The sequence below is a fragment of the Megascapheus bottae genome, chromosome 16, assembly GCF_031878675.1.
Source record: "Megascapheus bottae isolate mThoBot1 chromosome 16, mThoBot2.hap1, whole genome shotgun sequence".
Taxonomy (NCBI): Eukaryota; Metazoa; Chordata; class Mammalia; order Rodentia; family Geomyidae; genus Megascapheus; species Megascapheus bottae.
The window spans coordinates 19279757-19528522 of record NC_143524.1 but is presented as its reverse complement, the minus strand read 5'-3'; the positions used below and the strand labels follow the sequence as shown (position 1 = coordinate 19528522).

At 42.3% G+C, this 248766-nt stretch overlaps 3 protein-coding genes and 2 pseudogenes across 14 annotated transcripts; 2 read left to right on the top strand and 3 right to left on the bottom strand.

Annotated features, from left to right (window-relative positions):
• Positions 1–7485: 7485 nt before the first annotated feature.
• LOC150052967 (adenosylhomocysteinase pseudogene) lies at positions 7486–9536 on the bottom strand (annotated as a pseudogene).
• Positions 9537–17244: 7708 nt separating this feature from the next.
• On the bottom strand, positions 17245–39261 carry Commd9 (COMM domain containing 9). The gene is made up of 6 exons (XM_090347877.1): positions 39192–39261; positions 23630–23755; positions 21212–21351; positions 20033–20067; positions 19009–19112; positions 17245–17942 (listed from the first exon to the last, which is right to left on the bottom strand). The coding sequence occupies exons 1-6, from the start codon at positions 39240–39242 to the stop codon at positions 17802–17804; spliced, it is 597 nt and encodes a 198-aa protein (XP_090204003.1). The 5' UTR covers positions 39243–39261; the 3' UTR covers positions 17245–17801.
• A 5907-nt stretch (positions 39262–45168) lies between these two features.
• On the top strand, positions 45169–80852 carry LOC150052965 (spermine synthase pseudogene; annotated as a pseudogene). Of its 7 annotated transcripts, none has more exons than XR_016538045.1 (5): positions 45172–45256; positions 73478–73740; positions 73972–74085; positions 78505–78684; positions 79148–80852. The product of XR_016538045.1 is annotated as a spermine synthase pseudogene, transcript variant X2 (transcript). The 7 variants fall into 7 exon arrangements; XR_016538044.1 differs by having other exon boundaries at positions 73879–74085; XR_016538047.1 differs by lacking the exons at positions 73478–73740; positions 73972–74085 and adding an exon at positions 54136–54292 and having other exon boundaries at positions 45179–45256.
• On the top strand, positions 45193–186591 carry Prr5l (proline rich 5 like). Of its 2 annotated transcripts, none has more exons than XM_090347875.1 (9): positions 45193–45256; positions 133187–133475; positions 134597–134677; positions 150798–150846; positions 162359–162416; positions 167559–167650; positions 171871–172008; positions 176508–176634; positions 183836–186591. In XM_090347875.1, the coding sequence occupies exons 2-9, from the start codon at positions 133312–133314 to the stop codon at positions 184228–184230; spliced, it is 1104 nt and encodes a 367-aa protein (XP_090204001.1). In that variant the 5' UTR covers positions 45193–45256; positions 133187–133311; the 3' UTR covers positions 184231–186591. The 2 variants fall into 2 exon arrangements, with proteins under 2 accessions (XP_090204001.1, XP_090204002.1); XM_090347876.1 differs by lacking the exon at positions 45193–45256 and adding an exon at positions 115963–116134.
• Positions 186592–209517: 22926 nt separating this feature from the next.
• Positions 209518–229099, bottom strand: Traf6 (TNF receptor associated factor 6). 4 transcript variants are annotated; one of them, XM_090347870.1, is made up of 8 exons: positions 228927–229099; positions 228178–228280; positions 223797–224114; positions 219543–219693; positions 218180–218338; positions 216791–216862; positions 213863–213940; positions 209518–210814 (listed from the first exon to the last, which is right to left on the bottom strand). In XM_090347870.1, exons 3-8 carry the CDS (start codon positions 224090–224092, stop codon positions 209981–209983), a joined length of 1590 nt encoding a protein of 529 aa, XP_090203996.1. In that variant the 5' UTR covers positions 224093–224114; positions 228178–228280; positions 228927–229099; the 3' UTR covers positions 209518–209980. The 4 variants fall into 4 exon arrangements, with proteins under 4 accessions (XP_090203996.1, XP_090203998.1, XP_090203999.1 ...); XM_090347872.1 differs by having other exon boundaries at positions 228208–228280; XM_090347873.1 differs by lacking the exon at positions 228178–228280.
• Positions 229100–248766: the final 19667 nt, after the last annotated feature.

Here is a 248766-nt window from a genome sequence, read left to right as displayed (position 1 = left end):
AATCTGCCCCAGCTACTTTAGGGTGACCTTGAATAAATTACCTTTAGCCTCCATGTTTCCATCTGTGCATATATGTGTAATGTATTTGCTCTCTACCAGTACCTACCTTGGAGGGCTCAACAGGGTTGGCACTCATGAGAGATGAGTGAGATAATTGCCGTAGGCACAAAATTTAAAGACTTGTCACAAAGCTCAGGAACCAACATAATTCATAACCCAGTGCATCTGGGCTCCAGGGGCTCATACCTGTAATTCTAGGAGGCAGAGATCTGAGGACTGCGATTAAAAGATAGCCAGGGCTGCAAAGTCCATGAGCCTCTCCAATTAAGCTCCAATTAACCATCAAAAAGCCAAATGTAGAGCTGTGTCTCAACTGGTATAGCACTATCTTTGAGTGAATAAAGATAAGGGATGGTACCCAGACTCTGAAGTCAGGCTCCAATACAGCATACACATGTGTACATGCACACTCCCATACACATGTTCTGGTACAATGTTTTTTTTTTAATTTTTGTTGTTGGTTGTGTAATCCCTCAGTTTTTGGGGGGTTTTGGTGACTAATTGGAGATAAGAATCTTTTCTCTGCTGACTGGTTTTGAACTGCAGTCTTTAGGTCTCAGCCTACTGAGTAGCCAAGGTTATAGGTGTGAGGCTGGTGCAATATTTTTAAAAATCAAAATTCATTTAAAAATGTATAGTAAATGGAGCATCACAACTCTAAACAAAGGAGGGATCTGCCTACTAAGTGGATGTGAACATTTGCAGCCATTGTGAGATACTTTCAGGAGACTGGAAAGGAAGGTTATAGTCTCAAGAAGAACCCCTCCTGGCTAGATTTGGTCCAAGCTCAAAACAATGTTTATTGCAGTGGTTAGCTGTGCAAGCAGGGCGGAATAGACTCAGGATTGAGTAACATTTTTTCTAATTACTATCTCTGTTACATTGGATGACTGTATATCACACCAAGCCTCAGTTTCCCTAGGTGTAAGTTAGTGTTAATGAAGATAACACTATTTCCACTACAGAGGTCTGCAATACAAGATGCTTGACTGGCACCATGTGCTCAGTCACTGTAGTTGTCGTTATGGGATCATTTAATAGACATCAGAATAATGTGAAAAATTCCCTTAGCTGGGAGGAGGATAAAAACAGGCTGGCATTTTGTGGCTGCCTGCTCACAGCCTTTGTGAGCTCTCCTGATAAGCTGTATCTGCATGCCTCTCTTGTTAATCAAATATGCAGCTACTTGCCTTGAGCTGCCTTAACTGTCGTGTCTGCTGCCATCTGGATATCAAAAGGAGCACAGAGACAGCCCAAGTTGAGGCAGGAACAGCTGGGGCAGAGGATGGACAAGGCCAGGCTGCAATCTGTCTGCTGCACATGCATTTGAGACCCATGGCTGCTGGCAAGAAACCAAATAGCAACTCTAGGATACAACCAGACACTCTCTGCCTTCCCCTTAACATGCAAGAAATGTAGGGTTTCATTTTTTGTTGTTGTTGTTGTTTGGTTGCTGTTACTTTAGCTTGAACTCAAGGCCTAGGGACTGTCCCTTAGTTTTTCTGCTCAAGGCTGGAACTCAACCATTTCAGCAACAACTGTACTTAAGAAGCTACACAATTGAAAGCAGAGCTCTCAAACTTCAATGTGTATAAGGACCATTTGAGGCCAAGTGTCAGTGGCACATGTTTGTAATCCTAGCTATTCAAAAGGCTGAGATCTGAGAATCATATTTCCAAGCCAACTCCAGGCAGAAAAAGTCCATGAAACTGTTACCTCCAATTAACCACCAAAAATCAAAGCCAGAAGTGGAGGGGTGGCTCAAGTGATAGAATGCCTGCTTTGAGTGGGAAAATGACCAAGCCTCAGTAACACACACACACACACACACACACACACACACACACACACACACACACACCACCTATGTAGGGGACTCACTAAAAAAAGCAAATCAGCATCATCGAGTTCATGGTGACATCCAGGAATCTGCATTTGTGATGCTAATACTGGGCTCCAAGGACCACTGATTAGTGGATGTGTTCCGAAGCAGAGCTGTCTTGGTTGTAGTTCTTGGTGCTTGCTGTGGAATCTTTAAGCACTTAATCTCTGTATGAGTTAGTTTCTTTTTCTGTAGAGTGGGGATGAGAACGACAGTACTCACCCTATTGAGTTTCATATGCAAATGAAACAAGTTATGCATATAAAACACTCAGAGGAAATGCTTGAAATACATTAGCAATCCTCAGTATTTAAATATTTTGCAATGAACACTGTTACGTGTGTGCTCTTACAAATAAACTAGGAAAGGTGAGTAGGTAAAGTTCACTTTGCATTTCTACCTACACAAAATATTTGCATATCATTTCAAGGGGCTCACAGGCCCCCAAAAGTTCATCTTTCTTACTGCTTCCACCTAAGTAGCTATCATTTTACAGACGTTCTTCCTTTTGTAGAATTCGCAATAAAAACATCTTCTAAAACCTAATAGCTTCTTTTTAGCCTCTTCTCTCTCGCATGCCTGTGCAGGTAATACACATTTTAAATTACTTCAAAGGCAGATGTCATCATCCTATTTGAGTGTCAGAAAAGTTGCTAAGTTGAATGTTAGACTCAGGACTACACCCAACTCTTCAGACTTGGTTACAACAGAACAGTTCTCTGCCTTAGAATGATTAACATTGAGAAAACATAGTTAGAAATGACTAAGACATCACCATGGTAGGAGAGGAATTCAAGGTTGCTCTTGACTTCCTAAAACTTAACATGAAACTGAAGAATCAACATGAGCATCTAAGACTGAAAATACAGCTCAGTGTAAAGCACTTGCCTAGCATGTTCAACGTCTTGAGTACAACCACTAGCACTGAAATCTATCTACATATTTATCTGTCCATCTGTCTGCCTATCTGAATCTATACACACACACACACACACACACACACACACACACACACACGTGTACACACACACACACTAACCTATGACAGTCCAGTCATGAATGTGACAGAATTGCTGTGGTTCATCTGATATTCATTTACTTTCACATTTTCCAGAATCCCTTGCAGCTATATTAGGGCCATGTGACCACTTCTAGCCAATGAGTGTGTTGAGCATGATACAAGTGCTTTTTCACCCAGTCGTAGGGTGTTTTTTTCTTTATCTTATCTTGTAGAAGTGATTTAGGAAATTACATGCTCCAGATGACATGATGGAGAAAAATTGCTCACCAATGATCAGATTGAGGCAGGAGAGGAAAACAAATCTTTTGGGGATCTGCCATAAGATTTATGTCTCTTGTAGCATAATCTCATCTCTGCTTAGTCAAACAGAATTGTCATATTTGTTTACAGATGAAATCCAAGATTAGTGAGTTTTGAAATACTCAAGCATTGAATCAGCTAAAAGTTCCCCCTCTAAACCCTAGCAAGTAAAGATGTTTAAGAAAATTACCAAGGGAAAATTGGCTGACTTTGGGAAGACCAGAACTATGATCTGCTATATTCCCTAAAAAATCCTCTATAACAGAGACATTATCACATGACCATTTAGAGAACAGGCTCTGAGTAGGCCTTATTATGCTAGAATTTTGCCTCCACTTCTTTCTAGTTATATAATGTTGGGTAATTTAAGAACCTACTTTGGCTGGGTGCTGTGGCTTTTGTCTGTAATCCTAGATACTCAGGAGGCTGAAATCTGAGGATCTCTATTCAGCCCTAGCAGAAAAGTCCCTGTAAGACTCTTAACCACTCAAAAACCATAGGCGTTGTTGTGTCTCAAAATGGTACAGCACTAGACATGAGCAAACAAACTCAGGGATGGCACCCAAGCTACGAGTTCAAGCCCCACAACCAAAGAAGAAGAAGAAGAAGAAGAAGAAGAAGGAGGAGGAGGAGGAGGAGGAGGAGGAGGAGGAGGAGGAGGAGGAGGAGGAGGAGGAGGAGAAGAATTTATTTTGTAGAGTGCTAAAATGATTAAATGAGTTAATGTGTTAAATAATTTCTGCATATTAAATTTCCCTCAAAACAAACACCACAATCTCATATTTTTGCACTTTCTGTAGGTCAGGAATTCAGGGAATTCCCTTGGCCAGTGCTGGTTTGAGTCCTTTCCTGAGGGTATCATCAGATATTGGTTAATGATACATATTCTGAAGCCTCATGAGGGACTGAAGAATCTATTACCAAGTTGTTTCACTCTTGGGGCTATTGTCCAGAGCCTTGATTCCCTTTCCGCTTAAGCCCTACCCTCAGGACTACTTGAATGTCCTCATTGTATGGTGGCTGGCTTCCCTGAGAGTGAGTGATCCAAGAAAACAAGGAAAGGCTTTCATGCACTCACACAGTTATTTCCATGATAGGACACCCAGCTCAGCCCTGACAACATGGAGACTAGCTGCATGCCTACCAGGGACTGAGGATCCTGGAGACCATCTCTGAGTTTGGACAGTATAGAAGTTATAATTACTATTTGAAATGCTCCAAACCATTTCTCGACACAGAACTCAGTAAATATTAACTCTTTCTTTTTCTGTCAGTAAGCTTTCCCTCAGAATTCCAACTCCTTCTGCCATTGTATCCTTCATCACTTATTTCCCAGCAACCTGTTCTGCTGGGATGTATACTGAGCACTCAGCTCCCTGATGGAAGAGATCTCAACTGGGTACTTCTGGATCCCTGCGGTGGAACTATGCTACCAGAGATAGAAAACAATGCCAGCAGCATACATTGCATAAGGTATGCTTGCCTCCATTACCTTCTTAGGAGTTACAAGGTGCAGTGGTTAAGACCACCAATTCTGGAACAGATTTCCTCAAAGCAAATTCCAGTTTTCCTTACTATCTGTATGACCTTGAGTAAGTTTCTTTGACCCATTTTCTAATCGGACACAAATGGGAACAATACAGGGTGTGCAGGATTGTATGAATTAAATACTCTAAGTATTTGAAAGACTCAGATATTACAGAGTTTGCAATGCTCAGAACTGTTATCTATTATTCTTCTTTCTGTAATTACCCAGAGTGAAGATCAAGGGAGACATACAGAGATTAACAGGAAATAAAGATGTGCATGACTGGCTCCCACCACCATATCTGAACTCTCTCAGCAAGTGCAAAGTAACCTGGAGTTAACACACAGCTTCCTAAGACTTCTTTTTCCCCTCCAAGAATCCTGGCTCAGTTGAGCATATCTGCCACACACAGGAAAGCCTTTCTAGAACTGTGTTTATGATGCTGTAACCACTGGGTGGGGATTGGACAGCCCTGGGGCTACCTGGGATACTTCACACCTCACTTGGGTTGGTCATGGCCTCTGCTATCTCTGTTCCACTCCCTCCATGTTCTTAGTCTTGGTTATCCTTTGCTACTTTTCTTTGTTTTGGTTAAGTGTGGGTGTTCCTTGGGAGATTCACTTCCTTTGATGGAGAATGTTGTGGGAGGAGCAGCTAGTACCCAGAGGCCTGTTGCTGCAGGTGGAGGCAGATGGAGAGAGGTGGGGCAGCCTTCAGGTAGAGAAAATCAAAGTGCTCAGCATCAAAGAAAAGAGGGTCAGATCAGCTGAGGGCTTCACCTGTCCTCTGAGATTGGATCTGTGCTTAGTTTGAGAATCCTAGTTAACTTTTAAAAACACAGAAGTAGGGGGCTGCTGGAGAACATGACACAGATATGGCTCCAGAGAGAAGGGAACTTAAGTTCTAAATACCACTGAGAAAAAGACATACAAGGGCCATGTGCTTCTGAAATTTTCCTTTCAAGTGTGATACTGAAGGAAGAACATTGTGTGTGGTTTGTCTGGCTGCTGGGCTAAGCAGTTGAATGCTGATTTCCCGTGCATGATCTGAGGACGTGTAATGTTACACTCAGTTGAGGAATTCCAGGGATCTCTGCAATTGGAGTGAAGTCAGCAAATCAGAAGTGTCCACCTCAGTAGGGGCGGAAGTTCAGGCTGGGGCATAGAGTGCCTCCACAAATTCAGAGCTTGGAGAGTGACAAGCTTTGGGAGGTTTAGAGAAGGGAAGAGCATTGAATGAGGCCAGGATATGTGTGCTGTGGGCCCAGAGTTCTACATCAAGGTGGGATCTAGACCCTAAAGCCCCTGTTCCTAGGAGATCATCCATATGACTCAGCTTTTGGGCCTGTTCACCTGCCACAAAGTCTAGAGGACAAAGGTAAAGGGCAAAGCTAAAGGAAAAGAGGCTCTTCTAGTTAAAGCACTAGCTTTATAGTCACCATAGCCAGAGTATGTTCTATGATTCAGCCAGTATGTCTGACTCAGCTACCTAACATAACCAGTATCTACAGACCTTCATATTAGCCAGCTAGTCCCAACAACTCCGACAAGATCACAAGAACTCCAGACTTCCCATCAGCCCCTTTGGCCAACAGGTGACCTCACTGACTGATGGCATCGGCAAGATGGCAGCCTGGAGCTCACAGCTTTCAGTCACCCTTCACCCCACCCCACACCCTGTGAGGGTATTCCCATTGATGATCCTTTGTACACCTTTACTTCTAGTGTCTCCAGAAGACTACTGGACTTGGGACCAGAATCAGTTGTGTGGCCTCTTTGGCGATTTCACATCTCTCATGCTAGGCTCCACTTGCTACTCCAAGGACATGGAGACAATAAAAACTAAGTGTCAGGAATGTGTGGCTGGTATATGTACCTGTCAGACACTCTGTGACAACTTCCTGTGTCTAGTGTTAAATGGGAGACACTGTCCTCCTTTAGGTTGATCTGTGTAGATCATCAGAAGTCTATAACTCTCTCCAGGGTGCTGTTTAGAATGAGGGTATCTAGTGAAAAGCACACAGATGCTCTCTGCTCCCTCACCATAATGAGGTTGGTTTGCAGTTCATGGGCTGGGTTGAGCCCCGAGGCCCATCCTTAAAGCTGCACACCTAGGATTCAAGGAAAGGCATTCTGAGGTGACTCACCTGGAGACTTGGTGCTATCTTCTTCAGGCCTGACAGCTGCCTGGCCTGGCTTGGGAGGGCAGGACATCTCCACAGGCAAGGAGGGAGGAAAGATGAGCTGATTCTGTCAGATGCTTTTATCAGTGGGTAAGCTGAATAGCACCTGGGCCATCAGGGCCCTTTTGCCAACAACAGATTCCTGAGGTCTCTCTAAGAGACAAGGGGAAAATTAGGTTGATATGTCTCATTTCTCTACTACCCAGATAGACCACAACCCTAGAGGCTTTTTGTGGTGTTACTACACCTCAGCAGTGATGTGAGTGGCCCTAGGTTCTGGTCCCCACAGTACAGGTTGTTGCTTGACTTCTCTCTGAGGACCCACAAAGACTATGCCAAGCATTGGAAATAGAGTGGGAACCAGACCACCATGGCCCCTGCTCTCATACCAGCTGATTCTGGGACTTATTCTCTAGAGAATCATAATGCTAATTGGCTCGTCAGCACCAGAGCCTGTGCACATCCCTTCCCAGCCACCATAAGACCCCATGAACAGTGGAAAATATTAGTATCTGTTCTGTGGCTTTTCTTGTGGAGACCAATCCCTGTCATGGGTTTTGTTGTCATGGGTTTTTGCAGTACTAAGATCTGAATTCAAGGTCACCTTGCTTACTAGGCAAATGTTTTATCACTTGAATTACACACTCGGCCTTTCTTTTTCTTTTTTTTTTTTTTTTTAGGCACCAAAATTTTTTTATTTACCCAGCTTCCTGCTTTCTTTTCACATTCTCACATTGTAAATATTATACAAACATTATAACCAAAACTCTTTCACCCAAATGTACAAGCCATCACATTACAAAGTGATGGAATCTAATCCTTTTATTTTCCTGGCCCCTTGCAACTCCTGTCACTTCTCTTGTCTTTGTCTATATCTTCAAAGTCTACTCTAACTCCTATGAAATAGAACTTAATAGTATCAAACTCATTATTCTCAGGAATATTCAAATTCCAACAGTTTGTTGCCCTTTGACATATATAGCTCCCTGTCATCTGTCAAAGGCTGAAAAACCAGTAAGCCTGGAAACGAAACACACGGGTCTCAATGCACAGGCCAGATGAAGGTATGGATGGTAAGGTACCTGGGCTTTGTAAGCACCACTACCAACCACCTCCAGCCTAAGGAAGGATAACTGGTGAGCAGTTCTGAGCCTGAGGGCTCATGGTTCCTGTAGATGTCTTCCTTGTACCTTCACTTGACCAGGGCCTCTCCATTCTCCCTGCCACACTTGCAACAGTATGAGGATGCAGCAGGACTGAGTGACTAGCCCCAGATGGGCTTCAGCCACAGCCTCATCCAGCTTCTTAGGCAGAAAGTGAACCCCAACAGGATATTTGTCTGGGTGGGTCCAGAGTTCAATCTGAGCCAGCACTTGATTGGTGAAAGAGTTGCTCATCACAAAACTGGGATGGCCCATGGCACAGCCCAGGTTGACCAGCCGGCCCTCAGCCAGCAGGATGATGCGGTGCCCATTCTTTAGCCTGTAGCGATCCACCTGAGGCTTGATGTTCACCTTCTCCACAGCATTCTCATTGAGCCACTTCACATCAATCTCCACATCAAAGTGTCCAATGTTACACACAATGGCATCATCCTTCATCTGCTCAAAGTGCTGGCCCAGGATGATATCCATGCAGCCTGTGGTGGTAACAAAGATGTTGCCCTCCTTACACGCCTCATCCATGGTGGTCACCTCATAGCCCTCCATAGCAGCCTGAAGTGCATTGATGGGGTCAATCTCAGTGATGATGACACGAGCCCCGAAACCCCGCAGGGCTTGGGCACAGCCCTTGCCCACATCGCCATATCCTGCTACCACAGCCACTTTGCCTGCAATCATCACATCTGTGGCCCGTTTGATGCCATCTATGAGGGATTCTCGGCAGCCATAGAGGTTGTCAAACTTGCTCTTGGTAACAGAGTCATTGACATTGATGGCAGGCACTTTCAGGACCCCATTGGCCATCATTTTGTACAGGTTATGGACCCCAGTTGTGGTCTCCTCAGAGATGCCTCGGATGCCTGACAGAAGCTGTGGGTACTTGGTGTGAATGAGGTTGGTAAGGTCACCACTGTCGTCCAGAATCATGTTGAGGGGCCCATCCTTGAAGTACAGAGTCTGCTCAATGCACCAAAGGTACTCCTCATCTGTTTCCCCCTTCCAGGCATACACTGGAATGCCAGCCTTGGCAATGGCAGCCGCTGCATGATCCTGAGTAGAGAAGATGTTGCAGCTGGACCATCGCACCTCAGCACCCAGGGCAACAAGAGTCTCAATAAGGACAGCTGTCTCCACAGTCATGTGCAGACAGCCAGCAATCCGAGCACCCTTCAGCGGCTTGGAGGCAGAGTACATCTCTCGCATGCGCATCAGGCCTGGCATCTCATTCTCTGCAATGTCCAGGGCCTTGCGTCTCCAGGCAGCCAGGCCAATGTCAGCGACTTTGTAGGGCAGTTTTTCAGACATGCCGGCGGCGCTTCCGCACACAGAGATGTATACGAGAGAAAGGGGTTGGGCCTGAGAAGCTGCACTGGACGGGCAGCGTGGGCAGGGACTCGGCCTTTCTTGATTGTAGTTGTCTTTCAGATAGGGTCTCTTGCTTTTACTTGGGATGGCCTTATATCCTACCGATCCCTCCCAAGCAATGGAAATGACAGCTGTGTTCTAACACAGCTGTGTGTTGCCTATTAAAAAAAAAACAACAACTCTGATTTCACAGAATGGAGGCATTGTCTGGGATCATAAAGAACATTTGTCTAATGTCCCTTTTGCTTACATCCTGGTTGATACTTGTCTGCACCAAGGCTCCAGTCTCCATTTTTTTAAAGATCGCAGATCTAGTGAGGAGGCTGGAAGGAGAGCTCAGGAGAGGTCATGGAGAAACTGCAATGAGTTCTATGGCTTTTAGACAATAGGAAGCCATTGGCTGGCACTGAAGGGCAGCAAGGTACTGGGTCTTCCATTTGTTTATTGTCTTTATTTAACAACTATTTATAGAGCATATAGGCTATGCCAGGGTTAGGCTGAGCTCTGGGGATGTACTGTAAACAAAAAAATCTTCTTATCCATGTGGTAAATAAAGATATATGCAAACTTATTATAATATTATTTTATGTTGGAGATAGAGAAAAGCTAACATGATTCTGGGACAGAATGAAAACTGAATTCTCTTTAGGAAGAGTAGCCTGGGGGTGTCTGAGGAAGTGACCTTCTGATTTAGATGAGCCCTGGAAGATGAAAAGAAGCATTTTTCCCTGCCCTGATTGTGGGGCTTGAACTGGGCACTGGGCACTGTTCCTGAGCTTTTCTGCTCAAGGCTAGCACTTGAAGCTACAGCTCCATTTCTGGTTTTCTTGTGGTTAATTGGAAATAGGATCCCTACGTGACCAGGCTTTGAACCCCAATCCTCAAATCTCAGCCTCCCGAGAAGCTAGGATTATAGGCATGTGCCACCAGTGCCTGGCAGAGACAGTGTTTTGAAGAATAGGGAAAGAGTGCTCCAAGGCAGGTGATAGGGCTGGGAGTACATGGCTAGAAGATGCTGGAAGGACCCTGGAAATGAGAGAAGTCCTGGACAGGAAGTAATCAGAGAGCAGGAGGCAGAGGCTGTTCATGCTCAGAAGATGCCAAGGATCAGAAGTAATGGGCAGAGCTGAGTGAGGTCCATGTGAGTGCAGAGATGAAAAGCAATGAGTATATTCTGATAGAACTAGCAGGACAGGTGAATGGAAATTTGGAATGTGGAGAAGGGATAGTGCCAGGGAGAAGGTGCCTGTGTGGCTGCCTCTTGGTTTCTGGTTGAAGCTATAACTTACTGAGAAGCTTGGGAAGGCGGGACCCAATTTAGAGGGTAAAGGAAGATCAGGCTAACTTTCTGGAGAATACTGAAAAGAATTAATTTGGGAAGCTGGACTAGAGGCTGGTCCAGGATTCCAAGTGAAAGACAATGAAGAGGATGACCCAGGATGGTGATAATGTGTCTGCTAGCCAAACAAAGAGAAAAGGGTTTTAAAAGCACGTTTGGGTTTTTATTTTTGCCTCTCCAAATGCTCTAGGTTTCCATCTGTGAGCGCAAAGAAGGCCAACCAGAGGGAAGAGCTCTTCGCAGAGAACTCTGAGGTAAAGCAGCCATATGGAGGGGAGGGGAATGAAAGTGAGTGATGTAGAAAAAAATGGGGTGGTGAATGAGACCTGGCAGAGGCTGCACCCATGCAGCATCTTCTGCAGCCCATTGTTGGGCCTGGTGAGGGAGTGCTGGGTATCATCTATGCCAAGGAAAACTCCATCCTGGGAAACAGATGGCAGGGCAGCTACGCCCACACCCCCTGGCTGACCAGGGCCTAGTAGCTGGGGTGACTTTCTCAGGCTGGGAGGTTTAGGATGAAGCATTCAGAGTGGGTATGGATACAGGAGGCTCTGGGATTTCTGCCATTACTGGTCTCTTGAGCTAGACTCAGAACACACAGCTAAGTCAAGCTCTAAGTGCCTCTCCTCTGCCCCACTGTCCTCTAGCAATGTTTCTAGACTTCAAGATTACCTAAAGGCAGAGGCTGGATAACACTGGAAGTGGCCAGTGAAGCCTGGATATCTCATCAGGATATCCATTCATTCATCCATTCATTAATTCTTGAATGCATTCAACCAGTGCTGACAGAGCATCCGTCACTGCAGGTACTATCCAGTGGCTGGAGACAAAATGGTAAGCGAGGTCCAAATTCTATTCTTGAGGAAAGACAGATCAAGAAAAGACCTGTCCAGGAAAGACAGGTCTTCCTGGACAATACTGGCCACCATTCTCTCTCGCTCACTTTTTCCTCAGTCTGTCCCCAAATCTGTTCCTGGTAACTAGAGCTATCCAAGCCATTGTTCATATCCCGCATTCCCTCTAGCCACTAGCTTTCATATTTGATTCTAAGTCCATTTCTTTCATTTTTGTATCAAGAGACTAAAATGCAGGCAGAAACCAGGTTAAGAAAGGATCTTGAATATCTGTTTTTCTCTTAAGTTTGGCCTTCATTTGAAGGCATTAAGAAGCCACTTAAGAATTTCAAGCAGGGGAATTCCATTTGGAAGACACCTGCAGCAGTGAGTAGGAAGGGCAGAGGCAAGAGAGAAGGATGGCCAGATGTTAGGCAGGAAATCCAGACGAGAGCTGGCCAGGAATCCATACTGCCCCTACCAAACCCATCATGTGACAGCTACTCCCAGAACAAGAATGCGCTAGCCTCCAGCCTGTACCAGGGGCCTAGCCAGCAGTGGCAGCTTGTACAGTGCTGAAGTTTAACACACATGGATGGGCATCTTCCACTTCTCAGACTCTTTCATGCAGAATGAATCTCCTCCACACTGTGTTGTCAGAATAAATGAAACAACGTTTTCAGAGATGAAGAAAGAGACTTAGCACCGAGCAAGTGTGAATTTGAATCTTGCCTCCACCACCAGCTCAAGGTGTGGAAAGTTTCACCTTGGTGAACAGCAAACCTTACTTGAAAGAAGTCAATCTTATGTGCCCTAATGGTGGGATTTCCAGTTCCTCCGGCCTGTGACAATAGGAACAAGTGGGTGTTGCCTAAGTAAAAATGGTAGGAACAAGGTAGAAAGAGCTCCCAGAAGAACCTGCCCTGCTTACAGGCCTCCCTCCTTCCTCCTTCGTTTTCTGGGCCTAAGAGTTCCATAGGTGAAGGGGCCTGAGTCTGGGTCTCTTTTATAGTAGCTTCTCCATTGTGGTTTGCAGGGGTTCTGGGAACTATCTATCCTCATGTACCCCACCTTCCCCATTCTTCTCAGGTCTTTGTTTTCATTAGGCCAGTCTGGGAAGATAAGAACAATGTCGCCATCTTCTGGGCATGCCTGGCAAACTGCAGCTGTGCAGTGAAGTGAACAGATGGATGTTTTCTTCCAAGTTTGGATTCTAGGTGTTAAAAAGCAAACAATAACAAAAAACTTGAGCAGCCAAAGAAGGCATGACTCCTTGACAAATGACTTCTTTTCTTTTCTTTTTTGCCAGTCCTGGGGTTTGAGCTAAGGGCCTGGGCACTGTCCCTGAGCTCTTTATGCTCAAGGCTGGTACTCTACCACTTAAGCCACAGTTCTACTTCTAGTTTTTGAATGGTTAATTGGAGATAAAAGTTTCATGAGGACTTTTATACCCTAGTTGGCCTTCAAACTACCATCCTTATATCTCAGTCTCCTGAGGAGCTAGGATTCCAGATGTGAGCCACCAGTACCAGGCAACAGTGACTTAGAACACATGGGGGGAGAGAGAGAGAAGGAAATGGGGACCATGACATGAGAAAGGGTATCAATATTTGTGAAGTAATGCACCTTCTATCTGGTGAATATAATGTAACCCTTCTATTAATTACAATAAAAATATATGAAAAAAAGAAGTAATACACAGAAAGCATTTCAGTTCATCTGCTGCATGAAATTCAGTAGGGCCGGCCTGTGTGCCCAGATGTTGGGGTTGCTGTGGGGAACTGTGTCAGGACCATTATGATGCAGGGTAGTTCTTTTTCCTGGGAGACTGGACCCTCTGACACCAACCAGGAAACAGGAGTGGAAAATCTTGCTTAAAGTGATAGTAAAACGTAACAGTCAACCCACAGGGATATGCGGAGCAAAGAAAGGAAGAGACTGTACAAGGTTCAATACCATGTAGTTAAGAGAATGTTCAGGACCCCTTCTTGCATTGAAGAAATATAAAGAGCACTTAAAAGATACCTGAAGTACTGGGTTTCTATTAGCTCTGAGCTGCTGGGAAGGCCTCTGAGGAGTTTTTAGGCCATGTCTATAAGTAGATATAAGATATTACTTATAACACAGCTCAAGATATTATTTATAACACAGCTCATACGTTTACAATAAACTACATAAGTCCACTGCTGATGAGCGAAACTTGTTGGCTGTTCGTATTGAAGTGGCACTAGCCATAAGGCCTTAAAGACATGCCACACAGAAAAGAATAATCTGTCAAATAAAGTACAATACAACCTCTGGCTAGGATTTCAGGGACTCTGATCCTACTGAATGTGTTTTGCTTTCCTGCTTGTTCAACTTCAGAGAGTCACTGTTCTAGTTAGGTAAGAGGTAGGATCCCACTGAAGAGGCTGAAGAACTGCCTTCCCAGGGTCAAGGGACAAGTCTAATCCATCGACTGGGCAGTACTGGCAATCAGGCTATCTGAATTATGTAGACAAAATGCTTAGCAACTGGGAGGGTTATGTGCTCCCCAGGATGCCCGATCAACCACTTCCCTTTCCCTCTGAGCTGTGTTGAGTCTAATTTCAGCCTGCTACTCATAGTATGGGAGAGTGCTCTGCCTGACTGCTCACTCAACCATGAAAGGCCAACTGTGGGGTCAGTGTTAATACGATCATGCTGCTTTACACATTGATCAAGTTGCAACATGTTATCTGCCTTTTGCTGGGATTTGTTCTCTAATTCAGCAGACTAAAAGAGCACTCTTTCTTGGCTACTGGTGGCTCAATATTTAGTGAAGATAGGGAAAAGGAAGGAATATTTGGTTCTGGCTTGCCCTGAGGACAAGATCCTTTCCCATGTGGCCCTGAGTGGTCTGGCATGTTATTTTTCAGGCTCCATCAGCATAAAATTTTGTGTCTGTGTATTTTCTCTTTCCTGATGAAAACTAACCCTGGGTATACTTTACATTGTCTCCTTCATCAGGCTTTTTGGATAGGTTGAGGAACGGGACAGGTTTCAGGAACACTAGTTCATCTATCTCTTCTCCACCCTGAGGTCTGGATGGTCTGTTGCAAATGGGCTTTCTTGGCAGAAGACAGACCCTAGCATTGCTAGCCCTCTTCTCAGAACAGATGGAGAGGAGGTTGCCCTGCTGTTCCAAGACTGGCCTTGCCAGAGTCATTCCTGAGACAATTTTGGTGGCATGTTCGTAGAATCAGGACTAAGTTGCTGTTGAAGCTTATGGTCAGGTAGGCAGAATGCATGGATTAGCCAGGGCAGGTAATGTGGAAGAAACAATCATGGCTGGTTTTTTTTTTTTCTGTTTTTTGAAAAGTCCTAAGTCTTGACAGGTGATGAAGCCCTGGTATTTCTCCTTCCAGAGCAGCTCAAGGATCAAGTGCCACAGCTACATCTGTCTGGAGCCAGGGAACTACTCCAGGAAGGCAAACTCTGTGTCCATCAAGAGTCTTCATGCTGGTGTGTAAGGAAGCAGGGGAGGGGGGAGGGAAGAGAGGGGCAAGGTGCCCCAGCTCCTTGGTACCTGAGCTTGTCCCTTTCTGTCCTGTCCTGCACCTGTCAGGCCACCCTTCTGACAGGCAGCCTTGCCTCTCAGAACCTCCCCAAACATAAGTATGGATCAAGTAGTGTATTCAGAGCTGATGTTGTAAAAGCAGCTTTGGGACATAGCGGACAAAGCAGAGCTTGTTTGATTTCCCAGTATCTGAATGGACAGAGGTACAATTTTTCATCTTCCATTCCAGAATTTTCCAAATGGCACCAGTTATAGAACTCTATGTTCTCTACGTGTTGCAGAAAGCTGAAGTCCAAACAAGGCTACTGGCCAGAGGTAACTAAACCTTTGTAAGCTGCTTTCTTTAACAATGAAGGGAAGATAACATCCGTTCTTACACCAACCTTGTAACAAATGGAACAACGAATGCACAAAACATCACTGTCATTTCCACTAGTAGTCAGGTTTTACGGTACTGAGCCTTTCCTGCTTTACCAGCACAATGCTAAGTGTGCTGGGTATGTAGTATCATTTAATCTCCAGAAGAGTCTTATACAGTAGGTATTATTACTTAATTTTTTTTTAAAGAAGGGCAGTAGGAATTGATCCTTAGAGGTCAAGCTTGGCTGTAGTGAATAGTGCTGCAATGCACATGAATGTGCAAGTGTTTCTATTGTTTCTTGACTTACATTATTTTAGATATACACTAAAGTGCTACCAATAGATCTGGATACTATATATACAACAAAGTGCTACCAGTAGAGCTGGATACTATAGTGGTAGTGCTATTTTTTTTTTGTCTTTTGAGAAACTGTCATACTAATCCATAGTGGTTCCAGTAATTTATATTTCTACCAACAGTATAGAAGCCTTCCTTTTCCTCCGAATGGAGATTTATTTTTCATACAGAGAATGAAACTATGTCAGATGAAAAAAAAATAGAAGCAGGTATCATCTAGTTAAACAATGTAAGCCAAGTTGAGAAGAACAAAAGTCCTCAAACGTAGATGTTAGACATAAGACAAAAATATACATAAACACATATAGGATCTTTCTGTTTCTGTCTCTTTTGTCTTTCACATACACATGCACTTTTAATTATGGAGTTATTTATGTTTATAATTGTGGGATGACTAAGAGAACAGGCAGAGGAGCTAGAGTGAATAATACAATGCATCTGAATGAAGATAGTAAAAAGAAATTAACGAAGCTGTTGAAGAATAGGGGATACTAGGAATGGGGAGAGTCAGAGCAAGCCAGGAAGCAATCTGATTAAATTATTACACATGCATCCATAAAATCTCAGTGAAATCTCTGCATGATTAGCATATACACAAAAATGACAAGAATATAAAACAGGCCCCATCTGGGGTGTGGGCATTAGTAAGAGGGTGAATGGAGAGAATGAATAAGATCAAAATACTTTATGCATACATGTGAAAATGGGACAATCAAAGTTGAGATGGGACTGGGAAGGGGGGAGAAGAGAGGCCCATAATATGAATGTCAAAATGAAACTCCTTTATACAACTAATTGTTGCTAATAAAAAGTATGTATGTGTGTGTGGGGGGAGAGAATGTCAAGTACTTCCCCAGTGAGAAGTACAGCTAGTTTTTGATTCCTGACTGCCTGACTCACAAGTGCATGTCTTAATCAGACATTCTACTACCTCCTCTTTGCAACACACACACACACACACACACACGCCCATACACATGAACCTGCTGGGAAAAGGAGTTCAGAAAGCAGGCTGCCTGCTGTTGCCACAGGAATAGTCTTGAAAAATGAAGAAGGGTGTCCACACCGTGGAGTCCCTATGGTATGCTTATGACCAAGTTGACATCACATGATTAAATCCTTAAGATGCTGCCATCATGGCTTTTGTAATATGTGCTTAGAGACTGTCAGTTTTTTCAGACAGTAAGTGGGGAGGCTCTTATGCCGATTTCATTCTACACCAGGGATCATGGGCCTGGCTGGGAATTAGGAAATTGGGATCATCTTCAAAAATGTGCTAGCTGCATGCAGCAATTCAGATGAAAGAAATCATGACTGGAATCATAAAACTTGAATTTATTTCCTATTGTTCCCATTTCTTCACCCAGCAGTGTTTTAGACATCTGGAACAGGAAGTGGTCTAGCAGGGCTGGGAGGCTCAGGGAATGCTCTAGGAGGGGCAGGCAGTGGCAGCTAGTCTCTGTGGCAGCCTGGCTTCTCAGACACTGCTGGCACCACAGCCGGAGTCTTCCTGTGTGATCCAGGGCTTGAGATGAACTCGTCAGAGCTACTGTCAGCAGTAACCTTAGGAGGTAAGCCCAGGAGTTTTGGCCTGAGTTCATCACATGGCCATGCGGAGACAGCCGATGAAGCGCAGGTTCCCTCTCATGCCCGCAGCAAGCATGAGGTACACAAGGGCATTTCAAAGATGGAGGCTTCTGTGTTCAGCCTCAGAAAGAGAAAAGGGGAGGACAGCAAGGGATCCAGCTGTTACCTCACAGTCCATATAGACCTTCTAGATGGCAGCAATGCTGCACAACAGGCTGCATGGTAACATGAGCATCTTCGAGGACCAGGCCCTGGGGCAGACCGTGGTACCTGCAACTGGCCTCATCATTTATTGGCCACAGCAGAAAGCTGGTCTCGGATGCGGCCCAATCCATCTAACATCGTGTCCAGTGTTTCTTTGCTCAGCTCCATGGTCACGGCAGAGATGGAGGGTTTATCCTCACGTAGACTGGGGTCTTCCTGGATCTGTAAAGAGCACACGGCCCACAAAGTCAAAGCTGCCTATCTTCACTTTTTCCTGTGAGCCCTACTCAGCCTCTGAAAAGAAACTACTCACTAAGAACTGCAGGGAGGCCCAGCCATGGGTCATTTAGCAACTGGGGAGAGTGAAGTAGCTGGGCAGAGGCATGGATCACTTTCCTTTTGCAATAATACCATGGGTCCAGAGAAGGCTTCCTCTTCAATACCCCAAACCTTTAGGTTTCTCAAGTGAGAAAATGCTACATGTTTCTACTGTTGAGATTCTAAGAAGTGGGCTCTATGGGATACATAAAACATTCCATGGGGTACATGACAAATTATAGTTACATTTATTTCATCTTAAGAAAGAAAGGAATTAAACTACTCTTCTTGACAATTCAGTTACATCCTTATATCAACACCTCACAGGTGTTACTTTTTTTTGGATGCTAATTTTAATTAATTTTTAAACAGAACCTACCAAATGAGTCTATGCGTTCCAAAGAGTCCTGAATTCCAATGTGAAGATGAGGAGAAGGCACATGAGCCAGTGAATGAAAAATGACATCTCTTTTACAGTTAACCCAAGGTTGATCAACTGTACTGTGACTGGCTGTTACTGTTGGACAGAAGTTGGCAAAAGCCTATGGAAATGACCTAAGAGGCTATTTGGAATCTGAATGCACATGCCTATTGTTGAAGTTAACTTTCCAAGAATTGGAAAGGTATCAACAAATAATGTAAAAACTATAATGCTCTACACTCATCTTGTTGTTTTTAAATTTCAGTGTATCTTCTACTACAATCCTGATGTGTGAATATGGTAGTCTATGTATACTTTGTGTACAAGCATGTGCATTTTGGGTTATGCTATCTTTCTATTTATTTTTCCTCATAGGACTAGTGACTTTTACTTTTGCCTTACTAGGGTTTAAACTCGGGGCCTCACTCTTACTAAGCTTACTTTCATGGCTAGGACTTTACCATTTGAGTCACACCTCAGGCCTGATGGCTGGATTTTAGATGACAAAGAGGGGCCATATGACTTCAATTAGGATGGCAGGGGACATACCTTCATCTGAAGTAGGCAGGTAGGAATAGCCATGCGGCTGATGCTGTCTGAAGAGGTTTTGATATCCACTCTCCAGTCCAAGTCAACAAGGCGTGGCAGAGAAACTGTGAAGGAGACAGCTTAGTCAACAGCTCATGTCACCCACACTTATCGGGCCTTTTTTTTCTGGGGAAGGTGGCACTAAGGGCTATCCACATTCAAGTATTTGATTTACATGCTAAGTCTCTAAAAGAGACAGATGGAATCCAAGACCCTGAGCAAGTCATGGGTCTTATCCATTGCGCGGTGTCACCTTACTTTAGTACTGATTAATAGTGTCTCCAGGCTTCTGCTCAAACACACAACTCTCCAGATGTCAGGATAGAATGAGGAGAGACATAGGTAGCTGAGGAGCTCTGGTCTCAGCAATACCTAATTCCTTCATGTGATGCTTTTCACTTTCAGCCAGTAAAAATAATTTTGAAATTTAAAATACTTGTCTTAAAGATGAAGAGATTTGGAAGTGGCCTTGTGGCTCAAGTGGTAGAATGCTAGTCTTGAGCTGAAGAGCTCAGGGACAGTGCCCAGGCCCAGAGTTCAAGCTCATGACTGACCCTCTCCCCCCCCAAAAATAATAAAAAGATGAAGACTGAGGGTAGTTGGAGGATTAAGTGAGACAGGGAAGATCAAAGGCTCCAGAACTGGGCCTGGCTCAGGGATGGTGCAATGACTGGATAATAAACACACTTTCATTCCAACTGTTCATTCCATTCCAGTACAATTACTGTTAGCTTTTTTTCACTGAAATATAATTATTTTAAGAACTTCACTTTCTGCTTTGGATATTTTCTCTAGTTTTAAAAATATGCTTTTACAATCAGGAAACAAATTAAATAGTGGAATTAAAAGAGTAAATCCAGCATATAATGGGGGCCTAAAGGAGTTCCCTTTGGTTTTTGGTTCACGTCTCTTGTCATGGTGGAGGCAGCTCTGGCCTGGGAGCAGGGTGAAGAGAGGCAGCACTCAGCACTGTCCCAGTACTCACTCTGATTTGCTTGGGCTTCTGTTCTCCATGAAGACCTGTTTAAGAGGGAAAGAGGAGGGAAAAAATTCAATGGAAAAGGGCTAGAGGTTGAATTTTCTGATGAGAGAGGCTCTCAGACCTGACCTGCCTCAGAAAAGCAGTTTTGTATTTGTTTTACCACAGGTTAGTGACATTAAGACCATAGTACTGCCAGTTAGCTTCATAGCTTAGGTCAACAAAGAACAAAAGGCTAAAGGCTTTGTGATCTTATTGTGCAAAGACAAAACAGACAAAAGGTGAACTAATTGTCTTCTTTCTCGGGCACCTACTACACAAAGGACTGCATAGCAGAGGAAGCCAACAGTATAGCACCTAGCATCAAAATAAGGTGTCAGAGTCAGAGTAAAACATGGTCATGTGTGAGAAAGTTCTAAACAAACAACAATTCCCTGGTAAAGGCATAATCTCTATTGCTTTTAGGAAGCCTGCTCAAGCCTTCTGGCAAACAAAAATCAATTCTACTTAAGTATTTTTTTAATTGTGTAAAGGCTCTGCCTAGCTCAAAAGATAGGTAGACAAGTCACAAAAATCAATCAATCAATCAATCAATCAATCAATCCCCCAGTGAAAGTGCAGGGAGCAAAAGGTAGGGCATGTTGTATTTTGTTGCGGGAAAAAGCACTGCTTTTGACCAGTTTGATAATACACAACCAGAACCCTTTAATCCTGGAAAGAAATCATTAAATACATGAGCATATAAATTATACAAGCGACATACATTTCTCATTGAAGTGGAAAACCACCAATATCCTAAATGTTTAACATGAAAAAATTTTTAAATGTATACCCAATTCCTTCACATGATGGAATATATTTTAGCCATCCAAAATGATACTGAAGGTAAATACTTATCAACATGTCATTAATATTTATACTGTTTTCTGAAAGTAAGCAATTTATTTATTTATTTAGCTAAGAAAAAAAATCACCCTCTCCATCTATGTGCAAAGAGAAACATTAAACAAGTCCTATCTATCAAGGAACTGATACTGATAACCACAGAGTGATAGGATTATAGATGTTTTATTTTCTTCATTTAGCTAATCTGCATTTTCTAATTTTTCAACAATGAAAACAATTCTAGAACAAGAATAAAAATAATAGAACTTTTAGAAGGAACTCTCAAAAAAAATCACTTACACACGTTCTAGGATGATTTTTGTCAGCAGGTTTTTGAGGTTTTGGTGGAAATTTTCTGGAAAGAGAGCCAGAATTGCTTCGGAAGAAGACAGGTCACGGAATGTCACCAGCCTAGTGAGGTGATGCAGAGCCTTGAGTAACTACAGGGTAGAGGGGACAGTGCTGTAGTGGCAGGAAAAGAAGGTACAGGAAGCACAGGGAAGGGAAGGAACATGGGCAAGGGGAAGGACTAGGGCTCCAAACTCAACCCCACAGCTATACACTGACATCTAACTGAACGTATCACACGAGTGAGGACTCAAGACCCAGGAAGCTCTCTGCTTGAAATAAACTCTACTTGTGGGCAAAGAGTTAATATCCTTTTCCTTCTGTGGGAGAATCTGACCTTCACTTAACTTTCTAGTGCTGTTTCCTTGGTAACCTGGGAGAAGTAGAAAGGCAACTGGGTTACTAGGCAACCCTGCATTGGTCCAGTGCCTTTGGACTGAGAGGGCTGAGTAAACATCTGGGGCCCTCATTGTTGGGCTTCCCTGAGTGGCGCGGCATGTTACCTGCAAGAGCCTGACACTGTGCTTACTGAATTGTGACAAAACATATTGGTTCCTGTGGTGTCTGGGCTTTGAATCCAAGGTAGTTTCATGTCCTTGCCCTTAAGCTGTCATCTGGGAAGGCAAAGAAAACAAAACAACTCCTGGCTGGCCACCTGCGAAAGAATGCTGGACTTCACCCTGCTATATGCAGCTTTGTGCACACAGGGCGAGTGCTCTACCATCGAGCACATCCTTGCCTACTCTCTACTGCGTCCTTCAATGTGGATCTGTTACCAGGTGTGGCTTACAGGTGATTTGTGAATATGATGCTTAGTGGACTTTAAGAAAACTCTGGAAGCTGGGCGCTGTCCAGGCAGGAAAGTCCTGGAGGCTCTTATCTCCAGGCAACCACCAGAAAACTGGAAGTGGAGCCATAAGCTCGAAATGGTAGAGCACCAGTCATGAACAAAAGAGCTCAGGTACTATGCCCAGGACCTGAGTTCAAGCCCCAGGAATGGCAGGGAAAATGTGAAAACTCTCTGGAAGTGACTGAGGGCTCCTTCTGGTATCACTGGAGGTTGACTAACTCTGCAATGACACACCAAGAAGTAGGGGGAAGGTTAAACTTAGTGATAAATGCTTATGATCACAGCTTTGATTGTCCCCTTCCCCGTATCCTCTTATGTACTAGTTATATTAAGTCTTCACGTCACACTTTGGTATAAATTCAGGCACTAGCTAGGTAAGCACTGTGCAGCCTGAGCCACACCTCCAGTTCTCTTACTTTTCTATTGTTGATTTCAATGAACACAAATCTAAATTAAACATTTTAAGCCGAATGCATGTAATCCTAGCTATTCAGGAAGCTGGGATCTGAAAGTTGTGATTCAAAGCCAGCTTGGGCAGAAAGCCTTAATGTAGGCTAAGTGACTCTTACCTGCAATTAACTAGCAAAAAGCCAAAGGAAGTGGAGCAATGTGTGGTACAAGTGGTAGAAGGCCAGCCCTAAGTGAAAAAACTAAGGGACAGTGCCCAGGCCCTGAATTCAATTCCTAGTATTGGCACAAAACTCCACAAAAATGCAGTAAAACAAAACAGCCACAAATACTCATTTGGATGAAAACACCCCATTCTAGAAGCATAACAGCCCTGGGAAGATAAGGCAGTCATTGCTTTATAATTCCTTAACTATTCCCTGGGAAGAGAGTCCTACTTGGGGCAGAGGGATGAGGAGGGAGTGTGGCACACAAAGCATCCTGAGGAAGCCTGATGGAACTCAGCAGCATGCTCTCCCTGGTGCTACTCAGGCCTCTATACTGCAGCACAAAGAGCCCAGAAATGTCTGCCTCAAGCTACCCAGCTGGCAATGCATCACCATCTGGAAGTTCAAGCTGGTAAAGAAAGTTCAAAAAAGTTGACCTTCTTCTGCACTGTCAGGTAGTTAAGTCTGAAAAGAAAATACTCAGGTGGGTGATGGGGCTTGAACTTGGCCTGGGCACTGTCCCTGAGCTCTTTAGCTCAAGGTTACCGCCTTACCCCTGGGCCTGGGGGTTGTCCCTGAGCTCTTCAGCTCAAGGCTACCACCCTACCCTTTGAGCCCCACTTCCCATTTTTTAGAGGTTAATTGGAGATAAGAGTATCAGCTCCTTTTGTGCTTGGGCTGGCTTTGAACATTGATCCTCAGATCTCAGCCTCCAGAGTAGCTAGGATTACAGGCATGAGCCACGCATCTGGCTTCTGATTATATATTTTTTTAAACGTTCATCAGAAATTTGCTGCAAAGCCAATAGCTGTTTCTGAAAACAATAAGGAAGCAGTGATTGGGAAGTGAAGAAAGAAATTAGCAAGTGACACTAGCCAGTGGTCAAAGGTCACTTCTGACACTTACTTGCTCTGCCTCCTCCTGGGTCACAGACAAGCTGGAACACGTAATATCCAAGAGATTTTTTGAGCCAATGGCTGAACTGGAAAAACTCTCTTGACAGAGCTGTCTGACGACATCTTTTGAGGATGCCTATGAATTAATTCACACATGAAGAAATCAAAATTATACTCTGTACTCACATTTTTGTCTTAGTTATTATTTGACATCTTTGGGTCTCAGGATTTAAGGTTTACAGACAATGTCTGCTTCTGGAAAGGTAGACTAGATGTACTTATTCTTTCTTCAAAGTAAAACTAAAATCTGTGGACACTTACAAACACTGACAAAGGTAAGATAGTCTGGAAGGAGAGGAGAAGATGATAAAGGTCTGGGAGGAAGTTGAGACCTGCAGAATGACAGTGAGTTCCCTGGGTTTTCCTTTTGCCTCACCTATCCTGGACTTTGAGCTGAAGAAGAGGGCACCTTGCAAATGTCAATACATACAGGGGGAAAAAAGTCCCTCCCCTCCCGTCCCCCCACACAACAAACTCCCTCCAATATACATCTGCCCTCTGTAGCCAAAAGACTAAAAAAAAACCAAAATAGACTAGTAAGGCAGAAAACATTTAGAGTATAACTGTGATACTTCAACCAAACACCACAGAAAGAACTGTGGACCTACTTTAGAGATGTTGTCAAAGGTTGAAAGAGAAGCCTAGACTTGAACAGAAAGCCTCACAGGACTAGATTGAAGTATTCCAATACATTTGCTGGGGTAGCATCAGAGAAGGCTGAGTAAGACGGTTGGCCAGTATTTTGTTGAGAAGTTTTGCATCGATGTTCATCAAAGATATAGGTCTATAGTTCTCTTTCTTTGATGAATCTCTGTCTGGTTTGGGGATGAGGGTTATACTGGCTTCATAGAATGAGTTTGGTAAGGAACCTTCATTTTCAATTTCGTTGAAGAGCTTGAGGAGTATTGGTGTGAGCTCTGCTTTGAAGACCTTATAGAATTCAGCTGTGAATCCATCTGGCCCTGGGCTTTTCTTAGGTGGAAGTTCTCTAATTGCCATTTCTATTTCAGAGCTTGAAATAGGCCTGTTGAGTTGGCTTAGTTCTTCTTGGTTCAGTGTGGGTATGTTAATATTGGCTAGGAATTCATCCATTTCATCTAGATTCTCAAATTTGTTGGCATAAAGGTTTGAGAAGTATTCCCTCATGATATTCTGGATCTTGGTAATTTCTGTCGTGATATTACCATTTTCATCTGCGATTCTGTTTATTTCGATATGCTCTCTTCTTTTTTTGGTAAGATTTGTTAAGGGCTTGTCAATTTTGTTAATTCTTTCAAAGAACCAACTCCTTGTTTTGTTGATTCTTTCTATAGTTTTTTTGGATTCCAAATCATTTAATTCTGCTTTGATTTTAATTATTTGCTTTCTTCTACTGGGATTAGGGTTGGTTTGTTGCTCTTTTTCCAGGAGCTTAAGGTGGGACATTAACTTGTTGGTTTGCAATTTTTCCAACTTGTTGTTGTAGGCACTCAGCGCTATAAATTTTCCTCTGAGTACTGCCTTTGCTGTGTCCCAAAGGAGTTGGTAGTTTGTGTTCTCCTTACTGTTAAATTTCATAAACTGTTGGATTTCTGTTCTGATCTCTTCAATGACCCATTGGTGATTCAACAATATGTTGTTCAGTCTCCATGAGTTACAGGGTTTTCGTTGGTGCAGATGTGTGTTCAGTTCCAGTTTGATGCCTTTGTGGTCTGAGAGTGTGCATGGAATAATTTCTGTGTTTCTGAATCTGTCCAGGTTTGTTTTATGGCCTAACATGTGATCTATTTTGGAAAATGTTCCATGTGCTGCTGAGAAAAACGTATATTGTGTTGTTGCTGGGTGGAATATTCTGCAGATGTCTGTTAGATCTAGTTGTTCTATATAGTTGTTCAGTTCTAAGGTTTCTCTGTTGATTTTTTGCCTTGTTGATCTGTCCATAGGTGAAAGTGGTGTGTTAAAGTCACCGACAATCACTGTATTTCGATCTATGTATGGTTTCAGTGTAAGTAAAGTTTGCTTGATGAAGTTTGGAGCTCCGGGATTGGGTGTGTAAATATTTAGGATCGTTATGTCTTCCTGGAGGAAAGATCCCTTTAGTAGTATGTAGTAACCTTCTTTGTCTTTTCTTACTAATTTTGGTTTGAAGTCTATTTTATCTGATATGAGGATGGCAACTCCAGCCTGTTTATGGGGGCCGTTAGCTTGGTAGAGTTTATTCCAACCTCTCACTTTCAAAAGATGCTTGTTTTTTTGGGTAAGATGTGTCTCTTGAAGACAGCAGAACGATGGCTCTTGCTTTTTGATCAAACTAGACAGCCTATGCCGTTTAATTGGAGAGTTGAGTCCATTGATATTGAGAGTTAGGATTGAGAGATATTTATTAGGTCCTACCATTTTTAAAAGCTTTTATTTGGGCCTGTGTCTTGACAGTTCTTGTGGTCCTTAGGTGGTATGCTGTTTAGGTGCCATTTCTTTCCCTATATTGCATTTATTTTGGTTTTCTATGTATAGAACATCTTTCAGAATTCTCTGTAGTGTTGGTTTTGTACAACTCATCAAAAAAATTATACACTATGATCAAACTGGATTCATCACAGGGAGGCAAAGCTGGTTCAACATACGCAAAACAATTAATATAATTCAACACATCAACAGGAGCAAGGACAAAAATCACATGATTGTCTCAATAGACGCGGAAAAGGCATTTGACAAGATCCAACACCCCTTTATGTTAAAAGCTCTGGAGAAACTAGGAATCCATGGAACATTCCTCAATGTAATAAAGGCTGTGTATGAGAAACCTACTGCTAGTATTACACTTAATGGTGAAAATCTAAAGCCATTCCCTCTAAAATCAGGAACGAGACAAGGATGCCCACTCTCTCCACTACTCTTTAACATAGTACTAGAATTCCTAGCCAGTGCAATAAGGCAAGAAGCAAGCATAAAGGGGATCCAAGTAGGGAAAGAGGAAATAAAACTATCCCTCTTTGCAGATGACATGATTCTGTATTTAAAGAATCCTATAGACTCTACTCCCAAGCTCCTTGAGCTGATTCAAAGCTTTGGAAGAGTAGCAGGCTATAAAATCAACCCTCAAAAATCAACTGCCTTCCTTTATGCCAACAGTGAGAGGAACGAGGCAATAATCAGGAAAGAAACTCCTTTCACAATAGCCTCAAAGAAAATAAAGTACCTAGGAATTAGCTTAACTAAGAATGTAAAGGACCTTTTTGACGAAAACTTTAAAACCCTAAAAAAGGAAATTAAAGCAGAACTAAGGAAATGGAAAAACCTCCCATGCTCCTGGATTGGAAGAATCAACATTGTGAAAATGACAATCTTGCCAAGAGCTATCTACAAATTCAATGCAATACCCATCAACATCCCAATGTCATTCTTTAAAGAAATAGAAGAGGCAATCCAAAATTTCATATGGAATAATAAAAGACCCCGTATAGCAAAAACACTTCTTAGCAGAAAGAACAGCGCTGGAAGAATTTCAATTCCAAACTTTAGACTCTATTACAGAGCTATAATTCTCAAAACAGCTTGGTACTGGCACAGGAACAGGCCTGAAGACCAATGGAATAGAACTGAGGACCCAGATATTAAACCACAGACCTATGGCCATCTAATCTTTGACAAGGGAGCCAAAAAAATAGAATGGAAGAAAGACAGCCTCTTCAACAAGTTGTGCTGGCAGAACTGGTTAAGCACCTGCAGAAAACTAAAGCTGGATCCTTCTTTGTCACCTTGCACTAGAATTAACTCCAAATGGATCAAAGACCTGGAGGTAAAAGCTGACACACTGAAAACTCTACAGGAAGGAATAGGAGATACACTAGGCCTCCTTGGCACAGGTTGAAACTTTCTTAATAAGGACCAAGAATCACAACAAATCAGAGAAAGGCTGGATAAGTGGGACTGCATTAAACTGCAGAGCTTTTGTATGGCAAAGGACATAGCTAGTAAACTAATCAGGAAGCCTACAGAGTGGGAGAAGATCTTCACCAACCAAACAACGGACAAAGGCCTCATATCTAAAATATATCAACAACTCAAAAAATTGAATCACTCCAAAACTAACCTCCAAAGTAACAACCATCCCATTAAAAAATGGGCCAAAGACTTATATTTGTACACAATGGAATTCTATGCTGCTGTCAGAAAGAATGACATCGCCCCATTTGTTAGGAAATGGAAAGACTTAGAAAAAATCATATTAAGTGAAGTAAGCCAGACTCAAAGGAACTTAGGCTCAATGGTTTCCCTCATTCGTCATAATCAGTAGAAACCTTGGGCTCTACTAGCAGAGATTTGCAATAGAGCAAAATCTTGATACATAAGGACATATAATGTGAAGCTAATTGAAAGGACCTCCAGGATAGTGAAACAAAAGCCATATAATGAATGATTGTTGTCCTTAATGTACTATGTTGTCTCTCATCTCCTTTGCTGTCCCTTGGTTATCTCATATTGGTATAGTATCTCACTTTGTTATCTGATATATTGAATTTATTTGTATTTGGATATTTGAAATTTGATAGGGAAGGGGGAAAAAAAAAAGAAGGCTGAGTAAGAGCTGGGATCTTCATCCTCACCAGCACGCAGCAAGCCACATTGCCCTGTGGTATTAATGAAGACCACAAGTAGATGGCTTGTAGCCCTGCCTAGCAGTAGCAAAAACCTTCACAGCAACATACCAATGGGTCTAAGTGGGAACCCAGACTTCTACTTCACCATGACAGGAACAAGTCCCTTTCCCTGTCTGAACAATGTCAATGAAAGACAACTAAAGCATACAATTTAAATAAGATTCAGACGTGTTTTCAACACGTTCAAGTTTCTATAAAAATCACTCATCAAACTAGAAACAGAACAATCTCAAGCTGAATGAAAGAAAAAGATCACTGATAGATACCATGGAAAGCTGAAGCAAGATTCTGGTTACATAGGGAGAACCTAGGGACATTGTATTAAAAAGGAACAAGAAGTAGGTGGGAAAGAAAGAATATGCCAACACCAAGAGGGCAGATGGTAAAGTGAACTGACAAAGATTTCAAAGCATTCTGATAACAATGTTTTAGTAGTTAAAAATATTCTTCAAGCAAATAAAAGTTCAGCAATGGGAGGATATCAAAAATAAAGTATAAAATTTTAAAGAGAAAACAATAGCTAAAGAAAAAACTATGAACAAAATAAATAAAAAAAATTCCTTAGCAGATGGGGTGCAGCACACCAAATGGAAGTGACAGAGGATAAACTATCAGTATACAGGAAGACAGATAATAGAAACTACACAATCTGAATGACATAGAAAATACAATAAAATTAATGAGCAAGGCCTTACAGATCTGTAGGAGTACAACAGAAAATGAAATATCACTGATAGCACCAAGATCACTAAGACCACTTTAAGTGCTGAAGGAGATAACTGAAGATGAGACCAAAATTTTAAAAAGTATTCAAAGATATAATAGTTGAAAACTTTCAAGGTTTATCTAGAAACCTAATGATTGTATAGTTCCACAATCTGAGTAAATCTTAAGTAAGGAATAATTGTAAAACCCAACACTAAGACTCATCATAATTAAACTTCTAAAAATGAAAGCTATAAACTGTGAAGGAAACAACCCAAGTAATTCCTATGACAGCAGCTTTCATATCAGAAACCACAGAGGCAAGAAAGAGGAAGCACAGTACTTTTTAGACACTGAAGGAACTGTCACTATAGAATCCTACAGCCAATAAAAAAGTCTTCAGGAAATGAAAGGGAAACAAAGACATTCACTGATAAAAGAAAACTAAGAAAATTTGTAACAAGATCTACCCTTTAAGAAATGGCTACAGCAAACTCTCTAAACAGGAAAGAAATAATGAAAAAAGTGTAGGGACCCCACTTAGCCTGACTGTACTATCTTGACTGGCAACTTCCCTGAGTTCCCCAAAAATGACTGCCCTCAGTATACTGGCCTATCTTCCCACTACCATTTAAATAAAGAAAACCATCAGAGTTTGTACGTCCTTATGCACAATTGTGGTCTTATCACCATCAAGAATGTGGCTGTGCCTGACATCTTTCTTCAGTCTCTTGGTGCCTTGGGTATATAAGTACGGTAGTCAGTTCTTCCACAATAGATTTTCCCAGAACAGGAGCCTTGGAACATAAGGAAGGAAGTTAGAAGAGAAAGCTATATATGTATACATATTATTATTAAGTTCACCTTGACTTTTCTAAATTACATATCAAAGTTCAAACAAAAATAACACTATATAATGCAGGTATTAATGTATATAGAGGAAACACTAAGACAGTTTAAGTGAGAGAAAAGTGAAGGGATACACTCAGGGAGGTAAAGATTCTATCCTTTACCTTAACTGATAAGATGATACCATCAGTAGACATAACAAGCTATGTATACACAATGTAACTAGAATAACTGATTTAAAACGCTGTAACTAGAAATGTTTTAGAATTGTAGATAAAACAGAACGCTAAATCATGTTCAAATAACTCACAAGAAGGCAGATAAAAGTAAAAAGAAACAAAAATCAAGAAAAAGAGACAAAACAAAAATAAAATAGACAAATGCTAGCATATCTATAATTACATACTGTAAATGGCATAAATATTCTAATTAATAAAGAGCAATTGGCAGTGTGGATAGAAACTGATGCAATTAAATGCTGCATACAAAACAACTCCCTTCAACATAATGAGAGGCAGGCTTCAAGTGAAAGGATAGAAGTTTTATCAAGCAAACATTAATCAAAAGAAAGCTAAAGTGGTACATTAATATTAGATAAAGCACAGTTCACAAAAAGGAAATCACCAAAAATGGAAATATATATAACAATAAACGGTTTTCTACCAACAAGACATCCTAAATATATATGTATTCAGCAAAGAAATTGGAAATGTGTGAAGCAAGAACTGACTTAACTAAACTCATATATTGTAAGGGAAAATAGATATAAGTTCACAAATATAGCAGGAGACATCAACATACCTCTTTTAACAATGGATAGAACAACTACACAGATATTCAACAAGGATATAGAAGAATTCACTGAGATCATCAATCACTCCAATAGCTATTATGGAATGCTGTGCCCAGAAAGAGCAAAACACACATTCATCTCAAGTATCCACTAAACACACCAACATAGTTCATAGTCTCAGTTATAACAGAAACAGAAAACACTGTATCATTTCAATCTCTTAAATTTGTTCCCCTTTTATGGATCAGAATCTGATCCACTTTGAGTTAGATAAGAAATCACTAACGGAAAGAAAATAGGAAAGTGTTAAACACTTAAACTTCTAACACACTTCTAAATAATCCATAAGTATAAGAAAACTTAAAAATTACAGTGTGCAAGTTATGAGTTTGGCCTTGTGGTAGAGTGCTCACCTAGCATGCACAAAGACCTGGGTTCAATTCCTTGGTACCGCATATGCAGGAAAAAAAAAAAAAGCCAGAAGTTGTGCTGTAGCTCAAGTTGCAGAGCTCTAGCTTTGAGAAAGTGCAGGGACAGTGCTCAGGCCCTGAGTTCAAGCCCCAGGATTAGCAAAAAACAAAATAAAAATAAAATAAAAATTCCAGTGTGTGAAGGAAAATCCAGGCTCCCACCACCAGAATTTAGGATAAAAAAAGAACAAATTCACATAAAATAAAAAATCCAAAGGAAACAGAAGAATGAAAATAGGAAAGATGAAGAATTATGAAAATGAAAACATAGGGCTGAGAGCATGGCCTAATGGTACAATGCTCGCCTAGCATGCACAAAGTCCTGGGTTCAATTCCACGGTACTACATACACAGAACAAGCCAGATGTGGTGCTGTGGCTCAAGTGGTAGAGTGCTAGCCTTGAGCAAAACCTAAAGACAGTGCCCAGTCCCTGAGTTCAAGCCCCCAGACTGGTAAAAAAGTAAAAGATCTACTACCTGGTAAATGTAACTGTAATCCCTCTATACATTACTATGACAATTAAAAAAAAAGACCAATAAAAAAAGAAAAAAACAATTCTACACCATCTTTTTCTTTTTTTGTGTGTGTGTGGGGAGTTGTGGGACTTGAACCCAGGGCCTAGGTGCTATCTCTGAGCTCTTCAGCTCAAGGTTAGCACTCTATCACTTTGAGGCATAGCACCACTTCTGGTTTTCTGGTGGTTAATTGGCGATAAGAGTCTCATGGACTCTTCTGTGCTGAGGCTGGCTTTGAACTGATCCTCAGATCTCAGCCTCCTAAGTAGCTAGGATTATAGAGGTAAGCCACCAGCGCCTGGCCACCATCTTTTTTTTTTTATAAAACAAAATTGGGGAAAAATATTAACACAAATTTTATGGCTTGTTATTACCTTGATATCAAAACTAGATAAAGAAAATACCAAAAAAGAAAAAAACCCTGCAGACTAATAAAAACAAATGCAAAAATCCTTAACACAACATTAGCTAAAAGAAGTATAAAAAGAATTACACACTATGACCAGGTAGTATTTATTCTAAGGATGCAAGACTGCCTAAATATTTGAAAATCTATGTAATCTATCATATTAACAGGCTAAAGGGAAAACATCACATGAAGCCAGAAGCTAGAGGCTGTAACTATTACTCAGGGGCCTGAGGGTAGAAGGACAGTGGTTTAAGACCAGCCAAGATAGAAATGCTTGTTGAATCCTGTCTCAAAAATTAGAAACAACCAGGGCTGAAGTGTGGCTCAAGTGGTACAGTACCGTGCCAGCCTAGTAAGCACAAGGCCCTGAATTAAAGTTCTAGAACAACGGGCATCTATCCTGAACATTATAACCCAAGATATGGTAAGGACACCTGCTCAGCTATGTTCATCTCTGCACTATTCACAATAGCCAGGTGATGGAAACAATCCAGATGCCCTATTGCAGATGAATGGATACAGAAAATGTGATATATATATATATATATATTCACAATGGAATTCTACATAGCCAACAGATAAGATAAAATATTGGCATTTGCAGGGAAGTGGATGAATTTAGAGTGAATCATGTTGAGTGAGACAAGTCAAGACCAAAGGAACAAAAGGCGCATGGTATCCTTAATATGTGGCTATTAAATCCAAACAGTACAAGAGCAAGGACTCAATATTTGTGAACCCAATACTATGGACATGGTTCTGGAAATATAAACACAACTACATAGACATAAAAATTTATGACTCTAGACCTAATGTTTTATTACATAGATTAATATGTATATATGACATACAAACCCTCAGCCTATTTTTAATTATGTTCTAAAATCTAAGTGCCAGTGATTGTATATAGAGATTCCCTTCATGAATACCTGTTTGTTAAATATGTCATTTGAAATATGTAAATAAATTCTTTAATAAAAACATGATTCAAAAATTAAAAAAATTCTAGAACGACTCAAAAATCACAATATCAGTCAAAGCAAAAAATATTTGATAAGTTTTAATAATTTTTCTTAATTTAAAAAACTTAGAAAAACAGAAATAGAGACTGTCCTTGGATGCCTATTCCTCCATTCTTATCCAACATTCTAGCCAATGAAATAAGGCAAGAAAAGGAAATTAAGGGAATTGTCAGTTATATAGGAAGAAAAAAACTGGTCCCTATTTACAGATAACATGAACTGTTTACCATGTTAGATTTATCTTTGTAAATGTTACTTAACAATAACACAATTATGTAGAAATCCCAAAGAATGTATACACATATGTGAGCACACATGCACACACACATACACACACACTCACAGAACTTCCTACTATGAGTTCAGCAAGTGTGCAAATACAAGCCATACAAAAGTTGTATTTCTCTATAGTGGTTCCTTAACTTAGGATAGGGTTTCACCTATCATGTTAAAAATGGGGATGGAAAGAATATTGAAAGGGGTGACATTGATCAAATGCATTGCACTTATAAACTCATTTGTTGAATGGAACCCTTCTGTACAACTACTTAAAGACAATAAATTAAAAATCCTAAGTTGAAAATGTATTTAATGCAAAGAACCTACAAGCACCCTGGTATGACATTATGGAGTACTAGTTATTGATACCCATGATTACATGGTTGGCTAGGACCCAGAGCGAGTTAGCTGTTGCTGAGCACAGTAATAAAGCATCCTGTAGCCTATCACTACTAGCCCAGCAAACAAGCAAACTTCAGAATCTGAAGTAGGATTTTTACGGAACACTTATAGTTTTCACATCATTGTAAAATAAAATTTTTTTAAGTTAAACCACCATAAACCAGGTACTGTCTGTACAGTAGAATGAAGAAAACATATCATTTGCAATTGCTCATAAATAAAATGTAGGATTTGTATTATGAAAACTATACAAGACAGATGACTCAGAGATGATTAAACAAATGTTTGTATATATGATATATATGGAGGTTCAGTCTAAAGATTTCGATTCAGATACACAGGATTAACATAATTGACATTAAGAATATAATCAGATTTTGCCCTAGATACAGCCAATATCATTTCAAAAATTCATAGTGAATGGAAAAGGAGCTAGAATAGCTAAAGAAATATTGATTTTAAAAAAAGGAATGATATAAGAGAAATCAGTCTATCTGATTTCAAGATAGATAGCTGTAGCAATCAAGATTGTGTGGCATTGACTGCCGGGAGACATTAGTTCAATAGAGTAGAGAACCTTGAAATAGACACATGCAAACACGCTTGATTCTTGTTAAAGGTGCAAGAGCAATTCAGTGGAAGCAAGATATTTATTTCCACAAATGGTACTGAAACTGACATGGCAAAAAAAAGCAAACTCAATTTAACTATCATATACTATACAAAAATAACTCAAAAAGAATATGGATTTAAATATGAAACACAAATGCAAAATATAAAACAAACTCTTAGGAAAAAATACAAGTTTCAGATTTATGGCTTGCCAAAGAGTTCTTAGACTTAACACTGAAAGCCTAATTCACATAAGGTAAGAAATGATAGATTGCGCCTCATCAAGTTAAAGCTTTTCATTCTGCAAAATCCCTGATTATGAGTTGATTGTGTTCTTCACTCCAAATTGAAGTCCTAACACTCCAGTCATCTCAGAATGTGATCTTATTTGGAAATATGTTGTAATTAGATGTAATTAGTTAAGATGAGGTCATTAGCATGAACTAATCAAACATGACAAATGCCCTTCGAAGAAGAGGAAATTTGGACCTGGATGCCCATGATATATGTCATATAAAGATGAATGAAGCAGTCTTTAAGCCAAAAGATGCTGAAGATGGTAGAAGTGAGAAAATTTTCTAAGAGAGATAAATTTAACAGATTAACACTCAGAAGGAACCAATCCAGCTGACATGTTGACCTTGGATTTACAGCTTCAGAGTTGTGGGACAATAAGTTTCTGTTTAAGCCATCCAATTCACAGTACCTTGTCATGAAAATCCTAGCAAACTAATATAGTCCGTATGGATTAGGACCAAATACAGATTCAGAGGAACTATTTGCAAACCATCTATTTGTAAAAGGATTAGTACCTAGGACATATTTTTCAAAACTCACAACCAAGCTAAGTGCTGTAGCTCAAACCTATAATCCTAGCTAGTTGGGAGACTGAGATGGAGGAAGTCTCAGTTTGAAGCTAGCCTCGGTAAAAAGTGTTTAAGACCCTATGTAGATTAGTAAAGAAGCTGGGCACAGTGGCATGCACCTATCTTCCAAGCTACATGAGAATCATAAACAAAATTGAAATCCAGGCCAGCCTGGGAAAAAGTATGACCTTATTCAAAAATAACAGCAAAAGAGGCTAAAAGGATGGCACAGTCTTTGAGTTCAAACCTCATTAGTGAAGAAAAAACTACAAGAGTCAAATTAAAAAGACAAACAATAAGAATATGGAGAAAAGCCGGGCTCTGGTGGCTCACGCCTAGCTACTCAGGAGGCTGAGATCTGATGATTGCAGTTCAAAACCAGCCCAGGCAAGAAAGTCTGTGAGACTCTTATCTCCAGTTACCCATCAGAAAACCAGAAATGGCACTGTGGCTCAAGGAGTAGAGCCTTGAGCTGAAGTTACCCATCAGAAAACCAGAAATGGCACTGTGGCTCAAGGAGTAGAGCCTTGAGCTGAAGAGGTCAGAGACAGCACACCCAAGCCCAGAGTTTGAGCCCCACAACCACCACCAACAACAACAAAAAGACCATAGACAGTCTTTTCATCAAAGGACATAAATAGATGGCATATGAACACATGAAAAGGGGTTTGACATTACTACACGAATACATTGATTTTTTTTAAAAAAAGAAAATAACCCACAATGATATGCCAAGACATACCTATCAAAATGGTTCAAATAAAATATTGCAAATACCCAATGCTGGTGAAAATAGTAAATAACTCATATGTTGCTAGTGGAAATGTAAAATGGGACAGCCATTCTGGACCACAACTTAAAGAGTTCCTTAAACACACACAACACACACACATACACACACACACACACACACACACACACACACACACACAAAACAACAAAAAACAAAACATGCAACTACCAGATGATCCAGCACTGTACTCACAGCCTATACATGTATTTAGAGCAGCTTTATTTATGATAGCAAAAACTGGAAACCAGTTTTCACCAGGTCAGTGATTAAACAAAGCTTTGGACATCTAAACCATTTACCAGTTACCAAAAGGAAAACCAGTTACTAAAAGGAAAAATGTACCTGACAGGGATGAATCTCCAGAAAATGAAAAAAACAAACTCTAATGGTAGAGTGATTGCCTTGAGCTAGAGAGCTTAGGGACAACACCCAGGCCCAGAGTTCAAGCCCCACAACCAACAAAAGAAAAAAAAAAAGAACGAATAATACATTTGAATCATATATTTGCAGGGAAATGGATGAACCTAAAACAAATCAAACCAAGTTCAGAGAGACAAACACATGTTTTCTCTCATATATAGAAGCTTGATCTAAAATATTACCAGACATGATAACCTATATAGAACTCTAAGCATTCATAGGCAATCAGACTAGATGATACACATAGGGGAAGAATCCAAAGTAACGTCTCTAAACATTTAAAATACTATTTATCAAAATGAATTCTAAGAAATAGAAGCATAGTTTTTTTGGGGGGGGGTGTTATTGTTGTTTTTGTTTGTGGCATTTGACTTTGCTTTAGGTTTTCTTTGGTGGGGACAAAATGGGGCCACAGAAGTGTGAACAAATGATATCCAGTATAAATTATGTGGAAAACAACTTATGTAACTTGTGGGAAAAGCTGGAAGGGAGAAATTGGGGTAATGCAAAGGAAGGGTGACATCCAAAAAAGAGAAATGAACTCATTACTTGATTTATGAAATGGTAACCCTAGTATACAACAATTTAATAATAACGATAAAAATTATTTTTGGGCCAGTCCTAGGGCTTGAATTCAGGGCCTTGGCACTGTCCCTGATCTTTCTTTGCTCAAAGAAAAGAGCTACTCAGGAGGCTGAGATCTGAGGATCATGGTTCAAAGCCAGCCTAGGCAGAAACGTCTTTGAGATTCATCTCCAATGGAGTATCAGAAAACTAGAAGTGGAGCTGTGGATTAAAGTGATAGAGTGTTAGCATCAAGCAAAAGAGCTCATGGATAGCACCCAGACCCTGCATTCAAGTCCCACAAGAAACAACAACAACAAAAAGACAGTCCCAGATGGTTATATACAGTAAAGCATACAATTCTTGAAATAACAAAATTACAGAAGAATGACAGAGCTTTAAAAAAGCTGTGGAGGCAAATGGAAATGGGCATGGGTTAAAACAAAGGGTTTTATCAAAGGTTATGGAAGTGTTCTGCATTTTGATCATATTGGTGTAAAAATACTGTTAGTAATATGATTCTGAAAGTTTTCAGGATGTCCTCATTGTGGGAAACTCAGTAAAAGGATAAGAGTGCTGCATTGTCATTTTTACAACTTCATGCCAATTTATGCTTATCCAAAATGAAGTTCAATTATTAGAAAAAGTACACAGGACAGGAACAATGAAAATGAATGAAGGAATAATGCGAATTAAAGAGGCCAGATGCAAAGAAGTATATGCTGTATTATTCCATACATGTGAAGTCCAAATGTGAGCCATATTAGATTGTTAGAAGTAATGACAGGGATGACAACAGGAGGGGAAAGTGCCAGGATGAAAGAATAATAGGAAGACTTTGCAAGTACTGGCAATGTTTCATTTTTTGACTTGGTGTTACTTATATGGGTGTGTAATAAATCATTGCAGTTTTCAGTTTCTGTACCTATGATACACATCAACTTTATAAAGTTTATTGAAGAAAGGAGTTCCCAAGACCAACAGATGTGGAGAGACTATAGTCTGAAACAGATGCAATGACAGTGAAAAGGCAATGAGCTCGGAAATGAGATCTCATTTTCATCCCACAGATCAGTTACTACAAGACTTAGTTCATTGCACAAGTATGTATTGAGTTGAGACCGCCTACCAGGTGTATCCCTAGTTGGTAAACTTTTGTGCAACAGACTGTAAGCAGTTTCAGGAGGGGAAAGTGCAAATAACAGTGGAGAGGCCATTAAAAAAAAAATACTACAAGAAAGCTGGAGGCAGGAGGATCCAGAGTTCCTGGTTAGCCTGGGTGAAATCAGTAGAAATCCTATCCAAAAAACAAAATATACAAACAGAAGGGACTGGGGACAGGGCTAGAAGTGGTAGGGTTCAATCCTCAGTACTTCATCAAATAGGATCAGTATGTAGACTGACGTTGCTGCTGTACATAAACCGTTGCATGTAATTAATTCAACTTCTTCCCGGGGAAGGAAAGACAAGCTCTCTCATGAATCTCACATTCTTGAGAGAAGACAGAAAACAGGCAAACGCCATGTGAGCGAGTGACAACTTTTACGAAGGAGAATAGTCATTTCTTTCTTTTTTTGACAGAGGAAGTTAATTCCAGCCCACCATTTCAACTGGGCTTAAGGAAGCCCTGGTAGTTCTGTCTCCTCCAGTCTCTGAATCTTTCCAACAACCGGTGGTGAGCAGTGAGGCGGCCCTTACAGGAAGCAGGGCCTGGAGGGGCATGGCGAGCCTGAAGCCTAGGCCTGGGGGTACTCGGGACGCCAGCTCCACGCAGGGGCAGCGCTGAGGTCCCGGGGACGTGGGTCAGGGAAGGACTTAGCCACGGTGGGCAGCAGACGACCCGCAGGATGACACGAGGAAGTCCTAACGCGAGTCTAGCACCGATCCCCAAAGCCAGCCCCAGAGGTCACAGTACGGGGTCTGTCCAGTGCTTTCGCGTCTCCCATCTCGTTTCCCGCTGCCCTTCCTATCGGGGCGTCATCAATATTTGTTCAACACTTGGTTCAAAAGTCCAGAACGTGCAAACGATTCTGCCCGGAGTCACACAGAGATAATGGCAGAGGTGTGGCTCCAAGCCAAGGCCAGTTTATTCCTAATTCCTGTAAGCCTGCGAAGTCCCGGAGACAAAGGGCAGCCGGGGAGAAAGAGTAAGTCAGCGCCTCTCTCATTTACCTTCAGCAGGCTCTGGAGCGCGGCGAAGTCTTCGGCTGTCAGGGCCGCCATCTTCCTGGTCGTCACGTGCCCCGGGTCGCCTGGAAGTCCGAGTCATGTGACACCACCCGCCCGCGCGGGGCATGCTGGGAGTTGTAGTCCTGCCGCACGCGGGAGCGGGGCTTGATTCTGGTAGCGTGCGGTGAGCCGAGGAGTACGAACCTCTTTGCGCGGAGCATGCTGGGAGTTGTAGTCCTGCCGCGTGCGGAGCGGAGCGTGGATCCGGTACAGTGCTTTTTTTTTTGAACTGTGGAGAGACTTGAGAGGGTTTCCCGGAGGGGTGGCTGACCACGGTGGGGAACGGAAGAATGGGGATCGGGGAGGACTAGGGCGGAGGATGGTTTTCAGAGAGAACAACTTGGTTTGGCTTCTCTTGTTGCACATGTTAGAGAAACTGGTTTTCCCCTGACCCATGTGGGCGAGCTGTTTGCGGGCACCTTGGAGACGTAGCCATTCAAGAGCCGTGAGTGTAACACTCATCTGGCCACATGGAATTAAAATGAGGCCGTGTGTAGTGCAATTCCTGGAATCTACACACGCCCCAGAGAACGCCAGAGGAATGTAAAACGACTTTTGTGTGGTAGTTTCTTTGCCTTCTACGAAATAGGTAGGAGCTGGGGTCATTACTAAATGGATCTAGATGGGGAAACTGAGGCATTGAGGGGTAATGTTTTCTGCAGTCCTTGGGAAGATCTAGTGTGAAGAACAGGTAAGGGGACAGGAAGGGAGCCATATGAAAGCTATCATCAGTGTACTTGACTAGGACACCTGTGGCAGAGGTGGTGTGTAGAGATGATTTGATCTGTGTATTCAACGAGTTAATTATTGTGACTGTAAATGAGTGATTTGAGATAAGCAGCCCTGGACGTTGGCCCAATAGGGTTCTCCATCTTGTCATATCTCATGTAATTGGGCCAGGCAGATTAGCTTTTGCCATGTCAGACTGCAATTAAGTTTCTATGGTCTGGAACATTTCCCTCAATCTTTAAACCATAAATGTTGTTAGAGCTCATGTCTGTGGCTTTCTTCCTTTGCTATTTTTATTAGGCCTAATCTGATTTCTTTCCAGTTTCAAGTATAGGAATTATTGCTTATTTAATATATGTTCCGTATGATAGGGTACATCCTGTCTGGTTTATTTATATAGTATATTAAATATACATGTACAAATGTACACTGTATTATTATTTTAAATACCTCAAGAGGTTGAATTACTTGCCCAAGGTCACTAAGTTACTTAGTAGTGGCAAAGCTCAAGTTCATCCTTGGGCAGTGTCTTTTGAAAATTATCTACTGAGCTGTGCATGTCTCTGTGTCTTTCTGTAGCTGGAACCTCGTGTTTCTCAAATGTGGGTGTCTGAGTAGCTTCCTTGAAGGACAAGAATAAGCTAAGAGCGTTCTCAAACAGTGAGACGGCTGAAACAAGGATATGATTAGAAGGATCACCATAGGTTTGGGAGCAAAAACATCCCTAAAACCCAGTCTGATCAAAGAAAAGCCACATGAACACAAAGCAGGATATAAGTCATATAAAAAGAAAGGACAGAAAGAAAGAAAACCCAGACTGAGTTCCTGCCTCTTGTCTGCTCTTAGCTAGTTACTTCACCAGTCTGAACCTCAGCTTCTGCATCTGTAAAATAGGAACAATAATAAACATACCTTTGGCCATTAGAGGGAGCTCAAGGATGACTTATACCCACTAGGGGAGGATTGTTTATGGGGACACCCTCGATTCTAGTAATTGGCAGCATCAGAGAGCAGAACTTTCCTGTTATGGAAAAAGAGTGGTACTGTGGTAACTATCCACGTTTGCTCAGATATTAGCAGTTTGGGGGGGACACAGAACTTCTCAAGTAGACACCCCGAGAGTTCTGGGGTAAACAGGCCATTTGCTCTTCCTAGTCTGAACCTTGAGTCTTCAAAAGAAACCAACCTTTGGAGTGCTTGTCCAGTTTTTGTTTTTTGGTTTTTTTTTTTCCCTAGAGGCACAGATATAAAGACAAGAATGTGGACCTAGACTTTTTAAACAAAATACAGGCAGCAATTTTAGTTGCAGGCGTTTAAAATAATAGTATTGCTGAGATATAATTCACCTGTACATGCTGTACAATTTATTCACTTAAAGTATCCATTTCAGTGGCTTTTAATATATTCATAGAGTTTTCTAGCCATAACCATGATCAATTTTAGTACATACTCATCACTCTTGAAAGAATCACCATCCCCTTTAGCCATCATTCTTCCCTTGAACACTTTTGCTGATCACCTAGGCAATCACAAATCTACTTTTCTGTCTCAGTAGATTTGCCTATCTGCCCATTTCATATGATATGTGGTTTTTTATAATTGTTTATTTCAGCTAGCCTAAAGTTTTGTGGGTTTATGTTATAGTATATATCAGTATATTGTTGCACTTTTTTGTGACTAGTATTTCACTATATGTGGATATTCTACATTTGGTTTTTCCATTCACCAATTGGTAGACATTTGGGCTGTTTTCATCTTTGGCTATTATGAATGATGCTACTATAAACAAGCATGGACTGGTGTTTGTGCATATATATATGTATATGTATGTATATACATATATATATTTCCTCTTGGGCTGCATGTGTAAGAATTGAATGTCTGAGTCATGTGATAACTAATGTTCATTGATTTTCTCTACATCTTCACCAACACTTATTTGTCTGTGTGTGGGGGTGGGTGGGTAGATGTGGGTGTGCATGTACATGCACAGGTAGTGGGCTGGAACTCACAACCTTGTGCTCTCACTTTGTTTTCTTCCTCATGGCTGACACTTGAGTCTTGCCTTTAATTTGGCACTTGACTGGTTAATTGGAAATAGAATGTCACAGACTATTCTACCAGGGCCAACTTTTAACAGTCCTCCAAGTCTCAGCTTCTTGAGTAGCTAGGATTATAAGTGTGATCCATCTGTACCTGGCTTCACCTTCTCGATTATAACCATCCTCCTGGGTTGCTCCTTGTGATCCATCTGGTTCTTGTATGTTGTATTTGCATAGCAAGGACCTTTTACCTCTGAAACAACTTCTGTTCATTTGAAATGATGTATATTATGGGATGTTTAGCCTGCTCTGTCTTTGGTCCTACAAATACTTCCTGGCAACCTTCTTTATCAGATATGCCTGGAGGTTAATATGACTAAAGGACCTTTTAGAGACTTCGTCCTCTGTTTTTGTTTTTATTTTTGTTTTTTTTTTTTTTCTGTTTCTCCTTTCCTAACCTTGATCTTACAGACTGAGACCTGGGTGGATTGCAGGGCAAGTGACTGCCTAATGTTTCTGATATTATGTCCCCTGCTGTAGGTAAGGAGCATTTTTGGAGTGGCTGGTGAGCTTACCCAGTATCGTAGTATGTTGGAGTTGCTGTGATCAAATGGTATCAACTGGATAGGCTTATATATTACTCATAGTCTAGAAGCTAAGGGGTCCAGGATCAAGGTGCCAGCAAAGCTGGCGTCAGGTGAGGACTGGTTCTTAGTTCACACCTATGTTCTCTCGTGATGGAATGAGCTTCTCAGGTTCTTTGTTTCTTCTTTTGGGTTCTTTTATGATGACATTAAGTTCACGATGAAGGTACATCCCTTCAGGGCCCTTCCTCCTCCTCCTACCACTTAAAGGTTACAATCTCAGTGTAAATTTGGAAGGGAGAAGCCCTAACATGGTGCTCAGACCGTGGCACCAGGAGGTAGCAAGCAAGTTGACAGCCAAACCCGTGAGTATGATTAGAGGTGCAGTGGCTTGTAAAATGGCGTCAACGCCCAGATCACATGGAACAGATGCATGTTTTAGAGCTCATTCACATTGACAATGTTTGGTCTGCAGTGTTGCAAAACTGGGAAAATTGACATACACTGTCTAGACTTCTGGTGCTTCTTTAAAAATGGGCTAGTTCAATTGTGCCGTTCCCCCATATGCATACTGTTAGCAGTTGGCTGGAGCTAAGCCCTGGCTCTCTGCTAACAACAAATGTCCAGTCGCCACCACTGACTTGTGTCCCAGTTAAGCCTCACCATACATTCGTCCCTGAGAGTATCTGTTAGTTTCCTTCAGGAATCTAGGGAAGGAATGTTAGGCATAATAAGCAGAGAACTGAATGTGGAGACTTTGCATCCTGAGCTTCCAGTCATCACTACAGTCTCCTCATGATTCTGAACAAGTGGACAGGGCCACATAGGTATCTAACCTGCCATTCGTGGTCTGTGTTCTCTTCTTGTGAGCTATGCATGGTTCTAAAGGTCTCCTAGGTATTAACTCATTTAATTCTCCCTGTAATCCAATAACAATTCCAGTTTGCAGATGGGAGAACTAAGACTCAGGGTGTGTGTGTGAGGGGGGTAAAGAAATAACTCCCTAGTCCATAGTGCTAGAGCCAGGATTTGAAAGCAAGGGCTTCTGAAGTCTTTGCAGCTGTATTGGTCTAGCAGGGGCTCTGGGGCTGTGAGCCATATAATGACCATCAGGCCTTATTGGCTGCTCCTACCATGCTTGATGGCTGGTGAATGGTGGCATTCAGGTGACCCGTCATACAAATGGCCCAGTTGTTCGGAGGAATTTTATCTGTATCCTTTCCAGCTCTACGTTGAGTCTCTGAACATTGATAAAGGAAAAGGAAGAAGGATGGTACCTCTTCCACTGTGATCCTGGGGTTTGAACTCCAGACCTTGATATTTCTAGTCAGTGTTCTACTTAAGCCACATTCCCAGTCTCTTTTACTCTCATTAGTTGTTCTTTTTTCTTTTTGGTGTTGGTCTTGAGACTTAAATTTGGGGCCTGAGCACTATTCCTGAGCTTCTTTGGCCCAAGATTAGTACTTTACCACTTGAGCCACAATGATGCCACTTCTGACTTTTTCTGAGTTGTTTATTGGAGATAAGGCGTCTCAGGGACTTTCCTGCCTGGGCTGGCTTTGAACCACTAGCCTCAGATTTCAGCCTTCTGAGGTAGCTAGGATTATAGGTATGCACCACCAGTGCCTGGTGCCTTCATTAGTTTTTTTTTTTGTTTGTTTGTTTTTTGTTTTTTTTTGCCAGTCCTGGGCTTGAGCTCAGGGCCTGAGCACTGTCCTTGGACTTTCTGAAGGCTAGAGCTCTACCACTTGAGCCTCAGCACCACTTCCAGCTTTTTTCTATATGTGGTACCGAGGAATCGAACTGGGTCTTCATGCATGCTAGGCAAGCACTTTAACCACTAGGCCAAACTCCCGGCCCCGCCTTCATTAGTTTTTAAATGGGGCTGTGAGTGTTTGGTCTGGGACCAGCCTGGACTGTTTGTTCACGCCCCCACCTCCCCATTTATCCTTCCAGGGTAAATCTGCCACTATACCCAGGTGTTTTTTTTTTATTATTATTATTGGTGGAGAGGAGTCTTGCCAGCTTTTTGCCCTGGTTTGCTTTAAGTTGAGATCCTCCCTACCTCCATCTTATGAGTAGCTAGGATTACCGTGTGAGTCACCATACTGGGTCCAGTTAGTTTCCTTTGAGGAGTCATGCCCTGCTCTAAAAAACCATAGGTTGAATATCTCAGTCTCCTTCCTAGCTTAGAATGCCTGGTCACCAGGATTAGTGAAGGCTAGAGACATCAGACTGAAGAAGACATAGTGGCCTGGTTTCTTGTCTCTTGTCCTGGGGAGTAATACAGATGCAACTGGTAACACAACAGCATTGTCCTCCTGCACACAGGCCCCCTTTGTTTCCCTAAGCCACACAGCAGTGACTGTAACAATGGCCTTGAATGGCACTTTACCCTCCTTTCTCCAATGTTACATTTGTTTTTCAGTTCTGGAATCAACTACACAACAATTTCCTGTAGGGTGTATTGGTGTTTCGTATTTTCCGCTTGCTTTGCGATCACACTTCAGGCCCTAGGTCAGTGAGTGGTGAGCCAGAATCAAAGAGAGCTGGGCCTGTGAAAATGTCACCTTCTCAGCAGGCTGGAGGGCCAGAGAGCTTCCATCTCTCACTTGCAAGGTAGGATCCACCCTGGAGGAAAGAACCAGACCAGGTAATACAAAAAACTGGGAGCTGCAGGTGGTAGGGTGTGGGGCAGTGGGGCTGAGAGGAAGGATGATCCAGGAAGGATGATCTCCTGGGTTCAAGATGCTCTATTTGCTTGAAAGGAACTTTCTGCTTATAAACAAACAAACGGAAGCAACTGAAGTCAAGTTTGGCAGTTCCCCAGTTAGAGAAACGGAGCCCTATCCTTGTTAAAGGTTCTGCAATTGAGAGTTCAAACGACTTGGGATTGAATTTTTTTTTAATATGTTGCGTCTGTAATGAACATACAGGTTTTTCTCCTTGTCATTATTTTCTAACCAATGTAGTAGTATAATAACTATTTATATTCTATTAGCATTATAAATAATGTAGAGATGATCTGAAGAATGTGAGAGAGCTTACATCGCTGATACACAAATCTATACCATTAAAAAAGATAATAGGGATATTAGAACTATTTTCCAATAACTAATGAGGGATATTTGTGCCATTTGACCCCAGATATCTTTGGGTGACCAGAATCTTCAGGTATTTGTCAGTTTATTGATGTGACCATTGTCTAGTAACACCTGCCTTAACGAGCTCTCCCTCCATTAATTATTTGTTTATATTACTATATTATCTCCCTACATTAGTAACAATAGTGGATAATGCTGATTCAATGTGCCTCACATTCTTGTACAATTCAAATCCAGGCAATCCGGCTATAAATTCTGCTTTTTACCACTGAGTCCTTTGAAGAACATGCTTTTCAATGTGGTAGTACTGATAATCTAAATATGATGAGATTTCATTTTGAGAAGTAATGCAGTATAATAATAACTGCATGGTAACCTAATCAAATCCTTTGTACTATGCCAGTGTTTTAAAACCTTTTTTTATTTCCTCATCTACTCTACCTGATTATACTACCAATATGAATACTTTTTTGTTATTCCTATCTTATGGTAAGGTAATTAAAGTATGGAGAAGCTCACACAGGTATCCAGGAGCAGATTGAATTAGGCTATGTTTACTGGAGTGTGTTGTGTTGATCTAGTACTGTCTAGACCTAGATAGGTTTTCTCTAAGTCTTTGTGTATAGAGGATAGCATCCAGTCTATAACTTTGTAGAACAACGACAACCAAGTTGTCAGTTTAAGGCAAGCAGGAACTGTGATTGTCTACTGTCATCAGCTTCTGTCTTGCTTGAAAAAAGTAGAAATTTTCAGAGGTGATATGGACAGAATCAAGAATGCTGAGTCAGTGAATAGTATCTCTTACTTGAAAAGAGACTAGGCTAAGCAGTTATTGTTTATGTGGGAGATTTATGTTAAATAAACAACTCATGAAGTGTATTTAAGAATCCAATTTTATTTTTGTCTATTGCTGTCTTTATTTGTTTCTTCTTCTTGGGTTATACATTTTTTACTTTTTGGTGGGTCATGGGGCTTGAACTCTGGGCCTGGACATTGAGTTCTTCGGCTCAAGGCTTCCACTCTGCCTTTGAGCCAAGCCTCACTTTACATTTTTCTAGAGGTTAATTGGAGATAAGAGTCTCGTGTCCTTTTGTGCCCAGACTGGCTTTGAACCTTGATCCTCAGATCTCAGCCTCCTGAGTATCTAAGACCACAGGCATGAGCCACAATGCCGGGCTTGGGTTATACTCTTTCCCCTGTCCTAGAATGAAAATTAAAGCAGGTCTATAACTCTTTCAAATTTTCTTCTCATTTCTAGTGTCTAGTTATAACTCATCTTTCTTCAGCAACAGATATGGTCATTCCTGTGGGAGAAGTCAGACTTTCAAAAAAATAAAAGACCAGGCCTATGGCTGTTGTTTTTTCCTTCAGATAGGGAACAGCACTCCTGGCCCTTGCAAACTTTTGGAAGGTGCATGCTGAAGTTGTTGTCAGGAGATTGTTTGGTAGCAGAGTAGGGCTGGGCAGGGGTGGAACAGGATTAGGCTGGGCTGGGAAGGTGTGAAGTTGGGGCCCTGGAACAGGATGAGGCAGAGCTATGGAATGGGAGGAAGGGGGAGAGCTGGGGCCCAACAAGGCAGGGCAGGGTTGGGGAAGGATAGATTTGAGAGTTGGGACCTGGGAACAGGGCTGGGCTGTACTGGACTGAGAAGGTGCAAGACAAGGAGAGGGAGGGGCTGGAAATGGATGGAGGTGGGGCCCCAAAAAGAACGGGGACAGCTAGGGCTGTAGCTGACTGGGGTACAGAGGAGAAAGTAGGGACGTTCTTTCTGTTGATCTAGGCAGCAGTTAATAGACTTCTACTGTGCATGAAGTCAAAGTGATCACTCTTTAGGGCTGGGCAGGTAGTTGAATGGGCCCTGGAAAACATGTCTGAGAAATCGAGGTACTGGAAGGAGGTATGTCGGTTGGAGGGAATGGAGACATGGACAGGCATGATGTGTGTTCTGAATTGTTCATGCACAGACCGGAGGTTAAAGGTAGGCTGAAGTCTAGAGAGGGAGAAGAAGATGAATGCCTCCAGCTTAGAACCTAAGCCTGGAGAGCTAGTCTGTGTCCAATGAACATATAGAAGGATTCTAAGCAGAAAAGTGACTTAATGGCATTTACCTTTTGAAAAGGCAAGGCAGGGACATCTGAAGCATCGGAGTTATTCATGGCTCAGGGAAATGCAGAGTGAGATGAGGTGTAGAGGAAAGTAAAGCTTAACCAGAGAGAGTGAGTACTGTGGAATTATGGGAGGGATTTCTGAACTGGACCATTAAGAGTGTGTGTGTGTGTGTGTGTGTGTGTGTTGTTTACAGAGCCTAAAACCCCTCCTACCTGGAGGATCTGGAGCATGGAAGTTGTTCTTTCTTTCAATAGATACATACTTTGGGCTGAAGATGTGATTCAAGTAATAGAGCATGAGCCATGAGCAATCAATCTCTATTAAGGACATGCTGTGATCTGGGTGCTGAGTGTAGAAAGCCAAGAGCCACATCCTATTCCTTGTGAAGCTGACAGCCAAGGAAAAGAAAGCTAGCCAATAAATGAGATTGTAAGAGGAATGAGAATATGGACATAAGAATGAATGTTCCTGGAAGTGGCGCTGTGGCTCAAGTGGTAGAGTACTAGCCTTGATCTGAAGAGCTTAGGGATAGTGCCCAGGCCCAGAGTTCAAGCCCCACAACCGACTAAAAAAAGAAAAAAGAAAAGGAAAGAATGAATGACCCTTGTTTGTTGTTATTATGTTTTTCACAGATAGGATCTCCTGTGTTAGCTTTTTGCCTGAGTTAAACTTGAACTGTGATCCTCTTATCTATGCTCAACACCATTCCTACCCCCTCCCCAGGTTTGTTTTTTTGTTTTTGTTTTTCCCCCTCTGGGAAGAATACAAGTTGAAATATCTAGAGGTGAATTATCATGATGTGTGTAATTTACATGGAAACACATAGACAGATATACATATATATACATATATATGGAAAGAGAGAATATAGGAAATTACCACCAATTGTTGGGATTATGTGCAGAAATTTACCTAGCTACTATCCTTTTGGCTTTTCAGTATGAAATATTTCAAAATAATAACAGACTATAGTGTATCAAGGATAACAAACGAGAAACAAATGTATTGGAGGAATACAAAGGAGAACCCGCTGATTTCCATCCCAACCCCAAACAAATGATGTTTCTACAAACTGAGTGAAGTGGTACAGGCCTATAATTCCAGACAGAAACAGAAAGACTGTGAGTTCCAGGCCAACTTGGGCTGCTTTTGGAGTGACATCAGTAAGTCTTAAGAAAATCAAAGATGATGTTGTTCCAGACTCCACTGAAAATCTGTTCCCAAGCCATCTTGCTGTGAGAAATGGTATAAGTAAGAGAATATATAGATATCCCCTTCACAAAAAAAAAAAACGGAGAAGGTACTAGTAGACCCTCAATATTCTCTTCAACTGTGTGGAGTAGCTTGATGTAAATCAAAGTCATATTCTCTTGTCCTGGTCTCTGTTAACCATCATATTTGGGACAACTTATCATTTTCACTGTTAGAATCCTATAACCTGCAACTGTTATAATACGTAGTCATTCCCATACTCTAAGGTAACTGGCAAACCACAGTAAAACCACCACTATTCGACCCTCCTTTAATGGTCTCCCAACGTAACAGACGAACCCGGTGATGTGATTACACACCGATCTGTAATTCATCAGGAGCTTTTGATCCTTGAGGCTTTTCAGAGTGCTTAATCAGAATGAAAACTTAAACAAATATTGAAAAGCAATAGAAAGAAAAAAATACACATGGTTTTGTCTCCTAATGTTTATTGATCTGTAAGACCTTCTCAAGCATGAAAACAAGATTCACTGCTGTCATTTTGACATTGGATTCCTGTTACTTGGAAGAGTGGCTTATTGATCAGGTGGGGTGCCCAGTGGGAAGAAATGGATAATTATTCCCCAGAGATGGAACTTGCTAGGAGTGAGTTGTATCCACTTTAAGTGACAGACCCTGTTGCCTAGAAGAGTCCTCATAAAGCCTAGGAAGCTAGAAGGACACCGTTCAGTTCCATCCCTACGATCTTATTTTTTTTCTTGGTTAGAACTCTTAAGAATTTCTGGACCAGCACACACTTACACACACACACACACACACACACACACACACACACACACACACGATGCAAACACTATATAATTTCATGCACAGAAGAAGAGGTACTATGTAATTAAACATGAGCTGTTTTTCAGATTCTTCAGCCTTCAGTTTCTCTCTCCGGAGGAGCTATTCATTGAATAACAAACATGTATTTAGCTACTTATGTTGTTTTATGCTACTTTCTGTCACACAGCTATACATAAAGTGACAGGAGTCCCTAGTCTCCTGGAGGCATACATTCTAAGGGTAGTTAGGTACATTGATGCACATGACCACAGCTCTATTTCTGGCGTTTTGGTATTTAATTGGAGATAAGAGTCTCATGACTGGCCGGGAGTTTGGCCTAGTGGTTAAAGTGCTTGCCTAGCATGCACGAAGACCCGGGTTCGATTCCTTGGTACCACATACATAGAAAAAGCCGGAAGTGGTGCTGAGGCTCAAGTGGTAGAGCTCTAGCCTTGAGAAAGTCCAAGGACAGTGCTTATGCCCTGAGCTCAAGCCCAGGACTGGCAAAAAAAAAAAAAAAAAAAGAGTCTCATGACCTTTCCTGCCTGGGCTGGCTTCACATTGAGGACCTCAGATCTCAGTCTTCTTTATAGCTAGGATTACAGGCGTGAGCTACTAGCACCTGACTCTGTGTGTGTGTGTGTGTGTGTGTGTGTGTGTGTGTGTGTGTGTGTGTGTAGGTGTGTGTGTACACGCACGCGTGCATGTGTGTCCAAGGTCATTAACTCAGCCTGACTCCTTTCCCGGAGCTTTTGTTTTGCTCAAGGCTAGCACTTATGCCACACCTCCATCTCCAGATTTCTGATGATTAATTGGAGATGAGTTTCATGAACTTTTTATATACTTTTGTGTGTGTGTGTGTGTGTGTGTGTGTGTGTGTGTGTGTGTGTATGTGGATACTGAGATTTGTTGAGCTCAGGGCCTCATCCTTACTAAGAGCCACTTCAGTTCTTTTTTGTCAGTCATGGGGCTTGAACTCTGGGCCTGGGCACTGTCCCTGAGCTCTTCAGCTCTAGGCTCCTACCCTACTCCTTGAGCCACAGCAATCGGTTTTAATTGGAGATAAGAGTCTTACGGACTTTAGTGCCCAGGCTGGCTTTGAACCCCGATCCTCACATCTCAGCCTCCTGAGTAGCTAGGATTATAGGCGTGAACCACTGAGCCTGGCTACTTCAGTTCTTTTTTATTTTAGTTTGTTTCTAAGAGTCTCATGCTTTTACATGGACTGGCTTCAAACAGTGAATCTTCTACCTCCACCTCCATCATAGCTGGGATTTCAGGAATGAGCAATAAAATACAGGTGTACTTATTCCTGTCTTTTGAGAGGATTGCTGCAGAAAGTCAGACGCACTCAGCCTAAGCTATCACACAACCAGTAGTTTTCTGCTGGCATCATTCATTCTTCATACATTCTTTCATAGTTCCCATGGGGCCCTTGAGTTCCCACATAGACAGTGTGTAAATTAAAGCTGTTAGTAAAAGCATCATAATAAGATTGCTCTGAGGATTGACAGGGCAGACATGAAATAAGTAGAAGACTAGCTAGGACCTTGCCAGTTTTTTTTCCAGAGCATGAATTACTAGAACCAAAATCACAGAGCCAAAGAGCAAGTGCATTCTGTCTTTTCAAAGACACTGCAGAGTTGCCTTCTAAAGAACAGAAAGATACTTCACCAATTCCTCCTTGTGGTAGAGTGTATGACAGCAGCTTTCTTTCATTCTCCTTCTCCTTCTTAAAGCAGTTAATGACTGAGAAGGACATATCCACCAGGGCACACAAGGATTTCTTTTGGAGCATGGGATCAGATGTGAATTTTCTTTTACTTTTCCCATATTGCTTGTGTATATTTTCTCATATTGCTAAATGAGGTTATGTAATAAGCATATAATGTTTAAGACAAAAAGCATCCCTATCTTCCTTCCCCCGGGGGCTTCCACCCCTTAGTAGCTTGGTAGTGGTCTGTGGTTTAGATGTACCCTAAGCAAACACATAGCTTCTTCATATTGGGAGGATTATTAGTACATTTCTAAGGGAAATGTCTAGGGGGTGCCAAAACTAAGCCTGGTAGTTATTGTCAGCAGGTGCCAGCCACCTCCTGTAGCAAAATCAAACCCACCCGTGAGGCATTGCACCCAGACCAGCTGCCTGACCACCATCGGTTTGTGAATGCTTTCTTTGCACTGTTGTTACTGTGTGGCATAGGTACAAAAATAAGAAATCATGAGGATTGTGGTTTGAGACTAGTCTGGGCAAAAAGTTGGTGAGAGGGGCTGGGAATTTGGCCTAGTGGTTAAAGTGCTTGCCTAGCATGCATGAAGACCCGGGTTCGATTCCTCAGTACCACATACATAGAAAAAAGCCGGAAGTGGTGCTGAGGCTCAAGTGGTAGAGCTCTAGCCTTGAGAAAGTCCAAGGACAGTGCTCAGGTCCTGAGCTCAAACCCAGTACTGGCAAAAAAAAAAAAAAAAAAAAAAAGTTGGTGAGACCATCATCACCCCAGTCCACAAGCTGAGCAGTGTAATGTCTATGCAGTCACACAGCAGGTAAAGGTAAGGGGATCTTGATCCAAGACCTGGCTGAGTAAAAAAAAAAAATCTGAAGACTGTGTGGGAAAAATAAAGGTTTTTTTTTTTTTTTTTTTAAAAAAAGAGTTGTGATCATGGCTAAAGTGAGAGATGCCTGGCAAGCGTGAAGCTCTGAGTTAAAACCTTGGTACTGCTAAAGAAAGAAATTAGGTGTCTTGCCCCAAGACAAATTAATGCTAGTAAGTGGCTGAGGTGGGTATTTTTAGGATGCCTGTATTTACAAGCTGGTGTCACAGACATTTTGTCATGTCACATGAAGGCTAGGACAGTTAGGGCAAACTTCATGCGAAGGTGACTCAGTGGCTCAGCCATATCCTGGAGATGTCTGATTTTTCCATCTGGCCGCTCTGCCATCTACTTGTGGCTTTCATCCCCCAAGCAGAAGCCAGTCTCTTACAGTGACAGAGAAACACAGCTAGGGTTCAGGGTGAAAGTTCCTAGGTAGGGTGTTCTCCCTGACACAAGAAAACTTTGAAAGCTACTACTTCCACAAGATTTCCTCTATAGAGTCTTATGGCCCATTCTGGGTCACTTTCAACTTGAGAATCAAGCACTGTTTAAGGGAATGGAATTACCTGGAAACAAATTTGACCCAACCCTAAGGTCTGTGCTGAAGTTGACTCATTGAGGAGGAGAGCATGTTGAAAAACTGTGTGTGGGTGTGTGTGTGTGTGAGTGTGTGAATGTGTGTGTGTGTGTGTGTGTGTGTGAGAGAGAGAGAGAGAGAGAGAGAGAGAGAGAGAGAGAGAGAGAGAGAGAGAGACAGAGAGAGAGGGAGAGAGAGAGAGAGACAGATGCTGTGCATCAAACCCAGGGCTTCATACATTCAGTAGTCTACTCAGCCTGAAAAATTGGTAGGGAAAAGGGGGGTGGGGGACTGAGGGTTTAGGTGGAGGAAGAAATGGTTTACGGCATCAGGAGACCCAAATGTACACTGTCAAAGTCAGGAGTCTCTTTTCCTACCTGCTGTTCTGCACCTTAGCCACGAATCTCTCTGCTAGAAATTGAGTTGAGGGTAGAACTGGTAAACCACTCCATTGTGAGGTCCCTTCCACACTGAAGATGTGGAGGTGGGGGGGGGTGGAGGCTTCAGTTGGACAAATCATTAGAAATGAAGGACTTGTTATAAATATCCCAGTATGAGCTGAATAATTTTCATGTTGGGTCAGTGTCAGTATGGAAGACAATCATTGTCTATCCCCATTGGGTCTCTTGGGATAAATCTTTAAAAGGGCATCTCTTTTTGATACCCTGCTGGATAAATAGGGAAGTATTTGTCTGTTATTTTTTGATAAATGTTTTAGATTTGAAGAGTTTTGGAATGATTGCGCCCTTCATGGAAGCACATTCTTGGCTGGCATGACAGATTGACAAATCATTCAATCTTCACTCCCCTCTTCCCATCTTGGGATGTGTGGATTCAAATTTGGCCAAAGACTGACTTGGGCCAATGAAATGTGAATGGACATTTCTCTAAGAGAAGCTGTAATAGTGTTTGCATTGTTCACTTTGCTGTGTATTCCATTGAGCACCAAGGAAAGAGTATGCTTTCCATGGTTACTGCCTATTCTCCCTGGGCCCTAGAAGTTAAGGAACAAAATTGAGTTCAACAGCATTGTCCTCGACCAGCAGACCTGTGAGCAAGACAAAACAAATGTCTCCTTAGATGACCAAGTGTTTGTTTTGTCACAGCATCACAGGAATGGCTCACTGGAACTTGGGAGCTTTGTTCAGAGGTATGAGCAGGATGGACACGAAGGACAAGTGGGAGAGCTTGTTTCATAAAAGAAGTTTCTGGAACAGCAGTGTTGAATAGAGCTCAGGGACAGAATGAACTGGAGAGGTCTTGGTGAGTTTCTTGAGACAATCCAAATTCTAAGAATTTTCTATAACACTGTTCCCTAACTTCTTATCACCAAAACAAACATTATAGCCAAGAAGTTGCCCAACTGTGCATTTCATCACCAACACTCGAATGTAGTATAATGTAGAGGAAAGAGTGTTGGACATGTTTTCTGCCAGGCCACAGCTGTATGCTGCAGTATTCCTCATGGCTTGTCTCTGACTACGTCTTTCAACCTCTGGGAACTTGGAAGCTGAGATGGTTATAAGAATAAAATGAAGATGGGTGTGGTGGCACATGTGTTTAATCTCAGCTACGTGAGAAGTAGGAACAAGAGAATTGCTAGTTTGGAGTCAGCCTGAGCAAAGGTAATGGTAAGACATTACCTGAAAAAAAAAATAAAATAAGCATAAGGATCTGTACTGAATTTCTATCACTGTAAACAAACATAGATAAATGATTCTGTATATTTATGTTTTCAAGCTGTGCTTTTAGTGGATGGGATTTTTCTTTTCAAACAAAACAATCAGTATGTGAAACTGGTGCCTAAATTCTGGTGTCAGTTTAATTATGCATTATTTAGGCTGAGGACATGGCTCAAGCTGTAGCAAGATCCTCAGTTCAAACCCTAGTACAGAAAGAGAGAGATAGAGGAACAGAGACAGAGAGAGACACAGAGAGAGAGACATGGGGGGAGAGGCATTACATATATTATTTGGTACTAAATTAGCTGACCTTGCCAAGTTTCTCTTGTGAATCCTTAAACTATGCATTTCCACCCCAGCCTATAAAGTGTCAGTGTGGAACTCCCAGAACTGCTGCGTTGCTGGAAGATCTGTTTGAAAAGATTCCAGAGGCAGTGCCTGACAGATGTTGCTGTGCACCTGGGCTGCTGGAACACCTTATCAGTGTTTATTCCCTGAGTAATTGCTAAGTAAAGGGCTTAATGTCCTTGTGAAAATGGCTCTAATAGTTAATGGGTCTTCTAATACACAATCCTTCCTCTTGCCACCAACCACACAAAATCATTAGTTCTTAGTCACCTCTGCCTTTTGTAAAGGAGGAGAGACCCAAACCACACCCCAGTCAAGACATTTACATGGAGTTCCATTGATGATAAATAAATCTTGGTTGAGGCAAGGAAAAGTAAAGGAGGTGACAGCCAGGTTATTGGAGTTTCCTGCTCTTAACGTTACCATGTTTTGCTCTGTCTTCCAAAAGAAGTTTTAACCTTTCTGCTAGCACTGATTTTAAAGAGTTTGGTGTGTTTCAAGTTTTAAAGAACTTGAACATAACAATGTGGTGCCCTGATACCCACTTATAGTCCCAGCTAATTGTGAGGCTGAGGCAGGAGAGTCACTTAAGCCTAAGAATTCAAAGACGGCCTCAGCAACATATCAAGACCCTCAATTCCCCATCTCTCTCTTTCTGTCTCTCAGACAAACACACACACACGTGGACTTGGATGCCCCAATGATAGTTTTGCCCTGGTTCTCACATTCTGGAGAGTGCCATGCCTTGCTTTATTGTGTTACTAAAGACTGTATTCTTTGGAAGCAGCAGGTGAGCCAATGACAGATGAGCCTGCTCTTCCCTGTGATCAGCAGGGGCAGGGAGGGACTGGGGACCAGATGGTCATGCTCTTCGCCAAAGTCTTTTCCTGTCTGAGACAGCAGCAGGCAGTTGCAGTGTTAGTGGGGTCATTGACCTTATCTGCCTTGTCAGTGAAGTCTACCTTCAGCAAGAACCCTAAAAACAGTGTAGACGCCATCAACCCAGGAACTGGAGCTGTGTTTAGAGGGCCCCACGCTTCCTACTGATTTCTCCTTGGGCTGCTGGGCTTCAAGCGTCCTGTACTGGGAAGTTTAGAGAGTCAGAATGTGGGCTTCAAGGCCATGTTGACTGAGTTCCAATCCCAGCTGCTTCTTTCCAGTAGTATTGTCATAACCATATTTTGCCTTGACTCTGCTTCAATTTCTCTTTCATAAAAGGGCCTGGTAGTAGGGTTAAATGAGTTAGTAAGGGGAAAATAATGTTCACAGAAAGCAATATAGAAGCGTAGTCTCAGATAACCAGTAATGTTGTTTGAGTATCGAGTATTAAAGAATACCTAATATAGTATAATCATGTGGTTGCTACAAAGGACTTAGAATCCGTTCCTTGTAAATTATTTTTATGACATGGGCATTAGGCTAGCTGTTGCTTCCTCTTGCAGCAGTCAGATTTAGAGTCACTCAACAAGGTACCCTGTAAAGACTCCTCACACATCAGTGGGAAGGTGGAATTTATTCCCAGTATTCTGGTAGATCTGAGGAGGATTGAGGACATATGTAACACACACACACACGCGCGCGCGCATGCACATGCACAGATGCATGCACGCCAGCACAATTTTAATATCTCTCGAAATTTCTTCCCTCCAAAGTTCCACTTGGCTATACTTGGAGGGTTTTCCTCCATGCCCTTTTCCCCATACCAGATGCCAGTGTTCTCTCTCTGCCTCTTGGGAAATTCAAATTCTTTACTCCTTTTAGTAAGCAAAGAGCTTTTGGGTTCTGCTCCAGCTCTGACCCATGATCTTAGTCCATCAACACATCACAGCTCAGCATCCATAACTGGATTCATTAGTGAGTTAAGATGGCCCTTTCTTAAGGTGTTTTAAAGTACTTTCAACTACTTTGTTATTTTACTAATTCTGTGATCCTGCACAAATTATTTTACATCTTTGAGTCTCAGTTTTTACTCATCTGAACCGTGAAAGTGATGACAAAATTGTTGGTTGTTGGATAATAAAGTGAAATCATGCCTTGAAAACTTAGAACAGTGTATAATAGGATAGCAATTTACCCTTTGTGAATAAGAAATTATCTGGTCCGTCTCACCAATGGGGCTTCTAGTAAGAAATGGGCATTAATAACTTCTTTCTTTTCTTTGCCAGTCCTGGGCATTGATCTCAGGGCCTGGGCACTGTCCTTGGGCTTTCTCAAGGAGAGAGCTCTACCACTTAAGCCACAGCACCATTTCTGGCTTTTTTCTATGTATGTGGTACCAAGGGATCGAACCCAGGTCTTTGTGCATGCTAGGCAAGCACTCTACCACTAGGCTAAACTTCCGGCCCACGTTGATAACTTTTTATGACATGTGCAGAAAGGAGAAAAGAGTTAAGTGTGTGAAGCTTTTGTAAACTTTTGTTTACCCTCTACTTATTAATTTCCTTCACTATAAATGGGGATATTAAATGCTATCAATAGCTAGGCACTAGTGGTTCATGCCTATAATTGTAGTTACTTAGGAGGCTGAAATCTGAGGATCAAAGCTTGAAGTCAGCCTAGGCAGAAAAAATCCAAGGGAGTCTTATATCCACCAAAAGCCAGTAGTGGAGATGTGGCTCAATTGCTACAGTGCTAACCCTGAGGAAAAAAGAAAATGCTAGGTGAGAGAGTAAGGCCCTGACTTCAAGACTCATGACTCTGAATCTCTCTCTCCCTCCCTCCCCCCCCCCCCCCCTCTCTCTCTCTCTCTCTCTCTCTCTCTCTCTCTCTCTCTCTCTCTCTCTCGGAAAGAAATAAAAAAGAGGGGCCAGGAGTTTGGCCTAGTGGCAGAGTGTTTGCCTAGCTTGCATGAAGACTCAGGTTCAATTCCTCAGTACCACATACATAGGAAAAGCAGAAGTGGTGCTGTGGCTCAAGTGGTACAGGTCTATCCTTGAGAAAACCCAAGGACAGTGCTCAAGCCTTGAGCTCAAGCCCCAGGACTGGCACAAAAAAAAAAAAAAAAAAAAGAAAGGAAGGAAGGAAGGAAGAGAAAAGAGAAATGAAAGATTAAAAAAAAAGTAAGAAAAGAATACTATAATATCTGCTTACTGCTGAGGAAGTTAAATGAGATAATCCTTGTAAAAACAAAGCCTAGTCTCATTTTAGAGTCCAACTATTGTTAAAAGGCTTATTCAAAGCTTTGAACTGAACTCTTAGTTCAAACTATTAATTCTAATATGAAAGTGAATTTTCTGCCTTTCTTGCTATAAAATTCAAGTTTTCAGCGTTCAAATATATTTAGGAAATCTTTGTGTTACTTATTGAGGCCTTTGGTAGAAGAGAAATTATTTAATTTAAGCTAATGGTTTTGGCTTTAGATATCTAAACACACTACACAATCTGTAAAATTACAAATAGTTGCCTCTTGATGTTCAGTTTAGGAAATGTCAAGTTCTTTGGGGGTTGTAAGCTTTGTAGTGGTTTCCTTTTATCAGTTACACATTCAAAATTAATTTGGGGCATGAGCTAATATCCCAGCACTCCTACCCAGTGTTCCTTTTTATCATGTGTAAATTGTGAGCAATTGGCCATATTCCACAGGCAATTCACTATGAAGACAGAATATGCATGAGCCAGTGCTGAGATGTAATAGAGAAAGGAAATGCAAAATCAATGTTAGGGGCCTGGAACATGACCTAGTGGTAAAGTGCTTGCCTAGCATGCCATGAAGGCCTGGGCTCGATTCCTCAGTTCCACATAAACAGAAAAGGCCAGAAGTGGCGCTGTGGCTCAAGTGGTAGAGTACAAGCCTTTAGCCAGAGAAGCTCAGAAACAGTACACAGGCCCTGAGTTCAAGCCCCAGGTCTGGGAAAGAAAGAAAGAGAGAAAGAGAGAGAGAGAGACAGAGACAGAGAGAGAGACAAAGGGAAAGCAAGCAAGCAAAAATCAATATTGTGCTGGATGGCAATTAAATGTAAATGCCATTCACAGAGAAAACTCTAATTTCCTTTCTCAAAAGAAGTTCTTTTAGTATTAGTTACCAGAGGAAAGGAATAAGCATATCAGGAGTAGGAAGCAACTTAAGGCCCCTAAGAAATTCCCCAGAACCCCGAAGACAAGAAGGCATGATGTTCAGGACCAGTGCCTGTCTAAATCAATCCCCTCCTGGCCTTGAGGGGGACTGACTACAATGGAAATGTATTCATCTGGGTCAGGGATCAGCAAACTTTTTCTATGAAGGAAGGGTCAGATAGTAAACATTTTTGCCGCTGAGAGCCATATAGTCTGTGTTGCAATATTGAACTTTGCCATTGTAGGGCAAAAGCAGACACAGATGATACTACATAAACAACTATGTTTCAAGAACACTTTATAAAAACAGGTGATGGGCTAGACATGGCTCATGGGCTGTAAATTTGCCATGTCCTGATCTAGACCAAGGCTCTGAATAAAAACAAAAACAAAAACAAAATAAAACAGAGAAGGGGACCTCTGAACCAACACTTTCCAGAAGCAGGCTAGTCCCTGTGTAGGTGAAGAAATAGGAGCACAGGCAGGTGGGGGTACAGGTATTCTTCACACTTCTTTTCTCTCCTCGTTTCAGGGCTGGCTGTCTGAATGAAGGAGCCAGCTGGAGTGTTCTCACAGGATGAAAAATCTGAGGGAACTAACTGAGGTCCTGTTTAAATCTCAGCTCTTTCTTGGGTTAGTTGTGTGATCTTGAGAAAGTAATTCTGTTTTTCAGGGCCTGTTGGTACAATAAAGTTTGGTAGGAACTGTCTCATCCTGTGGGGGAAGATCAGATGAACTTCCTTAGAGCAACTGCTCAGCATGCATTAAACAGAAGACATGGTATACCTGCGTATTGTACTTGATGGACAATTCAGGGAAGCTCAAAGTCTTTGGAGGATTTATCACCTTTCATACAGATTTGCAAATCCCCAGAAACTGGGTGTGTGCACAGAGTTCATTGTCCATTCCATGATGTGTCTAGTAGTGAAATTGTTGATCTCAGCTTTAGGTTGTATATGTTCAGCTGGTACTGAAGTGCCTAGTGTACAGATGGCTGTTTTTATTTGCTGCTCTCTGAGCAGCATTACCAGAATTCCATTTGTTTAGCATTCTAGTTTCTGGTGGCTTTAATTGGCCTCTTCCTAGTGAGTAATGATTTTGTGCACTTTTTCATGTGCTTATTAGCTATTTGAGTATCTTTTTGTGGTGCTTATTTAAGTGCTAGATTTTCTTATTGACTGGTAGGCATTCATTATAGAGTCTAGCCAGGAAAGGTCCTGGTTATCTGGGAAAGGGATAAGAATGGAGAGATGATGGTTAGTTAAAGAATAGGTTCAAGGCAAGGAAGATGGAGAGACAGGGAGAAAAGAATGTTTAAACAACACAGCAGATGTGAACACCTCAAATATAAGGTCTTTGCCTGGTAAGAGCTGGTCCTTATGTTTTTCCATTTTTTTAAAAAAATAGCAAAGCTCTAATGGGCTAAATCACATAGCGAAGAATTTTTGATAATAGAGGCATTTACTATCTCTGTTCTCCCTTTGTAATGGAGAATAAAATGGCTTATTAGTCTTGGATAGGTACTGTATAAAACCAAGCGAACAAAGGAAACTTAGAAGCAGAAGCAATCTCTGTGAAAACTATATACCCCATGTCAAGATAATGGAACTAGTCCAGCCTAAAAACTCCTTATGTAAACACTGAGTAACTGAAAATGCAGATCTCAACAGTGAGTGGAAGCTTTTGGCTTTCATAAGTGGATGGTGTAGCGTAGGAGCAGCCCTCAGATGAGGCCTTTTGTGGCAGCTCACCAACATGGTGATCTCCATTTCTTGCATCTGCTTTCACTACTGTTGACTTCTTATTTTGCTTACCTCTAGGGCATACACCCACCCTATAATAGGGCCCAACTGGACTCTTATGACAGCAAAGCAGTTACTGCAATTGTAAGTCTTACTCCATATTATTCAAGGAAGTAGGGAGACAGTAAAGGGGACCTTGTAGTATTTCCTGTTACAGACCTGGAATTCACAGCTCTTCATGAGTCCATACTGGTTCATGTGATAAGACTTTTATCTAACCAGGTAGCCAAGAGTTTGAGGTAGGCGAATATATTAGACAGTCAGGATCTAATGTAGAGTCAGCTCTACTCATACAGCAAAAGGGGGTGAGAGTGGTGCTGGTATTAGGCACCAGTCATACCCAGCAAGGGAACTTGGACCATCAAGGAAGGTTAATGAACCAATGATAGCCACATGATTTAGGAACCAAAAGGCTAAACAATGGCAGCTTCCTGGTGTAACATCTAGGTAAGAAGATTTTTCTGGATTATGGCTCCAAAGCCTAATAATCAAGTTATCTAATCTTTCTATCAGGTGTGAAATGACATCAGCTCTCTCATATTAAACATTATCATCTATTAAGAGTTTATGACTTGCCAAGCATCATTCGAGGCATTGTTCATTTATATCACTTATACCTTACTTAAACAGTCTTATAAGTTGAACACTACTTAGTATTCTTGTTTTACAGGTGAAGAAACTAAGCCATAGAGAAGTTGTAAACTTGCCCAACATCAACCGCTAACAATGGCAAAGGTGGGCTTTGAATCTAGGCATCTTGGCTCTAGAACCAAAATGTTGAGCCACCATATTATCCACACCTAAGAATGTTGAATCTACTGCCTTTATTAGCCAAAATATGGAGTCAAGTTTAGGTACACCTTTTGGGGCAATAATAGGTCTAACTAATGCAAAATAATTTAGATGAATCAGTACCTTTGAAAGTAAATACCTAAATCAGAACACATTTTATTACGCTGGTGCTTTTTCTTGTGGTGACTGTTGGCTCTTTCACTGTGACTTATGGGAATGTGGACACTTTCCAAGTAAAAACTTGTCATTTGTAGGATGATAGAAAGAGTTTGAAATCAGAAGACTGGAATCTTGGGCATAGTTCAAGACATTTCCTGCTGCAACCATTTAGCATTACTGTTTTGCTATTTGTAGAGAATGACCCTGGGAGTCAGAGCAGATGGTGTGCAGAGCTGTCCTGTGAGAGTCAGCCCTAAACAGATCTAAGATGTTTACTAACTCTGATTAATAATATTCCCAGAGATGATTTATCCTGTCAATGGGTTGTGTTCCACAGGAGTAGTACTTCCATATATTTCTATGGGATTGTGCCTTCAATTTCTTTTTTAAAAATCTAGCCTTCCTAAGTGTCCTGATTTCTTTCTATGGAGATGCCTGGATCAGATGTCAATACGAAGCAGTGAGTGACTATACCAATTTAAGGTGTGCTTTGAGGACGCACCTTAAATTGGTATAAACTCAGTGTCTCCTGGAGATCAAAGATGGACAAGGCACAGTCTGGGTACAGCACACAAGACCTCAGCTCCTGCTTTGCACCCATGAGTACATTTTACTTCCTAAACCACATATTTCCATATCCACTGGCTAATCAATTAACAGACCAGAGTGTGGAGATAGGGGTAAAGGGGTGGTATTTGTCTTGTTTTTATCACCTAACATTTCTTGTCATTGTGATGAAAGAATTCTCCACAATGATTTGATTTGGATTTAACACAATGCTGAGCTAATGAGAGCCAACTGTAAAGTATAAGCTGGAATAAGCAGCCATTATTAAAAGTTGAACTATAAGCTGGCACCAGTGCTTCATGCTTGTTTATCTAGCTACTGAGGAAGCTGAGATCTGAGTATCATGGTTCAAAGTCAGCCCAGGCAGAATATTTATGAGACTTATCTCCAATTAACTGTTCCTTGAAGATACAAAGAAGTTCCCAAATCAAAACTATTTAGCAGCCATTTTGTACATGTAGCTCATCAAAAACAGTGCTGTATATTAATAGCAAAAAGTTCCAGTTGAGAGAAGGCTTGTGTCATGGCTGTTCCTTGTCAGTAGCAAAATCTAAACTTTTGGGCCTTCGTTGTTTATGAAGTAATAATTGTAATTCTTTTTGAGTACTAGCTTTGATGGTTCTTACTATATGTCTATCATTCTGCCTATAAATCTCAAAGACTTACTGTCTTTTGCCTTTCAGTTCAACTTTCCATATAATCACTAGCCATGGGAACTTCCCCTGCACTACTTAATTTGTGTATTAATTTCTTCATCTATTTTTAGCCCTACCTGGTTTGAGGGTTAGAATTATGTGTGCTACGTACTTAGACTGGATCCTTGAATTAGATAAGCAGGACTCAGGCTTCATTTAGCCTTTTCTCATGGTACAAATAGTTACTTCCATTACTTTTGTTGTTGTTGTTGTTGTTGTTGTTGGTTGTAGAATTTAATCTCAGGGCCTAGGGTCTCTCTCTGAGCTCTTTTGCTCAAGGCCAGTACTCTACTACTTGAGCCACAGTGCCACTTCTGGTTTTTGAGTGGTTAATTGGAGATAAGAGTCTCTTGGGGACTTTTCTGCCCAGGCTGGCTTGGAACTGTGATCCTCAAATCTCAGACTCCTGAATAGCTAGGTTTATAGGCATGAGCCACCAGTGTCCAGCATTATTTAAGCTATTGATGTCTTTGTTTTCTTATATGCAAAATGGAGATATTTGTCCATTCTTCTCCATACAATTGTTGTGTGGATTAAATGAGAGATTATAGGTAATATGCTTAGTTCGGAGACTGGTGCATAGCACTCTCTGTATAGTAACCATTATGATTGCAGGGTTTACAGTTGGATTTCTAGAAATGGTCTCCTGATAGGGATTTCCTCTTAATGTTTTTTTTTCTTTGTTTGTTATGCTTTTTTAAAAAAAACTGTTTTGATTATAAAAATTTTAGAAATTCTTTGGGCCTTGATGCTATTGATTGCTTTTTGCTATTTTTCTGAAATTGCAAAAGAACACTCTTCTTAAAAATATTGACTTTTATATGCTACTTCTTATATTTCTTAAAAGATTTTATATCTCTGTTTTGACTCATTTATATTTTCATAATTTTATTTCTGGAGAAATCAATAATGAATAGCATCAGTGGTTGCCTCTGGGAAAATAAAGGTCTGGGATGTTAAAAGCATTTTTTTCCTGATTCCCATTTGTGCTATGTGTACTTTTGGAAATCACATTGCATGTAATATACATTGAAATACATAAATGGTTAGCAGACTAACAACATTGGCTTTATAACCATTACACTAGGAGTTTTCAGTTACAGTAACAGATTTAAAAATGGACAATTGCCCCCATATAATTGCAAAGACATCTAAGTTTAATACCGAGCTCAATAATGACCCCAAGTAATTTCTTCTTTTCTTTAGATCTGCCTTCTGCAAGACCATTTCACAGTAAAATTATCTCAATCATGATCACAGATGGTTGCAGATCCAAGAGCTAACATCTTCCTCTTCTACCTCCTATAGAAAGAACAAAGATTCTTTCTAAGAGATTTTCTCAGAAAAGCAAGACATTTTCTTTCAAAAAGCCTCTAGCAAATATTTTTTTCCAATCCTGACTGGCCCAGATGAGATCATGAATCTATTTCTTAAAAAAAAAAATTACAGAGGTTAGGCATCACTAATGTGCTTATACTAATCTGGACCCACCCTGAAGCTAGTTGACTTGGCCCACAGCACCCTGTCCTAGAGAAGCTTGTTAAGGAAAACACCATAACAGAATAGTAATGACAGGACGGACATGGACTTGGGCTTACCACCTGCATTTTGTCCTTGTGTTGTTTATAAGCCCCTGTATTGATTTGCTTGACCTGCCACTACAAAGCGTGACAGACTGGGTGGCCCAAACAACAGAAATGTATTTTCTCACAGTCTGAAGTCTAAGAGTTTGAGACCAGTGTTCCCATAGCAACTCCTTATTATACATTTGTTTACCTAACTCAGAAATTTCCAACTAGGACACCAAAGACAGCAGGGTTGTAATTATCGTTCCATATTGGTTCCTTCAGTCTGGTAGTCAGGCTGAGCTAGGGCAATCAGCCTGCCTTCAAATGTAACCATAGTTAACTCAATTTCAGATGACCCCTTCATGCTCTGATATACAATATTTTCCTGTGTGTTCCATGACATGCAAAATTGAGAAATACCAACTTATCTCTCTGGTTTTCTCTTGGTTATAACCACACTTCTTGTTTTTTCTGACACTTATTTGACCTGAATTGATGTCATTTGCTATTAAAAGAGGCCTAGCCTATTTCGAAAATTATGAGTCCCAGTCTGCTAAGCATTTGGAAAATACCTGTAAAAACTTACTTAGGCTGAAGTTTAAAAGACCATTAATACTATGAATTAGTAAGACTATAGAACAACTGAGAGTCTTGTTAGTAGTGATATGAAATAACTCAACTACTTTAGGAAGCTACCTGGCAACTATAATACAGTTACTTAAATATCTAATAATGAAATTATAAGGTGTAAGACTCAGAGGAATGAGAGTGTATGTCCACAAAAAGACTTATACAAAAGTATTTATGAAAGAAATAGGGCTGGGCTGTAACTCGGTGGCAAAGCACTTGCCTAGCAAGTGCAGTGTCCTAGGTTCCATCCCCAGTACCAAAAAAGGAAAAAACAACAAAAACAGAATTATGTCTAATGGTCAAAAACTTGAAAAAAGTCAGATGCCCCCAGCATCAAAGTAATAGATATATAAGCTACTATATTTGTATAGTGAAACTCTGTACAGCTCACACACACAAAAAAGTTAACCATTAGAGCATACAGGAAAAGAAATGAATTACAGACTATTTCACAAAATCCAAGCACAAAGAGGTGCACACTGCATTTATATAATGATTTTTATATACTTTATTTATATATCCTTAACATTACAAACTTGTTGATATTCATGCATGTGAAAATAGTGGTTACTTCTAAGTGGAGAGTAGGGATTGGACTGTTGAGGAATCAGTGTAGTGCTCTGAGTCTCAATCTGGGGAATAGTAACTTCTTGGTATGTCATATCTAAAAATCCAAGTTGGAGACTTCAAATTAATTTGCTTTACTTTGGCTATGTTGCCAGTGGAAAAGACTCAAGCAAATAATGATGTTTTCTGAGTTTGTAAAATGATATTTAACATTAAAACAAACAAACCTAAACCATTCTTGTAGCTGGGTGCTGATGGTTCATGCTGATAATCCTAGCTATTCAGGAGGCTGAGATCTGAGTCAGCTGGGGCAGATGCATTCTAGAGACTCTAATCCCCAGTCAACCTGCAAGAAGCTGAAAGTGGAAGTGTGGCTCAAGTGGTAGAGTGCCAGATATGAACAGAAAAAGCTGAATGAAGCGTGCAAGGTCCTAAGTTCAATGCCCAGTACTGGTAACAAAAACAAAACAAAACAAAAAAATAAACTTAACCTATTTTGGATTTATCTGAAAACAAACACATATTCTTATTTAAGCTTTTCTACAGTAGAGAAAACTAAAATATAAATAATAAATCAATGATTTTTTTCACTAGAGAAAATTATTGTTAACTTTTGAGACTTTAAAATTTTATAGTTATATGTAGATATTACTGTTTATATCTACATATAGAATTTAAATGTAATATTTATATTTATTCATATATTTATATTACATATGTTCATCCTCCTAAAATTTTCAATAAATTCTAATTTCAGTGTCATAGCTATTTTATAACATTTTTAACCTTTTGTGCATACATTTTTATTGATACTTTTTTACTTATGTGTTTATTTTGGTTTCGTAAGGTGTTTGGGATTGAATCCTTGGCTTTGCCCCTGCTAGGCAAGCACTCTACCACTGAGCTACACCCTGGACTGCATGGATGCTCTCCCACTAATGCAGATCTTCAGCTCCTCAAAAGAAATTTCTTTAATGCTTGGCCTATTGGAATTAAGATTCAAACCAATATTGCATTTGATTGGTCTGCTTGGTTTACATTCTGCACCCCCCCTTCCTTCTACCCCTCCTTTCCTACTTTCTATTATTTGAACACTCTGGGACAGTATTTGTCCTAGAGCAGGCTCCATGTTATTCATTTACCTGACTGCACCCCACTAAGGTCTTTGACAAGGTCCTGTCTTCCAGTGGTAGCTGAAAGAAGCTGTATTAGATTGTTTCAGGCAAAGCTTTTCAAGCTCTTGAAGCAAATGTTAAAATGTTCTCTGAGACTATTTAAAGAATCTGAACCATTCTTAAGAGCCCAATTAAATGTCAGAGTAAGTGGTTGTTCAAAGCTTGTTTAGTTAGGGCCAATAAAAAACAACAACCCTGTTATTACATCTGGGCCTATACTCCCTAGAAACCAGTGAGGGATGAAGCATATATGAACTCTCTACAAGCCAAAGTCAAATGGAAAGGATATTTTACTCCAGATTACTTAGTGGACTTTCTAGCTTTTGTACCCCTGGGCTTTGCCCATTGGACACAGAACTATTATAATACAGAGGGTTGGCAATTAAATACCATCTCTCAGGCAGACCCAGCTTCATTTATTCTGGAAGGGGAAAACCTTTTCCTCTATCTTTTTATATTCAGTACCTTAGATGTTCAAAGACACATTGCATGATTCCTGTTCATTCTGAACAGGATGATTACCAGGAAGCTTCAACTTGAAGTACCAAGGGGGGGAGAGTAAGTTAAAGGGAGGGTGTTGGATGAACAAAGAGAGAAGTAGAAGAATATATGTAATATATAATATATATGAGAAGTGGAGCTAAGAAAGCTAGGGCACGGGTTGGATTGGGAGAGATGATGGAGAATGACGGAAAGGGTGACATTGATCAAGATGTATTGCACTGTAACATGCTGAACCCCTGTACAACTACCTAAAGATAATAAAATAAGGGCCAGGTGCGGTGGCTCACGTCTGTAATCCTAGCTACTCAGGAGACTGAGATCTGAGGATCACGGTGCAAAGCCAGCCCGGGCATAAAAGACCGAGAGATCTTATCTTCAATTAATTACCAGAAAACTGGAAGTGGTGTTGTAGCTCAAGGGGGTAGGGCAGTAGCCTTGAGCTGAAGAACTCAGGGACAATGCCTAGGCCCAGAGTTCAGGTCCCACGACTGACAAAAATAATAATAAAACCGTAAAAATTTCTGTTCACATATGTATATAGAAGTTCATAGACTAATGTAACCTAAGGACACAGGAGGTGAGGCTATACACTGTCATAATTGGGTGATAAGAGGCATATTTACAGGCAGTCAAGTGACTTTTAGAGAAAATAAATAGACTCCTTTTCTGAAAACATGCATAGGATAGATGATAGTTTATGATGATGTCTGATTAGGTGATTTCTTCTCTCAGTGTCAACTTCTTTTGTGGTGATAGGGGTCCATCTTCCCCAGTTGCAAAATTGCCAGGGGAGATTTTATGACTTGAATTCCTTCCAGAAGCTCTGCTCTTAGCCAGATAAAGGAATTAAGGAAATGCTTTCAGTGGTATATTCTGGATCTTGTCACTTTTCTCCCAGGACTCTTCCCTAGATGTATATAGATAAGGAACCAAGTGACTATCTGCTCCCCATCCCATGTCAACAGTCCATCTGGGGAACAGTCAACCCAATTCAATCACACAGTTGTGTCTTCAATCGGCAGTGGTGTGGGTGTGAATGGCACCACTGTACTCATTGAAGTTAGGCCTTTCTGTGGGGCAAGTGATTCTGCAGTTCATGAAGGACATTTCTATGGAAATCAAAGTGAAATGTATTCCTGGCGGGAACATACTATAGTTCAAAGTACAGCCGTGATGATTTCTACACATTGGATCCATGTACCTTAATTGGTAGGATGAGTATGGTATATACCTTAATTGGTAGGATGAGTCTTGGCTATTTTTTGGAGAAGATCTATGGGGATCTTTCTGATGAGTCCAAACCATTTGGATGCATCCTTTAAGGTTCCATGAAATTGTCCCATTTTAGTTACAAAGGTTTCCAGGATAAAGGACAGTTTTAGGCTTCGGTAATGGAAAACATGAGCCATGAAAAACCTTGTAAATGTAAGATTTCAAGATCTGGTTTACAGACTCAGAATTAGCTCATAGGCAGCAAATAGAACTAGAATCTGTCCAATAGCTTTAATTAGGCATACAATTTGTTTCTATACATGCTCCCATTTTGATCAAAGGCCAAGTAAGATTACTCTTGCTTATAAAATAAACTTAGCCTCACTACTTTTGGTCTGACCATTTGCATTTTAAGTTTACTTTACTGGAATTTTTATAAGGAACCTCAGTGTTGACTTCTTATTATTTTCCTTTTTTTCCTGTCTATGTTAAAAAGCCTTGTAAGTCTAGGTAGTTTCCCTTAAATTAACGTGTACCTGTAGATTTAGGTGAATTCTTTTCTAGAGGTCTTCAAAATATCCTACAATTAGAACCAGGCAGATGACATACATGTAGCTAGGGCTACAAGTAAATTTCTAAATATCTTCTAAAGTTTTTGGGACTGTCAGGAAGTGACCCTTGTGACTTCACCTGGAAGGCTGAGAGCCCTGTAACCCAAGTACCAGGAAAATTTGTTTTTGGGGGGACTTTATACCTTTGGCTCCACAAATCCAAACCTAATTCCTGGTCATATTGGCCTAGATGCACATCATTCTCAGATACAATGATCTAGTCAAAGCGTTGATAATATAAAAAATGTTTCCAATGATATTCTGCTAGGAAGAGAACAGATTCTTACTGAATTTGTACAGATAATTACATTACCAAGAAAGAATGCTCAACAGAGTCCTTGAATACCGGAAGGAACTAGTGTGTGTAGGGAAGCTAAATGTTTAATTTCTCTTTACATAAATATAATCAACTTAAATTGCCCCAAGTTAGAGGAAGAAAGAGACAAGAAGACCGGGAGTTTGGCCTACAGGTAGAGTGCTTGCCTAGCATGCACGAAGACCCAGGTTCTACATAGAAAAAGCTCAAAGTAATGCTGTGGCTCAAGTGGTAGAGCTCTAGCCTTGAGAAAGCCCAAGGACAGTGCTCAGGCCCTGAACTCAAGCCCAGGACTGGCAAAAAAAGAAAAAAAAGAAAGATACAAGAGTTTCTTACATTTACAAAGAATAACATTATAAACCAAGAATGTTCCGAACAAACAACTGTAACATTATAATCATTCTCCAGTGGTTCATTTAGTCTATGAAATTACTTCTTGTTCTGCTTGATTTTGGCTTAGCAGTTTTATAGAGACATCAGCTTCTCCATCAGTTCTAGAAATTCTTCCACAGTACCCTGACTGGATCTTGCACTTACGTAGGCCATGTCATCAGTTGCCTGTATTTCGGAGTGCCTGTCATCTCCCTTCTGTGGTTTCCTTTTGTGGAAAATGAATCAGTTTGGCTTGTGGCTGATTGCAAGAGCACTCAGGAGAGTAGCTGAGTAAAACAATAACTGTCTGTGAATGGTAAAAAGTCTTAAAGTGCATGATTAAAGGTCTTGGTAAGAGTTCATTATAACAAAATGGACAAAGGAATTTAGTCTTCTCTGTGACATACAACGTATTTAAGAAGCTCTATATGAAATTAGATAGCAGTATAGCAAGGCATATGCCAGGATAGAAAGGACATTGAGAAACTTCTAAGAACTTTATATAATTTTTGAAATACATTCAGGCTAAGTGTCTCTTCCTATTTGACAGTGCTTCCTGTGCTTTAGAATAATCAGATGAGTCTTATTAGTTTAACATCTCTCTTTTGGCAAGGTAACAGGAAAAATCCTTTGAGATTTTCCAGAGCTCTTTTGATATCAAAGTCAGTTTGAGGTCAAGACTTCATTTAAAATTTGATTTGGGGAAATTGTCAAAAACATTAAAAGGTTTAATCATGTGATTAAGTAGAATCATAGTTGCTTTTTCTTAAAAGAAGATTTGATTCTCGTAAATAGTGGAAGACATGAAAATTGTCATGATGAAACACTGAATCTTTATTTCCTATGTCTTTAGTTAGATTCCTTACAAGGTAAAGGAAAGAATTCACAATTTCCTATCAAGAGCAGAACAATAATCCAAGAAAATTTAAATGAGAGAACAACAAGTTGGCAATTTTTAATATAAATGCTATTTATATGAACTCATTATATAGCTTTATAATAAATCTATTCAATATTAACCAGCTTGGCACATGAGCTAACTGTGAACAAAATTGACAAGAGGCTGGAAAAGGAAAAGGCAGAATTACATTCACCAGTATAAATAGAAGTTCACAGAAAAATGTGATTGAAGGAAGTGTGTAGGATTTAGGGCTTGTGTTTGTCTAGGTTCTCCAAAGAAACAGAGCCCATAAGAAACAGATACAGAAGTCATGATAGAGAGACTGAAATAGATTTGCATTACGGTCTTGATTGGCTCATGGGATACATGGGCTGAAAAGTTCCAAAATCTTTTCTGGAAGTTGGTGGTCTAGAAAAGCCAGTGGTATAATTCAGATCCTCAAGGTTAGACAACCAGGTGGTCTAGTCCATTTGTGCTGCTATAACAAAAACACTTTATAAACAATGGAAATGTATTTCTTCACAGCTCTGGAGCAGGGAAATCCAAAAGCAAGGAACAAACACATTCAGTGTCTGGTAAGGATCCATCTTTGTTTTCAAGATGGCACCTTGAAGGTATGTCCTCTCATGATAAAAGGGACAGAAGAGCAAAGGAGCCTTGCTGGTTCTCTCCAGCCACTTCTTAGACTTCAAATCTTTTCTTCAGAGTCCTCAGTCAAAAGACATCCTAAGGCTGCACTTCTTAACATGGGGGACTGATAGTCACTGTGAATTTTGAAGGGAATATAAATGTTTAAACCATAGCACCAGGGTAGTTTGTACTGTAAATTCTAGCCTGAGTGCACATCACTGTCTTACCTCAAGGAGCAAGGAGGGAAGGGGAAATCTTTCTTCCTTTACCTTTTCTTCTCATCAGACCCTCAATGGACTGGACCATACAGCCAGCGATGCCAGGGAGGGCTGTGTTTTCTACTGAGTCTCCCAACTCAGATGTGAATCTCATCTGGAAACTTCTCACAGTACATGAAGTAATCACAGGATTTATTAGGGAGAAGGGCACTCATTGGGAAACAATGAAAAGATAAAGAAACCCTCTAGGGAAATGAATGGGAGATGAGCTAGTGGTGTGATACCATATGCTTACCTAATTTCCTACCCTGGTAATATCCCAGGTGACATTAGTCACTCTAGTGCTATTACAAAACTCTGGAGAGGGGGCTGATAGCCTTTGAGTTCTTGGGAAGCTCAGCTCTTGTACATAGATAAGGAAAACTCCCCCCAAAGGGAGTTCTTAGTAATACATTCAATTCCTTGTCCTTACATTCTGCCACATTTCTCCCTATAAAACCCAGCTGAGCTTTTCTCATTTAACAGATTGGGAAAACTGAGACTTGGCATGACTAAGGAATTTATGTGAGGTTATAGAGCTAGAAAGGTCCTCCTGGGCTGCAGTCCTATCCCCAGATAGACACTGTGTGTCTTCCTATTGCGATGTCTTACAGATGAGTGCACACAAATGGTATGATTAGGGGTTGTCCTTTTGTCTCCTCCTAGGCTATTCAAATAATGCCTTTTTTGTGTGGAGGGAGGAGGCAGTCAGTGGTGATCTGGGTGCTGTTCCTGAGCTGTCTATGCTCAAGGCTATTACTGTACCACTTTGAGCTACAGTGCCACTTCTGGTTTTCTGGTGGTTAATTGGAGATAAATGTCTCACAGACTTTCCCTTCTAGGCTGGCTTTGAACTACGATCCTCAGATTTCAGCCTCCTGAGTAGCTAGGATTACAGATGTGAGTCATGAGCGCCTTAGTGAGAAATAACTTTGAGAATGGATATATCAGAAAACCAAGTAGGGATTATGTGGGTGGGGGAGGAAGAATGCAACCCGTGCAAGAATTTGGTAAGATGTACAATGTACATTTGTATATCTGGTGTGGGGGGGGGGGGTATGTGAGAGGGAGGGAGGGAGGGAGAAAGAGACAGAGTCTTCCAAGCATTGTTAAAAAAGGGAAGGAATTAAGAAAGTAATAGGAGTGAATTTGATTAAAGTATATTACATGCATGGAAATATCATAAAACTCTATAATACAATTAATCTATTGGAATAAAATGGAAATTTAAGGCTATTTGTAAAATGTTCAAAGAAACTCCTAGTCCCTAAGGCTGTGTTGGGTTCGGGTTCACTGCAGGGTCTCTTTATCTCCCTTTCTCCCCCCAACCCACATCCTATCCCAGCATATCCTAACCCTCTTTATAATTGACTGCTTTGGAAGAAAAATTCCACAGCATAAGAAACATCACTTCAGACCAGCTGTGTGACCTTGGGCAAGTTACTTAATCTTTCTATGTCTTCATTTCCTTATCTGTGAAATGCAGAAAATCACAGGGTTTCAGTGAGCATGAACTACAAAATCCACTCATCTCAAGCCTTTTACCTACGTTATGGCTTTGGGTAAAATTATTCTTAGTTATTATTTCTAATTTTTCTCTTCTCTAGAATTGACATTGGAAAGAGATGGCACACATAACGGATACTATTAATAATGCCATTAATAGTACCACATATTATATTATGAAAGAAATCCTCAGCAATGATATTTCCTTCTCTCTTCTGCTAAAAAAAATGTATAAACACACAAGGATACAAATGGCTGCACTATCAGAAACTAAAGGTATGAAACCCAGCAGTTGCCAGTTCTATGTGTGACATGGCATCTGAGAAGCAGAGAAAGCAGCAGTGGAAGAATTCTCTGGCATTAGGTAGGCCTGCATCTCAGACCCAGCTCCTCTGTTGTGTAATCCCAGGGGTTTTCTTAACCCTTGGGTCTAGTCCATTATTCTAAATCCATTAGCTACCCAATAATTCTCCAACCTATCCTCTTTTCTCTATCTCCACAGCCTTCCCTACTTTAGTCTACTGTCATCTTTTATCTGAACTATGAGAGTCTGCTAAGTGGTTGTCCTCTTTCTGCTCTTGCTTTTACTACGCAGCATGATTTACCATGGGAACCCATCAATCTGGGAGTAAACATGTAATAAAGAAATAGCTTATCAAGGATCCATTAAAATATGTAAAGCTGGAAAGACTGACAAGACCAGTTGCTGGTGAGGAAGTGGAACAATTTATAAACTTGTTCTCAGTAAATGTAAGATGAGTATGGAATGTTACATCAATTTTGAAAAACTTGGTGGCCCACGTCTATAATCCTATCTACTCAGAGACTGAGATCTGAGTCTGTAATCCTATCTACTCAGAGGCTGAGATCTGAGGATCGTGGTTCAAAGCCAGCCCAGGCACTAAAGACCATGAAACTCATCTCCAATTAAACAATAGAAAATTGAAAGTGGTGCTGTGGCTCAAGGGGTAAGGTGGTAGCCTTGAGCTGAAGAGCTCAGGGACAGCACCCAGGTCCAGAGTTCAAGCCCCATAACCAATAAAAACAACAACAACAACAAAACTTTGAGATACCACCTCACTCCAGTTAAAATGGCCATTATCAAGAAATCTAATAACAACAGATGCTGGTGGGGATGTGACCAGAAGGGAATGTTGCTACTTTGTTGGTGGAGTGCAAACTTGTTCAACCACTCTGGAAAGCAGGATAAGGGTTCCTCAAAAGATTAAACATAGACCTCCCTTATGACCCAGCAATCCCACTCCTGGGCATTTACCCAAATGTCCAGAAACAAGGACATATTAAGGCTACTAGCACAACCATGTTTATTGCAGCATTATTTGCCAGATATGGAACCAACCCAGATGTTCCTCAGTAGATGAACAGATTAAGAAGGTATGGTATTTATACACAATGGAATTCTATGCAGCTATCAGAAAGAATGATATTGCCCCATTTGTAAGGAAATAGAAAGACTTGGAAAAAATCATATAAAGTGAAGTAAGCCAAACCCAAAGGACCATAGGCTCTGTGGTTTCCCTCATTTGTAATCATTACTACATCTAGGATTCTCCTAGCAGATGATCATAGTAGCTCAAAAGCTGTGTACATATGGCCATATAGCATGAGGCTAAGGTAAATGAACTCCAGGACATGGAAACAAGAGGTTTATCTTTGTGATTGTTGTTCTTATGGTACTATATGAAGTTACTCCTTTTCTCTTTTTTTTTCCCCCCGATGGTTTATCTCATGTTGTTACTATATCTGATGTTGGTACTTGGTATATTGTATATATGTTAATCTATTTGAAACAGGGAAGGGAAGGGGAAAAACAAGATGATTGGGAGGGAGTTGGGGGAGGGAAATTTTTCCCCTGATTCTTGGTTTCCTGAAGATTGATCCCCTTATTCAGTGAAGATTTATTAGCCTTCCATCTCACATCTGGCCTTGTGTTCTGTGTTGGGAATTTTCTAGCAAGTAAGAGACAAGACCTCTTCTCAAAATCCTAGCATTTCCCATGGTGTCTGTTTTAAAAGGTGCAAATGTCATTCATCAATCTCTGTTGATTTGAGGAATAAATGCTGTTATTAATTTAAATAATAATTGCTTATAATATCTACTAAATAATTATTATACTAGGTACTATATGACTATGTTAGTCTTTCATTCTTTTAGTATTATGAGGCAGGCATCATTTTTTTTTTGTCTTACTGCTGTAACAATGTGGGGGGATAAACTCAAGACCTTATGCTTGCTAGGCAAGTTTCTAGCACTTGAGCTATACTCTCATCTGTATTGCTTTTACTTTAGTTTTGTTATAGGGTCTCATGTTTTTGCCTGAGCCAGCCTTAGACTACAGTCCTCCTGTCTCTGCCTTCTAAGTAGTTGACATTAAAGTCATGTCTCTTCCCCCCCACCACACCCCACACCATAACCAGTCCCAGACACTATTAATTTTTACAACTACAAATGAGGCACAAAGCAGTAACTTGCTTAAAATGACACAGCTAATAAGGGGTGAGGCCAGGATGTAATGTAGATAGCAGGATTTCTGAGCCCAGAATCTTCATCTCTGTGATAGGACAATTGACAGGGCAGTAGGATGGTCTCACGATTCGAAGATTTGCTGACATCATTTTAAATAATCATCCATCACAAGCTTAATGAGAAGCTTTCCTCACCCCGATGCTGGGCATTGTCAGCTTACCTGCCACAGTAAGCATCTATGTCTCAGGTGCCAGCCTCTGTTTCTGCTGTCTCTTTTCATTGTTGAGCCTACTTTGGATACAGTAAAAACCAGTCCCATACTGCCTTACTTTTGGGGGCTGTAGCACTCTGATCTCCCCTACCATGGTAACAGGGCCAGTAATAAGTAAAGCAACCCCCCCTCCTCCCAGGCTGGATGTTTTTTTATTTCTTGCAAGCATTTATAAACTAGAATGTGTTGCACCCAGTCTAGATTTTTGTGCTCCTCTTGAAGGAAATCCTGGGACAGCATGGCTCAGGATGCTAAATTCAGGTGTGGCATGCACTGAATGCAGCCCCTGCCTCCTGTCACTCAGACACCCATGGCCACATCCATTTTCCTTACATACCTCCATGATGCATGAAAATGAAAACTGGCATCAGAATATGCCATAAAGGCTGTGCCCTTTCTCACCTTTGGACTATGAACTGTTACTTCCTGCACTACACACACATTTTACTGATGAGGAAACCCAGAGCCTTGTTAACAACAGGAAGGCTGGAATTCATATGTAGGCATTCTGGCCACACAGTCTCTGGCTTTTCAGTGCTGGTACTCTTACCTCTGGTACAGGCACTGGAATTTGTGTCTCCCATTGTGAAGTGGGAGGGAGGGAAGAAGGAACAGCCCTGCCCTTTAATTACTTTACAAAACTTCAGAGACACCCCACAAGAAAGAAAAGGCCATTTTCCCCTATTCTGATCAGAGCTGAACTGGCAGAGAGCAGAGCCTGTGGAAGGACCGGAGGTGAGCACTTGGCAGTGTCTTGGGAGATGCTTCACATGTAGTCTAGAGGAGAAGGAAGGAAGGATGTAAAGGAGAAGGAAGGAGAGAGAGAGAGAGAGAGAGAGAGAGAGAGAGAGAGAGAGAGAGAGAGAGAGAGAGAGAGAGAGAGAGAGCTTTCCTTACCTCTCTTGAAATTGAGAGAATCAGTTCTACATGGCCTCTGTCCAGCTCTCACTTGAAATCTTAGCCTATAAAGAGGTGCAATCCATCTCAATCCCTGGCTCTCTGAGGAGGAGGCAGGAGGGATTTGGAGGCATGGAGGAAATGTAAAGCCAGCAGAGCAACCCTCTTGGTGTCAGGACCCACACTGCCTGATCCCCCAGGCTGCGACCTCATAGTGTGACGAGTGGAGCTTGGTGTAAAGACAGGGATGAACTTAATTGGTTTTTCAGTCTTGGGAGACAGAGTCCTGTGCACAGGCCTATGTTCAAGTGAGAGGTTCACTTGGAAACCTCTGTCATTTGGAGGCAAAAGGAGCATGGCTAGTTCATGTGAGTGGTCCTGACCTGAAACTCATCTGCAAAGTTGAAGATACTCATCAGTGAGTGTCAACTGGTAAACCTGTAGTATAGATTGTGGTGGTGATTGTAATACTCCAGACCAAGGTATTTGACAGGAAACAGTATGGGCTTAAACTGGAGTTCTCTGGAGATAACTGAGACTTATGGTCACCATAAACAGTTATTTAAACCACTCAGATCCCAGGAAACTTGAGTCAGAATGTAGCTAGGTGCCGGAAGGCAAGGTGACATCCAAGCAGGTTTCATGTGGGAAGGATGAAATGGTAGAGTCTCATCTCTCAAGAATGTCATGAGGTTTACAGAAGCTTGTGTGATGGCTGGAATTTGCTGAGAACCACTTTCCCCATCGCTGAGTGCTGTGGGCTGACCCACTTTCCCTAAGCCCGGTAGCCCAAAGTCTTTGTAAACATTGAGCTGGTACATAACAGCTGTGGCAAACCCAAGTCTTATGAAGCTGAGGAGAGGAAGAGAGTCAGGACAAATAAGTACTCACTGTTAGAATTATGCTCTCCAAGAACTATTGGAGTCACACTAGAGACAAAAATAAAGGATTGTCTCAGCAATGCAGAATTTACTTTTACAGGAGATTGCACCACCAGCCAAAAAATCTAGCAAGCAGGCACAGGGAGCAAGCAGTCTGCTCCAAGACTTATTCCCAATTCAGCAGGCCCTGCCTTCCTGCGCAGATTGGTTGAGCTCAGCTTCACAATCTGATTGGCTAGGTAAGTCACCAGTTCAAAGCTGGAACTTTTAAGCAACACACTTAGATAAGAGAGTTTTTCTCACACCACCTAGGAGAAAGTTGGCAGATGCTTGGAGATGACAGCAAATGGGAACTTTTTAAGTCACAGGTATGTGGTCTCCCTTGTGAGAACCCATCAGCCATTGCTCAGCCAAACAAAGTACTGGATATAGACAGATCTCTGGGAAGGAAGCAGAAGCCTCCTTGGGCAGGCAGAACTTGCCGTATATGTGATATGTGAATGCCAAATGTTTATCCTGGTACCTGTCCTGTGGAGAGTTCTCCATAAATGTTAGTTCCTGTTATTATCATGACCATTTTCTTACTACACAGGTTGAGTCTGTCTGTCAGCAGCAAGCTGGAATTTCAGAGCTGAGGATGAATGAGCACTCCAGGAAGGAAAAAAAAAAATCGGTTCTCACCCCAGAAAACAAAGAGGAGTATTCTTATTCAGTGAAGAATCTCTGGAGAAGCCTGGCAGCCAGCAGAAAGAAGTAGCTTAGGAAATCCCAGGTGAGCCTTAGGCAGCTCTTAGTGTCCCTGCCTACTTCAGTAAGATGTGCCTGGTCTTTCCCTCTGATCTGTATGTTGCAGAATGAGAAGAATGTCAATTAACCTTGTTATCTGAGCCAAATACTTTCTGCTTTAATTTCATAGATAAGACTTAACTGCCAATGGAGAGCTCTCAGAATAGCCCAGCAGACCCGTTTATGGGATTGCTGAGGGGTGGGAACCCCCCCCCCGCCCCAGGGTGGTAAAAAAAAAAAAAAAGGCCCCTTCTGCAGCGCTAGGAACCTTACGAGCATCAGCTGCTCTTTCCTCTCTCCATTCTGACTGGAGATCCTTTCCCAACCCAATTTTCCCACTCCATTTCAACATGGCTGCACTTTAGAAAGAGGACTACAAAAAAAAAAAGTAAAACAAAATAAGCTATTCTACTATTGGGTGATTCTGGCATTATGTTTTTCCCCCATAGTCTTGTCTTTAAAAATCTTCAAAGTGGAAAAAAAAATCTGCAAGGAGTTTCCAAATACCAGTCATGGGCACTCCCCGCCAGCTGCAGCCTGACATGCCTACGCCCCCCCAGGTACCCCCAGCCCCCTCCCCCAGGCATGACACAGAGCCTCTCCTCACTGTGGCAGCAGCACGCCACAGCACGCTTGACTTCATGCTCAGCACCAAAGCTGATGGTGAGACCATCCTGAGTGGCCTCCAGCCCATTTTCCAGGAGCAGGGAATGGCAGAGTCGGTGCATACCTGGCAGGACCATGGCTATTTAGCAACCTACACACACAAAAATGGCAGCTTTGCCAACTTGAGGATTTATCCGCATGGACTGGTGCTGCTGGACTTTCAGAGTTACGTCACCGATACACAGGCCAAAGATGAAATTGACAGCCTTCTGAACAAAGTAGAAGAAAGAATGAAAGAACTGAGTCTGGACAGTTCTGGCCGGGTGAAGCGATTACCACCCATAGTTCGAGGAGGGGCCGTTGACCGATACTGGCCCACTGCTGATGGGCGCCTGGTTGAGTATGACATAGATGAAGTGGTGTACGATGAAGATTCACCTTATCAGAACATTAAGATTCTACACTCAAAGCAGTTTGGAAACATTCTCATCCTTAGTGGGGATGTTAATTTGGCAGAGAGTGATTTTGCCTATACCCAAGCCATCATGGGAAGTGGCAAAGAAGATTACACTGGGAAAGATGTATTGATTCTGGGAGGCGGAGATGGAGGCATACTGTGGGAAATAGTCCAACAGCACCCCAGGATGGTCACTATGGTAGAGATTGACCAGATGGTGATTGATGCATGTAAGAAATATATGCGGAAAACATGTGGTGATGTCTTAGACAGTCTTAAAGGAGACCGCTATGAGGTTCTAATAGAGGACTGTATTCCAGTACTGAAGAGGTATGCCAAAGAAGGGAGAGAGTTTGATTATGTGATTAATGACCTGACAGCGGTTCCAATCTCCACATCTCCAGAAGAAGATTCCACATGGGAGTTTCTCAGACTGATTCTTGACCTCTCAATGAGAGTACTAAAACAAGATGGGAAGTACTTCACACAGGGGAACTGTGTCAATCTGACCGAAGCCCTATCACTCTATGAAGAACAGCTCAAGCACCTATATTGTCCTGTGGGATTCTCCAAGGAGATTGTCTGTGTCCCTTCATACTTGGAATTGTGGGTATTTTACACTGTTTGGAAGAAAGCTAAACCTTGAAGATGAAGTCCCTAATCATATGTGCTACAAATAGCCTTCCTGACTTCTATAGACTGTGTATCCAAATGAGTCAGGTATTTTCATTGTGGATTCCTTCAAGTTTTTACTTTTTAATAGCTATTTTTGATTTGAAAAAGTCAATGGAAAATGCATATCTTGATGAGCTAGGGCATTAATTTTCATTCTTTGCAAGTCAGCTGAATGACAGCACAGCAAAGTCTTAAGTGCACTGACCTCTGATGTGATTTATGTTGCTTTTTAATTCTGTGTGGCCTTTTGTTGTTTAGTTTGGGCAGATTTTCAGTCTGCATATTTGGAAGCATGAACACCTTTGTTTTGTTCTGGAGGGAACTTCTTTCCCACAAAATTCATTAAATATAGTGCTTATGAGAGAGAATTCACAATGAGTGAGAATAATGCTTCAATTAAAATTATAGAAGAGACATTCCTTGTGTTCTGTTTTATTTTATCCTAGTTCCCTTTCTCGCCTCTGATGGCCTACAACAAAGCTATCTTATGGATTACTTTTAGTTTCCTTACAGCATCTTACTCTGTTCACTTACCTCTTTAAAATGGGGTGGCCAGTGGCTCATGCCTCTACTACTAGCTACTGGAGGGGGTATGGGGAGACACTGAGATCTGGGAATCATGGTTCATGATTTAAAGCCAGCCCAGGCAGGGAAGTCCATTAAACTCCCATCTCCAATTAATTACCAAAAAGCTAGAAGTGGAACTCTGGTTCAACTGGTAAATTGCTAGCCTTGAGAAAAAAAAGAAAGCTCAGAGACAGCATTCAGGCCTTGAGCTCAAGCCTGAGGACCAGTACACACACACTCACACACACTCTCTCTCCCGCTCTCCCTCTCTCTCTCTCTCTCTCTCTCTCTCCCTCTCTCCCTCTCTCCCTCTCTCCCTCTGTCCCTCTGTCCCTCTCTCCCTCTCTCCCTCTCTCTCTCTCTCTCTCTCTCTCTCTCTCTCTCTCTCTCTCTCTCTCTCTCTCTCTCTCTCTCTCTCTCTCTCTCTCTCTCTCCCTCTCTCCCTCTCTCCCTCTCTCCCTCTCTCCCTCTCTCCCTCTCTCTCCCTCTCTCTCTCTCTCTCTCTCTCTCTCTCTCTCTCTCTCTCTCTCTCTCTCTCTCTCTCTCTCTCTCTCTCTCTCTCTCTCTCTCACAGACACACACACATACATATGTGCCATGGATAACTTTGGGGCCATTTTTGAACAGTAGAAATGATTAAATGACTCCCTCTACTCACCATGGTAAATGGTGCACTGTTCTGTATTATAAAGTTGACCTGCGATAGCACAAATTTTACTTGACTATCAAGTTGAAAGCCAAAATCATCTGTGTTCCTATTCTTACTTTGGTGTATTATATGTAGTCATAAAGATAGTTTGTAATAGCTGTTGTGAAACCTTGAGACAATTGTAGTAGATATGCAGTAGACTTTGTGAAGAGACCTGTAGCAAAATAAACAAGTTGAGAACTCTTCTAAGAAAGTACATGGAACTGTAACATGGTATGGTATTATAGGTCATGGTCTACATGAAAGGTAAGCCTATATTTACGTGGATTGTTAGATGTCATGGGTGTGGCCTTTTTGTTTTTATAAAACGCTCACATTTTATCACTGGAATCATTTCCTTTGTAAACTATGCAGTAAGCAAAGCAAAATTCAGCAAGATAGAATTAGAGTCAAAATAGTAGAACATTCTTGCTCCCAAGTTAGGAACAAATGGTATAATGCACAGCAAATGTTCTTTAAAAATGATTGTATACCTACTGTTCTCTTTTTGTTGGATTGGCATAGAAGAAACAATAAGGTAAAATAAAGGGAGTTAAGAGAGTCACGTTAGAACGAGATTCAACTGAAATATTCTTATGTTATCATAGGCCATGCTCATCCTTTAAATTCTATAATGCTCTGCAAATGATTGTACTACAATTGCTAAAATACTGTTAAGAGGTCAACAGAATTGTTTGGTTTCCATTTTAGAAAAGAGATAAGTATATGTGCTGTTTGGATAGGGTATTATTTATGTGTGTCTAAGACCTTTTTGGTGATGAAGGAACAGATCCATTGTTAAGAAAGCATGGAGAGGCCGGGAGTTTGGCCTAGTGGTAGAGTGCTTGCCTAGAATGCACGAAGACCCAGGTTCGATTCCTTGGTACCACATACATAGAAAAAAGCTGGAAGTGTGCTGAAGCTCTGGCCTTGAGAAAGTCTAAGGACAGTGCTCAAGCTCTGAGCTCAAGCCCAGAACCAGCAAAAAAACAAAAAAAAAGGAAGAAAGAAAGCATGGAGAGAAGGTAGACAGACATGAAATGGATTGGATTGTGCCAGGCCATGGAAGAAACATTGAGGAGAAAGTAAAGGAAGTAGTCAGGGTCAGGGGGAAGATATTTTTGTCTTGGGGGATAATATTGAATTCTGACCTAGCTCATCTCTCTATATTAGGGAAAGGTTGATGTTTGATTATTTTGAATATCTTTGCTATTATTTTTAAATGAAAGCGTATAAACTGAACTCCAACTAGTTATCAACGGGTCTGCTTTTGTTTCCTTTTTAAAGAAATGTTAACAGATTAACACTGCTACTTTATTTTAGTGTCTGTAGAACTGTGTAGTGTTGAAAGTTTCCTTTATGGTAGAATATATCATACTGTCCTTTGGTCTACCAGGGCAGGTCCCTGTGGGAGTCCCTGTCTGCATGTAGGCACCCCCCACCCTTGTTTTCCATGAAGTCTCCACCCATCACCTGTCTTACCTAGGTGACTGACATACCTGGAGGCGGTTACCTCCCCCTTCTCTGAGTTCACATCCTGGACCACCCCAGTTGCACCTCCATCCAACTGGTATCCTTCATGGCCACATGTGGCTTTATGTACATCCTTCCTTAAGCTCCCCAATCCCTCATAGAGGAGGATCAGGATTGATCAAGGATAGCCATTCTTCCTTGCTAGAACCACCAATCAAGCTCTCAGGAAGTAAGGGAAGGAAAAATGGGAGAAGAAGAAAAGAGGGAAGAGAAAAAAAACTATAGTTCACAGTTGCAAAGGAGTGGGTATGGAAAATATAAATTTCAAAATACAGGCCGAGAGTGTGGCCTACTGGTAGAGTGGTTGCCTGGAGTACATGAAGACACAGGTTCAATTCCTCAGTACTATATACATAGAGCTGGAAGTGGTGCTGTGGCCTAAGTGGTAGAGCTCTAGCCTTGAGAAAGCCCAAGGACTGGCAAAACAACAACAAGAAATCAAATAACAGTTCTACCAGGCACTGGTGGCTCATATCTGTAATCCTAGCTATTCAAGAGGATGAGATCTGAGGATCACAGTTCTCAGCCAGCTCGGGGCAAGAAAATCCATGAGACTTATCTCTCTTATCTCTAGTCACCCACCCCCCCTCCAAAAAAAAAAATCAGTATGTCTCAAATGGTGGAACACCATCCTGGAGTAAAACAGTAAACTGCCAGAGCCCAGGCCCTGAGGTCAAGCCCCAGTACTTACATATTTTTAAAAAATAAAAAAATACAAAGCTTATTTAGAATTTTTGCATGAGATTTAGTGAGTGCTTACCTGGCAAAGGACTGTCTTTCTTGCTTTACAGGTACTTCATGTGTACTTACTCTGGGACACTGTGACTACATATGTAGGGCATTACAAGTTTTCATTCCGTTCTACACAGTGGTGTTTACCCTGCTCTGTATTCCTGTTTGAAGTGCTCCAAATGCCACAACCTTTTGGCAGGGTGGCGGGGAGGGAGGCGAAGGTGGGAGATCAGAGAAGGGAGCTAAAACCTAAAATGTTTTCCTTATTAATAAACTCAATGTCAGAAATGGATTTTCACTGGTGAAATAATTAGCATGTTGATGAATGCCTGAAAAAGGTTCCTAGTCATTCTTCAGTGGATGACATTCCTGATTGGTAGACTTGCTAAAATGCTTTGTTACTGCTATCTTCACCCAGTGTAAAAGGTGTACAAGAAGGTTTGACACTTGGCTGTCTATTGATGCAGTTATTTGAAGACTTCCTTTGTTACTGAGAAACTGCCTTTCAGGGCCCATACACCTGTTGGAAATGTGGTTCCCACTACACTGAGGACCTTTTCCTCAAATATGGAGGTTGGTTTAAGCCTGGAGTAGAGGTTGCAGAAACCACATTACCATTGGTCACTAATAAAAGCTTTGCCAGTGGTGGCAGAAGATTTCGTATGAGGCATGCTTCTAGGAGCTGGTAAGCAGGTTAACTTCACCAAACTTTAGAGTGGTTCCCATCACTTGCCAAAATCACCTAAAAGTGGCACTTAGGTATGGTAGACATAATCCTCACACTATCTCTAAGAGGCAGGCTTTATTTTTACTGTCACTTCCTATTAAGGGAGTGTGTCTATCAAGCTTGAGTCACTTTTCCCAAGGAGAGAGTTGGAACAAAAATCTAAGAAATTTGATTCTAAGCCTTACTCTTATGCCCTGCAGAAATAAGCTTTAGGCTTTTGTTCCCTATTTTTTAATGTATAATATGCTATCAGGAAAAAGTATGAATGTATAAAACTAGCCTAATTTGAAGCTAGACACCTAATGGCTCATCACACCTGTAATCCTAGTTCTCAGGAGGCTGAGATCTGAGGATTGCAGTTCAAAGCCGACTTGGAAAGGAAAAATCCATGAGACTCTGATCTCCAGTTAACCATCAAAAAGCTGGAAGTGGAGCTGTGGCTTAAGTGATAGAGCGCCAGCCTTGAATGAAAAAACTAAGGAACAGTTCCCAGGCCCTGACTCCAATCCCCAGTACACACACACACACACACAACACACACCTCAGAAAAATATTTTTGAGCTTCAAAATTTATTCAAAAGAGCTATGGTAACCCATCACAATTCTAAACAAACATGGGATCTGCCCAGTAAGTGAATGTGAATAAGCCTATGTGTACACATGCATGCCTAATTTCACTATTCACAGGAAACCATATGATGATTTGCTTATATTACGTTCAGGCTTATTTCCATGAGTATTTAGTTGACATTGTGCACTGCTTTTAGTACTATGTCTTGCTACTTAAACTTCACATGGTATAATACTTCATGGACATCATTTTTAAGGCGAACATCGTATTCCATCCCATGTACCATATGTTGTTGAACAATGAACTTCATTCTGACTTCTTGCCAGTCTGGGGCTTGAACTCAGGGCCTGGGCACTATCCCTGAACCTCTTTGTACTCAAGGTTAGTTCTCTACCACTTGAGCCACAGCACCTGAGCTGAGTAGTTTATTGGAGATAAAAGTCTCATGGACTTTTCTGCCTGAGCTGACTTCAAATGGAGATCCTCCACTTTCAGCCTCCTCAGTAGCTAGGGTTACAGGCATAAGCCACTAGCTCATTGTGACTTTTGTGCAACTATAAATAACAAGTAAGAGCTTATCTTTGAGTGCAATCTCTTGTTTACATTTCTTATTCACAATGACAGACTTCTGGAAAGGAAATCACTAGATCAAAGGGCAAGAAGTTTAATGAATATTATGAGACATCAAACAGACCATGACATACTCTTCCTTCATTATTAACAAAGGTGAGCATCTTTCGAAGACTGAAACAATAAAAAAACAATAGCAATTATCCTGGCCCGGTGGCTCATGCCTGTAATCCTAGCTACTCAGAAGCCTGAGATCTGAGGATCACTGTGCAAAGCCATCCCAGGCACTAAAAAATGAGACTCTTGTCTCCAATTTATCACTAGGAAATGGGAAGTGGGGCTGTGGCTCAGGGGTAGAGTGGTAGCCTTGAGCTGAAGAGCTCAGGGACAACACCCAGGCCCAGAGTTCAAGTCCCATGGCTGATCAAGAAATAATGATCATAATAGCAATTAAGCATGAGCATTTTGACCAAGAATGGACTGACCAAATCAAGTTCACTTAGTGGCACTTTCCTAACCCATAGGGGACAGCACAAACACCAACAGATGTTCTCAGGGTCACAGCATTTGTCCTATTGTGGTAGCACTTTTGTCAAGTTTGCTTTATTAAAACTTAGCAGTAACACAGTCGTCAAATTTGCGAGTAGGAGCCAGAAAGGAAAGTCAAGTTTGCAAAGATTTACAGCCTTCAGGAATATTCCGGAAGACTGTTCCAGATGGCAAAGGGGTAGAGATAAAAGGGTCTTTCCCATGTGGGCCTGCACAGAAGACTCGGAAGGCAGGTCATGGGGAGAGGAAGAATGGTGTCAGCCTGTGGGATTAATGCTGGGGTTCTGTACCCAGTCAGAGGTAGGCTGAAGGCTCGGAAGTGAGCTTATCTTCCCAGACAGGATGGCAGGAAGAAGACAGGAGCACATGACTGCCAGCCTGAGGAAGACCTTTGGAATGGCAGGCGTGAGGTCAATGACAGGAGGAAGGGAAGTGTTAATGAATCACAAATCACAGAGCAATATACTATGACTTCAGCTATTACCACAGGGCAGGAAAGCCTTAGTAGGGGATGAGGCGCAAGATACCTGGAACTGTGTTAACAAACGAGGGAGGGGGGTTGCCAGGAATACATCCTTAGGATATCTGTTACCCTGAACTAACACAGAATTCATATGGAGAGAGACCTTTTTTTTTCCCCCTAGAGAAGTTCTATAATTTCGATGATAGTAAATCATTAGGAAAATAGTCAGATGTTGAACAATTATTACATAGATACCTGTTTAAAAAATATGGGAACTGTAAGTGGTGACATAAAGAATGCCCAGAATATATTCTTAAGTGAAAAACTGAATTGAAATACAGTGTATAGGTCACAGAGAGGCAAATGTTTTCTGCAATTCTTAGGCAGATGGTAATTATTTTAGGCTTTGTGTGCCATGTGACTTGTGTCGTAACTACTCATGTCTACAATTCTGGTAGAAAAGCAGCCGTAGACAACATACAAAAGAAGAGATGCTGCTGTGTTCCAATAAAACTTCATTTACAAACATGCACTGTAGGTCAGATTTAGTCTGTGGGCCATTTCTTGACATAGGTCATGATATCTGTGGGATAAAGAAAATCCTTTGTACAGTGTGTCATTATGGGGGAATTGGCTTCAAACTCATCCTGCTAGTTAACTTTGAGAAGGACAAAGGTGGAAGGAGGAACGGGGTGACCACTGGGTTTTTTTCCCCACTTATTTTTTTTCTCTGATTGGAAACGGAACACACGTACTGCTTTTGTAACTTCTTTGAATTCCTACAATGATGTAATTAGGCATTGGGAATTCCCAGCAGCACTGAAATGTCTGCTTTATTGTTTTGGTTTGATGGAAGGGGCTTTTGGTTGACCACAAACTCCAGACAAACTAACTGTTGCTAAAAGCCTGACTCAGTTTGAGATGACAGTAATGAGAGCATGATTTTCTGATTAACAGGGGACTAATCCCACTGGGTTTGCTTTGTTCCCCAGTCAACCCACATTCTAGGGCTCCTTATTGGTTTGGGGTTACCGGGTTGTAAGGCAGACAGAACCAAGTAGATGATCACTGAAGACAGAGGCTGGTGAAGGGCAAAAAAAAGTTTTCCAAGAGACACAGAGCAGACTTAGCTTGGTGAGGAGATGTGGTATGGTGTTTGTGTTGGGGGTAGGGAGCTGTCCTCACCTGTGCAAATCTAAAGGAAGGGTTTACCCCAGCTCCAAACTACACTCGGAACCCAGCAGTCAATCACCTCCTGCCAAGCAACCACTACCAAGTTACCAGGGGGAAATAAGAACTCTGTGTGACACCCCTTTCTAAAATTCTCAAGAAGGAGCAGATTTCTGCAGGAGGGAGGAGTCAAACAAGTTCCCATGGTACCTTAGAACCTGAGCTTCGTGATGGAAAGAGCTGAATTGGCAGCCTTGGAGGCAAGCTTCTGAATCCCTCCATATCTCCAGCATTCTTCTGAAGAGATGATACACTCTCATGGGTAACAGTCTGGACAGTGAAATAGTCAAATATATGTTACAAAAGGCACACGGTTTAAAACCCCAAACCTGCCATTTTTCACCTCACCTTTTGGTCTAAAGCTTGCTCTTCCAGCCAACTTAGGTCCTGCCTTTTCTAGTCACAGGACATCTGTTCTTCTGGAGTGTCGGGGGACTTAGGTTTGTTTACCCTTGTGGGCTGAATTATACACTTTTACATTACACACAGATTTTTGGTACACATATCACAGCCAAAATTGAACATAAGATCTTAGAGATTTAGGATTTTGCTTTACATACTTTCATGTAAATAGTTAACTTAGAACAAACAGTGAATGCCAAATTCAAGGAGATTACTTTGTGTAGACCTAGTGCTAGATGTCTGCATAAAGAATATACGAGCCAGATGTGGTGACTCACACCTGTAATCTCAGCACATAGGAAGTAAGGCAGGAGGAGCACAAAATCGGAGGACCTGCCTGAAAACAAGTAAATGATAATACTGTAGCATCCCTAGAAGGCAAATATCGGTGCCTCTATTTTATTGGTGCAACTGGGGTTCAGGAAAGTAATGAAGTCTCTCAAGAGCAACCAAGTGTGTTAAGAGCTTTTGTTTCCCCTTATTTCTTAGGCCCAAGCAGAGTTCTAGACCCAGAGTGTATTCAGAGTAAACAAGAAGCAAAATATCTTTGCACACATTTCTCTGATGAATTGGAGATTTTAAAGGTTGCTCTCTGAATGTAACTAACTTAAAAGCAAATCATTTGGCCTTGGCTCTTGCTTCCTGGCATCTTCTTTAGCAAACAGCCTTCCGCTCACCTGGAACCCAACCAGGGCAGCAGAGGTTGGGAAGTCAAGGTCCCAGTTGGATCCCGTTTCCCGTGGGGAAGTCCAAAGCCTGGCATCTGCTTCCTTGGATGGATTATTCATGGGAAGGAAGACAGTGGCCTCTGGTTTTTCTCCAGAACCTTGAGGTGCCCAGTCTTTCAGAAGCAGGAATAACCACTCTGCCCATGCACGGAATATTGGAGGAAGCAGGCCTTCCATTTCTTTGGAGATAGAGGACACTAGTGTATGTCTGCATGGTATCCTCCCCTCCCCTTTCTTTTCTACTCATTGATAAGGTTTTTCAGCTTTAGTTCACCATGTTACACTTTTTTTGTTGTTTTTGTTGTTGTGTGCTGGTACTAACACCTAAACTCAAAGCCCAGGCACTATCCCTTAAGCATTTTGGTTTAAGAGTATCCCTGTATCACTGTGCCACAGCTCCACTTCAGGATTTCTGGTGATAAATTGGAAATAAAAAGTCTCATGAACTTTACTACCCACGCTGACTTATAACCCCCATCCTCAGATCTCAGCCTCCTGAGTGGATAGGATTAGAGGCATGAGCCATCACACTTGGCTTGACCTGCATCCTTTACCAGTTATCTTGGGATGGTGCAGTACAATGGGACCTCTTCTGATGCTCCCCCATTTCAGCTCTCACTAGCTTCTTCAATAACCCAAAACAAAATAGAACAGAACAAAAACAGCTATTGGATGACCTGCTTATTCCTGCAGAGGATTCCACAAAGAAAAGGACCAGTACCATCTCTGCTCTGAATTCCTTCAATCAGCCTTTCCCCATTACTTCTAGGTCCATCTGTATGGATGTTGGGGGTTCACTATACTCTTTGGTCCCCGGGGCAGGGGCATACATTTAATTATCTCTCAGTTATATTCCTCAGAGTTTTCTGGGCTAACAGTTGCATTCCTAACCCAATATAGTCTCTTGCTGCCAAAAGCCAACATTTTCAAATCTCATTGCCTGGGTTCAAGTCCCAGCTGAGGTTCTTATCAGCTAGGTGATTAGCGTTAAGCAAGTCCTTCAAACTGTGCCTTAGAGTCCTCAGATATCAAAGGGAGATAATAAGTAGTAGTGTCAGTGGGTTATCATGGCAATCAAAGAAGCTAGTCTTCATAAGAAGTTAGTTACCCTAGCACATAATAAGTACTAATCAATTATCAAATAACACCACAACATTTAGCAAGCTCTGCCTTTGTCCTAGCTGGCTTCTCTGTGGCTAGGGCCTGTGTTGTCCTTACCCTGAAACTTCTTTTTTCTCTTCTTTTCTGTGATTCTGGCAGCTTGAAACAAGAGAAGAAGAATGAAAAGCTTCCATCTTCCTTTGTTTCTGCTCTCATGTTCCAGTCTGAGCTCATACCTAGAAGGTTTTCATACCTAAAGGCCTCTCACCATATTTTTCCAAATAGTATCAGTCCTTTCCTTCCCAGCTTCCCACATTACAGAAATAGTTATTGTCCCAAATGTCCACATAACACAGAAATGGCTATCAGCAGTTACTCTTGTGTGTCTTTCAGTGCCCTCATACAAAGTTGTCTTGTAATCCTAGCTACTCAGGAGGCTGAGACCTGTGGATCATGGTTCAAAGCCAGCCTGGGCAGGAAAGTCTATGAGACTCATTTCCAGTTTTACTACCAGAAAACCAGAAGTGGTGCTATGGCTCAAAGTGGTAGAACACTAGTTCAAGCCCCCACAGCCAATGACAAAAAAAAAAAAAAGAGACAAAGGTAATTCTATGTAATCTAAGCTGATTTCAAACTCACCATCCTGCCTCAGCCACTGGTGTCCAGCTTAGAATTGTCCGAATTTTTTATCACTACTATATCCATAATGCCAAAAACAAGGTCTAGTGTGTAGTAGGCATTCAGCAAATGTTCACTGAAGAACTGAATGCATTCTGTCATCAGAGAGAATATAGAAAGGGCCTTGGAGATCCCTCTAGAAGGGTATCTTCAACAAAATGTTGACAGTGGCTGGGTGTTGGAATTAGAGATGAGCTTACTTTTCTACTCTTTTCCTTTCCTGAATGTTTATAAGGATCATATATTTACAATAAGGTACGACCATAGACTGTGATACAATAGAAGGACAGTGGGGGAGGTGAGCAAGACATATATGCTTGCTCTGCAAAGTGCTCTCTTCTTCCCTTCTCTTTAAGAAAAATGATACTTGATCAGCCATATCTCATATAAGAAACTCCTTATTTGTGTTTTTTTTCTTTTGAATAGGGGTCAAGTGAACTTCCATATCACATTCTTCCATACTGCCTGCCATTGTAGACATTGGGCTTTACAGATGGATTGGATTTGCTTGGGGTCAGACACTAAAGAAGGCCTTGAGACAGGATCTCAGTGTTTCCCTGGCAGGCCTGGAACTCACAGTCCTCCAGTCTCTGCTTCACAAGCACTAGAATTATAAAAGTCACTACTACACCCAGCTCATCAATGGAGCTAAGTTGCAATAAATTAGACTTCACAATAATTGTGACATGTCTAATGGTATAACTACCACTCAGGTTAACAGAGAAATGTATCCACACCCCACACATCCCATCAAGCTTCTTCCACTATGACCCTATCTCTACTTTCCAAAGAAAACCTGTTCCTTCTAACATCAGAGCATTAGTATCGCTTATTTTAGAACTTTACATAAATGAACTCAGAGGGTGCAATATTTCACTTGTGCCTTCTTTTATAGGACGCTATGCCATAAAATTCAAGGGATAGATAAGATTTTATATAAAATATAGAGGAAAAGGAAGGACATCTCAGGGTAAGCAGAATGTGAGCCAAGGTCTAAGGGAAGAACATGTTGAGTGTGTTTAGGGCACCTTTACGTTAGGAAAGAGGCATGAGTGAGGAAGTATAGCGGGATACCACGTTGGCTAGATAAAAGGTCATGTAGAAGAGAGCAGACTCCATCTCTTTGGAAATGGATATAGGTGGTGTCTCCCAAAGACCCAAGTGTTAATACAGGTTAGCCCAAGGTGGCACTGTTAAAGGTATGGTGGATATTTAGGTAGTAAGACCTAGTTGGAGAACCCATAGGTTATTGGAGCATACCTCTATGGGAGATTCTAGAACACTCTCTCCAATCTCTCTCTGTCCCTGTTTCTGTCTCTTTCTCTCTTTCTCTCTGTCTCTGTCTCTCTGTCACTTTGTCTCTCTCTGTGTGCGTGTGCGTGTGCGTGTGCGTGTGCGTGTGCGTGTGTGTGTGTGTGTGTGTGAGAGAGAGAGAGAGAGAGAGAGAGAGAGAGAGAGAGAGAGAGAGAGAGAGAGAGAGAGAGAGAGAGAGAGAGAGGAGCAGCTAGCCAGGGACTGGGGCAACCACACAAGGAGAAGAAAAAACAAATGTAACTTAGGCCATACATTCATGACTGTGAGAATCCAGATCAAGCTCTTGGATGTCTCAAAGATTAGCCCTGGAGAAATGGAGATTGCTTTGGAATTCTACTCTATAATCCAAATGGCAACAAGCAGGACCTAGTAGGGGAAGAAAGAGGGGGCAGAGAGAGATGAGGGAAAGAATCAGAAGAGTGACAGAGGCAATGGAAAGAAGTCCATAGAGGCAAAGAGAAAGCTTGGCTTGGGATTGGATATGATATAGAAGGACAGATCTATAAAGTTCAAGTTTCAAATGCTGTTGAAACTAGAGTTTCAGAAGTAGAAGGGTTTGCCTCTCCCCTTCCCCTAACTCCTTTTACAGCTACAGATGGGGTACCGGGTTAAACAGCCTACCTATAGAGGTCATGTTAGTACTAGGTGTCAGGGTCAGAAGTTACATTTCTAGATCCCTGTTCCTTCACTCAGGATAGAACAGGGAGAGAGCAATGCTACCCCTGGTCTATAGTGCTTGGTACTTAGGGGAAGGATGGGACTAATTCATCTCTGGCCCACTTCCACCATCAAAATACCAATTTGAGAGAGAAAAAAATCTTTTCTTACCTTCAACACCATCAGTTTTTCTACTACTTTTTAACTGTATTTTTTTGTCTTTCTTTTTTGGTACTGGGCATGGAATCCAGGACACTGCATTTGCTAAGCAGGTGCTTTGCTACTGAGCTACATCCCAGCCCTCAATATCATCAATTTTAAGGGCCAGATAGATTTTGTTGTAGGTCACTGTCACATGCATTACAAGACTGACTGTGACATTACCAGCAACCTTGCACAGAATTCCACTGGTATCTTTTCTCCCCCATCCCTGCCCCCTACAATGTGATGTTTAACAATGTTTCTAAACATCGCCAAATAGCCTTGGTGGTATCTCTACTGAAGGAACACAATTACCCCAGGTTGAAAGCCAGTGTCTTAGGCCATCATATTGAATGAGTCAAAGACAATTGAGATGTCAAATGAACTTCGTTATAAAAGCTCTAGACACAGGTCTCTGTTTTAAGGTATCATAAATATTACTAACTTGTTATTTCCTGTATGCTTAGAAACAATGAGAAGAACAATTAAAAGAAATGATCTCTCATAACGAAAGTAGAGGTCAGTTTTTAGAAATTGAAAGTGAGAAAATATAGGATGCTGCATGTGCCTTTGAGATAAAGCATCCAGTGGTCGTGGTGAGGTATATCAAGTGCTTAGAAATGAGCTGGCATAGGGAACACCCAAGAAAAGACTCTCGTTGTGACTAGTGTGCAGAACAGAGGGGGAATCATGTAATATATGAAAACCTTGAGTTTATGCACTAGATAGTTAACAGTAGACGCCTAATGCATGAGCTCAACTTGCATATGGTAACCTTGTAATTAGCTGTGGAAGCATCGTTGGGAACAGAAGATCTGGCTCCAGAGCCTGTGATTTCAACTATGCCACTTCTCCATAGCCTTTTAGCACCTGACCTAATTTTAAATATAACAAAAACTTCTGTACTATGAATACAGTGACTCTCACCATTAGAGCACAGTCATGGACATCAAGGAGCATTACAAGCTGTGTAATTTAGCAATGAGCACATCACTGACCCTTGAGCAGGAAGTTGCCATAGAATGCTGGGAAGGCAACTGGCCTACAAAGACTCGTGGGAGTCAAGGAAGATCAAAAAGAGGAAACCCCCAATGTATGTCTTGTTCCCAGAGGACTGGCAATGACAGGAGAGAACAAAATAGAATTACAACTACAAGGAGCACCCAGCCATGGGGAGATTTACTTCTTCTCACAGAAATGAATATTCGCTGGAAGTAAGGAAAAGGGGCTACAGGTGGAGGGAACAGGACAAAGATGTTGATGTTTGAAACCTCTGGGATGGGAAGTGGTCACTGTACTTAGTTGGCTGGGTTTACAGGAGATGTTTTGGAGTTCACATGCTAATAATAGTTGAATTTTCAGGAAGCAGTGGTTTTATCTCCAGTGATCTAATTCTGAACTATTTTCCCAGGCCCACATTTTCTTAGTGTGATGGTTTATATGTTAATTATTAAGTTTGATCTCAGGGCTGCTGTTCAATTGCTATATGATCTTGATCAAATAAATCACCTCAAGACTGGGAATGTGGCATGCATGAAGCCCTGGGTTTGATTCTTCAGTACCACACACATAGAAAAGACAGACCAGAAGTGGCACTGTGACTCAAGGGGTAGGGTGCTAGTCTTGAGCAAAGAAGCTCAGGGACAGTGCCCAGGCCTGGAGTTCAAGCCCCAGGACTGGAAAAATAGAAAAGGAATAAAATAAAATAAATCACCTCATGTCTCTGAGCCTATACCTTCAACTCTAAAGTGGCAGACAGGAAGTGAAGACCCTTTGTAATTTCAGCAGTATTAACTTCTAATGTGGACAGAAGGACATTCTGCTAGTTCAGGGAAAAGATGTCTTCATCCTCGTTGTGGGATTTCTTTTTGTCTTACAAAAGGAAAAAGGCCACAGTGGTTTCCCTCTATGTTGGAGAGAGAGGTGATTTAGGCACAAAGGGTATTCTCATGGATTTTAGACACATGGATAATGTTTATCAGGATAATGAGTTAATTCTTTATTATCTGGGTTCTAAGGACATTGTTCTTAACACTATGAATGCTACAATTTTATTAGTCACAAGTAACTCTGAGTCCCAGGGACATCATGAAATATTGGCAGCTTGTTCCTTCCGTATTTTATATCTTTCTTTGCACTTGTAAGTCTATCATATCAGTAGGATTTCTTCTTAAGTGCCTGGTTCTCAGGAAGGGAGGCAGAATGACACATTCCTGATGCCAGCCATCCCGGCCTCCAATGTTAAATGAGTGGAATATTCCTAACCACCGTCGTGCAATTAGAAAATGTTTAGAATGCTTGCTATGTGTAATGAAGATGAGGACTGTGGCTATCAGTATGGCTGATCAAGGCCAGTGCCCACAGTAAAAATGCAAAACAGGAAACTGTAACATGTATCTGACTATTTGAGGTGCAGCCATTTGGAACACAAGGGGTATAAATGATCAGCCTGCAGTAAGAAGGTGTGGGTGTTCACGTGCTGTGTGTGTATGAGTGTGTGTGTGTGTGTGTGTGTGTGTGTGTGTGTGTAAGAGGGGGGAGGGAGGGAGATCAGTGTGAAATAAAAGGCTGAATAAAAGTAGATGGGCCAGGAGCCACTGGTTCATGCCCAAAATCCTACCTGCTCAAGAGGCTGAGATGTGAGGATCATGCTTTGAAGCCAACCTGAACAGAAAAGTTCCTGAGACTCTTAGACTCTTACCTCCAGTTAATCACAAACTGCTGTCAGTGGACCTGTGATTCAAAAAGCACAAAAGCACGGGAACTGGGCCAGGAGTTTGGCCTAGTGGTAGAGTGCTTGCCTAGCATGCACAAAGACCCGGGTTCGATTCCTCGTTACCACATACATAGAAAAAAGCCAGAAATGGTGCTAAGGCTCAAGTGGTAGAGCTCTAACCTTGAGAAAGTCCAAGGACACGACTGGCAAAAAAAAAAAAGCACGGGAACTGTGTCCAGGCCCAGAGTTCAAGTCCTAGGACCAGCAAAGGAAAAAAAAAAGAGTAGATAGGTTTATAATAGACATCCAGCAGAAAACTTTATAAGGTATGCATTAGCTCCTTTATGTAGATGTAATTACTCAAGAAGCTAATTCCTGGTGATAATTCAGTTGCTCAAGCACACACACACACACACACACACACACACACACACACACACAGAGCAACAACAACAACACATACTTACATACTTAGACACTTTCCTGATTCAAAATCCATTGAAAACACTAATTAGAGCTGGTAGTTTTGCCTAGTGGTAGATTGCTTGCCTAGCATGCACGAAGACCCAGGTTCAATTCCTTGGCACCACATACATAGAAAAAAGCTGGAAGTGGTGCTGAGGCTTAAGTGGTAGAGCTCTAGCCTAGAGAAAGCCCAAGGACAGTGCTCAGCCCTGAGTTCAAGCTCAGGACTGGCAAGAAAAAAAAGAAAACACCAATTACCCTAAGATGTAGGTAGGACTCTATATCTATAGTTCCCATGTGTTCAGGGCCCTAGGGCAGTCCCTGGGCCCAGAAAGGCTCAGGGTTCTTGTTAGACTCATAGCTGGTGCTCCGCCACTTGAATGCTCCATTACTTCAAGCATTTTTCTGGTTAATTGGAGACAAGAGTCTCTTGGATTTGTCTGTCTGAGCTAATTTTGAAATTTGATCATCAGATCTCAGCCTCTTGAACAGCTGGGCTATAGGTATGTTAGTCCATCAAAGCCCTGCACTAGGGCCTCTCAAATGTTGGGCCAGTGATCTAACACGTGAGTCACAGGCAAGCCCTCTGGACTCCTTTTAATGCTCTACCATTCCCATTATGAAATTCCTGGTAGAGATTGAACAGAAGACTCTAATTTTCATTTTGTTCTCATCTTCACAGTATGTAGTTTGTTTTGATTGCTCGAGAGCCTTTCAGGAACTCTTGTGAGCTCAAATCGATAGAAATGTGTTTTGTTTTTCTGGTCTCACTCTCACATATGTATACAGTAGACTTTTCCAGATGCCACCAGACATTGGCTTTGCAACAGAATGCATAAAGAAACAGCTGTGAGGCTCCCAATCTCTTTTCCTAGGCTAGACATCAAACAGATTTGCAGAAATGAAAAAAAAATAATGTCATTCTATTCATTCTAGATATTTTGTTTTTGAAAAGTAAGAATGTTGTTTTTCAGGAGTGAGCGGCTCAAGCTTGTAATTATAGCTATGCAGAAGGCTGAGATGTAAGGATCGTGATTTAAAACCAGCCCAAACAGAAAAGAGACTATCTTCAATTAACCAGATGTGGCTCCAGTGGTTGAGAACCAACCATAAGCAAAAAATGCTAGGCCACAGGTTCTATGTTCAGGTCATGGTAGCAACATAAATTTTTTTTAAAGTTATTTATGCTAAGATGTGATAAGTTTTAAAGAATTCTTTTGGAATCAATTAATAAATTACCATTAAACATTTTTTCTCACTGGGTGAGTGTGTAAGTAAGTGATAGAATGTGTGTTTGTCATGTAAGAGGTCCTGGCACATCCCCAGCACCAAATAAATACATTTAAATCAATTACTCCATCTTAGTTTCTATGGTATTGCACATCAATAGATACAACCCAGAAAAAAATGATGTCATATAATTTTTTAAATTATCCATATCAACATGACTCATCATATAAGTTTTGAATTTTTTTTTTGCTAGTTCTGGGCTTGAACTCAGGGCCTGAGCACTGTCCTTGGACTTTCTCAAGGCTAGAACTCTACCACTTGAGCCTCAGCACCACTTCCGACTTTTTTCTATGTGTGTGGTACTGAGGAATCAAACCCAGGTCTTCGTGCATGCTAGGCAAGAACTCTACCACTAGGCCAAACCCCCAGCCCTAAGTTTTGAATTTTTGAAGAAACTATTCTGTGTGTGTGCGCGCACGTGCGTGTGCTTGTGTGTGTGTGTGTGTGTGTGATAGCTTTGTGGCTTAAACTCAGGGCCTTGTGATCTTGCTTAGCTTTTTTGCTCACTGCTGATAATCTAGCACATGAGTCACACTTATGGCTTTTTGCTGGTTAACTGATGATAAGAGTCTTGGGAATTTGTCTGCCAGGCTGGCTTTGAGCCTTGATTCGCAGATCTCAGCCTCCTGAGCAGCTAGGCATATAGGCATGAACCACCAGGATTATAATCAGAGATAAGATAATAAAGGGATTAAAAGATAGTATGATTTGCTTTTATTCATGTTTATATAAGTACGTCAGTGTCTACAAGGGGGAGGGAGAGAACTGAGGCAGAGAGACAACCACACTAGAAAGTACACAAGATTTCCCATGGTCTAACTTAACACACATCACTTGTGACTGACTTTTCCTGACAAGTTTCAGAGCACAGGTTCTAAGGCCCCAGGAGCTCCCAGAGCTTTCTAAAATGCATAGCTGCTGACCTGTTCCCTCCAGGGATTGCAGTCTGCTTTCTAAGGGAAGTGACAGAATGCCTCACAGGAGGCAGACAGTCCCCAACCATTTCATTCCTGGGATGTCAGTAGAGTGCTTGGGGGGAGATCTGGGAATCAGGCCACAAAATGGAGCTTGAACTTACTTCAAGTGAGGTACAGGAGGGAGAGAACTTCCGATAGGGGTAGGGGTGGGGGAGGGAATGGTGTGTTCTCATTCTTGTGACTCTGACTCACTGAAAATGATCACTCCCTTCCCTTTTTGGGGCCCCTTTCCTCCACTTTCAGCTCCAAAGTGCTGTTGTAACTTACTCCCACTTGTCTTTAAAAAAATTTTTCATCTTGTGAATGAATGCTAAGGTTTCGCACATATCACCCATGAAGAAGAAACCAGGAGACCCTGGCACCAAGTCCTTTACCCTGAAGAAAAACCTTCCAAGGCACCACACTTCAGATGCTGGGCAAGTAGAACCGATGTTCTCCAAAAGGGCCGATTTCTAGCTCTTTTCGAACCATTCCTGTGGCCTGTGGTTTTGAAAGGGAATCAATCAGTCATGCCCATCCTCTCTCAATCCCTGTTTTTGCTTTCCTTCTGCAAAAGGCTGTGCCAGAAGGGCACCCATGGCTCACATCTGTGATCCTAGCTATTCAGGAAGCTGAGATAGGAGGATTGCAGTTCAAAACCATGAGACTAATGTCCAATTAACTACCAAGAAAGCTGAAAGTGGAGCTGTGGCTCAATTGGTAGTGTTAGTGTTAAGCTATCCCCTGAGTTCAAGCCTAAATGTGCTCCCTCTCCCCTACACACACACTGTGTTGTCTGCATCTGTTATACCCCAGGCACCACGTAGGTATTGAGGATTTCCAAGATAAATAACATGGTGTCACTCACTGCAGAATTTGTGAGGACAGACAGGTAAATGGATGGTTCTTACAAGCTGAGGCAGATACTGCCAGGGGAGGGAATGTGATTGCTGGGCATCCTGCCAGGATGGGAGGTGCAGTACAGCCCTGTGCTCTGGCTTCTGGAGAGAGAAGAGATCTTTCTAAGGGGGAGTGGGAGAATAAGGAGCCCCAGCCCAGACAGATTAAGTTACATGCCCAGTTTCCCACGAGATCTTTGTACAGTGTGCTGTCTCCCCACAATCCCAGGCAGCTCCTTGGGACTAGAGGTTAGTGAGAGGAGAGGAAAGAATGTGACCTGAATGAAGCCCTGTTAAGGATCCACATTCCTTTCCTCATACCAGGATACAGAAAGGAGATAAATGTTTACAAACCAGGAGAAAAGAAAAGCCCTGTTCTTTACATTCCTGTCTCAGGTCTATGTAGCTTGTCCCACATGGAACACCTGCCCAGAGCTGAGAATGGCATCAGAGCTTTGATTTCTGCAGAACTGCATAGGACTCACTGATAACAGCTCATTTCTAGATACTGTGCTTGGAGCTTCTGTCTCTTCCTTGGAAGAAAGCTTTCCGCTCTTTCTGCTAACAAAGGACCTGAGTCAGGTCCTGTCTGCTTTCCTTCCTCCTGCTGCCTCCATCGTAGGGGTGGAAGAGCATACTGCTGACCCCCGGCAGGTTTCCTGCAAACAGAGGAGGGGGACCCAGCTCCTGGACCAGCAGCAGCTGCAGCAGTGGACTTCTCTATGCCAAAAGCACTGGACAAAGGGGGTTGGTCCCCTAATTTGCCTTCTTTCTCTACCTGTCTGATGCTAGCTCGCAGCTTAGTCTTCTACAGACAGCTGGGCCCAAGGAAAGTAGCCACCAACCCTCAAAAATTTCTAGAAACAATCCGCTGTGAATTTGCAGGAAACCATTCAGCCAGGAAATCTAAATTGAACAGTGATTTAAGTCATTCAACTGTCCAGCCTCAACTTCCAGGCCTACAGATGATCTGATTTCCTCTTAGGGACGGTTCCCAGTCCCTGGTTTTGGAGGGTATTCAACCAGCATAGTCTCCTCAGTCAGGTTAACTTCCAAGACCAAATGTCTGAGTCTTAGTCTCTGCTCTGACACTTGTTAGGTGACTTTGGAAAAAGGACATTAACGCCTCTGTTTCTGCATCTGTGAATTGGGAATAATAAACACAGTAGTAGAATTGGCTTCATCTTGTTGTTTTATAATATATGGAAAATTAAATGAGTTCATAATGGTTATATATTTAGAACTATGTATGATGAATTTTTTTTCAGTAATGAGGATGGAATCCAGAACCTCTCTATGCTCATGCTAGGCCTATCATGCTTGCACTTGAGCCATATCCCCAGCCTTCGTGTGTGTGTATTTTGCTTTTGAGGTAGAATAAGATACTAACTTTGCCTGAGCTAATCTCAAACTCTGTATTGTCCTGTTTCTGCCTCCCAAGTTGTCAGAATTATAAGCATATGCTACTATGCCTCACTCGTGGTATATTTAATTTTTGAGCTCTTTGTACTACTTGCTCATGTAACCAGTCCTTTTCTCACGTATCTGCCATTGGATGGAAGGGAGGGATTTGACAGCAAGGTGAAAAGCAGAGGTTTGGGGATTAGTTTGCTTCAGTTTCAATCCTGACTCATTTAATTAGAAGTTACTGTACCTAATTCTCTGCTAGTTTCCTCATCTGTCAAATAGACAGTGATAGTGTTTGTTTCTGAGATAGCTATGGGAAAGAGCTCTGTAAAGTTCTGAGAATAATTCTCGACACATTGTAGTCCATTTTCAATCCATTTAGCTGTTATCATTATCAAGTCACAGAGACAACAATTTTGATTACAAAACCTGCACCTGGTGGCGGTTGACACACTGAGACCGTATGGCCAGTTACTGTGTGGTAACTGTGCTAGTTACCACAAAACCTGCTGCTTGTGGAGGTGCCAAAGAGCTCAGCCATGCTGTCCTGGAGGCCTGGCTTAATTAACCCAATTGGGTTAATTAATGTGTCCAATTGGTTTTATTTTGTTTTGTTTTGCCAGTCCTGGGGCTTGAACTCAGGGCCTGGGCACTGTCCTCGAGCTTTCTCAAGGCTATTACTCTTCCACTTGAGCCACAGTGCCATTTCTGGCTTTTTCTGTGTATGTGGTACTGGGGAATTGAACCTAGGGTTTCGTGTATGCTAGTCCAGCACACTACCACTAGGCCATGCTTCCTGCCCCTAACATGTCCAATTTGCTTCCTCCATTTGTTCCTCCTTTTCTCTCTTTCTTCCTTTAGGGAACATTCACTGAGTGCCTCCTGGGTGAGCAAGGCACTGTGTTGAGCTCCAGCTATTCCCTGGTGGACGGTTGCACACATATAACACAGGCAACCAGTGAGGATTCACCAGCTTACTGTCTGGGTCAGGAGACTGTGCACATCCAGTAAGCCAGGGCTTCCTGCCAGGTGTAAGAACATATGCCTATAATCATTGCTCCTTGGGAGCAATTAGAGCAAAGACACAGGAGGATTAAAGTCTGAAGCAGACTTGGGCAAAAGCCAGAGACCCTATCTGAAAAATAAAGCAAAAAAATTCTGGTGGACATGGCTAGGATATTTGGCTAGTAAGTATAAAGCTCTGAGTTGGAATACCAGTACTTCCAAAATAAATAAAGTAGAAGCTGATCAAGCTAACTTGCTTTCAGCCATACCATGTCCATTAGGTCTCATCATGGCTTCTCAGGAAGCAGGTGGCTGGCTCTTAATAGGAAGCACTTGGGCAGGGCACAGAGAAAGATTGTTCAAGGTCACTCATTCTGTTCCTGCAGTAGAAAATGAAACATATATATATATATATATATATATATACTTTTTTTTCTCTGTAACTTTGGGATGCTATCAGCAGAGTAGTCAGCCAGGAAATTAAAACTCAGAGAGCAGAGTCTACAGAGCACACTCAATTAAGATCTCCCCTTGATCTCACATAGTTCTTGGCCCTTCCAGAGCAAGTTTGACTGACACAAAATTCTTTTGTCTAAAACATTATCTATGCTGCCTTCTGCAGAGCACCATTTCTTTAAGCTGTTAATTAAAAGAAACTATTGAAGTTTTTTTTTGCTGCAGACCACTTCTAAGATCTTAGTGTAGATTAAGGTTATATATGTGGTATATTCAAAATTACTGGGGTAGGGCCCTAGCTCTAGTATACTAGCAACTCCCTACAGTGCATGACCTCTTCTTAGAGATGCCAATCTAGCTAGACTTGCTTGAGACAAGCCATATATGCAACTGGGATTTAAGGCAATGTGAGTATGGTACCTAAGATGAGAAATGGAGTTAGACATTGAGTGATGGCTGGACTGGTCTGGGTTCTTGTCTGATCAGAACTGCTCCAGTTCATGCAAGAGAATGCACAGAGTTGTTTGTAAAAGGAGCCCAATGTAGTAAGCTGGCATGGCTCACTTTCAACAGACCAGTACTGCCAGGTGCAGTTGCTCTTTGAGGATTTTCTGAAATGTCCTTATTTCCCACATGGAGCAGAAACCTTTCCTATAGTGAGTGGGGTGGATCTGAATCCTTTCCCAAACAGCCTTGCAACTTCTTCCTAAATCAGCAGATCAGGATGATTGAAGTTGGAAATAAAAGCATATCATTTCTGGGTGTTTCTACTTCTGATAAGCTATGTGACCTTAAGAAAGGTCTTGTTTCTTTCAATCTTTTCTGTAAAACAAGGATAATAATAGTGCCCATTTCACAGCACTTGCTGGAGAGCCAGTGAGCCTTCACTTTTTTTTTTTTTTGCCAGTCCTGGGGCTTGAACTCAGGCACTTTCCTTGGCTTTCTCAAGGCTAGTGCTCTACCACTTGGGCCACAGCACCACTTCCGGCTTTTTCTATGTATGAGGTATTAAAGGGCTTTGCGCAGGCTAAGCAGGCCACATTCTGGCCTGAGGCTTCACTTAAAAAGCCTCCCCCCATCCTTGTCAACACATTCCCTGTTGGGGTCCTTTGTCCCCAGTCCCTCTTGAGGAGGGATGGGAAAAGCACACCCCAACCAGTCCAAGCCACGAGAGGAGAGGGCCCACTGTCCTCCCACACTCAGCCTTGCTTCTCCAGAGCACAAACAGAAACGCCACGCAGCTTCATCAAGGCTGGAATCTCTCTCCCTCTAAAACTCCCCTCCTTATATTGGGTGCGGGAGTCTATCAGCACAACAGGTGGGCAGGATAAAGAGGTTCACTTGTTTACCCCTACTACAGATCTCAGCAGAAAGTTATTAGAATGGCATTACTCGGCCCTCAACAATTCCCTGTCTGAGATTAACATTAAAGCAGTCATTTTGTGTTGATTTCCTGTGTATATGAGAGAGAAAAATAGACAGGGAGAGAAGAAGAGGGCAGAAGAGGTGTATGTGAAAGCCAGGCACAGTGGCTCACATCTGTAATCCTAGCTACTCAGGAGGCTGAGATCTGAGGATCAAGGTTCAAAGCCAGCCCGATACAAAAGGACCTGAGACTCTTATCTCCAATTAACGTCTAGGAAACAGAAAGTGGAGCTTGGCTCAGGGTAGTGTTATGGGGTCAAGAGGAGGGGATTCCACATCCGTCCAGGTGGGGATTCCACGTCCCACCAGAGTCCACCACACAGAGACAGTCTCATATAAAAAGGTGAATTTATTGGGGAAATAGATGGAGAACTGACCAGCCAGGGACACAGTGCAGACTCGGGAGCTGACACTGTGACCCCGAGCAGCGCTCACGCAGGGTTTTTAAGGGCCAAAGCCATGCGGTCAAGCCTGGCCGGGTACAGGTGGTTGATGGGATTGTTACATACACAGAAGGGTCACATAGCCAGCTGCAGCCACACACAAGTAGCCAATAGGGTTACAGCCTAGTGTTTGAATTTACCTAACACCTTAGTTGGAATTGGCGCGCAAATTGGAAAGGTCTCCACACAAAGCCGACCCACCCCCACCCAATCGGATATCCCTCCTTATGGGGGTGGGGAGAAAGTCAAGGTGGCTGGGCTGTACCATTGTCAACCTTCCACAATGGGGCGGGGAACTCTTAGGGCATTCAGGATGGTGCCAGTTCCTGCTCCCCTTAACAGGTAGGGCTGTGGTCTTGAGCTGAAGAGCCCAGGGACAGTGCCCAGGCCGAGTTCAAGCCCCATGACCCACAAAAAAAAAAAAAAAAGAGGCATATGTGAGAGATAAGAGAGGTTCAGGCAGAAGGGAGAGACATACACACAGAGACAGAGCCAGAGGGACATATCTTCAATACTACAATGTGCATCCCATTTTGCAAAGCAGATCAAAATGGAAAGTGAATTTATTACCTGCCAAGGGCATCTCTTTCAATGATAATTTATACCTGTGATACTAAGCTCCTTAGAAACAAATGTAATTGGTGATATATTTATTACTGTCTTAGTACATGCACCATCTACCTGTGGAGAATTTACTTAGTATGAACTAACACCCCAAAGCTTACTTAGTATGCAATGCACCTTGTCTGTGGATCAGGGTACCCAAGATGCTAAAACATTAGTTAGAGGGTTATGTGGAGGCTTTGACTCCAAGGAAAGAGATCCATCTTGGAAGGATTTTTGAGCTGGTGGCCGACCACAGGCTGGATGAATTATCCTGCTTAGAAGTCTTTACCAGTGGAGCTAGAGTTTCTCTTCCCCTTTCCTCACCTCTTCTTCCTTTCTTCCTCCTTCTTTCCCCACACTGGAATGAGTAAACATAAACATACTCCTGTTTATTACATTTATCTTTCCAAGTAGCTAATGCTGATGATGATTACATGGTCAATATCTGTGCTATGCTGATGTGAGTATCTTAATTTAAATTGGATCTGTTTGGGAAGAGGGGACAGAATGAATGCCAGGTCTTACTTCCAAGATTATCATTTTATTTCCATCATCATCATGGGCCACTTAATGAAGTCTCCTTTATAGTCATTAGTATTATTATACATAGTGTAAAGAAAAGCTAAAACACATGGCATCCAAGAACTGAGATTGGTTATCCAGGAAAGCATATTTTGAGCAATTACTACACAAAGATTTTTTGTTATTATTTGTTCTTATAATATCTCAGCCATTTTGGGGTCCCTGGACTGCCCCCCAGCACTCAGTAAACAGAGCTACAAGTTAGTTTAATCCCATCACAGTGGCTACTCTCCATCTTCGGGCTGATAGAGAGCAGCCCCATCCTTCCGTGGGGCTGAGCTTTTAAAGGAGAGCACCACACACAGGTGGTCCTGTTCACCAGGAAAATACCCCACGCAGGTGGTCAAGCAGTTGAAGTATTTTTATCTATATAAAAAACCAGAATTAGACAGCTAATCCTGAGAGGTTACTACACTTTTGAATGGTATACCTAATTAGTGTTGTTACTAAAATTTTGCTATTGAGCTGGGTGGTGGTGGCTCACGCCTATAATCCTAGCTACTCAGGAGGCTGCGATCTAAGGATTCTGGTTCAAAATCAGCCCAACAGGGAAATCTGTGAAACTCTTATCTCCAATTAACCACTAGAGAACCAGAAGGGGCACTGTGGCTCAAGGGGTAGGGCGGTAGCCTTGAGCTGAAGAGCTCAGGGATAGGGCCCAGGCCCAGAGTTCAAGCCCCACAACGGACAAAAACAAAACAAAAAACAAAACTTCTATCTCAAATAAAACAGGCTTCTCACAGGCACAAGGCTATCTCAGGCATAATGGTATCATTGGATGCAGGTAAGAGTTTGTGAAGTTTTTCCCTTTAAAAGTAGGGACTCTTTGCTTGCCTAGCATGCATGAAGACCTGGGTTCAATTCCTTGGTACTACATACATAGAAAAAAGCTGGAAGGGGTTCTGTGGTTCAAGTGGTAGAGCTCTAGCCTTGAGAAAGCCCAAGGACAGTGCTCCGGCCATGAGTTCAAGTCAAGAAGGACTGGCAAAAAAAAAAAAAAACAGGGACTCTTCACTTAGGGTCCCGGACTTTGATAGCAAAAGAAGAATTTCTGGACAAGCCACAGTGGTAAGAAAACTTGGCAGAGCTTTATTAAGTAAGCAAGCAGAAAGACAAGCAGACAGGAGAAGGCACACTCTTAATAGGGAGTGGGTTCTCTGAAGGGGAAAGAGATAGCTATTTGACTGTCAGTGAATACTTATATGGACAAGGTGGGTATAAGACTTCAAAGTTATATGAAGATAGGCATTTTATCTTTGAGCTAATTACTCCTGGTGTTAGACTTTCTGATTTCTGGATGTCTGGGACATTTCTTCCAGGTAAGAATGCATCCTGCCATAAAACAGATGCTTATCCTTGAGATAAGGAAGGCGTCCTGTTGTCTGTCTCAGAAGCATTGATAGTCTGTGTTTTTAAATACCTAGGTTCTGAATTGCTTTCACCAAGCCTCATTTTTGCCCTAAAATGACTTTGATCTCTTAAGGGAAGTTGATGGGTGAAGATCCATGTTTTGTACTCTAAAATGACGTTGGTCCCTTAATCCTAAGGAAAGTAGATAGACTAGCTTCAAGCTTGAGTTTTTGTTTTTACTTAATTTCTGGCAGCTATTTACCATGTCTCATTTTAATGTGAGCTTGGACCAAGAGTGGCTCTCTCTCCAGTTCTGTGTGTGCACACCTACATGTATGATTTGTGTCTTTGGGAACCTTGCTATCTGAAAATTCCTTCATTCTTTCAACAATGGTGGTGCTGGCTCCCATGTGCAAAGGAGCGTCTGCTATTGATGACAAACAGCTTCAGCAGGACTGAAGAGGGTTAAGGGAAGAAATGAAGAAAAACTAGAGACAGCTGGGCTTCGGTGGCTCATGCCTGTGATCCTAGCTACTCAGGAGGCTGAGGATCGTAGTTCAGACAGCCTGGGCACTAAAGTCCCTGAGACTCTTATCTCCAGTTAATCACCAGAAAACGGGAAATGTCACTGTAGGCTCAAGTGGTAGAGCACTAGCCTTGAGCTGAAAAGCTCAGGGACAATGCCCAGGCCCAGAGTTCAAGCCCCACTGCTGACCCTCCTCCCCCCAAAAAGAAGAAGAAATTTAGAGACAATGAATATTGTCAATTGATTCTTCAGTTTTCCATTCTAATTACACTGAAAGACTTGCTCCAAAGCTCCAAACCTAACTAAGCCACACCACCACCTGTTTGTGTGTGCACATATGTGTGCTAATACTAGTGCTTAAACTCAGAGCTGTCTCTTCGTTTGTATGGTTCAAGGCTAGTGCTCTACCACTTGAGCACACAGCTTTCACTTCTAGCTTATTGGTGGTTAACTGGAGATAAGAGTCTTACAGATTGTCCTGCCCAGCTTGGCTTCAAACTCTGATCCTCAGATCTCAGCCTCCCGAGTAGCTGGGATTACAGGCGTGAGCCACCCATGCCAAATGCCATCTCCTCTTCCATCTCCTGTAATTATCAGTAGATCAGAGGGATTGCACATCTGTCCTTTTGCTAGCTATCACCTCCATGTCTGCCAGTGGGATCTTTCCAATGCATTTCAGTGGTCCTCCTCACCTTGGAGATAGAGCCCAAGCCCTCCCCCTGCCGCCCCCACCTCCCAGCTAATTGCAACAAACTATGGTTTCATCACAATTTAAGAGTAGCTATGGATGCTATTCTTTTTCTTCAATTCTACCAGCAATTTGGGAGTTGCTTCCTCATGAGCAGTTACAGCTCCTCTCACTACTTTTTGTTGTTGTTGTTGAGGGCTGTGGAATTTGAACTCTGGGCCTAGGCACCGTCCCTGAGCTCTTCAGCTCGAGGCTACCACCCTACTCCTTGAACCACAGCACCACTTCCGGTTTTCTGGTGGGTAATTGAAGAGAAGAGTCTCATGGAGTTTAGTGCTCGGGTTGGCTTTGGACCATGATTCTCAGATCTCAGTCTCCTGAGTAGCTAGGATTACAGGTGTAAGCCACCGCGCTTGACTTCTCTCACTATTTTTGTATTTTTCAGCCTAAAGCCAAATCCATTCCTGAATCTGTGTACCCCTTCTTGATGTCAGTCAATTTAGGGGAATCCCGTGGTGAAATTTTCATTTATCTCCATGCATACTAGCAACATATTGCTGCCTATGAGATCATGTTTGTCCATTATTGTCTTCTACCTACAGATTTATTGCATTTTCTATCTTAACTACACGATCACCAGGTATGTGGCACTAACTTTTTCAGTATGAGATGTGACAGCAAAATTAACAGAAATTATTGCCTTCTTCACAGTTTTACTGATGGAAGATTGATTATGTGATAGATCTAAGCACCCTTCACATACTTTTTTCTTTCCTCATTGGGGTCAAGAATTCACTCAAAGGCAATACTGTATGGTTTCTCTTTGGCATATCCAATTGCCAGCATCATTACTTCAGTGTTTTGGTATAGAGTCTGATATGCTGAACAAAGAGAGGTTTTATGTCCTGGGTGAGAGAGAACAAAACAAGTCTAGATTTCACCATATTACTCAGAATGGCATGTGCAATTTCACATTTATGGATTGTTTATTGCTGGGATTTTTAATATTTTTGGCCCATGGTTGACTGTTTAAAACCATGGGAAAAATAAGCATGAATCAGAGAGGAGCACTGAACTTTCTACTTGAACTAGGCAGCTTTCCCTCTCTGTAACACATGCCTGAGGAATCAATTTATAACAAGAAGTTTGTTTTGGCCCATTGTTACATTGGTGGGCCTGCTGTTGTAGAATCTGGGGCAAAGTAGTAGCTCATTGAGAAAATGTGAAGGGAGACAAGCCACTAAGAAAAAGAGGAAGAGCAAGGGACTATGATCCTACAGTCTCCTTTGAGAATACATCCTGAATGACTAAAAGAACTAGACCCAACTCTTTTATTTTTTTTTAATTTTGGTTCTGGGGCCTGAACTCAGGACGCAGGGCCTGGGCACTGTTTGTTAAGTTCAAGGCTAGGGCTCTACCACTTGAACCAAGCTCCACTTCCACCTTTTATAGGGGCAGTGGAAATGAGTTTCATGGACTCTCCAGCCCAGGCTGAGTTTGAACTTTAACCCTCAGATCTCAGTGTCCTCAGGAACTGGGATTACAGGCATGTGCCACCATGCTTGGCTGGGCTCAGTCTTTTAAGGGATTCATTGTTTCTCATTAACACTAAGGACCAAGGACCTTTGGTTACTCTAAACCATAGCATTTATATCAAACCTTCCCATGGTTATTCACATTCCTCCTTATGATCTAGCTGCCTGTTCCTATTTGACCAGACCTTGATCTGTTTCTTAGACCTTATCTCTTCATTTGTTTGTTTAGCTTTGACCCCCACTTTTTTAATTTTTGAGGGTCATAGGTGAGGCTTGAACTTAGGGCCTGGATACTGTCCCTGGGCTTTTTTGTTCAAGGCTAGCACTTTACCACTTTGTGCCACAACTTCACTTCTCATTTGTGAGTGGTTAATTGGAGATAAGAGTCTCATGGGAGTTTTCTGTCTGACCTGGCTTTGAACTTCTATCCTCAGATCTCAGCCTCCTGCATAGCTAGGAGTAGAGGCATGAACCACCAGAGCCTGCCTCATATGAACCTTCTTCCCTCTTAACTTGCCAAGCTCCTGCCTGATTCAGGATCTTCTCAGTTTCTGTGGGTGCTTCTTCTCCTCATTCAAGTGTCACTGCAGTTAATCTCTTTTAAAGACTGTCATTGAGAGCCCTTGATAAAGCACTTCACTTCTTTCTTCCAGCTCTCGGGTCCCATTTCCTTCTCTTCCTGGCACGCTTGAGCCCTTGAAATGATCTCCTTAATGGATTTTTCTTGTTTGCTATTTGTCCTCCACTGCCTGAGAGTAAAAATGCTGTCTTTCTCATTCTTGTAGTTCTTGACATACGTCAGTGGCTAGCCAACATTGTGGCAAAATTTCTAGCTGATTTAGAATGATAGAAAGGAATCATTAAAAGCCACATTATCCAAGATAATCCATGATTATCTAAAGTTATTTGTGTTGGACTTCCAAGTTTCTTTTTACTTTAAAGTTTGCTTCTTCAGGTTAGTCAGAAAATATATTCAGATTTAATTAACCAACAGCCCTTTTAGATTAAAAGGCAGAAACTTAATACTGAAAGACAAAAAAGGATAGTAAAATCAATATTCAGCAATACTCCACTGTTATCAAGAAAAGGATGGCAAAGAATAAACTAATTTTGTTTTTGTCATCTAAATTTTGTCCCAAACCACCTTCAAGGAACTACATTTTCCAGCTAGATATTGAAAGGAGGGCAGAAGGAGGTAGAGTTTTTCTCATCTGTGTGCTAAATCTTCTCACTGTACCAAAGGTCACTAGTTTTACACCCTGGTGTTATATCAGATGCTGAGCACATTTCTCAAATGGTCCTCTTTTTATGGCCATTATAATTCTGTGACTGTATATTGATATTTACACAAATTCCATATCTCTATAGCTATATAGAGTAACATTATTTTACGACTAGAATTCTGAGGACCTAAAAAAGCAAAACAAAACTATGTTTCAATATGCCCACTCCTTGGAGAACTATCTGTGCTCCTTGCAAGCTCTGTACCAATCATTAGCAAAAGTTTTTGGGTTTTCAGAGTCTCTCTTTTCAACTATTAGAAGAAAAAATACAGAAAGATAGGATGCCTTTCTTCCCTGGAATATTTTGATGACATGGACTGATATATCAGACATATTCAGGTATCTTGGAAAGCATTTTCTTCTTTTCTCCTCTTTCTCTCTTCTTTGCCACTCTTTCTCTCTCTCTCTCTCTCTCTCTCTCTCTCTCTCTCTCTCTCTCTCTCTCTCTCTCTCCCTCCCTCCCTCCCTCCCTCCCTCTCTCTCTCTCTCCCTCTCTCTCTCTCTCTCTCTCTCTCTCTCTCTCTCTCTCTCTCTCTCTCTCTTTCTCTCTCTCTTTCTCTCTCTCTCCACGTGCGCTCTCTTTCTCTGTCTCTCTCCCTGTCAGAGATTACTTTATTAGCTTTGGTAATCAAACCCATGTAGATAAGACCATACATAGTTAATGCAGTACATTTACCCCTGTACAAATGGAGAAAAATTAAGTTTAATGTTTCTAGATCGATATGGCTATCGATATAGCTGATAGCATAGCTAAAGTTTCCAAAATTCAAACTTCCTTCCTTCCTTTCTTCCTTCTTTCCTCTCTCCCTTCCTTCTTTTTCTTTTTATCTTTGTGTCAGTACCAGGGCTTGAACTTAGAGCCTGGGCATTGTCCTTTAGCTTTTTCAGTCAAGGCTGGTATTCTACCACTTGAGTTGTATCTCTATTTCTGGCTTATTTCTGGCTTAATTGAAGGTAGTAGACTATTCTTGCCTGGGTGGACTTGAAACTATAATCCCCTCAGCCTCTTGAGTAGCTAAGATAACCGATGTGGTTTAAATTGCAATTAGATCTTTATTTAAGTCATTGGATGCTAGGGCTCTATAAGTCAAGTGATTTGATGGAAGCAGTTAACAGACCAAGAGAAAGATACAGGACTGACTTGGGGCCCTATTCTGTTCTTTCTCACTGGGTACTACTTTGGACAAGTCTTCTGAACTGATTGTTTTTTGGGGGGGTGGAGATGAGTAATAGGATGGCTGGACAGGCATTGTCATGGAAACAAAGGATAAGAAGAGGCCTCTGCACAGGCAAGCACTGAAAAGTGTCTTTGACCTCAGAGCCAGCCTAGGGAAGGGTTTCTGCCTCTCTCTGCCCACTTGTCTCCTTGTCTCCCCTGTGGCTTCCTTTACCTCAGTGAAATGCTCAAACTGTACTGCTTCAACCAAAATTTTGCTTGGAAAAAAAAATAGATTCATTTGCTAGAGGAAAAAAAATGGTTTGAGCAGGTGCCATCCTGTTGCATAATTCCTGCACTGGCTCATGGCTCTGGCCCCTCCTAATGTGGATAGGATCCTTTGCTAGCTGCTCCGGGTGTCAGGCAAGGAAATGGTGGAGCAGGCCAGGAGTTAGAGGAGCAGGGCGTGGCTGTGATCACAGCAAGCTGGAAACTGCGTCCTCTCTAAAACAGAGTTAGCACATTTGTGCCTGCAGCAAGAATAATGCCAAGGCTTTTTTGTAAGGCAGGCTAACGATCCATATTTTTTCATAAACTTTTCTGATTTTTTAAAAATATTGAAAAGTCATTCAGAAAACAGCAACACCAATAGTAATTATTGTAATTACCTTAGGTATAATATTATCATTATTATGAATGTAATTATTATCATTATTATGAATGTAATATGAATAGTAATTCAGACTGCAGTTTTTTTTCTCCAGTTCCAGTTTTCAGACTGCAGCTTCTTTTCAGGTTTGTTTGTTTATTTGTTTGTTTTTTCTTTGTCAATTGTGGGGCTTGAGCTCAGGGCCTGGGCCACTGTCCCAGGGCCTCTTTGTGTTCAGGGCTAGCACACTATCACTTGAGCCACAGTACCACTCCTGGGTTTTGAGTGGTTAATTGGAGAGAAGAGTCTCATGGAGACTTTTCTTCCTGGGCTGGCTTTGAACCATGATTCTCAGATCTCACCCAAGGATTACATGCATGAACCACTTCAACCTGACTTAGCCTGCAATTTCTAGAATCTAGAGTTCATATAAAAAAATCATTGACAATGCTTCACTTGAATTAGCCCATGTGTGTGTGTGTGTGTGTGTGTGTGTGTGTGTGCGCGCACGCGCTTGCTTACTCGCTTGCCTGTATGTGTGTATTTCACATTCTGGAAATAGAATCTGTACCTTTTGAGGACAGGGTGTCATACAGGACAAACCTGTGTGTTGGCTGAACCTAGGTCAGGTACGTATCTTTAGTTCTGAAAGGGCAGCCTAAGTAAGTTACCCTTTTCAGCCAGATGCTTGACTGGGCCTTAACTTGCATCCTTAACTTGCATTTCAGAGTCTGGATACCATAAACCGCACATTGAGATGTCTAATGAAGACCTAGACTATCCTTCTCCTAAAGTGAATGTTCAAACAGAATTATGCGTATAAGTTTCTCATAATGAGATTCTGTTTCAAGTATAGTATTAACAAGTGTAATATATTGGCTCTGGTTTGTACCACAATATTGGCTTCTTATTTATTTTTTATTTATTTATTTTTGTGCCAGTCCTGGGCTTGGGCTCAGGGCCTGAGTGTTGTCCTTGGGTTTTCTCAAGGCTAGCTCTCTATCATTTGAGCCACAGCACCACTTCTGGCTTTTTTTTTCTGTGTATGTGGTACTAAGGAATCGAACCCGGGTCTTTGTGCATGCTAGGCAAGCATTCTACCACTAGGCCAAACTCCCGGCTCCTGGCTTCTCATTTTATGGAAATTCTGTTTGCAAAATTATCAGCTCTTTAGCACTGGCCATGATAGAGGTAGAGATGGACGTAAGAGGATCCTAGTTTGAGACTGGTTGGGGCTCAGTTGCATTGTTACCACTTCCCAGAGAGTGTAATCCTTTTTAAGGGAATATCTTCCATCTTTGGAATAACCTGGTGATAAATGCTTTGTTGTTTGTTTTTTTTTCCATATTGCACAATGTCCTACTCACTAAAAGGCAGAATATATAGAATAAATTGGATAGATGCATTTATTCATAGATTCTTTTATTAATGTTATGTGCTTGGACACTGGTTTAGGAGTATCAGTAAACCCACAGAATTCATGCCTGGTAGAAGCAGGTGGTTGTAAACATTAAATTTATGCAAGAAAGAGTAATTTATGTTACAAAGTGATAATTGCTACAAGGGAAAAGAAAAGAAAAAGTAAGGTAGTATGAGGACATTGGGATTGGATTACAACTTGAATTAATACATTTAACCAATCTATTCCTTTTCTTTTTTCTTTTGTATTTCCGGGACTTGAACTCAGGGTCTGGGCACTGTCTCTGAACTTATTTTACTCAAGGCTGGCACTCTCTCATCTGAGCTACAGTGTCACAGCATTTTTTGTTTATGTAGTATGGTGGAATGGAACCTTGAGCTTCATGCATGCTAGGTTAGCATTCTACCACTAAGCTACATTCCCAGCTCCTAACTTGTCTATTTCTTTATCTGGAGTTTCCTTGTTTAGCCCAAGCTAGCTTGGAACTCTTTATTCTCCTGCCTCTGCCTTACTCTCTCTGGTGCTGGGATTACAAGAACTAGACTAGTTGAACAGACTTGAAGGAGAAGAGGATTAAATAATGCAGGGGGGGGAGGCGGGGGAAGGGACTTTCTCAAACTCACCTTTGCAGCCAAGTGGAACTAGTTCCTCTTAGCCTTTCTAGACCCCAGGAGAAACAACAGTAATAATAATAATAATAATAACAATAACAATAATAATAACAATAATATAGCTTGAATCCCAGAAGGGGATCTATGCACTTTCATCCTTTTAATACTTGCAGTGATAGCTATTACTTTTGAGGAGTAAATTGAGGCACAAAGAAGTTTAGCTGATAATGTCTTGAGGCCTGGGAAGAGTAGAGGTGATGATTGTGAACTTTGCCTAAAGCTGCAGGCTTTAGACAGGACTGGCCTCCAGTTCCCACCCCCAAGCATTCTTCCTTAGCTTCACCCCAACTTAGAAGGTGATTCCTTGTAACAGACTTAAAGTCTTTTCATCATCCTTCTCTTTTCCAAATCTTTTAACTAGAACCCATATCCCTAGACAAGGGAGACCCTTCCCCCAGCAATGCTAACACGAAAGTTTTGTAAGGTCACAGAGACCAAACTTAGGGTGGGGGGGAGAAAGAGGAGAGAAGAGGAAAGAGGAGAGAGAGAGGGGGGCAAAGCAAGGAAGGAAAGACTTTTTTTCAGCAAATGTCACTGTGGTTTCAAAGCTTAAGTGTGACATGAGATGGGGAGCATTTAAAATGTATTTCCTGCTCAACCATAGGGTGAAGTTATGCAAGCCAGGGAGTGTACTGAAAACAGCTGCAGCAGATTCTTAACACCTGCCAGAAAAACGTTTTCAAAGAGGATTTAATATATATATATATTAATTTTTCAGATCGGTTACTTTACTATGGTGTTTCAGCCCACCCCCATCCCCGACTCCCAACCTAGGAACCCTCCGATTCATCCAATCTGCAGCTGGAAAGAATTTGGGACCTTTAAAAGAATTTTTTCAAATCAGAAGGAGAGGCTTGTAATAGAGTTTCATTAACGTTCTTAAAAACAGAAAAGCAACCGGTGGCTCAGGGAAGCTGTCCTTTAAAAACAAAACAAAACAAAACAAACCACACCACCTAACTGTTCTGTCCAGCCCGTACCTTCGAACCGGGACCCCCAAACCAACTCTTGGCTTCTTGGCAGAATTTCCCATGGTGGTGGGGTACGGGTGAGAGAAACACAGCCCGGGCTCCCTTGACTTGCGCCATGCGCCAGCCTCTTCTGCTTGTAAGTCAAAGAGCTTGGATTTCCTGAAATTGTTGAACTGGATGCACGCGATGCGGGTGGAGGGGGGCAGCTTTTCCCTTCTCCCCAGTAGGGTGAGACTAGCAGGAGGGGAGGAGCAGTGGGATGCGGTGGGGGGGGGAGGAGAAGGAGGAGGAGGGAGGAAGAGGAGGAGGAGACGAGACGGCTGTAAACTGAGTGAAAAGAAAAACGTGTCACCAGCCGACTCTGGGAGCTCTACACGGGGCAGCGGGAAAATAACCCAGGCTGGGTGCCCGGCTGCAGGGCAGACTTGAAAAAGGACCGGGAGAGGGAGATCGGGGGAAGAAAACCATCCAGGTCGCTTTTCCCTACGGTGAGAAAACTTTTCTTTGGAGCACCAGGAACTTTTCCCTGCGCGCGCAGTCTGAGACAAGGATTGGAGGGGGGGGAGGGCGTGGAGAGCTGAGGGTGCGAACGAACGAGCTGGGGTGAATCACGCCCGGGACCCCAAAGGAGTGAGTTGGGGAAGTCCCGGGGAGGGACCGTGGTGGCTTCAGCCCGAGCCCTGGATTGCGATGGAATTTCCCAGGCACAATCTGGCGGGACCCTGGGTGAAGGGAGCAGCCGTGTGGGGAGGTGTGTGGTGGGGGAACCCCACACGGCTCGGGATCCCCTTCCCCGATCACGATGCTGCCGGCGGGTTTAGGGGACCAGACTCAAGACTCACTGGTGGACCGGGAGGGGGCCCCGTTCCCCGGCGTTTGGGGAGGGGGTGTGGGTGAAATGGAGGGGTCCCCCTCTCCCCCATTGGCGGGGACCCCCCCCCACCGGCCGGAGGGTCGAAAAAGAAAGTTTTGCCTGCCCGTTTGTCTCGTCCTCTCTCTCTCTCTCTCTGGGCCTCAGGGGCACATCTGTTAGGGCTGCCCTGGGCTCCGGGCCCCTCGGCGCCCCGACGTGCAGTCTTTTCCCTTTCCTTCTCGTCCCCTCCCCAATACCCCCCCCCCCACACACACCCAGGAGACGTGGGAGAGGAGGACGGGGAAGACCACCGCTTGGTCCTGTGCAGGCTGGGAGGGCCTGGGGCACAGCTCTGCCCGAGCCCTGGCCTCGGAGGGCGGTGGGGAGGCCTGGGACAGCCCCGGCCCCAGCTCCCCAGCTCCGGAGCAGCGGCGGCGGCTCCACGTCCGACTCTGTCCGTCGCTTCATCTTTCGCGCGCGCCCTGCCTTTTGGCCGGGGCTCTCCACCGCAGCGCCTCCGGTGCGCTCACCTCCGGCTTCTGCGCGCAGGGGGCGCTCTGGAGCGCCCCCCCCCCATGTCCCCAGCTATCCCGCCCTGTTCCCCCCCGCCCCCCGCCCCCGGGAATGGACGGCAGTCAGTCACATCATTCTGTGTATTTGCCCCAATAGGAGTCGTCAACCCCCCCCCCCACACCACCACCTCTCGGTTCTAGCCCATTCCCCTGCCCGTGATCACATGCCTCACCCCCACCCGTGGCCGGAGCCCGTGGTGTTTTGTTTGTCAGCAGTAAGGCGGTGAGTATTTATAGCCGCGCCGCCGCCGCAATCCTGTGGTGTGTAAGGTTTCAATTACAGAACGGCCACGCCGCTGCGTGCCCCGCTGGATGCAAGCTTGGTTCACGCGCGCGCGCGCACCACGCGCTGGGGCTCAGAGGCACGGGTGTCTGCTGTGGGGAACCCCATGGCGAAAGTTCTGGACCCGCAGCCCACCCCCACCCTCCCGCCAGCCCTCCTTGGGCTGAGTTCCCACCCATTGCCAGTGCAGTACATGGATATTCACATACACATCCATAAGCTCTCCAGGAGTGGCCACGGGTTCCTGGGGCCTCCCTCCCCAGGAAGGCCTTCAGTGAACCTCCGTGTGTGTGGGGTGGGTGGACCTCCCCTCTTGACCTCCCTTTGGGGATCCGGGTTCCTGACCACTGAGAGAGGTTTGCAGTCATGACATTTTATTGCCCTACATACGGCAAAATGTCACAGTGCTGAGCTCTGGGAAATCGCTCTGAATGAGGAAGGCGTGGATACTGAGAACCAGAAGCTTGGCAAGTCGTTCCGGAGGGGAAAATGCAGCTTGCAGAAACCGAGCCACCCTGTGAGTTCAGCCCCGGGTGAAGTTCCCTGTCCAGCTGCAGCAAGGATGTGGGTCCACTCGGTGGACTTTGGCAAGTCAGCCTCTCCACTTGCAGCCTTGAGCCTTAGACGCCAAACAAGGGCATGGTGAACAGATGGGGATGTGACGTGTGACCTGTTCACAGTGCAGGCCTCTGGTTTTCCATCCCCAGCCATTGTTAGGTTAGCGTTTTTTTTAATTGATGCCCAGTACCGTTAATGTGCGAAGGAAGCAAGGGGGTGGCTAGTTAGACTAGCTCTTACCTCAGTCTAACCTGCTTCTTGAGAGTGAAATCCTATTTCTTCCAGGAGCAGAGGTCCATTCATTTCAGTGGATGTTATTTCAATAATGGTGTTCGAACATTGCAAAAAAAAACCTTTCCTCTTATATAAGAAAAGCAGATGGCTGCAAACATCTGTATTCATCTGTGTTTCTTACAGAAGATGTGAAGTTTTGTCTTGGATAAGACACTAAACTTTGAACTAAGAGCTTCATGGGCACAGAAGCTCATGGTGTTACCATGTTACTAAGAGCAGTGGGGCCACATGGTGGAGCTCAGAATGGATGTCAAATGTAACTCTAGGCTATGGGCTGAGATATCTTCCCCATCTGTTCCCCAGTTGTTGATAAGAACTTCCCTACATTGGTGATTTAATGGCATTAAGTGGCACAGGTGTTGAGGAACCACTATCCTTCTTTTGAGAGAATTGTATATATCAGCTATCTGAAACACTTCCTGTTGTTAATCCTGGCTGAAATCCTCTGATTGTTCCTTCACTTCATGTATATTCAAAATTTAAGCCATTTCTCTATAGTAGAGTGAACTCAGAAGGGACTTCACAATTTCATCTTTCTTTCAGATTCCTCTCCCAATCCGAGCTGTGTGTGTGTGTGTGTGTGTGTGTGTGTGTGTGTGTGTGTGTGTTTTGTCCAAGTGAAGTAGGCAGACATCTTTCTGGCATTGTGGCCCTTTTCTTTCTCCTTCCTTTTTTTTTCTTAATAGATCAAGATCAATACAGAAATCATGTGGGAGTCCCTCTGAAAAGGCTCTTCTGTATCTATTATTAGATAGCTATGACCTGACTGTATGTTAACAAATTCAGTGTGAATTAGTATCTCAGTTATAGAAATTTGGAGGGAAATTCCTTTGTAGATTTCTTTTCTAGGCTATGGGATTCAAAATTTGAGGACACAGAGAGTGGTGCCCTAAAAACCAGACTATTCTCTTTTTCTAAGGGAAGCCACATTAGATCAAGAAAGGGGCTGGAGGGGCCGATGGTAAAGCAGTAATGGGCATCAGAGACCAATCTGAGTTAACTCAGGTTTTCAGCAATATCTACAGATCAGAGTTAAAATAAATAAACCAATTAATGTTTGGGCAATTATAGTTATGGTCATGGTATTTGAGTTTTCCAACATCCTGGGAGGGGAGATTCTATTTTCTCAGTTTTAAGGTAAGAAAAGAGGCTTAGAGAGGTTTGTTATCTTCCCAGTGTCATGCAGCTATTAATTTAAGCCTCTTCTTTTCAGTAATTTAAACAATGATTTTATTTATTTATCTATTTATTTATTTAGGCCCATAGTGGGGCTTGAACATAGAGCCTCATGCTCTTCCTTGGCTCTTTTCACTCAAGGCTGGTGGGCTGCCACTTGAGCAAAGCTCCAACTCTGGCCTTTTGGAAGTTAACTGGAGAGAGAAGTCTCATAGACGTTTCTACCTGGGCTGACTTTGAATCATCCTTCTCAGATCTCAGCCTCATGAGTAGCTAGGATTACAGAGGTAAGCCACTGGCTCCTGACTTTGCTACTTTGCTATAGTACATTTTAATAACTCCCCCTTGAAGGTCTTTCATGAAACACCCAAGCTCCTGAGTTCTCAGGAAAGTTCTGGTGACTACATGGTTGTTTCTGGATCCTTCGTTGCTGGGACAGTATGGGAAGTCTGTAATGAGGGGTAGAAGATGGTGGAAAGAAGAATGAATGGACAGGCTGGATCATTCTGACAGCAGTGATAACTTGTAAGCTGAGCCCTGTGGGTCTGGTAAGGGTGGAGAATTACCAGGGTTCGGCCAGGAAAGGGGGTGTTTGACACATGGCAGAGCAAGATGTAAGATATGGTGACTGATGTACTAGACAGGGTTCACAGAGCTGGATGTGGGCAAGAAAGTGCCCTGCTGCCCTGGGAATGGGTCCACGTACATTAAAAAGCCTGTGAGACCTGTTTCCATTTTAATTATACTTTGCCTAACAGTCCACCCAATCTTTCTCTTTAAATATTCTTTTCTTATGCTTTGCCAATTTATAGCCTTTATAGACCAATCAAATTTCATGTAAGAGAGAGAGCGAGAGAGAGGGGGGGGGGGAAGCACAGGTTAGTGATTACCTAAATTGGATTAAGTTCTGTCTAGCAGCATTTAAAGAAATACTGCTTGCTCTCTAATTACCATCCACTAAGCATTTAAACGGTCTATTAAATTTAAGCTGGCTTTTTTTTTAACTGCAGTATTTCCAGTTCTAACTTACTCTGGAATTCTAGAGGGTTTTATGTATTTTTTCAAATGTGTAGAGGATATTATCTGCCCCACCCTTAAAATATGTTTTTATTGCAGATAATATATAATATCATTATATACAGATTGCATTAAGAAGCAAGGACTCATGGCCAAGTTCAGCTAGCCTTAGGGAGCTAGGTTAACTTGAGAGTAATGGAACTTAACAAAAACCACACTGAATCTCTCGCCCTCTTTTTTTTTTTCTTGTTTTGTGCTGAACTTGAACTCAGGAGCTGGGTCCTGCCCCTTAGCTTTTTCGTTCAAGGTTAGAGCTTTACCACTTGAACCACATATCCACTCTGGCTTTTTGGTGGCTCATGGACTTTTTTGTGCAAGTTGACTTTGAACCGTGATTAGCTAGTGCTACCAGTGCTCAGCTAACTTTCTGGTTCCTCCCTACTCCCTTGGTTTCTTTTGACACTTGTGGATTTCTTCTGTACTTTGATGACGGCATTGCTGACAGCATTTGGATTTTCTGCAAATCCAAGGATTATGGAAGGGAGTGTACTGGTCTTCTCTGACCATGTAAGAAACTATTCTATGTCATCTGCAAGTTTGTTTCCATCCCTCTGGCTCATCTGTGTGTTTGTATAAATGGCCTCATGCCCTGCCACAACCTGTTCTCAGCTGCATAAATCCTCAGGGCTAAACCCCTTTCGCACTCGCTTAGTGTTTAATTCTGAATATTCCTTTGGAATGGGTTCAGCATCCTTCTCCACTAAGTCTGGGGTGGGTGAGAGGGGGGAGAGACTGGGAAAGATCACATGGGTTGTGGCTGTCATTTGAAGAACTCAGCAGCTGCATCAGGCTGAGGCTAGTCTCCCCCACCCTGGGAGGGGAAGGAGGAGGTTTTCCTTGTATCTGTAGGCAAAATGAGCCGGTAAACATTGTAATCTTCTGTGGTGTTTGAGATAATTTTCCAAAAATTCTTCTGTAGGACAATGGATTCCTTTCAGGTCTCAGAAAAATCCTGAATGCCTCCTCTCCTCTGCTCCTTACCTCCCAAAGGTCAGTCTAGAAAGATGGCATCTGTGCCCCAGGTGGGGAACTAAGATCTGGAAATGGTTGATCAGGAGCTAGCTCAGCCACAGCAAGCTCTGGGGCTATGGGTGAGTTGCTCAGTTGCTCTGGGCCTCAGTTTTCCTGTCTACAGAAATGAAATTTGCTGGAATCCAGCTTATAATCCTCACTATTCAGGTGGTTGACATGTGAAGGTCATGGTTCAACATCAGCATGGGCAGGCAAATCCTTAAAACTCTTATTTTCAATTAAACTAGCAAGAAACTGGGAGATGATGGCTCAATGTAGAGTGTCAGCCTTGATCGAAAAATGCTAAGGAAGAGTGTTAGGTGCTGAGTTCAAGCCCTAGTAACAGTATGAATAGGGGGCTAGGGAGGGGATGGCAGGCGAAGAGAGCAGAGGGTGTGGGTTTATTGCAGGGAATCCAATCACAAAGGCCAAAAACCATGGTCCAGAGCCATGATTCTGCAAGGGTGTTAAACCACACCATATGCTTTTGGGTTATGTGGGACCTGGAGTTCTCACACTTTTCCAGGTGACATTGATTGTCCTAATTCTTAGATCACAGCATGAGCACCCAGACACTCAGGGCTGGACTTGGGCTACTTGACATCAGCCTTCCTGATATTTCAGGCTGATGAAGACTTTGTTGTGGGTCTGTATGAAGCTACTCGCTGGATACTCACAGCCAGTCATCAGTAATGTCATCAGTGATGACAATCGGAAACATCTCCATATATGCTGAGTGCTGCTGGGGCCCAGAATGTCAGTCATCCTACACTGGGAACCTTGATCCAGATCACTGTTAGCCATGGTGCTTGTACATCCAAATCATCGGGAAGAAAATTCAGCACAAATTTCAGCACCAAACCTTAGGCTTAACACCAGAATCACCAAGGGAGGTCCTAGAAATCTGTTCAATAGCCCCCTGACCCCAGCCAGTGTGTGATCTTTTGCTAGGCTTCATTTCAGTTAACTACACTCTACCTCAGTTTAAAAACAACAACAACAAAAATTACACAGGAAACTCCCAAAATAAACCAATTTTGGTGTTTTCAATTGTGCACCCCACTGAGCAGTGTAATGAAGTCTCATGCTCTTGCTCTCCATCTTGTCCCAGTGATGTCCCGAGTGACATGTCTCCATGTGGCATACACAACCTACCGGCAGAGCCATAGGCAGATCACTCTCTTACCCATCAACAGTGCAATTTTCTTCATCATGGGAGTCTAGACATTTTTGCTTATCACGCTGGATGGTATTTATGGGCCACACCTAAATCATACGCACTCCTGGGAACCTGATCCTTAAAGTGGGGCTTCTAGACGGGTAACTAAGACTTGACGTGCGGTGTTTCCCACAGTCTCGCTTCGTTGGTACCAAACAAGAGGGTTCTTTCCTCGGGTGATTACACAGTGGTTTGTGGGTCCAAAAGATGATGGGATGGTAGGATGACTTCTAGGTGGAGCTAAATTGCTGTGTTCTGCATCCTCCGGATGGCTAGTGACCCTTCAGTTTGTGTCCAGCCTGTTCCAGTAGCCCAAATTTGGATTCTTGCATGTGCTAGGTTTCCAGGAAAGCACTGAGACAGTTGTCTCAAGCTTCCTGCCCCACCTTTTCCATGGTCTAAGCTTGACCCTTAGCATTTTTTTGTTTGGAGGAGTTAGTGTCTATCTTTCAAGAGTTTTTAGGGGTTTTTTGTCTCCTTTGTTGAGATTTATATACTCTGCTACACTGCCCTCACCTTTACGGTACACAGTGCTACGTCTGTTGGTGCTTGTGTATGTATGGTCAGCTACTTGTCTACGTGGGCCAGGTCCTTATCCCTGTGGACCGTAATGCTTAGGTGGAATTATGGTCAGTCAAGAAGAGGTTTTCTTTTTTCCTGTTTCCTTGAAAACTCTTTGGTTTCCTGGGGGCTTGGAAAACCACTTTTTATTCTATCACTTAAAAAGATCTATTTGCTGAACACCAGTGGTTCATACCTGCAATCCTAACTACTTAGGAGGCTGGGATCTGAGAATTGCGGTTCAAAGCCAGCCCAAACAGTTAAGTCTGTGAGACTCGTATCTCCAATTAACCATTAGAAAACCAAAATGACTCTGTGGCTCAACATGGTAAAGTGCTATCCTTGAGTGAAAGAGCTCAGGGCCAGTGCCTAGGCTCTGAGTTCAAGCCCCAGGATCATCTCCTTTCACAAAAGAAAAAAAAAAAAAAAGGAAAGAGATTGGTCACTTTCTCTTCCAGTGGAGTTTATTTCCTGGCTCTGTGTCCCTACAAAAGACATTACTGCTGTGCAATAAGTACTGAATGAATTTGTGAATTTGTGTTAAATGAGGGAACAGACTGTAATTGGTAGTCTTGAGCTGGGATCAGTAGCCAAGTTCAACTCTGACCTCATTCTGAGCACTAAGCCTCTGAGTGTTTCACAAACCCTTTGATTTTTTTTGAAGGAAAGGGGAGGTGGCCTCTGTTGCTGTCTTTCTTTATTTCAATAAGCAATCCAGTCTCACATTTCAAGACTCAGAACGTGGTACAGAGGGCTTGTGGAGAGGAAAGGAGCTGTTACACAGCTGTCTACCCTGGAATAGACCAGGACTATCATTTTCTGTATCATCCTTCAGAGGTACTGTACACACATGCAATGAAATGTGTTTGTTCTCCTTCCATCTGTTTCACCTATATGCTTGTATAAGAATTGCTGCAAAAACATCTCTCAGTACATGCCACATTCTTCTTCTTGTAGGGCTGCATAGCATTCTGTAGTAAGTGCAGCCAGTTCTCTGTGGGGAAGCATTTTGCTTACCTACAGCTTGTTGCTTACATAAGAGGACAGCAGTGAATTCTGATTCTATACCCTGTATAAACTTTTTAAAAGTAGAGGGGCTGGGAATAGCCTTTGTCACTTAGGTAGCGCTTGTCAAATTTCCATCAGTGGCAATTGCCTCTCCCTCCAGCTATGTGAGTCAGCGCCTCTCTCCCTGTACTCTGGCCACATTTTGCAGGCCAGAGGATTTTGTAAAGAACATAGTTAATGAGAGAAAATATAATACTGGGATTGGAAAGTATTTCTCAGTTTGGTAGAGTACTAGCCAGGTACTGAGTTTGAGTCCCAGTCTTGGACCAAAAAGAAAAAAAAAATGACACTGTTTATAAACTTTTTAGTCCCTCTATCATGCTAGGCTCTTAAGGATTTCATTTATAATTTTAATCCCATGATAAGGATTGAAATTATTTGACAGACAAAGAAAGAGAAATTCGGAGTATATGATTTCCCAGTGACCACCTGGAGGAGCTGGCTTTGAATAGGAGTTTGGTTAGATTTCAGTATCATCCTGTTTGTACATGGTGGAATCCCATGTGACTTCATGTATTGATATTCTGAGCTGATGCTTGCAATAATAGATCAGGGGTCTCCTAGACGCAGGCCTCATGTGTATCTGGCTGGTTTTGTCATCCAGTGAAGGTCTACAAAGCACCTTGATGATGCAGGTAAGTCCTGGAGACATACCTAAGAATTGGTGGATGTAGTGCCTCCCATTATGGGTCTCAAGAAAGCTTTAACAAATAACTCTGGAATGGTGTAGACCTTGATAAGACTTCAAAGGTGGTGGGGGACAATCTTCCCTAAGCAAATGGTGTGTGGTTTATAAATAGTGTGTTGGTGCTGGGTGCAGTGGCTCACACCTGTAATCTTCAGTACTCAGGAGGCTGATGTCTGAGGATTGCGGTTCAAAGCCAGGCACCAAAGTCCATGAAACTTATCTGCAATTAACCACTAGAAAACAGGAAATGGTGCTGTGTCTCTAGGCATAGGGCAGTAGCCTTGAGCTGAAGAGCTCAGGGACTGTACCCAGGTTTAGAGTTCAAGCCCTACTACCAACAAACAACAACAACAACAAAAAAAAAAGAAAGAAAGGAGGAAAGAAAGAAAGAAAGAAGAGTGGTGGTTGAGATTCAGAGTGGAGTGGGGGCTATTTCATGCAGAGGTCATAGGATATGTAAAGGACTTGGGGTGGGGAAGAGTCCTGAGCTGGTATTCAGAGGTGTGGGAGATTGGGGGTGTGAGGATGGGGCTTGGGGGTTTATTCTAAGAGCCCCTTAAATAAGTTAATCACTGATTACTCCATGTCCTTCTCTATGTAACAATCAGTAGCGGCCCCTGGCTGCTGGATCTATGAGGGTCTGGCATTGTGCTTTTGTGCAGTTTTGACTGCTACATGTAGTACAGAATACTTTGACTCAGTGACTATGAACATGTGAATCACTCTGTGTGTGTGTGTGTGTGTGTGTGTGTGTGTGTGTGTGTGTGTGTGTGTGTGTTCCTGGAGTTTGAACTCAGGACTTTGGCACTGTCCCTGATTGTTTTTTGTTTTGTCTTTTTTTTTGCTCAAGGCTAATGCTGTAACACTTGAGTCATAGCTCCAGTTCTAGCTTTTTGATGGTCAATTGGAGATAAGTGTCTCGTGGACATTCCTCTCCTGGCTGGCTTTGAACTGTGATTCCCCATCCTCAGCTCTCAGCCTCCTGAGTGGCTAGGATTATAGATGTGAGCCACAGACACCCAACCCTCAGTCCATTTTTCAAACACTGAGATAAGCATGCCAGTGTGCCACCCAGCAGGTGTCATTAGAAGATGGAGGATAGTCTGCATCTGAGGCTTGGTGACCTGGGAGGAGAGGCTTTGATGTTGGTTCAGGGAGTTTGTCGTTGGGCTCTGGTCACTGAGCACCAAGGGCATCTGTGAAATGATCATCTCTTGTCTACCAGAAAACTGGTTTCTTCCTAGGTTCAGTAAGGTTCTTTCAGAGCATATGGCATAGTTATCTTTGCCATTGTTATTAACCCTCAGAAAGGCTTATTCTTGGAAGTCTGAGTCCATTAAGATATTTACTTGTTTAAGTTTTGTGACATGACTGTACTTTCCTTTTTTCCTTTGGAGTGAGAGGTTGAGGCCTTACTGGAGCTTATTTTCATTTTCCACTTAGCACAGTGTCTTCTACTTGGGCCCCTGGCCCAGGCCCTGACTGGCAACTGAAAGGAGACAGTGAAGCCACACCATCTTTTCTTCCAAGAAACCTATGCTGGCTCCTAGGTAGGGAGCTTTTCCAGGACATTGTGTGAGGTATGTCTTGAGACCAGGCCAACCAGTTTCCTCACTGACCTGTAACCATCTGTGTACTTCATGGACCTTTTACCTCAACTATCTACCTCCTTTGCACCTCAAACCTAATAATCCAAACCATCTTTGGGGGACAAAGTAAGCATAGTTGTCCTACAGAAGAGAATTCTAGCTTCCTTCTTTTGTGTGTGTGTGTGTGTGTGTGTTTTTGCTGGACCTAGGGCCCAGACTCAGGACATAGGTGCTATCCCTGAGCCCCCTCGTGCTCAAGACTAGCACTCGACCACTTGAGCCACATTGACACTTCCAGATTTTTCTGAGTAGTTTATTAGAGATGAGTCTCGAGGACTTTCCTGCCTGGGTTGACCTCAAACCATGATCCTCAGATCTCGGCTTCTTGAGTAGCTAGTGTTACAGACATGAGCCATGGGCCCTCTAACTGCTCTAGATGCTAGTATTTAAAAAAAACTAGACTCTGTTTTCTTTAATTCAGAGATATTAGCCTTGGAACCTGTGCTGGTGATGATAATGGTGGTGATGGTGATGATGATGGTGGTGATGGTGGTGATGATGGTGGTGGTGGTGGCAACTATGTGTCTCCCCCCAAATCCACACATTCAAGCCTTAACCCCAGAATGTGATTGCATTTGGGGACAGCGTCTTTAAAAAGGAGACTGGGTTAAAATAAAGCCATTAGGGTGTCTCTAATCCTATATGACCCCACAAGGAAGAAGCCATGAGGCAAGACAGGGTGAGAGGACATGGAGGAAAGATCTGCATGGAGGTAGCCATTTGTATATCAAGGGAAGAGGTCTAGAGGAAAATGGCCCCATAGCCCACTGACACCTGGGTCATATAGGAGCCACCAGGCTGTGGGATTTATGATATCAGTTCTGACTGGCCGATATCAGTTCTGGTAATAAAAAGGAAACACATGGGTAGCATTTGTCAAGCACCTATTCTGTTCTGTTTTTGAATCATCTCACTTTCCCCAATCCAGAGTCACCTACCCTGGGTCCCCACGAAGTGGTGATGCCAGCCTTGCTCTGGTGTGTTGTCCCCATGTCCCCTGTACCTGGCTTTATACCTGTACACTGGTCCAAGTCAGGTCTGCCAGCCAGTCTTTCTAGTTTTTATAGCAACTTTCCAAGGAAATACGCCCTATTTCTAGTTTTCCGATGTGTTGCTTAGCAGGTTCTCACCCCCTCTCCCCCCATACCACTGTCGTAAGCTGGGGCTACTCTAGGGGTGGTTGTCAGGGAGTGAATCTAGCCAAGGTCTCTTGGGTCTTTAGGCCCAGAGGCTCCACTCATGAGAATACATATCTACAAGGTCAATACTGTGGCCATCGTGTGATATCAAGAAGAAAGAAAAACATTATCCATCCTTAAAAAAATGCATTTTGGAGTGGGGAATAACAGAGTTTGAACTCAGTGCCTTGCACTTGCTGGGCAGGCACTCTATCAGGAGCCATGCCTCCAGTCGCTTCATGTCTTGGGTTATTTTCAAAGTAGGGTCTTGTTCTATGTCTGGCTGAACTAGGCTGCCATCCCCTTACTGTGCTTTACCATGTCACTGGGGATGCAGGCACATATCACTGTGCCTAGTAGTTGTGCTGGGCACAATAACAAGCAGGCAGGCACCAACTTGTTCAGCCCTTGAGTGAAATGTTGTCTCATGAACTGTGATGCCTGGACTGGCCTAGAACTGTAATCCCTCTGATCTCTACCCCCTATCATAGCTAGGATTATGGGCTTGAGCCATCATGCCTAGTTAAAAAAATGACTCATTATTGTTAAAGTATTATGTGCATGGCTGTTTGAATGGAAATAACATTAAAATTCAGCTGCAGTAGCCACAGTTCAAGAGATCAGGGGCCCTGTATGGCTAATGACAATAGTACTGGAATGCAGAGATTTGGGGCTTTGCTGTCAATTCAGTTTGAGGATTCTATACCACGAGGCTTCTCTACGTGGCTGGCAGGGTAAGAAGGAGGCCTTCCACTCCATTAAAGACTTAGGTGAATGTTAAAAATATGCTCTCCAAGCACCATCGGGGTCATGGTGACAGACTGACAGACACAACAACCAAGAATTGTCTCAGCAAAGTAAAATTTACTTCTGCAGAAGGAAGTGCCATCAGACAGAAATCTGGCAAGCAAGCACACCAAGCAAACCTGCTGGGTCTCTATCCCTAATGCAGGCCCTGCCCCTCTGCTCAGAGTGGTTGAGCTCAGGTTCACAATCTTCTCGTGACTGGCTAGTTTGAGTAGGGTATGATGTAGTTATATAAGGTGACTTTGAAATAAAATTAACAATGCACAAGTAATCTCAAAATATACTCAAAACCTACTGTTTCTTGGAACAGTCTGAGGTGTGTCTTAATTCCAACTTGAAACCAGTTTAAGACAAAACCTCACATTTCAAAAATTCCTTATCCCAAAGCAGTTCCTTTTTTCCTTAACCAGAGCCTAGCTACCAAGCCAATGAAAGAAATTTTCCTTCCTTCCTTCCTTCCTTCCTTCCTTCCTTCCTTCCTTCCTTTCTTCCTTCCTTCCTTCCCTCCCTGCCCTCCCCCCCCCTCTCTTTCTTCCTTCCTTTCGTTGATCCTGGGGCTTCAACTCAGGGCCTGGGATCTGTCTCTGAGGTGCTTTTGTTTGTTTGTTTGTTTTCCTGAAGGCTAGCACTCTATCACTTTGAGCAACAGTGCCACTTCTGGTTTTCTAGTGATTAATTGGAGTCTCACATACTTTCCTGCCTGGGCTGGCTTTGAACCATGATACTCAGATCCCAAGCTCCTGAGTAGCCAGGATTACAGGCATGAGGTACCATATTGGTCCAAAGCAGGAATTTTTAAACACACTTTGATAGAAAATACAGTTTTTGTCACAGTGGATGTATGTCATTTATAAGCAAGTATGTATGCCATTATCTCACACTTAAGAATAGATGAGCTGTGCTAGTGTGTGTTTGTGTGTGGTGTGTGTGCCAAAACTCAGGCCTCATACTCTGACTCAGCTTACTTGTTCATGGTTAGTACTCTACCATTTAAGCCATGCCTCCAGCTTAACTTTTTACTAGTTTATAGGCCTTTCATAGGACTTTCCTGCCTAGATTGGCTTCAAACTATGATCTTTCATGTCTTAGTTTTCTCCTGAGTTGCTAAGATTCCAGGCATGAACTACTGGCTCCTAGCCTTATCCCTATAGTCTAAGTATGATTCTCAATGAAAATATTTTTGTTACACAAGAGGAAAGAGGGAGGAGCCACAGCTGGCCTAATAATTCTTTAGCCTTAACTGAGCTCCCCGCCCCCACTTACTGCTTCAGCCCCAGATTCCTCATCTGTAGTAGTTTCCCAGTTTTTCCTGCTGTGTAATGTTGGGTTGAGATTCAGAAGCTGTGCATGTGCACAGGGCAGGGCCTGTCACTAAAACTGTGACTTACACAAGGCCTAGACTGACAGAGTCCCAGTGTACTGGGACAGCCATGTGCCCGGCCTGCTCCCAGCTAAAGATTTTCCTGCTCTGCCTGAGGTCACTAGAGCAGGCAAATAGTGTGGCTATAGAAGGAATATCAACTGTGGTAGGAAAACAATAACAGTAAGTGTTTTGCCAGTATTTAGTCTTCCAAACTCCTATGTGGCAGTTAGCCTCAGAGAGGAAACGTTACCTGCCTGAGGTCACATAGCTAGTGAGGAGTGGTATCTATATGAAGTAGTTCTAGGCTTTCTCCAGTTATCCTCCTGTGGAGCCCCACTCCCTACCCCCAGCCAGGCCACTTTCACCAGGGCCCCCATTGCCTTCTCTGTGATCCTGGGGAGATCACTGTGCTTTCTTCCTATCCAAGTGGAAGCAAAGGAGAACTCCCCACAGCCTATCAGGACAGAACTCCAGACAGGAGCAGAATTTGCAGATGGGAAAACAAACCAAAACAAAAGAACCAAAGGCAAGCACCTTGCTTGTGCATAGCACACCCACCTGGAAATGTGGCCCTGTAGTCAACATCCTTTAGGCTGATTTGGAGCTGGAGGGGTGTGGGGAACCTTAGTTGAGAAGGGGAGGCACAAGAGCCCCCAGCCTGCTGGCGAAGGCAAAAAGTCAATGCCTGGGACAAGGTGCTTTGCTTCCCTGGATCAGAATAAGAGTTGCTCATCACCTTAAGTTTAAGATCCTTGTAAAGGGAGTTAATATCCTGTAATTACACAGACTTCACAGGGCCTTTCAAGGAAGGGTGGCAAAGTGCATCCTGTCTTAACTTCGACCTTTCCTGGCAAGGAAATCTCTCTGCCCAGACAAAGATAGCATTCTTAGAGGACCCATGGTAGTCTCCGGGGCCTAGATCTTCCTGGATTTGATGGCACACTTGGGAAGTTATTGAGATGTCTCTGAAGCTTAACCAGTCTATTTACCACTTCCTCGGCATTTGTGAGAATATTCAGAACTCTTCACTGATTCTGAGCACAGGGTAACAGGGCAGAGGGTGTGTGAAGAAATGGTAAATTGGCTCATTTTCCTTAAAGAAATAATTTGGTCTAGGAGGGGTAGCACATACCTATAATGCTAGTTACTCCAAAAGGCAGAAATAAGAATATCTCAGTCTGAGGTCGGCCAGGGCAGAAGTGTAAGATCCTAGCTGAAAAACAAGTGGAAAGCATCTGCCTAGCACACCTGAGGCCCTAAGTTGAATCCCTAATTCTATTTAAAAAAAAAAGAGTTGAGGAAAATCATTTCTCTTTTGGCTCTCAATATTGCCTGTCTGTTGTGTCCTGTCCATTGTGTCTGTGTCTGTCTGCCCATTGGTCAGCCACTATCACCTCATCCCAGAGGAGAGAAAAAGATGGATCTGAAGGGAACTAACCAGCCTTGGGGTCTACCATGCTGCTGGCCATGTTCTGTGACCTCATTTTTGGCCCCGTGTGTCCAAAGTCACACAATTGAAGGATAGGAACCCACTATCTTTAACCATGAAGTCATAAAATATCCTGTGATCTGCCAGAGGAACTGTCCCTTGAGTCAACCCTGTAGGGTTACTTGGACTTAGACAAACAAAGGGTCAGAGGAAGGTAAATCTGGGCTCGGGCTGTACTAGATAGGATCTGAGGCCAAGAGGGAAAGCCCATATGCTGGGTGGGAGGCAGTGCCTGGGGCAGGACCTTCAGACAGGAGGATGGTCACAAGGGCCCCCTCATTTCCTGCCTGTGCCTCTTGCCTGAAGTCAATGGTTTTCAGTGGACCAGGGGTCTGTGGAGAGTAGGGCCTAGGCCTCAAAACCAATGGATATGTTTTCTGTCTTATGAGCTGCTAATTCATAAGAAGGATTCACTTCTAGAAGAGTGAGCATGCTACTCCAAATGGAATGAACCAATGGCAGGGACATGAGACCCTGGTTTATCCCTGTAAGGGATGGGAAGGAGGGGTTCCTTAAAGAAGAGGCTCTATTCAATGTACATACTACATAATTAAGAAAAGTGAGGAAAAGGTTGGAGGGGGATAAGAATGTTGAAGGGGTGACACTAATTAAGATGCATAGTATGCATAAAATGCTTTGTTAAATAGCAACTCTGTACAACTACAGATAAGACAGAAGATAATAAAGATAATACAGAATTTAAAAAAAAAAGAGGGCCGGAAGTTTGGCCTAGTAGTAGAGTGCTTGCCTAGCATGCACAAAGACCCAGATTCGAATCTTCCCTACCCACGTACATAGAAAAACTGGAAGTGGTACTGTGGCTCAAGTGGTAGTACTCTAGCCCTGAGAAAGCCCAAAGACAATGCTCAGGCCCTGACTTCAAGCCCTAGGATGGATATATATATACATATAGTCTTTGGTATCAGGACTAGAACCTCCCATGGTCTCCTTGAGGCAGTTCTTAAAAAGCTGTCTCTTAGGGCTGGGGATATAGCTCAGTGGTAGTAGGTGTGTCTACCATGCTTGAGGCTCCGGGTTTGATTTTAAGTGCTACAAAAAAAGAAAGGAAGAAAGAAAGAAAGAAGGAAAGAAAGAAAGAAAGAAAGAAAGAAAGAAAGAGAGAGAGAGAGAAAGAAAGAGCCATCTTTGAAGTTACAACATGAGGACACAAGGGTCTACAGAAACCCAGCAGTACTGAAGGTGACAGGTATGCATAAGCATAGCTTAGAGGTTAAAGTTTTTGTAAGATTGGTTTCCAATTTGCCTAGTGGTCATCACTTTCTCAATCTGGGATCCTCACTGTTAAAAACATAAAGAAGTCAGGCTTCAGTGGCTCACTCTTGCAATTCCAGGTACTTAGGAGAATAATGGTTCAATGCCAGTCCAGGAAGACAAATCCTTGTAATTTGTATTTCTGCTTACCAGCAAAAGCCAGATGTGGCTCAAGTGGTAGTGAAAAAGGTAAGAGACAGCTTGTAAGCTCTGAGTTCAAGCTTTGGTATAAGCACAAAGAAACACACATACACAGAGGGGGAAGGATTGGAGTGGGGGGAACTTGCAAAAGTCCAACAGAGCTCTTTTGGGGTCTTAGAGTTGTTTTTAGAAGAGTTTCACTGGAAAGTTCCAGCAATTTCTTTAGGATGCAGTGTCTTTAGCTCAAGAGTTCTCAGTAACAGCTTCCTTCTCTTTTTCAGGTGTTGGCTGAGCGTGTGGTTTTAAGAAAGCCTCAGGACCAGGAAGGGGCTCTGGGAGGAACCCTTTCTGGGAGCACCTGGAACCTACTGGTTGTAGAAGTGAAGCTAAACCATCACCTGGACTTATGACCCGTGGCCTGACTCCTACCCTGCCCATCGAGTTCTACAAGATGGGCTCCTTCCGCAGGCCCAGACCAAGATTCATGAGCTCCCCAGTACTCAGCGACCTGCCCCGTTTCCAGGCCACTCGACAGGCCCTGCAGCTGAGCTCCAACTCAGCTTGGAACAGGTACAGGAGTAGAGGGAGTAGGCTGAAGGATTTGTCACAGCCAGGCAGGGCCAGGAGACACCTGGAGACCGGCTGAGTGGCTGTGCCTGTTGCTTCTTGGCTCTCTGCTCTGCAAGCTTGTGATGATGGGGGCAAATGAAGAAAGCAACATTCCCTACCCACTCTGTCCTCCCCCAATCTCTGTGTGTCCATTCACTTCCTTAGGTTCAGAGGAAGACATTAACTCACTGAGAACTCTAGATCATCCAAGTGAACCAGCCTGGGATAGCTGGGTTAGACTGCCTTGTAGTCACTCCTCAGACTCTGAATTTCCAAGAGTGAGGTTGTGTAAATGACCTCATCCCCTCTGGAAAGACTAGACGTGGATCTGTGAAGAATTCAGTGAACTAGTCTGAACCAAGGTTGCTTGGTCTCTGAGAGCCCATGACCATGGGAACTCTTAAGTGGTATTGTGGCTCTAAGTGGTAGAGCATTAGCCTTGAGCAAAAGAGCTCAGGCAGGGACAGCACTCAAGCCCCATAACTAACAACAGAAGAAAAAAAAAAAGATCATCCTGGGCATGGGCACAAAAAAGATTGTAACTAGCTCTACTGCTGACATTTGTGGCTGGAGTCCTTGAGAATGTGAAATGAGGCCCTAATTATGGTCTCTCAATGGGCTCTGCCTGTCTACCTCTCAGGGTAAGGATGGATAAGCCAAGGATCTTCTCCCACAGGGCATCCTATTAGAAAGGCAAAGGACTGTTTTCTAGTACCCGTTCCTCACTTCCCTCCCTCCCTTACTGGCCAGAAGCAGCTCTGGGAAGACAGACAGTGGCCTCCCAGATGAACAACCCAGATAGAAACAAGTCCTGCTTCCTGTGTGTATCACCTAACACTCTCCCAGGACAGTGGTGCTGGCCACAAAGTTCCCTGAAAGGTGATTGGGTCCCTACCTTTGACCATGGCTGCCAGCTAAGCCAGGTGAGGTGAGGGCAGAAGTCCTGTTGGTTGGCAGGAGAATTCTGTGTTGTGTTTATGCCATGACTTCTCTGGTCCTTCCATCTACCTTTACCCTGAGCTGTTGGTGGAAACAGCCTGGGGCATTGCAGATGGTCTAGCCAGGGCTTGTTTCCTTTGCAGTGTCCAGACAGCCGTGATCAACGTTTTCAAAGGGGGCGGCTTGCAAAGCAATGAGCTCTACACACTGAATGAAAACATCAGGTATGTGTTGGGCCAGGCCAGTATGTGTGTCTCCTGGGGACCTCACCAGGAGCCTTATGTTTTGGGGTTCTGTTTTGTTTTCCTGCTTATTTTTTCTGTTGGCCATTATGTTGTTCTGCTATCTATTGAGGTTTTCATTTGTTCATTTGCTTTTTGTGTCAGTCCTAAGAATTGAACTCAGGACCTGGGCATTGTCCCTGAGTATGTTTTGCTCAAGGCTAAGGCTCTACCACTGAAACCACTGCTCTACTTCTGGATTTTGGGGTGGTTAATTAAAGATATGAATCTCACAGACTTTCTAGTCTGGGCTGGCCTTGAACCATGAGCCTCAGGTCTCAGCCTCCTGCATAGCTAGGATGACAGATCTGAGTCACCAACACCTGATGCCTATTCCATTTTGAGATAGTTACCTAGATTTCTGGCTCAGAGTTAGTTCATCCATGTATTCATCTATATAATACGGGGGCCTGGAAGGGTAGAGATGGGTTAATGATTTCTGTCATTTATTCTGCAAACATTTATTGTGCTCTGTTTAATAGTTCGACATCATATGATAGAATAGGACTTGATTGAAACAAGACTGCCTGGGATTTATTGCTGTCCTTTTTAGTAAGGGATTTACCAGCAGACATTGCTTATCTCCAGTGGCCAGGCACTGGAGAGATGGGGAAAAGAAGAAAAAGGTGGATCCTACTTTACTGGAATTTATACATGGTCAAAGAGATAATAATTAGTCAGCTAATCACAAATGCAACATATGAAAGTGCTGTGACACAACCAGTGTGATGGAAGTGTTTTGGTGTGACTTGATCTTGTCTAGGAGGCTGGTGACAATAAATCTGTATGCTATGAGCTGAGGGACAATGGCAATACAGTACGTAGATAAAGAAGGTTTTAGGAGGTAGAAACTGCAAGTGTAGAAGTCCTGTGGTTGCAGTGAACAAGAGACTGAATAAAGGTTCATGTTCTCCAAGCCATGGAAGTTGAGTAGTAGTTGGGTTTGTACCTCAGAGAAAGAAATGAAGGCAGAGAGTCAGGCATGGCTCTGAGCATCAGGGTCTGCTAGGAATGGGAGATTAAACCAACCAATGTTTTAATGGCACTTTGGGTTTGCTAAGTGAGAAAGAACTTCAAGGCTAAAGACTCAGGTCTGGAGTAGATAGAACAATAAACAATGACTGGGGTCTGGTTAACACTGGGTTAAGGCCTGTGTTAAAGCCCTTGGGGTGTTTAAGGAGCTCTGCTTTCATTGAAACATTTAGAGCTCAAAAGTAAACAGAGTTGTGTTAAGTTTCTGTCCCTGTCTTAAATTTCATGTCATAATGGCCTAAATGTGGGAAAAGACAAAAGTTTCCCCACCAAATGTCTCATTAGAAGGGAGGAAGGTAAGATTCCAGGCATGTATGTGATGGGGCAAAGCTGGGTCACTTAACCCCAAGTTACTCCAAGAACTGAGGTCCTAGCCTTCCCAACAGGAGTATAAATAAATAAAACAGGAACTCAGGAATGCCTGAACTGTTTTCACTTGCCAAAGGAATCCTGACATCGTACTTGAAAGCGCTTTGTGGGCAGCTCAGAAATGCACACAGGCCAAGTGTGACGTCACCAGCAACTGAGGCCCCCTAGGGCTGCCAAGTGAGCAGAAGGGGCCGTCTGGGGTGAGGCTCAGTGCCGGTGCCTGGAGGGAAGCTCTTGGCCTTTGTGAAAAGGAGAACTATGCTGCCAGAACATTGGTCCAGTGGCAGTTCACCTTATTTCCCAATAAGAACCAGAAATTGTTTCTTTTTTTAATGTGAAATTTCCTGACTTTTAAATGTTGATAAATAATCCAAAACTTCCCCTAAACATTGGTGCAAGCCAAATACAGCATGTCCACAGTCTGAGTGTGATCAGCAGGGGTAAGCCATGGTGTCATGAGGACATTGAGGCTGGGCAGTGATGTTTCTTAGGCAACTCTAGGCACCTCCCATATGCCTGCTTATCCATCCTTCTGCATAGCCTTGTGTGTGTGTGTGTGTGTGTGTGTGTGTGTGTGTGTGTGTGTGTGTGTGTAATATGTCCTGGGGCTTGAACTCAGGCCTGGGAGCTGTCCCTGAGCATTTTTGCTCAAGGCTAGCACTCTGTCGCTAGACCCACAGCTCCACTTTCAACATTTTGTAGTTAAAGAGTCTCACTAGCTTTCCCACCGGGCTGGCTTTGCACAATAATCCTCAGAACTTGGCCTCCTGAGTATTTAAGATTATAGGCATGAGCCACCAATGCCTGACTCCTTTTTTTCTTTAAGTGTGTAATGACTACAACTAGTAGTTTTATGTTGATATTTCAGGTGTGCATATATTATATTTTTCTCAGAATAACAATCTATCACTTGCTCTTTCCTCACCCTTCAAATCAGCAGCATTCATTAAGCTAATCTACATACAGATGGTCTTCTTTCTTTCTGTCACTCATGGGGCTTGAACTCTGGACCTGAGCATTGTCCCTGAGCTCTTCAGCTCAAGGCTAGTGCTTTATCACTTGAGCCACAGCGCCAATTCTGGTTTTCTGGTGGTTAATTGGAGAGAAGAGTCTCAGGGACTTTAATGCCCAGGCTGGCTTTGAACTGGTATGTTTATATATGTTCATGTCCAGGAACATGTATATCCTTTAGGTCTAGCATCTACATATGAATGAAAACATAGTATTTGACCTTTTGAGTCACATGACCTTTTGTTCATATATTCAAAGCCTGCAGAGGAACTCTATGGTGCCCCTAAAAAGGGCAGTCTTGAGGGTCATACCTTTATGACCTAGAGCTAAACCTAATTACTTCCCCACAGCCTCACCTCCAAGTACCCTCACCTTGAGAGGCAGGGCTTAGGCAGGCACCGGAATTTGGAGATAGATGGCACAACTCAGTTCGTGCTAATACCCTTGGTCCCTGCACTTTTATTCACATAAATTAACTGTAGGAAAAGGTTTCATTGTGATACCTTTATACACGCATATAATGGCTCTTGATCAATTTTACCTAGTCCCTTTTGTTCTTCCTTAATAGTTCTTCCAAATAGTTTTTAGTGCGTTTCATTAACCTGTTTCCATACATATGTAATGCGCTTTGGTCATGTCCAGACCCTCTTTCACTGTGTACTGATTTCCACACCACGGTGAGCAGTGGACCCCCCTCCAACCCTTCTTTCTGGTGTTGGGGCACTATTAGATATTAGGCTTCCATTTCAGGGGAATGACAGATGATGGTTGGGGTTAGAAACCATCTTTCTTCTCAGATGTGAATTAAAATGAGACTAAGTTATGACTCTTAGAAACCAGAGCTTGTGCTGTGCTTGTTTCTGTATCTCCTGCCTTCTGGCTTCTAAGAGAGTGGCTGGAGCGGAGACAGACTTTCACCTCACAGAAGCTCAGAGTCCAATTAGGAACAGGAAGTGGGTTCCATGCATATACTTGTCTTGGGGCATCTCAGGGGCATTAAACGTGAAGACCCATAGTTGCATCCACATCTGCAAGTGCCTCTCTAGAATAAATCCAGATGTTCCACTGACAGAGACAAGCAGTGCTCTGGCTGGGTTCTAATGGCCAGGCATTCAAAATACAGCCAGTTTGCCGAAGAGATTCATAAGTGTAACACAGCTGAGATATGATGATGGATAGAACATAAGACATGGGATGGGATGATGGAAAGAAGACATGGAAGGAGAGAAGGCTAAGTGGTTCTCAAGCTCATTGTTCAATCAGTTGTGAAAGTGCCCAGTCACAGCTTCTGAATCCAGAGGCCTGGGGAGCAAGACTAAGCTTTTGGAATGGCTTCATTTTCCTTCCTTCCTTTCTTCCTTCCTTCCTGCCTGCCTGCCTGCCTTCCTTCCATTTTCCTTTCTTCCTTTGACATTACAGGGTCTTAAACTCAAGGCCAGAGCATTCTACCGTAGTTTTTGGCTGGTGTTCTACCATTTGAGCCACATTTCTACTTCCAACTTTATTTTGTGGCAAATTGCAGCTAAAAGAGTCTCACAGACTTTTCTTCCCAGGCTGGCTTCAAGCTTCAATATTCAGATCCCAGTCTCGTAAGTAGCTAGGATTACAGGCCTGAGCCATTGGCTACAACTCAATATCATTCTTGTCATGAACACCTAAGAACAAATACGTGGTTCTGTGATACACACATGGGTCATCAGTGGGTGAGTGTCCCATAGATAGTTCTTCAGAAAGGTTTCTCCAGGGTTTAGGTGAGTTGAGTTCCCTTTCAACTGGCAGCTCCTTAAAGACACTTGGAACTAAGGGTTGGGTGAGGCTACTTTCTTACCAGGCAGCTGTTTCTTCTTTCTGCTGAGACAAGAACAAAAGGAAATTACTTTCTCAGTTCTCCATTTTCTTCAAGCCAAATGCTAATAATTTTTTATTTTTGGTTGGGTTATCTAAGTCCAGTGTCAATACTTGAATCATCTTCTCTGAGTTACTTCTCCTGGGTCCTCTATTGAACTGTGGAATATCTGGGAAAGGTAAATACATGTAAATATCAGTCCTTGTAAAGATAGATCTAGAAGGCAGATGGTTTTATGTAACTGAGTCTACTAATGCAGTCATTGTAAAATCTAACCTTCCTTTTTAAAAAGCCATGTTATTGAAAATGAACTCTGTTTTTTTTTTTTTGCCAATCCCCGGGCTTGAACTTGCCTGAGCACTATCCTTGAGCTTTCTCAAGGCTACAGTTTTACCACTTGAGCCACAGCACCACTTCTGGCTTTTTCTATGTATATAGTACCAAGGAATTAAACTCTGGTTTTTGTGCATGCTAGGCAAGCACTCTACCACTAAGCCAAACTCCCAGCCTCTGAACTCTTGTGTTTTGACAGCCTTTGATGTAGGTATGATGAACAACTTTGGCCTGAGGGTGGTTAAACTGAGTTTAGAGACAGGTACTCATACTTTAGGAATAAATTCATCAGGAAAGAGTCACCAATTTCTTCCCCCACATAAAAGTCAAAGCACAAAGCCAGATGATGGTTCCTCATACCTGTAATCCTAGCTACTCAGGAAGCTGAGATCTGAAGATCTTTATTCAAAGATAACCATGGCAGGAAAATCTGTGAGACCCTTTCTCCAATTAAGCACACAAAAAAAGCTGAAGTGGAGTTTTGAGTCCAGTGGTAGAATGCTAGTCTTGAGCACAAAATCTCTTGGACAGCTACATATCCTGCAAGCTCTGGATTGTTCCCAGGACCCAAGCAAACAAAAAGCCAAAGCACTTGGTCTATAGATAAAACCATCAACCAGAATGATTTGTTTTTGTTTTTGTTTTTGTCAGTGTGGTACTTGAACTCTGGGCCTGGGTGCTGTCCCTGAGCTCTTTAGCTCAAGGCTACCGCCATACCCCTTGAACTACAGTGCCACTTCCAGTTTTCTAGTGGTTAATTGAAGATAACAGTCTCATAGTCTTTAGTGCCCCACTGGCTTTTAACCACAATCCTCAGATCTCAGCCTCCTAAGTAGTTAGGATTATAGGCGTAAGCTACTGTGCCCAGCTTCTCTTTTCTTTCTTTCTTTTTCTTTTTTTTTTTTTTTAATGAAACCACCTAAGGAAGCAGAGGTTGTGCAATGTTCTAACCCTAAAGGCAAGAACATCACCTTCTGGAATGAATATTTTGGCTAACTCACACAGTTGTGGCTTTCCTGAATTGCCATCTGCCTTGGCTTGATCTAACCCTGAATTCACATTCTCCCATTTGCATTCTCAGTGGGATAGTGGTTTTAACACCCCTGTCCAGCCTCAGCCTAGATTGTCTATATCTGGGGAGTAGGGCCAAGCTCAGCGTAAAGGCCTGGGGTTTACAAATCCTTCCAGAATCAAGAGTGGTTTGATACCAAGCAACAGTCAACTCTTCTACTGACTTAGATAGCCTGGAAGAGTCAGTAAAACATGGGGACAGGCAAGATTTATGTGTACTGGGTTTAGTCAGAACCTGAGTTTTTGAGTAAACTGGGACACAGAGGGAGTGGTCAGTGATGCCATTGTACATTATTGAGTGTGTGTGATTGTGTGTGTGAACATGTGTGTGTGCACGCACGTGTGCTCGGTTGGCCCTGGGCATGGTAAAGCAGACATTGGCTCTTGGGGTTCTAATAGCAGTGTTTGAGAGAGGGAACTGAACAGTCACTTTTTTATTGTTATTGTTGGTCCCAGCGCTTAAACAAGTCCTCAAGTTCTTCCTTGACTTTTCCATTCAAAGAGAGTGCTCTACCACTTGAGTCACAGCTTTACTTCTGGCTTTTATTTTATTTTATTTTATTTTTGGTGGTTCATTGGAGATAAAAGTCTGACAGACTTTTCCACCCAGGCTAGCTTTGAACTAGGATAGTCAGATCTCAGCCTTCTGAACAGCTGGAAATACAGGCATGAGCCACTAGCACCCAGCTTCTTTATCCTATGTTTTAAAATGGCTGGTGGGAGACACTCTAGTGTTGGGCTCTGTGGAAAGGATGGGCACATAATTAGATTGGGGGGGTTGATATCTAAGTTGAAATCTGGAGGATGCCTTGAATCAGAAAGGGCAGCCAAGCACGTAACTGTCTCACCACCACACATCTGTGCCCATGTTGCCCTAGGAGACTTTTCTCTGCAGAAATAAGGGCTTGGTGCTGAGGTTTCTGGAAGCTGGACATGAGTTATCTGTAGCTGACCTGAGGTAGGAAATCTACATTTTCCTTCTTGCACCCATCCTGTTTCTGTTCTGGGGGAGGAAGGAGGTGATGTGATGTAGAGATTTTTCTAGGAGAAGAGGAGCAATCTCTGAGTGTTTGAGTCGCTTGGCTGCCTGGACCTTGGAGGAAAATATCTCTTTGTCCCTCCGCCCCCCTCTCTCTCCCTCAATCTCTCTTGACTGTAGTGGGATCACAGTTGGGGAAGATGAAAAGAGGAGGCTGGGTCTTACTCATAGGCTGGTGTTTGCCCAGACTCCACCAGCAGATTAAAGCAGATGCTTGCTGATTGTAGTGTGTACCAAGGCCCTTGCAAGCGCTGTGTGTGTGTGTGTGTGTGTGTGTGTGTGTGTGTGTGTGTGTGTACATTCTTGTGTAGTTCCCCGGCCATCTCCTATCTTAGAGATGAGGAAGACCAGGCCTACAGGTGGAATAACTCATCACATGCATCTCTCTAGGGAGTGTCTGAGCTGGGATTTGGACCTGTGATTGCTGTGATGCATGTGGGCAGGAACTGGAGGCATAGAGCTGGCATTGTCTAGATTCAGGCTTAACGTCCCTGTGTGAGCTCAGTAGCAGATCATGAAGTAAATAGCAACATTTTTTTCTGAGGACCCAAGTAGGGGAAGGACTACAGTGACATTTGTGGCTTTGGCTGCCTCTGACTGATCTTGTCTTGGTACTTTGTGCCTGTGGTTGAGAAAGAGACTTGCCTTTGGGAGCAAGAAAATACTTAGAGAACAGTGGCAATTGGCAATCTATGCAGCTGGCCCATGTGGTGTTTGGCCATTCCCACTATAATTCCAGATTTCTAGTCTCTTTGAAAACCAGATCTGGCAATAGTCTGGCATAGAATAGGTGCTGGGAACTGAAGAGTAGCTGCTGGCTTTACAGGGATTATCCTGAGCCCTCTCCCTTCCTGGTCTGCTGTGTGGAGACAAAGTGCTTCTGGCTAATGGTCAAAGGGTCTCACTTGAGTTGTTCTGAGCATGTCCTGTTGCAAAGAAGGGAGAATGCCTATCTTAGTAGTGATTTCTCCAAGCCCCTCTGCTCTTGCTGGCTCTGCCTTCTGTCCCAGTACCTCTTTCCCTGTTGGAACACAGATTTGAGGTGCCTCGCTGTCTTCCAAATGCACAGAAGTGACAGTCCAAAGTGAGATCTCTGGTCTGTTGTGTACCAGGAAGCTCAGTCAGGTGGAGGAGCATCTCAGCCTGGGCAGGAAAAGGGAATGAGTCAGCCTAGACCAGCGAATGCTTCTCCTTTTCTTTGTAGTATCCGTCTGACTTCTGATTGAACTTCATGTCACTTTCTTTTGTGGCTGAGTCTCACATAGCTATTCCTATTCCTCCCCTTCTTCTCCTTCTTAGTTCCATGGCTCCGTGTGTGTGTGTGTGTGTTGGCAGGGGAGGGGAGGTGTTAGCAGCAGAGTTCTGTTTCCAAATGAAAGTGGGCATTGAACGGTTTTCTGGAATGTGAAATCGCTCATATGGGAACTGCCTTTGCTGTGAGATTGCCATTACCTCGGCCTCCAATACCAAGTCCATGAGACGTTTATCTCCAATAAGCTACCCCAAAAGGCAGAAGTAGAGGTGTGGCTTAAGTAGTAGAGAGCACTAGCTTTGAGCAAAAGAAACTCAAAGATAGCATCTAGGCCCTGAGTTCAAGCCTCCAAACTGCCACATACATATTTTTTTTTTAAATCAAAGGTGAGAATGCTCCCCTGGCATAATGGTTTAGGCTAAAATGCAGAACACAACATGTTGACAATAGTGCCTGGCACCTAGCCAGGGCTCAGTAAACTTGAACTGGAAAAAAGCCAGGCTCCATCCGGGGAATGGTTTATTCCTTATTGTTTGGTTTTGTTTTCTTTTGTCTTATGTTATTTTATATTTTAGTTTGCTTATTCAGCAAGTAATTGCTTTTCTGTTGACAGAGAAGAAACTCTAGAAAAGACAGGGCCTACCCTTTGGGGAACCTGTGCTGCAGGGGCTTACTGGGAATCAGAAATTTCACCTTCTTTTGCTTATAGAGAACAAGACACAATCCTTGGCTTTCTTCCTCCTACTTTCTTCCTGCTTTTTGTGCTTTACAAATTAATCAGTGAGCCAGGTTATAGTGTTTGTGTTGGAAATGGAGGAGAGGGGGGTGTTCTGCTCTGAATTGAACCTATGTATCTTTTTTTTTTTTTTTTTTTTTTGCCAGTCCTGGGCTTGGGCTCAGCGCTTGAGCACTGTCCCTGGATTTTTTTCTCAAGGCTAGGGCTCTACCACTTAAGCCACAGCACCACTTCTGGCTTTTTGCTACATATGTGGTTCCGAGGAATTGAACCCAGGTCTTCGTGCATGCTAGGCAAACACTCTACCACTAGGCCAAACTCTGGGCCCCGAACCTATGTATCTTTGATGCCTCGACTGTGTGTGTGTGTGTGTGTGTGTGTGTGTGTGTGTGCATGTGTGTGCATGTGTGTGCATGTGTGTGCATGCGCACATTAGTGAGGATTGAAATTTGGGAACTTGCACTTGCTTAGGTAAATGCTCTATCACATGATCCAAGTCATATATGTGTGTGTGTGTGTGTGTGTGTGTGTGTGTGTGTGTGTGTGTGTATAATTTTAAAGTTTGTTTTATTCAGATATGGTCTTATGCTGACTTTGCCCATGTTAGCATCAAACCACAGTCCTCTTACCTTGGCCTTCTCAGTAGCCTGGATTTCATATGTACATTAACAAACATAGCTTGTTTTGGAGATAGAGTTTCAGTAATTTGTTTTTGTCTTCCTGTCTTTGCCTCCTGAATTGCTGACGTTATAGGCATGTGTCCACCATACCTGGCTTGTGTTTTCTTTTCTCATTTTTTGATAAGATGTTCTCAGGTGCTTCATGAGATAGTATCCCAGGCAAAAGAAAATCATGGCGATGTTGATTTGTTTTTTTCTTGCATCTAACGCCCTAACTGATGCAAAGTAATGTGATAGTAAATTGTAATGATTCAAAGAATTAATGGGGCTATTATTCTCTATTAGTTGCTCTCTTTCCCTCTCTTTTTAGGTGAGGAAGAAACTGTCTCTTTCTTCATTTATTTTCAATTTTTGAATTAATGTATACTAACTATACAAATGCATTTCCTTGTGTTATCTCTATATATGAATGTAATATGCTTTTTAAAATTGTTGGTAGTGGTTCTGAGGCTTGAACTCAGAGCCTTGTGCATGCTAAGCAGGCATTCTACTGCTGAGCCACACCTCCAACACATGTAATATACTTTGATAACATTGAACCCCTCAGTTAGGAAGTGTGTGTATTAGGTAGGGAAACTTCTGAGACTGCATTATTAAGGGAGGGAAGTGGAATTCCTCCTTTTCTCTCAGGAACTGAGACAAGAAGAATAGACATAGCATATAGAAGTGAATTTTGCCTCTGGCTCAGCTGTGGTCTGCCCATAAGTCAGACTGGCCAGCACTGCTTCTGGCCCTTTACCTCTCTGTTCTTCTTCCCTCAGATCCTCTCACTCTGTTTGACCTAGAGGCAAAAGTTCTCACCCAAGGCAGATCCTGAGGGGTAGGTTCCCGAGACTTTCAGGATTCTTTACCTCCCTTGCTCTCTCCATTGGCTCCAGATTCTGCCAGGGCTCATGACTCCCTCCCTTTCTTCTCAGAAACCTTAGCAGTGGCTCTTGTTAATTTTAGAAGTTTTGAGGAATCAAATTATTTTTGAATAGGGTTTATTCACATGTTTATAAATATGGAACCTATAACATGGTAGAAAATTTCCTGTCCCTATATTGAGTATTGTAATGGCCATAACTTATTGGATATTCTTCCCTCCCCTTCCCTCTCTTCCCCTCCTTCCCTATTTCCTCTTCCCTCCTCTCCCCTTTCCTTTTTTACCTCCCTTGTTTTCTTCTCTCTCTCTTCTTTGGTTTTATTTTGAGACTGAGTTTTGCTATGTAGCTTAGGTTGAGCACAAACCTCTTGATCCTCTTGTCTTAGTCTCCACAGAACTGGAATTATAGGCGTATGCTATGAGGGGGTGTATGTGTGTGTATTTGTCTGTCTGTCTGTTGTCTGTGTCTAGGTCTGTGTCTGTGTCTGGAGGAAGACAGGAGTCTTGGGATTTGCACTCAGAGCCTAAGAGCTGTTCCTGAGATTTTGTTGGTTGGTTGTTGTTGGTGGTTTTACTCAGGGCTAGTGCTCCATTATTTGAACTACAGTTCGACTCCTGGCTTTTGGTGGGTTTGTTTTTTTCTTTTTTGGAGATAATTGTCTCAGAGACTTTCCTACCTAGTTGTCAGGCTTCCAACTGGGATCCTCAGATTTCAACCTCCTGTGTAGCTAGGTTTACAAGTGTGAGTCACCAGTGACCTTCTTTCTCTGTTTTTGTTAGGGTCTCATGGGTATGACCTGGTTGACCTGGACTGCCGTCCTCCTATTTTGCTTCTTATGTAGCTAGGATGACAGGTGTGTGCCACCACAGCTGTTAATCCTGGTTGAGACGAGGTCTCACATTTATGCTTGGGCTGGCCTCCAGCTATGATCCTCTCAGTCTCCACAGTAGCTAGGATTTCTGGCGTGAGCTACTGGCACCTAGCTACTTTTATTTTCTAGAATTCTCTTTCTGGCTGAGCCAAAGTTTTAAAGTAGCAGTTTACTGGTGTATATTTGTGGATTCTGTTAATAGCAGTGAAAAACTTAACCATATGCAGTGACCCTATCTTGTAACATGCCCAGACAGAAATAAGGTAAGATTTTGTGAGGATAAGGTAGTATGGCTTGCTAATTTCCCTATTCAGGACAACAAAATCTCCTTTCTCTCTCTCTCTCTCTCTCTCTCTCTCTCTCTCTCTCTCTCTCTCTCTCTCTCTCTCTCTCTCTCTGTGTGTGTGTGTGTGTGTGTGTGTGTGTGTGTGTGTGTGTATGTGTGTGTGTGTGTGTGTGTACGTGAGTCTCTGCAGGATTGGGTTTGAACTCAGTACTTGGCAGGTGCTCTGCCATTTGAGCCAGCCTCAGCCTAACGACATCTTGGCTTAAATGATCAGAGCTTTCTGTTCAAATAATTTTACATAGTGCCTACCTGGAATAGTGATGTGTGGCTGTAATCCCAGCATTCAAAAGACTGAAGCAGGGTTGGGAGGAGAGTGCTCACCTAGCATGCAGGAAGCTCTGGGTTCGATTCCTCATTACCACACACACACAGGAAAGGCAGAAGTCGTGCTGTGGCTCAAGTGGTAGAGCCCTAGGTTTGAGAAAGCTCAAGGACAGTTCCCAGGTCCTGAGTTCAAGCTTTAGGACTGGCAAAGAAAGAAAGAAAGAAAGAAAGAAAGAAAGAAAGAAAGAGAGAGAGAGAGAGAGAGAGAGAGAGAGAGAGAGAGGGAGGGAGGGAGGGAGGGAGGGAGGAAGGAAGGAAGGAAGGAAGGAAGGAAGGAAGGAAGGAAGGAAGGAAGGAAGAGGGGGAGAGAGAGAGAGAGAGAGAGAGAGAGAGAGAGAGAGAGAGAGAGAGAGAGAGAGAGAGAGAGAGAGAAGACATGCATAAGAATCTTGTGTTGGGGGCCAGTCTGGCCCTACGTGAAGATTTCAAGATCAGCCTGGACTACAAAAATACACCTGTGTTTATAGAAAAGAAAAGGGCCGGTGGAGAGGTTTTGAGGTCAGAACTGATAGAAGGACAATGAGTGGTTCGGTTATATCTGGTTGTAATCCATCACATTTAAGCAATTAAAGTGTCTTCTCCTCAGTAAGAACTGGTTGTCAAAGAACCTCTTCCTGTTCTTTTTTCTGTTTTTTGTTTTTTCTGTCATGGGATTTGAATTGAGGGCCTGGGAGCTGTCCCTGAGCTCTGGGGCCCTGAAAATCTGCGAACCCTGGTTTGCTGCCGGTTGGCCCCGGCATCTGGCGCCCGAACAGTGCTCTACCACTTTGAGCCACAGCACCACTTCCTATTTTCTGGTGGTTAATTGACAATAATAATCTAATAGTCTTTCCTGCCCAGGCTAGCTGTGAACCTCAGCCTCCTGAGTAGCTAGATTACAGGCATTAGCCACCAACCTATCCATTCTTATCTATCACCATCTTATCACTCTGATCTGCCTGTTTCTAGGCTCTGAGTCCTTTTGCTAAATCTTTGTAACAGTTGTGGCTTCAAATCTGCTCTTAGCTTTTTGATCCTTTGACAAACTGAGTCCACCAAATGTGTTATCTTCTAGGCGCCATTTGTGGCTTACTGCAGCTTTGCTTGCTAGGTAAGGATGCTGCACCTTGCTTACCCCACTGTGGGTTATGTCTTTTGTCCTCATAGCGATTGGAGGAAACTTCTTGAATCCTCCCATTGGGCAACATCATGACACTCCCTGGGTACCACTGCAGGTGTCCCAGGGGTGATGGCCACATCCAGCCTCAACTCATGATAATCACAGGGACGTAGATCCCACTTCTTTGTTGCTCCAGGAAATTGCTTTCCTTTTTGATCTTGAAGGGGCTTCCCTTCCCATGGACCTTCTGACTCTTTCCTGTTCTCTGCAGCAGTTTCGTACACACAGAGTTTTCTCAGCCTGGCCTCCCCAGAGCACCAGTACCACAGCATATTATTTAATCTCAGAACTATGGTTAGCTGCCCTGCTTTGTGTGTCCCCACAATATCCTCAGGAAGCTCTGCCTTGAGGAGCCCTTACTAGGCCTAGTTTTTTATTTTTTTTATTTTTTTGTCACAAGCTCCATATCTTGCTTTGTGTTCTGGATATTTCTCAATGGCCATGGAGAAGATACATGTTAGGCGAGCCATGTTTATCTTCTCATGGCCAGAGGCAGCCTTCATCCACTGGGCTTTTTCTGTTCTGAAGATGCTCTGACCTTGAATTTATTGACCCAAAGCCAGAACTCTGGATTAATGAATGACCCATACCCTTAGCCCAATAACCTTTTTGTTTGTAGTATTAGGATTTAAACTGAGAACTTTACACTGTCTAGGAAGTCTGTTATTTGAGCGCTGACTCCAACCCTTTTTTTTGGCTTTGGTTATTTGTGAAACAGGGTCTGCATCTTTCTCATTCTAGCTTAGACTATAATCCTCCCATTTGTGCTTCTTCTGTAGGTGTGGTAGCAGGTAATCATCGCTGTTGGTTGAGATGAGGCTTCTAGAGCTTCTTACTTGAGCCTGCCTGGACCGTGTAATCTTTTCAGTCTCATGAGTATCTAGAATTACTAATGTGAACCCCTAATGCCTGGCTTGGCCCTCTGACTTTTGATGGAGACCTGCCCTTGTCTAGGAGAATTCTGGGAGGTTTTCATTAAACTCAAAATAAAGCATAGACCACTGGATATATTTTAAGTTGTTGTAGGGAGGTCTTTTTTTTGTTCACTCTCTGCAGCTTTCTAGGGTTCTTTCTGGACATATGGAATATGAATGTTTGTTTTCTGGCTCAGCATTCTTGTTCCTGTATTCCACAAGGGTGAAGCTTTCTCACCAGTACCCTCTGTCTTTATCCATCAGTGGGACTGGGGAAGGTAATCCAATGAAGGCTGTCAGAAGCTTGAGTATTCTCCTTAATAACCGCAGCCAGTGGGAGAAGCCAATAAGAGTTTGCTCCCTGGGGAGCTCTTGGGTTCTCAAGAGCCAGTTATTCTTGTTTTTAGCTTCCTCTAACTGGTCTGGGTCAAATTAAACAGCAACAGTAATGACTGCATCATTTGTCAGAGGGAGAAGAAATGTGCTGCCAAACTCTTCTTAATTTTTTTTTTCATTTTAATTTTTCTTAGCACTTAAAACTCCTTTGAAATTATCTTGAGCCAGGCATCAGAGGCTCGTGCCTGTAATCCTAGCTTACTCAGAAGGCAAAGATCAGGAGGATTGTGGTTTGAAGCTGGTCATAAAAGTTCATGAGATTCTATCACCAAAATAACCAGCAAGGGACCAGCAGTTTGGCCTAATGGAAGAGTGCTTGCCTAGCATGCAAGAAACCCTGGGTTCGATTCCTTGGTACCTGCTATACAGAAAAAGCCAGAAGTGGTGCTGTGGCTCTAGTGTTAGATTGCTAGCCTTGAGAAAGCTCACAGGCAGTGGCTAGGCCCTGAGATCAAGCCCCAGGACTGACAAAAAACAAACGAAAACAAAACAACCAGCAAAAAGCAGGGTTGGAGGCATGGATCAAGTGGTGGAATGCCAGCTAGGCAAGCAAGCCTAACAAACAGGAGGCCCTGAGTTCAAGCCCTGGTAGTAATATAACAAAAAAGAAATTGCTTTGTGAGTTCGTTTACTAATATACTATCTGTCAAACTACTTACTCCCTTCACGAACAGAACTCTGAAAGCAGATGCCCTGTCAGCCTTCTCTATTGTTTTTCCACTGTCAGAGAGATATGGATATGTATAGCATGTGGAGATTTGCTAAGCAGATTGCCTATTATTGGACCAATACAGTCTCTACTCTTAGGCCCTTTGTTTTTTTTTTTTTGTTTTTTTGTTTTTTTTTTTTTTGCCAGTCCTGGGCTTGAGCTCAGGGCCTGAGCACTGTCCTTGGACTTTCTCAAGGCTAGAGCTCTAGCTCTTGAGCCTCGGCACCACTTCTGGCTTTTTTCTATGTATGTGGTACCAAGGAATCGAACCCGGGTCTTCATGCATGCTAGGCAAGCACTTTAACCACTAGGCCAAACTCCCGGCCCTCTTAGGCCCTTTGAAGACTGCCTCTGCTTATTCTGCAAGTTGAGTTTCAAGAAGTGTCTGTGATTTAGAGGAGGGATGAAGTTATGGAAAAAAAATGTTCAATTTATAAGGTCTGGCTGAGTTTGAGTCTTGACTCTCCCACTACTTATTTATAAAACTTCTCTAAGCCTTCATGTCTTGATCTATACAGAATGAATAATGAATTTACCCTTACACACACTCCATCCCATCTCTTTCCCCACACTTTATATCCTTGGTTGAAGAATATATGAAAACTATGTTTTAATATATAAGATGCTTTGCAAATTGGAGGTCTTCAGAATATAGTTCTAGCCCTTCCATTTAGATTTTTTTGTAAAATACGTTCGCAATCATTATAATACTTTTACACGGTGGAACACAGCAAGTTTAAACACAAAATTTCATGTAAAAATAGCCATACTTTACATTTTTGGTTTTTATCTCCTCCTCCTTCCTCTCCTTTTTCCTTCTTCACATAAAGCCAGTCTTGGTCAACTCTGTGAGAACTAGGATTTGCAGCTCCTGTCTTCTAAGCAAGAAACGAGGAGTGGGTCTTTGTCTAGAATCTGCCTGCTTGGATGACACAGGGCAGGGGTTGGCCGAGAGGGGTGTTACTAGGACCTAGGAAGGCGCATGCCTGCTTTAGGCCTGGCCTCAATCCAGTGCTACTGGTGAACACACTCCTTATCACCCACTGGGAACTGGTCACCACCAGTTTCTTTGCCACCAAGTGAGGCCTGACATGTTTCTTTCTCCCCAGGTGGCTGCTGAAGAGTGAACTTGGATCATTCATCACAGATTATTTCCAGGTAAGTTGTGTGGGTCTAAGCATCCACTGTTATCATGGGAGCGGGTGCAGGTACCCAAGAGGCTGGAGATAAGGTTGCCCAGCTGTTCTTCCAATACCCTCTATAGTGCTGAGTAGGCTGTGGGAATGCCTAGGAGAGATGCCTCATGGGATTAGAGATAAGACGAGACCTATGTAAGTGCCATGGCTTTTGGTTTCAAGACCCCTTTACACTGTTAGAAATTGTTACTTCTCTGAGTTACATCTTTCTTCACCCAATTAGAAATGAAATTGCAGCAATTGGTAGTATGGTAACTGCTGTGTAGCCCATATACTAAACACAGAGGGCTTGCTAATGGGGCTAATAATGCATTTGGGCAGATGAATGGATCCAGAAGTTCCTTAGCTTTGGCCACAATTGCCTGTGAATATAGGTTTCATAAAAAATATAAATTCCTCACTTAATGTTTTCATGTTCTAAAAGCATGGATGCCATAATGGCTCAACAAACATTATGGGTCTCTGTTGATGGCTTTTTGTACATAGAAATGCAGTGATCTATGGCTTTAAATGTTTGCTTCTGTGACAGTTTGTTACCCTAGCCAATTGTTATTTCTAGAAAAAATGGAGCGTGTAATTGTTCTTTATGTTCAGGAACTGTCCCCTACTGAACCTCAGCCACTGAATTGTCCTAGGATGACTTGTAAAAACTAAAATACAGTGATTCAAGAGGAACCAAAATTCTAAAGAAGAAAGATAAGAAGTTGAAGCTTTAAAATTAATTTAAATGTTAAGCCTATTACACGGTAGCATAGCTAGCAATTTTATGAAAAAATTACTGTGAGAATAAAGGATGAGAAGAAGACTAGAATTGTCTTATGTGTGTACAAATCTCTCTGGCTGCTTCCTGGGGTGGCTGGTCTGCTTTATATTCTATCTGTGATGGCATCCCATATTATGTATTCTGGGACAGTGTCACTGGGCAGGCCAGGAAAGGCAAAAACAGCTCTCTTGGTGTTTTTGAGAAAGTAGTAAATTTATTTCCTTCCTTCCTTCCTTCCTTCCTTCCTTCCTTCCTTCCTTCCTTCCTTCCTTCCTTCCTTCCTTTCTTCTTTGTGTCTTTCTTTCTTTCTTTCTTTCTTTCTTTCTTTCTTTCTTTCTTTCTTTCTTTCTTTCTTTCTTTCTTTCTTTCTTTATTTCCTTCGCCAGTCTTGGCTTGAACTCAGGGCCTGAGCCTTGTCCTGGGGCTTTCTCAAGGCTAGAGCTCTACCACTTGAGCCACAGCACCACTTCTGGTTTTTTTTCTATGTAGGTGGTACTGAGGAATTGAACCCAGGTCTTTGTGTATGCTAGGCAAGCACTCTACCACTAGGCAAAACTCCCGGCCCCTATGTAGATTTCTTGAAAAGAGCTGGGGATCTTCTGTGGCCACTCTGATACATGCTTGTTGCCATGAGCACATTTCCCCCCGGCCCTGTGCATATGGTTGCATTAAGTTTATATACCCTGGAACCAAGTTATTTGTTCTTACAGAGCATCCTGGTCTGTTAAAGAATTGGATCTGATCATCAAGCTTCCCTCCAGTCTGTAGCTATGGTTACAGGAGCACTGAGTTCAAAGTTCTTGGTCCTGACTTTCCTGACTCTAACCAAAGATGTGTAGACAAGTTTTGGGGGACAGTGAGTAACGGACTGACCCTTCAGTGAAGTTAGGGGCCATGCCTTTGACTCATTTGCCAAGTATACAAGCTGCTGCACCTCTCTGCCTCAGTTTCCCCATCTACAACTTGAGAATAGGAATACGGCTTACCATAAAAGGTTATTGAATGATTTACATGAGATAAACCAGGTGGAACCTTCAGCACTGGTATACTGGGGCAGTGTAGAGAAGTTCATGACCAAGATCGTGGGCCTTCATGGCACTGAATCTGTCTCCAAAGAGCCATTTTTCTAGCTGAGCAATGGCTTGACAGCTCTGTTTTAGTTTTCTCTTCTCTATGATGGGGATGATAGGACCTACCTATATAGGTTGTTAAGATGACTAAGTAGTTCTCTATAAAGTGTGAGGGACTAGCTAGCAGGGACTAAGCTAAGAGCATTAAGTGGTTATACAAAGGGGCTTCAATTCAACAGAGTTATACTATTTTATGGCTAATTAAACATACGTTTAAAGAGATTTTAGGTTTTAAATACATAGATACTCTTGTATTATTATTTTTTCCTCCCAAATTTCAGGAAGCTTAAACCTTTACGGGTACTTTAGAAGAATGATTTTAAGTGCCAGTTACACACACACACACACACACACACAAATAAAATAAAATAAAAAAGCAAAAGCTTCCCTCAAGCTGGACAGAACAGACCCTCGATTCAGTGGGGTCAGATGTCTTATGTCTTAGCCTCTTGGAAGACAACTCTTACTCAGGAAGGAGAAACATGAAGACTAAGAGAGAGATAATTAGTCACAAATAAGAATCAGGCTGACTCAGAGGTCAGCCTTGGTGTTGGCCTTCTAGCCTCCTCTGTCTTTTCGGGTGATTGATTTTAAACCCAGCTCTAGAGAAGCACTTTTTCAATGCTCCCCACCCCAGGCTGGGCTGCCTTTCTTACTGACATTTGAAAGACACAGGATTTGGTGTGGTTTCAACCAGGTTTTAAAATGTCAGCTTTCTTTTGGGGGCTAGGACAGTAGGCAAGGGTGTGTTTGGGTGGGGACCTATTTCACTGAGAGGCCCCTGAGGTTTTCAAAAGCCATACATATTGCTTACAAAAGCATGCCAGATAACTTAAAAACTAATAACCACATCTGGCCTCTTATCAGAGGGGAAATCAGAGAAGCTGCTTGGTAAATTTCTTTTTATGAGGGTGTGGTGTGGAGACTGTGAATCTGGAGTTTTCTGTATTTAAGGTCCTAGATTGGAAAGAAGGCTCTCGACAGTTTGGTAAAACATCAATTTTAGAATCATGTTGGTACTCGCTCTGTTTTTACTGTTGCTTTGACCAATTTGATTTCTTAGTCTTTGAAGAGTACCAAGTAGGTGTTCAGTTAACTGTCCTGAGAGAGCAGGAAGGATTGTCTGTTCACTTGGTTTGATTTCACGTGACTCACATATGGCATTAAATAATATTAAGTGTTGAAAGACTTTTCATTTTTTTAATCTATTATGGAGCTTGAACTTGGGGCCTGGTGGCTATCCCTGAACTGTTTTTGTTTAAGGCTAGTGCTCTCCCACTTTGAGCCATAGCACCACTTCCAGTTTTTGAGTGGCTGGCTGGAGAGAAGACTCATGGATTTTCGTGCCCGGGCTGGCTTTGAACTATAATCCTCAGATCTCAGGCTCCCAAGTAGCTATGATTACAGCATAAACCACCAGCAACCGACTAGATTTTACCTTTTTAAACTGCTGTTTTTAGCACTTATGGTCATGCTAGAGAAGGTCTTGGGCAGTGTATCATTGTGTGTTCACCTCTTTTCAGGGACTTAGCATTCTTGCTCAAAGAAGAAAGATCAGGTTGGACTTGGTATCTTCAACTTGGGACATTGCCTAGTTAACGCTGTGTGTGTGTGTGTGTGTGTGTGTGTGTGTGTGTGTGTGTGTGTGTGTGTGTGTGTGTGTGTGAACTGGGACTTGAACTCAGAGCCTGGATGCTCCACCTTAGTTTCTTCACTCAGGGCTGGCACTCTGCCACTTGAGTCACAGCTCCATTTCTGGATTTTTGCTGATTAGTTGAAGGTAAAAGACTCACAGAATTTTCTCCCTGGGTTGGCTTTGAGCTGTAATGGTCAGTTTTCAGCCTCTGGAGTAGTTAGGACTGTAGGTATGAGCCACCAGCCTCTGATTTTTCAGTGGTAGATAAAGTTCTTGCCGTTCTCTCTTTTTTTTTTTGCCAGTCCTGGGCTTGGGCTCAGGGCCTGAGCATTGTCCTTGGACTTTCTCAAGGCTAGCACTCTACCACTTGAGCCTCAGCACCACTTCTGGCTTTTTTCTATGTATGTGGTACTGAGGAATCGAACCTGGGTCTTCATGCATGCTAGGCAAGCACGCTACCACTAGGCCAAACTCCCGGCCCCTCTTTTCTTTTTTTTTTTTTTAAGCAGAGTGACATTGGGGAAAATGGCCTAATTAAAAAAAATAAAAACATAACATGAAAAGAAGAATGGAGTAGGATATGGCTGTGACTGTGAAAGTGGCTCAAGAGAGACTTGGCAAGAAAGTTCAATTTCAGGCACACCTTTAGAAGCACTGTATTACACAGACCAAATCTCCATGAGAGGAGTTCATAGAGACAGGCTTAGCTTCACATCCAGCTACTAGGTGGAGGTGTGTGTGTGTGTGTGTGTTATTTTATTTTTGTTTTAAATCCAAAACAGGCTCCAGAAAGAAAGGTAGGTGGAAAGAGTGGGGGCATGAGATGCAGAAGCCAAAACTGGGCAGGGAGAGCTACACAACTGTGGCTGAGATGGCTTGGAAAAGGGGAGAATGAGCTACCCAAGGTGAGGCTCTGGTGCTTCCACAAGGCATCTGTATAAGCCAGTGAGATTCATCCCTTCCCAGGACCCCTCCTTCCCACTCAGAGCAGAGCTATAGAGCAGAGCGGCCTCTATGTCTCTGCTCGTGCAAGGGAGTGTTTTTGTTGTTGTTGTTGTTGTTCTCTCAGCTTTAAAGAGAGACTTGAAGAAAGAGTGTCTTCCTTGAGGAATAATCAGAATGACCTCAGGTTAGGTTGGGGGGGGGGAACAAGTGGGCACTTATCTCCTCTCTGCACACACAGAAAACAGGTCATTTGATCTACAGATGCCCAGGGAGATTTCCCTGAGACACTGGCCGGAAAAACCTCTGACATTTCCAGTATTGAGTTGGTTTTATTTTTTTTTCTCTTCTCTCTCTGTCTGTTTTGAATTGTGCCTGGAAGGAAAATTAGAAACTCTAGATCCTAGTGACAGCTCTAGGGGAGTAATTGGTTCCGTATAATGTTTGAAACTGTAGATATGAAATATTTGGCATTTTTTAATTGCCTCCTTAGATATCCTGGTGGTTCATGGGATAGGAAGCGTGGAGGGAGGGGGACTGGATGGAGGGAGAAGTTACACATGTGGCCAGTTCTGCAGCTATAGCCTACATTAAAAGGCTTTCCCCAGCTTAGAAAATTGAATCTTTTTTTTTTGAGCTAGACTTTTACTTGATATAGAAAGTCTAAGGAAGAAGAGAAACATAGCTATACATAGTAGTTGGTAGTATTTATGGATAGATATGTAAAATGTATATATATGTGGGTATATGTGTATATTTCCATTTGTTTGCACATGCATATGTGCATTCATGTATATATGTGTGCATAAATATATGTGTGTATATGTGTGCATATATTTGTGTAGGTGTGCCTGTGCTCACATGCATGTGCATATAATATGTGTGCAAACACATATGTATGCATGTATGCATCCTCGGAGTGAATTTTTCATTGTAGAAATGAGAAAGGCTTACGGCATGTGGCAGCAGAAGAGGAGATTTTTGTGAAATACCCTGGTAACACTAGAGTTTCCAATTGAAGACAAGTTCAGAGTGGTAGTTGAATCTACACAGGGGACTGATAAATAAGCCCAGAAGAAATACATACACATTGTAGGAAAAGGATAGGAATTATATGAACTTAGGACAAAATGGGCGGAAAGAGGATGGTGGTGAAAACAACTTTGATTTCCAACCTCAAACTGGATAGGGGAGAGAAGTTTCAGCTCTTGCTCGATCAGCCTGTGATGGCTGATCTTTACTAAGTGGGATTGCAAAACAGGAGAGAGAAATAAAGTAGACAGCGAGGAGTGAAGCAATTCCCTGTGTGCTCAGCTTTGAAGGTGAACATGGGGCTGGTATTATACAAAAGGACTTGGAACATTCATAGCGGGGTTCTCAGAAGACAAGGGACTGAGGTGAGGTTTATGTTTTAGGGGGAAGAGCACTAGCATTGCTTTGTGGGTTTGATGAGCTCTTGGGGACGGAAAAAAGAATAGTGAAGACTGTGAATGTCAGAGTGACCACACTGATGGGAGAGAAGGGTGGAGCTAACCTAGGGGTGCAGGGAGTACCCCCAGAGGGTTATTGCTGTTCTCGGGCTAGCTGTCCACTAGCTGCCACTTGTCTTTTTGCAGCTCTGCTGGGTTTAGTCTCCTCAGGAGTTACTATGCAATTATGATGATGACTCCCCCCCATACACACACTACTTTATGGAGCTAGGTGGAAAAACGGGTTTTGAAACTGCTAACCACTGGCCTTCATATATTTGAATAAATCAATAGGCCCACTGAAAGAGCCATTCTTTAGTCTCATTGGACTCAGGTTGTTGCACATTCAATTGTGAAAGAAAGGAATATGTAGGTGTATAGTGCTGAAGATATATCACTGAAAGTAAGCTCTGAGGAGGGGTCATATGTAGGAAATTCATATCCCTTTTTAACTCTATGGGCCCAGAATTCCTCCTGTATTATGTAATTGTATCGCTTTTCATGAAAATATAGTTTCAGGAACAATTATGTATGATATTGGGTGATTTCTTGTAGACCAGGCAAGGCATGTCAAGAGCCATATTTAGGGTATATTTAGAGAAGGCATAGCAGGCTGTAGTAGAAGTTGGGAATGTGGTGTTAAAATAAGCAGAAATATTCAGTCCATCAATGGACAGGAAATGTCAAGGCTGTGTTGGAAGTTTTTGCTCACTGTAGAAAACCAAACATTGTGTGTGTGTGTGTGTGTGTGTGTGTGTGTGTGTGTGTGTGTGTTTATACATACCGGCACTGGGGGCTTGAACTCAGAATTTGGCATTGTCCCTTAGCTTTTTTTTTTGCCAGTCCTGGGCTTGAGCTCAGGGGTTGAGCTCTGTACTTGGACTTTCTCAAGGCTAGAGCTCTACCACTTGAGCCTCAGCACCACTTCCGGCTTTTTTCTATGTATGTGGTACCGAGGAATCGAACCCGGGTCTTCATGCATGCTAGGCAAGCACTTTAACCACTAGGCCAAACTCCTGCCCTGTCCCTTAGCTTTTTTTTTGTTTCCTTTTTTGGTCAGTCATGGGGTTTGAACTCAGGGCCTGGATGCTGTCCCTGTGCTCTTCAGCTCAAGCTAGTGCTCTATTCCTTGAGCTACAATGCCACTTCCTGTCCCTTAGGTTTTTATTATTCCAGATTGGCACTCTCCTACTTCATCCATATCTCTACTTCTGGCTTTTTGCTGGTTGGTTGAAAATGAAAGTCTTGTGGGTTTTCCTGCCTTTCCTGGCTTTGAACCTCAGACCCCTCAGATTTCAGGTTCCTAAGTAGCTAAGGTTGTCGGTATGAGCCATTAGTGTCCTGAAGAAACTTTTGTGAAGGCTCTTTGAGATTTATTACAAGGGCAAAAATGGTAAGAATTGTGACAGCCGGCATGTTCAAGTACTTCCATGCCAGGCACTATTCTGAGTCAGCGGTTCTCAAAGTGTGGTCTAGCATTTTCAGCATCACTCAATTCCAGACCACAGGAAGGCAGATTCCCCGACCCTGATGGCTCACTGTGAGCAAGGAGGCACCTGTGTGGTTCTCTGTGTGCTCAAGTCTGAGAACTCTCACTCACTGGGCTCACTCCTTTCTTCCTCCTCACAACCAAGAAAGGGATTGTGTCATGATGAACTCCTTTCTTCTTTTCTTTATTTTATTTTTTATTATCGAGGTAATATATAAAGGGGTTACAGTTACATTCGCCAAATAGTAGATGCATTACTTCTTACACATTGATACCCCTTCTCATGTTTTTGTCCCCATTTCCCTGCCCCCACCCCTCCCAATCATCTTGTTTTCTCCCCTTCCCTTTCCTATTTGAAATAAACCTATATACAATATACCAGGTAGCAAAGTCAGATAGAGCAACAATATGAGATTAACCAAAGGGCAACAAAGGAGAAGAGAAATAGCATAGTACATTAAGAACAACAATCACTCCATATCCTGGAGACCCTTTCATTTAGTCTTATCCTATATGATATTAAGTATCTAGGTTTTGCACTATTGTAATCCTCTGCTAGGAGAGTCCTAGGTGTGTACTAATTATTACAAATGAGGGAAACCATTGAGGACATACTACCCTGAATGTGCTCGATCTGGTCTGATGAACTTTCTCCAGGCTCTGGACCTTCTTTCTTTTGATTTTTGGAAACGCTGGAGCAAGAGCCACCTCGGTCATTGGACCATCCTTGAAATGCTAAAATGCCTTCAGGGTTTCCTTTGAAAAGGGAGAAAGAGTTTCAGGATTTGTGTTTTTGAGTATCTAGCAAAGAAGATACAGACTGATTTTTCTGCTTCCTTATAAAATCATTTTAAAGTGCAGATTCACTTTTTAAGTTATTACTGGCATGGTGCTGCACGGAGAATTCACAGTGGTGTGATTTTTCTTTTTATCTTGGTCACTTTACTGTCTGGGGATTGCTTCCTGATTTCTTCAGGACTGGCTTATTGGGAGCCCTCTGGGTCTGTGAGGGGAGTTGTGTTGGTGAGACGCCTTTGTTTTTTTATTGCTTGTCTAGGAAGGCAGGAACTGCAAGCACTGTTAGAGTTGGTGACTAGCCTGTGAGTCACAGGAAAAATGTGGAGGTGGTCGGTGATTCTATCACAGAGTTTACGTGGGGTGTGGAAAGGAAGGTGCTGGAAAAGTGCTTTCGAAGAGAGGAAAGTTGCTGGGGAGCAGAAACAGAGCAAGTGGACAGAAGCCTTCTGATAGAACGTCGTTCCTGGCACTGCCAAGCCTCTGTCCCCAGTGTCTGAGCCTGATACAGACCTCATCTCTTCCCCCTGGAAAGCAGGCCAGAAGCTTCTCCAGGATAGGACAGCCTAAAACGAAGTGCACACCATCTCTTCTGCCAGGTGGACCTGGATTCCAATCCTTGCTAGGACACTTACAAGCTGTGTGTCCTCAGGCTTCTTACTTAGCCTCTCTGAGTCTCAGTTTGTATAGAAATAATCATGTAATTATGATGCTTGCTTCATAAGTGAAGTAGGGTACTAAATGGAATGATATTTAAGGGCTTGGTACACAGTGAGCAGTCCACCACTGACAGCTGTCTTCATATTTTTATTTGAGGAATGTATTGTAAGTGGGGTTGTGGTATAAAGGTAGGCTCTGGGTTTAGACTAATCCGGATAGCATATTTCTGGCTTTCCATTTGCTGGCTTTCCATCTCTGGGCCTTGGTTTCTTCTTTGCTATGACTAGGTTCGTAGCAATGGTAAAATGAGATAATACATGAAAAGGGTGAACTCCTGGCCTGCCCAAGAAAAAAACAGAACAGTAAGCAGCTGAAGTATAATTAAATGTCAGTGTTCAGGGTTCCTACTATGTATAGAAAGTTGCTGGAAGATAAGGTTACCTATATTCTTTTTTCCTCCAAGTGCCTCTTCTCCTTCTCCTCCTCCTCTTCTTCCTCCTCCTCTCCCACCTCCTCCTCTAACACTCTGCCTCCTCCTTTTTGGCTATACTTACAGTGGATTGAATTGAAGGGTTTAACTTACTGGGCAAGTGCTCTACCATTGAACCACAACCCTCAGGCCTTTTGTTTATTGATTTATTTTTAGGTAATGCTTCATTTTCTCTTGGATTGGCCTCAAATCACGATTCTCCTACCTCTACTTCCCAAGTAGCTGGGATTGCAGGCATGTTGCACTATGCCTGTTTCCCTAGTTTTCTTAGTTACCTCCCTTTTTTTTTCTTCTGGGTCCCCCTCACCAGGTCAGAAGATGAGTACTTATGAGGTGTCTCTCCTCTTCTCTACTCACCCCCACTGCATCCCATCCACCAATGACCCAGAATGAGCTGGGTCTATTCTTCTGATGAAAGCTGTGTGGCTGAAATCTCTCTCCCTAGAGATCATTGCTTGCATTTCTTCCTATCCAAACCTCATTTTTTTGTTTACAGTCCATTTCTATGTGTCTTAGAAGAAGAAGGAAAAAAAAGTCAGCTCCTTTTTTTCACTTCCAGCTCCATCTGCGACTTTATTAAAGTGCAATTTCACGCATGTCCAAGGTCACTATGGTAAGGGGAAAAATGAATGGAGTGCACTAGGCCCACGTCCAAGCCCTAAGTCATTTCCTGGGTGGCCACTGTCAGATGTCACTGTTGTTGGCTGGAAGCTTTGTAGATGGGAAGCAGGAGGGAATGGGTCAGGAGAAAAGCAAGGTCTTTTCCAGCTGTGTGACTCCACAGCTAGAAATACCCATGGAGAACATTCCAAAGGTGAGCATTTGCCAGGGATGGGGATATGCCGAGGTGACAGCCTGGGGGAACCAGTCATCTAGAAGGTGTCTGTCCTCCTTTCCTCCTTGCCTTCTTTCTCTTTTCTTTTCTTCCTTTCTTTCTCCTTCCTTTCTTCCTTCTTCCTTCCATCCTTAGTTCCCTCCCTCTTTACCTTCCTTCCTTCTTCCTTCCCTCCTTAGCTCCCTCCCTCCTTCCCTGTTTCCCTCCTTCCTCCTTTCCCTTCCTTCCTTCTACCCTCCCTTCCTCCTGTGTATCAAAACCTTTGTACCTGTATAGTCTATGTGACTTATATACATAGCCAAGAGAGGGTCACTGAATTACTATCAAATATGTTCCACTCTGCCAGGACAGGATGGCTGCCATCATGCCCCTGATTAAGATAATACAGACACATGCTCAATCCCAACCTCCTGCACTATGACTAGGCCTCACAATGCTGCCCTGTCACTGCTTAGGAGCAGAGTGACCTTGTGGTAGGACAGGAAGTTAAGTCTGGATGCAGCCCAGGTAACCTTGATGTGAAGACCAGGTACCTGGAAATTCCTGGGAAGGGGCTGGAGGCAGGACTCCAAGGAAAGAAGGTTCTGTCCCCAGTACCTCCCTCTTCTCTCTCTCCTAGACTTCATGTAGAAAGCACATGTTGAAAATTTCTAGACCCCAGAAGCTCTGCCCATTTCCCCCCGACGGGCGGGTCTCTTCACTGCCAAAATAGGCAAAGAAATAGAACCAAACTGGTAGAACTGAATTCAGTGAGAAGAAGGAATGGCAGCTCTGGCTGATGCAGGATCCACCCCTATCCATTGCTAGCTATCATGTTGAGAAGATTTAGCTTGATTTCATGCACCTCCCACTGAGTGAGCATGCTGCTACTGCTGTTTAAAATTTTATAAACAGTCTTTCAAGTGAGTATGAGAGATCTCAAATTTATCTGATAAAAAAAAAACTCTGCATAACCTCCCATTGCTTCAAGGGTCCCTTTGAGGCCCCAAGACACTTGGTATCCACAACAAATGTATCCTCTCAAACGTGTATTCTGCCCTTCCCTAGGGTGGAGTGTGGGGGGGAGATATTGCATGTGACATTTGGTCCTTGGCCATGGGGTAGCTGTCAGTGTTCTCTCAAGTCCTTGGCCTTCCAAGAGGACAAAGGAGCTGTTTCAGCTTGCAGGCAGCAGGGTGCACAGTCATGCCTAGAACTCTTCACCCTTGCTGCTTAAAAGTGGAGGAGTTGCTCAACGCTTGTGTTCTTTTGTTCTCTTTTGGCAGAACCAGCTTCTGGCGAAGGGGTTGTTCTTTGTGGAGGAGAAGGTCAAGTTGTGTGAAGGCAAGTACCCTGCAACCCCCGCCCCTCCACACACACACCATGGATAGATGGTGGATCAGGGGCGCGCGCTCTCTCTCTGTCTCTCTCTGACTCAGCCTCTCCATGACTCAGCCTTTGATGTCTGGACAGTTGAGATGCTTCTGTCCCGAAGTGCTAGGCTACCAGCCAGTGAGTCATCCCTGTCCATTTTGTCCCAGTTGCTCAGGGCAGGGCCATGCAAGTCAGAGCTGTCCATGGAAAACCAAGTCAGACTGGAGTGGTTTCTTGGGGACTTCAGGAAAGGATTTCCACAGTACTCCCTGGTCGTCTTCTTGGAAGGGCTTCATTATAGCCTAGATTCTATTCATGCCTTTCTGAGTGGTCAACTCCAGGCTATTTCCTGTGGACCATCCTCATACTTACTGGACTCCTCATTTAGGAGACTTTAGGATATGCTGGCCCCCGTTCCGTGGGGTCTGACTGGATAGATAAAGTGAAGTTTCCATCTATGCTGGCTTTGGAATCTAACTGACATGCTAGGAAGGTACTGATTGCAGATGGGAGATGGTTGCTAAGGTCAGCACTGGCCAGCTTGACAGCTGTACCAAGGGCTACTCTTGGTGACAGCGTTGTAGAACATGGTGACATCTTGCCAGCTATGTCCTGGGCAACTTTTAGCAGGTTAATAGCTTCTCTGAATCTTAGTGTTTATCATTTTTAAAGTGATAAGATGGAATGATGTCTTGTAGAGTGTGTAAGTCACATTATTAGTGTAACATCACTCCTGGCACAGAGTAGGTCTACATGCTGGGGCCTGGATTTATTTTATGTTTTGCTCTAGTCTTCCCTTTCTTCTTCCTCTTTGTTCTGGTCAGTCTCAGAGAGAAAGACCATTGTCTAGGAAAGTAGGAAAATAATGCAGAAGGAACATGAGAAACAGATGCTAGAAAGTTCTAGTGCTTGGTATATAGCAAATACCATCACCACCACCACCACCACCACCACCTTCCCCCGCCTCCCCACCTCCCCCCCCCCCACCTGCCCCAGGCCTATGGAACAACTGGGACTAGAGGTTAACCTTTCCTATCCAGAGATTTCCTTGAGCTTCCTTCCTCCTATACTACCTCTGTGCTGTGATTCTGTATGGATGAGTTTTTAGTGTGACAAAGTCTTATTACTTAGCCCCATTAAACTCAGGATTTCTTTTTTTGCCAATCCTAGGCTTGAACTCAGGGCCTGAGCACTGTCCTTGGACTTTCTCAAGTCTAGAGCTCTACCACTTGAGCCTCAGCACCACTTCTGGCTTTTTTTTTCTATGTATGTGGTACTAAGGAATCAAACCTGGGTCTTTGTGCATGCTAGGCAAGCACTCTACCACTAGGACAAACTCCTGTATTCCCATTTTTACAAGGCAAAACTCCAGGATTTTTTTTAACCTTATAAAACTGATAAAACTGCCCTTTGCCCCCTCTTTTAGTCACCAATAACAACTATTACATTTTTTCCCCATAAATTTGACTATTCTAAGTGCCCAGTATGCACGGATCATGTTGCATTTGTTGTTGTTTCTCCGAGGTTGGCTTATTTTATTCAATGTAATATTATCAAAGTTCATCTATATTTTTAGGGCTGAATAATATTTTTGTGTATATTAATACCCAACATTTCTTTATCTATGCATTTACCAAGGGAGACCTTACTTTGAAGTGACTTGCTTAGGTGAAAGACATTTGCAGTTTGGAGTTGGGTTGGTACACAGGCTTGCAGGAAGGTATAGTACAAGAAACACTGCCCATAACTACAGTTTTTGTGTGGGGGCCACTTGGGGAAATGGAAAACTAGCTGTATGAGGGGAAAACAAATCTTGAGTAAGGCTGCAGGTTCAAATGCTCTGCAGAAAGGAATCTTCAATCCACTGACATATATAGAGAAGAGTTAGAAATAGAGTCAGGCAGGGTGAGCAAAAGTCACCTAAAATTGTGTGATGTGAGAGGCTCACAGACAATTTTGTCTATCCAATTGTTGTTTCAGTGTATTGGGTTCTGTACGTTTCGTATGTTCATGCTTGTTGTGTATGTGTAGTTCTGGTAGGTGGCAGAAAAAATGGGACCTTTGTGTCCAGTTGTTATAGTCTTATAGGCAGAACACATCGTGTTCTCAGTAAGCTTTGTGGGAGTTTAATGACCTTCACCTTGACCTTTGGGAAGTTCCTTGTACCTTTTTACCTGTTTCTGGTGACCTTAACTCCTGAGGTATATCACAGGACAGATGTCTATCATCTTTCACGCAAACCCCTTTCATCTTCACAGGGAGCTAAGTCCCTGACTCATGGGGCCATTTTTCTGGGAGTGAAATTTTTCTGGGTGTGAAATTTTCTGCTTCCTTTACCTCTTTTTTCTCCAAGGACTCCCTGTTGTATGGGCTTCCATCGTTCTCTAATATTCGTTTTGAAAGCCCTTACCAAACTTCCATTATTCTCTGAAGTTTGCCCTCTGCAATTGTCTCTGCTTCCCCGGAGGAGGCAGCTGCTGATTTGTTGTTCACACTCTGCCGGCTATCAGGCTGCCCTGTGGTCCATCTTCATTCTGGCAATAAAGCTGGCCAAGCCTGAGCAGAGCCTTCTCTTTCCTTCTTAGGTCTGAGGGTCTCTGCTAGTTTTGTTGTGTATGGTTTAAGATAAGAGCCATCAACAAGGCAATTGAAATTGTCTCTTTTGGGCTACTTCCTCTAGATGCTGGCGTTCAGTTTGTGTTTAGGAACTAGGGTGACAACATTACAGACCGTTGGACTTCCCTGCCACTCTGCCCCCATTGGTGAAGGGGGGGAGTGTATAAAATCCCCTACACTTGCTATTTTCCATTCATTCATCTGGTGGGTCTTAAAAATTGATTTATAGCCAGGCACTGGCGGCGCATATCTGTAACCCTAGCTATTCAAGAGGATCATAGTTCAAAGCCAGCCTGGGCAGGAAAGTCCATTAGACTCCTTTTTTTCCCTTGCCAATCCTGGGTCTTGAATTCAGGGCCTGGGCACGTCCCTAGGCACTGTCCCTGGTTTTTCTCAAGGCTAGCATCCTACCACTTAAGCTATAGCATCACTTCTGACCTTTGCTGTGTATGTGGTACCTAGGAATCAAACCCAGGGCCTTGTGCATGCTAGGCAAGCACTCTACTAATAGGCTGTGCTCACAGCCTCCATCAGACTCTTATCTCCAGTTAACCACTCAAAAGCCTGAAGTGAAACTGTGGCTCAAATAGTAGAGTGTCAACCTTGAGTGAAAAAGCTAAGGGACAGTCCTTAGGCCCCAATTTCAAGCCCCAATACTGGCAAACACACACACAAACACACACACACACACACACACACACACACACTATTGATTTATTGATGTGTCAGGTGCTTTACTGAATACCAGCAATATACTGGCAAAGAGGACTGATGGGGCTTGTGCATCACCACTGTTCTAGTGGAGGAGGCAGGGAGTAAGGGAAGCCATTGAGCAAGCAAGGAGAACAGAGGACTCAGGATCTGTACTGTTCAATGCCCTACCCCACCCCCACATTTCATACTTTGTAGACCCCTAAGCCTATTAGCAACTACTCACACCCTTTTCTTTTCCTGTGCATGTATTAACCTTGCAATTAATACATGGGAGGCGCTAACTGAATCAAGATCTGCTCAGTGGAACAGGCAGTGTTTTTGCCAAACACGTCTCTTGGTGTCTTAATCTTGGCTGACCTAGTTTCTCTGCCTAGGATGAGCAAAGGCAGTGCCCTGCCAGGTCTGATATCTGGGTCATTAACCAGCAGCTGCCCAGCAGTCTCCCCCTGCCTGCTCCTGTCTCCCAGCTCTTTTCCCCTCATCGGTACCTCGTTCTTCTCACAGCCCTCTATAGTGCTGGCTGACTTGTGTCTTCTTAGCTAGTGGGTGGCATTTGACTAGAGTCCAGGCTTCTTGATCCTGGGGCTGAGGAGGCATGAATCCGGAGAGGGGTCCTGTGCTTTGGAGGTGATCTCTTTGGAGAACACTTCTCCCAGTTACCATAAAGCAGTGGGTGGAGGTGAGGGTTTCCAGATCTTTCTGTGTCTCTCCTCTGACAGCTCAAACCCTGATGAAAGGCACTGAATTAGTGGCTAAGAAAGAAAAGAGCAAAGAACTACTATGTGTGTAATCTTCCTGGATTGGGGTGGTAAAGAGAAAGTTCTGGAGTCCTGGCTCTGCCTTTAAGCAGTATAATTTTGGACCAATGACTTGGCCTCACTGAGCCTCTAAAATGAGATAGCAGAGTCAGCTGGTGAGATGTCTTATTTATAATGTAGCACACTTTCTGATACTGTTCTAAACATTTCTGTGGTGATAACAATTTTTGGTATAATTTTGAAGTTTCAGCTCCCCTTTTTTTGGAGGATAAACATTGGGATATAGAAAGGCATATTTGCCTGTTTCTGAGCCAGTCTTTTTTTCCATTGCTATATGAAAATCCCCAAGACTGGGCACCTGATAAAGAAAAGGAATTTATTTGAGTCACAGTTTTGGATGGCTGAAAGTTCAAGATCTGGCGGGCTCTGAGTTTGGTCTCTGCTAAGGGCTTCTTGGTGGATGGTACCACAGGAATGGGCTATGGATGAGTTTGAGGGGCATGGCAAAGCAGGCAGCCAGACAGTATCAGAGTCAGGTTGCCTCTTAGAATAACCTCCTCCCCAAAGATCTTGGATCCCAGCACTCATCTCTTCCAAGGGCCACGCCTCCAATGACCTAACCACCTTCCGCTAGATCCTGATCTTTTAATGGTACTGTTACCTCTTCATAGTGACACACTGTCACCTCTTCATATTAACACACTGGGAACACCACTGAGAGATAAACCACATCCAAACGTTGGCCTCACATGGTCGTGCATTTTACTGTGGTGACTTCGTAGGTCCAGTGTCCATGATGTGCTGCTCTCTGGGTTAGGATGAAACTTAGTATATTTCTGCCCTGAGAATTTCTGATGGTCTCATGCTGCTTTCCAGGCTTTAACAGGTCCTGGATTCCTGTTTCTCACAAGGTCCATTTTACATTTGAGATGGCACTGTCTAGTGGCTGCTCCCACAAGTAATGATGAATTCTTTTCTTTCTCTCTCCCCTCCCATCTTCTTTACCCCCTCTCACCCTGTGTAGGTGAAAATCGCATTGAGGTTCTGGCTGGCATCTGGGACCACTTCTTCACTGAGACACTCCCTACCCTGCAGGCAATATTTTACCCCGTTCAGGTCAGTGGCCTCTGTGTCTGTCTCCCTCTTTAACCCTGATGAGCCGGGGCCTTCTGCTGAATGGGGGAGAAATGGGGCCTCCAGTGGGTGAGGACCCACAAACAGCTCTGGAGAGCTCTCTGTTCTATATTAAGCCCCTAAATTTCCAACGGAGAAAAGAGCTGTGTAACTGGCAATTTTAAGCTCTGGTTACTCGCTTGGTTTTCAGTATGTATTCATGGAGTGGTTTGGTTTGATTCTTTCTTACTTTTCTAAAGTAGAGAAGACTGGAGAGGGAGACTTTGCTTTCACTCCCTCCCACCCCCACCTCTCATTTCCTCCCCTATTTTGAAACATGGTTAAAATATTTTACTAGTATATATTAATTGTATAAAATAATAAGATTTATTATGATATTTTCATACATGTGTCAAATATGCTTTGGTCATATCCAACCCTCCTTATTACTCTCTTTTGCTCCCCTGCACCATCATTGTTCTGTGTGTGTGTGTGTGTGTGTGTATGTGTGTGTGTGTGTGTGTGTGTATGTGTGTGTACTACTGGGATATTAAGTCTACTGGGATATTAAATTGGGGCTTTGAACTTGCTGGGCAGGTGTTATACCACTTGAGCCAGATTCCCAATTCCTTTTTTACTTTAGCTATTTTTTCAAGTAACCTTTTACAGTTTTTGCCCAGGGCCAGCTTCAGACCTTTCTAACTGTCTCACTTAGCTGGGCTCATAGGCATGCATCACTATAGGAGCTTATTGATTGTGTGTCATCATGTCTCATGTGCTTTTGGACCTGGCTGGTCTTGAACTTCCATCCTCCTGATCTTCACTCACCAGATAGCTGGGATTAAAGGAGTAAGCCACTCTGCCCAATGTGAAACACTGTATTTATTTATTTATTTTTCTCAATCCTGGGGCTTGATCTCTAGGCCTGAGCACTGTCCCTGAGTTCTTCAACTCAAGACTAGAACCCTATCCCTTAAGCAACAGCACCACTTCTGGTTTTCTGGTGGTTAATTGGATCAGAGTTTCACGGACTTTAATGCCCATGCTGTCTTTGAACCACAATCCTCAGATCTCAGCCTCCTAAGTAGCTAGGATTACAGGCGTGAGCCACCATGTCCGGCTTGAAGCACAATTTTTAAGCAAGTTACTGTTGCCCTGAAATTCTCAGAAAGAGTAATAGTATCCCTTGCCCTCCACAAGGGATTCTGAGATAGAGCCACATAATGTAATGGAAACAGTGCTAGGTGAAGAATCAGGTTTGGAGGTGTGGATTTGAGTGAAGTCATCTGGCTTCTGTGGAGTTCCGTTGGTCTCCTGCAAGATGAAGAATTTCCCTCAGACCAGAATACCTCTCCCTCCTTCTAGGAAAGAGTGTGTTCTCCTTTTTCTCCCTCCCTCCCTCCCTTCCTCCCTCCCCCTCCCTCCCTCTCTCTCTCCCAGGGAGCTCACATTCCACCCTTCCCCTGGGATTGAGGCTTCCTGTAATCAGTCTTTGCTGAGGTAAGAGTCCAATGTGCAGAACTGGAGCATGGCTATTAACAATGGCTGGAATTTCCCCATACCATTTCCCCATACCACAGGGAAGGGCCCCTGAGGACTATGTGCTATGAATGGTGTTTTAAACGGACTTAAATTGCTTCAAATATAACCCAAGTATTTCACATCTGGGAAGCTGGGCCTACAGACTCCCTTCCTAGCTGCAGAACTGCCCCTCATTTTTCCAGTAAGCCACAGCAGGTAGCAACTCCATTCTGCAGCCTGCTTCTCTCTCATCTTACCCTAGTCTCCCCCCCCCCGTTCCCCCCCCCCACCGCCCCACCTTCAACCCCTTCCTCTCGATGATATTCACCCTCTAGCCAGCCATGGATCATAGGAAGACAACCTTGAGAAAAGGAGTGCCTGATTTTGCAAAGAAACATATGGTATACTTACTAAGTTATCTTTGAATTTCATAATAAACAGCAAGTAATGCAATGGAGGATATATTTATTCTAAAGCATATCTCAGATTTAACTGGATGAGTCTCCTGGGAAGGGCATGTACAGACGGGGATCTGTTAGGGCCATTTGGACAGGGAACTCCAGGGTGCCCGAATGGGGAATGTGGAAGTGCATGGAGACAGGCCCAGGACAGGGAGAGGTGGACAGTGAGGGGCTCTCTCATGCTCAGAGCCTGTCAGGATCCCTGTCACATGAGTCTCAGGATGGTACTATTATGGTTCTCTTAAAAACTAAAATCTGGAAATAACTAATACTGCCCTCTTCAAGCTCATCTTCCAACAACAACCTTGAATTTTGCTTGTGCTCTGGTCTACTACAGCCTCTTCCCTGCTGACTGCCTTTTCCTTTGGCTTCCCAGGATATTTGCATGTGATAACTTGTTTTAGTTAGCTGGCTGAGATGGGTAATGGGGAGAAGAATTAAGAGTGTGGTGTGGGAATATTGGGATAACCTGCAGCAAATGGATGTCAGGGTAGGAGGTCACAGAAAGGCCTGCTGCCTTCCTTTCTCCTCTTGTTCTCTGCTGAGCTGGCCATATGGTCATGATTTTCTGGGACGTGGTACTTTCAGCTTTTCCTCTTTCTTTGGACTTTGCCCAGGGAACTGAGTGGAACCTCAGGAAACATGCAAATGAATTTTCTACACCTTTTTTGGATGACAGAGGTTACAAGGAGATGGGCTGAATGGAGATTATGCTTTCTTTTCTAGCCTAAAACAAGGATGGAGATGCCAGTTGGAGATTAATACGAATTCCCTCTCTGATTCACTGTGAATGGAAGGGGTAGCAGGGTCTGGTGGCAAGTTAGTGAATGGCTTGGATTTTAGTCGTCTAGCTGGCTTGTTTCTTCATAGATGGCAGCTTGATACTGAATCTTCACATGGTGAAAGGGGCCAGGGTCTGTCTAGGGCCAGTTTTACAAGGCATTAATCCCACTTACAGCCTAATCACCTCCCACATGCCCCACATCTACAGCCCATCACCGTGGGGCTTGTGATTCCAATGTATGAATTTATGAGGGGCCTGAACATTCAGACCACAGCAGTGTTTGTGAGGGATTTGTCTTATTTCCACCTAGAGTGTTCAGAATCGTGTCTAACACATCATCAGAGCCTAATACATGGTAGCCCTTGTGTCTATTAGTTAGTGTTTTCATCTTTGATCCTTCTTCGTCTCTGAAAACTGTCTCCTTCTACTTTCCAAATATTTTTCTTCCTACATTAATTATTTAGGAATCACACATCTTCTCTACACATCTAAGGTCTTATGTTTCCATCTTCCTGGAAGATGGTGGGTCCAGAAATATATGTTCAATATTGGCTCACTTTTTTAAAAAAATTAGGATGTATAGGAATCCTGAGCTAGCAAACTTCTTTACAGTTAGGGTTGCATTTTGTAAAATATCTCTTTTATTGGCAATGAGATAGCAAAAAGATGAAAAAATGCAATGATTTTTCTAGGGAGAGATGAAAAATATACTACATAGAAATTTTAATGACAGCCAGGCGCCGTAGCTCATGCCTGTAATCCTAGCTACTCAGGAGACTCTGATCTGAGGATATCGGTTCAAAGCCAGCCCTGGTATTACAAAGCCAAGACTCCTATCTCCAGTTAATCACTAGAAAATGTAAAGTGGAGCTGTGGCTCAAGGGTAGAACGGTAGCTTGACCTGAAGAGTTCAGGGACAGTACCCAGGCCCAGGGTTCAAGCCCCATGACTTACAAAAAAAAAAAAAAAGGAAAGAATGAAAGAGGTTTTAATGCCAAACGTCCTTATTTTAAAATTATCTTTAGTTATGCAAAGGGGTTTCCATTCAACATATCAGTTTATGAATACAATGTATCTTCATCATGTCACCCTAGACATGTTTTGATGAACTTGAAGAAGCAGCCATAACTGGAGAAGTAACATCGATCCCTTTTGCTTTTCCCCATTTACCTACTTCCTAACCACTCACAGGCTGACAAGCAGGGGCTGGATCATGTGGACTTTGTATCATCTTTAGGCCGTTTAAGTATTTTGAGTCACCTTTCTCGGAAACAAAGCTCTAATTCCAGAGGACAGATCTCCACCTTCAGCTTTGCCAGCTTCCCAGGGCCTTGAACATATCTGGTCCTGGCCCATCCTGGATGCTTTGTAAACACATACTGGCCTGAACTCTTGGTGGTTGGAAGAAGATTGGTCAAACTGCTCACCTCTCACCTTCCCTCCTCTCTTCTCTCCAGGGACAGGAACTGACCATTCGCCAGATCTCCCTGCTGGGCTTCCGAGACCTGGTCCTGCTGAAGGTAAAGCTGGGTGATTTGCTGCTGTCCCAATCCAAGCTGCCCCCATCCATTGTCCAGATGCTGCTGGTTCTGCAGGTGAGGCCCTCTTGCAGGTCTGCCCCTACAGCCTGGGGAGGGAAGGAGAGAGGATGGCCATTGTTGGGGGAGTAGGGGACATCAGATGCCTTAGCTTAGCTAGGTGTTCTTCATCTGTCTGTGTATGTTTCTTGGTTCACTTGTTTATCTGATGTTTCTTCACTGAGCACTTGTTTGGTCTCTAGTCCTGTGCTGGGTCTGGCATTGCAGTGGGGAGGGAAAGAGGTATAGTCCTCCATTTAGGAAGTGAATATTTCTCCAAAATCACCAGGAAACCAAAGGTTGCAAGTATCAACAAAGAATCCATCCACTTTAACCTACCATGAGCCAGACCAGAAACTTAACAGATGATTCCCAGAGAGATGAGCTTCCTGATGGAGGAAGACCACATCAGGGGACAAAGCCATGGTGTTTCTTCACTTCTAAGTCTATGATAATATTTGGTTTCTCTCTCTCTCTCTCTCTCTCTCTCTCTCTCTCTCTCTCTCTCTCTCTCTCTCTCTCTCTCTCTCTCTCTCTCTCTCTCTGTGTGTGTGTGTGTGTGTGTGTGTGTGTGTGTGTGTGTGTCTCTCTCTCTCTGTCTCTGCCAATCCTGGAGTTTGAACTCAGGTCTAGGAACTGTCCTTGAGCCTCTTTGTGTCCAATGTGAGTGTTGCATTACTTGAGCTATAGCCCCATTTCTGGATTTTTCTGAGTAGTTTATTAGATAAGAGTCTCTCAGACTTTCCTGCCTAGAAAGATTTGAATGGTGATCCTCAGATCATAGCCTCCTGATTAGCCAGGATTATAGGCATGAGCCACTAGCACCTAGCTGGGGGGAATGTTTCTAGAGAATGAAAAGCATCAATCACATTCTAAGGTTCTTAATCCTGTGCCAAGACAATCTGACAGCCGTTGTCCCCCAGAATCCCCTGGTTAACCTATAAGAATCACTTTCTATCCCCTCCAGTGTGGCAGCATACTCTCGCTAGCTGATCTCAGGAATGTACCTCAAGTTCATACTCTTCCTACCTCTTCAGCCTGACCTGGAATCTGACTCAGCTGGTGGGATGGCCTTTATCCTCTAGGACAGCCGAACTTGCTGTTTGCTGTTCCCTCTGCTCAGAATACTCTGTCCTTGGGATTTCTAAGCCTCCTTCCAGTCAAAACAGAACCTTGTGATTCTTGTTCACACTTGTGTCCTCACACTTTGTCTCATGATAGGCATTTGTTAACTGCCATTCAGGGCATGACAGCACCAGCCAATGAGAGTCTGGATAGGACCCCAGGTCACTGGCCTCAGATCCTGTAATGCGTGCTGACCCTCACCCAGGGATCCTCTCTTGACAGAGAGAAATACAGAGAAGTTCCATGGTCCTGGAAAATTCCTGGGAAGTTGTGCAAAGAGAGCTCCTTCTGTCACTATTCCATTGTTTGCCTGTGACAAGCTGAGATGGAGGTTCTGGCCTTGGCTAACTAGCTCAAGATCTCATAGAGATCTGAACAAAGCTGGGCTATCCAGCCACCCATCAGTCCTGGTTCTTTCTACTGTCTGCTCAGCCTTTGTGGCCACTGCTGCCTTCTTTCTTTTTGCCTCCTAGGTCCTAGAAGCACCATAAACCTAACTTGGCATCATTTCTCTCAGGTATCCTGCAAACATATCTCCTGGCCATGCTCTTTCTCACTAGGAGATAGGGAGCCTGGGCTGGGGGTGAAAGTGATGAATACCAGACCTTACCCTAGCCTAAGTCTTTAGTGGCAGGCATATCAGCCTGTCAGTCGGAATGGAACAACCAGATTGGCCATGCCTGTGGGGCCATTCCTGCCTGGAGAAATTCTAGCCTCCATACTTAGAACTGGCCATCTAACCAGGGCCATTGCTCTCTAGTGTCAGGAGACATGGGGCTGATTTTCCCCCAAAGACCTGACTCTGGCACAGGGAAAACACCCATTTCTCAGTCTTCATCTCTTTTCCAGAGTATTTTTAGAAGTAACTCCTCCCTTCCTAAGATACAAGAGGTCTTCCCACTATAGCAGGGAACTTCTGTCTTCAGGATGTCTCAGCAAGAGACAGACCCAGAAACTGGAACCATTGAGGCCTTCCTCTCTTTGCTCACTCAAATGTGTGTGTGTGTGTGTGTGTGTGTGTGTCTGTGTGTCTGTGTCTGTGGTGTGTATGTGTATGTGTGGGTGTGCTCCAGTACTGGAGCTTAAATTCTGGGCCTTGTGTTCTCTCTTGGCTTTTTGTTGTTGTTGTTGTTGTTCAAGGCTGGTACTCTACCACTTGAGTCATATCTCCACTTCTGGCTTTCTAATGGTTAGTTGGAGAAAAAGCATTTGACAAGCTTTTCTACCTAGCTGGCACTTTGAACCTCAACCTTCATTTCAGTCTTTGCCTGGGTAGGTAGGATTACAGGAGTGAGCCACAAGTTCCTGGCTGACTCAATATTCTTAATGTTTTTCGAACAAAGGGGCCTTATGTCTTCATTTTGCACTGGGCTATGAAGATCTCATAAATGTCGTTACTAGTCTTGAAGCCAAGCAGAGGGACAAAGGCAGAGCCATCTTGGAGGGCTCTGTATAAGCCAAGTTCTCAAGGGCTAAGTTCCTGGGAAACTATCCAGTGCCTGGTTATGTGTCTATCACCCATTCCTTCCACCTTTTGCCACTTTTACATTTTCTGTAACCTCTCCTTGTTTAGTGCTTATGGATTATGGGGAGGAAGTTTAGAAGGAGAACTCAGGTAAGATTTATCAAGGACAAAGATAAATACAGGAAAAAAACTATTTCCTGGGGTTTGAAAATCTAGTCAAGTTGGTTTTGTGGTTGAAACTGCTTTCTCTGCTTTGAGATATGGTATGTTCCTTCAGAGCATAAATATAGGCCCTGCTTTTTTTCTTTCACTGACTGGAGGACTCCCATTCAGGTAAACTTCCGTGCATGTTTTCCGAAGCGAAGACTATCTATGGGTACGGGTGTGTGTGTGGTGTGTGTGTGTGTGTGCACACGCGCATGTGTGTATGCATATGCCAGTACTGAGGCTTGACCTCATGGCCTGGGCTCTGTCCCTTAATATTTTCTCTCAAGGCTGGTGCTCTGCCATTGGAACTACATCTCCATTTCTATTTTTTCTTGGTGGTTAATTGGAGATAATGAGTCTCATAGAATTTCCTACTCAGGCTGGCTTTGAACTGCAATCCTGGGATCTGAGCTAAGAGGATTACAGGCATGAACCACCATCAGCTGACTTGCTTTTTCTTTTTCTTTCTGATGCCTATTTTTTGGATGCTTTGAGTGCAGTGTGAATGGGACCGGGACAGAGAGCACGGAATGCCACTACGCTACCTACCTCCTATTACTACTCTCCAGCCCATGGGTACTCTGCCCACTCACTTCCTCTACAGCTCTTCTCTCCCATGCCTTGTTCAGCCTGTGACTAGCGGATTCTCCTCCTATGCTCCTTTACACCCCTTTGGGGCACCACCGCTACCCCCCCATCTCCATGGTACAGCCATGAAGCACCAGAGAACAGCTTGTTCTTTAGAAGCTGTGCTCCACACTGGGATCCTTGACCAGAAGGAGGTTTTTCTTTTCCTGCCTCATTACCCAATAAGCTTCTCTTCTAGTCCTAAAACACCTTGGTGTCCTTCAGAGCTTTGACCTTTTGGGCTGAGAATGTGGCTTAATGGTAGACTGCTTGCCTAGCATGTATGAAGCCCTGGGTTTAATTCCTAAGTACCACAGACACAGAAAGAGCTGCAAGTGGCACTGTGGCTGAAGTAGTAGGATGCTAGCCTTGAGTCAAAGAAGCTCAGGGACAGTGCCCAGTTCCTGAGTTCAAGCCCTAGGACTGGCTAAATGAATAAGTAAATAAATAAACAAATGTGGACATTTTTAAAAGACTGAATACAACCCTCATAGAGCTGATTGGGCTCCTGCTCAGGCCCTCTTCCCTTGCCACTTGGTTTTTGTGTCCTTGCGGTCTCTCTGCATGGCATGCCTTTAACTCCATTCCACCAAGAAGCTGCATTCCCAAGGCACCTGCCAGTTTTCTAGGACACCGCAGTTACAGGCTTCTTTTCTGTGTTTGTTGAGGCCATTGGTTGTGACTGGTGTTTACCCATGGCTTAGTTTTGAGGGCTCCTATCATGCTGAGCTTTTGAAATGGCTCATCACCCTGCCACTGAGAGCACACTACTGCTAACACAACACTCTTATACTCCTCAGAGCAAGAGAGCTTGGGATCCAGTTCAGGATTATTTGTCCTTTATTGCCTATATTGGGCTGGGTAAGTTATTTAAGCTCTCCATGTCATTATCTCACATCTGTAGAAGGAGAACCAGAAAAGAGCCTTTGTCCCTTGCTTGGTAGTAGTCTATGTGAAGTGCTGAGATAACATTTATGTATGCCTGTGTGCCTAAGGCCACACTGCCTTGTACACAGAAGAGGGCAATCTGGACTCGTGGATATGAGCCTGCTAGGGTAGCAATTTTATCTGTGTTTTTCTTGTTCACTTGCAGAGTGTTCATGAGCCTACAGGCCCAAGTGAGGGCTATCTGCAACTGGAAGAGCTGGTGAAGCAAGTGGTTTCTCCCTTCCTCGGCCTCAGTGGGGACCGTGGCTGCTCAGGCCCTATGTATATGCTTGGTAAGAGATGAAGCTCTTCAGGTCACCAGAAGCCTTGCACCTAATGATACCTGCTACTTGGTGCTGAGCAGTTTGCTTGAGATGTGGCCAGAGCCAATCTGTGCGTGCTATTGCTCACAATCTAGCCGGTGTCATGGTAACCCTCTCCCTACCGCCCTGGGGTGATTCCTTTCCCAAGACTGAATCTCTGATGTTTACTATGGTACCTGTCTCTTCCACATCTTTGATCAGTGACTTTGATCTTTCTTATGTGTCCAGGATATTTGTTTGATCTTCCTTATGAACCCAGGGAATCAGTTTTTGCTTTTGTTTTTCCTTTTCTAACAGCACAAACTGTGCATGATTTACACTCTCCCCTGACCTGAGTGGACAATCTGCCATAGTAGATTCTTTTGAAAGTAGCTCAAGATGTGAAGCTAGCCTGATGTTTGCATGCCAGCAGATCTTATGGAGCTGTTGCACATCCATGCCCACTCCATTGTGGGTGATGCTGTGACTTTTGCTGAAGAAGCAGAAGAAGAAAGGGGGCTTCTGGGTTTGGGGATGAATCTTGCTGGTCCTTTTATGGTGTCTGTGGAGCTACAACAGTATCAGGCTCTGTACAAGGCCAGTGGAAAATCTAGACATAGGTCAGATCTGCTTCTTCTGTGAATGAGACCATGTCACTGGGACTCAGTAGAAACAGCTGGATAGCACAGTATAAGATCATATGAAACACAGTCTCAGTAGGAAGAGCCATGGAATGAGGCTGATAATAAAGACATTCCCTCGTTGTTACCTAAAAATGGGAGCTGTCAGGATACAATAACGGAAGAGTTCTAGCCCAGCTGACATAAAGAAGGTACTAAAAAAAATATGTGTTAGCTGGACAGCAGGCAGCTATACCCTGAGGTTAGGGCAGCCAGCACCCAGGAGATGCTACAGGAGTGGGAATCTGTTTGCCTCTCTTTTTATTGTAATGGCTTCAAATCCTGGAGGTAAAGAAGTAGCTTCCAGAATGGTGCCTTCCCATCTTGGGCCTCTCTTCTTGCAGCAAAGGCCAGGCTTCTTCCTAGCACTTTTCCTGGCCTTGATCGTTATTTCCCGGGAAGCACTGGCTTAACCTCAGCCACCACAGATCAGAGGGTACTGGCCTCAGCCTGCTGGTTCTTCCCCTTCCTTGCTCTCAATTACTCATTCCACTGGAGCTGGAAAGAATCAGAGTTGAAATTACACCTAAGAAAACTAGTTTCCTGCCCTCTCTGGCCCAGTACCCAGTACATATTGCTGTGGACTCCCTGGAGCCTATCTTCCCGCTCCTGGCTCTGCTCACCTAGTTTCTGGGTGGGAGGATGCCAGTGGGTTAGTTGGGCCATGGCAGAGACTCAACTATTGACTGGGTCTAATGCTAATGCAGGGTAAGGAAAACATTCTTTTTTTTCTTTAATTCTTGTAAACTCTTGGATAAAACAGAGCCCTATAACAGATTAACAAGACGAAAATGAACAAGTTGATTGACACACAGAATGCATAGACATCTGGGAGATGTGGAGGGAAAAAGTAGTGTTCAATAGGTGGCTTTAAATTCCAGCTTATTTCAACACAAAACAAGAAGTGACAGGGCAAAAGAAAATAACTTTGAAACTCTAAGGACCTGTAGAAAGGCAAGAAAATGGCAGGTAGTGCTTCTTAGTAAAGCTTGTCATTAGAGACTCTTGGTAATACCTCTCGTTGACAAGACCTAAAGTTGTCTATTATGGTTAACTATTTTCCTCCTGTTAGAAGGGGGACAGAGTACCTTCCTTCTTCATAAACCTGTGTCCTACTTTTAGGTTAAATAGGAAGATAGTGAGAAAATTGTTCCCCAAGTCTATTTCTTAGTAACCAACAATCCTTTAACCCTTCCAATTTGAAGTGGTAGTATTGTCTTCCACATAAGGAACATAGTAGATTTGGAAGTTTGTTCCAAGAGGACTCACTCTAAGAGGAGGTATGAGTTCTAGCTAAAATATGAGTACTATCCATTTTTATCAAGTTAAAAGGCAAAAACCTGAGTCTTTATTAGAACCATGGACAGTCCTTGTCTTTTTTTGGTTACCCCACTAAAGACAGAGAAGGAAGGGCATTACTCTTCTTTGAACACTTTAGAAATTATTATTATATATTTTTATTAAATGCATCCTGAGACCCTATCCCAAGTACCTTGCAAAGTGTTGCATCTGTAGCTGTGAATAAAGCCACACCCATTCCTTCCCTCTAGGGCCCCTTGGTCCAGTGAGGAGGCCACACACTCAGTGACTCACCCGGTCCCTATCTGAGCTCTGAGGGGAAGCACAGGGGAAACCACAGCCAGGCCTTCATTTGAACCAGGAAATTCCGGAAAGTTCCCTGGAGGAAGTGAGCTCGGTAGGGAGAACTGTCAGATGAATAGGAGTAGGCTGAGTAAACAGGGAAGGAAAATAGAGAATTTAAAAAACAGAGCAACACTCAATAGCTCACAGGTCCCGCAGATCTTCCTTTCCTCCCAAGCAAATATGGGGTTGCTGGATTTCTCTTATAGAAATCCCCAGCTTCCCACATACCTCCCTCAGTGTCCCCTGGTGGCCCCTCAGCACTGTGTGACTTCTCTGCATGACAAGTAGGCCTCTGGGTCTTTTCGAGGCCTGGGTTGGGGGGTGGTCACTGTAGGCTTGGATGGAGGAGCCATAATGACTGCTTTTGACAAGCCTGGGAGATCAAAGGCCTGGGAACCAGTCCTCAACAAAGGGCAAAGGACAGTCTTATTGAGGCTGTGCTGCTTTTGAGATCTGAAAGGAGCTGTGGCCATTGTTGGCTGCAGGGCAATGAATGGCCAGGCTCAGCAGGATACCTGTGCATGGGGAAGGAATAAAGGCTGCCCATGGCTCTGTCCTTCGCAGGAATTTTATAAAGAATGGGATGTATGGCTTGGTGCTAGGTGACAGCTAAGGTGGCATCCTTCCCTCTGAGAGATAACAGTCTGTAGGTCTCAGGGGGGCCTAGGTACTTCAACAGGACCTGTCCTTTAGTAGCAGATTCCTTCCCTCCTTGGGACAGCCCTGCTTTGGCTGCTGCAAAGAAAAGGGTCTGGAGCAAGAGGCAAGTGTGGGTAGCTGCCTGTCAATCCAATCGGCCTTTGGTTCCTAGGCCTCCCAGGGGCCCAGCAGGGATTAACAAAGCTCAACCTGTCTGACCTTCACGTGGCTGAAGATTGACTACAAAGGTTTGCAGGAGTTTGGTAAGGAAGCACTGTGTCAGGGGGCCTGACACAGCTATATGACCCCAGACCCAGCTGGGAAGGAGAACATTCCAGAAAGCCAAAGGAAATGCTGTAGGCCTCTCTGAAAAATCATGGCAGGATGAGGGAGTTAGAAGCAGTACGTGAGGAGAACTATAAACTAGGGTGCCCTGGAATCAGTTACTTAGTGTCTCTGAGCCCTGTCTTTCTGTTAGGGGACTGCAGGAGGAAGAAAGTACTCTGTGGAGCAGGGCTGGCTGCTGTTTCTACTTGCTGGGTGACAGCTCCTAGCTAGTGGTGATCTGACTCCCAAAGAATCATTCCAGGTGGGAGACTGTATGTGTTTCCCACTCTCCATCTCCTGAACCCCAAATCCTTGTCATGCTGTGTAGCTATTGTCTGCTGATTTGTCAGTATTCCTCTTTAGATCACGTGCTCCTTGAGGGCAAGAAATAAGTTCTTGGCATACCAGGACTTTATACAGATCTCCCCTGTGAGTATGTGGCCTGATAGGGTCCAATCTCGACAGCATTCTGCAATAATCATAGCCACCTCCAGTGATCCTTTTTCTTGACCTTTCCTGTTCGTCCTCTGTACTTGCAGGACAGTTTCTGTGGCTCTGTCTACACACTTGCTGCATGACCTTGTTTGAGCCATTATACATGTGAAGGTCATGAACAACAACTCTGCCGTAGGCACTGCGTTTGAGTTCTGGTATTTATTTATTTGCTTATTTATTTACTGATTTATTTTTTTTTTGCTGGTCTTAGTCTGTGCACTGTCCTCAAACTTCACTCAACGCTAGTGCTTTACCACTTAAGCCACAGTACCACTTCCAGCTTTTTCTGAGCAGTTGATTGGTGAAGAGTCTCATGGCCCTTTCCTGCCTGGACTGGCTTGCAGCCATGATCCTCAGATCTCAGCCTCCTTAGTAGCTAGGATTGTAGACAAGAGCTGTGATTTTTATCATTGGCCATGATCATAAAGTCATGTAACTCCTCAACTGCATGGTCCCCATCTGCAAAAACATCACTATTTTGGGTACCTAGGACATTGGATAAATGATTGCTTCTGGGACAGTGGACCTCCACCCCCAGCGTGTGTGTGTGTGTGTGTGTGTGTGTGTGTGCGTGTGTGTGTCTGTCTGTCTGTCTGTCTGTGTGTTTTGTGTATTGGGGTGCAGCATATTCTGGGAATGCTGATGCTGCCAGGCCCTTCCTGGTGGGATGGGATGGAGGCTTCCCTCTTGGGGCTTTCAAAGTGTCCAGGAAGGGCACCTGGTTTCTGGCATCTCCACACTTTCAAATCTGCTCCCTCTCTCTCTGGCCACACCCCACATTGGTGATGGGTTCTCTGTGTCTTTGAGTAGTCATCCTTCTAGCTTAGGCTGTGCCCTCGGAATGGGGTGCTCAGGAGCATGAGTCAGAGGTTTCCCTGAGATGGAGGTACACATAGACATACCATGATCCTCACATGCCCCCCACTGTAGCTTTCTGTATTGTCGCAATCCTTGTGAAGGTGGGGAGAAGCCAAGAAAAATTGGCTGCTTGACCTGCTTCTTCCTGTGAGAATCTTCTCCCTGCACTTGAGTTATCCCCCTTGGTTCTTCTTTAGCCTCCCCCATCATCCTGGGGTTGGCCAGCTGCTCATAAGGCAGAGGACTCACTGGTTTAGACACTCAGCCTATGCCTGGACCCCATGCCAGCTTTATCTCTTTATAATTGCTAGACAGGTCATATCATTAATGTTCTGTTGTGCCTTATTCTCCCGATCCATAAAATGATCATTAAGTGCCAATTTAATTCATTCATATACACAAGAAACCAGCACTTAAGCACTGGCCTGTCTGTAAACTCTCAGGATTTTATTCCTGTTGTAGCTCTAGTTATTTCCTCTATCCCTAGAAACAGGGGTACATGGAAGTAATTTAGTTCTTTGCCCTCTCTCCAATCTTTTTGAGGGCTCAGCCATTGCTAAGTTCCAGGTGATTCTGAAATCTTCATATCTCAAAACATTTCTTTGTCATTGTAAAAGAAAAGCATGCAAATGGAATCAAATTTGTAAAATATCAACAAGATGAGGAAGAATTTTTAAAAAGTCATTGTTAACTCCTTTTCCCCAATATTTACTACTGTTAATATTATCATGGATAATCTCTGTAGCTATATACATACATATACATATACATATACGGATAGAGACAAATATACTTACCCATACATACACACATATGACCTCAGCATTGTTTTGAAAAGGAAGAATGAATGTGTTGTTTGTGTTTTGCTCATCACCCAATACCAGTGAACACTCCTGATGTCCTTAGCTCTTATTTGAAAATATCCAGATTGCTATCTTCCATTAGGAATGTCTTCCCTGGACTTTAGAAGCACATACCCATCTGCCTATGGACACAGGCATAGCAGCACTTTCTGACTCATTGCAGCCACATTGGAGCTCTGGGCTCATGGCCTGCTTCCTCTGCCTCTTCCCCTCATATACACTAGTGAGTTACCACTCACTCTCCCTTTCTTCCATAGCACAGTGTTTTGCCCTCCTTCCCCAAGTCTGCTCATTTCCCTTTCCTGTTGTTCTGGCCCCCAGCTCAGGGCCTGCCTCCGTTCAGTGGCCTCTCATTTGCTGGGTTCTGCAGTGTCTGTGTTTGTAGAGTTTTCTGCCTGTCATCTTCTTTCCTTTACCACCACTGCAGCTCTTGTTCCCTGTCCCGATCACTTCTCATCTTTGCATATTTGTTATAGGAAAGGATGCCTCAGCCTTCTTTCCTGGCTTTCCTCAGTTCTCATCTCTCCCTGGCCCTAACCCATCCTCCACAGGCTTGCCAAGGCCTCTTCCTGAAGCACGCCCCCATCCTGCCTGCCATGTCACAGATGCTTCCATCTGACATTCCAAGGCCCTCCTAGGACATGCTTATCCGGCCTGTGTGGGTACATCTCCATTGTTCTGTGCCTCCCTGTTCCAGCCAGCCTCAGAGGAACACCTGTCTCAGCAACTTGCTTAAGCTATTCCTATTGCTGAGAAAGTTCTCTGGCACTCTTTACCCCTTCTGATAGTTCTCCACTGTCCTCAAATGTCCATCCTCCTTGCCGGGATATGTAGAGTGAGATCTGGAATGAGAGCTTGTTTGAGTCCCAGCTTGACTACATTCTAGCTGTGTGGCCTTGAGGAAGTGATTACCTCTCTGATACAGTTTTCTCATCTGCAAAGCAGAAGCAAATGGTTAAGTTCAGTTTCTAGGAGGATTCAAGAAATGCATGGCAAAATTTAGCAGCGTTTCTGGGACATGATACACATTCAGAAGCAGCAGTTCTTTTTGGAGGCTCTCCCTAGAGTCTAGCTATTCTCCAAATAGCACTGATGACTGTTTGAACCTAGAAGAGTTGGCTTGATTTGAACATAGATCTCAGCGCGAGGGCTAGAGCCTTCCATGTGCTGGTTCATGACCTGAAGGATGGTCTGCTGCCTTGGATTGCATAGTGGAGGAGATGCTATCGGCAACTCTTTCTTCCTCTGGTTTAAGCTGATGAGGTCTCTTTCAGCATCATGATTTGGCAGTGTAGAGGCCACATCCTGAAGGGAGCCAAAAGCTTCTTTGGATCTGACCAAGCCCACTACTCTCTACCTCTTCAGAAATGGAATTTTGGTAAATCTAATGAGCCTTGGGGACAGCCAGAAAGCAAGGGAAATCCACTGGGGGAAGCTTTTGAGGATCACTTCAGATGGGGAGGGGAATAGTCAGGAGAAGCACTTGGTACTGGTGAGTAAATTATAAGACGGACACATGAACCTGAGCAGATCTCCTGCAGGTCAGCAGGACTCTCTAAAACTATTTCCCAAGGTTGAACCACCATTTCTGTCTTCCTCCAACCAATGAGGGGTTTCTGATAACCTCTACTCCCTCTCCGATTACAGGCTTGGTTGTTTTGTTTTTGTTTTCTCTTCCCCTTGCAGCTAGGCGACATTCCAGAGTCCGACCCAAGGTGACTCTCCTCAACTATGGCCCTCCGATGACCACAGTCAGCCGGCCACTGAACGAGATGGCTTTGACACCACTGACGGAGCAGGAAGGAGAGGCCTACCTGGAGAAATGCGGCAGTGTCCGGCGGCACACGGTGGCCAATGCCCACTCAGATATTCAGTTGCTGGCTATGGCCAGCATGATGCATTCAGGTCTTGGGAAGGAGGCTGGCAGTGAGGACAAGTGCTTGCTTCTGCCACCCAGCTTCACCCCGCCCCACCGGCCGTGTTCCAGCGAGCCCAACATCCCGGACAGTCCTGATGAGCTGGAGGAGATAGTCAGCGGCAGCCAGGAAGACTCGGAGCTGAACTGTGCTTCCCTCAGCTGAGCCTCCGGGATTGCCCAGCTACTTCTGTGTGCCCAGAAGGAGGATGAGTGGCTGAGGGGCTTTTCCTTGCGGCAGTGAGGCCTTATTTGCTTTAGGACAGACCTAAGTGCATTCAGGGGGAAACTCTGGTAAACATCTTCATTCTGGTGTTTGGACCCGGCCCCTTACAAACACATAGAACCAACTGCCTATTGTCCGCCTTCTCATTTCTGGCCTGATTTTCCCAATGCGGATCTTCATCTCCGAGCTCTTTCCCTTGTACTGCAAACTGCCTGCTGTTTCCAGTTAATGTATCCTGGAGCCTCTGGCATTAATGTGGCGGGAGGTTGTCTGGATCGCATGCAAACCCATCAGTAGGGCCTTTGCAGGTCTCCTGCAGGCTCCTGATAAGGCCTGTGGAGGAAAAAGAGACAGAGATCTGTGCGGAGTAAAAGAACAGCAGAACCCCTGCTAGCATATGAACCTGGGTTACAACCTCTTTACTGTAGTTTCAGAATCACTGAGAAAGCATGCATTGCTCCATTAGTGGGTGATGATCCATCTAACCTACACCTAGATACTACGTGCTACCTATACCAAAGCCTTTGGTCTGTAGCCCAGGAGAGCCAAGAGGCTCTAGAGCTCTATCTGTCGTTAAAATCTCCGTATTCCCTCTCAAGCTTCCTCCTCAAATTAAGGACTAAACTCCTTATGGGTCACTGGTGCCTTTAATCCTGCCCTTGTTTCACACACAAACCACATTCCTCTTGTGGATGCCAGGGCCTGGCTGGCAGCTGCCAAGTAATCTGTAACTGGATTTGACTTGAATCTCTAAAATGTGTGTTGTTTCAAAGAAAAAATATTGTTTGCAAATATTTGCTCGAAGGATCTTGCGCTGATCATTTCCAATGAGGTATGTGTTCAAATTCACAAACAAGCAGAGCTCTGAGAAAAGAAACACTAGGAATGGCTCAGGGCAGAGTGGTTTCAGTGGTAGAGAAGGCCCGTGTGCTCAGGCCTCTAGAAGCAGTTGGACTTGAGTTGGGAATGGCTTGTATCATGGTTTCTAGAGAGAAGCTGCATTGGGCTGGGGAGACTGCCTTTTGGGCAGCAGATTGTGGCAAATGGAATTTTCCTATGCTTTATGATTGAGGGATACCGGGGAGATATAGACAAGATCACAGGTTTAATATCTAAACTGCCATTTGAGACAGCAGGCTTTGGTACTGTTCTTAGTCCTTACTATTATACACCCCAATGCCTCTGTTTCCTCCTGACCTGGAGTTTTATCGCCCTTAATTCCCTATCCTCTTTGTATTTGTCTTCACTGTTGATAGCAGTTCCAGAAAAGGGAGAGGAACTCCCTTGTTCTTTGAGATCCTTTTAGTTGTAAGAAGGATGAAATCTCAAGACACAAACCATGTCGTCATCCAGTGTGATTACAGAGGGGAACGAGAAGAGCCATGTAAACTACCAGCAGAAGAAACCCGAACTCATCGAAAGTCCTGATGGTAGTTCTTTTCTGAGTGCAGACATGCAATAAGATAAGAGTTGTACTTTAAATGACTTGTGACTTGGACATTTTGTTTAAAAAAAAAGTTGTTTCAATTTCATCCTTCTATGATAATGGCAGAACAGAAATATCCAAAGGAGATCTCTTAGGAGTTGCAAACAAAGAAATCTGTGTAGGTATTGTGTAGTCTACACATAGGCCAGCAAACAGAATATCAGTAGGCAACAGCAGCAGGATTTATTACAAGCTCTTGCCCTTGTTAGTACCTTGTATACACACACACACACACACACACACACACACACACACACACACACACACACTTCAGACTGCTATTTATTGATCCATGCAAAGTAATAACTATGCTTGGGTTTGATTTTTTTAGTTGATAAGGTTGACGATGTATTTCAAGTGCTGTTTCCTGATCTCAGGTGCCTCTGATGAGGCCAGCAGTCATCAATTACACGTAGAAGCTCTCAGGTTGGGAGTGGGAGTATCAGAGTACAGGTCCTTGTGCTTCGTTGCTGCTGATTGTGAGTTTACAATGTTACCTTTGTGCACACCTGGTAATAGTACAGTTAATGCTTCTGGCTGTACATATAAAATTTCATGGATATTTATGGGCATTTTGGCTCCCAGGGGTCCACTGCAAGAGTGAGTGATACCTGCAGTATTTTGAACCACTTTTCCTCTCTTTTGGGGATGAAGCCTCATTTGCATTCTTTTTGCCAGGACTTTCCTGTAGCTGGGGTTTGATGACAGGAAGCAATCACCACTCTGGACTCCTGAGTGTCAAAATCACAAGCCAAAACTTTTATTACATGTTGTCTGTATCCAAAGTGGGTCCAATAAAAGCCATTTTTTACATGTCGCCCTATGCCAGGCCTCAATGTTGTCTTGACTGAATTTTCTGGGTGCTTCCTGTCCTCGATTTCCTTGTTCCTGCTCATCCAGCCACTTCCACATTGTCCCTTTTCCTGATGTCTCTTATCCGGAGTCAGCTAAATCAAACAATCCTATCCTGGACTGGATGGGCAAGTCGCTTTCTGGAGAAACCGCTTATTTGTGGAGTTTACACAATGCCAAGAGACATCTGAGAAGCAAGGCCTCTTTGAAAACAAGCATGCTGTCTCTTCCCAGAGTGCTTGGCCTAGAGGGGACACTTCCTGTATTCACTCATAGATGTGCTTCTTTATTCCTCCCCTTCGATTCTACTGGGCAGAGTAAATGTGTATCTTACTCTGGACAAATACTCTCAGGAAGGCAGCATGTGGAAGCTTATTAGGACTGTTGGGAGAAGTATGCTTGGAGCTGATTAATAATCCTACATTTTTGCTGAGACTTCATAGGCTGCTACTAAGGTAAGTTCCCAGTGAGCATGCTACAATGTTCTATGTCACTGACAAGTGACAAGTGACAAATATGCGTCCATCCATCTGTCCATCTTCCCATTCACCCACCCACTCATCTACCTATCAAATACTTTGTGTGGTTTCCACTGTGTGTAGGCATTTTGTTCAGTGTTTGGTATATTGTGATAAACAATCAGAGTCCTGCTCCCTGTGGGGAAGGGTGGCAATCAGGTCAATGCAGCATTTCAAATAATGAAAAAGACTGGAGTCTGGAACTAGAGATGATGAAAATGTGACCAGAAGTAGAGTGGCTGGAAAAACTCCTTTTTGGATGTTAATCTGAGAGGTGAATTTAGCAGAGGGGGACCCAGATTTACGCAGTCTGCCTTCATTACCACGTCAAGTTACCATAAACTTTGTGACCAGAAATAACACCCACATTTATTACCTCAGATTTTGCAGAAGTCTAACATGGATCTTATGAGGCTGGTGTCAGGACTGTGTTACTGCCTGGAAGTTCTACAGGACTGGGTGCATTGGTTCAGGACTATAATCCCAGCTATTTGGAAAAGAGAGGTCAGGAGGATTCAGACTGAGGCCAACCAGGGAAACACACTTATGAGATCCCTTATCAACGGAGATGCTGGAAATATGGGCATGTACTTTGAGCCCAGTTACACAGGAGGCCTCCTGTTCATACCCTAGTACTGCCAAAATAACCCTCATCATCAATACCAACTTCTAGAGGCTGTTCCCACATTCCTTGGTTCTTCAAAGTCAGCAGTAAATGGGTTGAGTGCCTCCAATCTACATTATTCCACTCTCTCACTTATCAGACCTAAGTGATTATTACATTGGGTCCCTGGGTAACCAGAACCATCTCCCATCTGAAGATATTTCACCACAGCTACAAAGTCCCTTTCTCCTTGGAATGTTATAGACTCTGGGGAGTCATTTGTGGACATCTTTGGGGGCAGGAATTATTCTTTCTACCTCAGATTTTACATCCAGTATGGGTAGAAAATTCCTGGTGGAACATATCACCTGAATTACTTGGCAATTCCTTGTCTACCTATTTGTATGTGAGGCTCTCGTGTCAGTGAAATCCCTTGAAGAAGATGCCAGGAACCAAGATGGATAAAATAGTCTTCCCCAATGGATCACCTGTTGGTGCTGCTGAAGGAGCTGCAGTCAGTCAGCTAAGGCTAGAGATCTGCAGATTTCCTTTCCAACCCATTTCCCCTGGTCTGTGACGTCCCCAATTAAACTTCTGTGGGTGTTCCTCTGCTCCTGCAGGAGAAAGACCAGCCTTGTGGTTTCTTGGAGACCCTGGAAAGATGGGACTACAGCATGCAGGTGCTGGTCTCAGTGTCCTGGGGAGACTGGTCCCACCTCCACTCAGGATCATAGAGCTATAATCACCATTCGAGTCTAGGTGAGTAGACACACAGGGTCAATGGCTCCAAAAGAGTGCTGAATTTCTGTTGCACATGATTAAGAATGCAGAGAGTAATGCTGAACATAGCCAGGAGAACAAAGCACCCATGCTGCACCACTGAATTTACAGGGCTCACGGTTGGATTAACCCCTACACTGAGATGATCCTTACCGAAAAGGAGCTAAACCAGAAGAGGAGGTTGCATAGGAGGAAAACAAGATATCCCAGAAGACACTGAAGAAGCAAAACCTTATGGCACAGGAATAAATTTAGTATAAAATAAATGCAAATAAGTGAAAGTTAGTTATCTTATTAAAGCAAAAAACAAAAATCTTTTCCTGGTTTCCAATAAAATCTACAACACCAGCTCCTTCATAGGTTCTAGTTACTGTTGAGCCTTCCTCTGACTCCCCTGTAAACCCTGCCCCTTCCATGCCCTGCTCACATCTTCCCTCTCCCCAACTGCTCTTTCACTTATTTCTTTATGTTCTCAGGTGCTTTCTCCCAGGAAAGGACCTGTGGGATTTATATTTATATGTCTTGGCTCTAGCAATACAGATAAGGTCCTGAGTCAAATGTATTGAACAAATGAATGGGCTGGACGAACCCTTTACCTCCACCCTTTTCCCTTCTCTCTAGGTCAGAATCTTCCCATGCTTTCTAAATGTTCCAAATGAGTCTTTGTGGCCTAGAGACCCTGTGGTCAGTTTACTGAATCAGACCTTCAATTCCAGAGAGTTAACTCTGCCCATGAGGAACTGTTGTTTTGCTCTAGAACCAGGGGCCTCTTTCTTGGCCTGCTTTCTTTCTGTCTGTTGGGAAATTCCTTTGGCACCTAGAAGATCTTTTTGAGGAAGAGGAAAACAAGCCTGTATAATATGCCACAGGCTATCTCTCTGAAGATGCCTTCTTACCAAGAACTAAGAGGGAATGTCCCAGGCCAGTGTAATCACTCAGCACCCAAGAACCCAAAAAGGTGAGACTGAAGCTTTCTTGTTCTCCTGCCAACACTATGCTCTTTCTCGCCATATTCTTGCAAGGTGGCTCTCACTCCCTTCTCCAATTTGCAGAGAAAGAAACTCAGCTAGTGTCATTTAAGAGATAGAGCTGGGTGGGTCATGCCTTTTTTGGCTGGATACCAAGGAGGGAAAGAGAATGGCTGACCAGGTTCTTTTTTTCATATATTTTTTATTGTAATTAATAGAAGGGTTACATTCTATTCACCAGATAGAAGGTGCATTACTTCACATACATTGATACCCTTTCTCATGTCTTGGTCCCCATTTCCCTCCCTCCACCCCCGTACCAGTCCCAATTCTTGCTGATTAAACAGGAATAGACTTTCCAGATTTTCCTGACCTTGAACCACCATCCTCCAGATTTTAGCGTCCTGAGTATCTAGATTACAGGCGTGAGCCTCTAGTGACTAGTTAGTGAGTTTCTTATGTAGGAAAGATTTCCCCCTAAAGATTTTTCCCCTTAAAGTCAAATGATAATTGTTTTAAATTGGCTTTAAAAATTCATATTTAAATAGTTTAATAATTTTAATAATGTAATAAATAATAAAATAATTTTGTCTGTAGACTAAACAACCAAATTCAACAACCTTTTTCAGGCTTTGCAGTTCAACTTACAAATTTTATTCTAGTTATAAATTTAGAGGATTTAGCAATAACTTCATAGGCGCCTTTAAATAATGCTTGGTCCTATGGACAAGCTTAGTTTAACACTTCAAACATTTGTAAGTAAATTTATAAATTTAATATACTTATTTCTTTTTTAAATACTCCAATTTTTTCTGACAGAAAGCAAAACCACACCATATCCTAAGAAATTACAGAAGCCAATAAAATAAGCTCATAAATAAAGGAAACCTAAAGTCCCATTAAATGATTTTATACTACTTGCTGTAAACTCAGATGTCACCATAAAAATCCACAAGTCTAAATTCATTCTCAATTACACATTTTAAAGTAGAGTTATAAAACCACCACGCCAGGAGGCTTCATTCTCTTAAATATCACACATCTCTATAGCACCAGCTATTCACAAATTACTTTCTAACGTAAAAATGTTCATTCTCACTGTAGGCTTATTATGCTGTTGTCTCTCAGATATAGGCCTTTTCTAGATGGTATGGCTGAAATTGTGTTTAACCACATTTATGCATGTCAGTTGGGTGCTTAAAGGCTCCACTAGTTGTGTCCCTCACACAAGCTGGTGGGTGAGTGGGAGAATGCTGGGAGAGTTGGAGAAGAGAGGCATAGCACCTGGCAGAGCTTGGCTCCAGTGGCAGCAACAAATTCCTGTTTGCAGTTTTCCCACATTATCAGAACCAGACTTCATACTGCCCATCAAACACACCAGCACCAGTGGCCCTGGCCTCTCTTCAGAAGTCTGAAGCTCAGCCCTCAGGGTTCATTCTAACCTTTCAATAGAAACAATTCTTTTTGTTTCCCTAGTTCCAAGGAACTTTCTGTAGTGATCACCTCTGTGATTCCTCTGCATTCCCTCTTTGCTATGTTATTTGCCCAATACCTGATTAATCATGTTTATATTAAATGCTCTGTTAGAAGAATTGATGTGGGGTTTGCCCGCTGATTAGACCTTGATGGAACCAGAGTTGGGAAAAATCACACTAAGGAGAGATAATAACCTAGGTGGTCAAAGTTACCCACTTGGGTGAATACACACAGCAGAGTGGGGGGCATTCAGGGCCAGTGTTTCATCTCCACCTCAGAAGAACTTTTGGTGATTTCTCCTCAGCTTTCTTGCTTTTAGAGGTGAATCACAGGCTACCTCAGAGCACCCACAGATGGTAAGGCCCAATTATGATTTCACAGTCAATGGCTTCAGCACTTTGAAATATTAGTGTAGCTCTTGTTCCTGTACTTTATCTGCCTCTTCAAAAGAGTGCCTTTCTCACTAGAATCACTCATTAGATAAGTTTTTAATTATTTTGGCTCCTCTGGGACTGTGTAGAAAAAGGATTGGGAGGAATCCCAACTAACGATAACTATCTTTGGTATAATAAAATCTTTAATTCTTTCATAGTCTCAGTTCCACAGAACTGTTTTGCAAATACCTAATTTCAGCCTGGTTTTAGTCAAATGTCTCAAATACCTTTGGTTGTGGTCCCACAAACAGGATGATCTTCTTGCCCAGAGAAACTTCGGCCACCTGTGTGAGCAGATTTGAAGAAGGCTTAGTAAATGGAAATGTATAAGGGTTCTGGTGATGGCTCCAGGAAATTGGCTTGCATCTGGTTAATCTTCCTGCCAAAATAATAATAAAAGCTAGTAGAATTACAAAAAGCAACTTTTTTGAAGAAGTGGAGAATTCACAAGGCAGGTGGGACCTGAGAGGCTGTGGTCACCAAGCTCAAGCTCTTGAGACAAACTTATTTTTTGCCAGTCTTGGGCCTTGAACTCAGGGCCTGAGCACTGTCCTTGGGCTTTCTCTAGGCTAGAACTCTATCACTTGAGCCATAGCACCACTTACGGCTTTTTTTTCTATGTATGTGATGTGGTACCGAGACGTTGAACCCAGGTCTTTGTGCATACTAGGCAAGCACTCTACCACTAAGCCAAACTCCCGGCCCCTCGAGACAAACTTTATAAACATCCTGGTTTTTCCCCTGAGAGTATTTTCCCCAGTAACTTTGGGGTTGAGGAGTGGACAGAAGGAATGAATAATAGCAACAATCTTTCTGGACTAGAAGAGAGTTTAAAGGCTGCCAGAGTAGCTGAATGTGAGGGTAAATAATACAGATGAGTGAGTGAGTGAAAATTTTGCATACAAATTTCCCTTTTAGTTGTCCACTGATTCCCAAGCTGAGTATGTGATTGAGGTCTTGTGTGGAAAGTGCAAGACCCTGAGCTTGAATCCCAGTATGAAGAAGGAGGAAGACAAGGAGGATAAAATGGAGAAGGAAAAAAGAAGAGAGGAGAGGAGAGGAAGGAAGGAAGGAAGAAAGGTAGGAAGAAAGCCATCATGAGGTAAGAAGAGCTTGGTTTCATGATATATTCCAAGAAGAATGAGGAGGAAGAAGATGAGAAAGAAGCTGGGGCTGGGGATGGGGGGGGAAGGAAGGAGGAGGAAGTAAAGATAAAGATCCCATGAGGCAAGAAGCTTTGCTGTCTTGTATGTTCTTTCCTAGCCACAGGATTCACAACAGGACCAAGAAAATGTGGACTTGAAACGTCTGAAATCGGTAGTCACAAGAAGCTTTCCTTTTTATTAAACTGATTATTCTAACATGGCATACATGGCAAGAAACTAGCAGGAAGGAAAAGTTGAGATGGTAAACTGAACTGATTTTAGTTCCCAAATTATGCTGAGGAGATGGTGATTCAGGCCAGGCTGAGGGAGGAGGCATTGGCACACTTCTTTTGTATGAGATCTTAGCAGGCCCTTACCCTAAGACAGGAGTCATAACTGAAGCAAGACATTGAGCTTAAATACAACCACATCAGTAATTATATTAGATGTAAATGGACTAAACAAACCAATAAAAAATGGCCAGAGGAGAGAAAAAATAATAATAACCAGCTTATCAGAAATACCCTTTACATATCAGGAAACTGAAAGATTCATATTAAAAAGATGGGAAAAGATATGCCAGGTAAAGTAAGTGCTATCAACAGTAATTTAGAGTTGCTAAAGTAGTCACACTTTATAATAGTGAAAGGTCATATAAAGGGAGCGATATGAGGTATAATACACAAAGTATTAGAATGCACGAGTTATTTATTATTCATCAACTACAAGCCAAGCAACACCTTCAGCATTTCACATGAGCTGTTTTGGGTAAGTCCTCCGAGCAATTTTATTAAGTAAAGCTTATCATTGCTATTTTACTAAATAGGAAATTAAAGCACAGAGAGGCTTGAAGAAAGTCACACAACTAGAAAACAGCAGAGGCAGGATTCAAACCTAGTTCTGTCTGATGTCTTGTCAAAGAGCTTTTAATCACTGTTCTCACAATGTAAGTGTCATAATTCTCCTTGCTTGTTTAAACTAGTTGGAGAGGGCTTGAGGGCCCAGGACCATTATTTAACCCAAGGGCAGTCATTCTGAAGGAAGTCCAGGAACTCTGGCCTGGAAACCATTCAATGCTGTGAGAGTCTGTCTATGACTCTCTTACACACAAACATTTCTCTCTTTCTTTCTTCTTTCTTTCTTTTGTTGTGGGACTTGAACTCTAGGCCTAGGCACTGTCCCTGAGCTCTTCAGCTCAAGGCTAGCACTCTACCACTTGGGCCACAGAGCCACTTCTAGTTTTCTGGCTGTTAATTGGAGATCAGTCTCCTGGGCTTTTTGTGCCTGGGCTGCCTTTGAATCATGATCCTCAGATTTCAGCTTCCTGAGTATCTAGGATTATAGGCGTGAGCCACTAGTGCCTGGCTCACAAACATTTCTGTGCAAATGCTCCATTTTTCTGTACATGTGCCGTACAAAATGTATCCCAACCTAAGTCTAAGTTCACAGAGACACAATCAAGATAACTTGTCCAATGTTCTAGACCAAATAAATGTGAACCCACCAACATGTGAGCCCAGATAATCTAGCTTCCGAAAAGTTTTAACCACTATTGGAAACTCATACTCCACCCTGGAAAATGTCATCTAAATCACCAAGCAGAATTGTGTTCACTGAGAAAGATAGGAACATGCCAGGTTAACATTTCACTGCCCCTTGTTTCCCACAGGTAAGTTGTTCATTTGAGAGAAATCAATGTGAAAGTTAAGAGACATAGTCTTCCAAATCCTGCCACCAGAGACCCAGTAAGCATAAGTCGGGAGCCAACTCCATGGAAAAACCAAAGGCCACCATTTTGGATTTAAACCTCACCCTGTGTTCACTATCATTCTGTGAGCAGACAGGTATCAGAAAGTGATCAGACACTTTGCTATAGTAAAGAAGTTGGATAGCCTTTAGCAAATTATTTAACTGGTCTTTTCCTCTTCTGCAAAACATAGCTAATGATGTCTGCCTGTACTACTGAAACACACACACACACACACACACACACACACACACACACACACACACATTTCTTCATTTGCAGATGACATGATCTTAGAGAAAATCTTAAGAAATTCACCAGAAATTCCATTTAACACCAATGGTTAAGTACAACAACAAAACCATACAATATAAGACTGAAGTTTAAAAACCAACAAAAAAAAATCTGGAAGTAAAAAGAATACATTTACCTAGAATAGCATAAAATGGAATGTATTTAACAGAAGTATAAGCCTCACGCAGTGAAAATGGCAAATTAATCTGAGGGAAGCAAAATATCATCCATGTAAGTGGAGAAACCTTTCCTGTTTTTAACTTAGAAGTCTCAGTCCTGTATCACTGGAATTCTGCTCAGATGCAATGCTTTTGGAAGAAATCTACAGACATGCAAAACAGCTCAAATAGCTAAGGCAACTTTTGAGAAGGAAAAACAAAGTTGGTGAACTTTCACAATTTTATTATAACTCCAGTAACGACAATAGGCTCCAACTATAAAGAATAATGTGCAGATAAATAGAGCAGAGATTAGAGACAAGTCTTTATATCTACAGTCCGTTGTGCTTTCACAAATGTGTAAGGCAGTTGAGTGGACTTATGTTTCAATCTCTAACCCTCAAAACACAAATTAAGTTAACTTAATAAAAAAGCTACATTCTTTGTTTAAAAGTGGGAAATGCAAATAAATAAATAAATAAAGCTCAAAGAAGAAACAGAACATAGGGAATTTCACTAAGAGAACTGAAGATTCTTAGGCCAGGGGTGTGGCCTAGTGGTAAAGTACTTGCCTATCATGCACGAAGCACTAGGGTCCAATTCCTTGGTCCTACATATACAGAAAAAGCTGGAGGAAGTGATATTGTGGCTCAAGTGGTAGAACGCTAGCCTTGAGAAAGCTCAAGGACAGTGCCCAAGCCCTGAGTTCAAGCCCCAGGACTGACCGAAAAGAAAAAAAGAGAAGTGTATACAAAACATTACTAAAATCTAATTTTACTTGGAATTAGTAGAAGGAACTGGAATAAAGAAGTGGTTAAACTTCAAGTATTTATTCACAATAGAGACATTCATTCCTAAACTACCCTCAAAGGTAAAATGAAATTATGAAAAAATATTCAGATTTAATTGAGATGCATGGTTTTTCTATTTAAAAATATATTTCTTGATTGGCATAGTTTAATTTCCCTAGTGAACAACTGAGAGGAATGAGGGGATTTTTTTTTATCTTTAATCAAAGCACTTGGATTTTTAGATTAAAAACAAAAGCACCAAGTTAGAAACCTTTGTGAACTTGTTTAGTAAATTTCTAGTGGATCTTCTTATGAAATGCCTAGTTTTTAAGCAAAATAACTCTAAAGACAGACATCACTTAAAGAAGGAAGAAGTGACTGTAGCTCATGTCTAGAATGTAAGGAGGTTATACGTGAATTCTGAATTTCCATCAGTTCCTCTCTTCTGAATTAATTCTTGTTTTAGAACATAATCTGCTCCAGGGGTGTGGAGTCTACTAAGTTCATGTACTGCTGCTGCCACTTACTGTGAAAAATAATCATTTACAATTTGGAAATAAGATTTAAAAATCGAGCAGCTTGTCCTTTCAATGTCAAACTGGAGCATTTTTAACAAGTCTACCCAAAGATGATTCCATTTTCTGAAAGACCATTCGACTTTGCGACTTTTTACTTTGGAGCTCACATATTGTGAATTACATGCTAATTTATAGTTTTTTTTTTCTACCCAGTTAGGGAAGATATCTCAAAAGTTAGTTTTATTAGGTGAAAGGTCATTACTAATTTTGACTATAACTATTCTGATTTTTCTTTCTTTTGAAAATCATTTTCCTGGTGGATTATATAAACTCTTTTCCTCAAATGTTTACCACCTAAGGATTCAATCTCAAATGAATGAGCTAAAAAAATCTATTTCATATGTGTCCATTCTATATTTGAACTAGAGCCATCACTTTAACAATTACATTTTCATATCTTCCTTATTATAGTTTTAATGTGTATCATTATCCTACCTTCATACAAACATACATTTTTTTCCATAATCACCCTCTCCTTTCATCCACCCCCTGCTGGCATTCTCTTTTTACATTTATATCATGTTATCATATGTGATACTAGAGTCTGGCTTATTTCACATAATGATCTCCAGTTCCATTCATTTGTCTACTACTTGGCTGAAAGTGTTTATAAGAGCTAAAAGCTTTTTTTTGTGGAAGAAGTAGGATCTTTTAACTATAGGCTCCTATCATCTGCAAATATGGGTATTTGTATTTGTAATTTGTTTTTTTGTCAGTCATGGAGCTTGAACGCTGGGCCTGGGCATTGTTCCTGAGCTCTTCAGCTCAAGGCTACTGCCCTACCCCTTGAGCCTCAGCCCCACTTCCAGTTCTCATGTTCTTTAGTGCCAGGCTGACTTTGAACTTTGATCCTCAGATCTCAGGCTCCTGAGTAGCTAGGATTATAGGCATGAGCCACCGTGTCCAGCTAAAGCCAGAAGGTTTTTTTTGTTTTGTTTTGTTTTTTGCCAGACCTGGGGACTACACTCAGAGCCTGAGCACTGTCCTTGGGCTTTTCCTGAAGGCTGTGTTCTATCACTTGAGCCGCAACACCATTTCTGGCTTTTCTATGTGTATGGTACTGAGGAATCGAACTCAGGTCTTTGTGCACACTAGACAAGCATTCTACCACTAGGCTAAACCCCCAGCTCGTATTCCTTTTATTTCTCTCTCTTGCCTTATTGCTTTGGCTAAGAAGAAGGTAGATATTCTTGTCTTATTTTTTACTTTAAATAAAATGCTTTTTAGTTTTTCTCTCTTTAGTACCTTTTATATTTCTCCTCCTTCTTTTCTCTTCTTCCCTCCTCCTTCTCTCCCTACTCCCTCTTCTTGCCTAGGCTGGCTTCGAAATACAATCCTCAGATATCAGCATCCTGAGTAGTTAAAGTTACAGGCGACCAGTGTCTGGCTGCTTCTTTTTCTATTTTATAGAAAATCTGTGAAGAATTGCTGTTTGTTCTTTATGGATCTGGTAGAAAGTTGGCAATGGTGGCTTTTGCCTCATTACTGTACTTAGGAGACTGAGACCTGCAAGACTCAGGTTTGAAGCCAGCCCAGGAAGAAAAGTCTGGGATGCTATGTCCAATTAACCAGTAAAACAAACAAACAAACAAACCAAAATGGGTGGGAGATATGACTCAAGTAAGAAAAAGAAAGCTGAACAAGTGTGAGGCCTTGAGTTTAAGTTCTGGTTCTGGTATATGCACCCACAGAAAAAGTCTGGAAGAATTCAGCACTGGCTGAGAGTGGCCAGTTAAAGGTCAGTTGTCTGCTCTAGAGCTGTTTTCACATCAGAAACTTCCCTTATTTGTATGTTGGCTACCAGGAGCCTTGCAGCCTGTGGACTGAACAGATTCCTATTTGTACCACTGATCTCTCTTTCCCAATCTGTACCCTTAGAAGCAACAAGCATCCAAGCATAAGTTTTGCATGCATTGGTGACCACAGGGTTCTGTAATGGAGGAGGAGAATGCAATCATTATGGTGGTTTTGATGTTGTTTTTGGTGGTACTGACATTTGAATTCAGGACTGCATTCTTCAAGAATAGAAATTTGCTGCCACCTATTGACATACTGTTTTAAAACTGCATTTGCTCTGTTAATGGGTCAGTCATTGAGTTCTAGTATAGAGTTTTGTAGGAGCTGTAAGCTGTCATCTTACACAAAATGATGACGCAGTTCAATTTTAAGCTGAATCTGGCACTTGAAACATATTTATTTATAATCTATACACGGCATTGTTAATACAGGGAGCAGGGAAAATTCTGCGCATTAGTGGGATATTATATGTTGACTCATCTAGCATACGATCTGTAGGTTTATCTAGCTCTGACCCTAAGGAAACTTCATTTACAACTCTGCCTTCTAGATAACTGATAGTAATACTAAATAATCCCTATTTTGGAATGCAAATTGAGTCCCTCTCTCTTGACTTCCCTCCCCCACTGTGAAAGCTCATTTTGCTATATTTGCATCCTATTTTAATATTTCTGTTCTATATTCTTTGAGCTCTCCTTTGAACTTGCTTTCCTTATTAAGATTAATAAAATCTCAAACACATAACCATTGGATATATCTGTATGAGAGCCATGATATTTCTCATTTGAATGTTTTCCATTAACAAGGGATTAATGTTATATTATATATTCCTTTTTTTCTATCTACAAGAGGATCATTTTTTCTGTGCAAGCTCAGTCTAATTAAGGCAATATTCAACCATCCAATTTTAAAAGATTTTAATTTAATATGTTCTCCATTTTCCTCTTTTTCTTTCTCCTCCATTTAAACAAGTAAGACACCCCCTCTCCTTGCCTCAAGAGAGATACGTGTCAAGACAAGGAGACATGGGAGCCTGTAACTCTGGATTTTGTTTTCCTAAAACTTACATCCTCAGAAGACTGTAAAGCAGTAGAGAAAGGACCTGCATCTGGGAAAAGTAGAGATGCATTCCTTCCCCTAAATCCTGAGAGTATCCCCAGATGAGGGGAGAGAATGGCAGGAATTGTAGGACCAGGCCAGACTGCAAGAAGTCTGGGAGGGTCCGAAGACAGTGTTCCTGATGGTAATGGCTGGCCTCTGTGAACTATAGACCTCTTGATGATGATGATGATGTGTGTGTGTGTGTGTGTGTGTGTGTGTGTGTGTGTGCGCGTGCGCGTGCGCGTGTGCGTGTGTGTATTTACCTTCTGAGCTATTTTAAATCTTCAGATCCTGACTTAAGAGACTATGCAATTTAACAAGCTCATGTATGTTTGGAACTACACATTAAAACTCAAATAGAAAAAAACATGTGGAAGATAGCCTCTTCAACAAGTGGTGTTGGCAGAACTGGTTAAGCATCTGCAGAAAACTAAAGTTGGATCCTTCTTTGTCACCCTGCACTAGAATTAACTCCAAATGGATCAAAGACCTGGAGGTAAAACCCGACACTGAAAACTTTACAAGAAGGAATAGGAGATATACCAGGCCTCCTTGGCACAGGTCGAAACTTTCTTAAGGACCAAGAATCACAACAAATCAGAGAAAGGCTGGATAAGTGGGACTGAATTAAACTGCAGAGCTTTTGTATGGCAAAGGACATAGCTAGTAAACTAATCAGGAAGCCTACAGAGTGGGAGAAGATCTTCACCAACCATAAAACAGACAAAGGCCTCATATCTAAAATATATCAACAGCTCAAAAAATTGAATCAATCCAAAACTAACCTCCAAAGTAACAACCATCCCATTAAAAGATGGGCCAAAGACTTAAAGAGAGTCTTCTCTTGAAGAAGAAACAAAAATGGCCTATAGACACATGAAGAAATGCTCAACATCTCTGGTCATAAAAGAAATGCAAATCAAAACAACTCTAAGATTCCACCTCACTCCAGTTAGAATGGCCAGGATCAAGAAAACTAATAACAACAGATGCTGGAGGGGATGTGGCCAGGAGGGATCACTACTACACTGTTGGTGGGAGTGCAAACTCCTTCAGCCACTATGGAAAGCAATATGGCAGTTCCTCAAAAGATAAACATAGACCTCCCCTATGACCCAGCAATTCCACTGCTTGGCATTTACCCAATTATCCAGAAACAAGGACATACTAAATCCACCAGCACAACAATGTTCACTGCAGCACTGTTTACCATAGCAAAGATATGGAACCAACCTAGATGTCCCTCAGTTGATGAGTGGATCAACAAGATGTGGTATTTGTACACAATGGAATTCTATGCTGCTGTTAGAAAGAATGACATTGCCCCATTTGTTAGGAAATGGAAAGACTTAGAAAAAATCATATTAAGTGAAGTAAGCCAGACTCAAAGGAACTTAGGCTCAATGGTTTCCCTCATTTGTCATATTCAGTAGAAACCTTGGGCTCTTCTAGCAGAGATTTGCAATAGAGCAAAACCTTGATACAAAAGGCCATATAGTAGGACGCTAAATGAAAGGATCTCTAGGATATAGAAACATAAGCCATATAATGAATGATTGTTGTTCTTAGGGTACTGTGTTATCTCTCACCACTTTTGCTGTCCCTTGGTTATCTCATATTGTTACAGTATCTCACTTTGTTACCTGATATATCGGATGTATTTGTATTTGGTTATTTGAAATTGGATAGGGAAGGGGGGAAAACAAGATGAGGGGTGGGGATGGGGGGAGGGAAAAGGGGACCAAGACATGTGAAAGGGTATCAATGTATGGGAATTAATGCACCATCTATCTGGCAAATATCATAACCCTTTTATTAATTACAATAAAAAATATATGAAAAAAGAAAAAAACATGTATCAGAATACGTTGAATGTAGTAAAACAAGTGTTTCATAAACATTTTGTTTCTGTTAATAGGCATGCTATTTTTCTATCCATCTATCTATAATTTTGCTTTAGGTTTATGACCTCCCAAATTACACAAAATTAACTCTAAAAATATAAAAACTTATATTTATAAAACTTATTTATAAAACTCTGCTTTTTAAAAATACCTCTAAGGTAGTATCCAATTTGGTTTGGAAATAAATTTTATCTTTATATTCCTAACTATTCTAAAGAAATGACTAACACCTTTTGGCAGGGTTTGGTCCATTTTGTCTATACTGCTCCAGGTTCAATAACCTGGGAGAGAAAAGGAAGCTGGAATAAAGGCATTTTTTTTCTTTTTAAACTAATTTTTGCCAACTAATGATAAGTGAGAATATAGGAAGGGTATTCTGTGCCAGAACTTAAAATTTTTCTTTGGTTTATTATTCAGTAAGGTTGATTATTCAAATGTCAGGAGTATACAACGTGTGAAGATGACACTTTCATATTAAAATGACCAAATTCTATCATAACTGTTGTAGTTAGGATGTGAAATGTTCCCCAAAGACACATAGTAAACGGTGGGTCCTCAACCTGTGGTGCTATTGGGAAGTAGCGCTTTAGGAAGTAGGGCCTAGTAGAAGGCTGTTAGATCACTGGGCATGTGCCTGTGAGGGTGACACTGAGCCCCTGTCCCTTCTTTTTACTTTGCTCCCATTAGGTGCCACTGAGCTGTGTTCCTCCCATAATGCACTGTGCTGCAATATGCTCAAGGCAACAGCACCAATCATGGACTCAAACCACAGAAGCCACAAGCCACATACACATACAAAATCTCTTTTAGATTATCCCAGTTATTTTGTCACAGCAATGGAGAGCCAACATTCCCAATGCCATAAAATTACCTTAGTAAGTATCAATCACTCTATCATCTTAGGAAGCAATCTTGCTCCTGCCGGCTCTAGCACAAAACTTAACCTTTAAATGTCACAAGCCTGATAGCTTCTCACAGAAAAGGTGAGACGATATTAAGAGTTCAGCTTACTCAAACAGAAGTGTTTAATGCTGGGATTCTTAACGTTATTTCACTTTTGGACCATTAAAATTAAGGCGGCAATTTTGTAAAGAAAGCATCAACGTCTTGCCAACTTTCACAGTCCATTCAGGGAAGTTAAGTGTATTTTAGGAAAAAAAAAAACCAACAACTGTGGGTTAAACCTCAGATAGTTTCATAAAAATGGTCTTAACAGTTCCCAAATGGAAAATGCTCTATTAAAATCCATTTGAGGGCCGGGAGTTTGGCCTAGTGGTAGAGTGCTTGCCTAGCATGCACAAAGACCCAGGTTCGACTTCTTGGTACCACATACGTAGAAAAAAGCTGGAAGTGGTGCTGAGGCTCAAATGGTAGAGCTCTAGCCTTGAGAAAGTCCAAGGACAGTGCTTAGATCCTGAGCTCAAGCCCAGGACTGGACAAAAAAAATCCATTTGAGAGCCAGGCACGGTGGCTTACACCTGTAATCCTAGCTACTCAGGAGGCTGAGATCTGAGGATCAAGGTTCAAAGCCAGCCTGGGCAAAAAAGGACATGAGATTCTTCAATTAACTTCTAGAAAACGGGAAGTAGGGGTTGGCTCAAAGGTAGGATGGTAGCCTTGAGCTGAAGAGCTCAGGAACAGTGCCCAGGCCCAGTTCAAGCCCCATGTCTCACACAAAAAAATTCATTTGAGGAGTTTACTAAGGAGAGTGGGGGCACAGCCACCATCCCCAAGTTAACCCCCTAGAGGGTCAGTGATGCTGGCACTGAGTTCACGTTATAGATCTACTTGTTTTTCTCATTGAGCCTAAAGTGGTTGTAGAAGTTTCTCTGTTTCACAGAATCTTAAAGCTCTGGGACAGATAACATAACCTAAACTAAGAACTATAATGAATCCTCACTTAGTGTTTCTTGAAGGACAAGGGATTAGTTCTTTTTATTTCAAGTGAAAACTAATGTTTGGTATTGTTCTTCTCTATGAGTTAGTGTCCAAAATAGAGTAATGCTAAAACCAAAAACCAAAGTAGTCTATCTTATTAAAAAAACACTTGGAGAAAAAAACATATACATATATATTTATGTAACATCTCTCTACATTTTACAAAGACATCTGTATATACCAACCATCATTACTAGTATCTTATTTCTAGGCAATGTTATTAATGCTACTTTGCAAATCTATGCAATAAAAACTTAGTAATACAAAAAAAGACCACTTGGAACAGTGTTAATATTTTAATACATAATTAATTTTAATTAAGAGCACTTTTACATCAATATTGGGCAATACACAGGTTGGTAGAACAAGAACAGAGGTGAGGGAGTAGGTGTATTGGTCTGGCATTTGTTTTCTCCTGAATTTACATTCAATAAAGTGCCACTCAAGGAACATTATTTGGGTCATATCCTCCCAATTACCAAGACTGGATATAACACTCCAGGTGTCTTTGTGAGATAAATGTGAATCCATTCATAACCTGGGCTGAGAGGGGATGGGTCACACTATCTATGAAATGGAGTTCAGGGAGCCTGCTGCTCACTCCTCCCTCCTTCCCTCTCTGACAGCCCAGAAATTCAATTATTTTGACCTGATAGAGACTATTTGAGACAAAGCTGCCAGCAGAAGTGGGCTTATTTTATGTGGGGACAGTAATGGAAAGTGGATAATTCATCATCTTCCTCTTCAATATGACCTGCTCTTAAACTGAATACTGATCAGTCTTTCTACGACAATCACCAACACTCCACATCTACATCCTCTCCATCTCAGAAGCACATGTTTACAAAGTGTAAAAGGACTAGAAAGACCACTTACATATTCCACGGTAATACAGCTTCTAGTCAACAGCAGGCTTTCTGACACTGAGTACTGAAAGTTTCAGTTTTTCAAGTCAGCTTTCATTCCATAATTTGTCAAACAGTTATACAATTCTAAGTAGCCTCTCTAGATTCTTTTCATTCATTCATTCATTATTTCTTTTTGTTGTTGTTGTTGTTGTTGTCAGTAGTGGGGCTTGAATTCTGGGCCTGAGTGCTGTTTCTGAGCTCTGCAGATCAAGGTTAGTGCTCTACCACTTGAGCCATGCACTACTTCTGGCTTACTGGTGGTTAATTGCAAATAAGTCTCAAGGACTCTCTCATGCTAGGGCCTGAAACCAAGATCTTCAAATCTCAGCTTCCTAAGTAGCTGCGAGTACAGGTGTGAGCCATTGATGCCCAGCCTTTCTAGATTCTTAAGGTGCCTTTGAAAATAGATCTGAGCATTAATAAATGCTACCCACTACATAATGCCTCAATTTCAAGTTTTACTTCCCACACTACAGGTAGATAAACCCTCTCTCTCTCTCTCTCTCTCTCTCTCTCTCTCTCTCTCTCTCTCTCTCTCACACACACACACACACACACACACACACACACACACACACGACTGGTTAGGAATAAGTATCCTATTTCCTAATTTAGTGGTCCCCATGTTAAATTAACATCTCCAGTCTCTGGGGAATAAAGTCCTGGCACCCTGAATAAGCAAAATAGGAGGCTCAAAATTACATTCTCAGTCAGGAAATTAATGGATAATTTATAAAGTGTGAAAACAACATTATAATATTCTGCACAATTGACCAAGGAGTTTCAAATAAATCCATTACTGAAAAAATACCCCTTCAGGCAAAATAAATATTAAAATTGAGCATAAAACTCATACAAATGCTTAAAATTAGCTTACAGGAAGGGATACAACTCCAGTTTCAGCATAAATATTACAAGTTTCCCCTCAAACTTTAGAACAGAATGTCAAAGTGATAAATGATAAAGCAAATGTAGCCAATTGCTATTCTAGATAGTACATAATGGCTATTCACTAGGTTTCAACATTTCTACATGTTGGAAAAACTTACCAACTAAAACTTACATGGCAAATATGCTCAATCCTTGTTCCTGTTAAATAACTCTACACAGCTGAGTGTGTTCTATGTGCCAGGAACTGTGTTAAAGTAGGGGACTTGGCAGTAAGCTGAGCATACACTTGACCTTCCTCTGGAATATTGCTAATATTTTAGCAAGATGATGTTATTAGTTAACCCACAGGCTTACTGGGAAGAAGCACAACCTTTCGATGGGAGAGTTCCCACCCGAGGAAACACAGAATGAAATTGTAGTCATTATTGCTTTTCTAGAGCTGCAAACCTCCAGAACAAAAAAGGTTGGCCTTCTTTCCCTCCTGTCTGGACAGCAGGGCTAATGTCCTGCTGAGAAAGCACTGAGACAGCAAAGAGTGGTCCCAAATGTCTTTTCTAACTAGAATGATCTTTGTTTTACATTATAATAACAAGAATCTAGGTGGTAGGTAAGAGGGTAGGAGAGACTGTAAGACATTAAAGATACAGGTGACAGTGAAAGAAGAGCTTCCTGCCTGTGTCTTTGATTCAAGTGTGAGGGGTGCAATCCTGACATACAAGCTTCAGAGATGCATTTAATTATCTTTCTGGATACTGGGAATTTGGAAATGTTGAACCATCCTCTGAACATAACGATAGTACTTGTGAAACCATCTACAGCCTATCATGTTAATCTGAGAATATTTCACAAGAAAAATATGAACTACTTTATCATTCTTTTCTCCTTTCAAGGCAACTAGAGAACTAGTATATATATCCCTCAGGGCTGAGAGTTTGGCCTAGTGGTAGAGTGCTTGCTTAGCATGCATGAAGACCTGGGTTCAATTCCTTGGTACTACACACATAGAAAAAAGCTGGAAATGGTTCTGAGGCTCAAATGGTAGAGCTCTAGGCTTGAGAAAGTCCAAGGACAGTGCTCAGGCCCTTAGCTCAAGCCCAAGACAGGTAAAAACAAAACAAAACACTTCATAGTATCTTATATAGACAATGATTAGAATTTAAATGTGGCCAAAGAAGAGCAGTGCTAATAACTAAGTAAAAGCACTTCAGTCTTTTAAAATAACATATGGAAATCTTCATGTATGTTCATGATTTCCTTGCACAAGGGCTGTGGAAATCTGTATTGTTCCCAGTGTAGTCTGTCTCCTGCTGACGAGAGCATCTTCCAAGTTTTGACTTGTAGAATTGCTTTAATAGTTAAAAATGTTCTGTGGTCACTAGAGATGTACAGAATCGCTGGATAAAGAAATTGCACCTCTAATTACGTGCATAATTCACAATCATATTCTTTTTAGACTGTGTGTGACTTGCTGGTGTAAAACCAGTAATGGAGAACATAATTTTATATGGATCTCAAAAGTTAATTGCTAGACACCAATCCAGCAATTCCCTTAGTCAATCACTAAGAATAGAAAAAAAAATCCACCTTTCATTCTTGTTCATTTTTCCTACTATGCATCCTCAAAATAAGTTGAATCATATTCTAGAATAGCCAGAAACTGTCACTGTTATACTGAGCAAGGAGCAGCATTAAACTTCTGACCTACAAATCATCCAGACTTGTTCTAACAGCAAGATGTCTGATGGATAACATTTCACACTGCTGATTATTTCTAGAAATAGAGGTGAGTTTAAAATTTAGTAATGTTGAGGCCGGGAGTTTGGCCTAGTGGTAGAGTGCTTGTGTAGCATGCATGAAGACCCAGGTTTGATTCCTTGGTACCACATGCATAGAAAAAGCCAGAAATGGTGCTGTGGCTCAAGTGGCAGAGTGCTAGCCTTGAGGAAAAAGCCCAAGGACAGTGCTCAGGCCCTGAGTTCAAGCCCCAGGACTGGCAAAAAAAAAAAAATTAGTAATGTCCTACACTACTGCCAAAAGATAACTATGTCTCATGTCTTCTTTTGTATTTGAAGTCTAGAACAAAACAATAACCAGTAAATGATGCAAGTGTAAAATGTCTAGGGATTAGAACCAGTGTAGGGTGGATGATGGCTCACTCCTGTAATCCTAGTACTCAGGGGGCTGAGATTTGAGGATTGCGGTTCAAAGCCAGCCTGAGCAGAACACTGTATGGAACTATTCTTCTTTTCTTTCTTTTTTTGTGGGTCATGGGGCTTGAACTTGGCCTGAGTGCTGTCCCTGAGATCTTAAGCTCAAGGCTACTGCCCTACTGGGCCTGGGTGTTGTCTTTGAGCTCTTCAGTTAAGGTTGCCACCCAACCCTTGAGCCAAGCCCTACTTCCCATTTTTCTAGAGGTTAACTGGAGATAAGAGTCTCTGGTCCTTCTGTGCTTGAGCTGGCTTTTAACCTTGATCCTCAGACCTCAGCTTCCAGAGTAGCTAGGATTACAGGTGTGAACCACCTCATCAGGCTGGAACTAAATATTCTTAAGAGTGGGGGTCATACTCAGACGCCAGTAGTTCACTGGGGGATGGGGCATAGGTAAGAACTGGGGACTGTAGAGCCAGACATGGTAGAAAAGTCAGTGAAACTCCATTCCCAAAATTACCAACAAAAAGCAAGACTGGATATGTGGTTCTAGCATCAAGACAGCTAAGCCAGTGAGGCCCAGTATCCAAGTACAAGTACCAAAAAGAAAAAAGAGGTACATCAAAAATATGAAGAATGAACATTTTAGGTTAAGTCTTGATTCTGACTGAATCTTACCAAGATTCACGATTACTTCTCTCTGCATTCACAAGAAATGACTGGCAGAAAATAAGCAGTTTATTATGAATTGCCACAAAATAGGAGTTACAAAACTGCTTAAGTTATCACCCAGATGAGGTACACTAAATTGAAATAAAGCATTAATGTCAGCAACGATAGTTAATTTTCTGTGGGTAAAATCTCTTGGTGTTTTGCTTGTTAGATCTTAAAATTTCTGATGACAGAATTTTACAGCTGGAAGGGACCTGGGAAACAGATAGATGGGCAACTTGAAGCTACAAAGCAGTTGAGTACAGGCAAAAATAGTTAAGATTCCTGAGGCTTCTAAAAAAAATAAAACAACATATAATCAAAGCAGGAAATGACTCTTCTTGGTACCTAATACAGACATGCTTTTAATAGAAATTTGACCAGGAAGCTTTTAAATATCATTTCCTTTTTTTAAGAGGTGGGGGGAGGGTACAAGAGGAGGAGTTTGATGTTTTTTAGCAAGTTAATTTTCTTGTGGGATTAAAAAATACATGTTTATAGTAGAAAGTGTAAATTGTGCAAGAGCACATAAAGAAAACAGAGCCATTAAAAACAGTTCGGTTTTATTTCTTTCAGGCTTTTGCAAATATAAAAATAATGATGGATTACTTTTTAAATGGGATTTGAGAATGATTTATTCACAGGAAAACAATCAGAGGAATAGCAGCTGGGCAGGCTTTCCCACCTAGAGGACAGTGCTGAGATGACCCGTGCAACCATGGGTAAGAGGCACAAATGTCCAGGAATAACCTGAAAGCTTGTGATGTTGCCATAGTGGAAGGAAACAAGGTCTTCTCTTAAAAATCACCAGATCCGGAGACTAAAAACTGGGAGGGGGAAAGATAAAGGGAAAGATCAAAGTGATACTTGCTTGGAGTTGAAAACTAGAGTCCTTTTGAGTCTCTTGAAATTAAGGCAGATCTTGAACAGTGGTCAGGGGCTCTGATTTAGACCATATTTCATTACATCTCTCATGGAACAATTCTGTGTAAGCAGCTGTGGATGGTTCCTCTTAGCTTCTTAAGAGTTCACCCTGCGTGGGGTGCTCTTTGAGAACTAGATTCCATAGCACTTTATATATACAGGCCTCAATAAATACAGAATGGCACATTAGGAATATTCTACAAGATGGTCCTCAGCACCTACTGTGAACTGCTGAATAAAAGCAACTCACTTCAACTGCCATAACCACTATCATGTCTAACCTTAGGTTAGTGAGTGACCTTTCAGGGACCTCTGACGATGTCCCAAGTTTAAAAACGTTTCTTTTCTTTTCTTTTTTGGCAGTACTAGGGTTTGAACCCAATAGTCTTGTGCTTGCTAGGCAGGTGCTCCACCTCTGAACCATGCTACAAGCTTTCTCTGACACATTGTTTTTCAGACAGGGTCTGACCATTATCCACCTATTTGTTTCCCATTGTAGTAGAACAACAGGCACTTGTCACCACATTCAGCTCTCAGTTGAGTGGGGGAGGAGGGGTCTCCCATAAACTTTTCTGCCTAGGCTGGCCTAGAAGTATGATCTTAAGCTCAGCCACCCAGGCAGCTGTGAACCAGTGATTTCAGAGAATCAGTTTTGTTTCATCCTATTTACCTAAATTGGGGTTCTTTCATCATCACTGAGACGCCATATGGTTGATGATAGCTTGTAATTTTTGTCAGTGATCTTGTGTACATAAACAGAAGACATGTGCAGGGCTATAGAATTCACACAGGTCAGCACTCAGCACATGGCACTCAGCATTACAAACTCTGGAAAAGCTGCCACTGTGGGGCCTCAAAGATACATGTAAGCGAGAAAGAATGAAACACCAGTCCCTATTAACAGCTAACTTATTTACACTACGTAAGTAAGGCAATGCTTAGGTTTAAACGAGTCCCTGAATATCCTTCGCTAACAACCTGAGGAGGATTGGGATGAATGAGAACTTCACGCTTTTAAGGATCGTGGCTTAAATCCTCGGCAATCAGTAGGTCAAATAAAATGAGAACTCAATATCTAGAGCAACAACTCTTCCTGTTGGCACTAGTACAGGTAGTAGTGATTCTTGCATTTATATATTACATATAACACTATAAAAGTAAGCTGAAGTTTTAAAGCAGAGTCCATTATTATGGAAATTATGAGCTATACTGCTCCAACTTGGGGCTCTCTGACAATCAAACACACTGGAGCAACAGCTTATGAACATACAACAAAAGAGGTATTCTGACACAACAGCTACTGCACAGGCCCTTCAGATGTAACATGGTAGAAAAGAGCATGGAATGTGTAGATCCCAAAGGGAGAAAAAAAACTTTCTCAAGCATATGGAACAGGAAGCGGCAAGTGTCCACATTCACTGGCGGGAAATTCATTTTTTCAACAGCTTTGTTGCTTGCCTGTAACTATCGAGAACAGAATAGAAAAGGCACTGTTTTCCTAGATACTTTGTTGCTTTTTAAAATAAATGAGGGGATACTACACTCCTGTGTCAGTACTTCGTGGCTGGAAGGCCTCTTTTCGAAGGCTTCCCATGTCAAAGCGGGTGGAGACTTCACAGCGTACTAATAATGTATCGTCCTTAATGAAGGTTCTCTGTCTTAAGGCCTCAAGGTGCATAAATGTGACATAGCCAAAACCTTTGGGGTTTCGTGGGATGGTGGGCCGCTGGAAGGCAAGCAGTTCTGGTTTGGCATCCATTACCTCTTCATGGTTTTGCCTTGTTGGTGCTTCAGACTGATCAAGGATTGTAAGGCGTATTGTTCCCTGGAAGGGCCACGGGAGGTGGCTATCATACTCACCCTGCATGGTATGGACAAAGAGGGATATGTAATTGGCGCAGCGCTGAGCAGTTGGTAACTGCAGGTGGAGGCGCATGCAGAGTTTGTACCCAGGTTTGCCGGTGTAGAATCCAGGGCTATGAATGACAACAGGTTTCTCTTCTTCTTGAGATTTCAAGTGCATTCCGAAGTTGCCAATCTTCCAAATGTAAATTCCATTACACTGCTGTGCTTCAATCTCAGCAACTTTGTCCTCAAGAGTTCGAATGGTTCGTTTGAGCTCACTCACGTACATACTCTGAGTTTCCATTTTAGCAGTCAGCTCCCGGATTTGATGGTCCTGTCTTACAAGGCGACCTTCTAACTGCTGAATGGTTTCCATGAAGTTCCGGACATCGGGGTCATAAGCCCGTGGCAGAGAGTTATCATATGAGGGTAATGCAAGGTTTATACTATGAACAGCCTGGGCCAGCATTCTCATGTGTGACTGTGTATTCTCTTGTAGATGGCGTGCCAAATGATTTCTCTGCATCTAAAAGCCAAGCACAAGCCTTAGGTTGAGCAAAGACATTGAGAGAACCAGGAAAAGGATCTAGCCAGAGCAAATCCAAGTTTTTTAAGTAGCACCATTGCTTCCTTCAATCTTCCTTCGTTGTCGATGGAGTTTTAAAAATGTTTTGGTGGGAACAGTGGCTCAGTTGGTTTTGCTCATGGGTGAGCATGCCTCCTCCAGCCTTTTACTGATTAGGAGTGTCACATACTTTTATGCTGGAGCTGGCTTTGAATCATGATTCTCTAGGTCTCAGCCTCTTGAGCAGCTAGGATTACAAGCATGAGCCACCAGCATCTGGCCTTCATTGGATTCTTGAACTAAATGAAATGACTCTGCCTCTTAATTTAGTAAACAAAAACCCAATGGAGGCTACCAGACGAACAAATCTCCCTTCCATCCACACAAATAATCTCTGCTGACTCACAGATGACTTGGCTCATAATTCAGATTCAGGGGTCCCCAACTTTTTCTGACCTCTCAGACATTTCACTCAGATGTTCTTTCTCTTTTATTTGCAAACTTTCCCCCTTGTAAGTTAGAGGAGTGGGGGACCTTCCAATGGTCTTCTGGATATTGACTGTATCATTTTGGGTCATATAAAATTACCAGGCCTAGGGGAGCTCATGTGCACTAACAGAAAGCACTCCTGCTTGTCCTACTGTGGACCAGCCTCACATGGTCTGCAAACAGGATGCTCCTCAAGTCTGACACCGAATACAATTACTAAAATCTTTACTGGGCGTGGTAGTTCATGCCTGCAATCCTAGATATTCAGGAGGTAAGAGCTGAGTACCATGGTTCAAAGCCAGCTCAGGCACTAACGAACTTGAGACTCTTACCTCTAATTTATCACTAGAAAATAGGAAGTAGGACTGTGGCTCCACGGGTAGGATGGTAGCCTTGAGCTGAAGAGCTCAGGGACAGTGCCCAGCCCAGATTTCAAGCCCTATGATCCACAAAAAAAAACAAAAACAAAAACAAAAAAAAAAAACAAAACTTTTTTCACTCGAAAAAAGGTAAACATTTCTACTGCTTTGATACCTTCCACTAGTTAATGACTTTTCTCTCTTTTCCTTTAAAACCATTGGTCCTCTCCAATTCCTCATTTACAATACAAATCAATTTCAAATTAGAATCTATGCTGTCTCCACAGTATTCCATGGCCTTATTGTAAGAGAAATTCAGATATGGTAGATAAACAGAAAACACAGATTGAAAAGAAGTCACCTGGGCTGGGAGTTTAGCCTAGTGGTAGAGTGCTTGCCTACCACATATGAAGACTCAGGTTCGATTTCTTGATACCATATACATAGAAAAAGCCAGAAGTGGTGTTATGGCTCAAGTGGTAGAGGTCTAGGCTTGAGAAAGCCCAAGGACAGTGCTCAGGCCCTGAGCTTAAAGCCCAGGACTGGCAAAAAAAAAAAAAAAAGAAAAAGTCACCTATTATTTCAACTAATTTCATCAATATTTCTTTCAAGGCTTTTTTCTATGTACACAAACAAGATTTTCTGACAAAATAAAATTATAATCATACTACCGGCCATTTTAGTCTTTATGTGATTAAATATAAGTTTATTGTAAATAAGGCTTTAAAGACTATAACAAAAAAAAGTGAGGTGGCACTTTCCAGAAACAATGACTTACCATGAACAATGCTGTATTATATATTGGACACTGCTGCCCACTACTCATTTTAAAGATGATTTGGGAGACCAGAGACCATAACAATACCTTGCCCTTGCCTGACTTAACCTGTTTCTAATATTGCTTGTTCACGATTCTTTTATCTGGTCTATTTCTCTTTACTGTAAGCCTAATTCCATAGGAGTGCAATCACATCTTCCATCACCACCAAAACTTACTTTCTGAATCAATATCCTATGTCTAAGTTTGTTTTGAAGATTTATACACATACTGTCCGACAGTGATCTCTTCCTGTAGCTAAAGGAATTCTTAGCCCCAACTCCACAAGACTGAAACAGAATTATTAATATTTTTTCTCACAGTTCTGTGTTTATTTATTTATTTATTTTTGCCTGTTCTCAATGGTTCCTCTTCAAGTATCTGGGGATGAAGGCAGGAAACCCAGACTTTCTCCAGATGCTCCCTGTCCTTTGCCCACCCTATCTAGTTAGTTAAACAATTCATATATTTTCCTTCCTAGAGATGCACTGGGTTCCTAGATCCAACTCCACTGGCATTACCATCATTCTTGTTGTCCTCATCTGGGGTCTTGCTACTGCAAGCTTGGGTATTGCCATTTCCACCTCCACTCCAAGTCTCTGACATTGCTATTCATTTAAAGAACATGAAACGAACTACCCATGGTTTCCCCGCCTCTATGTTTACACACTCACTAGATAGTTCTCTCTTGTCTTCTTAGATAACTTTGTTCATCTGTGAAGATTTGGCTTACACATCATGCTCTATATCTGCTAAGTGCATTAGCAGTGATTTAGTATGATTAAAACATTCAATCTAAGCATGTGTGTGCTTAATAACATCTATGCTAAACTTTTGTATACTTTATTTTCTTTTAAAAAAATTTTTTTTGCCAGTCCTTGGGTTTGAACTCGGAGCCTGAGCACTGTCCTTGGGCTTTTTCCTCAAGGCTAGGGCCCTGCCACTTGGGCCACAGCCTCACTTCTGGCTTTTCTATGTATGTGGTACTGAGGAATTGAACCCGGGTCTTTGTGCATGCTAGGCAAGCACTCTACCACTAGGACAAACTCTTTTCCTTTCTTCTTTTTTTTTGGGGGGGGGGGTGTGCTGTTTGTGGGGCTTGAACTCTGGGCCTGGGCTCTTCAGCTCAAGGCTACTTCCCTACCCCTTGAGCCATAGGGTCACTTGCTGTTTTCTAGTGGTTAATTGGAATAAGAGTCTCATGGACTTTAATGCCTGGGCTGGCTTTGAACATTGATCCTCAGATCTCAGCCTCCCGAATAGCTAGCTAGGATTACAGGCATAAGCCATTGCGCCCAGCTACTCTTTTCTTATATTTCAGAGGGCAAAGGAAAAAAAACTTACCTTTTCATGGCAACCAAAGGTACTGAATGTGCATGGGATTGGCGCTGTGGGGCAGTCTAGATCGTAATGATTTGGCATCTTAAAATCAAAACAAAGAGTGGAAAATGTTTTATTTTGCATGTCCTGTACTATGATGAGATTATACTTTAAAAGCAATTTTCATCTCATAAAACCATGACAAAACTATGTATTGCTTATGGCTACATTTTGGACCATAACAAAATGGAGTAAACCATGACAGAAACCTGTAGCTATTAAAAATTAATATTTATGTCCAAAACTGAGAAATGCCAAAAAATACATCAGGATATGCTCTCCAAAATTCACTAAAATATATTTCATAAGATGAAAATTTTTCCTGTTGCTGGGAGCTGGCATCCTGTAATGGCAATTAAAAACAACAACAAGAGATCTTTTTTTTTTTTTTTTTGCCAGTCCTGGGCTTGAGCTCAGGGCTTGAGCACTGTCCTTGGACTTTCTCAAGGCTAGAGCTCTACCACTTGAGCCTCAGCACCATTTCGGGCTTTTTTCTATGTATGTGGTACCAAGGAATCGAACCCGGGTCTTCGTGCATGCTAGGCAAGCACTTTAACCACTAGGCCAAACTCCCGGCCCAACAAGAGACCTTTTGATAACAACTTCAACTGCAGATTCAACCAGGTCTTCTCTATAGTCTAGGCTACTTAATAGGGATCAGTCAACTACATGCACTAATGAAGTCATTAGATGGAACCATTATTTCACTCATGGTAGTCTTTTGTAAATCATCTTTTCTTTTGCTAACTTGAACGCATTTTAGCTATTTTGGAAGACTTAATAAAAGCGCTAAAGAAAGTCTCAGCCTTTGATCTGGGGACTCAGCGTTACATTCTTGAGAGTTTGTTTGGAGGTTCCAGCAGACATGTGCAGCTACTTCTATACCCTTGGCCAAAGAATAGTTCTCTTCTAATAAGGAAAGTTATCCTCTCCACTCAGCTTACAGCTGGGATGGGGATAAGTGGTGAGGAAGAAGACTTGACTAGCAGATCAGATCATCCAAACTGACCTAGTGATCAATGGCACAACACATTATAGTCAGCTGCCCTCACATCCTCAAAGACACATTCTTTAAGATGTGGTCTACGATACGGAATCACATTAAAAAAAATTATGTCAGTGCCAAGAGTTAGAAGGCAGCTTAGTAGTAAAATACTTGCCTAATATGTATGAAATCCTGGGTTCAATCCTCAACTCTACAAGGGGAAAAAAGCCTGACAATAGTGCCAATGGGCTGGGAGTTTGGCCTAGTGGTAGAGCGCTTGCCTAGCATGAGCTCAAGTGATAGAGCTCTAACCTTGAGAAAGCCCAAGGAGAGTACTCAGGCCCTGTGCTCAAGCCCCAGGACTGGCAAAAGGGGAAAAAAAAAAGGAAAAGTAGTGCTAAGCTTGGTTTTCTTCTTTCTTAGAAGTTTAACTTGGTTATGAGCTAGAGAGCAATAATGGCACAGCTAGGACCAAAAATCAAGCTTTTCTAATTCTTTGTCTAGGTTTTTAATCCTACTTTAAATTTCACCTTGTTTTAAAATGTACTACATGGCTTCAAGCATTAAAAGAGAACAAAAGAAAAACAAGGGAAGTAGGACTTCCTAAGTGCAGAGAAGTTTTGCACCTTCATGTAAGACTGTTGGAAAGTAACTAAAGGACAGTGTTAAGAGATAAATGGAGGATGGCCTCTGGTTTGACGGAGAACTGGATTGAAGCAAACCTAGGTAGGAAAGTCTGTAAGACTGCTATCTCTGATTAACCACGAAAACAGCTACAAGTACAGTTGTAGCTCAAGTGGTACAGTGCTAACCTTGAGGGGGAAAAAAAAGAAAAAAGCAACTTAGGGTCAGTTTCTAGATGTAAACTCTGAGTTAAAGAACCTGGACAACTCCCTCCGTGCCCACCCCCCCAAAAGAGATAAATGGAGAAATGACGGATTTTTTTGCTTCTACTTCATAAGGTATCAATAATGATCTGTGGTCTTATATACAGATTTAGTGACTAATATTTGTATTTTGTGGGTAAACTCCCCAAATGTCAAAAAGATGGCAATCAGATGGAAATTTCCTTTTTCTACTAGTCATCGTGGTTTTCCATTATAAATACTATCTCTGATGATGGCCTATCAGTAAACTAAAGGACAATGGAACAGGGAAATCTCAAAACTTTTATATATGACTCACTGTAAACAATGTTCTGCTACTGGGTTAATTTGTTTTCTTTTACCTCATTGTTCTGTTATTCTTTTAGCCAGACTTTGGACATGTAAGATCCTCATTTCACAGGGTGTAAAAGTCTCTTTCTTTTTTAAAACAGGGGCTCTTAATTTCCATTGTTCTTATGATACAATTATCTAGTGATCATCAGAATTCTTTCTATTGTGGGTAGTACAGGCAGTACACCTAGTGCATCCTAGACGGACCTGGCTGTATCCCTAGCCCTGAAAGTTTTACAACTACACATAGTATAGGCATTGTGTTAATGATTTAGGAATTGTAAAAGCTCTTCATGTTGTTGTTGTTTTGATGTATTTATTAACTACATCAATGTACATGAGAACTTTTCATAGTTCTAACTTACTCAAACTGTATTAATTTAAATTTTAAAACACTAACATTTCTTTAAACCGTGTAAGAATATTTATTTATTTATTTATTTATTTATTTATTTATTTATTTATTTATTGCCAGTCCTGGGCTTGAGCTCTGGGCCTGAGCAGCATCCTTGGACTTTCTCAAGGCTAGAGCTCTACCATTTGAGCCTCAGCACCATTTCCGGCTTTTTTTTCTATGTATGTGGTATCGAGGAATCAAACCCAGGTCTTTGTGCATGCTAGGCAAGCACTCTACCACTAGGCCAAACTCCTGGCCCCATTATTTATTTTTTTTAAAGGGAATTATTATACCTGTTCTCTGATGAGCATGGTGTTGCAGTATTCACAGATGACATTTGCCAAAGGACAGTTCTGGTCATGTATCTAAATTTCATGAGAAAAAAAAAAATGGAAGAAAAGCATAATTAAAAAAAAAACCCTACCAAAAAATGCATTTTTTTAAAAACAAGTATTTTTTTCACTATGAACTAAGGATATTGATTTGTGTAAAGCAAAAGTGTTATAATGCCACTCCTTAAAGGATATTTTTTCTCTCTCTTTGTTAGTGTAATAAATGGGATTCATTTAGCCTTCTGGCTTATACAAAGACTATGCTAACAGGTAAACAGTTTTAAAAATCATTTCCTTTTAACCTGAGGCAAATATTTGTAACTACTTGGGCCATCATTTGCCAATGCTGCCTTTTTTCTTTGCTTTTTTTTTGGGGGGGGGGGGGAGGTGGGTCATGGGGCTTGAACTGGGCCTGGGCACTGTCCCTGAGCTCTTCAGCTCAAGGCTACTGCCCTACCCTTGAGACAAACCCCACTTCCTGTTTTCTAGAGGTTAACTGGAGATAAGAGTCTCAGGTCCTTTTGTGCCTGGACTGGCCTTGAACCTTGATCCTCAGATCTCTGCCTCCCGAATAGCTAGGATTATAGGTGTGAGCCACTGCAACTGGCTTGCCTTTTTTCAAAGGTAACCTTTTCCCAAATTTTTCTGCGGCAGCATGACAACTTAATGATGATCTGTTCTGTAACTGTAGTGACATGTTCTTCATGTGGTTATTTTGATGAGGCTTTGGTGCTCATGTTCTCATATTCCCAGAAGGATACAACAGTTTTGGGAGAACTTCAATTACCCAACATAAAGCTGGACGTAAAACTGTGGCTCGAGTAGTAGAGTGCTAACCTCGAGTAAAATAGCTAGGCAAATGTGGAGGCTCTGAATTCAGCTCTAGTACCCAGAAAAAAAAAATTATATAGAGGAAAGTGAAGCAACATCTTTTCCTACTTATTTCCTTGTTATTTGAAGATTCATAACATCAAGAACCAGATAGGCGAATATTAACTTAACCTTTTTTTGCAAAATAAAACCTTTGTTTTTTACAAATAAGGTTTTTTGCCATTCCTGGGGCTTGTACTTAGGCCCTGGGCACTGTCCTTGGGCTTTCTCAACGCTAACACTCTACCACTTGAACCAAAGCATCACTTCCAGCTTTTTCTGTGTATGTGGTACTGAGGAATTGAACACAGGGTTTCATGCATGCTAGGCAAACACTACACCATTACATAATACTCCCAGCCAAATTTTTAAAACTGAAATATACGTTTACTTGTGTAGACTTGCTAACCCCTTCAAAACATATATCCTTAAAAAATTTTAAAGACGTATAAGAATTGATAAATCCAAGTTAGTACATGCCTCTTTATCTTCAAATGCCATGGATACAGCACAGTTTATACAAGAAACTTGTCTCCTTGGACAATCCTCAAGAACGTGAATATTAAATTGGAATTTTGGCAAGGGACGCTGGCATTGGGGACAATTCATAAGAGCAAACTCGCAATGAGCTTGATGATCCTAGAATACAGAAAAAAAAATTATCTGCCAACAATAAGAAAGTTTTCTAAAGGTAATTACTTCTAAGGTTATACTGTTCTTTTTACAGAATAGTCATAATCCTGTATTATTTAATATAAGCAAAAAAACCCAACTCATAGTATGAAGGCTTTTCATGTAGTTGTATATTAGAAGTTTGGAAGTTTATGTAAAGAATGTGAATTCTCATGTTCATTCATTCAATACCAGAAGATACGTGGAACAAAGTCAGACTTTCAGGTTAGAAATTTAATACCTGTTAAAAGAGCCAGTCCTTTTCATAAAGGGGTAACTCAAGACTGCACAGCACTCTTAAACCCAAAATTTCATGTAGAACATGAACTACAGTTTCTAGCAAAAACTACCAAAGAATAAATTGATTAATTTTAACTTAAAACCTAATTCTTCTTTCTTTTGGGGGGTGAGGGTGGTGATAGGGCTTGAACTCTGGGCCTGGGCACTGTGCCTGAGTTCTTTAGTCAAGGCTATCACCCTACCCCAGGGCCTGGGCATTGTCCCTGAGATCTTCAGCTCTAGGCTTCTGCCCTACCCTTGAACCACAACACGACTTCACCTTTTCTAGTGATTAACTGGAGATAAGAGTTTCTTAGCTTTGTTGTGCCCGGGCTGGCTTTGAACCTCGATCCTCAGATCTCAGCCTCCTGAGCAGCTAGGATTACAGGTGTGTGAGTCACCCTGCCAGCTAAAGCTATTTTTTTTTTTTTAACGAACGCTTCAATTTATTTCAGCCCATAGGAGGAACATTTCATTTAGTAAACAATAAAACAGATGATTCGGAAAAGCAGACAGAGAAAAAAGAATACTGAGATGTATATGAGGGTAGATGGTACGTGCTGCTTTTTTCAAAGTGAGAGAAAGAAAGTTAGGGGGTTAAAAATGTGACTCTCTTTTTTAAAAAGTTCATTACCAGTTTTATTGTAGATAATGCTCAATCTCAAAAACTTTTAAAACACTTGTCTATTATAATTGTTAGGGCAAAACCATAGTAGACTAAGTAAAAAAAAATATTTTCTTAAGTGTACTATATTTAATAATCAAAGGGTTGGTATTAATTCAGGAACTTTGTAGCCAATGATTCATTTGTCACATGGTAGTAAATGTAAGAGCCCCTTCCTCTAGAAACTTCTTTGCACACATGCTCACAGCCAGAAAACGGCATTGATACCTCAAGATGTCTCAGCTCCATTTTGTGCAGACAGCCTTCATTTGGACACTTGACCATCAGAGAAAGAATCTCTCGCTTTGCAAAATTGTCAGGAAATAGCTGATTTTCCAGCAGGATTTCATTGTCCACTGGGCACTTATGACCTGCATCCCTAAAAGAAATAATGAGAAAAACCAATTTTACTGCATAAAATAATTCAACATATTATAATGCATAAGACCAACAAAATCATCTGACCTTTTATGAATCTTTCACTAACTGTTCTTTTACAAAATGTGTGCAAATAAATACCACATTGATTATCTATGAAAAGCCAGACTTTAGATAGGATAGATGCCACCTAGAAAATGAGAAAAAGCATTGAGTAAAATCCTATTTTGATTGGCACAAAAAGAAGGGAAAGTTAATGGGAATTTCAGCAACTAGTTGACCTTGATACAGTCCACTAGTAAGAGGAACTATGTTCACAATACTATACTATGCCTATGGTACATTGCTCAGTTTTAAGATAAAACCCAGCGAGACACAGGTGGCTTATGCTTGTAATCCTAGCAACTCAGGAGGCTAAGATCTGAGGATTGAGGTTCAAAACCAGCCAAGGCAGAACCCAGCCAATGAAACTCTTTTCTCCTATTAACCACTCAAAAACTGGAAGTGGTGCTATGGCTCAAGTAGAAGAGCACTAGCTTTGAGCACAGAGACTTAGAGACAGTGCCCAAGGCCCTGAGTTCAAGCCCCTTGACTGACAAGAAAAAAAACCAAACCCAATCAGCGCTATTCCCACAAGTCCTCATTTCAAGGTCTACTCTGAAAACAGTCACTGTGATGCTCTTAACTCCTGGGCATTAAGTTTCTTTTATTTCATTATCCAGGGTACATAGGAGTTAAAGGATTTAAACCCTGCTTTCAGGATTTTTTTTTTTTTTTTGGTCTGGCTTTTGTTCTAATATTAAGGTTTGAAGTCAAGGCCTTGGCTCTGTCCCTAGATTTTTGTTCTAATACTAGGGCTTGAACTCAAGGCTTGGGTGCTGTCCTTCATTTATTTATTTTTGCTTAGCTTTTTTGGTGTTCTGCCACTTGAGTGACAGCTCTACTTCTAGCTTTTTGGTGGTTAATTGACTATAAAGTGGCTTTCCAATTCAGGATGGCTTTGAACCATGACCCTCAGATCTGTCTCCTGAAGAGCTAGGATTACAGACATAAGCCACTAGCACCCGGCTTCCCAGTGCTTTTTCCATTTTGTGATAATAAAGAATCACCATAAGGAGAGTTGTGTCATTCCTTTTTAGCGGTTTTAGAATGTCTCTTTTACTGACAAAAGTGTCAGTCTCTAATCAATCACTCTAGCATGTGCTGAGCACCTCCTGTGTGCTCATCAGTGCTCACTTGCTGTGATAAGTTAAAAAAAAAAGACAAAAAAATGACATCTGTTATCAAATGGAAGAGAGCTAATCAGTGATGAGTGATATGGGGCCTCTCTCCAATTGCCTAACGGTGTTATTAAACTAACAAAGACACTGCAAATATAGAAAGTCATGAACAACTTTACTGAAATGCATACTCAAATCTAAAGTGATACATACATGAGAGAAAATAAGAACCTTTCAAAGCAAACTCAGTCAATGGCCATCACTCTAAAGGAAAATGGAATTACACCGAGATGCATTTTGATTGCCTGAATGACTAGAAGTAATGAGGAATTTCAAAGTAGTTCTTTTAAGAATATTAAAGCCAAAGTCGGATGCTATTTCTAGCTCAGAGGAACACAGAGGTTGGGAAAAGCCTCAGATTTCCTTTTGTGGCTTGTTTCCTTTTCAAATCAGTTCTTCCCTTTCACTACTTTGTTGTTGTTGTTGCTAGGCCTGAGCACTGTTCTTGGGTTTTCTCAAGGCTAGAGCTCTACCACTTGAGCCATAGCACCACTTCTGGCTTTTTCTATGTATGTGGTATCGAGAAATCAAACCAGGTCTTTGTGCATGCTAGGCAAACACTCTACCAATAGGCCTCAATCTTGGCCTCCACTGCTTTTGAACATGAATATTTTGCTATTCAAGAATTGTTAAAGGTTAGTTACCTCTGGGCCATGGGTGACATTTGATATTTCAGAGTATGTTATCATTTTTATCCAACTAGAATATAAGAAAACCATTCAAATAAAAAAAAAAGGATGAGTTTTCTATATATCCTAAGCTCCTGTTTTGTTTGTTTGTTTGTTTTTTGCCAGTCCTGGGGCACTTGAGCCATGGTGTCACTTCAGGCTTTCTTAGTATGTGGTACCTAGGAATTGAACCCAGGGCTTCATGCATGCTAGTCGAGCACTCTACCAACAGGCTATGCTCCAGGCCCCTAATGTCCTGATTTTAATCAGTGGCTGTCTTGCTTCCAGGACACACTGTGGGTCTCACAGCTGGAAAAGAGGTGGGTACTACTACTATTTACAAGATGTATACCAAGCATATGGCTACAAGTCCTACATCACACAAGATACCACAAGTAACTATTTGGTACAAAATATCCACAATGCCAAGAAAGAAAAACCAACTTAAACAGACCTTGTGAACTGAACACCTGGTAACACATTTACTCTATAAACTGAAATAAAGAACATAGTTCCTTGTAACTTAAATTATGCCATCTGAGGTATGATATTAATGTCAAATCCAAAACTTAAGAGAGTAAAAATTTATGAGAACAAATGACTAGCCAGATATGAACTTGAATAAAATTTACTTAGGAGTAATTATAGACTCTATTTAGGAACAATTATGGCTTAGTCATTAATGCAGCAATATTGGGAAGTTACTGGAGCATGAGGAGTCTGACCTTCATCAATTCATAATTCATTGATGGGTTCATAATCTGATAGCCTACAGGGAAGTGACTGAAACCTGGTGCTGGGACACAAGTTGAAGGGAGTGAGTCTCAGTGCCTGCCTCTTTCTCACGCATGCATGCTCACCAAGTTAAAACAGCAAACAATATACTGAGCACCTACTGTGGGCCAATCATCATTATCAGCACTTAAGAAATAAAATAGTTCATTTTTAGCAAAGGAAAGACCATTACACCAATGAAGGTTCAAGAACCTTCTGTATATAAACACAATTTGCAGCATTCTAGGTTTACTTATTTTCTATGTTCAGAAAGCCAAAATGTTTTAGAAATTAAATGAACTCATTTTACAAAACAAAAAAGAAGAAGAAGAGGAAGAGGAGGAGGAGGAGGAGGAAGAGGAGGAGGAAGAAAGAAGAAAGAAGATAGACCTAAGTTTTAGAGGTAACAAACTATGAAGGTGTACCAGAAGGCAAAAGTACTAGGATTAAAAAAAAAAAAGTAGAGCCTGGAAAGGATGACAAATGTTGTGGAGAAAGTAGAGATGACCTTGCTGTGGTATAAATAGGGTACAGAGAACCTATGAGAGAGGGATATTTCAGCCACAATGGAAGGAGTTCAAGGGGTTAGTTATAGTGACAACGTTCACAGAGAGATCAGCTAGAGCAACTCAGCCAGGCAGCACCTGCTTGACATATTCAGTGCACAGTAAACAAGTGAATGCAAGAGTGAGAACAGCAGAGAGGTCAGGAAACGAGCCATGGGCCTACCCTACAAGGCCTTTAAGGACTATGACTTTTACTCCCAGATACCACTCAGTATTCTCAGCAGAGATGATGTCATCTCACTTATTTACTAGGCTCACTGTAGCAGCTGAAATGAGGCAGAAGAGGACAACGGTAAAAGGAGGAAGTCTTGTTAGAGTTGATGATAACTCTAGGCAGTAGCAGTTGAAACAATGAGAAGGACTAGATAATGGACCTAGGTAATGAAGGTAGATGAAGGTAGAGCCTTCATTTAATATTTTCTTCATATATCTTGATTACTGTAAAGTTGCTCACAGACAGTGGGTGACAGAATGTACTATGGCTTAATGACCATTTATGCAATTCCTGGAATGATAAACTGAACATACAAAGATTGGCACAGTTGAAAAAAAAATTTAAAGCACATTTAAATTACTCCCCAATCACCATTATTAGAACTGTGTTAAGTAGGAGCAATTTTCTTAATTATCTGGAGATCCAGGGAGGGGAAGTTAACCGTTGGTCCTAGAGTATGAGATGGGATAAGACCTAACATCCCACCTCTCGTCCACTGTTCTTCCTATGTATAGGACTATTCGTGGGATGGCCTGTGCGTGACATAGTAATGAACTGTGCATGTGGCTGCTATAGGACAGCGTACTCCCACACTCACGTACCTTATGGATTTGATGATGCAGGCTTTGCAGAACCTGTGGCCGCATGGTGTCTGCACAGCTTCCCGCAATGCCATCAGACAAATGGGGCATTCGTATTTGCTTTCCAGTGGTGGGTCAAACTCGACATCATAGCCCTGGACCTCTTCAATAAAGGAGTTGGAAAGGTTCCCTGTGCTGGGAGTACCGCTCACACTGTCATCTTTCGCTGTGGCACTGCAGGAGCTAGCCATGGCTCCACAGCAGTCGCTTTCAGACTGGCTGGACCCACAGCTGGTTTCACAGTTTAACAGACTCATAGTCACTTGATTGCTGACAGCTCTGTAAAAATATCAAGGAACAAATGCTTTACTGCTTTTGTAGACACCGATACACACACACACACACACACACACACACACACACACACACAAACACACACACACACACATCTTATAACTTATCTATGTAAGTCACCAGTTACTTCATATACCCTAGCTGTGGTAATATTGTTTATAAATTATTTTAAAGTGTTATTCAGCTTTCTTATTGACTATGATTGTTCAATAATCTATCTGATTCCCTCCTTCAAAAACTGACACATTTAGGCAAAGCACTCTGGGCACACAAAGACTGGGTCCTTTAAGGAGTTCATGATCTAAAAGAATGATAACACAAGGATAAAAAAGAAAAGGCACTCAGCTGTAACACTCAACTATATCACCTTATCTGTTCATATGTCTGTTTCCTATGACTAAGGGGTTTAATTTTCATTTCCAGACAGTTGGCACTGAAACACATGATTTTCATATACCAAGCGTTTATTCAGCATATGCTGAAGAATTCAATCATATTGCTGACATGTCTTCATGTATCTGAGTTAAAGAGAACTATCTGGCTGGCTGGCAAGGCAGGGCTATGAAAAGCAGAGCACCAGGTACCACTACTGCAGGTGTAATTTAAGGCAAATTATTTAACCATTTGGGTTGTGGCTTTTTTTCTTGTTAATAAAAAATTCTATGAGGATTTCTAAATACTCAATGTGGGGATTTCTACTATGTAGACAGAATGGAATTTAAATCGTGTAGTATCTTTATGTCCTTCTGGTTCAGTCAGGTTAAGTGACAAATGGTTTATTATCAATGGAAAAACAAGTGAGGTTTCTTCACCAACAGAAAAGTATTCCTATAATGAATGCATCAATACCTTTGAATTCTTAATTGTTATGGTACATAGATGAGTTACTAATATCTAAACACAACCAACAGCCCATGTAACTATGTCTCTATTTCAGAACATTGTCCTTGAGGAAATTCCCTATTATATGCTAGACAGTTTTCTACAAGCAAAATGAAAGCAATACAGTCTACTATCACCCTTCTGTCTTACTTTTATATAAAAATTCTGTCTGCCACTTCACCAAATACAACATTAAGATAGCATTTTTTTTTTTCAGTCATGGGGCTTGAACTCTGGGCCTGGGCACTGTCCCTGAGCTCTTCTGCTCAAGTCTAGAGCTCTACCACTTGAGTTATGGCCTCATTTCTTTTTCAATCTTTTTACCAGCAAAAATTCTTCCTTTGCCTCAGAGATTCTAAGAGCCACTGGATGAGCATCAAGGATAAGCAAAGCACAGTTCTGGGAGATGCAGTACAGGGAAGTGGTTTAAAGATCAGATGTTAGACTCTCACAGTCTGCTTTTACCTGTTTCCCACTATCACTCAGTGCATGACATGGGCAAGTGATATAACCTTTCTGTGGTTCAATTTCCTCATTGTAAACAGAGTGAACAATCAGACCCACTGAGAATTACATGTTTATCATGTGTAAAACTACAGCAATACCAAGTAGTAAGAGCAAGTTATTATTTCATGTAGCTTTGTATAGTGTTTTACTTAATAATTTTATCAGCCTCACTTATCAAAACGGAAACTATGGGGCGCAAGAAGATTAAGAATCCAAGATTAATAAGTAACATATTATGTTTATCTGTGTTTTGAGCAATTCATTTACCAAGAAGCATTTAAGATTATTTCTTTATACAGCATAGTATTATTAAAAATTTGCTGTCCAGCACTGTTATACTAAGCTGATAGAATTCCAAAAAGCCAGCAGAAAAAATTAGCATTTTATTTTGCTTGTTTAGCTTTGACATATTTTTGTTGGGTTAAAAACAGCTCCCAGGGCCAGGAACTTGGCCTAGTGGTTAAAGTGCTTGCCTAGCAAGCATGAAGACCCGGATTCGATTCCTTGGTACCACATATATAGAAAAAGCTGGAAGTGGTGCTGAGGCTCAAGTGGTAGAGTTCTAGCCTTGAGAAAGTCCAAGGATAGTGCTCAGGCCCTGAACTCAAGCCCAGGACTGGCAAAAAAAAAACAAAACAAAACAAAAAACAGCTCCCAAAGCCTTGTAATATATACTTTGGGCATTAGAAAAGTGCATATGGATTGAAAGGAAAGAAGGAATAGGCAACAGTGGCAAACAGAACTAATCTTAAGAATGCTCTGCCTCTCTTCCACCTTCAATCCTAGCACAAGCAAGTACCTCAGCCCAGGGTTTATATCCTTTCTTACTTTTTCGGCCCATATACATTACTATGTCCAATTATTACTCAGGTACATTTCTAGAAGTAGACTTGTTGAGTCCAGTGATCTGTAACTTTCTTCCTGATAGATGATGCCGGTTATCTAATACATGTCTAAGATTTTCGAAATCCCATTTTCTATACCTTCCACAAGATAAGATAGATTTATCTTCCAAGTCTTTATTTTATTTTTGAAGCAAATTACTTTTGAGAAATTAACAGTTGTATAGCACATAACAAAAGACAACAGCAAACATGACTAAATTGAGTGTATTTTTCTTTCCCTACTTGCCTTTCTTTTTTTTTTTTTGTCAGCTGGTCCTGAGGTTTGGATTCTGGGCCTGGGTGCTATCCCTAGCTTTTTTTGCTCAATGCTAGCACTGTACCACTTGAGCCACAGCTCCTGCCTAGATTGGCTTCCAACCATGATTCTTAGAGCAGAGCCTCCTAAGTAGCTAGTATTACAGGTATAACCCACCAGCACCCAGCTCTGAGTGTACCTTTCTGCCCAAATATCCAGTTTAAAATCTGGTTTACTGAAGGTCTACACACTGCCTTCTTTCTGTCCAGTTCAAAAACTTGTACGTTAATAGCTATATGTTTGAAGAAATTTCATCTACTTAGTCATAAGTCCTTCATAGGAATTCCCTGCTTTACAAAGTAACACGAAAGACATAGCTTCCAAATAAACATTTTCAGACAGCTATCTTCTTCACTCCATTCTCCCCTGTAACTAGCCTACAAAGGGAAAGTAAAGTTAGCAATGGTATTTTAAATGTCATGTATTATTTTTATTTCTTTTTTTTTCTCAAGCAAGTTACCTCCCTCTGCCTCTATGAAAGAGGACTACAGGTAAGATACTATTATTGTAATTTGTTTTACAGCATCTTTTCTATTTACTTATGTGTTTTCCCCCCTATGTCAATTAATAGAATGTAGTGAACAAAGTTTAAACGGTACTTTAATTTGTACGTTAAGAGTTTTAGGGTTGCATTCCTTTCTTGCAGGTGGGAATCCAGTTTGGTGAGTACTGCTTTAATTATCGTGGAGATGTAACCTCCATCAACTTATTTTGATTGCAAAATGAATGAATATTGAAATTAGCTTTGTAAAATCTGCAAATTAGAAACTAGGCATCCATTACAATTCAAAAATAGTTAAATGCCTTGGGGGTGAGGTAGGGTGACCCACAAAAACTTGTTCTTCTAAGGCCAACTTATGTGTAAAGTGAAGGGAATTAGCAAGTTATGCCATGACTCATTGCTTGTAAATGAAAAACACACATAGGTCTTCATATCAAGTAATGAAAAAGAAAATTCTGTAAAATTATCTTCATGTAAAAGAAAATACTGATAAATCACCTCTAACCCACTACTACAGGAACTATTGACCAATTCCTTAAAAATCTACTCTGAAAAATCAAGAGATGCTGAAAAACACAAACAACAAAGCTATTCAAATATTATTATAGTGAATCCAAATTCAAGGTGCATTTCCCTTAGGAGGCACTTCTTATTTCCAATGATTTGAACGAATTCTCTTGTAATTAATTCAAGGGGCAGAGAATTTAACAGCCACTGGGTCTGAAAATTCCAGCACAGAAAATTCTTCAGGTTCTAATTCTGAAATAACATAAAAACAACATGGTGGTGTGGTGGGGGGGGGGGGGGGCGGGTATCCAGAGGAAAACTCCTATGTGGTCCCTGCACCCATGACATGGACAAGTCATGCCTGAGACACATTCTTTCCTTGAGTCACCAGAGTCCACACAAGTCCTTCCTCCAATCCCCCGACCTCAAAGTCAGAAAAGTCCTTTTTACCTTCCCTAATGGGAAAAAGAGAAAAAATACCAGCGACCAGGTTCACCAAGCCAACACTCTTCAACAAGTTGTCTCTTCAACAAGTTGTTCTCGTTTTCTAGACCTGTGGAACAAGACAGCGATCTGTTCTGGGAGGAGCACTCAAATCCTACACATTCAGAGCTGCTGATACTCTGGGGTGCTTTTCCGTTCACATTCAAGACAGTCCTGAGTCTCAGCTGGAGTTCCCCTGAAACCCAAAATACTAGGAACAGATTTTTTTTTTTTAAATCAACCCAGCTTCTGGAACAATCTCTACAACTGCTGAGGGCAGGGGGGAACATACTTCACCTTATTTATTTTTTATTAAACTTGCCCAGGACCTCTATGTAAAATTCAATCAGCTTTTCTTCTGATGGTGGCGAAGAGATGTTGGGAATTTAAAGGGAATTTTTTTTCTTTTTTTTTAAATGGAAGTGGGAAGGACCGGAAAATTTAAAAGGTGATTTCTAGGAAGGAGACGAGGCGGGGTGAGGGAAAGATGGGCTGAGGCAGTAGGGGAAGAGGGGACCCCGGAAGACGGGGTGACTCCGGGAGTCGAGGTGAGGAGGGGACGGAGGAGGGAGGGGGACCCCGTGGGTAGCGAGGAGGACCCGGGGTGACGTCCTCCCCCCTCCCCCGGTAAGGAGCGAAGGGATCGGGTCAGGGGGCGGCTCCCGGACCCGGGAGAAGACAGGCCCGTCAGGAGGCCAAGTCTGAGGCCCACTCACCGCTGCAGGCGCCGGGCCTCCAAGCAAGATTTCCTCAGGTCGCAGCCCCGTGCCCCGGCCGAGGCGCTGAGACGATCCACCGGGTACTCCAAGGGGGAGGAGGCCCCGGGGCCAACTTCCCGGCTCCCAGGCCGCCGCCACTGCGTCCGCGGACACCCAGGAGCCTCAGCCCCGCCCCGTCCCGGACGGGCAGCTTCCGCCTTCGGGGTGTGGGAAGGGCAGCAAGGGGCGGGGCGCGCAGGTAGCCTAGAGCGGCCCAGTCTAGACAGAGCGCCCCCTAGCGCCGGTCCTCCACGACGACGCATGCGCAGCGCTTCTCCAGCTGTCAATTTCGTGCATTCAAGGTTCTGCTTTTTGTCCTGCTGGGTGTTCCATGTGGGGATTCCTGATCTCAGTTGGATGGCATGTTATGTGTTCCAGGATGTGCGTACATGTGACCATTGCCGTGTGTGTGTGTGTGTGTGTGTGTGTGTGTGTGTGTGTGTGTGTGTGTGTGTGTGTGTGTCTTTACAGGGGAGTAAATTGCAATAAAATGAAGTAGCACCAGTCTCAAGGTCGCTATGAGTTGGTGAAAAGCAGAGATAGCAGGAGCCATCTCACATGGTGTTTTCACAGACCTTCTGGAATTCCTGACTCCATTTCCAACTCTACTCTCCTTGCCAGGGAATTTTTCTCCCATGATAATATTAACCATTAGTCTTTCCCCTTCATCCAGTTCAAGAGAGTTAGCTCATGCCTGAAACATTTCTTCGAATTTCCTGCCAACAACGCTGACTGGATTATTGTCATGGGAAAGCTATTTTTGAATTCCCTGTTGAACGAGGAAGAAGCATCCACAGAATGTGATGGGCACGTTGCAAAAGATGCACAAAAGCTTTACATCCACAACTGCAAATTGGGTCCATCCTCCCCTGCTCCTGTCAGGGGAAGCATTACAGGTAGTGGTCAGATGAACACATTTTGAAACTAGGATGCTTGCATCAAATCGGGGTAATGCTTTTACATTGAGTTAATCTGCACTAGCTTCTGTCTTCACACCTCATTTCACCTCTAATTTTTTTTTATTGTGAAGATGATATATAGAGGGGTTACAGTTACTTAAGTCAGGTATTAAGTACATTTCTTTTTGAACAGTGTCAAGCTTGCCCTCATTTTCTCTCATTTTTCCCTTCCCACTCCTCCCCCACAACTTGTAGAGTTCATTTCCAGCATAGTGTCTAGTGCATTTCCCTGCTGAATTAGTTCATCCTTTGTCCCACAGTTACTATGCTTTCCCTTCTCCTATCTAAATCAGACAAACTAACATACAAGACAAAGGTTAAAGATACAAGTCACAGGGTAAAGAAATCAGAAGCAGTGACAAGAGTGAAGAAAATGGAAAGAAAAGAACTACAAAAAGTAAAATAAAAAAACCACTTGCTCTGTTTCTTGGAGTTCATTTTGATAAGCAACATTTTGTATGATCATATGCACATAGCTTTTGAGCCCCTGTGATTCTCTCTGAAGGATATCCTCTTTTGGCCTCTGTCACAACCCATTTTAACATGGAGATATTAATAAAGTCAATGAATAGAATAAATTAATATATGTAAATAAATGACTTTCAATGATCTAGGCAATATGTTAATAAATATTATCTATGCTGTATATCCTACCTTTTGCAGCCAATATTTATTTTAAAATGATTGTCTACTCAAGATGAGAATCTGTCAGTACTCAGACTCAGTTGGCCTATTTTTTTGCCAGTCCTGGGCTTGAACTCAGGGCCTGAGCACTGTCCTTGGACTTTTCTCAAGGCTAGAGCTCTACCACTTGAGCCTCAGCACCATTTCTGGCTTTTTTTTTTGCTATGTATATGGTACTGAGGAATCGAACCTGGGTCTTCGCACATGCTAGGCAAGCACTCTACCACTAGGCCAAACTCCCGGCCCTCAGTTGGCCTATTTTTGAAAACATATTTTGAAATGTGTTAAAACATGAAGAGAAGAGATCATTATAAGAAATTGGGAGGCAGAAAAAGAAGAGCAGGAGAGGCAAACTTCCCTCACTTACTAGCATGAGTTCTTGGACAAATTAGCCCACTAACTGCAGTTTCCTAAACCAGACAGAAAGAGAAATGGGGGTTCCTATTTTACAGGAATATTGTCAGTATTAACCAATAATAAAGTATGTGAGAGAACCCAGCAATAAGCTTTGCCAAGATCAGATGTTTGATGTGTATTTCTTTACATGATTTCTTTTGTTTCTGTAATTTTTATTTTAAGTAGTTGTACAAAAGGATTTCAGTTCGACCAACTGGAATACGAGTTCAATGCATCTTGTGACACTGTCTTTGTAAGTGCTCTTGAGAGTCCTGTTCCAATGTCTATGAATCCTGTTTATTTTCCATTTCCTTAAGTTAGAGCTCACCCATTCTGTTGACAAGTGGGAAACATTCGAATCTCTGGCCACTTACAATCAGGCAAGGCCATGTGACCAGTTCAGGTTCACAAGTTTTGAGGGAAAAGGATGCTAGTTGTTCCTAAGCCAAAGCATTTTATTTTTGTCACAAGATGCAATTCCCTGTGATCAACCGCTGTACTTTTACATATAGAAATATCTTATAGAGACAATTTAAGGGAGGAAGGATTTATTTTTAGCTCCTGATATTGGAGGCTTTAGTTCTTTATAGGGAGAAGGCGTGGCAAGGCAGAGCAGTTCACATTATCGCTGACAGGAAGTAGAATGGGGCAGCCACAGGAAGTGGCCATGGTGAGAAGTTGTATCCCTAAGGACATACATCCAGTGACATACTTTTTTCCACCCAGGCCACATGTTCCACAATTCCACTACCCTCTCATAGGTTATGCCAACTCTTAATCTATAGGTGTATTAGACCATTCATTAAGTCAGAGCCCTCATGATCTGTAGGACCACACCCCGTAGTGAACCCAGAGTTGTGCTTCATTAATTTTGTAGGAATTTCTCAATCCAATCAAGTTGAAAGTCAGTTATTAAGCATCAAAACCACAGAGTCCACAAAGTAGGCCTCAGAGGGGAAAGGTCAATGATTACATGGAGGGAAGTAGCCTTGGGAACTTAACCTATCTGCCTTAGACTTACTGCTCTTTTAACCCTTTGAGATTCTCATAGCATATCCTCCCCCCCAAGTTTGGCCAGTCCTGGGGCTTGAACTCAGGGCCAGGGCACTGTCCCTAAGCTTCTCTTGCTCAAAGCTGGCACTGTACCACTTGAGCCACCGTGCCATGTCTGTCTTTCTCTTGTTATGTGGTCCTGAGGAATAGAACCCAGGGCTTCATGCATACTCCGCAAGCACTTTACTAGTAAGCTACATTGCCAGCCCCTCCCACATCATAATTTAACCCATCTTGTACAAAGTTCCTTCTTGAAGGCTTTCCTTGTACCAGGAAACAGAACGCACACTAGCACTCTACTTCTCATTAAAAGTTGGATCTAATCAGATGCCTTCAACCATAAAGGAATAAAATCTACCATATTTTCTTTTCAGAGCTCAAATGAGTTCGAGTGAGACCATTGGAAGATGCTTTGCAGACCAGGAATTCCTGTACAAATGAAAAGAACTGAATTTTCTGCCTAGGAGAGACAACTGATAGGGACAGCAAACAGACTGTTCAGGTTTTCTAGACAGTATTATTCCTGGATGGCTGCTTTTCACATCCTATTTGAGAAGTGAAATAAGACACGCTAGGTAAGGTTGGAAGAGAAAGAGATCTTTTTCTAAACATGTGGAAATAAGATACTCATCGGAGAGTTAAATTATGAAGTGAAGACACAAATCATGGGTTCAAAGTACAACAACTGCATGATTTTGTATCTGTGGCACAGACATACACAATGAGTAGAGCTATCTTTTCACTTGGAAGAATGAGGAAGGTGCTCACATTTCCTTTGTAATGGTACCGGTTGATTTCCTAATTTCATCATCACTTACCAAACAACATTGAGATGATAAATTGACTCAAGTAACTGCTTTCCAGGTGGGAAAGAATGTACCAGTCAGAGGATTTGAGTATCAGATCTACTTGTGAGTTACAGTTGTAAAGTAAATGAATTGCTTTTGTCTGATGGGTATCTGTGTTTCCTATGAGCACAGTTAGTAGCTAGGCACTCAGTGTGGATGAAACCAAGTATTGAATCAACAGAACTAAGAGGTTAATCCATTAAGGTACAAAGTGCCTATCATCTCTCCTGGTACAGTCCCTTCTGTCACATTAAAAAAAAAAAACAAGTTATTATTAAGAAAGATCTTCTAGCACTTGGAACAAAGCAAAAGGATATCCATGTATCTTTTTTTGGTATCACTTCTTTTAACTTGCTTGGCTAATAATTATTAGGCTTTTATTGGGTCAGTTGTGGGGCTTGAACTTGGTCTGAGCTGTTTTGCTCAAGTCTAAAGCACTCTACCACTTTGAGCAACAGTGCCAGCTCCAGTTTTCCAGTGTTTAATTGGAGATAAGAGTGTCACAGACTTTCCTGCCTAGACTGGCTTTGAACTGTGAACCTCAGATCTCAGCCTCCTGAGTAGCGAGGATTATCAGTATGAGCTATTTTTCTATGTTGTATTACATACCATATGTGACTTTGTTCTTGATGATTCTCTTTAGACACCAGACATTGAAACTGTATATTCATTTATTGATGTATGTCCAGGAAAAAATATACAACCCTTGGAGGTTAATGTACTTTAGGATATGAACCAGATTTGTGTGTCTAAGCAGAGAGACTCACTTCAGTGTTCCTTCTACTGCATGTATAAAATTTCTACTTCCTAAATTCTCCAGGAGTCATTTTCAGACATCATCTTATTTATTTCCTTTCTTCATTGTTGAGTTGAATAACACCTTAGACATGTGTTTCCTTTATATCAGTCTTATATTTAACTTGCTCAAAATTATGTTTCGGTACCATAGTTTTCCTGCTCAGTTGAGTTGCACTTCCTTCTAGCACATGTGTGCTGAGTAAACCATGGGGTTATGTAGATGTATGTGATGTTTGTGAACCAAGGAATCCTGACAATATTGAACTTTTCAAAGCGCTGGAATCTTCTTTTTCATGGTTGTTCTTTCAGTGGAACTAGGATTTGAATACAGGGCTTCACCCTTGGTAGGCAGGTGATCTACCACTGAGTTACAGCTCCAGGTTTATTCTTATTGTAAACAAAATGAATATGTGACTTATCTTTGAGGAAGTGTATGAAGTAGTATCATGTGGTCTGGTGTCTGGCCAGCATGTGAACTTGAAGCAGGAATTAGCTTCATGTTTTGAACTTGATAAGACTAGGAATGTGTTTGTCCTGATGAGCACTTATAGAGTTATTTCCTCCCCCAAGACAATTAAATAACAATTCATTTCCATGAATTACCCACAAAGTGATTGAAATGATGTGTTTTTATGCAGCACTATTATTTTTTTTCAGTAATTGTATCTTTTCACTGGAAATTTATTTCAGATACAATAGGAATCAAATTGTCATTAGAGGGGCAGAATTGGAAAATAGTCCCAATTTATAATATTGTTCTTCTAAAAAGCGTGTGTTTTTTTCTATACACAGAAAAAAAGCCTTCCAAGAGAAGGAGTAAACAATTCTATTATAGATTGGGAGCAGTCTCCAGTGAAGTTTGTTGCACTGACAAAAATCAGGTAGATTGCAAATTTTTTTCTCCCAAAGGAAACCGGGGCTTTGGACAGGTCCGTGTGTATAAGAAAGTGTGTGTGTGTGTGTGTGTGTGTGTGTGTGTGTGTGTGTGTGTGAGAGAGAGAGAGAGAGAGAGAGAGAGAGAGAGAGAGAGAGAGAAGAGAGAGAGAGAGTGAATGTATATGTGTGTTCTGTCCATGCTATCATGCCTTTCACTTTTCAGTTCCTGTAGTAGGACACATATTTGAGGGCCCTGTAGTCATTTTTGTTCACACTTTACTTTTTCACATGCCATGATGGTTAAAGACAAAATAATTTTCAATCTCCAATTGACTTTCAGCATTTCATCCACTCAATATATATTTTTTAAAAAAGAGTCTCATTCATGACACTGGAAACTCATAGGCACAGGCAAAAGATTCCTGAACAGAATCCCAGGGTCACAATAGATTGGAGAGAGACTCGATAAATGGGACTACCTAAAAATAAAAATTTCTGTACAGATAAAAGCATAGTTGCAAAAGTAGAGAGACAGCCAACCAACTGGGAAAAGATATTCACCAACAATACATCTGACAAATGCTTAATATCCAGTATCTACAGGGAACTCAAGAAACTAATCCCCCCTAAACCCAATAAACCATTCACTAAATGGGCAAGGGAACTAAAGAGAGACCTGTCAGAAGAAGAGATTAAAATGGCAAAAAAAGCATATGAGAAAATGTTCATCATCTATGGTCATAAAGGAAATGCAAATAAAAACAACCCTAAGATACCACCTTACCCCAACAAGAATGGCCAAGATTTTGAACTCAGACAATGACAGTTGCTGGCGGGGTTGTGGAGAAAAAGGAACCCTACTACACTGCTGGTGGGAATGCAGACTAGTTCAGCCACTTTGGAAAGCAGTGTGGAGGTTCCTTAAAGAACTGAAAATAGACCTTCCCTATGATCCCGCCATACCACTTCTGGGCATCTATCCTGAACAGCATGACCCAGGATATTATAAAGACACCTGCTCAGCTATGTTCATCTCTGCACTATTCACAATAGCTAGGCGATGGAAACAATCCAGATGCCCTACTGCAGATGAATGGATATAAAAAATGTGGTATATATATACACAATGGAATTCTACATAGCCAACAGACAAGATAAAATAATGGCATTCGCAGGGAAGTAGATGAATCTAGAGCGAATCATGTTGAGTGAGACAAGTCAAGACCTAAGGAACAAAAGGCGCATGGTATCCTTAATATGCGGCTATTAAATCCAAAGAGTACAAGAGTGAGGACTCAATAACTGCATACCCAAAGCTATGGACATGGTAATGGAAATACAAACATAACTATATAGACATAAAAACCTATGACTCTATAGACATAATGTTTTATTTTATAAATTAATGTTTCTATGACAAACAAACCCTTAGCCTAATTTTGACTAAGTTCTAAATACTAAGTCCCAATGACTGTAATTAGAGATTCCCTCCTTGAACACTTGTTTGTTAAACTTGTCATTTAAAATATGATGTAAACATAAGCCATATAATGAATGATTGTTGTTCTTAAGGTACTATGTTATCTCTCATCACTTTTTCTGTCCCTTGGTTATCTCATATTGTTACACTATCTCACTTTGTTACCTGATATATCGGATATATCTGTATTTGGTTATTTGAAATTGGATAGGGAATGGGGGAAAACAAGATGAGGGGAGGGGTGGGGGGAGAGAAATGGGGACCAAGACATGTGAAAGGGTATCAATGTATGGAAATTAATGCACCATCTATCTGGCAAATATCATGTAACCCTTCTATTAATTACAATAAAAATATATGAAAAAAAGTCTCATTCATGTCAGAACAGAGCACATTTCTTTCTGGACTCCTGAAATGGAGTCCACACAGACATGCCCACTTCTTTGTAATGTTGATGCTCTATTAGGGAATGCTAACAAGGTTTTCTTTTCAGAGATTCTATGGAGGAGACAAAATATATGACAAACTTTCCTTAGAAGATTTCTAAAATTTTTGAATGCCATGGCGGTGCTAATTTCTTCCTATGTGGAATTCCCAGGAAATATCTATCAGATCCCAGATGTAACTTTACATTGCATGACCCTTTATTAGAGGTCATTCATATAATTTAATTTCTTTATACAGAAACCAGGGATTTAAAGAGCCAACACTAGAAATCAATTAATAAGAGGTAATGTTAGACAAAACCACAAAAGTATGATTTCTGATAGGAAATCCTTTAGAACTAAATCAGGAAAGTAACAAAAATCCTATTTCATGGAGGAAATAAAAGTATTAAAAATTGGAAGTCAGTGGGAAACTGGGACATTTCATGAGCATTCTTTCTGATGCTTTTAAAATAGTTTATGTTTATTTCACTTAAGTTACTTCATACATTTTTTCTTTGTAATTAGAATGTCATAGAATAGCATTAAGGAATGTACAGCTTCCTATCTATATGGCCACAATTACAACAAACTGTGCCTCTAAAGTAGAACATCAGGTTATTTCTGCTATATTTGCTCTTAGTATGTGCTAGTGAATGCCTGTACATGAATCTTTGTCCCGTTGTGACTTTAAGATGGATTTTTTCAGAGGAAATTGGTAAGTCAAAGGCGGTGCATATTTGACTGTCATTCCAAGTGACTTCCCCGGAAGACTGTAGCAAGTTGTACTCTGTCTGCCTTTTGTTATGTATTTTGCCCAATCCCTCTGTGATTAGAAATTGCTTTACAAATGGAAGGACAGTTCTGTTTCCTGGCTGCCATAAAGTGAACTGCTCTACTGTTCCCCGCCCTCCCTCCCATAATGGGCTGAAACCTCTGAAACCTACTTACATGCAGGAAGGCCTTCCAATTCCCAGCTCTCACGATTTATCTTCCTATATTATGGACTTAAGTAAAGTACTTAATTGACACTCATTCCTACAAACCAAGAAGTAGCAATATAATAACTTTTTAATGATGCAACTAACTCACAAGTCAATGCTTATTGTAAAACTTCAAACATTATGTCCTTCCATGAAAAAAGTTGAATGGTTCTTTTTAAGTTGGAGAAGTCTCACATGATGTCATAATAATGGGAAGTTGAAACACCAAAAGTACAATGCTACTGCTTATATACATAGTATGCCATGAATGGCTGTATTCCAGTAATCTTCCTGCAGTTTTTTTTTGTGGGTCATGAAGCTTGAACTCTGGGCCTGAGTGCTGTCCCTAAGCTCTTCAGCTCAAGGCTACCTACCACCCTACCTTTGAGCCAAGCTCCACTTCCCATTTTCTAGAGGTTAATTGGAGAGGAAAGTCTCCAGTCCTTTTGTGCCCAGGCTAGCTTTGAACCTTGATCCTCAGATCTCAGCCTCCTCAGTAGCTAGGATTACAGGGGTGAGCCATTGCGACTGGCTCTTCTTGCAGTTTTAAAAGCAGAACTATATATTATGCTTGATAATTTTGCAGAACTATATATTAAGCTTGACAATTGCTTATGTGAATTGATTTTAAAGGCGTGTTTACTCAAAGTTTTGTAATTTATCTCCTAATCTCATAATACTTTAAAAATACTTGATGTTATTTTGCCTTGAATGTTACTTGTATATAAATGATTTTGCATTTGAGATTACAGCTTATGGAAGGAGAATAGTGTGTGTGTGTGTGTGTGTGTGTGTGTGTGTGTGGTGATGGGGATGGAACTCAGGTCTTTGTGCATTCACGACAAATTCTGTAGCATTGAACTGCATTTCTATCCTTAGTACTTCTTCTTCTTCTTTTTTTTTTTTGCCAGTCCTGGGCTTGAGCTCAGGGCCTGAGCACTGTCCTTGGATTTTCTCAAGGCTAGAGCTCTACCATTTGGGCCTCAGCACCACTTCCGGCTTGTTCTTCTATGTATGTGTACCGAGGAATCGAACCTGGGTCTTTGTGCATGCTAGGCAAGCACTCTACCAACAGGCCCAACTCTCGGCCCTCCTTCGTACTTCCTAATTTTTGTTTCTCAGAGCTAATTGTTTTCATGAATGGCTGCTTTCAAGATTATTTGAACTTCAAGAGACTGTGCCTTTAGAAGAGATCTATGTCCTATCAGAATACACTAATGAGCCCTCTTAAAGCTCAAGTTTTATTTATATCAAGTTCTAGGAAGTGGAATGATGCATTTATCTACATGGCTACCTTAAGGGGAACACCTGGCTTCCTCTGTGTCTTTCACTGTTGAATGTATCCTACTCCTATGATTTTCTCCCCTTACTTCCATCCACCAATGATTTTCATGTGGCCTTAGTAAAATGCCTCTTCAGCTTGAATTCTGTATTACCGATGTGCACATTTCTCTTTTTTTTTGGTCAGTCCTTGGGCTTGAATTCAGGGCCTGGGCACTGTCTTTGGGCTTTCTTGAACCTAGTGCTCTACCCATGAGCCACAGCACCACTTCTGGCTTTTTCTGTGTATGTGGTACTGAGGAATCGAACCCAGGGCTTCATGCTTGCTAGATGAGCACTCTACCACTAGGCCACACTCCCAGCCTTACATTTGCCTTTTAAGGCATCATTTGCATTTGTTTTGCCTCTCTCCTTTGGGGGCATTACTCTTATGCACTTTCTTCTTCTCTTGACTTTATCCTTCTTATTCAATACAGGTCCTTCCTTACATGTTGTCTTTATTTTTCCGTTCATAAAACATTTTTTCTATTATATTATTTGGTCATCAAAGTAGTTTACCTTGATCGGGCATCAGTAAGTTACACCATAATTCTAGCTATTTGGGAGTCTGAAGTCTTAATCTTGCACTTCTCTATTTTAGTGGGGTCAGAAATAGCATTATACTATCCAATCTGTGGTACTAGTTTTGTTGTTTTATTTTTTGGAAACAAGGACTTGCTATCTAGCCAGGTTGGTTTTAAATACATAATCCTCTTGGCTCCTGAGTACTGGGATTACAGGTATGCACTGCTATGTCTAGCTCAGTCAGTAGTATTGCTCAGGTTCCTATCTATCTATCGCTATGACATTCTATAGTAACTACTTTCGGACATTTTGGGACCAGTGTAATTTTTTATCACTAACATCAGTGCTACTAAAATTTTCTCTCCATTGCCTATGTTTACACAGAAATATTGGGAAAGAACGGACCATTTGGCCTCTCATTAATCTCCTCAGAAACTTTACATTTCTTGTGGCTTCGTTCATGTTGTCATGTTTCTATCTTGTTTCTTCCTTGAGAGCAATAGCTTTTATGTCATCTGTCTAATACACATGTAGCTTGCATACAGCAGGTGATTATTCCTTTCCTGAACAAGGTTGCTGCTTAAAATCTTTAGCTGGTTAGTTGGTTGACTTATGTCCTTGCATTTGACCTCAATAGTTTCTGTTTCCTAGGTTTACTTGTGAATTCAGAGTTCATGAAGAAGAGAGAGGGACCCATGGCCACTCAGCAAATGTGAATTTCAGGAGTCCCTAGGCCTGTTGTTTTCCTCTGGGATCCAGAGGTAGATGTAGACAAACAGCAGGTGAGGAGGAAGAGGCCAGTGGAGCAGGCCACAGAGCTGTAAGCACCAGCTGCTACTTGGTAAACAATGGAGCTATATTAAGAAAAGCATCTGCAGCATCTATTTTAATCCTGCCACCTGCTGGTCATTCTCCCAAACTGTCAGCAGGACAGTGATATGAAATGGCAGCTACCAGACATGAGTCACCTGGGAAGGAAGGGTTCTTAGACATCTTATTGTGTGGTGTTTCATAAAGTCTAATTGTGACATGTGAAATAATTTCAGGTAGTTCAGAAGATGACTTTAGAGGAGACAAGTATACATCAACAATGCACAAATGTGGACGCCCAACTGTATTTCCAAAATTCTTCAAATCTTTTAAGGATGGAGACCCTATCTGTGGTCTTTGGGCATTTCTGTGTATACTCATCCACTGCCTTTCCTTTTAACAGAGAACATGCTTCTCTTCTGCACTGTATTTCTGCTACTAACTTTTGATCTGACATTAAAGTCTTTCATAAATTAGGGCCTTTCTTTCTTAAAACGGGCCCCTTTTAAGAAAAGATACTACAGGTGGTATTTGAATAAGGAGCAATCTGGAGAAGGTGGTACCCAGTCGGTGGTACCTACTTCAAACTGTCTCCATTGCTTCTACATAGAAGAAACGGAGGCTCTTGGGAGGGAATGTCATGCAGAGGGGCAGAGTTGTGAGACTCAGGACAGCTGAAAATGACATCTGAAATGACCTGGAAGGGAAAAGGCTGTTCTAGAAGAGGTTGACTCATCTCCCTCAGGAGTGGTTGCTTCAGAGAGATGACCTATTCCATGACCTTGATGATGCCTGATTTACAGGGAGGGTCTCTGATGTTTCGATGGTCCACAGAAGGTGACAAGAAGAACAGTATGCATTGGGGAACTGGGATTGCAGCCTCCAGGATATTGATTAGTAGGTACAGGGGGCAAGATAATTTCAGTGACATCAAAGACAAATCTGTGGGAAGAGGATATAACTTGATTTGGGGATATTTTCCATTTTAAATTTTATTATTATTATTTTCTACTTCTTTGGTACTGAGGAATCAAACTCAGGGCTTCATACATGCTAGGCAAGCACTCTACCACGAAGCCACATTTCCAGGTATTATTATTATTATTATTATTATTATTTTATGGTGGTACTAGAGTTTGATCTGAGCTACTCCCACTCACTTGATTTGCTCAGTTGGATGACATGCTATCTTTTTGTGCCACAACCCTAGCCTAAGTTTTTATTGGTTAATTTTTTGTTGTTGGTCATGGGGCTTGAACTCAGTTGGCTGACATGCTATCATTTGAGCCACACCTCTAGCCTAAGTTTTTACTGGTTAATTTTTCTTTTTTGCCCTTGAACTCAGGGTCTGGGTGCTGTCCTTGAGCTCTTCACGGCTTGTGCTCTATCATTTTGAGCCACAGCTCCACTTCTGGTTTTCAAGTGGTTAATGAGAGATTAGAATTTCATGGAATTTCTTGTCGGGGCTGGTCTTGAGACACAATCCTCAGATCTCAGCCTCATGAGTACCTAGGATTACAGATGTGAGCCACTAATATCTGGCTACTGGCTAATTTTTGAAGCCACAGTCTTTCCGACTTTTCTGCCTGGGCTGACTTTGAACGTCAACACTCTGGATCTTAGGTTCATACTAAATACTAAATATTTCTGGTATGACTTCTGGCTAGATCTTTTTCTTGAAGTCAAATCAATTATTGTTCTATGCATTGTATACTTCTAGTGCAGAGAAATAGTACAGAGTCTTGTCCAGTGTCCGTGAACATCTATGGGGATCGATTTCACACAAACCCTTACAGACACCAAAATGGACAGATACTCAAATCTCTTATATTAAATGGTGTAATACTTGGTCACAAACCATGTTTGTCCTCCTATGTATTTTAAATCCTCCCTATTATTTACAATCCCCAATACAGTGTAAATTTTATGTAAATAGTTGTTATAGTGTATTGTTCAGGGAATAATGACAAGAAACAAAAGTCTGTACATGTTCAGTACAGACATAACTTTTTCCCCTGATTATTTTTGTTCTGCGGTTGGTTGAATCCTGAGATTCAGAGGCTGTGGAATTGGAGGAGGACTGCTCATGAAATTCACAAACAAAGCAGTTACAAGTCTCCATTGTGCAAATAGCGAGTTTCTGTGTTTTCACAAGCCAGCAGACTCTCTATTACGAGCCATCACTGAACTTGAGAGCAAGAGAATTAATCTAATCAATTCTCAGTTTTCTCTGTCATTTCAGATTAATCATTCCTGGAGTTTCCTTTTTCCTTTCTCTCCCTCCTAGGGGCTCCTTTTCTTCTAGGCTATAGCTAGAAGATGGCAGGTGGGCCCTGGCCAACACCGTTAGAGCTTGGGTGTGGTTTGGATGGTGTCTCAAGTCTCTGTGGGCACTGCTGACAAAACAGCAAAAGGCTGGTTATTTGACAGTACCTCTGTCTCCATCTCTTTGTGTCTTATGAGATGAGGTCAACTTTCACCTCCCTTTGTTCTTTCACCATTCCAGTGCCAGAGGGTACATGGTGGTTGTCTCTGTTTTCTGATAACCAATCTTCCCTGCAGTTCTACTGACTCTCCTGCTCTGGGGGCCTCATGCTACAACACAACTGTGGGATTTTTCTCACTTTCCAGACTCTATGCAGATCAGAGCTTCTCAATCCTTGGGTTTCAAAATGGACTGGGAAGAGTTCTTTGGTGGCCGTGTCCTGTCTTCTCACATTGTGTTGCTCCAATGGAAAAAAAATCACAGATGGTGTAGCTTAAAAAGATTAGATGTGGGGCCGGGAGTTTGGCCTAGTGATAGAATGCTTGCCTAGCATGCACGAAGACCCAGGTTCAATTCCTGGGTACCACATACATAGAAAAAAGCCAGAAGTGGTGCTGAGGCTCAAGTGGTAGAGCTGTAGCCTTGAGAAAATCCAAAGACAGTGCTTAAGCCCTGAGCTCAAGCCCAGGACTGGCAAAAAAAATTAGATGTTTCTTTCTCCCAGTTCAGGAGACCAAGAAATCCAATGTCAAGCTGCTTGTATCTGGTGAGGGCCTTTGTGCTGTGACATTGTATTGCAAAAGTCACCACAATCCAGGAGAGCATGATGAGGCTGAACTTGCTTCCTTTACATACCACTCTCAGAATAGGAAAGTGACAATAGTTCACTTACAGACAGACACTGTGGCTAGCACCTGCAATCCCAGCTATGTGGGTCTTGTAGGTAGGAGGATTGCTAGCTCTGGGTAAAAAGTCTAATATTCTATATGAAAAGTAATCTAAAAGCCAAAAAGTATAAAGATGTAGATCCAGTGATAGATTGAGCATTTATGATACCCTGAGCTTGCACCCTAGTATCAGACACCCCCAATCCACTGATGAATGGATGACTCCATTGATAAACAGAGGACTCTATGACTTATTTCTGATTTTTTTGGTTCTGTTTTATGTAGCCCATTCAAGTCTCAAGCTTGTGAACCTCCTGACTCCAATTGTTGGCATTATGTTACTCAATCTAATTATCTCCTAACTGTATCACCTCTTAACTCAGCTGCACTGAACATTTATTTTCTAGCTCATGAAACCTTAGGGACAGCAGTGGGGCTAAACACAAGGGTCCCTTTTCACCAGCATTTCTCTTGTGTGTCTTTTCTCCTTTCCCCATCTTCCCTCCCAAGCTTCATTTTTAGGAAGACTTAATTTCCACAACTTGGAACAGGATGGTTTGATTTTGTCCACAGTTACTATTTATGGGATGCAATAAATTCATAATGCACAGGTTAAGGCAAATCAAAATGTTTTCTTTCACATTTATTTTCTGAGTAATGAGTTTTAACAGACTAAATTAGGAGCTGATATAAACATTAGTATATAATTTTTTTTTGTCAGTCGTGGGGCTTGAACTCTGGGCCTGTGTGTTGTCCCTGAACTCTTCAGCTCAAGGCTACAGTCCTACCTCTGGACCTGGGCACTGTCCCTGAGCTCTTCACCCTACTATGTGGTTAATTGGAGATAAGAGTCTCATGGACTTAGGGCTGACTTTGAACTGCAATTCTCAGATCTCAGCCTCCTGAGTAGCTAGGATTATAGGCATGAGCCACCCAGCCCGGCTAGTATACAAGTTTTTTTTTGTTTTTTGTTTTATTTTTTTATTGTAATTAGTAAAAGGGTTACATGATATTTGCCAGATAGAAGGTGCATTAATTCACATACATTGTTACCCTTTCACATGTCTTGGTACCCATTTCCCTTCCCCCCCACACCCCCCACCCATCTTGGTTTTCCCCCCTTCCCTATCAAATTTCAAATATCCAAATACAAATAAATTCAATATATCAGATAACAAAGTGAGATACTATACCAATATGAGATAACCAAGGGACAGCAAAGGAGATGAGAGACAACATAGTACCTTAAGGACAACAATCATTCATTATATGGCTAGTATACAAGTTTTTATAGTGACATAGCTCTCATTTCTCTGGGATAAATGCCTAGGAGTGCAATTCCAGGGTCATATGGTAGGTTCATGTTTAGTAGGATTCTCTGTAAGCAGACTTGAAGAGAAAACAGTTTCAAATTAGCAAAGAAATTGAGAAGACAGTCGTGATAATTCTCCCGTATCCTCCATTTCCCTCTATTAACAACACCTTATGAAACATTCATCACAATTCATAAACCAGCTTTCCTTTAGTCATCCTCTTAGGATGAGGATTGCATGCTGAATAATGGGCCCAAGGGTTACCAGGTATCAATCTCTGGGACAAGAAAATGTTATTACTACAGTAGACAGAGACATTGTAGCTCCAAACTACTTAAAGATTTCATTGTTCCCTCCTCATTTCTTTTTCTTTACTGATAGTAAGAGGTGGAACTAGAATTTAACCCAGAGTCTGGGTTCTGAACCAGCATGCTATATCACAACCTAGCATTAAACAGGCCACGACAGCTACACAGACTCAGTAAGACTGAGGATCAGAAAGTCTTCTCAGATCTGATGTTTGGATTAGTGATGCCCTACCTGTAGTATATTCACTTTCCGGAACCAGTCAGAGGTAGTAAAACAACAAAGCTGGAGTTTCATGTTAGATCCCTGACTTTAGATACAAGACTGATATAGGATCTTTAGAAAGTTATTTTGACCTTTGAAGTTTTTGGTGTTGTTTCCCAGCTATAGAACTTATGGGGGATTTCTGATTAAGACAGGTAGTCAGATAGGCAGAGGGACTAGAAGATGATGGGGAGGAGAGAGAGAAAGTGCAGAGAAAGGGAAAGTAGGAGAGGAGGAAGAGAGGAAAGAAGGGAAAGGAAGTAAACACGTGATTCCTTCTTTTAAAGGCAAATTTAAATTTTATGCCTATTATCAAGACAACAAAGGAACTTAAAAAAGAGTGATATATATATCAAAAATAACTTACATGTAGTCAAATATCATATATATATATTCTAAAATATTGAATTAACTAGAATCCTGTGTATGAAAAATAGAATCATGAACTCCAAAAAATTTTTATGCCTAGGTTCTAAATCTTTTGTATTTTAAGTATGAACATTCATATTCTAGTTATTCATTAAGAAGAATCCACTAAGAAGATCCTTTTCAAACCAATCCATGAGTTCAATAGGTTTTTTTTGTTTTTTTGTTTTTTTTGGTGATGACTTTTTCCAATTTCACAAAGATGAGGACAATTTTTGTTTTGCCCACATGGTGGCAGTAGTTGTTTGGAAAACAGTCTGCCTCTTTTAGAAAACCCTCTGGGGCACTCCTGAATATGCTGAAATGAGCGGCAGTTGCTGTTTACAGTAATTAATAACGCATTAGAAAATTTACTAACAGGGATAATCCACGTTGAGTTAATTAGAAAGCAATTTGAAGGCTAGAAAAGTAGGGGAGAAATGAGCCAGTGGAGATGTCGACTCTTCTGTCTAGGTGGTGTGATGATTTTGCAAGTTCAACCTGGGCAATGGTGTGGTGAGTCTGTTCCATTCCCAATTCAAGTTCCTTTCCAGGAGAAGTGAAAGAGGATGGCATTGGAGCATTGAGATCTGAGTACCAGATGAAGAATAACCCCTTTGTGAAATAGTACAAAAATGCATGTGTTTGGGCGTGCGTGCGTGCGTGCGTGCGTGTGTGTGTGTGTGTGTGTGTGTGTGTGTGTGTGTGCGCGCGCACGCGTGCACGGGCGCCAGTACTGGAGGTTGAACTCAGGACCTTATCTCTACCACTCTATCACATGAGCCACTGCTCTACTTCTGGCTTTTTGGTTAATTAAAGAGTCTCAGGAACTTTCCTGCCTGGGCAGGCTTTGAATTGTGATCTTCAGATCTTTGCCTCCTGGAGTAGTGGTGACTATAGATGGAGATTGCAAGTCCAGGCAGCAGAGAGACTATTATCCAGGGACTGCAGAGATGTGGTTTTAACATGTTCTTCCTGCAAACTAATTCCCACCTGTGACACTCAATGGAACACTTTACCCTTTGGGTAACTTTTTACACTTGGAAAAATGCATGCTTTGGGCCAGATAACCTCCAAGTGCATTTTTAGCTTTGACTTTCAATTCAGTGGTGCTAGAAGACAAGAGCCTTGCTAGTTGGAGATATTTAGATACATCTTTGTGTATGTAATCACAGCGTTACTGCTGGATTGTGATAAGAGTGCCAAAAGCAATGTTCACACACTCAGACCAGGGCCACAGGAGGAGATTTTGATTGATAATCAGCAACTGGAGTTCACTGCTGTCTGGGAAGAAATTGAATTTGAAAAGGTCTTTTATAAGGGCCTTTGGGAGAGACACAGGGAATAAGTGTAGGTAACATGCTAAGGAGAATTTGGGTCTTGGATGGAGAAGTGAGTGAAAAGGCCAGCAGGAGCTAGTGCCTAGAGAAACCTAGTCATGGAAAGGCCTGTCGGCATTTCCAAGATTAACCACAGTTAATCAATCATTCAGCCAGCCAGGCTGTTCTGAATGAAGGCTGGAACCTGGCAGTGAGTTGTCCAGGCTCTCATTTGCCCTTTTCATTGCTTTGCCTCCTGCAAAATGTGCCCAACACCTACCTGTCAGTAGTGTTTTACTTTTAATCTGCTTGAAACAACACAGGGTCCCAGGCAGCTCTGACTTAGCAATTTCTATGATAAAAGTCAAGGTTTGCTCTAGGTGGGACTTGGTGCATGGGAGATATTTGAAAGGATCTGAGTGCGATTTCTGAACCTATGCAAAGCAAGCAAGCAAACCAAAGGAAGACTAAGTAAAGTAGATTCCAAAGCTTGCCTTTTCAGGTGGTCTTTCTGCATGATCAAGCTACAGTGAGAGGATTTAAATGCCAATGCCAGAGAGAGGCTGTGAGTGAATTGGGAAGCAATGTGGCAGGATTGGTGACCTTTCCTTTCCTCAATACCTGACACGTACAAATCCAGACTTCCACAGAACACAGTTATGAATTGATCCTTGTGTGTACAGAATATTCTTGTGTTCATTTTCCTCTCTCTCTTTCTGTTTGATAACTTAAGACAGGGATCTGTGGTAAACATGGTATGAGAGATGAGATAGACAAACAGAGATAGACAGAGGGTGGAGAGAGAGAGAGAGAGAGAGAGAGAGAGAGAGAGAGAGAGAGAGAGAGAGAGAGAGAGAGAGAGAGAGAGAGAGAGAGATCTTTTGCAAAGTTCAATCTTGACCTCACATCTTCATTTCCCAAAGGCATGGTGCATACTTTGGTGAATCTGTTTGGCCAGATACCTTTCCCCCATGATAAACTGAAAAGGATTTCACTTATGAATATCTGACCTTACCTTCTTTCACTCTGATTTGAAGCCCAATGACTATCAACCAACTCTGACTTGGACTCTCAATGCTAAGCCCAGTCAAGCTCACTCCAGGTTTAGTTACTTTCCAAGTGAACAGATAGAACTAAATGAAGCCTGATCCAGAGGGATTTGAGATCCTCCTCCTCCTCTTCCTTATCCTCCTCCTCTTCCTTATCCTCCTCCTCTTCCTTATCCTCCTCCTCTTCCTCCTCCTTCTTCTCCTGTGAGATAGTATTGTTTTTCTTTATCCTTCAAAGTAAAACATGGACATCCGACCCATCCTTTCCCTCTCTGGGTCCAGTGGAGATGAGGGCTGTGAAGGGTGGGAGGATGGATGGATGGCAGCTTCTGTATGAGTCATGCCCTTGACACCATTGTAGGAGGACATAAGGTTAGAAAGAGCATTACAGGATGAACATTCATATCATCTTCAGCTATCATCTTCTCAGTTTTTTACAATGTCATCTCATCTCAAATATCAGCCACAGGTGAAGGCTCCATCCCCCTTGGAGATAAACACATTGGTTTCTAGAGGCCATGGGTTGATTTCTCCTCTCTATCATTTCTGTACTGTCATGATTTCTACCACCTCTTTGACTGTTCCCAGGACAGTTTTGTGGGTAGGCAGGTGCAAGTGCAAAAGATCCAAGGATATGAGAGGATGTTCAACGAAGGCAGTGCAGAACAAGGAAATCCTTGCACCTGCCTGCCTGCTAGTTTCTGCTGAGCATCACACAAACAAAAAACAATCTCTCATGTACTAGTTCAGAGCTACTTTGGGAGTCAAGCTGGTCTAAGAATTTTAAAAGAGATTTGAATCAGACTGTACAAGACACATACCACCCAAGCCA

What these genes read in the sequence shown, in the direction of transcription:
- Traf6 (XM_090347870.1), bottom strand. Translation starts at nt 224,092, where the DNA reads ATGAGTCTGTTAAACTGTGAAACCAGCTGTGGGTCCAGCCAGTCTGAA. An exon ending in TGGAGCTGAGACATCTTGAG is followed by an intron (nt 218,339 to 219,542) that starts GTATCAATGCCG and finishes TCTGTATTCTAG; the next exon opens with GATCATCAAGCTCATTGCGA. An exon ending in TGGCATTTGAAGATAAAGAG is followed by an intron (nt 216,863 to 218,179) that starts GCATGTACTAAC and finishes CATGAAATTTAG; the next exon opens with ATACATGACCAGAACTGTCC.
- Prr5l (XM_090347875.1), top strand. Translation starts at nt 133,312, where the DNA reads ATGACCCGTGGCCTGACTCCTACCCTGCCCATCGAGTTCTACAAGATG. An exon ending in ACACTGAATGAAAACATCAG is followed by an intron (nt 134,678 to 150,797) that starts GTATGTGTTGGG and finishes CTTTCTCCCCAG; the next exon opens with GTGGCTGCTGAAGAGTGAAC. An exon ending in AGGCCCTATGTATATGCTTG is followed by an intron (nt 176,635 to 183,835) that starts GTAAGAGATGAA and finishes TTCCCCTTGCAG; the next exon opens with CTAGGCGACATTCCAGAGTC.
- Commd9 (XM_090347877.1), bottom strand. Translation starts at nt 39,242, where the DNA reads ATGGCGGCCCTGACAGCCGAAGACTTCGCCGCGCTCCAGAGCCTGCTG. An exon ending in AAAATCATCCTAGAACGTGT is followed by an intron (nt 20,068 to 21,211) that starts GTAAGTGATTTT and finishes CCTCTTAAACAG; the next exon opens with GTCTTCATGGAGAACAGAAG. An exon ending in CCTGCCTACTTCAGATGAAG is followed by an intron (nt 17,943 to 19,008) that starts GTATGTCCCCTG and finishes TGCTCTTTACAG; the next exon opens with ATCCAGGAAGACCCCAGTCT.